The sequence below is a fragment of the Rhinolophus hipposideros genome (assembly GCF_964194185.1).
Source record: "Rhinolophus hipposideros genome assembly, chromosome: 4".
NCBI lineage: Eukaryota > Metazoa > Chordata > Mammalia > Chiroptera > Rhinolophidae > Rhinolophus > Rhinolophus hipposideros.
Genome location: NC_138050.1, coordinates 53011926 through 53300283, shown reverse-complemented (window position 1 = coordinate 53300283; position 288358 = coordinate 53011926). Strand labels below are relative to the sequence as shown.

The following is a 288358-nucleotide window of genomic DNA, read 5'->3' as shown; positions in this document are numbered from 1 at the left end:
TTCTGTGTCCCATTGTTAAGATGGCCCAGCAAACATTTACCAAACATTTGCTTTCATAGGAATTGCCTTCCTCCCCTTTGAAGTTCCAAACCACAAAAACCATCCATCCCCTTCTCTTTAGCTTAAGATGGCATACAAGCCTTAACTGGGTTTGTCCTGGGGTCTCATATTCTTAGGGAACCCCTGTATGGACATAAATAATAAACTGGGTTATTTTCTCCTGTTAATCTGTCTCATGTCGATTTGATTATTAGGCCAGCCAGCAGAATTCAGAAGGGTAGAAAGAAAATTATTTTTCCTCCTTTACAAATTATTTTGTTGCTTAATAGACCGGTCATTTTGGTTCACTGTCAAGAGGAAGTCTGGCAAACAGGCATCTTTAAGATTTAAAAATTTTTTTCCAGTTCTTCCCAATGATCTACCTTCCCCTTAGATTCCAATTCCAATCCCACTCACCTCTCCATGACCCTATCTGCCCTCATCTCCATTGGGCTCCCTGGAACGCTGACCAGACATTAGCAAAACCCCATCTGTTCTAGTTCTCATCAAGCTTTGTCCTTCCTCTCCCCGAGGCCGCTTTCCCCAGGGTGGGAGCTCTCTCAAGCCGCCAGAGGTGCCTAGGTTCTCTCACACCAGCCCAGAGAAGGCAGCGGCGCCCTCTTGGTCCTTATATTGCTTCGAGACTACTCTCAGTCCCTTGCCTCCCTGGGTCCCTCTTCTCCCCTTGAGGGTTTGTGCTCCTGGCTCACTCTTGCTCTATATGTCACCCAGGTCTTTACTTGGGGCTTTCTCACTGCTCACAAAGTGACTCAGTTCCTTGACCCCTCCACTCTAGTGTCTTGTCCCCTCATTCCCTTGGCTGTATTGCCTTGACTAGCCACACACTCATGAGCGCCTCACTATAAACATGCGCCAGCCCTCGGCCCCCACTTTGCAGCCACTAATTCTCCCATCAACATTCAATACCCAGAACCACAAGAACCACTGTCTGCAGAACCCACCAGCCTTCTGTTCCCTCCAACCCACTTGGACTCCCCTCCTCAGCCAGCTTTAATCTGTGCCCTATCCTAGTCACCCTAACAACCCTCTGTACTTGGTTGTCTTTGCTTAGCTGAACCACAATTCAGATTAAGTTCAATGTCAACTACCAGTGCTTCCCTCTAGTATCCCTTTTATGCCATTACTAACATTAAGTGATGCTAGTATCTCCAGGAAACCACACCACGTGTCCAGTCCATTTATTCTCACTGTCCAAGACCACCTTCCCAGCGTCCCTCAGACACCAATTCCTTGTCCCATCTGCTCCCTAAGCTGGTGACCTACAGTTCCCCTGGGGAAATAGAAGTGATCTGGAGAGGACTTCCACATGCTCCCTTTCCACCAGCACTCCAGCCCCTCATGGTAGGGGAGCACCCTTCTCCTCTCCTGATGACATGTCCACTTTCTTCTTATTGCATATTTCTGGCTCCCACTTTCAGGAAAACTCTTCAAAAAGTTTTCTGTTTCTGTGTCCAATTAATTTTCTATTTGCTGTTGTCATTAAAAAAAAATCAATCTAGAGAAAAGCTGAAAGAGTAGTTCAATGAACAACCCTCTAGAGTTCCAGAATTTATCACTTAGTTGCCGAGATCTTATTGCTCCAAACACTAAAGTTATTCAAATAGTTCTCAACTGTGACCTGCAGACCCTGGGGGCCTCAGGGCCATTTCAGGGGACCCCAAGTCACAAATGGATTTACCAAGATGTGATCGACACTTGCACTGATGGTTAAAAAGCAGTGGTAAAAGCCTTAGCAACAATTGTCCTGGTTACCATTATATTCCTCAATGCTGTGCACTCAAAAAAAAAAAAAAAGCCAATCTCACTTAAGAATGTCCTTGATGCAGTAAAAATAATTTTATTAAATCTCAACCACTGAGTACACATTCTGTGTGATGAAGTGGAAAGCATGCACAAAGGATTTCTGTTGCATACCGAAGTGCAATAGTTGTCTCCAGGAAAAGCACTTGTCTGGCTGGATGATTGCCTTATAACGTAGTTTGTTTTTTCTTTTTTCTGGAAACATTTTTATTTGAAAGAATGATTGACAAACTATGGTTAAGACAAACTATGGTTAAGACTGCTTGGCAGTCATGATTTAAAAAAATGAACCAAGTGAGCCTGTCATTTCAAGGAAAACAACTAGCAGTGTTTGTGGCCACTGATAAAATGTGAGCTTTCAAGCAAAAATTAGAATTCTGCAAAACTTGTATCCACTACCCTGTGCTTGACAGCTTCCGATTTTTATGAGGTTGTTAACGATATGTAACTTTTTAATATCAAATAATGAAATGTTTCAACATTTGGAAGATCTGTAGAACTTAAGGAATATTTTCCAACTATGTAATGTATGGTATAAATCATGCATGGGTTAGAGGTCCATTCACAGTGCAAGATAAATGGATTTCATGTAACTGAGTAAAAGAAATTTATTGATACGTTCCTGATTCAACATAGCAATTAACCTTTGAGAAACTACCATTGTAGTTTTGGTGTTATATATCAAATACCAACAATTAACTTCAAAGGCTATTCAAAATATCCCTCCCTTTCTCAACTACTTATCTATATGAGGCACATTTTCTTTATGTACCTCAACCAAAACATTTATTTAGGCCTTCTTTCGCTCAGCAATGTTTTCCAGTTTTCAGTAGTGGTCTTGGACACCTTTTAAGATACAGTCCTACATATTTCATGGTTTGGGTATTACTGTAAATGGACTTATTTTATTTTCCAATTGTTTGCCACTAGTATTTAAGAATACAAGCACCTAAAAGGGTCTTCAGACCAAAAACGAATCAGTGAACTATTAATAGCTCAGTATTAATTTTGGTGAGTTAAGCAGGGCAAAATATAAACCTATTCTTAATGTTAAAATGATGTCCACACTATTTTAAAGTATAGAACATTTTTTTTTCTTCAAGTCCTAATTTTTCCTCCCAAAATACAAAGTAGACAGAATAATGAACCTTCACGTACCTACATCAGCTCATGCCCAATGTTGTAAGCTTTGTCTCCCCTCGCTTTCCTTTATTATTCTGAAGCAAATTCCACGCATGATACAATTCCATCGTAACAAGTTCCTTATGGATCTCTAAATAAGAACTTGATGTATTAGTGTAATGATTCTGAACTGCAATATGACAAGCTTTGTTATCAGTCCCCCACCAAAGTGTGGATGTTGCTTTACTATAGATTCTATGCACTATTTTTACCCCCAAGCAGCAGTCATATTCTGTCCAATTCCCAAGACTGACCACATATTCTGATCTTTAGTGTATCTTAAGAAATTCACTTACTGTTTTTTCAGTAAACATTAACTCCCCAAGAAGTCTCTGAAGTACCTGAAAAAAATAGTCCCAGCAGGGACTAGATGGCATTAGGCTTCGTCTCTCTTGCAAACTCAGAACAGTTTGGGGGGTTTTGCAGATCAGTCTGTTAAAAAGGTTTCCAAGGACACCTGTGTGTGGAGCTTGATTACTGACGTCTGTCATGAGCATAGGATAAGGTGGAGGTGACACAAGCAAGCAGGTCTTCTGTCCTCACAAGTCATTTCTGTGACACTTCCATAGCCTAATGCTCCCTCATTTTGGTCTATTAAGTTTTACAATCTGCATAAAGTAATGAGTGTTTTAAATAACATACATAGGCATGCCAGGATGGCTGGCTATTTACTAACTATAATTTATATTTTGAAAAGGTTTATATTCATTAATATGTGCTGGCCCAAATTAGTTCAGTAAATTACGGTTGTTGTCACTTATGAAAATAGCATGCAGGGACAATACCGTTAGCTGATAGTAATTTATTACCTACCCCTACCCAGATCATAAAACTAGAGTATATGAACAAATCAAGTGATAAAAAGTAGTACACAGGGAGAATCAGAAGAGTCAAGCAAAATGAAAGGCAATACTAAATGGTACCTCCCTTCCCATTTCTTCCACCGACACCCCCAATCCTCAAGGCCCAGAAAGAAACCACACCCTAGGAACAAATCATGTGTAAGCATTTTTTATTCAATTTGTAAAGGACAGTTTAAAAACAAAATGTTAGTAACACTCTTAGAACATTGGTTTCTTCATTTGACATTTTCTCTGTATTCACCAATTTTTATTACAAAAATCAGAAAAGTAAAAATTTATTACAATATTTGCACAGTGTAACCACTAGTCAGTCACCTAAACAAAAGCTAATTTCTATAAAACCATAAACTTAATGCAGTTTTATTAAGAGAGATTCAAAATTCTCTCAGTTAACTGGATATACATAGTGGTATATATCTTAAAGCAGAAAACCCCCCAAAAACAAAAACAAGGAAAAAAGAAAATATAAGTCAGAATAGTCAGTTAGTATTTTGACCTGACAATTCCTAGAAATAGTAACTTCTGCTACATATAAAGAAAACCGTTACCTGTGGTAAAATTTCTAGAGACAAAGTAAGAAATGTGTAATAAAAACAATCAGAATTCAGTCCTAGGCTGCACATGTTTTCAATGAAATCCATGGCGTGAGTTACATCATTAAAGAAGAGACCACTAATGCCCCAAGCCACTGTGTGTCTACAAGTAAAACCTTCACCACATGGCAAGTTGCAAAGTTTCAATGAAAAGACTTTGAAAAAGACAAATGTTCTTTTCTTCATACAAATCACTGCAAGTAATCTTTATAAGGCTGGACCTTGCATAGGGAAATAGCTGTCTCTGTCAAAAACTCTACAGGAATGAGTAAAAGCAAGCTTTTCAAAATGATGCCCATGTGCAGAGTTAAATTAGCAGGTACCTCATTTACTGCCTCTAATTTATCTTCATCAGATATAATTTGACAAAAGGAAAAATGGCAACTTATGGTGTGACAGGATTCAAAATATTGACACTGGCAGCAGAAAAATTAAATTCCAAAAGTGCATCGTGTAAGAGGCCCACTATCCTGTGGAAGGAACACCTATGCACTAAATAAGCCCTGCTTGAGCATTCACTAGGACTCACGAGGAACTTGTCAAATACAAGTTCATTTTTTTCAGAAAGCTAAAGTATATATACAAAAAAAATAGGACAAGTTGTGGCATTCCTTTAAGTTGGTGTTACATTAGCATTCTGAGTTGATTACCAGGAAGGATTAATGCATCCAGACAGAGCCCGGCCACTTGTCTTTTAAGAGCCGTGGTAAAGGTGCATGGTGCCCAGGATGGCACTGTCATATCTTTCTTCTACCTTCACAGAATTGGAATGCTCTATTACACTATTAAGCTCAGGGATGCTTTCAGCAGTGTCCCCAAACCCGTGGTAATGTCCATAGTGCAAATTTTCCCCAATATCTTCCACCCAGGAAGGTCTGTTAGCTATGCAGCTACTTGGACTTCCATTCAGGTGCAGAGAACCGCACATCTCAGGGTTAACACTCATCGTCTTTTCTGGCTCCTCAGTTCCATTAACACACAGAGAACCCTGGCTACTCGGAAATGGTGGTCCTGGAACTAATCCATTGCTAATTCCATTAGATCCTGTTAAGCACTGGTCATTCCTGCTTTCCATCCCATTGAGCTGTGTCGTGGAAGGGAAGTCCAAATGTCCATTGATGACACATCCATTTGTCAATGTATTCGATACGGAGCTACTGTTTTTCATATCTGCATTAAGAAATACACCTGTCACCAAAATTCAGAACCAGAGGGGAGGAGAAACTATACAATGCTTCATGGCTGCTACAATTTAAAGAATTCATTTAGTTTCTTTTCTTTTGTTTTTTTTTTCTTTTAAACAAACCAGTTCCTTTTCCAAAGAAAAACTGCGCATAGGAGGATTTAAAGATAAAATACAACAGTAGCATCTGACTAGTAAAATAGGAAACATTTATAAATTTCAGTAGTGCTGGGGAGCCAAATTTAAAAACTTTAGCTGACAAATATACTGCATGAAAAAGACAAATAGTACCGAAAAGCCGTCAAAAAAAAACACAAACTGTTCTCATTTTAAGACTACTCTCAGAGCAGTTTTAAAAATCACCCCTGAAAAAGTCCAGCAGAACTGAATGTAAGGATTCTCACATAAGGGTTAAAATAGAACACAAACTTCTCCAGCTCTTAACACCAAAAGGAAAGTGGTTGATTAAGCAGGTGAATTAAGGCAGCCCCTCGGACTAGGCGAGGCAGTGAGTGTCACACTCCACAAGTCAGGGAAGCGTACACAGGACTAGGAACAGGAACCGTTTTTTCTTAGTGACACTCACATCTACACAGTACTTCTGCAAAATGCCACAGAGCAGCACTGCAGAGAGCAGAGTGCAGTGACTCCGGAAGGAACTAGGGCTACTAATGATTCTCAGGCACACGGTCTTGGGCCACCAGCAGTTCTGAAGAGTTTCTTCTGAGTCCAGCAATTAAGGTGAGTATGATATCCAAGGCTCCACTTTATTAGACTATTTTCAGAAACCACTTACATTGAAAAAATGTTGATAGCTTAAATATGCATATACAGACATCCATGAAGAGGAGATGTCTTACAAAAAAAAATGTCAATCACAAAACATTTGGGCACATGGGACTCGGCAATTACAAGATTATTTTTCTGTATAATGAAACTAGAGTTAATATTCATGTTCACAGGAATTCACAGAACAGTATAGAGAATGATCTAATATTGTGTCTTGTTTGATAATACTAAACTTTATCCCAAGGTGCTGTGCTATTAAAAGCAAGTATGATATTAAACACAGAAGCGCTGAGTTCTATTTTGTACATCGAGCATCCTAACGTCTCCCACCGCGTGATGAGCCCCAGAAAGGGCTCACTTTCCAGTTCACCATCTGATTTGCACACGGGCATAGGTTTCTGTGTGTCCTCCAAATCTCCCTGCCAACAGCTTGCTTACTGAACAAGAACATCTTCTAAACATTCCTGTAATCATCAATTTTCTGGCAATTTAAGTGACAATTGTAGTTTTAATAACTGCTATAAATTCTTCAGAGGATTATGAATTTTTTAAAAATTAAATGACAGCTTTTCTAGTTAGTTAAAACTCAGGCTGAGAGAACAAATGTTTCAAGAATTAAACATGACATAAAATAAAAAGAAATAGAACAATTTGTTCCCAGGGAAATGTTTATATTAATGCTTTTTCTCAAAAATAAAGTATAAACAACTATTTCTAGGTGATAAAACTCATGGATATGATGGCAACCTTGATAGTTATTAAGACAAATAAGTGATATACTACTAACAAATATGAAAATTATATTTCCAGGTGATTGGGTCTGCAAAAGTAAATAAACTCTGCCTCAGAAATTTGAGTTAACAAGACTCACTTTTTCATTTAACGTTCACTGTGTATACTGCTCTTCTTTAGAGCCCAGTTAAGGTATAAATTAGTTCCATTATGTAATCTCAAAACCAAGGTTAATCGATAACCTCACATCATTATTGAAAATCTAATAAAACCGAGCAGGAAGATAGAAGGCATGTTAGAGACTAAGACATAACCAGCATGGCTGGGACGCCACTGGCCATGTCCAATGTGCTCTTTATTCTGTTCCAAACCGCCTTTTGGGACTCATACTTCCCTCTCACCCATTTGCCTATCTACTGCAAGAAATCCCTAGTGATCTGAATCTGTTTATTCAGTCAGATAGTGTTATAAATGAAATGATGGAAAGTATGGGGAATGCTTACTGGGCATCTGTTATATGGGATGAGCTGAGCTTGAAAAAAGGATGGCCTTTTCAATGTTACAAGTTTGGCATTAAATTTAACTTGAAAACCCAGGGATTTAATGTTTGAAGATTAAAAAGTGATTACTTCTGCCTTTTTAGACGAGATCGGGCGCGTTCAGGGTGGTATGGCCGTAGACTTCTGCCTTTTTAAAAGCATGTAGCAATGGTATTTTTTTTAAAAGTTGGCTTTGAGTTTTGTTATTTATCTTTAGCTGAGGTCTTTAAATGTACTATCCAATGAGAATTTCGAGAATTTCCCTTAGAAAATCTACTCATTTAATTTAATTATTTGGCAAAAAGGTGACTCCACCCATAACAATTCTATAGCTTCTAGAAAGATGAAAAGAAAATGTGTACTTTTTTTCATGTTAATCTGGGAAACAAAATACGTAATCTTTTATCCCCAGTGAAGAATTGAGCATAAAGACATAATAGCAAAACTTTTTAAAAACCAGTATCTATTTCTAAATATATTAACATGTTACGAAAATGGCTAAAATGTTTCCACGATCACCTAAATAAAAGAACGGTAGAAAAAAGCACTAAATGGATAGATCTTTATTCTATAATAAATGCTAAAAGAAACAGAACCTTTGCATTTTAAAATTGAGAATGACTATTGATACTAAATTTTTAATATACTAAAAATTTTAGCATATAAAATGTGTTGTGTGAGACACATTGTTCAGCATTTTACTAGACCCAGAGTGAACGCCACAGAAACCAGAGCAATCAAGGGTGTCAAGTGAAAAATTCCCCATTGGCGTGACTGATTACGAGTCAAAACCATAACATTTACTAGTTCTCAGTTTATAGTGAGTCACTCTTTTTGCTGTTTATCTCTTTGAAATTACTAGCAATAGATGTTCACCCAAAAATTAAAAATGCAAAACCTCATTAAAATTAAACAAGGCACATTAAGCAAAAGCTTAAAATCAAAAGAGGAAGATTGCATTTATATTTTTCACATCCATAGAATGCACCAAAAACACTTATCCTCGTATCTACAAACTTGCCCAAGATACGCAAATTATAACATTCTTTAAAATGCTGGACAACAAAGTGCAGAACTCATTTGAGAGAAACTTATGTTAGAAATAATATGCATACTGATTCTTGCAACGACAAGGGGTCTGCATTGCTGAAACAGTATATATTTCTATTTCTTTTGGTCCAACAGAACCACCCTCCTGCTGTTTGGTGTCTTCGACCATTGGACTGTTGCCGCAGCTAACGGGAAATTGTCCACTCCCACCTGTTACGACAGCAAACTCTCTATCGACGTGCATTTTGTCAGCATCATCTTCCGGCTCGCCGTTCACTAGTGGCATGGAGTAATCCAAGCTTTGAGCTGCACGGAAGACAAAGGCAATTTTAGATCCCCTGTACATAAAGACTGTAAGACAAATGTTTCTCATTCCTTTTTGTCAGAGCACTCCAAAATTGTCAATTTCATAATTACAGATTATTAACGAACTTAGTATAATACCAAGAGACTTTTCCACAATAAACATTTCCTAAAGTGTGTCGTTTCAATTAAAAGTCATGGAACTTCAGATACCTATTCTGGAGTTGCTTGAAGGCATAAATTATTGTTTAAGGGTGTTATTTGTCCAACAGAAAGCAGTTATTCAACCCAGAGACATTTATGAATATTTTTTAAAAATTCAGCATACTCTGTATTATGCCCCCAAAAGTTCTTTCAGTTCTTTTTCATAGAGAAATACTGGGACAATTCTTGAATAACAAAAACCATTAAAATGATCCTCAAGTGTACAAAAATCACTAATTTCAGTAATAGAAAATAAGGCAATAGCCAAGACTCAAGACAGGCTTGTCAATACTGTCCCAGTGTGGTACTAGCTTTGTGTTTCAAGATACAAAAAAATTGGAAACAAAGGTTTTTTGTCTTAGTTCTACGATATTTGGAGTTGAAGCTATATATGTACATTTCTTATAATCATTTTGTATCTGGGAGAAAAGCTAATGTGCACACTTAACCACTTGTCCTCCAAGTATTACATACTCCGTGCAGAAACTTCTCCCTGCAAGCACTAGTAATTCCCACTTCTCAGGAGCAGCCATTCTCATTTGATGTATGGCTTTCTAGTCTTAAGAAGCATACATTTTTCTCCAAACCAGATCCTAAAAATCACTTTTATGCCTTCCTTTTATTCACTGACCATGGCATGAATGTATCTCATCAACTAAGTTCAAAAGAATATATAAAGTTGAATAATAATCCATTGTAGGGCTGTATTATAATTCACCCACCACCAAATTCCCCACTGCTGTCTGGGTTACATCAGTTTTCTTTCCTATCATGAATACCATAATTGACATCCTTATAAAGGCACCTTTGTGTGCATTTCTGGTTCTTTACTAACATAAATACCCAGAATTATTTTGGGGTCAAAGGATACAACAAATAACTTTCAGTGCTAAATAATTCTTTCAAGTAAGTATTTAAAAGCAATTGTGAACTTTCCATCTTTAGTTTGCTTCTAATTTACTTTTAATTACTTCTAATTTTAGAGGAATACAAATCATTTTCAATATAGAAATGAGCATACCCGACCGAGATTATCCCAACTGTTAAAACCAAAGATAACAGTCTTAAGAGAAGCAAAAACTCTGAATTAGCATGTGAGAAATTGAAACTGATTTGTGTAGTTGGGAAAAAACAAGCCTACATTAAACATGGTGCCAAAAGCATTCTAGAGGTGTATTTTCCACGCAAAGCTTTTCTTAATCTTCCACAGAACCCAAACCAGTGATTTTTTTCTTCATTATGAAACAAGGTACTTTCAAGAAATCAGTGGTAAATAGGCCATCTTAAAGTGTGTGTGGCGGGGGTGCCGGGGAGGGGTGTTCCTAGCACCAGTTGACAAAATCCTCACCACCTTCAGAGAGTTCCTAGCCAGTCTTTTGAGATGAGGAAACTGCAGTCAGCACGGGGTCTGGTTTCCCCTTTTCCAGTCTCCAATGCCCGATGAGCCGAATCAAGTAGTTTACTGAGAACTAGTGCAGGTTATCACGGCAAAACCACACATTTCCTGGTAAGAAAGACTTCACTTGGGGATACAATGCAGCTTTAAGTATCCATACTCTTAACGTTTGACTGTTTTGAAATTCAGGTGCCAATGTTCCCTGGGGAAAGTGGCAACTGGGTTTTATCTGTAATTTTAGATATCTGAAAAGCCTGTTAAAAAAACCTAGCAGATAAGACATGAAGTCCCTCCCCCAACCCTTCATAATAAAAACAGCGCTTTTTGTCAATTCACTGAGCCCGGGGACTAGAATAGTGCTCACATCAACTAAGTCCACTTTCTAGCCAGAAAAGGCACAAAGACACAAAGGAAGCGAAAAATATTTAGAGTAAGCACTAATAAAAATCGAAAGATACAAAGTGGAAGTGGGACATGAAGGCAGACCTGCCACTAGGGGGCCAGAAGAGTTGATTGTAAAGGGTTTGGGGACATTGAAAATAAGAATTGTGTGAAGACGAGCCGTGCATACACCCTTTTAAAGGAAAAATCAATCCCTTAACTAGAGACCTACGCAGTGCCCTAGGAATTCTACTCTGAAACTTTCCCATTTAGTAGATGTCTTTTGTTAACGCAGATAGTTTCTTATTAAGAGCAGAAAAATTAAAGACTAAAGGCTTTCATTTTTTGGAAAACTCTTTTAACGTGGGAAGCCTATGCTAATATAGCCAGCCTAGAATTTCTCTGTAGATACACCTTTGTAGAGAGGTTCCCATAAATCATTTAACTTGGCTGACAATCTAGCTGCCCCAACCTTGGGGAATGTGTTTTATACTCATGCCTTCACTTTATTCCTAGCATCTGTAAAGAGGTGCTCAATTAGCTGGATGGGGTTGCACTTGCTTTTAAAAATTGTATTTCATAAGCTGTGACATTAAAATTGGCCTCAGAATTTTAAGTACATTGGATCTGGACTTGATTCCTTTCACCCACAACCACAGATCATGTCACCTGTGGCATTTTCTCCCACATAGCTATTGCCATTGCCAAAGGAACAATTTCAATATTACATGTTACATCTGAGAAAGGTGACCTGTAGACATTTCAGAAAAGTCTTTGGAAGTTGTAAATTTTTTATTCTATTTAAGTTTTGGAAAAGCACCTTTCCTATAGACTGCCAGTTAAAGTGAAAAATTGCTGGACATTTTGTAGTGTCCTTACCTTTCGACTGCTAAAGCCGGTTCATGTTGAGATTCTAGTACACATCAGATAATGCACATCTGATGGAAAACCATTTAGGATTGGCTCCAAATAAACCCAAGTGGAGTCAAGACTTAGTGTGACCACTGCCCAAGCTCTCTCATCCTTGACCTGGGGCGAGGAAAGCCGCCCCATTTGAGAAGATGCCCAGGACAATGCACAAGCCTGCATTTGTGTTTTCATCTAATACTCGAGTTGAATACAACCCCTGAAGCCAGTCCTCAGGGAGAACAGTTTATCATGAACTATGATAAAGCAGTTTGAATTGTAAGAAAGGCCCAACTTACTTCCTGGAACCACCCCAAACAAGATACTATCTGACATGTGCAAAAACTGCCAAGTAGTTTCATGTAGTGGATTTATGAGGCTCAGGGTTGTAAGATAGTGAGTGATCTACCTTCCTTTGTGCATCTTACGGTGCGAGTGGGAAGTCTCTCCCAGGTGCCGACCCACAACGTAAGGGGGCAGTGGCCAAAGGCCCAGGACCCTGCACACTTCTGTGGTCTTTCCACTGGATGGGGGAACTCGAACCTCAGTACCCCACAAAAGGAGCCAGGAAATACTTCCTTGGTGGTTTCCCACCAGCCATTTCTAATTAGAACTATTTTCTGTTCTACTATTGAGCACACTTTATCCAAATAAATGCCTTTTTAAAGAAAGGTCCCGTTAAAATCAGAATAGTATCTAATGCCCATGCAATGGTGGTTCTACTGTAATGTGACCTTTCATGAGACTTTCACAGCCCCAACTGGAACAGATCTGGGGTGGGGAGACAGATGCGGAGGACACGGAGCAGCAATGATAGTTCTGTGAACACTGAAGAGGGATTTGGGATCTTGTTGAAAGAATACGGAATGAAAGGTTGCACGTGAAACAGATGGTCCTGACGCTGTGCCAGGGATAGCATCCTGGATGATTCCACCACAGGTATACACCGCTAGGAACAAATGAGGAATGTGAGGGGAGCTGAATTCAAGATCACAGTGGAAATTACAGAAATCGCTTGATTTTAAGGTAATCCATTCGATCATATTTTAAAAATGCTGTCTTTAGGGATTAAGACAAAACAAGCATTTGTTATTCAGACACAATTAGGAGTGTTCTCTCTGGTCAAATTTTAAAAAACAAATAGTTATTTACTGCCAAGTATGAGACCACTAAGGACACCAAAAATTAAGCATTATATAAGACTCCACCTCCTTTTTTATGGCTTTAGTTTTTGGAGTCCTTAGTGTTTTCAAATATGTATCATTTATGGAATTTGAAGGAACTACACTAAAAATGATTTCTCGAATCTCATGTTTTAAGTAATAGTTAACATAATTTAACAAACATATGAAGTCACACCCACCACCCTCCTTCCCCCTCTTTACTAATCATTAAGGATGACACCAGATCAACATGAACAATTAACAAAGTGAAACTCTTTATGTTAAATTCATCCTGGGAAGTGTGCTGAGAAACTTCTCACTGCTAGTTTTAAACCGAATCGTATGTTAAAGATATTTTTCCTCAAAGGTGTTTTTATATTAAATACCTACATGTTTTGTATGAAATGCTAAAATCAGTAATATATCTATTTGGGGCCAGTCCGGTGGCTCAGGCGGTTAGAGCTCCGTGCTCCTAACTTCGAAGGCTGCCGGTTTGATTCCCACATGGGCCAGTGGGCTCTCAACCACAAGGTTGCCAGTTCAATTCCTTGAGTCCCGGGAGGGATGGTGGGCTCTGCCCCCTGCAACTAGCAAGGGCAACTGGACCTGGAGCTGAGCTGCGCCCTCCACAGCTAAGACTGAAAGGACAACTTGAAGCTGAACAGCACCCTCCACAACTAAGATTGAAAGGACAACTTGACTTGGAAAAAAGGCCTGGAAGTACATACTGTTCCCCAATAAAGTCCTGTTCCCCTTCCCCAATAAAATCTTTTAGAAAAAAAGTAGTAGCTATTTGATTAAAACAAAACCATGGCGTTAACATCTGAATCTGGTCATCACAGTGTATTTCTTAGGCAATTGTTTCCCATAAATAAAACTGTAGGTTACCGGGTCAATTGGTAATTTTAGGACTGCCTCTCCGTACTCAAGACGAGCTGTATCCACAATTACTGGCTAAAAACAAGGTGGAGGTTTCTCTCATGGATGGAAACGGCATTCTTTTCTAACCAGGGCCATTGATAATTCTGACAAATTTTCTCTCTCTCTCTCTCTATAACTGGATTGAGTGCTATTCCTTAAGATTAACTAGAAATGCCACCAAAACGAAACTAATTTTACAAAGCAGCCGCAGCTCAAGTCCGGAGGTCCATCTATTCTGTGAGCAAATGGTTGACAAATTGGGGGGAAAAAAAACCAAACCTAATTTATTGATACTTCCTTGTATCATCATAAACAAACAAATCCCCTATTAAGGAAAATATTAGCCTAAAATACTTTTGATCAAAATCAACTGCTCAAAGAACTTGGGATTTTATTATTTCACCCTTCAGAGTTCATGGCCACCTCTATCACGTCTGTGTTCCGACCAAAGTGCATTTTATACTGGTGTGAGTGATTGTATGACATTTTAAGGTACGAATTTTTGTAGTACAACTGGCTTCCAAAGGACACTTTATATTCGAGCAGTACAAAAAGGCCAAGGCATTATTACTTCTTCAAGTTCTTTTACATCAATGTAGTTTCCAAAGAAAACATCACTCCAATTAATTACCTTGTATTTGAAAACAGAATAGAATTAAACAGTGAATTTTACAGGGCACATCTTTAAGAGTTGGTTCAAGCTATGCATTTATGTAGCCAAGATATTCCAGGTGCCCATAAGAAAAAGCCCCTTGTACTTAAAAAAAGATTTTTTTTTTAAGTACTTAAAACTTGTACTTAAAAAAAGATTTTTTTAACACTTCTAAATACTTTTACATGCAATTTACTCAAAGTAGTTCATTCTATAAGTGTACGTTACATGAAGAAAAAAATACTTTTACTTTGGCACAAGAACCAAAATCTCCGCTACAAAATGAGTAATTCAGAATGAGCAAAAACATAAGCTCACACATTTAAATAGCAAATCAAAACATGAAATAAATGAAAATGAACTAAGGCAACCTATCTTGAATTGCACTTAAGAAAAACTGGTCAAAGAATGGAAATAACTACATGGCCACTGAAGCCAAGAACAACTTCATTTAGAACATTCAGGTAGTTGGGAGGAAATCTTGTTTTAGTAATTGAGAATTACTGCCTCAATACCCCACTCATAGTGAGTATATAATAGTAAAATCAAAGAAAAATCACCTCTTCCTTTCCCATAGAGAAAAGAGAGCAGTGGCAGGCGTGGGGATGGGCGTGAGATGAAGACCCCTCTTTGCTTACTAATATAAATTTACACATACACACTCTTAAGTTACATATAGGACAATCTCAGGATACCACTACCTCCAGGACTGGAGTACTAGAAAGTTTAGAGAGTAAATAATTGGAACAATGCTCAGTAGACAAATGAATACTGGAAGAGGAGGTGTGAAAAGGAAGGTGCATCTGGTGTCAAGCAGATTTGTCCTGTGGTGGTGACGGGATACTGTCGCTTCGTGTACGTGTGGAGGAGTGCTCAACTTTAGGTTTGCATATCACCTGCCAACTTAAACGAATGCCAGGCTCCAACCACACTTTCTTCTGAATTGACATCCTCGGGCTGAGCATTAGGAATGCTTCAAAGCAAATTTGTGTAGTAACAGAGTCTAAGAAACTTAAATTCAAGTTTCAGGAATCCTTGGAAAGGCTCTCAGGACAGAAAACGAGATATCGGCCATTTTAGCTGATCAGAAAACCTTCAGAAACTAGTTTTAAAAATTCTTTAGGTACATTTTTGAGTCTTATTAGGATATTAAGTGACAATCCTTTACAAAAATTAGAAAATGTAAGATTTATCCTATAAGCTTATATATACAGACATGGATACATACACAGGTCTTGCCTGAGAGCACAATGAGCTAACAATATCATTCCAGGACATTAACCAGGTACTAAATAAAGCAGAATGTTTTTTAAAAGTGGATGCTCTTAAAGACTTTTAAAATACACTAGAAAAAAATATATTGAAACATGTTACAAATAAATGACAATATTGAGCAATACTTCACCATTAAAAAACACCACTTTTGGAGTTCAGACATACCTCCATGCAGTGCTAATTATTATAGCACCTTTCTAGATTAGGCCGGTAACTTGTAAGAGCTGTGAATTTTATAAACTATTACCTTTAGGTTTATACATTCATTTCTACAAAAGCCACACATTCACAAATTTTTAGTGACCAAGATTTTAAAAGTTGTGAAGTAGGCAATTTTTATCAACATCATAGAAAAAAACTTTTTGTGTTTGGATATACTCCAGTTAAAGTAGAGAGACAGTGTATTGGAAAAGATAATGTTGACCGACATCAAATTTAAAGTCAACTACAACCTCTATCCAGTCAGGGTTTTCTCTTACTATACTTGGATGGTTGATTTCTTTTTTTAAAGCCAAAGGGCACAGCTTTGTATTTATTTTCAGCAAATCTTAGATCTGAGTGCATAATCTCAGAGTGATTACTTTTCATTGTTACCTCTAAATTTCTTTCTGTGTAAGTTCGCTAAATATTCCTGCCAAGCTATTAATTTGTCTTGATTATTATACACATACACACACACTTCTTCCTAGATAAAAGGGAGGTTTTTTTCCAAGGGACTAGCTGATTGTGATTATTTGTAAACTCCAAAACTAAAAGTAAAAAGGTGGAAGAATACGTGAAACTTAAATAACTTACCTTAGAGATTTAAGTCCCCAGTGTCAAAGTGACACACCAGATCTGTGACACACACACTACTACCCTACGGGTATGGACGTCAGCTGAGGCCAAATCACAGTGCAAGTGGAAAAGTACAGCAACAACCTACCTTCCCAGACGTGAAACTATGTTTTACCACCAGACCAACAATTGTTGTAAGCTCAGGAACATTTACAAGAAAAAAAAAAAAATCAGGCACAGTGGCAGATTTTTTTTTTAATAGTTATATTTCAAACAGGTACAACGAATGGAAACTCTAATTCACGGCAGGCAAACCTGGGTGTGCAGAAAAGTGACAGACACACATTTATGTTTGAGCTGTCAACCCTGCCTTTATATCCTCCCTTTTGTTAAGTGGCCAATCTTCAAAGTGGCAATACAGGAAAAACTCCACCATCCCTGCACCAGAGTTCTCCGGGCACAGTACCACCTTATTGAAGGTCTCATCTTGAAGGTGCTTTCAGCCATAAAAAAGAAAACATGTTAAAGAAAGGAAACAAGTCTGCTCTTTCCCACCCACAAAGTAGTCTCACCTTCAGTTCTAGCTTTCTTCACTCCAAAGGGTTCCAAATCTTCCAAGCATCTCTTGCGATTTGTTCCCACACTAACATGATTAGGAAATATGTTCTGATGGCCCCCATTTAAGGTGCCATTATTATAGAAACGGTTCAGATGACAATTCTGGAGGTTCAAGAGAAACTGGGCACATTCTTGGAAACCCTGGGTTTGAGCAATGTCTGCTGCTGTCAGGCCACTGGCATTTCTCAGGCTGTACGATACAAAAACACTGAATTACATCCCATTAGCATTTTCATCTGGTCTCTGCTGCTGAACTGACTAACTATCTGAAGGTGTTATGAAAGAGTATACAGATTTACAGCAAATCTTCATTAAAGAAGGAGTTACTCATCCTAGCTCTGTAACTAACTTCTCTCATGTACATTTGATTACGAAGCAAGATTTGGGAGACAGTAATTTAAAACTCAATATACTAAAATTAAAAAAAAGGCATCTTCCTATTTAACTTCTCAAAATCATTTTTGTTAGTCTGAAGAACCTAAATTTATGCTAACTTCAGACTTAACCTAAATTCTATATTATCTGCACTTAATTTTAATAATCCATTCCTTTAGCTTGAGTAAAATCATAACAAACAAACATGTACTGAAATTGTCCATGGCATTCATTAACAATCGGCTTCCTAAAAGCAAAAGTAATTGGCTTATTGATAAGCCAGATGCTAACATGTGACACCATAAGTGGAAGTTTGGAAGGATATTAAAATAATTTATCATTAGACTGGAGATCTGAAAAGCTGAGTTTTTCAGTTTTTGGCCTTGCCTAAGAAAACTAGTAGGAATGTTACATTTCAGCATTCTAAAGCATTTGAGCAGCTATTTCCTGTGAAAGCCTTCTAATACCATTATAGGAACTCGTGCCCTAGGCCTGAAAAGAATCAACATCTTATGTGGCTAATAACACTGATGAGTAAAGGTCCAATGTCTTCTATAGTAGCTTAGAGTCAAATTAAAGGAGGAAGGGGTGGCAGAACGTAAGTGAAGGATCTGAATTAAGATGAATATAACAGAATCAGTTGAGCTTGTAAACCTTAAGAAACAATGAAAATTTAGGAACAAAAGCAAGTCCATGTTGAAGTACCCCTGAAACACAAGAAAATACTCTGCTCTGTGAAATAAATCTGTAAAAAAGGCAAAACAGATTGTTAGCTACTTGGTAAACTGAAACTGGAGAAGTACTAAACAGCAAAGACACCTCCCATATCTACTCAGCAAGCTATGCCTATGGACAGAGCAAAGGTATGATCAAATGCAGGCCTTATTTTGTGTAAGTAAAATAAGCAGTGCAGAATGTTTGATACTTGTTTCCCAGGTTACTGTTAATGCAAAAAAAAGTGGGGGGGGGGACTTTCAGAGTGAAAACTACAGAAGCACGGACAAATAGTTTTTCATTTTAAAGACAACAATAAGCCTTGAGTTCACATTTCCTGCCATCATACTCATAAAGATCCAACCTCAGAAATGAAAAATCTATGTATTTTTGGACAACCACTAAAGATATCTTCACTTCTTAAAACATGAGATAAAGAAATGTGTTATACATTTCAAAGAAAAACAAAAGCCCAAACTCAATTTGATCAGATACAAGAGAGACAAGACTTGAGAATCCCAGAAACCAACAATATTTCCTTAAATATATAAGGCAGTTGTGTGTGGTACCAGTGCGGACTAAAGTTGACATTTTAATTTTACCTCATGGCTGTGAATTCTGATGAATATTATTTTAGAATTTCTTAGTATTTTTATTTTGATATATGAATTAGATGAAAAGGAAACACCAAAGTTTGGGCAGAACAAATTATGAGTATACAAAATGATCATATATTTGATTTTTAATTATAAACATGTTCAAGTGAGTGTATAGATGGAAGATTTTTAAATGGTGTTATTTCATTTTCAGAAGATATCACAAGTGAAGATGGTCCAAAAACGTCTCCTTTGTCAAAAATGTGAACAAAAAAATAAAAATTGCCACATGAAAATTAAAACAAAATCTTCAACATTTGAAAAGATGAAAACCCAGAACATAAGCAAAATTTATAAAATTTTCTACAGGTAAACATCAAAGAATATAGAAATGAGAAGCTGCTGCTTAAAATAAGGAGAAATAAAGTTGACAGTAAAGATTACTCCTTAGTGGATCAGAGAATAAAAGGAATAGCAATAGACTTTTTACATGGCATTTACCACCATGAATGCCAGTTCACCAAGGAAAACTGAGATGCGTAAAGAGCATACCAACATTCTGAAGTTGCTGAAAAGAATAACATTCAAAATACACTCAATTCCTTTTCTCTTCATTCAGAAACTGAACAGTAGACTGAATTCTGGTTAGAACAGCAAGTTTACTGTTCTTCCAAGGAAATATAGCCTTAAAGAAAAATAAGCAACAAATTAGAGCCAATATCTGGAGAGCAGAGGTTGTAAATGTTAGACTGGGAGTACATGCCTAGACCTAATACTGCCAACGTCTCCTTGCCCTGCCTCCTCTCCTACCAAAAGGAGTCAAACACTTGCATATCATTCAGCTTACAAAGAGCCAACTATATGTCCAAGTTGTGTAAGATATTATTTTCAAAACTCCAAAAAAGAACTACAGCCAACTCATGCCATGTACTCTGCATGTATGGACTAAGCAAGTAAGACAGAAAATCACAAGTCAAACTGAACTTCTGATTCCTCACGTAACTTTGGGGGACCAGTAGTTAGAATGACCCAAAAGAGAGATCTAAACATTCTAGAAAATATCAGATATCAGAATCTCGGACATATGACTGTGGAAGAATTGGGAGATTATAATTTTGGCACTATCCCTATAGTATTATCGGAACTAGAGACATAAAGTATCCCTTCTCTGCTTCTAATAAGATATAGAAGATTTCAACTACATTATTTTTCATGTTACTAAGGACTGAATGTATACAATATATAGTTTACTTTAATAGCACTTATGTTCCTCTCAAGCAAAAGATCTGTTAATACCTGACTCTGGTACACAACAACCAAGCCACCATTTCCCTCTCCTGCCTCCAAACGTTCTCCTTTCCATCTCCTCTCCTACCTACGTATATTCACGCCTCCATTCCCTACCCCTGTGAAATGTTTAACTCGTAATTCTGCTGTGCTCACATTTAAAAACTTGCAAGTGGCTGCTCAATCGTAGAGTGCATATTATAGAAGTTGGCCAGAAAGGAATGTCAGGGATCATCTAATCCAGGGGTAGACACCTTTTCTGTAAAGGGCTAGAAAGTATCTTAGGTCTTACAGACCACAGTCTCAATCACCACTAATCTACTCTGTCGTTGTAGTCTGAAAGCAGCCTCAGACAATATGTAAACAATTAAGCTTGGCTATGTACTAACAAACCTTTATTTATTTATGAGCATTGAAATTAGGATTTCGTATACTTTTGTGTCACGAAATATTCTTTTGATTTTTGTTCAACCATTTAAAATTGTAAAAATCATTCTTAGTTTATGGGCCATTCAAAAGCAAGCAGCAGGCTGGAGACATTGAGTAACAGTCAACCAACAGGCGATACCAGTAACTAGTCCTCTACTCTTAGTAACAGATGTCTATGGGTGCCTGAAAAAGTCTTTCTAGTAATTTTATGCACTACTAAACTCAAACAAAAAAATAACTTTCAAAAAGTTGCCAAATCTGTTACATCACAAAATGTTAAATACTAAGAAAAATATCTAAAGGTAAACTTTAGAAGAATGTAAAATGAAAGACCTTGAGAGAACACAGAATACAATCATTCCTATTTCATTTGAGTGCTTTCTGTTAAAAGTTCTAAGAGTCTTACAACTGAATAAGGCAATGTGTTTAATATGAACAAGGTAAAAACTATCTTTATAGATATTCATTTCTCAGACCACTTTTTAATATTTAATAAGTAGAGAGGACTTTCAAATGTATTAGAGAGGTTGAAAATCACGTGGTTTTCCAAGTAAAACCTAGAATAATCGTTAAATGGTACCATTCTCAAAACACTAATTTTTAACAAAAGAAGCTCAGGTCTTTAAATTATTTTTTCATATAAGCTTTTCTATTTGTTAGGCATGTTTCAATTTTGATTTTTTAAATTTAAATTTTGTTTTAATTAAGAGTTGAAACAGTAATTCTGGTTAAAATGTTATGATCAATTTATTAAACGATCAAACTCTATTTGGTGTTCCACATTTAAGTAGATATTAAACCTAAGCTACCTCTATTATTTTCCTAAAATTCAATGGGAGCTGGGCACATGAATGTGACTTAGGATTTAGTTTCTATGGTAACATCACATTCACATGTGGTACTTTACAGTGCCTGGAATAAAATGTTCAAAATTACTCTCAGTAACAATATTTTGCATGAAAATTAGGGTAGCAATCAAAGTGCAGACTATTTTTAGACTAAATCTTTTGAAAACATAAACTTTTGAATTTAGCATCTTCAGTTTGATGCACTTGGACAAACACTAACTACACCTGATGTAAAATTTTCCTTTGTCCTTTTCTGAAAACAAGACAAGTCCCATGTCAGACTAGGTCTTTCTAAAGCTTTAAGTTCACCCTCTCTGGTCCTTTCTAATATCCACTTTAAAAAGCTTTGAAAATGGGCAGAGATTTAAAAAAATTAGACATTAGTCAACTTGGTGTTCAAATGGGGTCTAGTTTAAGTTTTAAAATGGATTTTCTCTAAAAGAAAGTTGGTATGATCATATTTTTAGGTTGGTAAGATCAATTTGCTACCATTGATTACGGAAGCTATGATGACTGTGCTTATATCTGTAGGTTCTAGTTCCTGTAAGTCATCAAGAACCTGAAAAGCCATCACTGGGCAGGCCCCCATTTTCTCCCAATAGTCCCTAGGATCCTTTCAAAATTAGAGTATGAAAACATGGGAAGGCATAGAATAATCTTTACTATGAATTATTTGTTCTGCTGAATAACTGACAAAATAAATCAAACTTGTATTTTTAACTTTATTAAAGTTAATGCTTACATATTTTCTGTAATAAAATTCTAAACAGAATATTAAAATTTATTATACCTAAGAATGTCTCCCCAATGAACTTTAAAAATCCACACTGGTGCCAGCCAATCCCCCATCTATTTTCCACTTACAGTGTCACATAAGAAGCCATTCTAATAAGGACAGTTTTTTGGGTTTCTTTTTCCAATTTGAAAAACCACGGATCAGGAAATACCTGAAATATACTTTTTAGAATCTGAGTTGTCACATCACTTTCAGGATGTTTTATTTTTGTTAATGCCATGTGACAATAAAAGATAACCACAATTTTATATAAATGATATTTCTGTTAAAATTCTGATCTCAACTTAACTATTGTTAGTTTACAAATAAAAAGGTAGATATCATAAATTAGGGTAAGCAAAGCATGCAAATCTAAAGAATCTATATCTGAATTCCTAGATTAGCATTAAAACCAATCACCGCAACAAATACCTCAACAGTATGCCTCGTGTGGAGAAAGGAAGCCATACTGAACATTCAATGCCACAACTGTAAGGTTTTCGGAGAAGCACCTGTGGCAGTTTCAGCAGTTTCTATATGGAATGCTCCCCCTTTCTAGGATTACTTGAAAAAATCAAGTCAATTCGAATTACGTAGCTGTAAAACATTGACATGTGTAGTTTTTACAGATTCAGAATCTTCTGTGTGATTTAAAACGGGCAATGGTTCATAAAACAGGAAACTTAAATAATAAGGGATCACATATTTGCAGGCAACATTTGGATTAAAAATACATATACATACATGAGGTGCAGAAGCACATTTATTGAGCGTAAGCCATTGTCATGTGACCTCCTTGACCAAGAGCTATTGCTCTAAAACACTGCCTTCTCAATCACTTCTAATAATTTTTAGCATGAAGCCAATTTAATTATGTCAATATTTCAACAAAATTTAACAGTATGGACTAAAAACCATTAACTCACGATTCTGGTTACTTTAAAATTTGGTATGCTGTATCTCAAATACATTAGTAACTATTCCTAGATGGAAATAAGCAAATACATGGAATCATTAAAAAAAAAAAGATAAAAAACATTACTAAATGTCCATTTGTACAAACAAAACATTAGCAAACATCTAAATTTTCTTTAGTAAAAGAAAAACGTGTATTTTTAACCCTTTGGTATCCAAACTCTTAAATTATTATGAAGATTTTCTTACATATATTCATTAGGTAACAATAGGAAGAAACTATTTTTGAAAGTTTCTACCTGTATAAATTTGGTGCCAAGTTTTCATTTCAAGTTCAACATTAGTGAGGATAGTTTTATACTACAATTGAACCCCAATTATGTTTGCATACATTAAAATATAAGTGCATCATTCAAATAGTCTTATGAAATACTTATCATGCTCCCACTATAATGTAGCAAAGGAAAAAATGTGGATCTAGAAAGCACTGGTTTTTGGGGCGGCCGGATGGCTGAGTTGGTTAGAGCACAAGCGCTCAACAACAAGGTTGCTGGTTCAATTCCTGCATGGGATGGTGGGCTGCGCCTCCTGCAACTAAGATTGAAAACGGCGACTGGACTTGGAGCTGGATGGGCCCTGGAAAAACACACTGCTCCCTAATATTCCCCAATAAAATACAAAAATAAAAAAAAAATCACAGGTTTTATTTGAAAGCACTATTTATGAAAACAGTAGTTAAACAAATATTAAAATCTATATATTATTCAAGCATAAAAAATAATCAAAATTCTAAACTAAATTTGTCAACAACTCTGGAATGTTATCAGTTCACCATCTGCTCCCGCCCGGCAGGCAGAACTTTAACAACTATTTCATGAAGCAATTCCTCTACCTTGCTTTAACACTTTAATAAAAAGGAAAAAAAAGAGTCAAGAAATAGCAAGATGAGACAAGTCTGCCATAGTGACCATTAGGTAAGGGAGGCAACACTAGGAGATAAGGATGACTGGAATGCAGAAGATGCAAAATCAGAACCTGCTAATTCAGTCATAATTCTAATAAACTTCACAGCTGGACTATTATTCTGAAGGGCAAAAAAGTGAACAAATGCAAAGAAACTACAAATTTCAAACATGAATGAATGGCTAATAAAGTAAATCTGGGTTACATTTTGCCAAGGGCAAAAGATGCAAACAAACATCTTGAACTAGTATCAAAAACATACTCATCACATGGTTTTCCCTAATGGAAATGCTACTTCCAGATAGGGCTCTATGAGTAAAACAATGATGGGTTATAAACACGGCCACCAATTATGAACCAAACTAAACCAAATCCATTTCAATGAAAAATTCCTAAACGTTCAGCAATATATTTCTGCAACATTAAAGTCTATTCAGATCACATTTTATTTTTTATTTTTTTTTTTTTCTAATTTTCCATTTATTATTGCTATTTAGTCACAAAAAAGATTAACACTCTCCAAGAAATTTATTTTAGCATATGCCATATATTGATATAATAATTTTATATGAAGAGAAACCACCAAGGAAGTAACTAATATGGTGTCCTTACAAGGAAATAAAGGAAAGGCAATAAAGAAATTCTTCCATATAAAGACTTTTGATCTGCATCATTTTTTCCAAAATATAAAACCTTAATATTAGAAGCAAAGAGAAAAACAGCAAAAGAAACAGTAAAACAGAAGACCAACAATAAGGAATTGCTCTATGCAGATGTTTTGCATATGTAGTATATATGTATGGACTGAGTTACAATAAAAATACTTATTATAGTCAATTCTCATATAGAGTTAGAAATAGCAATATCCAATCTAGCACGACTGGACTGACATTTTCTCAGTCTTCAATTACATGATGAATTAGAGCTGTGCAGCAGTCATTTCTGGTCAGCAGTATCATGATAAATGCTTGATAAGATATAATTTTTCTCCTTGTTCACTTGTAAAAATTGGTGCCTTTTTGTAATGTTCTACAAGTTCTTCCATGGTGCTGAATTTACGCTGCCCAATGCAGTAGACAGTCAGATCACATTTTAGACTTTTGTTATTACAGCCAACTGCGCGTTTTCTAAATTAGGCAAGAAAGTTAGCTTTAGAATGAGTCACTGAACTTGTTTATAAAAGGCTATAGATGCTTCTCTAGCTATTTGATGATCATATGTAGTTAAGTTCTTGGGTTAAAAGTAATTAAGTTAAAATACATACCATTTAAATATCTGGTTACAACAGAATTAATGGCTTCTATAGGAATGCTCTCCTATAGAAAGCCGAGACTTTTTCATAACCTAATTAAACACAGGCACCTGTATAATGTGGTATTAAAATGGACTAGCAAATTTGCTGAGATACAAGTATTAATGATTCTGGTTTCACTCTAAGTCCCACTAAATCCCTTTATTTTTACTGAGGCATAAAAAAAGCTACTTTAATATTTGGTTGATATGGAAACATTCTCTACTTTAGTCTCTCAAGAAAATAAATACAAAGTAACCAAAATGAATTGGTGCCAAAATACTACAAGTAAAGATAATCCAAGGCTCAAAATCTGCACTTTACAATGTTAGTAGTAAAAATATCTTAGTTATCAGCAGATTTTCAAAAAATTTTCAAAAGCCTCTTTCTGAAATCACGTTAAAACAATCTTATATTATTACCAAAAAAAAAATGAAGCAACAACTTTTCTGTTAGTAAATACCTTTTTTCCAATCAAATATCCTAAGTGTGAAGCAAGCAGCATTCAAATGTTGGCTGCAATGAAAAACTGAACTTCCATACAAGAAAATTAAGGATGATGACAATTTAAAGTAACAAAAACTCCACACTTGACACACTTGAGAAAAAATGAGAATGAGAAGCATCTGTAGAAGTTTAGTTCATTTAAAGTATACAAACATTTATTCTGGTCACAGAACTGACAATCTTGTGTATTTTTATTTTTAGATGTAAATAATGGCAAATAATAAAATGACCATCATGTAAGTAGAAATAAAACCTCACATGAAAAAGAAAACTTGGCACCAAAATTCAAGACGTAAAGTAAGAGGGGGGAAAAAAAAAAACTCCATCAATATACTCACGTGTGGTGCTAGAAAATGTAATACGATGCCCAGCAGCTGACATGCGTTATCTTACAGATGCAGCCTACATTGACAAGTTAGTTATATAACAAACCATTCTACCCACAGATGTGTGGGACACATGCCCTCACCATTATCTACCCAACGACCAAAAAGCATCAACTTAAGACTTTGGCCACTTTGTGCAGCAGATAAATAAAAGTCAAAATAGGAATTAATAACAAAATTATTAAATACCACCAAGTGTGATAAAATACTGATATGAGACAGTTTTTAATCTATTCATGGGAAAAGGAAAAATTTATATTATCTCCTAAGTATTAGGTCATGTAATATGTAGAATTACTAATTTGGCCCGTTCTGAACTGGAAAAAAATAAGTAACTTTAAGTAAATTATGTGTCCCCTGATACTCCTAAAAAAAAAAAAAAAAAAAAAGGCATTTATTTGCTAGAACTACACTTTCCCATATGAACAGCATTATAGGAAACAAGTAAAATAGATCTAAGTATAATAATTTGGGGGACTCAAACTGTTGGGTACACTAAAACTGTTAAACACAGATATCAAAAAGCAATTTACAATTTAGCTTACTGGCAAAACTGACATTTTATCTAGATGTTAAAACTAAATAAATAACACAATATACAATTGCAATAAATAATGATTACTTGTGCTCCATCTCCAGGCCAAAGACTTATAATTTTAAGTCGCTTTTGGCTAGGTGGCTCAGGCTAAATACTTCTACAAAATATCTCAAAGTTCAGTCAAGGGAAATCACCATAATGCAGGGTCTCGAGGGAGTGGCTCTTATACTGAGAAGGAAAAACAGACTGGCCCTCGAGGCCATGCTCAGTCACACTTGGTGGAAAAGAGACACTGGAGGGTCCTGTAACCAAGGACAGAATTGTAAATAAAATGATCTCATTTTTTAAAAAGACACCTATTAAAAGGACATAGCAATAGATATTTACTGGCTTAAAGGATTAAGCTATCTGTTAAAATGAATAAAACTCACATCTTAGTAATAAAATGTTCAGGACCAATTAACAGTATTGTTTAAATATTATTGAAAAATCAGTCATTAAAAAGATCAACTTCTAATTATTATTCCAATAAATGGCAATTAGGTGATTTAATCAATTGTTTTATACGACTCTGTATTTTATAATCAAAGCTTCTGTTATTAAAGATTTGAGTTTTAATCTAAATATAGTTAAGAAAACTGCATATATATATATATATGTAACTTTGCTTTAAAGCAATCCATTGAGAATCATCTCAATGCTTTTAACATTGTATAATACATATTCAATTGTTTTTACATTACCTTAAGTCATAACTACAAATGAAGTCACATGGTTCCCTGCAATGTAACAGTTAATCAGGTCAGGTCATATTTATAATACTAAATTGCTACATAAGTAAATGATCCAAGCTGGAACTAATGACTAATGTTAACAGTAATACTTAATAAAACAGAAGCTAAGATACTAAGAGCCTAATGACAGCCCCTGGTATTAGATAGGCCTTGCATTAACATACATGGTTTTGCCGTCCAGAATCTATTTTCAATATTTATTATATACAGAGTCAAAACAATGAAGTGGAAACCAAAGGGTTAAACTAAATTAGTTCTGTGGGTTTTATTTCTCCCAAAGTCTAAAATTTCACATTTCCAATTAAAGTGGTTTGTAATTAATGTTTATGAAATATTCAAGACACTCAAGGTAAAACAAAAAAGTTGATATTATCATAGTTATTTTGGTTATTCCAGCTCTATAGCTTACACTCAACATTTAAGGGTGAAAACCGCATCCATTTTGTTAATGCTGTGAACTGCAGAAGAAAAATTTTTATAATATAAATCTTTAAGAGAAAGTTAATACAAATGAATACCTAAAATAAATGTACAATGGCATGGCTAGCTAATGATTTGTATACAAAATAACATGTTTTAATTAATACACTTAAATAGCAATACTGTTCTACCAAACTATAAATAAGCTAGTTGATGTAAACCGTACTAAAACAAGGATATGCTAAAATAATGCCATCAGTATCAAAAGCTCAGAAAGAGTTTGAAGTATTTAATGTATATATTTACATTTCACAAGGAGTTATAAATCATTAACTCATAATAGACTTTAAAACATAATGTTCTCACATCTGCTAAAAGATGAGGTAAAAATTTAGAAAAGCTAACTGAAAATTTTTTTTTGAGCTAGAGGCCTGAAAAAATATTCTAATCCAATCAAAGGCCCTCGTTTCCAAATTGCAACTTGGCAAAGAAAAGTTTGAAGACTTGCCCACAGTGATGCAACTAGTTAGTGGCAAAGTCAATGATGCCAGGTTCCAAATTTAATTTGTTAACTGTTCTTTCCATCCTACTCTCCTCTCTCTCATGGCAAGAATTCTAATAGTGCTGGGAAATTAAAGCCCCTTCTGCTAGTGGTCAATTTAACCCACACAACAATTTTGCTTACTAACACTAGCTGATCTAAAAAGCAAAATCATATTACTAATATTAAAAACAAAGTTCTAAATGCTGTCTCTACACCCTTGACTACATCTCGGTTGGGGAAAATAAACGAAGACACTTACTGGATGTGAGCCCCGTTAGCCACCAGGGCACTGATGCAGTCCAGGCTCCCAGAGCGAGCTGCCTTGTGAATGGGAGTCTCGCCCTCACAGTCCTGAAACAACAGAAAGCAGCACGCAAACATTCAGATCCAACAAGACCTCCACATTTTAAAGTAAATCATTAATACAGATCAGGCACCACCCATTCATCTTTGAAGTAAAACAGTAGGGTGAGCCAAATTTGAAGCAGAACATGAAGAAATGTAGGTGTGAAGAGAAAACAGAAAGCAGCCCAGGGAAGGGGGCACATTCGCCTGAATTCTTAGGTCAAGAACAAAAAAGTCATGGGGCATCTCCGGCAATGACAGCATGTACATCCCAGGTGGCTAAGAGGCAGAAGGAGTTAGCAGATTCAGGGAAAGGACTTTGAAGACTAATGCAATCATCCAAAAAAAGATGAATTAATTTACCTGTCTGTGAATAGAAAAAAATCTGAAATACAATGTCATTCACAAGCTTTCGGGTAAGTAAGAGGTAAAGAAAGAAAAAGCAATCAAGAGAAGGAAGTAATTTCTGCTAGAAAATTGATTTAGGACCTTTTGCTGGGAAATTCCGAGTGGCTAAGCAGCAACAGTTCCTGAATTAATCACTCTTCAACGTCACTGGAAGCTGAACTTGGCAGAAGAAAACTACCACATAATTAAGGGATAAAGATATAAAGCAGGAGTGGAGCAACTGCTCAAAGTGTGTGGTACTTAGGAAAACAGTTCATAAATTCCATCAATATTTGAGCTCCTTCACTAACGCGTATTAACTCACAGGGGGAAAAACTGAGGTGAGAGCTAAAATAAACGTAGTAGTAGATTATTTTATAGAAAAACATGAAAGACTTGACTGCTTGGTGGAGGTGAAAGTGTGTACATTTATTTAAAAATACGCTCAAAAGTGATGTAAAGTTCTAAACAGAATAATCCCATTTTTAAAGAAAGACACAGAAAACCATGTTGCTATACAGGGAACTATCTAGTGAACTCAAGATTTTTAAAAAACAAAAACATCCCCCCAAATGGGGGGATACAGAGGAGGTACATAATAAAGACAAATAAAAATTACGTATGACTATTGCCAGGAAAAACTGAGATTTAGATAAGGTTTCTCAAAAAACCCCCAAAAACAAAACCCTCAAGAAGAAAAAAGGTTTTCTAAAATGTTCTTTGGAATAAAATAAAGGGTTTTCGCTACTGTTTCTAAACGATGGTGGGACCGTAACAGGTGACAAGAGGAAAAGCAGAACTACGCTGCTCCCGTTTTGTGTTACACAAGAACATCTTCAGGCTGGGAAGGGACAAATAAACACTATTAAAAGAAAACTGAGCCAAGAGAGTAAGAGGAAAGAGCCATTTTACGATTACTCACATCTCGAGCTCAGACCAGTCACATTTTAACAATACCAAATAGTTTGTAGTATAATTCTAGAAATATTGTTGGCAAACTGAATAATAAAGTGGGAGAGCTTACCAGAAATTTGAAGACAGACAAGTCACCCTGAATTTTAAGAAAAATCTTATTTCTAATGTAGTTACAAGAAACTATAAAGACAACATCAAGTGCCAGTAAAATTCTGGAAGGGATATTAAAGAGATGTCTTGCAAACACAAAAAGTAATGCCCATGGGTAGTCACTATAACAAAAATTAATCAATTGAAAACTAACTTCACTTCCTCTTTGTGTAAACTTAGACACTGAGCTTCTAAGTTTCCAAAACCCCTTATGCCAACCTTAGAGATGGCAGAGAAAGTATCTATTAAGCTTGAGGAAAACAAACTTAGAACAATTATTAGGTTGGTGCAAAAGTAACTGCGGTTTAAAAGGTTAAAAAAAATTGCAAAAACCACAATTACTTTTGCATCAACCTAACAGTCACTAAAATGCCACAGACTAAAACTAGAAGGTGGGTTAAAACTAACAAAATGTTATTAAGAAATGCTGTGCTAGGTTCAAAAAAAATTACATTCACACAAAAAAGCACAAGAAAAACCTACATCTGGTTTTCTAACAGTGCATCTGGGAAATGAGAAAAACTGTCTACCTCAAGATGAGTCCACAGTATGTTGGAAAAGCCAACAGAAGGGCTACTAGGCCTCAGGGATCACTGGGTGCCTGTCACAGAAGCCCACTCATTACCTCACAGCAAGATGACGAGATTCAGACCAAAGCTCATGAGACCACAGCCGACTGCACTCCTTCCAGGAGCAAGGTCAGGATGCTTAAGAAACCCAAGCCACACCCTCTTACATGAGAGGACTTGGGGTATTGAGCCATGTGGTCAATTAAAACACAGGGAGGGCTGCGGAGAGTGAGGGACCTGGCGAGCCTTGCCCTGGGAGCGGAGTTCAGGAGAGATTTCCACACAGTGCTACCTACCTAGAGCAGCTCAGAGGAAGGGAGGGGGCAAACCTTTTATCTGTGGAAAATACTGAGCTGCTGAAAATGTTGTAAGAAAAAGGGGCTGCTAGATTTTAAAAGGTCTGAAAAGCATTAGACTATTTCTTTAGCTGTCAATTAGATGCTATGCAACCATTTACTGAAAACTAACATACAGAATATTCTGTACTTAAATTCCATATTAATACTAAATACTAATTACTGCCATTCATGCATGACCTAAACTTTATTGATAAGGAGATTGAGAGCTACAGACCAAATAAATGACTCGCCCAAGGCCAGAGAGCTGAGAAAGCAGTGTGGAATCAAGCCCCAGTGCCCTTTCTACTGGGAGCTAGGAGGAGGAGAGGAAAATGCAGGACCAGGAATGACACAAACGGAGAGACAGGCAATACGTATGCAATAATGGTATACAGTTGCCAATTCATGACTCCTGAATAGGTAAAGAAACAAAACTATAGAGAAGTCTGTATCCATAAAGGCATCCATGCGTGGAGATGACTGAAGGAAGAGAAAGGAGTAGCACAAGCCTAAATATTGTGCCAATTCCTGAGTTCCAGTTTAGTAACAGAAACAAACCCAAAATCCAGGGCTCTCTCCCTTCACCACCCTCTCTACTAAGTCTATTATGGAGAAAAATTACCCTTCTATTGCTTGCTCCACTTTCCCACGTAAATTACTGCTAACGGGGGCCGGCCCGGTGGCTCAGGCGGTTAGAGCTCCATGCTCCTAACTCCGAAGGCTGCCGGTTCGATTCCCACATGGGCCAGTGGGCTCTCAAGCCACAAGGTTGCCAGTTCGATTCCTTGAATCCCACAAGGGATGGTGGGCCGCGGCCCCTGCAAGTAAGATTGAACACGGCACCTGGAGCTTAGCTGCCACTGAACTCCCGGATGGCTCAGTTGCTTGGAGCACGTCCTCTCAACCACAAGGTTGCCGGTTCGACTCCCACAAGGGATTGTGGGCTGGGCTCCCTGCAATTGGCAACGGCAACTGGACCTGGAACTAAGCTGCGCCCTCCACAACTAATATGAAATAACTAAGACTGAATGGACAACTTGACTTGGAAAAAGTCCTGGAAGTACACACTGTTCCCCAATAAAGTGCTGTTCCCCTTCCCCAATAAAATCTTAAAAAAAAAAAAAAAAAAATCCCTGCTAAAATACCTTTCCACAATTACTTGCTTAGTAGGTGGGGTAGCTGACTTTTCTTTAGGAGAGGGGCTCGCAACTACTTTATACCTGTTCTCATCAAGGGATAAATCTTAGGGCAAAAAGCAGAAAGGAGGAAATACAGTTCCTTTGCACATAGTAGGTCCTTCATTATTAGTAGAAAAAGCATATAAAAATAGGAAAAAGGGAAAAGAAAAAAGTAGACAGGCATAAAAAGTAGCTACAAAACTTGTGGCAACAAGTCCGTTAGCCAACTCTATCCTGGGGTGGGGTGCTAAGTCTGAGAACGCTCCAGTCAGACTATTTGTGGGGTCTCTTACAACCAAAAGTCTGTCCATATAAGCAAGTTCCCACTAAGCTAAGCACTCTTCGTGTGTGTGTCCACTTAAGTGAAAAGAGTACTGAAAACACATGAAAAAACTGGCCCTCTCATGTTCTTTGTTTGTATGCTTAAATACAAAATCTTTGCATCTGGTGTCCAGGAGTCACTCGCTACATGACACTTGGCTACTTATCTGCATCTAGTCATCACCCCCAACTTGTATCTGAAGCAATATTAATTCATATTGGTCAATTTGCTAAGGCTAACTTAACCACAGATGATTTAATAGCCATTCTTTTGCTGGCATGGGTGTTTTCAGCTATCAGTGGAAATGCAGCTAAGGCAGCTGTGAGCAGGGGAGCCAGGAAACCCGGGCTGGAGGCCAGGTTTCAGTTACCAGCTGTCTGTAACCTTGGGCAAATCACCTTGGCTAACTGTGGATCACTGTAAGTCACTACTAGGTGAGAGCACTCTGTAAACAGGAAGCATTGCTATGTAAAGGCCCTATTGTCCACAAGTTAACTCAATAAATATAAATTCCAGTTAGCCCACAGGTAAAAATATCAAACTCTAAGGCCTCAATTTAAAACTCAACACCATGTAATTATAACTGGAAAAGGAAAACCAAACAAACCAAGTCAATCACTGGCACACACTTACCGGTTTGTTAATGCTGGCTCCTGCTTGAATCAACCAGATGAGGCACTGAGGATGTCCCCCGAAAGCGGCAATGTGGGCTGGGGTCTGCGCATAACGTGTAGTGCAGACATCAAGTGTGGCTCCAGCTCTGACCAACTGTATTAAGCACTCCAACTTCGAAAACAGCAGGAGGGGGGATGAAACATGCATAAATATTGGTATACTATTAAATATTACACAAATAATCTAAATTCTATAATGGAGATAAGTGGTACTCTGTTACTAATTTTCTGTTTAAAGGAACAAAGTAAGTCATTCCTTCCCAACACCATACAAATTTTAAAAGGCATCTGAAAGAAAATTTTTCTTTATATTTCTATGTGCCAACTTTTTTATATAGTCAAAAAGATCGACACTACAGAAATTTAAATATTGTTTTTCCTACCGTTGAAAAAGACAAAATAAAGACTAGATTGTATTCAGACCTCTGTCAAAATTAGGTTTTGCCACTTTCACAAACTATTCTAAAGAATAAAAACGCTAAAGTGGTTGGTAGGTTAAAAAAAGTTTGTGTAGCTACAGTAAACTGTTCAAAGACTATTTCCTGTAGTCTGCACAACTATACTCTACAGCTTTATACAACGCATTTGATGAATACCCAATTGAGGCCCACCCTCCAGATTATTTTCTTAGGGAAAAGAAAATAAGTTGAGTAAGTGAGAGGGCAGGACTTTGATTTTTTAAATCGTACAAAAATGCGAAAAAAGAAAAAGGCCTACAGCATAGCTGAGCTCTGCACGTAGCAGGTGTCTAAAAAGAAGACAGGAGAGTCAAGACATGACTCTGTAGTCAGGTACTGATATCATACTAGCCCTCTGGGTAAAAGAATTCATCACACTGAACAAACATTTAGCAAGTGCTTACCATATGCCAAGCACTGTTCAAGAAGGCCTGCTGTTCAAAGACTTACAAGGTTCAATTGGGTGTGTCCTTAGACCCTGGATCCCAAACTGCCCGTCTCCCCTCACAAAGGGCAAAGCAGTTAGTGAAAGAGCTCTAACTGCCAACAATCTTTCTCTTCCAGAGCACAGACCTCAAATGACCAACAAACAGCTATACACCCATCTCAATCGGAGGTCTCTTATCCTCTTTCAGCAACTTAAGCCTGTCCTTGCAAAGGCCAGATCACTGCAATCAACATTTTTGTGAGACAAACTCTCACAGTTGGGAGTACACTGATTTAAAACCTGATCTCTGTATTCAAGGAACTGGAATCTGGGAGTGTCGGCTGATTAAGAGACAACTTTGATATATTTTTATATATTACCTGTATTAATGCACTGAGTGAAAAATCAAAGTGCCAATATCAGTGTTAAGATGAACAAGTGTCAATTCCAACAAAAATGAAACAAGGATGAAAATCACCTGGCATGCCAAAAGCAGTCAATCTTAAAATCAAATTGAGAGACCCCTGGACTTAAATCAGTTCACTATTCGTTATGTATATAAAGGAAGGGAAGCTGTTTGCAAGGGGCAGGGGCTGCGTTGCGAATCTGTAGCCCTGAAACCTGGCCTAATTTCTGCACTGCCGGCTTTTTCTCTCAAACTGAACGATGCTTTCTCTGGCCCTTTCCGTACCTAAGACTATGCAAGCATAATTATTAATGACAACTGAAAATACTGAAGTAAATGCCTCTAGTTACAACATTTGGCTTCTAACGTTAATCTACTACTACTCATGCTCTATAAAAATAGAGATTTTCAAAAAGTTGGTGTTATTTTTAATCGTCATAAAATACACATGAAATTTACCATATTAAGCGTTGTAAAGCAGCTACGACCATCATTAATTCCTAAAGATATCTGAAGGCCCCCTTGGGTTGGTAAATATGTATTTTAAATGACCACTTGTAATGAGGCTTAAGCAGTCTACAGAAAGTACTCAACTGTCATACAATAAATACTCAACCAGAGTAGGGAGGATCCGAATCAACACCGAAGCCTTTTCAAAAAAGCTGTCCCTGCTTGTTACAAGGGTGTCTTTCCCCAAAACACATAGGGACGAAAAACGTTGAGAATCAATGCTTTGCGAGTTACCTGCAGTTTAAACAACAACAAAACAAAAGATGCCTCAGGAGGGAAACAATGCCTCAGATTACTGATTGCCTTGGGAAATCTACATTCAAGGCTAAAGGGAGAAGGGCAGGAAAGACAGTTTAACTTTTGTTCCTTAAGAGACCGACTTTCCATGGAGACTCATTTGCAACGTCTATAGTAGCACAACTTTAGACACTGCTGCCAGGGGATCTCCCAGCCCACGGGTAATTAACTTACTTGCCACACCTCCACGGTAATAACTCCCTTTCATGTCTTTCAGTAAAATAAACCTCTGATTCAATTGTATGAGGGGAATCAGAAACTTTCCTAAAAGATACAACCGTATTGTGAACGCAGCACCAATAAGAGCAAAATAAAGCAATGTCATCAGCTGGTAATAAGAACATTAACATGTTCAGCTCTTCTTGAAATGGTATTTCTTTTACTTTACCCTGCATATATTTCTGCAAAAGCATTTCTCTATTTCAACCTGATCTCACCGTTTCAGAAGGAAAACATGTTTAAACGTCCCTAAGTGTTGGCATATAAATCTCAATCATTAGTCATTTCTGAAATGCGCCATGAATCTCACTTTATGATTACTTCCCTGATAACATAAATAACTCCCATTTACTGCATAAATGAGGAAAATGTTACCTAACCTTTTAAAGTTTTAAAGCAGTACTCTGTTCTTTTTAAAATGATACAGAGAAAGGTAATCCAGACGATAATTCTACGTAACACCGTGACAGTGATTTAGACGCAAGACAGGACAACCCTCACCGATGTTACTGTATCTGGGCAAGCTAAGAGTCTGCAAAGGATACAGACAACATTCTACACAACACCGCCTAAGAGCATTTCTTTAAAGTGTCACTACTACTCATCCTACACAACGGTCTAATGACTTCACGATTCAATCAGATTATGCCCACCACCGAAATCATCTAAATACCTAACGGTGTAGCTGGCCCCGGACGATCCGTGCACACGCTCGGTCTCCGGGGACCAGGGCCGCGGAGCAGGGGGAGCGGCGGGGCCGGCGCCTCGGAGGCCGGAAGGCGTGGGGGGCTCCCGCGGCCGCAGACGCGCAGAACCCCGGGCTCCCGCAACGCCCCGCGTGCAGGGAGGCTGACCCCACCCACCCCGTCCGCCGCATTCCGCGCGGTTTCGCTCCGCGACTGTCATCCTCCAACGGGTGTCTGCTGTCCGAGCGGGAGCGATCGGAAAGTCCCCCGAGGCCCGCCAGTCACAAGTGCACAGGGCCCCCGCGAGCCCGTGCCTGGCGGCGTTCCCGAGCCGCCGGGCCTCGGGCAGCGCGCGCCCCGAAGGCCGCGTGTCCTCACCGTCACCCGAGTCGGCCGGCCGCCGGAGGCCCGGGCCCTCCGCACAGGCGACCCAGGGTGGGCGCTCCTCCCCACTCGGCCGGGGGCGGAGTCTCGGGAAACCGGCGCCTCTGGGAGGCCTCCCGTTGGCAACTCGGGCCGCCGCACATGCGCCCCAAGCCCCTCCGGGCGCCGCCGGGCCCGCTTCCGCCCCGCGCTCCCGGCCTCACCCCCCCGGGTTCCTCGCGCGGCCCCGACCGCCAGTGCCGCGGGACCTGCGCGCCGACACCTTCGGGGCACGATCGCTGCCAACCCCCATTCCGCCCCGCGCCCCCGGCGTCCCAGCCCCCATTTTCCCCGACCCCCCCAGAGAAAAGCCGCGGAAAATGGCGCCTTAAAGTGGCCGAGCCCACCTTGCCGAAGTGCGCGGCCCAGTGCACCGGTGTCCAGCCATAGAAGGAGTCCTCCGCGGCAAGGTGGGCGCGCGGCGTCTGCTGCAGCAGCGAGCAGAGCGCGGCCAGGTCCCCGTCGCGGCAGGCGCGGTGCAGCGGGAAGCGGAGCGACAGCAGCTCCTCGCTAGAGAAGCCGGCTTCCACGCCCGGGCCCACTCCCGCCGCCGACATGGCCCGTCAGCTAAGAGCGCGAACTGGCGAGCAGAGAGAACGCGCGGCTGAGGACACGAGAGGCCGCGGTCGCCCGAGCACAAAGGAGCTAGAGCAGCGCCGCTACCGCCGCCGCCGCCGCCGCGTCCCGCCGGCTGCCGAGCGGAACGCGCACAGGAGGCGGGATTGGGGGCGGGGCCTGCTGCGGCCGGTCCTACAGCCCAGGCGGGATAGGGGGCGGGGCCTGCTGCGGCCGGTCCTAAAGACCAGGAGGGATTGGGGGCGGGGCCTGCTGCGGCCGGTCCTACAGCCCAGGCGGGATTGGGGGCGGGGCCTGCTGCGGCCGGTCCTAAAGCCCAGGCGAGGCGAGGCGGGGCGGGGCCTATAGCTGCCGGGCCTGAGGCTGGCGCCGGGAGACCTCGGGACAGGAGGGAGGCCTGGAGCAGTGGGGGCGGGGCCTGGCGGAGTGCGGTCGCGGCAGTGGCCTGGAGCGGGGGGCGGGGGATGAAGCCGAGAGCTGGAGGCAGTGCTGAGGCGGCCGGGGTGGGGCTTGCAGCTGGGGATGGGGCCCGGGAATAGGGTGCAGGGCCTGGTGAGGCCGGGTATGGGGCCGACGCCTGGGGCGGCTGGGCTGAAAAGGCCGGACCTGGAGCCGGGGGCCCTTGCGGAGGCGCTTCCCTGGGCCGGCGGAACCAGTGGGCTCTTGGCCTCGATCCTGCCCAGACCCGTCGTGTCCTGACCATCCCGCGGGGCCGGTCCAGAGGCGGTGAACTCCGGGGAGAAGCCCCTAACCCTTCATTAAAAGCGCCCGGAGCCTCAGGGTTGGGGTTTTGTGATCTACCCCCACGCGGGATGCCGGGTGCCCCGGCGGTGTCGGCCACGTGCCTGTAATTCAAGTGAATCCTATGGGGGTGACAGCTGCTCCTTAAGGTCTGAGGCCCCGGTTCCGCCGCTTTGCGGAGCGAGGATCAGTTCCCACTTTCTGCCCTAATTTGGGTGCCTGATAGTTGGGGAGGTGGGCTGCACAGTTGCCAGAACAGACAGCTAAAATACTGAGAAAGAAACATCGCTGTATGCAAGGAAATAAATACTAAATTCTCCTTTGATGACCAAGAATCATTTTTTAAAAATAGAGCTTTTCTGATTATGAGTAATATATGAAAATCATAAACATTTTCACTATGGAGGAATAACCACTATTAACACTTGTCACCCTAAGAAACGTCCAAACCTGTGGAGAATTTTTACAAGACTTTGAAGCAAATTGCTGTCATGTGCCAGGGAGCAAGACCTCAAAGGCTCCTCATAATAACAGTTTTGCGGTTTCCTTTATGCATTTGAAACTCAGGAGGGAACATAAGGAAGATTACATGGAGGTGGGAAAAATAAAGTCAGGGGATGGGATTACAAATTATGTGCCTTCTTGAGGGTCAATATCCCCTTCCAGGGGTATTACTTGTGGCACTTCAAAGGGATGTTAAGCTAGATGCCGAAAAAGGATGGACAGCGCTGGCTTAAAACCTTTCACTAAATAAAGAAGTTATAGGCTGGGAGCAGGACTACCCACCATGACCTGCCCAGTTAGGAACTTTTGATCAGATCACCCTGTGGGGTTACTTTCCATAGAACCCCCCCCTTTTTTGTCCACATGTTTATGGATATTTACTTATAGTACTTTTTTAACCATATACTTTGATTTGTATATATTCTTTTCCTTGTGTATGTTGCTTTATTTTCTTTTACAAAATTTTAAATCAGTAAATCAACTGTAAGTAGATAACCAGATGTCTAGGAAAATATGCATTACATCTCACATTGCAGCATTAGTTAATTTGAGTGAAACAAATTAGAAACCTAATGCCTAACAAGGAAATTAACTTATGGTATAAACATATAACACAGCCGTCTATTCATACAGCAAACATGTTGGGTGCAATGGTGAATGAAACACATTGGGAAATGCTCTAGATAATAGAAAAAGTAGCAAGTACTTAATTCAGTGAGCAATTATTAATGAATGGGAAATATGAATGATATTTAGAATATGTCTTCTCTCCAGGAGTTTATAATCTATTAGGTGAGGCACAAAAATATTTCAATAGTTCAAGCAATACTTTTTTGTTTGGACCAAAAAGGTAAAAATATGCTATAAACTCATTTCAAGCTTGGTCCACTGCAGAATTCAATCATTTTTCTTTGTATAAACCATGCTAATTTTAATTATCTATTTAAGATATTACTCCCTGGTAGTGACTTCCACCTTTCCTAGGAAAGTGGCATCCCATTTTGCCAAAGGACAAAAGCATGCCTTCTGAGCCATAATGAGAGGGAAGGATTACTCTTCCTTACCCTGCATTCTGCAAATGATGAAACTGAGAACAGATAAGCTAAGGAACTTGCCCAAGGACAAACTGCATGCCTGTGGCAGAGCTGAGAATAATATCCAGACCTAGTTTCCAACCCACTGTTAAATTTTTTTTAACCCTGGAATTTATTTTGCACAATTTTAAGGCCTAGGAAAATAGAGTAGGTTATAGTGATAGAATTTTTAGAGTGCATCCTTCTTCAATTAATATGACTTTCTGTTTTTTTAGGGTTACTTGGACTATATTCATATTTAAGTAGCTGTACAGAAATAGACCAACATATATATGATGATGGATCCCTAAGACATGTTTCATGATAATTGCGGATATAAGAATTATCAGGGGGCATCTACTGAATGCTTCCAAATGCCAGTATTCCAATTGGTTGGTCCCAACTTTTGCCCAACTCTTATTAATAACTTCAGATTTTCTTTAGGACTCTTATTTCTAAAAAGTTCTAGAGAAAATGACAAAAAAAAGGAGATTCATAGCTCACATCCTTTGATTTTATTTGACAAAGCAACCATAAATAAGTGACAAAGATTCTCTCCTTAACCAAACTCTATCTGGCTCCCCTGAATTTCAACTAGTCCTCGATTTATGGACGTGGGCATTCATGTCTGCAGTGTCCAGTTTTAACAAGAATCCTGCTAAGTTGGTTTAGCTTGAATTTCCCATCTACCATTTTTGACCACCCTTGATATCTAATCAAGTTCCTCATCCCCCACATCCCTCAGGTGATGTCTGCTCACTTTGGCTGCCTTCAGCAAGAATCCTGTCAGGTCGGTTTAGCCAGAACCCCTGATGTTTAGCTGATGTTTTTTATTTTGATTGATTTTAATGATTTTCTATCCATGGACACCCACCTTGCTCCGTGGCTATACATTCCAACTTGCCCATGCTGTATTCAGAACCGAGTTCGATCTCTCTACTACAAAAAAATGGGATCTTATCCATTGCAGTGGTCCCTACACCCATCGTGATGGCTGCCCTTGAATAAAATCGGCCTTACCATGCCTTAACAAGTGTCACTGAATAATTTTCTTCAATTGTTTGAATTATAATTTTTCGCTTTAACCTAACAAAGTTGGGCATTTGAAGAAATGATTCATACACATGAAAGAAAATAGGAAGACTCAAACTCAATATATCAAAACAAAACAAAAAAACCCTGTGTTTAGGACTGGTATTGTGTTTTTCCAGAAAAGGATTGTGTTGTGTGAAGAATTACTCAAATGGGGCATGGTTCAGTTGAAGAAATGTCCCAATCAGAAATACACAGAAGTGTCCACACACTTGGTAGACGTTGATGGGCCTCTTCTGAGTGCTGTTATTACACTTGGGACACAGTGAACAGCGTGTCATGGGAGATGAAATCGGAGAGAAAGGCACGGTCCCAGGTTATACTCGTACTCCTTAGTAAAAAGCTGTCCTTAATTTCTGAAAGTAGGACCAGTGAGGGATTTGCTGTGCTGCCAGGTAAGGGGTGGGTGTGAGACTTGCAGGGAGAACTGGATTCAACTCACAGCTGATTCTGGGTTTGGGAAAGCCCACTCTGATGGTGCCCTCACCCTGGGATAAAAGTGGGGCCAGAGTCTTGCTGTTCTCTTTGTCCCTTCTCTCTTCCCCTCCGTCTCTCACCATACTGCCAGATCCATCTTTTAAGAAGGCAAATCTGCTTAAAATTGGACATAAGAAGAATGTCTTGGTCTATTCAGGCAGCCATAACAAAGTACCATAGAGTGGTTAGCTAAAACAACAGAAATGTAATTCTCAGAGCCCTGGAGGCTAGAAGTCCGAGATCAGGGTCTCTTCATCACAAGAGTCGGGTTCTGGTGAGAACCCTTTTCCATGGTTGCCTTCTACCTGCGTCCTCACTTGGAGGGAGTGTGATCTCTCTCATGTCTCTTCTTATAAGGGCACTAATGCCATCTTGGAGCCCCACCCAGATGACCTCATCTAACCTTAATCACTTCTATAAGGCCCCACCTCTAAATAGCATCATATTGGTATGAATTTGGGGAAGACACAAACATTCAGTCCATAGCAAACAACTTCTCAAACTTTGATCATTCAGATACCATCTCCATGTGGATTTTTACCACATCAATCTGGAATTTTATATCCGTGTAGGATCCGTGCTATTAATATTTTTCTTAAAATAGTTCAGTTTTTAAAACCTACCAACTTAGTCACTCCCTCTTCATTGACAAAAAATCTATGAGTTTGTGGTGCTAGTTACATTTTCTCTCTACCCATTTAAACATATACATGACAAAATAAAGTTTGTTCAAGTGCTTTCCAAATTTCCTCCCACCATTAGTGGTACTCACACCTTGCTTTGGAAATTGTGCCCTGGGCAATAAAATCTGTACCTATAGCTGGGGCCTGCCCACCTCTCTGGACTTGTCACAAAGCTGTCCACTCAGTTCTTGAATCCAAGGGTGCTTCTGCCAGAGGGTTCTCCCACCCCACCCACGGCACTTATTCCTTCTGTTTTAGGTTGAGTTGTGTCCCCCCAAATTCATGTGTTGAAGTTCTAACCCCTAGTACCTCAGAATGTGACCTTATTTGGAAATGGGGTCATTGCAAATGTAATTAGTTAAGATGAGGTCACAGTGGAGCAGGATGGGCTTCTAACCCAATGTGACTGGTGTCCTTTAAAAAAGGGGAAATTTGGACACAGATGCACAGATGCACACACACGGGAGAGCGCCAAGGGAAGATGAAGTCAGAGATTGGGTGATGGAGCAAAAGCCAAAGAATGCCAAGGAGCGCCAGCAACCACCAGAAGCTGCAGAGAGGTCTCGGGAAGAACCAATGTGCCGGCACCTTCATGTTGGACTTCTGGTCTCTAGACTGGGAGAGGATAACTTCCTGTTGTTCAAGCCTCCTATTTGTGGTACTTGTTATGGTGCCAGGACAGCGACACCCCACCCCTGTCCTGGTTCAATCTGTAGACACTCACAGCTGGGGAGGCTCCCTTAGCACCCCACTCAGACCCATTCGAATGCACCTGACTCTTCAAACTTCTTTCAAAAGCCATGACAGTGGTAACAACAGGAGCTTTCTTCCCTTTGAGACTTTTAGGAGGAGAGTTTCCAGATGTCTAGAATTTTAGTTTCCTGACACCCCCAAATGAAAAAACCTGGCAAGTAAATGCTACTCATTTTTAATCATGAAAGAAAGAAAGACAAAATTCTTGCTTGTGAAAAAGCATGTCCTGAGACTGTCTCTCCACATTTGTAGATCTCTTGATTTCAAACATGCCGAGAGATTGCTTCCTGTGGCTGTAAGTGTGAAAGCAGACATAGTTGTCTTCAGAGGTTGCCTCTCTCTGCTCTGACCCCCAGGCAGGTTGAAGAGCTTTCTCTGAAAATACTGTGCTTCCCACTTAGTGTCAGGTGTTCTATTGAATAAAGTAAGGGATGGATGTCTCTCTCTCATCTGTCTCTGTCTCTCTCCCTCTTTCTGCATCATTGTCTCTCTCTGTCTCTCTCTCTCTCCCTTTCTCCATCTCTGCGTCTCTCTCCTTCTCTCTCCCTTTCTGTCTTTCTCTCTGACTCTGTCTCTTTCTCTCCCTCTCTTGCGCTCTCTGTTTATCTGTCTGTCTCTCTGTCCTTCATGTTTCTTCATCTCTGTCTCTCTCTATCTCTCCCTCTCTCTCTCTCTCTTTCTCTGTGTTTCTCCCTCTCTATTTCTACCTGTCCTCCCTCTCTCTCTCTCTCTCTCTCTCTCTCTCTATTGTTACTGTATCCCTTGCACCAGGACAATGCCTTATCCATATTAAGCCCTTAATACAAATTTGTTGACTGACATGAAACCGCAGGCTGAAACTGAGAGCACTTGGCAGCTCCTTTTCAGGAAGGGGAGACCTGCTATAGACCAGGAATCTTGATTATAAAGAACACCTAGATTCTGGAATCTTACGGATTGTCATTGATCTGTGTCTTACTTATATATTTTGTTAAAAAGTGATTAACACTATAATGGAAAAAAATCTCAGATTACTTTCCTTCCTGTGTAGGGAAAAACTCAGTTCTTCCCTACTGTGTGTTTCTTCCCTGTATGTCTCCTTTACCCTAACAGAGAGCATTCACTTCTTACACTTCTGGTCACCAAATGTGTGGAGGTTTAGCATAAGAGATGCTCTTATCACTTAGGAAATTACAAGGGTTTTAGGAGGTCTGCCTAAGCTGGGGGCAGAGACCAATATATATATATATATATATATATATTTCTTATTATTTCGTGAGTACAAATGCCCTTAAAATAAAATAAAAACAAAGGACTTGTGTTCCACTCAGAAGCAGATTTGTGATAGCAGCATATTTGGCGATGGAAGGGTTGAAGTCCTAAAGAAGAAAAAGGAAACTGAGCAGGCTGGTCTGGTACCTGCCACCCTGAAGACAGAGGCACCAGCGTTGGGGCTGCTCCTAAGGACTGTCCTGCTGACCTCTGAGGATTAACTTCCTGAGATCTCCTGGAGACATGTGATCCCCTGACCCCTTGACCTTTAACTTGGCAAACATGCAGTCCTTTCAAATGTTTCATTGGGTTTCTTAATTTCCCAGTGTTATTACCAGAGAGAAAAGTCCCTAGTGAGTCATCACTATTATTAACGTGTACTTCAGCGGTCCCACGGGGCAGGGTTGGGGACCTCCCTGCACAGAGCAGGCCAGGAAATCCCCACGTTGCCTCCCTGAGGCCCACTTCCCTCCAGACAGAGCCAGTCTTCAGGCTCACTGGACCAGACCCACGTACCTGGTAGGATTAAAGTTTATCACATCTTCCTCACCCTTCCTGAAATTCCCACGTTTGAATTTATTCCTTAAGAAACGTTCCAGAAACAAGAGCTTTTAGCCTGACAGGACTCTGTTATTGAAGATAACAATCCTAATCAGCTGATGAAATAACAGGAATTATGAGTAAGCTGTCAAATTAAAACTCCTCTTGCCCATCACTGTCTAACCTTATGTGAGTGGATGCAGGAGCACTGAGGCTGTGTGGAGAGGCTGTGTGGGTCAGAAACATAGAGACTACTAGCGGGTGATGTGGGAGTGAAAAGGTCTTGTCACTTGGGTCCCAAGATGGTCTCTGACTGGAAGACAAACGTGAGCATTTGTCTTTTTATCTCACTCCACTAGAAGCTCACACCCCCTTCTTGGTTCTTTCAAACATGAGAGCAATGTTTGTAGGTGACTGTGGAGCAAGGGCAAGAGCAGCCAGAGCGGAGTGGAGACCCCAGTGCATGCGCCATCTTGCAGGGGTGGCCCAGGACTCTGCCGCTGGGCACCTCACCCTCTCATTATGCCAATCTTTTCCCCTTTCTCCATGTCTTAGGGTCGAATGATCTATCCTTCAGTGTCTCTCAGCCTCTCTAGCTTAGTCTCCTCATTCATGAAAGGAAAACAAAAATTACCCTATCTTGGCAAAATAGCGGTTGTCAGGGTCAGGCAAGATTGTGGATGTGAAAAGAATTTTGGATTGTGAAGACATAGGTTATTAAATGTTCTGCAAAGCACCTTCATTTTTTAGCCTGCCACCAGCAATGAATAACAATTTCAGCTACCAGTTTTTCTTGGTATGAGGTACTGCTGTGAGATGTTTTGTTTCTTTGAAGGCTAAATTACAGTTGTCAAGGCCTCTGGAGGCATTGTTGTCAGAAAGTGGCACCACTCAGAGTGCATGTTGTATGTATTTACACACACACACACACACACACACACAAAATACCTAGGTATAGTTATACATTAATCTACCCACGATTTCCCAGGTAAAACGGAATCGTTACACATACTGCACCACAGTCATTACTCACTAAAGTTTAGGCAACTTTCCATGCTGGTAATAGAAATCACTACTATTCTTTTAATAGCTATGTAGTATGCCAATGTGTGTCTGTAGCATAATTCATTTACCCATCCTTTATTGACGAATGAATTTTTTGGAATTATAAGCAATGGTGCAATGAATTTACTTAAATATTGTTCTTGGCGTATTTGCCCAATTTTCTGAAGTAGAATCTCTGGGTCAATTTTATGCACATGTTAATGGTTTTTCATACATTTCCAAGTTACCATTCAGAAAATTTGGGATAATTTACATTCCCTTCAACGATGTTTGAGAGTGCCCGTTTCCCCACATCCTGGCCAATACTGGGTATTAGTAATATTTTTAAGTTTAGAGAATCTGATATGAAAAAATGATTCATTCAACAAGCATCAAGCGCCTGCCACATGCCCTTTATTTTATTTTATTTTATTTTATTTTATTTTATTTTATTTTATTGGGGAAGGGGAACAGGATTTTATTGGGGAACAGTGTGTGTACTTCCAGGCCTTTTTTCCCAAGTCAAGTCGTTGTCCTTTAAATCTCAGTTGTGGAGGGTGCTGTTCAGCTTCAAGTTGTTGTCCTTTCAGTCTTAGTTGTGGAGGGCGCAGCTCAGCTCCAGGTCCAGTTGCCGTTTCTAGTTGCAGGGGGCACAGCCCACCATCCCTTGCGGGAGTCAAACAGGCAACCTTGTGGTTGAGAGGACGCACTCCAACCAACTGAGCCATCCGGGAGCTCAGCGGCAGCTCAGCTCAAAGTGCCGTGTTCAATTTTAGTTGCAGGGGGCGGAGCCCACCATCCCTTGTGGGACTCAAGGAATGGAACTGGCAGCCTTGTGGCTGAGAGCCTGCTGGCCCATGTGGGAATCGAACCATCAGCCTTCAGAGTTAGGAGCATGGAGCTCTAACCACCTGAGCCACTGGGCCGACCCTCCACACTTAGTAATTCTTGATGTTAAAGTTCTCCTGTTTAAATTACTGACTGGACCCAGGCTGGTACAATTCCCTTATATTTTCTTTCCATTGTTGTAATGCTTGTATTCTTGATATTTAAATATTTAACTCATCTCAATTTGTTTTCCTGTGTGGTATGTATTAAAGCTCTAATAAAATTTAATGTTTTCCTAGTACTTTACCCATTGCCCCTAAACCTCCCATATAGATCCCTTTTTTATATACTAAACATCATGACTATCAGAATTTCAGGACACGCTATTCCATTCCATTGATGTTCTCTCTATTCTTGTGCCATACTGTTTTATACCCTGTAACTTTATAATGCACTTCAAAATACAATTGAAACTCCTTTTCATATTTTTCCAAAAGAAAATTTCAACAGTCATGTTTAACTCCCTTTCCTCCCAAATATTAGATGATCTATGTCCATAATAAAAATTTTAAATAACAATAGAAAACACTAACCTCTTGGAAAATTAAAAATTCTAACTTGTTTCAGAAGCAAAAAGGAGGTAACTTGAAATTACATAGGGGTTAGGATTATCACCTATGAGATATTGAGCATCTTCCCAAACAAACTATGCCTCTTGTACTCAGAAGCCAGCATAAAATACATGTCATGATTACATATTTTAATTTGCCAAACTAATACGCCAATACAGCTCAAACCATAAAACCTGCTAAGTCTGATTTGGAATGAGAAGAGTATCTCCCTCCATTCTGCAGAGAACAGGGACAGGGGAAAGGTAGCAGAAGATGTGTTGCTGTAATTCCACATCAGACCCTAAACCGTCCTTTGCCTCGAGTCTTATCTTCATTCTCTCTTCCTTCACTGATTACTCAGAAGATGGAATGTCTTCGCCTCCTTGCCAAGGCTGACCAGTCACCACTGAGCTCTTGATCTGGGGCCCCCACATATGTCTGTTCAGGTTATACGCTGGACAAGATCACCTGTCCAAGAACACAACTGGGGCCTGAGACCCTGCTCCCAGTGCTTGTCCCGCCATGCACCGGGCGAGGGGTGGTCACCAGGGGAAGGGTTCCTTTTCAAATTTGCCACATCCAGATTAGAGCCCAACGAGAAAAAAGGGTGGCAAATGTTAATGTGAAATGAGAATAAGGGTTAACTATTCCATTGAGTTTTCATTGTCTATGCAGAAGTAAAAGCACTGATGTATTTCAGAGTCTAGTAAGAGAGGAATAGTGAAGGCAAGCATTAAAAGAATGTATATCACAGGTATTAGACTAATTGGGAGAATCGTTGCATAAATTATATAAATGTCTAACCACTATGCTGTACACCTGAAATTAACATAAAATAATATTGAATGTCAACTGTAACTGAAAAAAATAATTTTAAAAAACAATAGAAACAAATCTTAAGCCAAAACAAAAACATAAGAATATGTAACTACTAGATTTAAGACTTTTCTCAGATGTATAGTTTGCAAATAAAAGAGTAGAGTCAGAAATAAAAACAAAATAACAACACTGAAATATCCATTTATTGATAGAGGGACTCTAGAATGGTTTCGTATAAACAAGGTAGGGTTGGGAATCAGGGATTTCTGCGTCTTGTTCCTCTACTGACTTACTCGGTGATTAGTAAGTTGTGTGTCCTCTCTGCCTCACTTTTCTGGGATTTCAGAGTTGGATGAAAAGCCTCACAAGGCCATTCCAGCACAAATATTCTCTGATCCCAATCCTCCAGTCCTCTAATTAACAGATGACTTGATGACATAAGGGAAAAGGGAGATAAGACTTTTGAGTCTCTTGAGAAGAATGTACAGCCAGCAATTACAAATAAAATATACAGTTTAATTACATCTTCAACTGCCTTTAAAAATGGTGTTTTAGAAAGAATACCAATCCATCCCTAAGACTGTGTAAAAGAAACAGAAGTTCTCTATCCATGGTTGTTTCTAAGATTCATGAACTCCCCCAAACCTGCTTTTCTGGAGAAATGGGGCAATCCTACAGTTTAAACCAAATAACCTTTCCTTCCTCAATGGGTTGAGCAGAGATAGAGCTTGTCCATAGCCAGAACCAGTTTGGATATGAAAACTTGGAAGAAACCCTGACAGTGGCTCAAAGAAAGGTTCTTGTCACCCGCTAAAAAATGCTGATGGGTAAGGTCCTTTGCAACGAAAATACTGTTGGTAACAAGGTTCACTCGTACAAGGGCTGAGCCAGCTCCCAAAGCACTTTCCATTTTCTCTGAGCCATAGCCTACTTCATTTTGCTAAACCAGAATTTCTATGCATTGAAAATTACTTGAAATTGGGTCATTTGCAAGGGATTGGAAAACTTTTTTTCTCTGTAGAGATCTTGGTTTAAATCAGAAATGATATTCAAAATATTTAACCACTCTTAAGGTTAGATACCGGCTGTAAATAGCCTGGTCATGCTGAGGTGGGATGGCAGCCCTGGCTTTCCATCTGAGTCAGCAACTTGTGCTCCCTGGAGTGCTGTTCCATCTCCACACCCCAGAAACCCAATGTGCGTGTGTGGGGACAGAGCCAGGAGTGCAGTTTCCAGGCTCTCGGTGTCATGTGGGAAGGTGCTGGCTCAGGTAGTAAATGGCCATCAACTGTGATTGGATGGCCATCAGCTGTGGCTAGTTGGCGGTCAGCTGTAACCAGTGAGCCATTGGCCACTAATATAACTGCTGTGGCTACGCTAGCAGAAAAGAATGGGGGCTAGCAAGAAAATGGTGGCTGAGCTAGCAAGCGTGGATTGCAGTTAGCATGGCAGATTGCAGCTAGCAAGTGGGGTTGGTTGGTTGATAGAGAAGCTGATGGCAGGTTGCGGATTGTGTGGCTCCTGCTTCCTGTGTCTCCAACCCAGCCACCAGTGAGACTATAGTGGTATGACTTCCCTATCTATTGCTCCATGGGTGTTCCTTTTTGGCCTCACCATGTCCTGCGTTCTTATGTGGGGAATGGGACCAGAGACCATGCATGCCACCCTTCATGACAGCGTGTGTTTGGTGCCTTCACAAGGCAATGAAATTTATTCTGTGTGTGTGCATACTTTGTATTTGTGTGTGTGTAGGTGTGTGTACTTTGCTGGTGTTGCAGCAGGAGGAAGGCACTGGCGGACTGACTATGAGCCTTCATAGGCTCTGGCTCTTCATGATAGAATTATTCACAGGATGTGATGGTTACTTTTATGTCTTATTTTGACTAGGCCATGGGGTGACCTGATATTTGGTCAAACATAATTCTGGGTGTTTCTATGAGATTATTTTTGGATAAGATTAACATTGCAATGAGTAGATGAAGCAAAGCAGATTGCCCACCTTGCTGTAGGTAGGCCTCATCTGATCAGTTGAAGGCCTTCCTAGAACAAAAGGCTGACCATCCCCCAAATGAGAGGTAATTCCTCCTTCCAGAGGGCCTTCCAGCCGGGACACCAATCTTTTCCCGCCTGAGGACTTGACCTGAAACATTAGCTCTTCCGGGATCTCAAGCCTGTCAGGCTCTGTTCACAGCTGCTAGGATGGATGACTGTAAACCAACAGCCATTCAGGGCTTTTCTTTCCTCTGGCATCAGTTTGTCAAAACAGAGTGGAGCATGGCCTGAGGACGCAGCTCTCTGTTCCCCCTCCCTTCCCCTTCTTGGCAACACTGGATACCACTTCTTTCCGGGGGCCCCCAGACTACAGGTTTGGCTCCAAATCCCCTCCTAGGCTGGCCCTCACCTATCCCTCCCCAAACTCTTAGCTTACCTCTGTTTTCTTTCAGTCACTTGATGAAAAATGTTGAATAAAGTTTGGACACCCCTGATATAAATGAATGTAGCTGTGTCCCAATAAAACTTTATTTACAAAAGTAGGCAGGAAACTAGATTTGGCCCGTGGGCACTGCTGGGCTGCTTAAAGCAGCACCATCCAGCAGAATTTCTCAATGAAGGTAATGTTTTCTGTGAGCAGTGCCCTGTGGAGGAACCGCCAGCTGCTCAGGGCTGGCAGCACTTGAAACATGGCTGGTGTGACTGAAGAGCTGAATTTTAAATTTCTTTAATGTTAAGTAATTTAAATGTAAATGACCAATGTGGCTGGTGTCTTCCATGTTGCACAGTCCAGCTCTGAGTGAGGCTCTCAGATTCTTGTGACTGAAATCTGTTGTAAGGGGTTGCAAGCTCTTCTGTAACTTCTGTTAGAACCATTTCCATGTGTGCACAGGGGCCCCTTCTATCCTTAATAACTCCTTTAAAACCCAAAGAAGCTTTGCTCCTTGTGACAGGCTAAAGCACTGCTGGCCTTGGTGTGGTAGTTAGGAGCAAAACAATTCAATTAAACAGATTTCTTTACGCTGAAGTGTGGCATGTGCCTTGGGGCTCAGATAAATCTAGTCCTGTGTCCCAGCTCCTCAGGGAGCCACTCAGCAAAGAAGGGCTCCGCAGAGGCCCCCAGACCAGTCTTAGGACTGAGCAAAGGATCAGAGAGGTGAACACAGTGGTGGTTGGCAGTTCCATCTGCAGGCATCCACGCACACAAACAGGTTTGGGGATTTCATGGTCCTTCTGAGGACCTTGGTGGACTGATCGCTTTTCTGACAGTGGTTTGCCTTACTCAGTCTTTCTTCCCTCATCTCTTACTCCTGACTCAGACTCTTCCTCCTTGACTTTCATTCTCAGCCTGCCTCAGGATTTTCAATCCCTATTTATTTCTTCCTGCATCTTCAGTAAATGCAATGGGTAGAATGCAGAGAGATTGTATCCCTTGAGAGCACTCCAGCTCATGGGTTGTCCATTCATTATTGACTCCCCCTGCCATCTCTCCTATTGTGGGCCCACTGCCAAAAAATGTCCAGCTGTATTTAATTTCTAATCATGAGGCAATTTGCCGAAGTCGACTAGTGGGACAAATCCAGAGGTGTTAGAAATGTTAATTGTAAGTAGAATCTGATTCTTGTTCAATCCTTGCAAACATGAGAGGCTGGCTCTCGGGAGTAGGCTCTTTGGGGAAAGGACTGAAATACAGGTTCCTGGACCCACCTGCCACTTGGTGGGCCCCAGGAATATGTATTTGAGTTAGCTCCCCTCTCCCATGCCTGCTGCACCATCAGGCTTGGGAGCCGAGATTTAATCCTGCCTCTAGGCCCACCACGGGGCTTCACAGAGGTGTCCCAGGAGCTTCCCAGGGGTCCCTTCTTTTGTTTAGTCTTTAGGGTAAAGAAAAGATCTGTCATCCATGGAATGATGGCTCCTCAGCCTCGGAGCCTTGGAACACTGGTTTTCATTTCAACAAACTTGTCTGTTAGAAGGACACTTTTCCCCATTCCTGGGAGCATCCTAGGAGGACTCTCTGGGTTCTTCCCACCCTGTCCACCCCAAGGGAGGAGCAGCGACTTTACTGAAAGTTTGGAAATGGATGGGCAGTTGACAGCAACTTCCTCACTCTTCTGGTATCCATCTGCCTGCAGGGACAACATTTCTGCCAGCTCCTCTAGGCTCTAGTTTTCCAGGGATAGCCCCACGGGCAGGGGTGAAGGCTAGTGGTCCTTCAGCCTCAACAGAGACAGGAAGTCTGCCTACCCCGGGTGAAGCAGCCGTGCTCTCTAACCAAGCTTTTCATCCTCCATCAAGGAGCTGTCTCCATCGGCAACTGTCTGGCTCCTCTGTACTCCCCACTATGCTCTGGACTCAGGCAGGGGAATTACCAGGTTGCACTTACCATTAAAGGAAAGTCAGTCTTCATTCCCAGAAAAGAATTCCTTTTCATGATGTTTATTAGTATCAGTCTGATCATTCATTTTAATATGGGTTTCTTTGATGAAGAGCATGGAAAAAATGGAGAAAAACATAAATGTGCACTCTCATGAACATTTTGGGCCACACTTTATTTTAAAACATAAGAATGGAATTCTAATAGAGTTTTCAAGTCTATTGAGAATGAGCATTGGAAAGTTAATATGTAAATGAAGAGTCAGGAATCATCTGACTGCCGCCTTGAATCCAGCAGTTTGGGTCTCGGCAGATGTTGGATGAGCTAATCCGAGGAATTGGAATTTACATCTGGATGCAAAATTTCAAGAAAATGCCGAACCCTGCTGCTTTCTGCATTTTTACTCACTGCTCATAGATTTCTGGAACCCAGCTCTCTCGTAAGCAAGTGTCAACTGAATATTCTGTCTTGGTTCTAAGTGTGCTACTTTATTTATGTATATACGTTTTGAACAACTTGAAGCTGCATTTTGGAAAAGCACCTTCTTTGTTTTCTTCACTGCTAGCCGTGTGGCCTTGGGCAAGTCCTTTTTCAGACCTTCCTTTGATCCCCTGTTGAATGGGGTCAAGGTCGCTGCCCTACTATCTCAGAAGCTTAAGGGAGCATCACACGTGCTAGCTCATTGAAAGCTCCTATTTTCCTGTGCCCTGTGTTCCTGCAGTGGCTGAGCCCCATTTGCATTTCAAGTGCAAAGCTTTGCTTGGACTACATCCCACAGACCACCTCAAACTGAAGAGAATTTGTCTCTGCCAGTCTAGGTTTGACCTTCCTGGTCTCGGGCAGGTTATGGACACAGTTTGGGACAACTGCTTCTTTCACGTCTCCATTTGCTTTTCCCCCAGAAGTACCTGGGCTTAACAATGCTAAAATGATGGAATTGTGCATTTCATACCGTAATCCCCTAGGAGCACATGCAATTATGAGTTTTAAAATGTATACTTGCTTTGTTCCTTGAATAATCTTGTTGATAAGGTTGCTGCTGCCCTGTATGGTCCAGCCCCTGATGACTTATTCGGCTCCAACATCTCTTGGACTAGAATTTCATCTTGGGAAAAGCACACAGGACATGTTAAAGCCAGCGATGCAGGACCTGCACCCTTTTGCTCTCTGCAGACCTAAGGCAGTCTGTGAATGCAGGGACTACAAACAGGAACTCAGGAACTCCATGGATCCAGGAGCTGGCTTCCTAAAGAACCTTGTCTGAGGAGGGGACATCACTGCACACAACTGACTCCCTAAGTACTTTCTGAAAACCTGAGACCATCCAGATCCCCTGGACAATAAACATTGCCCCCAAAAATTCGAGGATAGAAACCTGGCCCTGGGTGTAGTCATAATTCTCCTTCCTGCCCCTGCTGTCATTCTGTCTCCTCTCTGAGTCTTTCCCCAAGCTGATTCCATATATGCGGAAACGTCTTTCCTGATCTCTGCATAATGTGACATGGTTTTCTTTTCTTTTTCTTTTTGCCTTTATTATGTTAAGATATGATCCCTCTATTCCCACTTTGTTAAGGGTTTTTATCATAAAAGGTTGCTGTATTTTATCAAATGCTTTTTCTGCATCGATTGATATGATCATGTGGTTTTTATTTTTCATTTTGTTAATGTGGTGTATCACATTAATTGATTTGCAGATGTTGAACCACCCCTGCATACCAGGGATGAATCCCACTTGATCATGGTGTATGATCTTTTTAATGTATTGCTGAATTCTGTTCGCTAATATTTTGTTGAGAATTTTTGTATCTATGTTCATTATGATATTGGCCTGTAGTTTTCTTTTTTTGTGGTGTCTTTGTCTGCTTTTAGGATCATGGTGATACTGGCTTCGTAAAAAGTGTTTGGGAGTCTTCCTTCCTTCTGGATTTTTTGGAAGAGCTTGAGGAGAATAGGTGATAATTCTTTTTTGAACGTTTTGAAAAATTCACCTGTAAAGCCATCTGGTCCAGGGCTTTTGTTTGTTGGGACGTTATTGATTACTGATTCAATTTCCCTGGTGGTAATCAGACTGTTCAGGCTTTCTGTTTCTTCTTGAGTTAGCCTTGGAAGGTTGTGCACCTCTAGAAAATTGTCCATTTCTTCCAGATTGTCAAATTTGTTGGCATATAGTTGCTCATAGTAATTTCTTAAATTTTTTTTGTATTTCTGTGTCTGTTGTCACTTCTCCTCTTTCATTTCGAATTTTATTAATTTGGGTCCTCTCTCTCCTTTTTTTAATGAGTCTGGCTAAAGGTTTGTCAATTTTGTTTATCTTCTCTAAGAACCAACTCTCGGATTCATTGATCTTTTGTATTGTTTTTCTGGTTTCTATTTCATTTATTTCTGCTCTGATCCTTATTATCTCCTTCCTTATGCTCCCTTTGGGCTTATTTTGCTGTTCTTTTTCCAGATCCCTTAAGTGTGAAGATAAACTGTCAATTAGTGATGTTTCTTGTTTCTTTAGGTAGGCCTGCAGTGCTATGAACTTCCCTCTTAGGACTGCTTTCGCAGCATCCCATAGATTTTGGGTCGTCGTGCTCTCATTCTCATTTGTCTCGAGATATCTTTTGATTTCTTCTTTGATCTGCTGCTTGACCCATTCATTATTTAATAACATGTTATTCAGCCTCCATGAATTAGTGTGTCTTCCTGTTTTTTTTTTCCTGTAATTCATTTCTAATTTCATAGCACTGTGGTCAGAGGAGACAATTGGTATGATTTCAATTTTCTTAAATTTATCAAGGCTTGTTTTGTGTCCTAACATATGATCTATCTTGGAAAATGTTCCATGTGCACTTGAGAAGAACGTGTATTCTGCAGCATTGGGGTGAAATGCTCTGAAAATATCGATTAAATCCAACTGCTCCAAAGTATCATTTAAGGCTGTTGTTTCCATATTGATTTTCTGTCTGGAGGACCTGTCCCTTGTTGTCAGAGGTGTGTTGAAGTCCCCTACTATGATAGTGTTGCTGTTGATCTCTGTCTTTATGTCCATCAGTACCTGTTTTATATATTTAGGTGCACCTATGTTAGGTGCATAGATGTTTACTAGGGTTATGTCCTCTTGTCGGATTGATCCCTTTATTATTATATAGTGCCCATCTTTGTCTTTTAATACGTTCTTCATTTTAAAGTCTATTTTGTCAGATATAAGTATTGCAACTCCAGCTTTTTTTTTGCTTCCATTTGCATGAAATATGTTACTCCAACCTTTCACTTTCAGCCTGTGTGTGTCTTTTGATCTGAAATGAGTCTCTTGTATACAGCATATATGAGGGTCTTGCTTCCTTATCCATTCAGCCACCCTATGTCTCTTGATTGGAGCATTTAATCCATTTACATTTAAAGTGATTATTGATAGGTACATAGTTACTGCCATTTTTAAATTTGTAGTAAATTGTTTTCATCTTTCTTCTATTTACAGAAGTCCTTTTAGTATTTCTTGCAATGCTGGCTTGGTTGTAATAAATTCTTTCAGTTTGTTCTTTTCTGGGAAGCTCTTTATCTCTCCATCAACTTTAAATGATAGCCTTGCTGGATAAAGCAATCTAGGTTGTAGGCCTTTGTGTTCCATCACTTTGAGTATCTCCTGCCACTCCCTCCTGGCCTTCAATTTTCTGTAGAAAAGTCATTTGATAGCCTTATGGGAGTTCCCTTGTATGTAACTTTCTGCCTTTCTCTTGCTGCTTTTAAGATTCTCTCTTTGTCTTTAAGCTTTGCCATTTTAACTATAATGTGTCTTGGTGTGGGCCTGTTTGGGTTTATCCTGGTTGGAACTCTCTGCACTTCCTGGGCTTGTATGTTGGTTTCCTTCATCAGGTTAGGGAAGTTTTCGGACATTATTACCTCAAATATGTTCTCAATCCCTTGCTTCCTCTCTTCGCCTTCTGGTATTCCTCTGATGCGCATGTTGTTGCGCTTGATGTTATCCCAGAGGTCTCTTAATCCATCTTCATTGTTTTTCATTCTTTTTTCTTTCTGTTGTTCAGTTTGAGTGATCTCTGCTAACTTGTCTTCTAAGTCGCTGATTCGATCCTCTGCTTCATCTAACCTGCTGGTCATTCCTTCAAGTGAGTTCTTAATTTCGGTAATTGTGTTCTTTAGTTCTAGCTGGTTGTTCGTTAAGATTTCTACATCCTTTTTTAGTTCTACCTGGTTGTTCTTTATGATTTCTATATCCTTCTTTATGTCTTCTCTAAGCTCCTTAAACATTCTTATCACCAGTGTTCTGAACTCTGTCTCTGACAGGTTGGTTACCTCTGCTTCATTTGGTTCTAGTTGTGGAGGTTTCTTCTGTTCTTTTATTTGGGACATGTTTCTTTGTCTCCCCATTCTGACTGACTCTCTGTGTTTGCTTTGATGTAGTAGGAAGATCCCCTAGAGCTCTTAGTTCTTGCTGGGTTATCTTATGTAGTATGTGTCCTTTATGTTTGACTTGGACTACTTCGTTCTTCTCCTCTGCATGTGCTCCACAGGTGGCTCGTGGGTTTAGTATATAGTCCAAGTAATCTCCAGGTTGGCCTCCGCTGTGCCAAAGAGTTCCCTGCCTAGTGCACAGGCAGCGCTAGTCACCTGGTGCCCAGAGTGAATTTGGGAGTGTGGATTTAAATGCGAGGGGCTGAGGGGTCTGGATGACAGTTTTCAGAGAGACCGTGCAGTTTCTGTCCTTTCCTGCACAAATGCACGCTGAGAGTAGCTCCACCAGCCCTGTGCCCAGTACTCCTGAGTCTTAGGGCCCTCCTTCCGTGGGTATGTGGGAGGGGGCGGGCGAGAGATCTCTAAGCTGCTGAAAGCCGGGAGCTGCGTCTCGACATGGTTTTCTTTATATCCTTCTGACATTTCCTAGGAAGTGTCTGTTAAAACATAACAGTTCAGGGTTTTGTGTTAGACAGACCCGACCACCATTCTGGTTCTGGGTTCACCAGAATGCGATCTTAACAAGTTTCTTTCTGACTTTTCGGTTTTCCCGTCTGTAAAATGGGGTCTGTGTTTCATTGGGCTTTTTACAAGGTTCAAATAAAGCAGTGTATGTAGGAAGCACTTAACATAGCCCGGGACAAAGGCAGCTGTGAGTTGTTCCATATCTGCCACAAAATGGGCAGTCTGATTAACAACTCGATCTATGCAATACAATGGTCATGCTGACCAGCACCTCATTTCTGCGCGATGGGTACACTGACCAACCAGACCACATGCTGGGTTGGCGGAAGGGGTCGACAAACCTGCCTTGGTTTGCCCTGATTTTCCTGGTTTAGCATAGATATCTCACATCTTGGGAGCTCTGCAGTCCCAGGCAAAGCAGACAGCTGGTCACCTGCTCATGTGGAATACAAAAGGAAAGGGGAAGAAGAACTAAATATCACTGGAAACAAAGATTTCACCAAGGAAACTCTCCCGTGGTTCTGCCACATTCCTACTCAACAGCCAAGCTCTCCTCCTTCCTCCGCCACAGAACCTGGACGTGGCCTGGACGACGTGCACACCCAACAGTGTAGGTCGATACCCCCGCAGCTGGGGTGGGTTACAGGACCTGCAAAGGTAAGTTGGAGTCTATGGGCTCTGTGAAGAGTTTAGCTTCTCCTGATAAAAGAGAAATGGGGCCTGGACCTGACCCCTGTGTCTGCTTGTCCTGGAAGTAGCCATGATGTCTGGAGCTGTGACTTCATGTGTAACCAAGGTGCACAAGCTCAAGTGAAAGCTAGGGTGACCTCAGGGATATGCTCTCATGTCACTGAGCTGCTGGTGACACAGGAGCCCCACTTCTGCATGGTTGAGCTACTGCCACCCAGGCTCTGCTCATATGGCCAGTCTCATTCTTAGCTGGTGCAGCTGCTCTGGCAACATCTGCTTTCACCTTGAGGAGACCTTGCTCACGTTTCTGGACCAGCTATTATAGAGAAGAACCCATTTTAAGTCCTCAGAAGATCATGGTGTCTAGTTAGATTTGGGGTCACAGAGAAGAGTGTATATTCATGGGAACCACAAGCATTTATTGAGCACCTACTGTGTACCAGAAACTGTCCAAATGCTGGAGGGTCAAGAATGACCCAGTCCTGGTCCCTGGTTTCTGTTCTGAGCAAAACACCTGTGTGTGAGGGACAGGACTCTTATAGACATGACCATGTAGTGCTTTACTATAACAGAGAGCCCACCAGTGGCTGGGGGCCGAGGGGGAGCCCCAAGGTAGGCAAGGGCCGGCAGGGAACAGGAGCTTGCTTGGCTGACTAAAGCAAAGACGTGGGAGCTCCTGGAATCAGTTTGCTCCAAGCAGGCTGTCAGGAATGGTCTCCTGTAAACACGTAGGCCGTGAGATCATGATTTTAGCCTCAAATCAAATCCCTTCCCTCCACCTTATGCGACTTGCCTCAGGTTATCTGGGAAACACCCATCAGACGATCACCCAACCCCCTCCAAACACAGACTAGATGTTTGATATGAGGAGGTTCCTTACCAAATACTGTAGCCATTTTGTCATCCATATTTCTTAAATTTGATGGCAATTCAGTACTTGAAACTAGGGGCAAATAAGACCCTAATAGTTTAACAACATTCTTTGAATTTGCACTGTTTTCTCTCTAAATAGATTCAGTATAGCATTGCCCACCAGTCTGCTCTAAGGGACAGAACCCTGCAAGGGGTTCCTGGGACTGGGTTTTCATGTGGAAAGTGGGGGGCAAGGTGACTGTGAGGATGGAGTGACACGTTTGCCCGAGCGCTCTGAGCTGACCCCTGAGCTCCTGGGCAGCACTTACTGGTGCTGTCTCTTGGGAAGAATAAAAAATGTCCCGGCTCCAAGGACAACTGCTTCTGTTCAAGTGCCTGAGGAGAGCAAATAAAGAGGGACACGCATGTCCTTTTTTTTTTTTTTTATTAGTTTCAGGTGCACAAGACAAGGTAATACTTAGACGTTCATCATTTATATCCCTCACACTGTGAACCCCCCTACCCCCATCCATTATCCCTCCGACCTCACACCCAGCCATCACATTATATATATAAAATTATAGCTGGCATTCATTAATGTTTAGCTTCTGGTGTACAGTGCTATGATCAGGCATCCACATTATCTCTGAGGTGGTCTCCCAAATAGGACGCATGTCCATCAGATACCCAACAAAATCTTTACAACATTATTGAATAAGTTCCCCAAATTAATTTTCAGAAAACCCTGAGGCCATCTTGTGGTTACCAGCTGCTTCCTAATCCCTTCACCTTTCCCCTTACCCCCAACCCGCCCCCCGCCCCTGCCCATCTAACAACTCTTGGTTTTTTCTTTGTGTCCTCAAAACTGTCTCTGATTAGTTCATTCACATATTTTTTTCTTTAGATTCCGCATATAAGTGAGATCATATGGTACTTGTCTTTCTCTTTCTGACTTATTTCACTTAACATAATGTTCTCTAGATCCATCCATGTTGTTGCAAATGATAAGATTTCTTTCTTCTTTCGGGCTGCGTAATACTCCATTATATAAATGTACCACGCATGTCCTTTTGTAAAAAGCACACTTTTACCCCTTTTATGAACAGTTCTAGCAATAAATGCACCTGGAAGCTTAGGAATATGCTGTGGAGAAATGGAGAAAGTGTGTTGCATTTTGGGGTTCTCTGTATGGGAGGGGAGCACCCAGAGGGACTGGCCACCCTGCTTCCTCCTCTTTCATAAGCAGAGCCATTCTGGGGCTCTCGTTTACAAGTAAGAGCAGAGAATCATGGGGAGCTGACCATGCTCAGATGTCAGACATCCGAGAGACCCCTGGGCCCCTGACTTCACGCTTTCTGGGCCTCACTGATCTGAGTTATTGCACAACGTTGGGTACCAGGTAGTGTGGGGAGACTCTGGGTGCTGGTTCCCCCCAGTAGCTCTCACCAAAGGCTTCCTCCCACTCTTCTTTCGTAGAACTGGGATGTCCTGGTCCATTCCCTTGACTCTCTGGGAGTCCAAATGATTTGGAAAATGCCCTTAACTGGTCTTTCAAGCTGGGGAAGATCTTACAGTTACCTGAGGTTTCCACTATCTGACAAGGAGACCAGATCTAGAGAGAGGAGAGTCTGTCTTAGGGCTGCACCAGGAGCACTCATTTAACCCCTTGTGGGTGGAGCAGTTCCTGAGAACCTGCGAGCAGGACAGTTGTAAACAGGAATGAGCAGGCTGGCAGGGTGGGCAGCAGCATGGGGTGACCACATATCCCCTACCTGTTACAGACCCTTAGGCACCTCGACCACTCCAAAGGACACTGTCCTTGGTAAATGCCTGTGGGGACAGAGCCAGGAGTGCAGTTTCCAGACTCTCAGCCTCACGTGGAAAGGTGCTAGCTCGGTAGTAAATGGCCATCAACTGTGATTGGATGGCCATCAGCTGTGGCTAGTTGGCTGTCAGCTGTAACCAGTGAGCCATTGGCCACTAATATAACTGCCACGGCTACGCTAGCAGCAAATGGGGCCTAGCAAGAAGATGGTGGTTGAGCTGGCAATAGCGGATTACAGCTAGCAAGTGAGGTTGGTTGGCAGAGAGAAGTGGACGGCAGGTAGCGGGTAGTGTGGCTCCTGCTTCCTGTGTCTCCAACCCAGCCTCTAGCAAGACTATAGTGGTATGACTCCCATATCTATGGCTCCGTGGGGGTTCGTTTTTGGCCTCACCATGTCCTGCGTTCTTATGTGGGGAGTGGGACCAGAGACCCTGCATACCACCCTGCATGACGGTGCCCCAAAACCAAGTTTCCTTAGGAAAAGGAAGCTGGAAATGTGAGCTTCTTTCATGACATTGTCAGGCCCAGGGGACCACCTGCCTTCTCACCCAGACCAAGGTCAGGCTGGACTGTCCCCCAGTAACTCCAGGCCAGCATGGGCCGGAGGGAGAGCACACTGCTGCCAGGCTTGGGGCCAGGACCCCTGTGTTCTGCTCTCAGGAGAGCTGCAGGAACCCTGTGCATGACTTTTTAGGGCCTGTTTGCCCAACCTGGGGAGCTAGGAGTAACCCTGTCAGGTCCCTTTCCTTGAGCTTTTGTTTTTGGTGACTTCTGACGAAGGTAAAAGAGGGAGCACCTTTCTATGTGAGGCCAAGAGCCTGGAAACTGCTTTCTGGGGCTTTGTCCCCACAAGGGGGTCATGGAAGCCTCCCCTTTCTGCCACCTTCTGACCCCTCTACCAGTGAGTCACATCCCCAGAAGGCCGTCCACTGTCCACTGACCTGTGTCTCAACACATAAGTGGTCGGGACAAAAGGGCCGGAGCCAAAAGCACATGGGCCCTCCTTGGGTCTTGACTGAAACCAACCACCTGCACAAGGACATTCTGAGACGGTGGGAGAGATTTGAATACGGGCTGGGTATTAGCCCGTAATCAGTCCTGTACAGGAGTTTTGTTACTCTTGTTAGTGTTTAATGACATTGTAAGCATGTAAAAGAAAAATGCCCTTAGCAAGAAAATGGTTTCATGATATGATAAGACTCCCAATAACAAACGTATGTGTGTGTAGAAAAAAACAAGATGGCAAAAAACATTTAATTGAAACTGGTGATGGAGGTTGTTTTTACTATTCTTCTATTTTTAGATAAGTTAGAAAATTTCCATAATAAAAAGTTGAAATATTTAATGTACACTATGCTACTCTCCCATAGAGTTCTGGATTTTAAAAAAAGGTTTCAATTTACTCCCAGGGAACAAATGGTAACTTCAGGAGGTAGGGAAGGGGTGGGACCTGTGGGAGAAGAAGGCCCTTTCCTGCCTGACTCGGGCCCCAAGGAGGTGTATGTTTTCTCCCTGCCACACTAATCCACTGTGACTGTACCTGAAGTCATGTTTATTGGCTGGAGCTCAGCTTCTTGCCAGCAGTACAGTAGCAGGACAAAGAAGGTCACTTCTCTATTCACTGCCGTGTTTCCTCCAGCTGAAGGAGGGGGACCTTCTCCTGAAGCCCCTCTGCTCCCCCCACGTTGGTCTCCAGGATACTGTGGAATGTCCAGGGACCTGAGACCACAGCAGGAAGTGAGCTGGGTCCTGCCCTGTGTGGATGGGATGGGAGAGAGTCATGCTCAGAGTCTGCTGACTGTGAAGGAGGAGGAGCCTGACTGGGGCCTTGATGTAATGAATATCTCCTCTACTCACTTCCGTTTCCTGCTCTGGCTCTTTCTTCAGTCCTGCAGATCCGTTATCTATTTCCACAACATCACCTGGAAGCTTGTTAGAAATGCAGACACCCGGCTCAGATCTTTTGAATCAGAACCTGCGTTTTCACCACATCCCCAGGAAATATATGTGCAAGATAAAGTTTGGGAAGCGCTGGGCTGCAGGACATCTCTTCTAGTGATTACTCTGGCCCTTGTAAGGGAGGAAAAAGGTTTTATTCACCCTGTGATAGCCCTTAGCTGGATCTGAATATTAAATTGACAAAGACAGATTAACGGGAGGAAAGCTTACAAATTTACTTAAGATCAATTTTACGTGACACAGAAACCTTCGTAAGGAAATGAAGATCTGAAAAAAACACACAACAGACCTGAGTATTTTAATGCTAGGTTTGATGGAGAATGGACAGTCATGGAAGAGTCCGAAAGGTCAAGAGTATGAGGTAAGTGTAGTAAACTCGGGGAAACTTAGTAAGGCCTTTTTTATTAGGATTCTTCTTGGCGTCCTTTTGTCTTCAGGGATCCAAGCCAAGCTCTCAGGACATAAAACAGGATGGAACGAGAATCTTATCCGTTGTTTTTATTGGTGACTCACAGCAAAGTTTATCCAAATGGCTGCTGGTCTGGTGAGAACTGTGCAGGGAGGCTGCCTGCCACCACAGGCATATAGGACCTGGCCTGTGTTCCTCCCTATGATTCTCTCTTTTATGACAAACGACACAAAGGTCAGAGACAAAGGAAAACAACGGCTACCCCTGGAAGGGGAAAGATCAATAACAAGAGTACTTAAACCCAAATTCGTAAGAGTCATAATAGTCAAAGAACTATTTATTATACTGTGTTCCTCTCCTCCTCCAAATTTGGAAAGAAAGACAGGAGTGGCTCTTTGCACCCTCACTTGACCAGACGCTGAGCAGAAATCCAAGAGGCTGACTTGGTAGGAATTCTTACCTTGCTGGCTTTTTCAGATGTGCCAAGACCTCAGCTACAGCCTCAGGAGTGACTGGCAAGTCGCAGCCCAGCCCAGCCTTGTTGCTAAAACTGGGGAGGAAAGACTTTTCCTCAACCCTCTTTGGGTCCAGAGACCTACAAATTAAACTATCGAAAGACAGATTACCAGAAGAAAAGACATGCAATTTTTATCAACATTTACATGATAGAATTCGACAGAAGAGACGTGAAACTCAAAGAAGTAGTTTGACTCAGGGGCTTACATGCCATTTTAACAAAGGAAAAGGGGTTTGGACTTCAAGGGATGATAAACTGTGAGGAAGAAACTAGGAAATACGTGGGGGAACTAATGGAAGAAAAGGGGTGTTTTAGTAAGGTATGTTTATGCAGACTCTCAGTATTGACTTTCCATCTCAGTGGTAAAAGCGCTTCCTTTTTCTGGTATGGGGAAGGGAGTCATCTTCACAAAGGGACATTTATGCCCTGCTCTTAGGTGGTTAAGGAGAGGGCACAGAGTCCTTCCTGCATCTGTTATTCTTGATTGCCTTCAGTTCAAAGCAATCCTATCTAAGTGGCATATTTTTTCGGTGACATTCTGTTACTCTTCAACCATTAAACAGTATGTCTGTATGTCACCAAATTCCCCATTTAAAGGTCATTTTTAAAGCACATTTGTAGTTATTTTCACTATGAAAATAGCATGTGGACCCATAATTTGGCAATATACGTATAACTAGTTGTTTTAAAAACAGAAGTGAGCTGGCTATTATAATGTAAACTGCTTTCTGAATAAAAGAATTAGAGGAATGTAATTAGAGAAGTGTGCAAACAGTGGTTAATATGCTGCTTCTTGCAAAGACATATTAGAACTTATAATCTTCCCTTGTGGTGTGTGTTGTCAGTGTTTAATCAGGCGTGTGAACGTTTTCAGGTGTTGAACGTTCTATTAGCTGGGACGTTGCACTAGTGTTTGCTGAGCTGTTTATGTTATATTATTGTTGGCTCTCTAAACTTCTCTTTCTCTTGCTCCTCTTTCTCTGGTCTCTGGAATCTGTATAATTGTCTTCTTATTTTTGTCTTCAGAAAGCTTTAAATAGCGTTACTAGGAACAATTCATTGTGTCAGAATCACAAAGTTCTGGTGCTTTTTGTTGTTGTTGTTGTTGTTTTGTAGTAGCTAACACTTACTGAGGGCTTTCTATGTACCAGGGACTTTTATAAGTGCTTCAAATGTATAACTCCCTTAATTTCTCATAATAACTCTATGTGACAAGTACTATTATCATCCCCATTTAACATATAAATGAAATAACTTATCCAAAACCACACAACAGTAAGTGGTAGAGCTGGGGTTCAAATCCAAGAGGCCTCTTAACTACGCTGTGCAAGAACATCATATTTCTTTGGATTCAGTTAAGTCTTCGGGCTTACAGAGGTGTTTTCTAATATTTGGGAAAGTATCTAGGCCTCCTGACAGAACATAAATCATTAGAGCCCCAAAACTCCTTGGGAAGAATACCACATGATAGTCTAGAACAGGTCTGCTAACTTTTTGTCAAGGGCCAGATAGTAAATATTTTAGGCCTTGTGGGCTATATAGTCTTTGTCACAACCACTCAGTTCTGCCGGTATGGTGCAAAAGCAGCTACGGACAGACAGTACGTAAACCAAATGGGCATGTGTGAGCTCCAGACAAACTTTATTTATAGAGACAAGCAGTGGGCACATTGGACTCAAATGCTGCACTTTTCTGACTACTGATCCAGAGTGTTGTTTTTGTTGTTGTTGTTTTTTAATGTACTGGGGTGACAATAGTTAGTAAAATTACATAGATTTCAAGTGTAGAATTCTATAATATATCATCTATGTATCACATTGTGTGCTCACCACTCAGAATCAGTTCTCCTTCCATCACCATATATTTGATCCCTTTTACCCTTATCTACCAACCCTCTCCCTGCTTACTCTCTGGTAACCACTCAACTATTGTGTCTATGAGGTTTTGTTTCTTTGTCTTGTTCCTTTGTTGCTTTCAGTTTTATATCCCACACATGAGTGAAATCATATGGTTCTCGACTTTTTCTGTCTGACTTATTTTGCTTAGCATAATAATCTCAAGATCCATACATGTTGTTGCGAATGGCACTATTTCATCTTTTCTTATGGCCGAACAGTATTCTATTGTGTATATATGTCACATCTTCTTTATCCAATCATATATAGAAGGACACTTTGGTTGTTTCCATGTCTTAGCCACCTTAAATAATACTGCAATGAACATCATAGTACATATATCTTTACGGATATGTTTTCAGATTTTTTTTGGTAGATACCCAGGAGAGGGATTACTGGGCCATATGGTAATTCTGTTCTTAATTTTTTGAGGAACCTCCACATTGCCTTCCATAGCAGCTGCACCAATCTAAAGTACTGGTGCTTTACAGATTAATTGCAGGGACTTGTTATGCTGATGGTTTAAAAAGCAGGAAGGGACCTAGATCTAGCATGGAGGTCACCATGCAGTTGTGGCCAGTGGCCCTTCTTACCCACCCTTGGGGACACCTACTTTTTGTATTGTTGTTGAAGACAAGTAGTACATCTTTGCTTTTTGGGCTTTGTTTTTAATTTCACCCATCCCCTCTCCCCCACTACCCTTTGGCAATCATCAGCTTGTTCTCTGTATCTATGGGTCTGTTTCTGTTGTTGTTGTTTATTCATTTTTTTGGTTTTTTAGATCCCACATATAAATGAAATTATACTGTATTTGTCTGACTTAATTTTGCTTATACCCTCTAGGTCCATCCATGTTGTTGCAAATTGCAAGATTTCGTTCTTTTTTATTGCTGAGTAATAGCCCATTGTGTGTGTGTGTGTGTGTGTGTGTGTGTGTGTGTGTTGGTGTGTGTGTACACACCACATCTTTATCTACCCAGTCACTGTGCTTAAGTAGGGCCTGGCGGTTCTCAATCTGCATGTCCCTTTGATCGTACTTGGGAAACTGTGGGAGTTTTAACGTGGACTGTGATGAGCGCATGAGGATTCCGGAAGCCGATGGTGTTTGTGATGTACAGCAAAGCTTGAGGACCCCTGATGCGACCATCCTCTGATCCCTTGCACTACCAACCAGACTCGAGTGGGACATCTACAGTTTGTCTGGAAGATTGAGGGTGATGAAAAGGAGAAGAATTTGGTATGCTCCCTTATTCCACACCCGCTCTGCATACGAAACCTCACCTTCAAATATTCACACTCCTCACACTTTGCAATATCACAGACTGAGAAATTCTGTAGTACAGAACTCTAATCTTACTCTAGCCAGTGTTTTCCAAACTTAACAGCAAATTGGTAACATGTGTGCATTTTTATTAATACATGAAATAATAAGGATTAGTGGCTATTTCAAGGTAGAATATTATTGGTGACAAAGTCACGGTAACTGTGGTTTGTTATTTGCTTTTATAATCAAAAGAAACGCTACATTTCAGATAGAGGATAGTGCAAATAAAAGTGTAATTACCTTCCTTCCAAGTTCACAGACCCCTCTGCATTTTGTGCCGTGGACCCCAAGTTAAGAACCCCCGAATTAGAACAAAACCTACAAGAAAAGTCAAACTGGTCCTGACACCATGGATTAGAGCTAGTTTTCTGTAGTTATCAGAAAATGTGAATGTCCATCTCTAGTTTTCCTGCCTCAGAATTGGTGGAATACAGGTCAGATGATGGACTGGGAACCATCTCTGCCCTTGTCTGACCTTGGCTGGGTTCTTGGACCTTCTTTCTCTGTGACCCAGCCTTGCACTCCTTCTCAGTCAATTTCCTGCTTTAGGCTCTCTTTGCTGATGGCTACTCAGAGCTCACTTTAGGTGTAAAGTAGCTTTGTTGCTATTGTCCTTCCAGGAGTCTCTTTCAAATGCCCAAGTTCACCTGTTTCCCGGAAAGCTTTTCTCTGCCTCTCCTGCTGCTGAGTGTACTCAAGAGTCCTGCCTTAGCTGCCTCTGGGCTTGGCTGATTTGTGGCCCAAGGATGAGGTTTTTGCTCCTTTTATCTGAAACAAAAGCTCCCAGGTGGCCTCTGAGCTTTGCTTTTTCTGGAGTGGCATCATTAAAATCTGCCGTTGGGCCCACTGGTTACAGTTTAACTTTTAACTATTAAAAAAGATATGATCCCTTAGCCCAGTGGTGCCCAAATGGTGTCCAACCAACCAGGGACTGGAGTCCAACTTTTATTTTGTTTATCTGTATCATGAAATGCAAAGGCAGGTGAAAATAGAGGGCTATAAGAACTTACAGATATCCTGAATGATTGTGTAGAAAGTATTTTCAATGTTTTGGGGGAAAGTTTCTAATTATTTTTAGAGGAAAAAACAATATTATATAAGAAAATCATATTTTCTCTCATTTGTTACTAAATATCTAGAGAAGCCCTATCTTTATGTGTTGTTGGTGGTGGTGGTGTGAGTGTGTGTGTGTAACAGAGCTTCTGACCCTATAAACTGATTGAAGTAAACAAATCATGCCTGTTGTGGGTGAGAACGAGTTAGCTCAGTATTAAGTAGAGGAGAGGGTGGGAGAGGCTTTAGAATAAATTTGCCAGAGCTATAAAGGATTGGGGCACAGAAGATGGGGAAAGTTAGAATGAGACACTATTGCTTTCAATTCAAAAATTTTCAGACTTGCTTCAGATGTTTACTTACATGCTCTGATAATGCCCTGAAAATCTCCATCCTTGAATTGGAAGGTCAGCAAACTAGAGATAATTCAGGGACTGCTTTTGGGAATATCTATCTCTGTGGATCCATTCAACAGTCTTATTAATTTGTTCCTTTCATACTTTGGCTGAGAATTATTGAAATTTAAAAGTTTACCTTATAAATATTTTACTGTTTTGGTACTTTTACGCCCCACACTGACGTATTCTTATTTATCAGTGTACCCGATTATTTCCCTTTTCACCCATTCCTCTGGTCCGGAGCCATTGGAGCTTCTCTAGGTGTGGGTCTCTTGGTATTTGCCTGCGGGATTGACAGGTTGAAGTTGGGGGCTTTCATGGCCTGTATTAATGGATCTAGTGCTTAGAAACTAAGTTGCTTGCTAATAAAATTAGCCTCTTCATTTCTGTTTACAGTAGGGAGGCCTTGGCATTTGTCCAACAGTTAATGAGAAATCATGGTACAATTATGTTTTATTTTTTCCCTCGGTTCTTTCTGTGTTTGACATAATGGTGAAAATGAAAGAATCTTGAGTGGAAAATGCATCAATAAAATAAAAGCATATTGCAATTATATTCTGACCTTGATTTTTTCTCTATGACTATATATTTTTCACGGCATTAATTAAATTCTAAGATGTACACATTCCTCTCGGTGTGCTACTCAATGTTTGCTGGTGAAGTAATTGCATACTACTTTGCCCTCAGATAAAGTGATGCTTTCATAGCTTTTAAAGAAGACAGAATTGTCTGAGGTTTCTTTTTTATCTTTTAAAAATTAAATTTTCTTATTGTTCATAGTGGTAAAAATATGGCTGCACTCCAACTACCAGGATAAATTTGTGTGTTGTCTAGAAACTAGCTCTTCTATTTAAGTGAAGAGCAGATGAAAATGGTACATGCAATTAATCTAGTCTGTTCAGTGGCAAATTACAGAACAATGAGGCTTACCATGGTGGTTGAATAACCTTTTAGAGTATTCTTGCTGCATTTATAAAATGTTTTGGTTTCTATCAGAAATCATTTAATTGTATGCTAAAGTGATGATAACCTCATTTTAGTAGATTTGTTTGTTCCTCAAAGCAGTTGTTAGTTACAGATTTAAGAATTAAATGTAAACCAAAGAAGTCACCATTTTAAAAAATAGCATCAATTTATAATTTAATAATTTTAAATGCTCTCCAAAGATTAGACATGTTAATTAAAAATAAATATAGAAATCTTTTCCCTGTGGTCATAACGTTTTAAATTTATTTATGCATCCTTATAAAGGAGATTGACTGGATGAATTCCCCAACCTAAGATGGCTTCCTCCCACCCTCTCCATGTTTTCTCCACCCTGTTCACTTTATTACCAGTAGTGCTAAGTGCATCTATTATGTCTTTGTTTTTTTATGTGCTGTCTTTCTTCCCACTCAATAGACGCCTCCCAGGGTAGGAACTGTTTATGAATTGTTTACTGCTGTATCCCACTGAGGGTACAGAACAATATAGGCATTAGGTAAGTTATTTGTTGAATGAATGAGTGACTTCCTATTTGGAATTGGGTTCCCCTATGGATTAATTTAGCTTTCACACTACCCATCACCTCATCTGGTTGCCATGATTCACGCATTTACTGCATCTCTTAAGAGCTCCTTGACAGTAAGTTCTGTGTTAGATAAATTTGTTATTCTTCTGCCCCCCAACTCTGGGCCTTAACTATAGAAGGCACTTAAACATTATTGAATGGATGAGTTTATCTATTCAAATCCTGTTTCCTACAGAATATTTTACTAATGTCTTACAGAATATTTTAGTAATTTTAGTAGATTTCTTTAACTATTTGTTTGGTTATAGATAGGTGCCAGTGTTCTCATGTGAATGTTTGTTCACGTATAGCATATTTTAGTAAAATCAAGTCTTGACATGCTGAGTGTTAGTCCATGAGCAAGATCTTTGCTGCCATGTTGCCCTAAACACCTGTCCTATTGTCCCAAACACGGAGGACATTGCAGTGCTGTCTTGCTTTTTTTCTCATCTTTGTCTTGTGCTTCTCCAGTCAGGTTCTGCGTTTCTGGCACTTCGATTATTTTAGGCTAAAGGGAAAAGATGAAAGAGATACATTCCTCCTCACCCCTTGTAAGGTGTTTTCTGTTTTAATGATGGTGTCCTAGAGATGGGACCTTAAGAATTATCTTTCTATGGGGAGTGCTGGAATGTTAATTTTTGGATTTACATCAACTAAGAGCAAAGAGTGATGCTTTGAACTGTCCTAGGAAGTAATGGGGAAAGCTAAGTCTTCCAGCATTCCTCAACTCATACTACAAAGGGTTTGCCTGCTGAACAGATACATAACAGAATTAAGTGGTTGTACGCAAAACAAATTTCGATAAATTTGATTAGCATTTTATGTCACAGGTTGTTTTCTAGAATGGATATGCTGAAGACATTTGTTTTACTATAATGCTAATAAAGTCCTATAGGATGGCATGCTATGTAGCTAAGTGTCGTGATGTTTATGGTCCCATGTTACCATCCTAGATTTCCAGGAAGTCATTTTAAATGTAGGGTGATCACAATATTGACCTCTGTACCAGCCATTAATTTTATGTTAACTTGGTTTTCTCTTCACTCTCATATCATGTAGACAGTGTTAGATAGTTACAGAGAAATGAACAAGAGGCCAAAAAACAAAAAATCTGAAAGGCTATTTTTGGAGTCACGTTTTAATGAAATTTTAAAGTTAAATATAGAAAACAAAGAGACTACTAGATCTATTCGGAGGCAATTTCCTGTTACTTCTAAGATCACTGAGTTGGTGATCCAACTTAGATAGGATGATGTGCTAAAGGTGCCTTAGATGAAAGAGCGAGTCTACTGAGTATCAGAAAACGATACCTAAGTTTTGTATGAAGTTTCAGCTACAAGAGTTGCTAAAGAGATGCCTGGGTAGATGGACTCCTGATGTTTTAAAGTTAAGGTTTGTTACTCCATTTCTAAACAATTTAAATCCATGTCATCACTCTTTTGATCTCAATGTCTTTGTAATTGAAGCTTCCTTTAACATATTAGATTCCTTAAATATTTACCCTTGGAAATAGACTTGTGTGAAAGGAAAAAAATATTTTGTACTTGGCTGCTCTTGGCTTATTCATTTCAATACTGAGAAAATCGTGTTAATTAAAAAAATCTTTACTGGTACTTTGAGTTCAATTATTGGTGCTTCACTCACTTGATTTAAAAAAAGCTTTTCCTCCTGATTTGAAGATACTGTGCATTTTGGAAATTTTAGAACGTCAGAGAAATACAGAAGAAAACATTTACATTTACCAACAGTCCCATCATGTCACAGATAATCCCCACTGGTATTTTTGTACGTCCTTCTTTTCACTGGGTCTATGATATTTTTCATGAAATAAGATCATACTGTGTAGAGTAGATAGATCTGTACTGTTTTCTAATCTGTACTATTTTTAAATTGAAGTAGTTAAAGAAGATGATTTCATACCATTAAATGTTATTCTTTTGCATCAAGGCATCTCATCATGTGGTCTATAAACCTGTAAGGAGGTGAGAGAGCTGCACTCTGCCTCGCCCTTAGGATGGTGAGTGCAGCCTGATATGCCCAAGGACATTGGGACCCTGACTAAGAGCTGGTGTAGAGCATGAATCCATTTTTTATGTTCTTCATTGGTTCGCCAGTCAGGGCTTTATCATTAAGTACTCTTTCAATAACTTGTATGAAAGACGAAAAGTGTAACAATGAGTTTTATATTCAAAATGAAAAGAATAGGATGTTTTAATATTCGTTGCTTTGCTGTTTTTCTTATTCATGTAGAACTTAAGGGCCGAAAGGAAAAATCTACTGGTTAGTTCTTTTAAATAAAATTTATTGGTTGCTAATTTGTATTTGTATAAATGAACGACTCTTCCTGATATGGGTTCCATTAGGTGGGTAACTCTAGGGTTCTTGGAGCAGTTCTCATCACCCAGGACACTTGCCATGGTGGGGGTTTAGGAAAGACTTGATTTGGAAGGAAAGACAACCCCAAAAGAGTTTAAAATGAAGTGGGGGATATGTTTTGTGGATGACCCCTTTCTGAAATGACTATTTTATTCTTTTGTTTCTTTTTAGGGGATTGTGCACCAGAGGACGGCGCAGGTCCCACACCTGAAGCTTTCGTTTTCTAGCCTCTTAGGGAGCTGCAAATGCTATAAATTGCATCACTTGACATAAACATTCACATTTAAATTCTCAAGGTAACTGGCATGCTGTTTTATCCACTATTGTTGCCCATAAATATATCAGTGTTTCAATGGTGTGGCATCTAGTAGTAGAATCAAAGTCATGTTTTTTACACATTGGAGTTGAAAATATTTGTAATAACACTAAGTTAAACAGGTTGGTTTGCACTATTCACATTTATTTTGTAAAGTCTTCATGTTTAAAAGATAACACATACCTTCCTGAGGCTTAGTTCTAAAACTCTCCATGATATAATTTATATTTTCCACTTAAAAAAAAAATCAGGTTTTTTTTTTTAAGCAAAAACTAGGGGAATGGTATATTCTTAAGTTAAGGTGGTGATGTCATCACTATTTTTTAACACTCTCTTCAGAAGCCTTTTTTGGTAATACCAATTAAGTTGGAATACATAGAAAAATAGAGAGCATTCATTTTATTATCTTGCTATTCAAGGTTATAAAAAGTTTACCAGCATGAAAATTTTTGTAACTCAATGCATTATGTTACATAGTTCATTCTTTTCTCTCTTCTTTCCAGGTTTACACTTTCACAATTAGAATTTAATAAAATTAGAATTTTAGAAAAAGCAGGAGGGATATAGAACACTAACATCCTTAAACTTAGATTTTTTGAAACTGTTAGCTGAAGCAGTGCGTAAATATAAATGACTAGAAAGTTAATGAAGTATTTTATTTTCAAAATCTGATGAACTTTAGAAAGAAATGGACTTGGGTATTCAAGATTTCCTTTTTCCTTGCCTAATTTTTCATTGTAAATATTTATATATTACTAGTCAGATGTTGGAGGAAAATGTTTTTGTAAAAATGTCATATCAAGTCACGTAAGTCTGCTTTCATTATGTTGCTTAAGTGAGAACTTAGAAAATTAGAAGTAACTATCTTTCACATGTATTGGTTCTTTCTTGAATAATCTGCGGAGACATAGTTAACTTGCCAGATTTGCGGGCAGGGGTTGACAGAGTTTGATTTAACGTGCTTCAGTATATGAATTATTTTATCAGTGAAACCAAGAAATTAGACTATGTGCAACTTTCATTGTAGCGGGAATACCACCACTCAGTGCTTGCACGACCTGTTCTTTTAGTTATCTGATATCCATATCTGATTTCTTTGTGCGTAGAGTCCCTTTAAAATAAAAAGGGATATCAGGAGTCCTGGCTTTGCTGAAAGGAATCCATGGTGAAGGTCAGAACTTCTTAGGATATACATTTAATTTTAGTTTAAAAATTTATGAAATCAGAAATTTGAAGCAGTTTTATCTATGCAGACTTCCCAGGAATGATGGTATAATGTGCATCTCCAAGAGAAATTATCCAAAATTTTTTGACCTTGGAGCCTGCTTTGATTTTATTTAAAGTTTTCTCCAGAGATTAACCCTCAGTAGAAACCACTCTAGAAAATTGTACTTTGGGGACTAAAACTCCATCTGAACTCAGGAGCCATCAAGTGATTAGGCCAGATGTGTGGGTTATGGAGGAGCTTCTGAGAAGGGGGACCCTCTATGGAACCAGGACAGTCCTCACAGGGCCAGGCTGCAGGTCTCACCTCCGAATAGAGGAGTGGGGCTGGGAGACGGAGACGTGGACCACAGAGGGTCAGGTCAGCCTGGGGGTGGTGGGGAGATGACGCCTTGGAAGAACTTATTTCAGACCCCTTTAACAAAGCAAGATCTCATCAACCAGAATCAGCAAAGTTTTGATTGAGTGTGGGGCGGGGCACACTGGGTGGTTGAGATGGGAGAGTCTGCCACAGGGTACAAATCATCTCTGGTGGCAGATACCCCTGGCATGGCCCTAGAAAGGTCACTTCTTCATCCAGAAAATGAAGATAATAATGCAGTAGGTGACTCCATAATATTTCCTGGTTGAATGAATAGATGAATTAGCTAGGATGACAATTCATGAGTAGGAATATATGGGTAATTAGCTAGGATGACAAGCCACTCTTTTAAATAGATTCATGAGAAGGAATATAGTCTTTTTCTCTTGTCTCTGATGAATTGAGATTTTTTTAATAGAAAATTTATAACTAAATTTAACTTTAAGACCATTAACTTGGAATAATAACTGGAATAGAAATTTTAGAGAGCGCTATTAAATAGATGATTATATAACATTTGAATGAAAATTGCTTCTTTAAAACTCCACTCCTAGGCTTTAAAAAGCCCTGTAAAGCTATTACTATGTTATTTTTTTTTTTTAAAGCTGTTCTTTGAAGGAAAAGAATTAATACATTTTAAAAGATATATACATTTTTACACATCTTTTAAAAAATTAAACTTAGAATTCCTACTTTTATATGCTATTTAGCCAATCCGTTCCACACCTATTAATAATTCTAAACATCTAGTCATATTTGGGAGAAAAAATATAATACTTTAATTCTGCCTTAATCCACTTATGGCCTGCCAGTTGTTTGTAGGAAGAACAGATGATGGCCATCCTGAGTGACCAGGACCCCAGGGCTCGCCCTTTGCTGTGGACCTCCACTATAGGTCCTCTGTAGGGGTGTATTCTTCTGAGACTGTGTCCTGTCAAGAAGTTGGAAGGAGGAGGTGCTTCTCTATTCCTCACTCTTTTACCCCTCTGTGTATCTGTGAGAACAGGTGCACAATTAGCTGTGAAGTCATCCAGGCCTGCACTGCTCTGCCTGTCACCTTATTCTCTTTGTTGGCTTCCTAGCTGTGTAAGTGGAGAGTGTTAGGGTGCTAAGTCTCTGAAGTAGCCACTGTCCAGCAAACAGAACTGTCCTTTCTGACCAGAGTCCTGATTTCTATTGCATCTCTGGTCTGAAACCTGTGCAAACCTGTAGTGGTGCAGCGGTGACAATTGGAAGCACAGGCTATATTGGTACAGCGGGAAGAAGCACAACCTGGCAACCAAAGGCTCAGACCCTGGAATTTATTTACCATCTTGGTCCCATATCCTTTCTTTTTTCTCCACTGACTGGGAACTTCCCTTTGCCTCACTTTTCCTGTCTGTGAAATGATGAAAATTCCTGCCTTGTGGAGCCTTTGGAAGATTTAAGCAAGATGACAGATGTCAGGTGCCTGGCACAGGGTTAACCATCCAGGGTAACTCCTGTTGTACCAAGAAAACCTGACTTCTGAGTCTCTGAGCCCGTCAGACTCCTGGCCTCACTTTTCTCTTCTCTCCCCTGGCCTTTTAGCATAAGAGCTAGGCTCAAGAGGAGGCATTGTGAAGACTGCAAAGCTGACCACACAGGCAGAACCCAGGTGGGGCCTCTGCTCACACCCCTTTAGGATGCTGAGGTGTAGACCATTAGACCTGCTCTTTCACGAGCACCCTCAGTGGCCCTGAAAGATACTCTGAAGGAATTTTAGGACAAATGGTCAACCTCCAAGCCCTGGAGGGTACCCTGAGAACTCTGGGAGCAAATTTGAGGTGGGAGAGACAAAGGAAGGACTGCTTCTGTAGCACCTGTTATGGACCTCACGTCCATTTAATAAAAGACATGGAGTGAGTCCAGCTTTCAGAAAGCTGTTCCCTGCTTCTCTAGCTCTCTCTCTTTCTCTTATGTATTAATTTCACTAATATTTATGAGTATCTACCATGAACAGACATTATGCTAGATGCTGCGGATACAGTGGTGAGTAAAAGAGAAATTATCTCTGCTCTGTGAGATGCACAGACTTTAAACATGACCCCGATAAAAACATGATCACAAACTATAAGTGCTAAAAAGAGAAGAAATACAAGTATGAGTGAGGACCTCAGGCAAACCCTACTGAAGACTGGTTGTTCTGGGAAGCTGTCCTCCAGGATGTGGCATTTAAGCAGAGACCTAAAGGACAGATTAGACTCCTTGGCACATTTCAGATTCTTATAAAACTGTAGGGAGAAATTGTGAAGGATTTTGAAATGGGCAAAAAAAACCCCAACCAACCAGACACTTAAACAAAAACAAACAAACAAGCAAAAAAACTACCTTACAACTCTGTAAATTGTAGAAAACTGATAGAAATACAAAAATTTCTTGACCATAAATGTAAATTGTATCCAGTGTAATGCAGTTGGCTATCACCCTGGGAATAGTGACCAGTACTGCCAGTTTTGCATCTATTTACAAATTTATTTCAGCCTTTTAGGGCTATAATATGACTATAATAATTTATAGTTAGAAATGACTATAAAATGTGACTAGAGTCATTTTTTAAATGACTATAGAATTTTGAATTCTTTGTAACTTCTCGTGTCTGAATCTATGAGCTCTTTATGTATTTCTAAGATGATTTGTCTGAATTCAGAAAGGATTTTACCTCTTTTGGGAGTATGTAATGTTTTCCTATCTGCGGAGGGTATTAATCAGTCAGATTATGAAGTCTCTTAAAGGAGCGCTGTCTTACTGGCTTACAGATGTAAGTAAGCACTTCCAGAAAATGAATAGTTCTAAAATTCTGAGAAAATAAGGAAATTAAACTTAATTGAATTTAAAGCATTCTTTAAATGTGCTATTTTTAAAAATATTACTCATGTAAAATCTAACTCAGAAATGTTTTAAGAATCTACGTATACAAATCAGGCAAATTCTTAGCAAGTGAGACTAATCTAATCTAAAAATAGTTTTTAAAAAAGCTGTTCCTGGTTTATTGATGTTAAGTAAAATGACTCACTACTTTGGTTTGCTTTTCTTAAACTAAAACAGGTTTACTGATCAAGTAAGCTAATGGTGCCCCTCTGTAATGTTTCAGATTATAAAAAATGTAAATTTGTGTTTAAGTAAATTGAGATATTATTCTGATGAACTTTTTATTTTAACAGTAATTATGTTCTATATCGTCAGCTTGAAGATAATTTCCAAAACCTTTAGATAACTTAAGATCTCTGATTTCAAACTGCATTAATTAATGAATAATTTTTGGATACCTAGATGCTTTTTAAGTAAGATAGAATATTGAAACATGGATCATGTAGAATGAATTCAAAAAGAGTCAGGGGGCATTGGCTAGAAATAAATAAAGGTTTACTCAAGGGTCTTAGACTTTGCAAACTGGAAACACAGCGAGGCAAAAACCCAGAAGTGTTCTGAAGAAGAAGGAAAAGTTAAGAGTTCTTATAATAAAAAGTGCATTCTTGAGAACAGTCAGTCCTGCATTCTTAGCCTCTGGATTGATCCAAAATGGTAATCCTTTAGATGACCGGTGGTCTGGATAAGGGGTGTCAGGTGGTCTGGATACATGAACATTTTTTCCTTAGTCCTCCAGGGGGCCATCAGAGGGTTATCTAGCAGTTTGTATATTCAGGCACTGACACAGAATTGGAAAGTTCAAAAGTTTAAGTTCCCAGGCTAGTTAAAACAAGAAAAGAAGAGTTTCCTCATGCCTCCGGATTGAGTTTAGTAATTTGGTGTTGCTTGATTTTAGTAATTTAGTGGCTTGACTCCATTTTATTCCTTTACTCTATTCCTCAATCACTAAGCATAATTTTACATACTTTGGCTTATTTTTAAGTGCTAGGAAGGCTATATCTTTGAGTTGTGTTAATGAATATATTCAATTTTGCTACATTAAAAAGGGATGTGTGTGACTTTAGAAAGTTGTATGAAAAGCTCTGCTAGTCTGCAAAAGTGCTTATGTGTGATGGACAGTCCTGAAGATTTGTCAGTACCCTTCCTATCCACAGTGTGTTTAATCTCAGGGGACACTGATCAATCTCACCCATCAGTTTACTTTATAAAATATGAGAGATTGAAGCCACACTAGCAGCAACAGTAATGAGAAATGCATCTGTGTTCTCCTATGCTATACGAGGGATATAAAACCTTTTGCTTTTTTCAAGGAGAAAAGATAGTTTTGTCCTCAAGCAGTGGTTTCATATTTTTTTGGTTGCTGGACTGTTTAATACCCTTGGGACTTACTGTAGCACTCAACTTCTGTTTGTGCAGGTTATAAGTATTCACATTTATTACATTAAAATTGAAATTGGGAAAATTTTAAATATACATTTATTGTTTCGTGCTAAAGATAGCAATGATAAACTCATTCATTGCATGTTGAAGGGTAGCAGAACCTGCCATCCCCAAATATGCCACTCTGGCATAAGGATTATTTTGAGCTGGAAGCAATTGAGAAACAGATACATGAAAAGCTCTGTCCTCCCTGCTTTGCCTAAAAGCAGGACATGTGTTCGTAAAGGTGTCCCCTCTCCCCTCTCTACCTGGAAAGGCAGAATTTAATCACCAGAGACAACACTAGATCCTTACCATCCTGGAGACTGAAGACCACACCCTGACCTTGAGCAACTTCAGGTGGGTCCTTTGAAGTTTCATGTCTTTAAGGTCAGAGGATTGCCTGCTCCAAACTTCCTTCAGGGTTGTGTGAGGGTGAAGTGGGATAATGTGTGTGTTAAAATATCTTTAAATAGTGGGATATTAATGAACACTACCCAAATGGAAAAAGCAAAGGCTGTTTCATCAGAGATCACTATGCTAGGGAGTCGGCAGCTTAGGTTGGGCAGACAATTAAAGCAGGCAGAGGAAAACAACGCGTATAGTGAACAAAACGACTGCTCATGTGTGCCGACGGCGGAGGCTGCTGGCTGAGAGAGGCTACAGATACTAACCAGAAGCAAGAGTCCCGTGGAAGCACATGTGGCTTTCTCTGGTTGTTTCCTAAATTGTAAGCAGGGACAAAAGTTAGGGAAGGTGTCAGTTATACATCAAGTCCTGGCCATTTGAGGCTGATTGTTCCAGAAGTTATGGTTTAGCTTCCTGGATTGCCACTCGTGATAGCCACCTGGCTCCTGTGTGTCTGGCTTACGAAGGCTGCTTCCTGGGTGTTTACCGTACAGCAGGGGTTGGTTTCCTGGTCAGGCTGTCGCAGGTTGCAGATCAAAGTTCTATTTTTATATATGTTCTGGCTATTGTCCATTGGTATATTCAGTTTCTTAATGTGTACGAAAGACATACAATTCTGAACATGTGACTAAACTGATTTTTGAAACTAATGTTCGATATTTCTTAATAGAGTATTCTTAAAGAAAATCTCAAAGTATTACTTAAGCTAAGTAGACATATTCCCAGAAACTTCCTTGAGAAAGCAACATCTGCTACTATTTAAAGGTTTCCTTTAAATCCACTGCCCGGAAAGCTGAGTTGGTTTAAGTGTGAAGTTTTCTTCCCAGCTCCTGGCTCAGAGCAGGTGGAGGGAGGAGGGGAAGCAGCTGAACAGAATTAATGTCCCCAAGATACTCTCTGCTCATTACCTAATTTTTATATGCAGAATCACAAAATTGGAAGGGGCTACACCAGTGACTTGTCCAGCACCTGCCCTGCAAGAGCATTTGGAAATTGTTTTTTAAAAAATTGAACTGAGACTAAGACATGATAATCTTACTTGGCAGTTGATTATGGGATTAAAATTTCCAGAAAAGTCAAGTGGAACAGGCAGTCATGAAAGGATGAGATGAGAAGCCACGCCTATTGGAGCTGACAGCTTCGTGTGAGACTTTACAGGGGGATGAGCACACACATAGCTGTTCTGGTACCATCACTCCCTGACTTCAACAGGCTTTGTATAGACTGAGTGAAATCAGCTAATGGCCTCCTTGCCAGATGTTTCCACTTTTCTTCAACTGGACTACATCACAGCTAGTACATGTATTAAAAAACCTTGGCTAAACGCTTTCATTCCTATCTTCTGTTTAAGTTTTCACTTCCTTAGCAGCAAGCATCTGCAAGTATTTTTTAAGTAAACTTAAAAAAAAACCCTCAAACCTACATAAAAACAGTACAATAAAACAATTTTTCCCCTGAACCATTTGAGAATAAGTTGAAGTCATAATACTCCATCACCCCCAAATACTTCAGTATGTATTTTTTTCACAAACAATAGCTTTCACACAACTATAAAATACCTATCAAAATCAGGAAAATAACATTGATGAATTCCACATTACGGAATAATACATTCCATAAGATTACCACTATTTAATCGTGAGACTTCTTTTAGTGTTAACTGTGAACCCCAAGTTTAGCAAGATGATGGATGTAAGATTAATAAAATCAAGTAAATAGATTTTCTATATGTTAGTAATAACCAGCTATAAGATGTGATAATCACTCATATGTGGGATATAGAACAGAAAGCAACAAATGAACAAACAAGAAACGCAGACACAGACAACAGAGGGTGGTTACCAGAGGGAAGGGTGGTGGGGAGAGGAAACTTACATAATGTTATTAACCAATGTCACCCAATAACCTTAATAAATTTTTTAAAAAGTGATAAAAATATTCTTCACATTACAGCAAAAACTATACTATATAAGGGATATAACCCTAGCACACCCAACAGAAAATATACAAAACATGGCTGGTTTGGGGGAAAGGTAATAAAGTTAGGTATTTCCTCTGAACCACCTAGAAATGGCCCCAAAACTGAAAGGAGAATGAGAAACAGAAGCACAAACTCCATCATATAAAATACGAAGACATTTAAAACCCTAACCGTCTAAATAGCAGGAAGTGCTGCTAAAAGCAGTAAAGGCCCCAGGGGGTGCAGGGAGTTAGCTTGTGCAGTTAAAAATAAATAAAAAGGGACATTGAAGAACGATTTCTATATTATCATTAAGTTTGTGTGCTAGAAGAAAAGCCCCACACAGCACTACATAGTTTAAACACACTACATATTTTCTATAAAAACACATGCATGTAAATGCATAAAAGATCTGAAACCCTATCAAACAGATAAGAGAGTTACCTATGAGGAGGCAGGAGCAGGAACAGACGAGGTACATGTGTTCAAGGGGAACGTTAGCTTTATCTGTTGTGTTTTAGTTTTGGGGGATTGCTTTAAAACACACTTGTGTTGCTTACATAATTAAAATTTGATTAAAAAGCTAACTTTAGGGGCCGCCGGATGGCTCAGTTGGTTAGAGCACGACTCTCAATAAGGTTGCGGGTTCAATTTCCGCATGGGATAGTGAGCTGCGCCCCCTGCAACTAAATATTGAAAACAACAACTGCATTTGAAGCTGAGCTGTGCCCTCTACAACTAGACTGAAGGACAATGACTTGAGTTGGAGCTGATGGGCCACAGAAAAAAAAACACACACTGTTCCCTAATATTCCCCAATAAAACAATAAAATAAAATAAAGAAAAGCTAACTTTAAAAATTACTGATTCTTTCTCCTGTTGTCAAGCTGTAGAGATGAGACCAGGCCAAATTCTTTTCCTTTCATATGTCTCCAATTGACTTCAACTTGCAGAAGTGTAGCTGAAGATGGTCTGAAATTATTAAATAACTCTGGGAAAAATAGAAAATAATCCTTGTTATTGGGGAAATAATTACTACACCCACATCTCTACAAAAAAATTACGGCACAAATAAAAGTGAGACACAGGCTGGATGCAAAGGAATTTTGATAAATTTAAAACACACTGTGGCTAGTTTGGGCTCCCTCCCAGCATGGCTGCTGGGTTCCCAGAGCATGTGTCTCAAAAGAGCCAGGTTGAAATACATGACACTGAAATACATGAGGTTAGATGGTGTCATCTAGCCTCAGAGGTCACACAGCATCAATTCAGTCACACTGTTGGTCAAGACTGTGACAACGTCTGCCCAGATTCAAGTAGAGAAACTGCTGGCTTGATAAAAGAAGCATCAAGTTCACATTGTTAAAAAAAGAAAAGAAAAAAGAAGAAATGTGTCTCCAACCCAGCCGCCAGCAAGAATATAGTGGTATGACTCCCCTATCCATGGCTCCATTGTTGTTCCTTTTTGGCCTCACCATATCCTGCGTTCCGGTGCGGGGAGCAGGACCAGAATCCCCCCATTACAACAACCTGCAACTAAACCATATGCAAGAGAGCATTAAAAAAAAATTCCAGACATTCATGCTTCACAGGAAAAGGAAAACACTACATTATCCTTTGTAAAATGAGTTTAATAAACAGTGGGGCATTTCAATAGACAGTCCCAGATTTTTTAGAATCTGGATTTGGTGGCTTGAAGAATAAAGAAAACAGTAAATTCTGAAACAGATATTGCTATTAAGGCTATTGCTAAGTTATACAATGTGTAACGATGTGCAAAACAGTATGTTCTGTGAGAAGAGAGGCCTCTGTGTGGAACAGACTCAGGTGGTATATTTTTCAGATTTGTATTTATGTTAACTTAAAGCCACTGGTTCCTGCTATTTCCCTTTTTTCATTGGTTTAATATATCTTCTCCAACTCCCCCCCATCCCTCACCCCCGTGCCTCTGGTCGTCCAACTGTTTCCCATGACGGCTCTTCATTTTCTTTGACAAAATGCTTTTCAAGCCCGCTCTGCCAGCTTCTACCTTGCACTGACCTAGAAAATAATTGCTTTGCCATTCTGTGCCCATTACGACAGCTTAGCATGTATTTTTCGACATGAGATTCTGGCTAGGGCCTCAGTTGTTTCCAAGTCCTCTTGTGCTCTGAGGTTTGAAGGCTGCACACCTGTATCCAGTCTCTGTGCCTTTGGCCTATGTTTCCATGGTGGACATCAATTCCTACTGCTGGCTTCTCAGCACTGTCTCCCTGGTGTGCAAGTCCAGTGCAGCTGCTGCCGAAGGGTCAGCTGCATTCAGCTGTTGGGACGGTCATTCCATGCTGCCCCCACACCACCCACTACTGTTTCCAGGAAAAATCTCCATGTGTTCTTTGTCAAGGGCTCTGTGGACTCGCCCTTTTTGTGAAATCAAATTGCATTGGGGTGATTGGGAATGAATGGTGATGTGCAGAGAAGCCATGCCCAGCTGAACAGATGCTGCTGAAAGGGTTCTCAGTCGCATGTACAGGCTGTGGGGACAGAGCCAGGAGTGCAGGCTCTTGGCCTCACGTGGGAAGGTGCTGGCTCAGGTAGTAAATGGCCATCAACTGTGATTGGATGGCCATCAGCTGTGACTAATTGGCCATCAGCTGTAACCAGTGAGCCATTGGCCACTAATATAACTGCTGTGGCTATGCTAGCAGCAAATGGGGGCTAGCAAGAAGATGGTGGCTGGGCTGGCAAGCGTGGATTGCAGTTAGCACTGCAGAGTGTGGGTTGCGGATTGCAGAGAAGTGGACAGCAGGTTGCGGATAGTGTGGCTCCTGCTTCCTGTGTCTTCAACCCAGCCGCCAGCAAGAATATAGTAGTATGACTCCTCTAGCCATGGCTCCGTGGGTGTTCCTTTTTGGCCTCACCATGTCCTGCCAAATGTGGGGAGCGGGAACTGAGACCCCACATGACACCCTGCACGACACAGGCCTTCTTTCTTGCCTGGCTGCCACACCACAGGGTTGATCAAGATTTCTGTGGCCAGCATGCCTCTTAACACATGCCCAGGACCCCAGGCAGCCAGGAAGACATGTAGGGCCAGTGCAGTTGGGGACAGAGGGTATTGCTAGGCGTGGTCCCTAAGGTCATTCTTAACCTTTTCCTTTTCCTGTTTGTCGCAGGGTAGAAAAATGAGTTGATTCAACACCCACGTGGACTACTTTGAGATCTCAACCCTAGCCTCAAAAGGATTTCTCAAGTGCCTTCAAATGATGCCTCTGTACAATTAAGGCCATTTTGCCGAGGCTGCTCCTAAATGCTTTACACCTTGCCCCTCTCTCCCTATACACTAATGATAACAAGGTTGTAAGACAAAGACCTGCTCATTAATAAAGCAACTGATTTTGGCATTTGGAAACGAACAGAAATTACAACTCTAGAATGAATCATTGAGTAGACCAAATGATTAAATCAATCACCATTGACAGTAGGCTTAATTTTTTAAAGACGGTTTAATTTTATATCTCTAGTCATTTCTTGATTGCTCAGTTTTTAAATTCTGGCATCGGTTTTAATCCAGAATGAACACAAAATGCTCTGGGCTGCCTCCCCAGATGATCAGTGTGTGCTTCAGGAATGCAGGGGAACTTGTGCTATCGCCTGCTATGAAATCATCAAAGGTTGGCCAGAGTCATCACACAAGCCGCTGTTTTGTTTCCTGGGCCGTGCGCACCCTTCACCAATGTCAAGGATGACATGTATCAAGTGCTTACATGTCCTGGCCAATTCTCTGCACCTTGCATGGCTTTCTCAGAATTGGCTACATTGTAACTTAAGTCTTGACTGTCTTACAATGAAGTCACACTTCTCTAATGTGGATGAAAAAGGGGTCACATCCTGTACTGGACAAGTTTAGGAGAGACCTCCATGGTGCACCTTATAAACTCAGAGATGGAAAGTAACCACATGGGATGGTTTGAACACAAAAATTCCCGATTAAAAGTAAATCATGGCGGGTAGTCACGTCTTAGGCCAGTAGCTTTCTTAACAAAGGTCAATCTTTACCTTAAATGAGCCTGTCTATTGTCTTTTTACATCTAAGACAACATACCTTTGAAATGTCAGAGTAATCCCCCTTTTCCAGACCCCTCAGAGCACAACCTCTCACCAGATCATGAGACCACAGAACCCCTCATTGTTATCTGGTTGCCCGCATACCATCTCTATGTGCTGTAAATGGTAACTATCCTGTACCCACCAATGTAAAAGAAGTATGTATCTCTTTGTTCTACTTTTTATCCAATCTCAGAGATTTCCCCACTTTGCTTTCTCCCACCTCCCTAATCTACCATCAATGGATATCATGTAACACTCCCACTTACATCTCCTCCTTTGATTTTACCATATAAAATAAGCTGTAAAACTGCCATTCTCTGGAGCAGTTTCTCAAGCCGTTGAGATTTTGCTTCCTGGCAATTGTTGTCAGTTTGGCTCAAATAAACTTGTAAAAATTCTCTACAGGTTTGGTTGTTTCTAATGTTGACACTGACAACATAATGAGAATGCTCATGTAGGTTGTTACTCTTACTATAAATGCTATTGCCATCCATGATTCATTCTTGCACTCTTAAAATAGATTTGTTCTTCATTAACAGTTTCTCTCATGAGAGTCTGTTTGCTGAATGACAAATCCTACAGTAATGCCACTTCATGCTAGATAATGCCAGGCGCTGGCCCCGTTTGAAAGCATGACATGGTTCCCATTTTCAGTTTTGGCCTTTCTCTTGTGGCCAGTGAGTTGTGATGGAGACACCTGTCCAACAGGAAGCAGGCAGAAATCCCAGCTCACTGATGTGTTAACTCAGGTCCTCTGACAGATTCAAATGGCCATGCATCATGGGCTCAGCTGTCCTCAGTCCTGATCTGAACCAGTGACCTCGAAACCAGAGTCTCTTTCCCAACCAGCTGAAATGTCCCGTCACATGTTATGTTTATTTTAAAACTTTGGCTCCTCTAGCAGAGTCGTGAGCTCTCAGCACCCAAGCCGTGGTCAGGTGGGCGGAAGAGCACCCGATTGCCTAAGGACCTAGATTTTCCTGTAACTCTTACTTTTTATCAAAACCAATGGACAAGGATGACTGCTTCACTTGGGAGGAGTAGCTCCCAATAGGCCTGACTAGGGACTGGTTCCACATCATAGGCCTTGGTCTGATGGGCAGAGGAGGGGAAGACTGGAGAGTGTCAAGGGACAAGTGGTAGCTGCACTTTGTCCCCCCCACCTCCACCCCAAGCTGTTTCCCCAGCTGGGCCTAACTGATCTCTACTCAACCTTGCCCCTCCCCCACTCCCTCAATGGGACTTGGGAGAAAACAACCCGGGAGCTGCCAGGAAAACAATGATATGTAGGATGGGCTTCTGTCTTGGTTCTGCTCCCAAGCTAGTCTGATCCTTAGGGGCCTTGCTCCCAGGGAAAATCATTTGATGGCAAGCAGAGGCCTGCTGGGCTTCTGGAATTCTTTATTTAGTGTGACAGCCTCCCGTCTGCTGGGACAGTTGTGAATAGCTGAAACTGCCCCATGTCTTTTCATGATAGGACGCTGCTCAGTCACACACTTCCCCACTTCTGGGTCCCAAACTACTTGGAGGGCGTGCTCAGATGAGAACTGTATTAGTGGTCAAGTGAGACATGAGGCCAGGGCTTGAACCTGAGCTGCAATCTAGGCTTCCTACAACATCCCCTTGCCCCAAATAGAAACTGTCCATTGAGGCACAAGCCAGACAGCCATAGAGTCAGCGTAGTAGGTTTCCTGATGAGGGAGAGGTGAATGCGCGTGTCTGAAGATAGGCAGATCCCTCAGACCAAGAGAGTCTAGAACATTCTTGATCTGGGAATTTTTCAATGCTACTCCTTCTTTTATGGGGAGGAATAACCAAAGGGGAGGGAGAAAGCAGAAGTGTTTTCCCGAACATCTTATGAAAGCAGTAGTTTCTATTTTATAAGCTATAGTGGGTTGAATCGTGTCCCCCCAAAATTTTCATCCACTCAGAATCTCAGAATGTGCCCTTATTTGGAAACTGCATCCAAGGAGCTCGAGATGAAATCATTTGGATTCAGGGCGAGCTCAAACTCCAATGACTGATGTCCTTCTGAGAAGAGGAGACAACACAGAGAGACACAGAGAGAAGATGACCATGTAAAGATAAAGGCAGAGGCTGGAGTGGTACTGACCTACCAAGGAATGCCTGGGGCCACCAGGAGCTGCTGGAGGCAAAACGGTGTTTCCCTAGAGCCATTGCGAGGAGTGTGGCCCAGCCGACACCTCCATTTCAGACTTCTGGCCTTCAGAACTGTAAGGGAGTGAGTTTATATTGTTTTAAGACACCCAATTTGTTATGGCAACCCTAGGAAACTAAATGTAAGGAGGGAGGGAGGGAAGGAAGGAGTGTGTGTGTGCGTATGTGTGAGTGTGTGTGTGTGTGTGTGTGTGTGTGTGTGTCTGAGAGAGAGAGAGAGAGAGAGAGAGAGAGAGAGAGAGAGAGAGAGAGAGAGAGAGAGAGAGAGAGAGAACTGTTCTCTCTGTAAAACCTCAAGGAGCTGTGGTCTTGCTCATGAGACAGAACTTCCCCAGCCAACATGAGTGCACATCAAGTGACCCTTAGTGGGAGGTTGGGTCTAGACTCTAGTGCTTACACAGGCCCTCTTCAAAGTCTTGCCTTGCTGTGGCCCCAGGCTGCTCACTGCTGAGTCTCTGGCTGCCTCCTCAATGGACCAGGAAGAGGGAGGGTGTACCCCACACTCAACTCACCATGTGAGGGACCTCATTAACTGATCTTCAGAGGGTGCTGTGGTCTCGGAATCATTTCCAACAATCTGTTCCATGAAACTGTTTTCCCTTTGAATCGTGAGTCATTATATTGAGTCCAATTTTTATTAAAGTTATGATTCTGATTCCAAAATATTTGAAAGTTTATAAATCCACTCTTAGAGTTGATATAGGGTTTTTCACTGTAAGAATCTAGCTCCAATACTATGTTGTTGGCATCCTGAAGGTGATTTATTTTGGTAGAAAAAATAAAAACAAAAAACTCAGGCAGAGCAACTTTCTTTGGAAAGTATTTCCTGGTTTCTATCAAATCTTTTCCTTACCCTGAGCTGGTAGGAAGTGAGACGCCAACGAAAGTGCTCATGTTGTCTTAAGAGAGGTGACCAGGAATGAGAGAAGAGCCGACTGATAAAGGGACAGTCTAGCATCCAGGAATGGCTTTCATGGAATTTTGAAATAATTTAAAACTATGAGCTTTGTTAATATTAAGGGGGCATTTTTTATATCATTCAAACATTAGTGATTGGTTCCATAAATGTTTACATTTGATCACAAAATCACATATGTGGCTTAATTCTTCTCATTTTTATAAGATTGCATTTCTTTACTCCTCTGTCTCTCCTTCTCCCTCTCAAGGATGAACCCTGGATTAGCCCTCTCTCCTGGATTAGGCCTCTCTTCTGGATTATTTTTTCTCTTGGATTTGTCTTCTTTCCTCAATTATCCTTTCTCCAAGATTATCCTCTCTCTTAGATTAGTCCTCTCTGCTGGATTATTATTTCTCTCTGTACCTCCAGCTCCTAGCAGTGCTAGTCTCAGAGTACAAGGAGTGAGGAAAATATCTATTAAATTCAACTGAATAAGCACAAAAAATCAAAGGGTAACTCATAATTTTTAAAAAAATCTATATAATTAAATAGTGAAGAACATGATTGAGGAACATGAAAGGATTATAATAGAAATTATTAAAGATAAGTTATCTATGCATACATGCAAAAGTAGTCTCCATAACGTGTCTATATTTAAGAAAGAATTTATTGCATAAATGATATTTAAAAACAAACAACAGACTGGAAGGATAATGACAAAGACAGTATAATTTGTTTTGTATTTAATTAAATTTATTGGGAAAGGACAATATAATTAATACATAAAGAACAATAGAAAAGAAAAATGTACCAATAAAAAACTGAGCAAAGGACATGAACAGGCAACACACACACACACACACACCATGGAAAATAAATATCCAAAAAGCCTATGGAAAAAAAATTATTCTCACAAGTAATCAAATTAATGAAATTAAAATATTATATTTTTCCCAATCAAATTAGCAAATATCACGTAACATATATTATTTGTAAGTGTGGGATTTACTCACCACTGAGAGTGTATATCAACATACTCCTTTTTGAAGAACAATGTGGCAATACTGTAGTAAAATCTTTGATCCATAATATCCACTACTAGGAAGTTATCCTAAGGAGTTACCATCAATGTTTATATAGATTTACCTGTTATTATTTTAATACGATTATTTACATTAGTAATTTGTAATACTTTTATCCATAGATATCCAGCATGTGAAACATTACATATGTAGAATCAGATGGAGAGTTATATAACCTCATTGAACATATATTAGTAAGAAATAAATTCCAGCCCACAATGGTAAAATGAGTTTATGATTGTTTACTTAAGGTATTCAACATGCAAGAATTTTCTGGCAAAAAGTTTTCTAGCAAATTAAAAAATTCAATAACATTGTACGACCAGTTGTGGGGACAGAGTCCCAGAGAGCAGTTCCCAAGCTCCCGACCTCACGTGGAAAGGTGCTGGCTCGGGTAGCAGATGGCCATCAGCTGTGACTAGTTGGCCATCAGCTGTTACTGGTTAGCCATTAGCCACTAGTATAACTGCCGTGGCTATGCTAGAGGATTGGTTGGTTTGTTGGCAGAGAAGTGAACGGCGGACCATGTGGCTCCTGCTTCCTGTGTCTCCAACCCAGCCACCAGTGATAATATAGTGGTATGACCTGCCTATCTATGGCCACGTGGGTGTTCCTTTTTGGCCTCACTATATCCTGCGTTCTTGTGCTGGGAGCGGGAGCACAGACCCTGCATGACACCAGTGTTTTTATAAAGCTCAGACTAACACCTCCTATGCTTGGTTTCAACTTGAAATGTAGCTGAAACAGTGTGTTTCTTCTCTCAGTTTAAAAAGAATTATTAAAAAAAAGACATGTGTGATGCATTAGGAAAGGCTCTGTTAGACATCTACAAATGTTTATCGTGTGTACACACCCAAGTGGAGAAGAGAGGGGGCCCATGAGAGATGTCCAATTATTACCTTCTGTAAACTTGACTACCTCTCCTATTTGTCTCTCATCCACCTAATAAGCTTCCTTATGTGAACATGTAAGTAAAGGGTTTTACAAAAGCAACCTGTCCATATAGAAAGACTTGTTCTGCTCTTGGTTTCTACCTGGGAATAAGTTCCTTTGCAGTATTACCATTTACTCTGGGTTTCGTTTTATTGTTTTAATTGTTATGTTATTATATTTGTTATCTCCAATATGTAAATTTTGATATTGTCAATTTAAGAGAATATAATAAAGCCTTGTAGACAAGGGGTTGCAAATTCAAATGGCTCTAAGGACCAGAGAAGTTCAGGGAGAGGGTGGCCCAGGCACTTGGGAAGGGCAGGGATTCATAGGGGCAGCTCTTGGTGACAGTGTTGCCAGATGGCTCCTTTTGTCCAACACAAATCAGAAATCCATATTTTATGTGAACGTTTTCTATTTTTAAGCCAAACCAATTTAAAAGAAATTAAAAACACTGTAGTTCAAACAAAATCTCTCCTCGGCCCTGACATACTTGTAGCCCACCTGGTATGTGGCCCTAAATCTTAGGAAACCTATCTCTGGTTTGTTTCCATGCATATAACAACCCTTCAAATGGAAGCACTCGGCATTCAGATATGGTGAACATCTTGCCAAACCAGACCTTTGAAACCTCTGTAAATTCAATCTCTCTAAAGAGGGCTGATGCAGACCTCACTGTCCTATCGTGCAGGTGAAGCTCTTTGCACAGGTTTCCCACATGAATAGCACATCTGCGGAGTCTACCTGGCTACCCCCTGACCTGCTTAACCAAGGCAGCTGTGGGGCCGCCCAGCAGCTGGGCGGAGCTCACAAAAAGGCAGACAGGCCTGAGCTTGATTTAAATTTGACATTCGGTAGTCCACTAGACTCCATTGCACATTGAAATTCCAGGGCTCTCTCTGATCAGAGGACGTCAGGGTGCATTTTCTGCCTGCGCGTACTAGTGTTGCTTTATCTTGGCTTGATAGGAAGTGGAAGAAGAAATTGAGGGCAGCCCTGATAATAGGCATGAAGCTCAAGAAGTGCTGCAGCCTGGGTGAAATTTCCACAGGCCTGAATCCTCTTCATACCTATTTGCTTCCAGAATTCCTTGGAGACACATTGAAAGGAAAACCACAGCTTATTAGCTAGTATTGACATCCCTGTTAAGTGATGATTGACATTCCCATTCAAACCTTAGATTTTCAGAGAGGGAAAGAGTATATAAAACAACTTGGGAGTTTAGATGCCTGACCTTGGCTGAGATTTATGTGTGTTTAGATCACAGTGGTTGAAATGTCTCCATTACCTGGCAAAAATCTGCTTCATTCTTTATGCTGAAATAATTTTTGGCTGAAATAGGGAGTCCTAACCAATTCTACTCAGTTTTACGCATCTTACCCTTGTCTACAAATAGTGGTATAAAAGCTTCCAAAAAGAATTAAATTTAAAAAGCTGCTGAACTTCTGGTCAAAAGTGAAACGTTATAGGGAATGTTTGCAAGATCCCATTAACTCTAAGCCAAACAGGAGTAATGGTACAGAGTAACAACAACAAACGTTTTCTAAATATTTTGTAAATGTTTTCATGACAGTGTATGAATAATATAGTATCTCAAAGAAAGACGTGTACTTTTGCTATTTGTTAGATGCCAGTCTAATGGGTTTTTCTATTTATAGATATTAACTTTATGATTCAGTCAAGAAAGAAACCACTCTCAGTAAATTCTACAGCTTTAAATATCCTATTTCTCTAGGGAATAGAATAAGATCATCCTCCCATTTTAACACTGGTTTAAAATACCCACCGGTGACTATTTGTGTGACATAATCTTGCTCATATTTTTATTTCTACATTACCAATAATGTACCAATAAGTTGAACTATATTACCAATAATGGGTGGGTGACTGAAGATAATGAGGGGAACCGAAATATGTGAAATCAACAACATTTGGGCCAGGCTTTCTCAGATGAAATTTTGTAGGGACACTAATCAATTCTAGTCAAACAATTAGAAAAATCTAAATAACCAATGAATAATTCATTCAATTTTTAAATTTGTTCAATATGTTTTAACCTTTTAGAAATTTTGGTTTGAATGATATAAACAAATGAATACATACATCAATGGGGAAGGAGGAAACGCTCGAAGTAGCAGGAATAATGGAATAAAGAAATCATCATTTATAAACTGATGGGTCAGCATGATAAGTTATGGAATATTTACCTAGTCTCAAAGGATCTCTCCACAAAATAATTATTAATTACAAAGGATGACAAAGCTACTCTACTGCAAGGCCTGCAATAGAGAAATTGGTAGATACCATCCTGATCAAGTGGTCAATATTAATACCATCAGTAATGGGACAGATGGACATCATGTGCCACCTGATGGAATGCAAGAAAATCACTTCTGTGATTTTCCTGTCCAAGATGCTTAACTTAGAGTCTGATCATGAGGAAGTGTGTGACAAGTCCAGCTTTTGGGCCATTGTACAAAATGAACTGCCGACAATGTTCCAAAATGTCAAGGTCATGAGAATCAAAGAAAATGAAGGATGTTTTAGATGGAAGAGATTAGAGAGGCATAATTACCAATCCTACTTAGGATCTTTTGTTGTAAACAATGATGGGGCAACAGATAAAAGAAACCTGGACGGCAGTCTTGGGTGAAAGGTCAGTAGGAGCTCTTTGTACTATTCCTGCAACTTTTCTATAAGCTTCAAAGGGCTTCAAAATAAAATGTAAAATAGTTTTGGAACAGTGCAACAACCATTTGGTCTGTGGTGCTGTCATGCAGGAGAAATGGCAGAGCATTACTCTGGCACACCAGGACTCACATCTTGGTCCACACCTCACTAGCTGTGTGAATTTGGGCAAGTTACATTGCCCCTCTGAGACCCTCTTATTCCTCATCTGTTAAGTAGGGATAACATTAGTATCTCCCCATGGGGTTTTAGGAGGATTAAATGTAATAACCTATGTAAAAGCTTAGCGCAGTGGTTGATACAGAAAGCACTTGATAAACAGTGGCGATAATAAAAACACTGTTCCCTGAGGTGGACTAGCAAAGTATCACACACTGGGTGGCTTAAAACAACAGAAATTTATTTTCTCAAGTTTTGGAGGCTATAAGTTTGAGATACATAGTTATGAGGGTAGAAATGCCACGTCTTTTCTGGGAGCAACACCCTCCCAGCACTTCCAGGTGTTCAGATACCCAGAAGCTCTCTGAACCCCATGCTTTAGGGATTTTTAGGGAGGCTTCATTATGTAGGCCTAATTGATGAAATAATTGGCCATTAGCGATTTATCCAACTTATTTTCCCTCCTGGAGATGGGGTGTGTCTGTGTGAAAGTTCCAACTCTCAAATACATTGTTGGTTTCAGTAGCAACCAGCCCCCATGGGAGGCTATCCAGGAGCCCCCACCACCAGTCCTCTCATTATCATACTAAAAAGACACTTATCACTCAGGAGATTCCAAGGGTGGTAGGAGCTGTGTGCCAGGAAACTGGGACAAAGATGAAGTCTATGTATGAAATCTTATTATAAATTACAGTATCACTTCTGTCTTATCTTTGAGTATGTAATCTGTAAGGTAGGTAAATACACTATCTTACCTTATATCTCACCTCTCTTCACCACCGAGCTTATTGAAAGTCATGTGTACTCTCCTCTTCCTTACTTGCCATTCACATCTCTTCCTCACTTGCCATTCACATGAAGTGTGACTTCTGGTGTGCCATGGAATTTGAAACCACTCTTCATAACTACTAATAATTTAATTCATAATTTAATTCATAAATTCAATTGAATATTTCCCACTCCGCATTCCACTTCAACTCTTTCCTGTATTTTACACTGCTAGCCACTCCTTTCTTCTTGAAATTCTCTTCTCTTCTGCTTTTCATGACATTCCTTACTTTTGCTCATCTTTTAAATGTTGGACGCTTCCCATGGTTCTACCTGCAATGCTTCTCTTTCCTTACTCTACACACCTTCAATGGGCCTACTAACCAAATACCTTGAAATACCACCTTTTCATCCAGGGGTCTCTAATCACAATTTTCTCAACTCCCAGAGTGGTGTATCCAACTTCCAACCTAACATTTTCCCTTCTTCATTCCACAGGGACTTCAAACAGTATACCCCATGCTGAATATTGTATGTTCAGTATGGGACATGTTATCTACTCCCTTTTCCCCCACCCCTAATCTGCCCTCCCTTCCAATTCCCTTTTACCCTACCTAGTTGCTCAAAGAAACTTTACAATTATACATTTCTATCCCTTATACCCCCCAAACCCATCTGCTCACTAGGCATTTGGATTCTGCTTACTAATATTGTCCTGCATTTTGCGTCCTTGGTCAGGGGGCGTGATGGGACTCAGGATGGGCTGGGAGAGAGGAGAGTCAGGCCCCAGGGAGTCAGTGTAGTGGGCAGGATGACTCTCAGGAGTGAGCAAGAGTGTCAGGTGCCCAGGATTGAAAAGGATATCAAGTTTGAGCCCAACCCAGGGAGAATGTGTTAACTGTGGATGCATTACCACTCAGAGGTTCAGAGGAAGCTGGGTTTCGGTTGCCTTGAGGGTCTTGAGGATCAGTCCTGGGAAGGAAGTTCTGCCTGGATGCCTCAAGTGGCAGAATCCAGGGAGAGGATCAATCAAGAGTGTAGCAAGAGTACAGCTGGGAAAACGTCAAGGCCTGCACGTTAGGTACCAACCAAAAAGGGAGAAGAGGCAGCAATATCTCTCTAGTTTGCTTTTTAGCTTCGGCATCTTTTCTTTTAATGGAAGTTTACACTGAAGTCAATCTCGATATGTAAGACGACCCCTCTGGGTGAAGACTCGAATCCCTTATTCCCCGTCCTAATGAGATACCTGCTGCAGAGTAAGAATTCAGGGAATGTCTGCTGAATGCATGAATGAAAATGATGTGCAACCTTCCCAATGCCTTCAGTAAAATATTCCTCATGATGTCTAGTTTCTGGAATATTCTAGAAAAATATGAAGAAAAGACTGCAAAGAGGCGATGGAAATGGTCTATTATGTAACTGTAGTGGTGATTATACAACAATACAGCTATTGAAACTCACCATATTATATGTGTAAAATTGGCATATGAATGTAAATTGTACATCAGTAAACAAATAAGACTGAGTTATTCAAGTAAACAAATATGACCAGAAAAACGAAGTCTTCAAATATCTGATGCCATCTACTGCCAGTCCTAGGCCTGCTCTTTATTCTCTAGCCTAGCTACTGACTTGATCATTCTCTAAGCCACCCAAACCTTAATTGTGCAATTCATACTTCACTTCCTCTTCCTTTAACTCTACATTCAATCAACAACTAAGTTCTGAAAATACTGTTACCTAAAATGTTTACTGAGTTTGCCCTGTTCAACATTCCTTGCTCTTTAGACTTCAGCAATGGTAAGAACATTCGTTTGTTCCAACACCTCCCTACACACACACCAGGCTCTGCCTTTTTGATTTCTATTCTCTATCTAGATGCTTACTGCCCGATTTCCCTAAGTCTAATCATTCATTAAAATCCAGCTCAGGAATCACTTCTCGAGAAGGTGTCTCTATCCAAAGTAGGTGAGGTACCCCTTTCTGTGCTCCAGAAGCAACTGTGTCGACGCTGCTGTGGCCTTTATCACACTGTATTAAAATTATCCATTCTCGTGGAATCCTGAGAACTGGAAAGGAAATGTATGGCCAGATCCCAATGAGGCTGGGGGCACCAACACCCCCATCCTTCTTTGCTTCTAGACCTATAACTTGACTCAAGTTCCAGCAGGCACCAAATGATGAGGTTCAGTGTGACCCAAGAGGAGTGTGCTCCAAAAACACTGGATAGTTTTTCCAATTTATATAGACAAAAATTTGGGGAATTTGTGTGGGAATGAATGTTAAGTCTGTAGGACAATGGTGGAAGGAATATAACATTGGATCAGGCCTAATTTATTGGTATAGGCCCACTAAGTAGAGATTGTGGGTTCAGTATTTTAGTTTGAGAGATCAGAAAGGTCTGGTTGGTTGGTTCGCTTGGCTAAAACATGGACCAAACAGTGGCCTGTACCAAATGAAGTCAAAATGCCAGAATTGCCCTGGAATGTTCTAGACAAAAATATTTAAAGGCTTAGGGAGTTTGGAACATTAGAGTGGGTTTACCATGTAAGAACGTCTCACCCTGGGAGGGTCTAGAAGACAAATCTTGCATTACAAAGGGGAAATAAATCTGTGAGAGGAGTCCTAGTCTCTTGTAAGAACTCTGTGGTCGCTCTTCTCTGAAGGCCAGACCTCACATGGGAAACCTAAATGAAGTTGGAGTAATTGGGGTGTTGAGGGGCAGTGGCCAAGTTGGAGTCAGGGCCCCTTAATTAATTCCCAGACTTGAGCTAGTTCACAGACCTGGAACCCCTTGAATGAAGGGGAGGCCAGGTCTCTGTGAGGAAGAACCCTGGCAAACTGCCAAAAATTGATACTGTTAATCCTTCTCCCATCCTTCTCAGAATATGACCTCTTAGCAGCGTGACTGTGCATTGGGGAAATGAAAATAATCAGACATATTGGGGACTGCTGGACACTGGCTCTGAACTGACACTAATTCCAGGAAACCCCAACTGTCACTCTGGGTACCAGTAGGAGTAGGGGCCTATGGATATCATGTGGTCAATGGAGTTTTAACTGAGGACCCTCTTGGCCCAGTGAGTTCTTGCACCCTCTGGTATCTCCCAAGTTTTGGGTCGAATCATTGGAATAAACATACTCAGGAACTGGGTGGACCCAGTACAATGCCATATACATCCTATAGAATAGAAGATTATTTTTGAAAATGTTAAGAGCACAGGGATCTGCTGTGACTAGTTTTACTTACAGTTCACTGGTAATTTAGTTCTGATCATTTGTCCTGGCTTTGGTTCTGCCTTCGCTTGTCAAATCTTGGTGTCACTGTTCAATGAGGCCACATGCAATGGAAGCATCTACCGGAGCCTCTGTGGCCCAGGTCTGCGGTGAGGCCAACTTTCATAAGCTGCAGTTGTCACTGCTGCCCTTACTCCCACGCCTTTGGATCACTACCCTCTCATTCATGTTTTAGGATTCTTTACCAAGTCCCAAAACCACCCTGGTTAAATTAGATCATCTTAGAACATTTAGTTCTCTTTCTCAACTATTTGCTGAGAAAAGAGTCTGAAGATAATACTTCACTTGGTATTCCATTTTCCCTATTTCCTGCCTCCCTCTATCTTGATGTGGGGATGTTGCCCCATATTTTTAGGACATAGTCTATGTAACAATGACGCATCCCATTTTGAACATCTCTTGCAATAGCACAGGGTAGACCAAGTTCATGTTCTCTTGTTTCATCTTATTGCTTTGCAAAGAGTAAACAGAAATTATAAACTGCAAGATGGCAAGTTTAACATTTCTTGTTCCATGGAATGGAAACCATCACAGTTTATCTATTTGCATATTATAGATATACTTTTCTGATCACCTATAATTATTCATGCAACTTCATTATAAATCAAATATGAAATTAATGTTTAGGGAGAAAAATCTCTCAGATGTTCTTGATTCTACAGGCAAAATAAGAGAGCATGTAGCCAACTTTTGTGTTATGATAAGCTGAAAACCAGAGAAGTAAGAACTTGCCCAAGATTACATAAGATATGATATAATATCATTAGTTTTTAAAGTATTCAGTTTACATAGAAAATAAGAAAAGACAAACGAGAACTGAAAAAGGGAAGCGTGAAATATGATGTGAGTAAAACATGAGTTCTGTGAGGGCACAGATGGCGTCTACCTCATTCATCATTTTGTTCCCAACTCTTGGAACAATGCATGACACATAGTAGGTGCTCCAGAAAGATTTGTTAAGTTGTTACTTAATCATAGACAAGACAAATAGTTCAGTCACCACCTCAGCTACTGTTGCTTATACTCGTATAAAAGTTGAATCCATAAAATAGAAAATCATATCTGTCGCTCGCAAGAAAATGCTAAGTCATTGTCATAACTTGGTTATATAAAATAGAAATATGAGTTGAAAAAAATGTAAAGCATGGCAAGACAAACCTGAAACTCTCTTTCTATATATATATATCTTCTCTACTTTGTTATTTAAAATATTCCTCTAAACAGCCTTTATTTTTTTTAGCTTTATTTTATTTAGCTTTATTTTTGTTGGGAATAGAATTTAAACCTCAAAATATATACAAGGTGGGGGTAACTGAATTCACTTTCTACACGAGTCATACTGGATTAAGGTCCTGTCCTACTCCAGTATGACCTCTTCTTAACTAATGACATCTGCAAAAACCTTCATTCCAAATAAGGTCACACACATGTATTGGGTGTTAGGATGTGAATATATACTTTCGGGTGATACAATTCAGCCCATAACATACATCATGCAGGCTCCTTATTCCTCCCTTGGGTTGTGCAAGGACCCTGGAGCCTCACAGTATCTCTAGACCACAGACTCCACTGGCTTCTGCCTCTCTTCCTTGATCTTGTCACTATGTGGCACAGCCTTGCCACCTGGTACCCCCATGTACCCATGGATACTGACCTCACCAGTACAGACCTCCCCTTGGGGCAGCCCCTGACTTCCCTCAGGACCAAGCTGGCCACTGGCCCCTCTCAACGGCCACTTCTCACCAACCTTCTGGAAGCTTCCCTTTTTCCACCTGGCCAAGTGTTGACCCAGGACCCCTTCCTCCTTCGCAGTCCCCAGAGGGCCCCTGAAACCTAGTCACATTCACCTTGCCTTCTCAGAAAATAAAAACAGGTAGTGGCCTTGGTGAGCGTTTTTCACTTTCTTCAAGGCAGCTACAACCGCAGGCCTTTTCCTTCGAAACACGGGAGATGACTGCCCCCTTGGGGTAAGAGAAGCACTTCTGCGTGCTTCCAGTTGAGTGGCAGAGTGAAAGCACCAGTACTTCTACCTCTCCAATTCTCAACAAGTCACTCTGCTAAACATTCATTCTTTAAAGTTTCCTTCCAGCTATGTTATGGAAAGAAAGAGGAAAAAACAGGAAAAAACAGGAAAGGGAGAATAAAATGCACCAAACGCAAGAGGTAGAAAGAAATAGTAGAATAAAGGACTTAAGAGAGGAAGAGAAAACATATCACAGAGAGAATAGGGGAGGAATTTATGAAACAAGTTATACAGAAATAGGCAGAGTTTATTAAAAATTCCACCAAGTCTTTCTTGTTTAAAATAAACATATAACAATAAGCTAGTCATGGTAAGACAATCCTGTAGGACTCCATTTATATGAGGTCCTACTTAGAGTTGTCAGATTCAGAGCCAGAAAGTAGTCACATTCGTCTCGTCTGGAATTCAAGTTCCAGGGGCTGCGGGAGTGGGAGTGGGGAATTGTTTAATGGGGCAGAGTTTCAGTTTTGCAAGATGAAAAAGTTCTGTTGGTTGCACAACAAAGTGAATACATTTAACACTATAAAACTGTACACTCAAGATAGTCAATTGAATATTGTGTATGTTTTCCCACAATTGTAAAAATTTTAAACTAAAAATAAAGGTTTAACATTCTTCAGTTTAACACATAAACCATCTGCCTTTCACCTCTCTGTTTATCTTTCTAATATTCAATATTATTCAATGTTTCCTTTTCTGTGCCATATATTAGAAATTATGCTGGGGAGAAGGGGGAAATGTCTACCCTAACCTATTTCCACATCAGCAGAAGATTTCAAAAGGGATGGGGAGGAACGTTGAGGGAATCCAGAGGCCGGTCTAGACAAACAGCATTTGGCAGCCAATTAGGAAGGGAGGGGCTTGTAGTCAAGGTGCAGAGAGAGGCACAGACCGGGACGGGCAGATTCCTTTAGAAGCTCCAAGAGAGGTCCCTGGGATGCCACCTTCACTCCTTCATGGGCAGCTGGCAGTAAGGGCCACAGAGCAAAAAACAAATAGCAGCTTTAAACCAGAGTGCCAAATCATCAATATGAAGGAATCAACCATTCATTTTACCGGTTGAAAGCGGCCACGAGTATCAAGCCCTTCTGTGGAAATATGAGTTAAAGATCTACACACCATCCTGATGGTTAGAAGGTGCTGGGGTTAGTTACCAACCCCTTGGAGCTGCTGAAATGGTTACCAATGAAGGAATATCCAGAATCCAGATGTTGGAAAAACAACAGTACGCCTGCCTCCGGGCCTTTTAACAAGTTGTGATGTGGGAGAATCCAAATTTATTCCAGAGACACCTTGGTTCCCTCTGACGGCCCCGCTGCAGTCAGATGGCTGCACTTTCTCAGGAGCATCTGTTTTGCATTGAGCGTTCTAATGCTGAAGTGGACTGCAGAATAGAGCGGAGTACAGCCACGGGCTCTTGTTCGTTCTGTTTCCTTCCCAAGTGACGCTATACATTGTGCACCAGCCTGGGGAACAGAGTGGTTTGGTCCCTTGAGCTCCCAGATTGTTAAATGACAGATGTTCTGAAACAAAGCTTCAGTCGTTACAGCTCTGTTCACTTACCAGGTACAATGATTAAAAGTCCAGCCTCTTTTTCGCTTTGTCTACTAAACTTTAATGCCCGTTTTTAACTCCTATGAGTGAAAAATGCATGGTAGAGCTAGCAATCATTGATCTAATTTCATTTATTGATTCTACCTTGCATTTACTGTTGATGGCCAATAGGGGGTGTGAATCAACAGTTTTATTACAATCTGCTCATTGATAAATCACAAGATCTCAAATTTCAGCTCATTTATTAAAAATAAAAATTTAATCAACTACTTGAATCTTATAGAATTTTTATCACTCTCATTAATTTTACTTATGTATTCTTTAGTCTCAAAACTAATTTTTCTAAATGTCTTCAAATAAACTTTAAAGGATATAGATATACTATTTTTAAGTCAACATTTAAATTGAAGCATAGCATATGTATAGAAAAGTTTACAAATCATAAATGTGCAGCTGGAAGAAGTTTTACAAAGGCAATACATCTGTGGGACCACCCCCTGGGGCAAGATATAGAATATTACCAGAACTTTCTCCCATATCTCTTCCCAATCGTTATTCCCCCACAGAGTAAGTACTCTTCTGACTTGTTTCATTAGAGGTTAGTTTTGCTGTTTTTAAACTTTACATTATTGAATTATATAGTGTGTCTGGATTCTTTTGCTCAATATTATGTTCATGAGATCGTCCATGTCCTGAGTGAAGTAATATTACATGGTGTCGTATGTAGCATATGTCATTGTATGAATATACCACGTGTATTTATTCATTTTAGCAGGCATTTGGGCTGTTCCCAGTTCAGGACTATTACGAGTGATGTTGTTATAAACATTCTTGTACATGTCTCTGGTATATATGTGTATAGATAGATCTATTTAGGAGTAGAATTGCCAGGTTATAAGGTATGCATATATCAACTGTAGGAGATACTGCCAAAGAGATTTCTAGAAAGATTATACCAATTTACACTCCCATCAGTCTCATATAAGAGTTTTTGTTGCTCCACATCCTCACCAATATTTGATATCATAAACCTATTTTTTATTGTATGAAATTATTATGGTACTCCATATATAGCTCTTCAATATTATAACTTTAATCAGATGGTAGGGAAAGAATAATGAAGATACAAGAACTGTGTAAATGACAAGCATTCAGAATATGAATTTGGGTAATGGGGTATTCTAATGGAAATCTTAAGATATTTCTCAGAGAGGTCTCTTAGAGGAGTCTCTTCTTTTTAAAATGAATTTTATTGGGGGATGTTGGGGTACAGTGTGTTTCTCCAGGGCCCATCAGCTCCAAGTCAAGTCGCTGTTTTTAATCTTTAGTTGCAGGGGGCGCAGCTCACCATCCCCTGGAGGGAATTGAACTGGCAACAGCGATGTTGAGAGCTCCTGCTCTAACCAACTGAGCCATCTGGCAGCCCCTCTGGGATCTCAGTGGCAGCTCCTTGTGTTCAATCTAGTTTTGGAGGGCGCAGCTCACTGGCCCATGTGGGAATCAAACTGGCAACCCTGTTGCTCAGAGCTCACGCTCTAACCAACTAAGCCATCCAGCCACCCCGGGAAGTCTCTTCTTGATCAATGAAAGGTATTGTGGACAAAATTCTTTATTTGTACACATATTAAGCTTATATTACATTTAAATTGTTGCAGTGATTAATCCCCAAATCCTAACTGAGCATCAATATTGGGATGGACAGAGGTAATCTAATTTCCCATAGCAGAATCAGCTCTTCCTCGAACCACGGAGGTGTCTTCTCAAAGCTCTGCAACATTCCTGTCCCATCTAACCTGTCCAGAGGTGATCTGAGTGTTACTAATGCTGAAATCTTTTCAGTGTGGTTTGAAAATGAAATCAGAAAGTAATGAAGATGTGGGAGGGAGAAAGCGAAAAGGTTAATAGTGCATAAGTAAGTGGGACTGTTTTTGACTTTTCTTTAGATCACTCCGCCCAAGGTGTGAACACAGAGGAAAATACAATGTGGAGGCTGCATGTCCTGCTCAAGCCCAGTGCACTTCATGAGTGTGGACGAGTTAGATACTTCCAAAGTGAGCAGAACCATTAAATTCACTCTTCTTTGATGCAAACGAACAATGCCTTTCTTTTCTGGACTTCTGGAGATAAAAATTTCTTACGCATACGGTCTTTCTTTGAGATTTCTAGATGTTCTCTGAGCAGAGGCAAATACATCTGCCCAGACTTCTGAACAGGCCTACCACTTCTTAGTCCCGGCAGCTCCTGCCCTACCCTTCTGGCTTGGGAAGGTGGAACATGATGAATAAGTCCAACAGCACTGATGAGTCATCGGGCTTTAGGCTGATTTTCCAGGATAAATCATACTCCTCAGTTGCTGGTCCCCATCCACTTGTGGCCACAGCCATATTTGCAGAATTCCCAGCTTGGATGTTGGGAGGTGATTTGTAGCCATGCGACAGAACTGCTGCCCCTCTAGCCCCCAGATCCAGCCCATTAGCAGAAGCAGGCTTTAACAAGAGGGGGGAGGGCACCCCCTGGTTTCCACACGAAGATATGATTGCCTTGTTGAATTATTTCATGGGCTGGTAGGGAGGTGAAACCCATTAGGTCAAAGACCAGGTGAGATGCAGCTGATCCAGGTGATGGGGGAACTAGGCAAGTGGGGAGCCTTTCTTGCTGAGTGGGGAGCATATCTAGTGATAGTAGAGAACTTGTGGTTAGGTCATTGGGGCTCTGTGAGGCTCAGAGATGTCAAGGTGGCACATGGAATGTTAGGTCTTACAATACACAGGACAGGGACATGCCCAGTTAGAAGTGTCACCACACTATGGCCTCCCACCATTCATAGTCCTTCCAGTCTAGGTTGCAAGACACTGATCAGAACCAATTGTTACCTGGTGACACAGGGTAACAACTTTATAAAGCTATCATGGGGAACAGAGCTAGAAAATTAACCCAAGGTCAAATTTTGATAGTAAAGAGAGAACTGTTTAGTACGAATGCTGAACTAGCATTAAGAAATATTTATACACGGACATGTAAACTAACTGAAAAAAGTAAAATAGCTCCACCCATCTCATTAAAGCAATAATTTCCAGAATTATTTGTTTGTAATACTTTGTTGTAAAAATTGATAGGCTGCATTGTTTTGATCAATTGTGAACTGATGAAAATTATAATGATAACACAATCTAGAATAAATGTTTTTGGCACATACAGCTTTATGGTCACATTTAAAAATATATATTTCTATTTATATGTATTTTTTCTGCAGAGAAGTATGCTAGCATGATTAGTAAAAGTCCTTCTAATGTAAAACTATATTACATTAAGATAAATTCTGTAGAGAAAGTATATTAAGAATATAATTTTAAGGAAAAAATGTAAAATTACAGACTTAAAGAATGTGTTAGTGCATTTTTAAGTGGATAATCGTGGGTGTGAAATTTTTATTGTATATATCTTTCATTGGGGATACCGTTAATGAAGTGATGGGAGTTATTTTTAAGGCAGTGTTTATAACACACTGAAAATTACATCCTTTGCAACGATTTTAACTTGCAATCACAACTGTTAGGTATCAAATTAAAAATATTCAAGGCTGTAATAGTTTTTCATGAGTAAAAATATATGAAAACCACTGCTCTAAACCCCAGTTTATAACTGGTTTGGTGGTTGTATTTTGGGAGTGTAACAAAATGGGTATCAAATACTTTAGTCACATAGCTCATCGTCTGGGATATGAGTGTTCCATTGTATTCTCAAATAGCTGACCTGGGTGGCTCTCCATCTCAGGACGGCCGTAAATGCACCTGTGTTGAATGCTTCTATTGTTTTGTAATAGTAAATATTAGCTTGAAGACAGAACATTGAAAATTAAGATGTAATATAAACAGGCCCATGGAAAATAATTTTAATGTGCCAATGAAAATGAATTTGAATTCTTACTCTGTGAGTCTGAGTTTTGGACACCTGGATTACTAATAAATTCCTTATGTAGAACTAGGTGTCCACATCCTAATTTTGGTGTATCCTTGTTATGGAAATTGTTCATACAGCTTGAGCTTTTTTTTTTTTTTTTTTTTTTTTTTTTGCATAACAGAAAAAAGTCATTGAGCTGATGAGTAGGTCAAGCTAATACTTTCATCCATCCCATCAGTTTATTCAGAAGCTGTGGTAATTGTGACATACGGAATAAAATAAGACATTGATATGACTGAAAATAGGTTCTCTTGTGCCTGGGTCTGTGTTGAAACATTTGTTCCCTCCCTGTTTCCCTCCAAGGCCCTCATCCTTACTAGCCATCCTGCCCTTCAAAATCACCAGCCTAGTAGTGAAAAGTGGAGAGAGGCTGCCCGTCAGAGTTTTTGGTGACAGACTCTGCGGTGCCGTCCCTGGTTGATTGGCACACAGCCGAGAGGCTAGTGCAGACAGGGAAGGGCTGAGTGTTCCCTGCCACTCCCCCGGCCACAAGCACACGGTTTGGCCTATGGGCCACCCACAGACCCGTGTCAACGCTGAACTGATTTGGAGGGAAACAAGAGGACATGGGGCATTTTCGGATCAAGGTGATGATTTCTCTGTTGAAACTTTGTTTGAATCCTGGACTCAAACTTTGTAGGACCGGAAACTAGAATTTGGCCGTGAGTAGGAATGGGTGGGTTCAAGTGAACCACACCTGCAAAAGGTCTAGAGTCACAATACCAAATTATGAACTGAATTAGAAAAATTTAACAGTTGTGGGGACTAGCCATGCAAGTCTTCTTACCAGCACAAGTGTCCCCCTCTTGGGAGGATTGCAAGGGAAGCCCAGACAGCATTGCCTCAGCACAAGCAGTGTTAACTGGAGAACCCTCACGGCCAGCGCCAGCAAGCTCTGACAGCCCAGTGCCTGGCGCTGCCCCACATGCTGCCAGAAGACTGAGGTCTGTCGGCCGGGCCATGGCCTCCCGGGTCAGCCCCAGAGTCCAACACAGCTTCTTGCTCCTTGGGTTCCAGGTTGCCACTTCAGGCCGATTTCCCCATGTTGTTAGAACATTCTTTTTTCATAGAAAAGTGTCTCCAGTTTATTAATAAGCTGGCCTCAGTAGGTTGAAAACAGAAAGTGCTTTCATTCTTTCTCTCCACGGCCTCTTTAAATAGCCCTGATGCCCCTTTCTTTGTGAGCATGCCAGAAACATGCTGGAGGAGATCTAGGGCAGAAGCCATAGCTTTTCTGGGGTTGTCAGGTTATTAACAAAGAATCACATTTTTTTTTGGTATAATAAAATCCCAGTCCATTCTGATATGAAGCCTTCCATTTCTCATTCAATTTTAACTTCTCTCCTCCCCCAGCCCAAGTGGGGCCGTTAGGCTTCTTGCTATTTCCCTCCTGGAAATTCTCTCCACCCCAATCACTATGCTAACCTTTGCTCCTCTGGGCACAGAGAGGAAGGGAGAGCAGTGAGCACAGTAAAGTTCCTACTTACAGGTAGAATTTGGCATCTTCTGACGTGTGGGGGTGCTTATAGGTCCTTCAGAGAGGACCCTGTGGGGACCCTCCACTTTCAGTTCCCTGCATAGCAGGGAACATTGGCAACTGGCCCCTGAACATCAGGGAACACCCCAAACCATGCTTTTGGTGTCACCTCATCTCTCCAGAGGTCTGCTTCAGAAGTGACCCTTTTAGGAGTATTCAAGTCTGGATGCAGGGTCCTCGCCCAGCCCCAGGGAAACACAAAAGCTCCCTGTCCTACGACACTCAGAGCATCACCTGTTCCCAAGGCAGCCACAGGGACCTGGGGAACCTTTCACTGCACTCCACCACCCCAGGGAGCGAGTGAAGCTCTGAGTGGGTCCCCCAGCTCTCCTCTGTGCTTGGTGTGAAGCACACGCCTTCCCCTCTAAGGTGAGACTAGAAAGAGCATCAGCATTCCTTCCAAATGCGTCTCCCTCTCTACTCACCAGCTCTCAGCCACAACAGGTAGGATCCTTTTGTTTATCCTGGAAGTGAATGATGAGGGGGGAACTGGCAGAACCCTTGCTTCAAGTTGCCCCTAGTACCTTACTTTAGAATGCGGGGTCCGTAAACATTTCTCTTTATCAATACAGCTGCTCTCTCATTGCTTCGTTTTGATTATTCCAGTGGGCTAATAATCCCATCCACGTAGTCCTGACTCCTGTGTAATTTAAGTCAAAAATTTGCCTCAGCTCTTTGCATGTAAACCATCTCTCACGGATGTTCCACTTTTCCGATTCCTGTGTCAGCCAGAGTCCCGCCAGGAGAACAGAAGCTAACTGGTTGTTTGGACAGGTAGAATTTAGTCTAAGAAATTGTTGTTGAATGTGGGGTATCAGAGGACCACCAAGGGAACGGGGTGCTGAGGTTGCATGGGGTGGTCTCGCTGGAGGCAGCTGCCTGCCAGGGCTGACAGAAACTAGGGAGAGGGTGGGGCTACCAGAACTGAAAACCGAAGGCAGGTCTGACAGAACTGGAAGACCTCTGCTGGCAGCTCCGGGGCTCAGAGGATTCTGCTAGGAGTCTGGGGCTCAGACCTCTGGAGAGGAAGCCTGTCCCATGGTGCTGGAGCTTCCAGAAGGCTGCAGAGTGCTTGCTTCTACAAGTGTAAGGGGATAGACTGACTGATGACCAACGCAAACAGCTCCTGCCAGGTGGAGGAGTGGCAGGAGCAGCAGCCAAACAAGAAGGAGTCTCACCTCCTTATGTCCCGCCTTCCAGCCCCTCTGGGCGTCCCCACCTCTGGGAGACTTACCCGGGAGCAGCCCATGAGAGAGAACTGAGATATGCAGGGTCTCAGTCCCAATGCGACTGAGTGGGGTGTCGAAGGGCGGGTAGTAGTGCCACAACAGGTAGGATCCCTTTTTAGGGAATGATGTAATCCAGCTCTGCATTTGCATGTTCCAGATAGTCACCGTCACACTGTGGGAAACACTGCACTGTCTTGGAAATAACTAAGAAAGCACCTGCACAGTGTTAAGAATCAAAATTCCTCGCTGTTCTCAGCAGCTTAGTCATGGTCCCTTCTGCCCTTTTACTGGTGTTCAGTGATAGCCACCACATAAATAATTCTGGCTTTATTTTATATTATAGTCTTATTTCACACTCATCATATTTACCATCTCACTGATTTCACGATGATACGTAAAGATACTACTTAAATTTACCAAGCTCTTTCCCAAGGATAAGAATTTTTTTCAGTTTCCCACATTGATAGATAATGCTGCTATAAAAACGTATATGTTACTTTTTCTTCATTTGACCTGTTTCTTTATCCTCACATTTTCCTGCCATATCATTTTTATGTACACTGAAATTATTTGGTAATCCCACACGCACATTTTATTAGAACCATCTCTGCTTAGCCTAATTTCTCTATCTTTCCATTCTTTCCACATTCTTCCTTAATCCTTTTAATTACTTTTTACTGGTCTCATCATTCCAGCCCTTCTTTTCTTAACTCTTTTTTAAACCCATATTTCACTTTGTCACCTTCATCTCTACTCAGTTTCCTTGAGCTAAAAGAACCATCTCCATCAGAAATTGTTCTGTGGGGAGCGAGGTTTCTTCACCCCAGGCTAACTTGCTCACTGTCCAGGCAGAATCTTAATGAAATTTGGTACTTGGATGATCAGACAAGGCCCTGTTCCCTAAGGGAATTTTCCATTATCAATTATTTGTGGCTTCTAAAAATTGGGTTCCAATCGGTCAAACCCATAATTTGTTTGATGTACTTTTTTTTTTTCTGGAATAAGTCAAAAGGCCAGAAAATGGGGCAATTGAAAATCTTTCTCTTTGGAAGTCGACATTACATTCAAATGGATGAAGCCATTTACAAAGCAAAAAATTTTCATGTAACATTGATTTTGCTACCCCAGGATAAAATATGGCAGGCAACTAATTATGTCACCAAATAGTTATTTGTTGGTATCTGCTTCTGTTCTTTTTCAAAAAGTACTTCTCCAACAGAAAATTCTTTAAGGCTTTGCATGGAAGATAGGTAAAAATATCAATGGGTATTTAAAAAGAAAAATCAAAACACTACCCACTTTTAAGGCTAATGTTCATTTCAGACTTTACAATAGATCAACAAAGTCCTCTTGCCCAGTAGTCTATCCTTGTCTCCATTATTTTATGTAGTATCCAGTCAAGAGCACTGAGGATGACACTCATTGGTATCCTTGAAGTAAATTCACATGGAGCATAAAACAGATTTGTAAAACACTTTGTTTTCCAACAAGCCTTGTCTGTTGTAGTGTCATTAGGATTTAATATTGGAATAGTTTAATCTTCAAATGTCTGTAGCTTTATAAAAAGTAGGTTTACAACAATGTAAAATACATAATTTATTTAAAGTGATAGGAAAAGATAAAGTGAATCAGGCAGTACACTAAATCCGAATGGACTTATATTCCTATTTAAAAAAACACAGACACTATCAAAGAGGAATAAAAAAAAAACCCTACAGTTTATGCTGTTTACACAATCTAACTTAAAACAAAGTGTCAAAGAAAAGTTGAAAGTCAGCCACCAGAGAGGAGCACCAAATGATCAGGTAGAGCTGGCACCACAGCCATCCACCACCAATCAGGGACGGTGCATTTGGGATGGGCATGGACCTTCTGAAAGAGCAGGAAACTATGGACACAAATGGCCAAGACCTCCAAGTCACCTGTCTCTCCTGATTGGATTCCCAATACTCCTCAGTTTATGCTTGTGACATTGTGGAACCTTTCTATGCCCAGATGATAGAGAGAGAATGGGCCTGGTTTACAAATGGATTTGGTTGATAATCTGGTGTGAATAAATCTGGACTGCGGCCACACTACAGCCCAACTCCAGGGTGGTGCCAAAGGACATGGTGAGGAGATGTCCTCTGCCTGGCAAAGCTTGGAGCAGTTTGCTGGTCATCTCCTTTGGGTACAGATGCTTGGGCACAGGCGTGGGTGTCTGGGCTCCTTGTTTGGGTGCCTGGAAAGGGCAAGATGGGACCAGTGGTTGCAGGGAAGTGGTGGAGGAGCTGTGGAGTCGACTGTGGGCGCAGACACAGGCATGTGGGTCTTGAGTCCCACATCAATCTTCAGTGAGTATCACTGAAGAAGGGACACTCAGCAACCAGGCACACAGATGGTGTCTGTAGCCAAGTGAAGCAAGCCCGGGCTTTGCTTACCAACACAGGGCCCTGCACAACCGGCCATAGTCAGTGCGTCATGGCGGTGGGGATGGAGGAGTGCAGAGAACCACGCTGTGGCTTCCTTCTCACGGAGGCTGACCTAACTACCCACAGCAGAGGCTGATTCTAACCCGCTGATGAGGTAAAACCAGCCACTTGGTGGCAAGGTGATTACATGAGAGCCCTACAGTTCTGGAGGCAGAAGCAATTCATCTCACTGGATGGATACTTGCAGGAAACCAGCTTGGGGGTGACTTCCTACAGAGTTAGGATGTGGCATATACACTGAACCAATGGCTTTTATATAGTGTTGTGCCCCCACGTAGCTAAAAAGGAGCGTCCAGGCATCAATGGGTGGAAATACCATTGGCCTCTCTTACCATCACTCCCACTGATCCACTTAGGGTATTTGTGCCTCCTGTTCTGCAACTTTAGGCTCTGCTGTATTAGAAGTCATTGCCCTGGGGAAGACCCTCAATCCCAGGAGATGGGAGTCAAGGCATAAATTTTAGCCTGCCCATCCTCTGGTCAGAAAATTCTGAGACCTGCTCCACTGTTTCTCAAGGCTCCCCAGGGGATCTGAGCCTCAGTTGCTCATTTATGCACCTTTGATTCACTTTCTCCCCTTCTTCATTTGTCCTTCATGGGATTACTTCCTAAATAAACTATTTGCTCCCAAGTTGCTGGCTCAGGATCTGCTTCTGTGGGAATTCAAACTAGGAGAAGGGCTTCACCGACGTTATGTTTCATAATATACTATACTGGTAAAATGTCTTCTGATCCTGAGTAATTTTTTCAGCCATATATGTTTTTAAGCTATTGTTTCCTGCCTTACATCTTTAATTTTTTTCTACGTGACCATATTTATGCCAAATAAATAAGATACAGTTTGATAAAACGAGTGCCTTAACATACAATAGATACAATGGACTTCACAGAACTGCTTCTTACTGAATTGTTCAATCTAGATAATGGTCCAATTCAATAAAATTAATTTTACAGACAGTGATTGCTACACATTTGTAGGTAAATAGTTGTCTGCCTGTCTGGCTTGAAGTTGGAGTAGATTTTAACATCTTTGTAACACCATCATCCAAGTACCCACAAGCTAACAAATCAAGTTAGCCCAGTTCAGCTGAATTTTGGGTAATGGTTTGTGGGTGTACCCCTAACAATGCCTGGGATCAGGAATGAACAGGCAGTCGAGCTGGGTGTGAGGCTGAAATCCTCTCTTGGGAAATGAGGGAACTGAAGGACATGTGCCTGAGCTGACATTGACAACCTAATAGAACAATGAGTTCTCCTCCATAGCACATGTCCCCTATAATAGGAACTTGGAAAAATATTACGTTTAGCCAAATGCCCATCTTGGATACTAAAACAGCTCAATTAAATACCTAAAACACCTAGCTTTGAACAATGTTACTTTCTAGCATGCTTCCAAACAAACATTTTTGGAATTAATGTACATCCAAGGTAAAGGAATGCTACTAGTAGCTATAAAGCATTTAAACGTTCAGGGACTTCTAAGGCCAGTTATAGGTGGCCTGTGGGTCTCCCTTCTGACAATAATTGGCTGCCAGGTTCATTGGTCACCCAAGGTCACTGCCTAGAACTGTCTTTCTGTAGGACCATTTGACTGAGTCAAGTCGAATGTTACTTTTTACTAGATTACAATGAAATTTGAAATTGTAATGACTGTATTCTAAATTATGTCTCCAATTCAGCAGTAATGAGAATAAACAGGAGTCTCAGTGGACAACGACTCTTGGGTCCATACCCTTCCCTTGATAGAGAGAGTCTCTGGGCACAAAACTTGATCGAGCTGTTGATTGCGGTTTCCAAGAAAGCGTGTAGGGGAAGTAGTCTAGAAAACAGGTGAGGTGTGTTGGTCCTGGAGTCACAGAGCCCACGTTTGAGTCCATCTCCACCCCAGTAAAATGGGGACAATGAGAACTGTACTAATGATGGTGTGATACAATGCAGGGAGAGAGCACTGGGCAGAGGCGCAGTGCGCCCAAGAAGTGGTCGCTGTTACAACCAAATATTCGGCCCTCATATTCCAGAAGGCATACTGCTCTTTGAATTACTTTGTGTTTGCATTTGGAAAAATGTTACCACTTAACTTAAATCTGGTAATAAGTGCAATTCATGATTACAATAGAAGTATTCTGGAAGAAGGTGAGGAAGAGGAGAGTTAAGCCTCTTTTTAAAACTCTTTATATGGTTTCTAAGTCTATGTCATTTTCTCTACTAATATGTGTGGCACACAGTAGCTCTCTGTAGGTGAGTGCTAATGCTGTTTTAAACTGTCATAGGGAAAGCACTCAGAGACTGGATGGAGAAAACGGACGTACATGTACACCTAAAACCTGCTTCTTTTAAGACGAGGCTCTCTTCCTTGGTTAGCATGGAAACGGGTCCGTGTCCTTGGTTGTTTAAAAAAGCTTGTTCATTGTGCATCATTTGGTTGTCTTCGTTCTTTAGGTCCAGCCCTGCAAGTTTTCACAGCATCTCTTGCCCAAGTGTGATCTGGCCAAGTGGCCTGTTTGCACTGAGCTGTTCCCACAGTCCTTCTTTCCAGATCATCTGTACAGATACAGTTTAGGCTCTGCTGTTTTCTTGACCTTCCTACCAGTGTTTGAAACATCACCATCAATTTAAAGTGGAGCAGCTCTGAGGTTTCTTTCTGGTCCTGGAGAGTGGGGCCCACTGCGTCCCAGCGGGTGAGGTCACTTGCTCGGAAACAGGCCTCCCAGCAGGGGGCACGCGTGACACCGGCCACGCTGTTTGGGGCATCCACACCCCCCCCCCCACTCAAGGATTGTAGCAGCGCCTGGAAAATCAATTCCTCTTCAAATTAGACCCATCTGGTTACAGATTTAATTATCATTTGTGTTCTGTAATTATTGGCTTGCAAGGTAGCGGAGAGAAGCACTCCCCCACCCCTTGCAATAAAACTGGCAAAAATAAAAAAAGAGCATTCTGGGAAGCATTTAATAATTTCAACATTTATGAGTTAAGAATATAAATAAACGGTTCCGAGTCCTTCCAGGCGGGGAGAGGGCGGCGGAAAGGACGGGGCAATGAGAGGAGCCTTGCTAGGCTCTCACGTCTGGAGGGGGTTGCGCCTGGGCCCCGCAGGGCGCAAACGGTTAAGAGCGCGCGCCGCCCGCGGATTGGGAGTCCCCGCGAGCCCTCTCTGGCAGGCGGGCTGTCGCCTCCTGGAGGTCACCAGGCCCTTGGGGCGGGAGTCCACTGGCAGGCGCGCAGGTGCGGACACGCGCGCACTGCCGGGCCTGGGGGGGGGGGAGGGGGAGGGAGTACCACCGCGGGGACCAAGCGCGGGGGTGCGTGTGCGGCCGGGGGGCCGGGCCGTTCCAGCGCGGCGTCTTTTCTTCTTTTTTGCAGTGATGTCATCGGCGGCAGCGGCTGGGAGCCGGGAGGCGGCGGCGGGGGCGGCGCCGGGCGGCCGCCGCAGGTTCATGTGCATGTAATGAAAAGGCACTTGACAGTCGGCCAGGACGCACGCGAGGGAGCGCGAGCCGGCCGGACCGCGGCGCCGCCCGAGCCAATCGCCGTCGCCGGCCTCTCCATGGGCGAGCAGGAGGAGGGGGCGGTGAGCGCAGTCGGCCCGGCGGCGGCCGCTCCGAGGTGAAGCGCGCGGAGACGGGCTCGCGGCGCGGGGAGGCCGGCGCGCCGCCGCTATGAATTCCGCTGAGCAGACCGTTACGTGGCTCATTACCTTGGGGGTGCTGGAGTCGCCCAAGAAAACCATCTCGGACCCGGAGGGCTTCCTGCAGGCGTCTCTGAAGGATGGGGTGGTCCTCTGCAGGCTGCTGGAGCGCCTGCTGCCCGGGACCATCGAGAAAGTGAGTGCCCCTGGCCCGCGCCCCCACGCAGACAGGCCCCGGCGGTGGGAGCCCCGGGAGGTGGGAGGCCTTGCTCCCCGCCGTGCCTGCGCCGCGGCCCGGGGTGCGCGGAGACGCGCTGGCGCTGGGTGGCTCGCATCCGCACCTGGTGGCCGCGCGGGGATGGGAGAGCGCGGGGCGCGGAGGAGCCCACGCGCCTCCTTTGTGCGCAGACCCGGGAACGTGGCTCGCGCGAGGGGCGCGCTGGCGGCGCGAGGACCCAGTGGCGGGAGCTCGGGGCGCCATTGTGTGCGGTGCGGGCCGGGGAGGGGGTCGGGGCTGCGTTCTAGGGGAACGACCCCGGGGAGGCCCGGAGGGAAGGGGAGCGCTCGGCTCTGCCCTAAGGTGGAGTCGCCCCTCGCCGCGACCCGATCCGAAAACCCTGCTTCAGCACCGCGCACAGCTTCCTCGGAGGCTTTGTTTGAACAGCTTTTGTTGGTGGTATCGTATGGGAGTTTCGTCCTGCGTTTAGTTGACCAATTGCTATGCATTTTTTAAAGATGCATTCATAAATAGCTGAAGGCTGGATTGTGAAATGATTTACTGCCCTCCCCACGAAAGAATCCCTCAGGTCTCTAAGCCCAGAGGATTGCAAATGCGGCGTTGGAAAGCTCTGGCATTCTTCAAGCTGGCTTAAAATTCTAGATTTCATTTTCAGGTTCCTACCTGATTTTGAACAGAATCCCTAGCCCTACAGACCCTGCTTCTTTTCTTCGTGACTGGTGGTTTCCCCGGGGCTGGAGTGTGAACCTTGACCCGCATCTCTGTGGGTGATTAAAGTTTGCTTTCCTCTCCCACAGCTGACAAAGCAGGGGCGAGGGGAGACAAGCGCTTTTAAAAAGGATACATTCTCTATATCTGACAAACACTACAATCTTATCCCTTTTCCCCTCCAATACATAATCTTAAGGTAAACAATTACTTAAAAGGTGTTAAATGTAGAAATTAAAGTAACACCATGATTAGGAAAAAACTATTGTGTTTTTTAAATGGGCATATTGGTCCCAATGCACAGTAAAAATTTGCTAATAAAAATATTAAGAGACTTTAAAAATTAAACTGTTTAATTTTATAAGTCTGCACATGACCTGGTGCTACATTTCAAAGGTCAGAAAAGATTTTATTAATATGAATTTTGCATACATAGTAGTTTTAGTTATTTTTCTTACTTGGAACATATTTATGAAAACATAATCTGCATTGTAGGTTGAATAACTTCCTGCCTGTCCTGGAAATAAAAATGTTGCTTGTAAATGAACCTGTGAGACTATCACAATAAAATTATGATTTAAGACAGGAATAAGGAGCAGGATTTAACTTTCAAGGCACTCAAAATACTTTGTTGTCATCTGGATATCAGAATCTCTGGTAATAAAAGACAGATGTTGAAAAGCATTGAAAATGCATGCTAAGTTTATCAAAATAGGCTTACATAAAATACTGTTCCATTCTAAGAGTGAAACTTCATATGCTGTCTAGATAAAAACTATCAATGCATGTTGTAGGCTTATTAACTACATTAATATTGATTAATATTGATTGGCAGACTTCAATAATCATTTTCTTTTAAGTTCTAGGAAGATTTTCTTAGAACACTGTAGCATGCCTTTCATCTCTAAAACAACAAAGAGAGGAATGAATAAAATGTTTAGTTTGAAGAAAACCCAACATATTCTAAAACTATGGTCATTTGGAAATTTCTTCTATTGAAGATATTCTTTTACTCCCTCTAGGCCCCAATTGGTTTGTTTTAGACTGAGACTATCACAATGAAAGTTTAACATCAGAGTAGCAAATTATAGTCAGCTACTAATTCTCTGTAGTTCAAAGGTTGGTTTTTGGAGTAAAATATTAGCCATGCGCCCTGCCTCTGAAAACCTTGGGTTTCAGAAGTTTCATGAGCTTTTTTCATTTCCTAAGAAGAGTTATTTATTTGAGCTTTTGGATGTTTGCATGCACAGCAAATAATGTGTGCCACAAAGCACACGCGGAACAGCTTTCACTGGAATGTGGGAATGTTAGTCTGAGGACGTTTTTCCTTAAAAAGGAGCATTTGGAAACTGAACTGAATATTCATATGAAATTGAAAGGATCTTAACTTTACTCCTGTTTGCCACATGAACACACTGACAACTGGTTAATGGGATGTAAGCAGCCTGCAACTTAACTTTTGCAAATTCATAATTAAAAATTTTGAACCATTAGACTGGGAATAGAGCATAATTAAGAAAAGTTTTGGGGTGGCTCAGATTTCCCATATGCCTTTTATTAAGAAGACATGCCCTAATATGTTTCTTGCATCATGCTCATTTGTTGTATTTTAGAGCCAGTAAAAGGGTGGAGAACTAAGAGGACATTCATTTCGGATCAGATTGTTATGCTCATTTAAAAAAAGTTTTCTGTTCAGGTTCTCCTTTATATAGTTCTGCTTTTCTTTAGGGTGGAAAGTTGGACAGGGAAAAGAGGGGACTATAAACTTTATATGAGCAGATCAGAAAAGACACATGTTTCATTATTGCCCATGATGTTTTCTGCTGTAGGGGAGAGAAAATTGGGAATTACAAGGTTTCCCAGATCTTCGTGTATGGGGATCTCATACTTTGATTTTTCTCTGGTAATGGCCAGGATGTTTTGCTCACCTGCCCTCACTATTTGCTTCCCTCAGTCCTCCTGTGGTGGGAAACACACAAGGTCACAGGATCCAGTAAGACCTATCGGCACTGAGCTCATGAGTTAACACTTTAAACATCCCTAGACTATTTAATCACTGGGAGTGAAGTCAAGATACAGAAGTTTCAGAGAATGGAATATTACTGTAAGATTAACAAAATACATGAAAATAATGGAAGTCATGAAATGCTTCTTTAATTAGACTTGTAAATGCAGCCGATGAAGTTGCTTGGTTCACCATGAAAACGCAAAGAACCTGGTTCTTTCTCAGTATGCCCAGGATAACAGAACACACAGTAATCCATAAAGGGCTGCACAGGAGACACTCCATCAGTCAATTTTTGTGGAATGTAATTGAAAGTCAGATGCTACCTTTCTGGTCTTGCTAGATGTCCTGGGTGTGCAGGTGGGCGTGAGTTTAAACTGGTTTAAGCTGTTGGGCTGTGGATTAGTGTCCTGGGCCTGCCGTACCACAGACAGGGTGGTTTAAACAACAGAACTTCATTCTCCCACAGTTCTGAAGGCAGATGTCCAAGGTCAAGGTGTGGGCAGGACTGTGCTTCGCCTGCAGGCGCTAGGGGAGAATGTGTCCAGGCCTCTTACGGCTTCTAGTCGTTCCTTGGCTTGTGTCAGCACAGCTCCAGTGTTCCCCTATGGTCTCTTCTCTGTGTCCAAACTTCCCTCTTTTATAAAACACCACTCATTGGATTAGACCCACCCTACCCCAGGATGACCTCATCTTATCTAATTACATTTGCAATGATCTTGTTTCCAAATAAGGTCACATTCTTAACTATTGGAGGTAAGGACTCCAACATATCTTTCTGGGAGACACAATTCACCCTATAACAGGTTGTATAATAAATTTGAACCAAGTCAATTTATTAAGTATTTGCTTACCTGCAGGTGCCAGGTGCTATGGGAGATAAAAAGACTAAACCACGGGTTCTTAGGGGTTTTGTTATACGAGAAAACATAACTATTATAAAAACAAGAACCACATGAAGCAGAAGGAAATCAAAAGTCATAAAGTCAGGTGTAGATGAAAAGAACAGAGGGATTAAGAAGTCCAAGGAGACTGCATTTGAGCTGCCCAGCCTCTGATGATTTTTCTGACACATGGTTTAGAATACGGTTTGTATTTCCCCAAACTGATGTGCCAGCCCTAGGTGGCCTTCCATAGTGCAGAAAGCAGTGAATTCTGATAGAGCATAGGAAAAGGACAGTGCTGTTTCCTGATTGATTCACCACTCGCTTTTTGATCAGCCCTAGGATTCTGGGAACAGTTGGGGATGGGATGGGAAGAGAAATGAAGGCTCAGTAGCTGCTGGACAGTAGTTCTCAGTGCCCACTGTGAGAAATTTGCCTTTTCCTAGGCTCCTTTGCCCTAAGGATGTGGTCAGTGATGGCAATGTGGTGTGGTGATGAAGTCTCACTCAGATTTGGAAGGCCTGTGCCCTGTAGCTGTTCATAAATCCTCATTGATCGGCTGGTGAAGCACTCATAGAGAAAGTTCTAGTTATAAAACATGTTATCTTCTACTGTGTTTTTAAAGAGGCTTCTTTAAACCTTGCAAACTGAATTATTGGTTATATCAAGTTGCTTCTAATGAAACTACTTAAGGTTTCCAAATGTTTAATTTTGCAGTAATAAACATCTGTTTTTGAAGCACGTGACTTTAAAGTACTATCTCAACCCTGCACCATGGTTGATTCTGGTTTTGGATTTTAGACCCAGAGAGGAGGGCAGCTGTAACTGCATGTGCTGGCTCATTCAACGTAAAGCAAACAGACCTAAACTCAATTTAAGTCAGGAATGCCTAAGGTGATTTCCTGAGAGCCACACCAGACATGCTGTAGTGTTTTTGTTGGCATCACACACGTGCACACGCGCTCACACATTTGCACACTCACACAAATGCGCACAAAATCTGACGTGGGTTTGCAGGGCGCTGGGGGAGAGGATCACAAGATGGCCTTCATCAGGGGCAGCTGCCGCAGTGAACTCTGGAGGAATCCCGCGTTTGTGCTGTCCCAGGACCTCATTCTATTAATAGAAATAACACCCGTCACAGCCTTCTCATGTCTTGAAGCACTGCCTGCCTTTATGTAGATCTCTTTTCAAGAAAAAAAAATGGGGACCTTGAGTTGCAGGACCATGCTAAACTGCTGTCCCCACGTCATCTCATGTCACACCCATTTCACAGATGACACTGAGGCACAGCAATTTGCTGTGCCCCGATCACCCAGCGGGCGCGTGGAAGCAGAAGATTCCAAGCCAGGTCAGCCTGCTGCCAGAGCCCGAGACCTTTCAGGTAATGATAAAACTGCCACTAGTTTAGTTCCTGCTGGCTGCCTCACCTGTGCTAAATCAGGGGCAGATAGGTAGTTCCTGCCTTCAGGAATTAACAAGGCAGGTCAGGAAGCCAGACAATGTGAGGGGCCACCGTGGACAGAACAGGGTCCAGGGCTAAATTGGGCAGCTCAGACTGCCGGTCCGCAGGGATCCCCGGGGGGAAGGGGCACAGTGAAGACTGTCTGGAGGCGGGGGCAGGCAGCTGTTGGTGTGAACTGTGCTCCTCCCTGGCTGGACAGGAACTCAGAGACAACTGGAGAGAACATACAGCTCTAGGGAGCACCATCCTTGGAGGACGGCTCAGGAATGCTCGCTTTGAGCCTTCTCGTTCATTCCCATGGAAGGACACCCCCAAGGACTTTGTTTAAGTCCTAGCTCTGGCATCTGATAACACTCACTGTGGCTCCTGGGCCGTCTGACTCAGTTTACTGGTACACTGAGATTTAAAACAATGTAATATATAAGTTCACACATGTACACACGTATATGTATACACTAAACTTAAAGTACTGTGTATGTCTGTATTTAATGAATTTCTTCTTCTTGCAGAACCAACTGCTCACTGTAAAAGATAAAACCTGAAGGGGGCTGGGGGCCACAGGAAGGGTGGTGGGAGAGCTGTTCTTGTTTGGTGGGGGCATCTCTAGCCTTTTGGATTGGAGTCATGTGGCAGCCTGAGTCGTCCATGCATCTGTCACTGTCAGTGGGAGGCAGCAGGGGCGTACCATCCCTCTGGGACTCAACTCTCCCCTGGGCAACACCAGGGTTTGGGAGGTTCAGTGGTCCCCAAGACCTACTGGTCCCTATTGGAGCCACTATAAGGTAGGGTGGTGCTAGCATATGCTCTAGAGTTATCCATTTGCTGTGTGACCTTGGGAAACCTGCCTGACTTCTCTGAATCTCAATTTCTTCCTCTTAAAAATGAGGTTAACGATACTTGCTTGCCTGGAGTGGATGGCCTATTAGGGCAATAGGGTCATTATGAGGGTAGATGAATAGATGTGAAGGGTTTCATGTAATGCGGGGCACAAAGTAGGTAGGTCCTCAGTACATGGTAGTTACTATTATTTTATGGATCGACACTGAAAACTTTCACTGTGATGTCCAGGAAAAATCAAACCCAGAATTTGAATGTCAAGGCCTTCTAAACCCAGGAATATTTTTTTATTCTAACAGCAGAGCAGATTCTTGCTGCTTTAGGGGGCTGGTGGCCCCTGCTGTCCCACTCTGACAGACCACCATTGTCTAGTTTGGTAGGACCACTGAGTTTGGCTTCCAGAGTCCTCTGTTTAGCGCCAGGTCCCCACGCAGCTGCTGAGCGCACACAGCTGCTGGCTCAGAGGGGCCAGAGGGCCAGGCTTGGGGTGGTCTCAGGTTTCATGTATATAGAGTTTCATGCTTGAGAAGGGCCAGGAGTCACAGATGGGCAGTGAAGGCCTGGACAGCTTGTGTCTGAGGAGGGAGGGCATGGCGGGGTGGGCCCTGGGCCCTGTGTTCCATGTACGACTTCTCACTTTTCCCTCCATCAGTTCTACGAAGTTAGGTTAGGAGAATTTATTTCCTGATGTTTTTATATTTTTAACTTTAGCTCTGAGTTTTTAAGATTTATGAACCAGAAACAAATCCTCAGCTTTGTTTCTGCAGGCTAGTGCTGAGTCTGCCAGGGAGACTCTAAATGCCAGGGAGAAGGGGTAAGAAGGTTTGCATGAGCTGTGAAGATACATTTCCAACATATCTGTTTAAATTATGTAAATCTAATTAATGCATTTATTTGGTTCCTACTATGTGCATGCTAGCGTACACATCATATGCGCAGCAACACATGTACTTACTGGGTTCATTTTATGTGCATGCTGGTATATTCCATCATATACACAGAAATGAATGCACACACATGCATGTGTTCTATGTCCCCTTTTCAGGCAGGTTGTAAGAGAAACCACAGGGTCTTAAGTTTCTCAGTGAGAAGGAATTCTCAAGAGGTCATCTAGTCCAAACTCGTAATTTTACAGATGGGTTAACTGAGAAAGTTGCGTACAGTTGTGTAAGTTGTGCACTGCACAGTCTAGGGAGAGTAATTCACATTGCAGTCTAAGTGAAGGGTGTCTCCAGGACTGTGCTGGGGGACGGCTCTGGGGTAGTGATGCAGAGAAGTAAGTCTTCATAGAGGTCAGCCTCCTAGGGCACAAAGCAAATTAGAGGAGGGCTGTGGTAGCAATGGCCTGAATTCACCACCCCTCCCTGCAGCCATGACCCTTGTAGGGTGACATTGCAGCTCCTCCCATCCAGAGGTGGAGCCTGTTTTCTTCTTGAATCTGAGCTGGCCAATGGAATGTGGCAGAAGTGACAGGTACTAGTTCCTAACTCAGCCTCAGGGGGCCTTGCATGTTTCTGAACTCTCTCAAGTCTACCTCCTCCCTGAAGACAAGTGCAGGGCCTGATATTAAAGGATGCAAGACCCCATGGCAGAGAGCTCAGCTGTCCCTGCTGAGGCCTCTGGGACCCACCTACAGCCCACCAAGCCCAACCCCAGCCAAGATGGCAGGGCTGCCACAGAACCAGAGTTGATCACAGCATGAGCAAGCCCAGTAGAGACCAGAAGGACTGCCCAGATAACCCTTCTCTTCATGCACAAAGATAGATGCTTACTTTAGCCTGCCTCTAAGGTTGTGTGGCTGTTTGTTATGTAGCTTTACTGTGCCAATAGATAATGGGTACAAGGATGGAGAGTAGAAGTGGAATTTTGTGTATAACTTTGTTATTATTACAGTTGGAACAGCTTTCTTTGTTAAAGGGACTGATAATCCTATCCTTTCTTCAAAGAAGCTGTATATAATTCATAACCAAAAAAAAGTGTATGTGAAAGAAATTTAAGCCTCTTCCAGTTTATGTTAAATTGCTTTAATCGAAAACAGGAACCCACAGTTTCAAGTTTGCTTTGAATTTGCAGTTTCTTGCATTGAAGTTTTGTTCTGGCAGTATGATTTTTGTTAGCAACACCTTCCTTAAAACGGTCAAGTTTTGGGTTATTTACAAATACCCTGGCCTGGGATGGCCTTTCTCCCTCAATTCTGAGTGTCTCACTAAGATTTTATGCCAAGAAGATGCTTTTCCACCTATTCCCTGTCCTTAAAATAGTTTAAGTTCATAAGAGATTTTTAAGTATCCATCTGCAGTTAGCAAATTATTCAGAAGTCTTTTGTCAGGAATACAGATTTTTCTGAAAAAGCCTATTGCTTTCTGAACACATGCCAAAAGATTATAACTTTGTCATTCATGTTAAGGAAGAATGTTGCAGTGATTTTGATGGAAAATTAGGAGTTTCAAAGGAATTGTCCTGGTGCTAATTGCCTCTGTTGTTGGCGCTCCAGGAGGAGGAAGAGACCTTCAAAACACATGGAATCTTACTGCAGGCCTTTATTTCTCTAGTAACTTTATTGTGATCTTTTCTGTGGTGCTGAAGAAATTGCCTTAAGACCTGTGTTTGTGCAATGAATCTTGTAAAACGTTGGTGCTGGTAACAGATTTTTTTCTCATGGAAACATGAAATTTTCTGGTCATAGTTGTCCTATTTGTTAATGCATTTTTGTTTCTTTTGAAAACAAGCTCTATAAATAGAATGTGGTCAAATTCTTGACAGACTTGTGGCAAAAGTTAAACTTCTAGAAAGTACCACAAAACCCTTACTTTTAAGTGACAAGAGACTGGAATTGACTGTCTTGCAGACGTTATCAACTGATGACAAATGGAGAAGACTAAGAATTAATTTGTTGTGCCTCCAACAGAATACATTTACTTAGATTAAATCTGAGTAACTGCCACGTCAACAATCTAAGGGTGGCTCTTCAAATAAATAACAGTAACATTATTTTGTTGGGTGTGAGTCTTAAGCGTACTGTTTATGAATTGTTAAAATAATACTCTGGGAGTGAGACAGGACTCACCCTGCATATAATTAAGGCTTTTGTTGTCGGTAATGGAGCTTCCACCTTAAGAAGCTAGAAAAATAAGGGCAAATCCAACCCAAAGTATGTAATAAAAGAGAATAATGAAAAAGAACAGACTAGGAATCAGTGAAGTAGAAAACAGAATTTCTAGAGAAAGTCAACAATTGGTGTAGTTGATTTTCTCTAGTAATTTTCTGTTGGGTCTCTGAGAAAAATCAATAAAATTGGTAACCCTCTTAGACTGATCAGGTAAAAAGGAGAGAAGACACAAATGACCAATATGAAGCATCACTACAGACTCTACAGACATTAAAAGGATAGTAATGGTATGTTATGAATATGTTTATACCAGTAAATTCTATAATTTAGATGAAGTACAATTTCCATGGAAGACACAGGTTACCAAAGCTCATTCAAGAAGAAGTGGATGACCTGAATAGCCCTCTTATCTATCACAGAATTTAAATTTGTAGTTCAAAAGCTTCTCATAAAGAAAATTCCAGGTCAGATGGCCTCACTGGTGAATTCTACCGAACAATTAAGGACTTGTATCCAGAATATATAAGGAATCTCAAGACTCAGTAATAAAGAAACAAACACCCAATTTAAAAACATGGACACAATGGTTTGAGTAGACATTTCCCCAAAGAAGACACCCAGATGCCAAGCACATGAAAAGATGCTCAACATTGGTAGTCATTAGGGAAATGTAAATTAAAACCACCACGAGCTACCACTATGCACCTATTAGAACAGCGGAAATAAAAAGCCTACGTGCTGGTGAGGATGTTGGGGAATTGGAACTCTCATCTGCTGCTGACAGGAATGTAAAATTGTACAACTGCTTTAGAAACCAGGTGGTCAGTTTCTTAAAATATTAAACATACATCTCCCAAATGATTTAGCCATTCCATTTCTAGGTATTTACCCAAGAAAATGGAGAGGACGTGTCTGTACTAAGTTTTTTGCACAAGTGTTCATAGCAACTTTGTTTTTAATAACCACAATCTGGACACAACCCAGGTGTTTTCCAACTGGTGCAGGGATAAACCAAGGATGGTATATCCATGGAATACTACTTCCATGAATAAAAGGAAATGGGTGAAAATTATGCAGAATAGAAGAAGCTAACCAAAAAGTACAAACTGTATGATTCTACTTACATGAAATTCTAGAAAATGCAGTGTAATCTATAGTGACAGGAAGTAGATCAGTGCTTGCTTAGGGCACAAGGAGCCCTTTGGGGGTGACGGGTGTGTTTGTTGTCTTGATTCTGGTGATGGTTTCACAAGTGTTCACATGTCAAAACTCATCAGATTGTACACTTTAATTATGAGCACTTGATTGTACCTCAATTACATCTCAGTATGAGTTATATGACAGTATTCACCCTGCGTATAATTAAGTTTTTGTCATATGTAATGTGGCTTTAATTCATTTCACTGATAGTCCCTTACTTTTGAACCCAATTGTGAATCCAGAAAGCACATATAGAATTTTAATGTACAAAGGTAAATAGTATACTTAGATACTTAGATGTATTGCCAGAGAGCTCATTTATTTGTTTATTTTCTCATCTTTATTGGACACCTGCTCTGTTTCAGGAATTGTGTTAGGCACGGGAGATGTAATCGTCAGGAAAAATAGACTTGGATGGATACTGCCTGGTAGGGGAGAATAACAGTGAAGAAATTATATGAACTGACTGTTTTACAAATTGATGTATGTGCTGTGAGAGCAAGGAACAGATTTCTAAAAGTGTGTAGCAGAGGAACTTGGTTTACACTTGGCAGATGGGGCCTGGGATTGGTATAGATGATTGTGAATGGATTCAGTGCTGAGTGTGTTGAAGATCTCAGGACACCTGGGCTGGAATATAAGATTGGGAGTCATACTACAGAGATGTGAACTGAAGTGTAGGAGTTGTGAGATTTCTTATGGGGAAATCATATGGGGCTTTTGAGGAACTTGCAAAATGGATGGCTAAGCGGTGCTGATGAGACTGAAGGGGCTAAGGAAGGGGGCCGAAGGGTGATTAAGTCAGGAGAGAGTCTGGTGACTGGAAATCAGTGGGAGAGGATGGCCAGGAGTGTGCGTTTCAAAAAACCAAAAAGCTTTGGCAACGTGCTCCAGGGAAAGATGGCACTATGTATTAATTGTTCTAGGACAACAGGCATGCACTGGACTATCCTTGGAAAGCCTGGCTGAATGGTCTCCCTAGTCATTAGTCACCTTAGGGGCGCTCGTGTGAAGTCATGAGGGTGGGGGCCCAGGTAGGGTGAGGGTGGGTTTAGGATAGAGAGGGGCTGGGGAGCGAGGTCTGTTCAAACTGGGGGAGCTTTGAGGATGGAGCTTTGAGGGGAGTAGAAAATGTTGGAAGTAGAGTGTGGAGTGAGAGAAAGTGGCTTGATTCAGCAAGTGTTTTGGTGGCTGGGAGCCCATTGAGGGCCCACTGGATGTGGAGGTGTGAGTATTTGTAGTGATCGTGCAGGGCACTGGGCAGCACAGGATGCTTGTCCTGTCCTCTTGGAAATTTTGTTAAGAGGAAGTTAACTTTCAGCTAATTTTCCTTGATAAGGGAGACTCTAGAAAATTGTATTCCTTTCAATAGTTTCAGGGAAATATATCTATGGTATTTTTCTCTGTCACTTCCCACATGTTTTAACGTGTTTGTTTATGACCAATGAGTGTTGTGTGGAGGCTAAACAGTTGTCACTCGGAACACTTCTGAGATTTCCAACTTATCGTAAATGTATTAATATCAGGTGGTTTAATCTTCCTCCTTTGATTCATTTTACAACGAACAGCTTTTGTGGTAAAGCTGGCCACACTGCTAAAAACTAAGCACCTCTGCTGTGTCTCTATTTTTGCCGTTGACATTTGAAACTCCATATCTGGTGTAGGTAAGGCAATGCTGGGCGGTAAATGTATGAACGTTCAGGTTCAAGTTGAGGACCGTTTAGATTATAATTTTATGAATATACATGTGTCATTCCTGGGATTTGCTTTCTCATTTAGAAAATGCTCACAATTTGTTACATATCATAGTAAATAAAAGTAAATCAAGTGGTGTTTATTGGGAATATTGTTTCTAAATAACCGCAATACATGAAAGCAATGTTTAGGGTTGGATATTAGTTTTCCAATTCAAAGCAATAAAACACACACTATTCAGTTCTGTCACCGTGTGTGGGAGAAGTAAGCCCGCTAGTTGTTTTCTTTCTCCTTAGTCCTTTTCCTTTGAGAGGATGATGGGGAGAGCGTTATTGGGAGAAAGGGTAGGGATATTGAGAGAAGGAAGTATCACACACACATACACACATACGCACACACATACACACACACACATTGAGGAGCCTACAGACTGAAAACTTCAGGGTTAGTTTGGTTTTCCTTCTCTTACAGCTGGAGGTGGCATATCTGCCCGACATTAATTTTTGTCCATCATATATAAAAGACGTTAGTGATACCACTGACATCAGAGTTAGTAGTAGTGTATGCATTTCAAGTTATTTTCAAGTAACGATGGGCTTTCCATTGTCTTGTACCTTTGGTTTTAAGTGGTTATGTGGGTTTTACATTTGTGTGTGCATCAAGTTACCTGACGGTTTGTGAAAATAGATTGTCAGGCTCCACCCCAGAGATCCTGATTCAGTCAGTCTGAGTGGGGATTGAGAATTTGAATTTCTAGCAAATTCTCAGGTCATGCTGGTGCTGCTGGTCCAGGGGATCACATCTGAGAACCACGGGCAGCCCACTGAGCTCATGAGCCCAGCGGTGCTATAACCTGGACTATCCAGATGGCATTCATGTAAGAACAGGAGACCGGGGTGTGATCCGCTGGGGGCTTTTCCATAGGTGAGCACTGGCTGCTTGCCTACCTGGGTTACCCCCCTGCAAGCTTGAGAAGTTTTCTAACTACAGGCAGACCTCGGAGATGTTGCAGGTTCAGTTCCAGACCGCTGTAATAAAGCAAATAGCACAATAAAGCGAGTCACACGAATGTTTTGGTTTCCCAGTGCATATAAAAATTATATTTGCACTATACCGTAGTCAATTAAGTGTGCAATAATAGCATTATGTCTAAACAACAATGTACATACCTTAATTCCAATACTTTATTGATAAAAAAAGCTAGTCATCATCAGAGCCTTCAGTGAGTTATAATTCTTTTTGGTGCCAGTATACTTGCTTGATGCAGGGTTGCCATAAAGTTTCAACATATAAAAATCACAATATCTATGAAGGGCAATAAAGCAAAGTGCAATGGAACGAGGTATGCCTGCAGTGCCTTTTAGGTCAAGACAGAGAGACCTCATACTGCTTCCCTAGGGGCTATTGGAGCCTTGAAACGTGGAGGTAGAGAGGTTGGAAGAAATCCTGCCTTGGGTTGGAAGCAGCACTTGGAATTTATCAGAAAAATAGGATTCCTCACCTGTTTCTGTGCCTCTAGAAAATTCTTGTATAAAACAGAAGAGAAACAATCTCTTGAGACTAAGCTCAGGACGTTTGTTTATTTGAGATTTGACGAATGTACTGTGTTTCCCCGAAAACAATACCTAGCTGGACAATCAGCTCTAATGCATCTTTTGGAGCAAAAATTAATATAAGACCTGGTATTATATTATACCGGGCATTATATTGTATTGTATTGTATTGTATTATACCCGGTCTTATATTAAAATAAGACCAGATCTTATATTAATTTTTGCTCCAAAAGACTCATTAGAGCTGATTGTCTGGCTAGGTCTTATTTTTTGGGGAAACACGGTAGTACCTAAATTGAGGAACTTAAGGAGAGATCCTTGAAATATTCACATTAGGGTTGGGAGGAACTGTGGCTAAATAAGATGATGGGTCTCTAAAAGCTACCAAAAGATATGGAGATACTTCTAGGTAAGGCTTTCTCTTTAATACAAGGCTTTTAAGGGCAAGGTAAATCGCCCATGTTGTTGGATTGTGGGATTAGGGAGTCACCTCTGGGGAGAGTCTGGAATGGCAGATTAAAACCAGGCAGTTTAGCTATGGCCTTCAGCTGATCTGTGATTAATTCTCACACTGTGTCTAAGGGGTGGTGGGTCTGTGGTCCTTAAACGGGGGCCCCTTGTTCTCTGAAGGTCTGGGGGAATCTGCAGCCTTCCACCAACACCAAGGACACGTGCCTTGATTTCATTCCAACTTGTGCTTTTCAATTCCGTAGCCAATTAAGAATTCATTTTGTTATTGAATATGGAGAACACAGTGACAATTTTTGACAGCCTTCTCCACCCCAAGTCTGGTCACAGGAAGCTCCTTTTCTGGATGATTCCTTTTCTAGATCTCATCATTGAGGTGATCATTAGTGACCATTTATTTCTCTTTCCAGTCATGTTGGAATCACCTGACAAAGGTTTTCAAGCAGCCATCATAAAAAGGCTTCAAAAAGCAATTACAAATTCTCTCGAAGTGAATGAATAAAATAGAACGCCTCAGCAGAGGACTTATAAAAAAGAAACAAATGGAAATTATAGGACTGAAAAGTAGAATAACTGAAATAAAACTCACTGGATGGGCTCAAAAGTGAGTGAAGATGACAGAAGATAGAACCCGTGAACTTGAGGACCCATCAATGGAATTTGCTCAATTTGAATAACACAGAAAACAGACTGAAGGAAATGAGGAAGTTGCTAAGGGCTGTACACTCTCCCTGAGGCTATCATGAGACAAAGCAGATGACATGCGCAATAACAAAAACAATAACATAAGTGCGGTTTGGGCAGTCGCTTTTATTCACTCCCTCTCCTCCTTTTTCTGTGTCTCTCTGTCACTCATCTCTGAAATGTCAGAATCACACGAGGTCTTCATTAGCTTCTTTTAGCCCCTTTGTGAAATGTAGGAAATGAATATAAGGCAACCTTATTAAACATGCAGATCTTGTGGATGGCTGCATAAAGTGTCAGCCGACAGGAGCCTGAAGAGGCCTGAGGGAGCAGGCCAGCTGGTTAGGGGGAAACCAATTTGGAGCCAGCGATTTTCCTTAGTGATAGATGAGAGCTGAAACCAGAGTGCTGGCTCTCGGCAGCACCTGGCTAGCCGATGCCCTGATACACACAGAGTGAAAACAGAGCCCTGGACACTGAATGGGGGCAGGCCTGGGGAGAGCTGGGCAGCAGCTGGGCAGCCAGCCTCAGGCAGAGCCGCCAGTCACGGGATGCAGCTGTCAGTCGCGGCAGAAAGGGGTTAAAAATTTACGGTAAAACCCAAGAGCATCTTTCATTTCACCTATGGTGATTGTATTTCCAAGTTTTTTCCAGGACAGTTTCTGTCTCAAATATTCAATTCTCATATTAGACGAATTATATGACTTTTTGGTTTTAGGTGCTGCTTCAGCATCACTCGACTTTTGGTAGCTATAATCAAGTAATTCATGGCACTCAGTGTCAGAGGCACAGGCCGTTAGTTAATTCATTGATGCACTGAACAAATACTAAGTGCTTATATATGTTAGGTATCATCCAAACAGACTAAATACTCTGCATATGCAGCGTATATTTCATAGTGCAGGGAGTAAATATACATAGTACTCAAGTAGATTATAGTAAGTTAGACAGAGATAAGTCCTATGGAGAGAAACAGAGCAGGGTGGGGGGGATGGGAAGTAACAGCAATTAGGGTGATGTTGCAATTCTACATCCAGGAGTTAGGGTAGGCATTACTGAGTAGCAGCATTTGAAAAAAGACTCGATAGATCTGAACAAATGGGTGGGCATGATGTGACTATCTGGGAGAAGAGGATTTCAGGCAGAGGGAATGTCTGTGCAAAGGTCCTGAGGTAGGAAGCCTGTCTGGCAAGACTGGGACCAGCAGACGCCAGTGTGAGTTTGGGGAGTAGTACTGTGTTTCCCTGAAAATAAGACCGAACCAGAAAATAAGCCCTAGCATGATTTTTCAGGATGACATCCCCTGAGCATAAGCCCTAATGTGTCTTTTGGAGCAAAAATTACTATAAGACCCGGTCTTATTTTCAGGGAAACATGGTGGTAGTTGGCTGATAAGATGATGGAGGGAACAAAGGATTAGAATGTGCAACTCCTGCTCAGCCATCATGAGGACTTTGACTTTTAAAAAAAATTAATAGACTTTATTTTTTAGAGCAGCTTTATGTTTCCAGAAAAATTGAGCAGAAAATACAGAGAATTCCCATATAACCCGTCTCCACCATCCCTCGCTTTATCTGATTCATATCTTGCATTAGTGTGGTACACTTGTTACAACTGTTGAACCAATACTGACGTAATAACTGAAGTCCATGGTGTACATTGTGTTGTACATTTTGTGGGTTTGGACAAGTGAATAATGACATGTGTCCGCCATTACAGTATCATACAGGATAGTTTCACTGCCCTAAAAGTCCTCTGTGCTTTGCCTGTTCATCCCACACTCTACCCCTTGGCCCCTGGTAACCACTGATCTTTTTACTGTCTCCATAGTTTTGTCTTCTCTGAATATCACATAGTCGGAATCACACAGTATGGAGCATTTTCAGATTGGCTTCTTTCACTTAGCAATATGCGTTGAAGGTTCGTCCATGTCTTTTTGTGGCTTAATGGCTCATTGCTTTTTAGCACTGAATGACCTTCTGTTGTCTGGCTGTACCACAGTTTTGTTTATTCATTTACCTATGGAAGGACGTCTTGATTACTTCCAGGTTTTGGCAATGATGAATAAAACTGCTATAAACATTTGCGTGCAGGTTTTTGCATGGATGTAAGTTTTCAACTCATTGGGTAAAGCAGTTTTACCCAAGGAAGGTGATTACTAGACCTTATGGCAGGGGGATGTTTAGTTTTCTAAGAAATAGCTAACGTGTCTTCCAAGGTGGCTGTACCATTTTGCATTCCCACCAGCAATGAATGGGAGTTCCTGTTGCTCCACATCCTCACCAGCATTTGGTGGTGTCAGTGTTGTCAGTAACGTCATTCTGATGGTGAGTGAGGGTATCTCATTATTTTAATTTGCATTTCCCTAATGCTATGTGATGTGGAGCATCTTTTCATGTGCTTAGTTGCCATTTGTATATCTTCCTTGGTGAGGTGTCTGCTCAGGTGTTTTACCCATTTTTAAATTGGGTTGTCTGTTTTCTTATTGTTGAGGTTTAGGAGTTCTTCGTATGTTTTGATACAAGGCCTTGATTGAATGTGTGTTTTGCAAATATTTTCTCCCAGTCTGTGGCCTGTCTTTTCATGCTCTTAAAGGATTTTGGCTTACTCTGAGTGAAAAGATGGGGTACTTTCGAGGGTTTTGAGCAAAGGAGTGATGTGACAGGCAAATTATAAATATAAAGTGAGATATTCCAGTTATAGTATTGTAGAAGAAATACAATTCCTGAGTATATCAGGTCTGACAATTAAGTTTGCAAATCTGTGCACTGATATTGCTGAACTTTTTTGACATCAGAGGGATTGTTCATTATGAATTTGTACCAACTGGACGAACAGTTAACCAAGTTTACCATTTGGAAATGATGAAAAGGCTGCGTGAAAAAGTTAGACGACCTGAACTTTTCGCCAACGATTCATGGCTCTTGCATCACGACAATGCACCAACTCACACGGCACTGTCTGTGAGGGAGGTTTTATCCAGTAAACAAATAACTGTCTTGGACCATCCTCCCTACTCACCTGATCTGGCCCCCAATGACTTCTTTCTTTACCCGAAGATAAAGGAAATACTGAAAGGAGGACATTTTGATGATATTCAGGACATCAAGGGTAATATGACGACAGTTCTGATGGCCATTCCAGAAAAAAAGTTCCAAAATTGCTTTGAAGGGTGGACCAGGCGCTGGCGTTGGTGCACAACTTCCCAAGGGGAGCACCTCAAAGTGATACTCAGCAATGAGGTATGTAGCACTTTTTCTAGGATCAGTTCACAAACTCAATTGTCCAACTTCGTACATTGACAGCCTTATCTTTAATGGTCAGTTTTTCTAAGTGATTTTTGAAAACATATTTCCCCAATACAGACGACTACACATCTTATTCACAGCTATGACCTTATTTATTTCAGCCCATACTCTGCTGATACTTAAGTGTTTTGAGAGAGAGCGATCTTTTTATCACCTTTTTATTACAGTTAATATGAAAGTCTCAACTGGCAGCCGAGTTCTTTCACGCAAGAGGCTTTTACAGTGTGAGTATTCTAAGCTGCAGTAGCCTCCTTCCCCTTGCCTTTCCCTCTAGGGAAGTTCTCAGCTGCTATTTATAGAGGCGTGCTTGCCAGTGAATGTCCTCAGCTGCTTTTATTCCCTTATTCAGGTTTCCTCCTCTGGTGAAGGCTCCCTTTTGCTTCCCAGACTCTCTCCCAAATCAGCCAGCCCTCTCTGCATACCTTCAAACCTCCCACACGCTATCATGTGGATTAAAATAGAATTTTTTCCCAGGTGGTCAATGGCCACTCTCCTGGCTCGGAGGCTTTAACATGCCTTCAATGCAGCTTCTCGGGCAGTTTAAACATGAAAGACCAGTTCTTTAGGTGGGAGACTCCTGCACAAGGTAGTACGCTGCTCGGTAGCTCCCACTGTGGCCCTTCTGTTTCCTTGTGTGTGGGACAGGCATGGAGAGGGGTCCGGAAGCAAGCATGAATAGCTAAGGTGAAACAAATGGGGGATGGCAGGGCAAGCACAAAGCCCTCTGAGACATCTGAGAACACAAATTTAAACAGTGGAATACCGCCAGCAGCTGCAGGGCAGGAGTTGACATTCTAACCTGAGGTGGCTTGGTCAAAGGTAGGACCATCAGGTTGTGAGACCTGCGAGACATGCTACCACCAGCATCCCTTGTGGAGAGCCGAGTGGCAGAGCTCCTCTCCTCCTCGCAGGGTCTCCGCCCTATTGGCCACACTGATATTGTAAGGATAAACAGCAAGTACCCACTGTTGATATTTTAGCACCTGTCCACCTCAAGAAGACCTCAAGCCTTCCCCCTAGGCTTCTCTACTGATGGACAACAGAAAGACACCACCAACCATTCTGAAATGTGTTCAGGAGGAGAGGAGACGCATGCCAAAGGATCAGAAACCACATAGAAATGGAGTTTAAGAAGAGAGTAGGCAGTGGCTCAGATTTACAAAACTGTGCCATAATACATGGGCTAGTTTAATTAGGGCACAAGCATGTGAAAGAGGCAAAAAAGATGATTATTCCACATGAAGAGGTGAAAACTTCAGGTAAGAAAATTTGACCACAAGCCCAATTTGAGTTGTCTGATGAATGTATAGTCTTCTGCTTTCTTGTGTTAAGATTCTTCAAAGGCCTAAGAAGTGGCACCTGCTTAAGGAATGTAATGAGACCTAACCACGCCCCCCCCTTCCCGTGCACCTCTGCCTCCCTGGTGTCTGGACAACAGCCGGACAGGGCATGCGCTGTTTCTGAGACTGCTGTCCCTTAATAGACACCTGCCTGTTTTCATCCAACCTTATTGGGGGAACAAAATACAACTTCAGTGGAGAAGTTTATTTTAGGTTGTCAGATGAATGTTTTATGCTCACATTTTAAAAAATCCATTTTTGGCATTGGCATGAATTTGGGATGCTTGCCACCATTTCTGAAGGACTTAAAATGTGCTTTTGGAGCTTGTGGGAACCAAGCCTCCAGGGACACATGAGTTAATTTAAGCCGTGCAGCCTTGCCATGATGTTTCCCATGGCTTGGACATCTGAATTTAGTTTGGGAACTGCCGATTTTGTACGTTCTTATTTCTTGTTGCCCTTTATAATTTGGCTAGTTCCATACTAATGGAAGCCATTGTATTTTTCCCCGGATGACTGCACTGTCCATACAAGAAGTGGGCTTTGGGCGATGTGAAAGAAGGAAAGAAAGCAAAATAAAAATATACTTAATGAAAGGCTTACATTTCTTTCAGTAAACTACTTGTGATTCTACGCTAAGCATTTTTGGGAGATATTGAGCAACCAAATCCTTGAAATTTCTGCTGGGTGCTTCATCTCTTTTCCGATGGATGTGGAGGAAGCGCAGCCCCCCTAGACCGCCAAGTGAACTCTACCGACCCATGTGTTCACTCCATTGAACATCATGGTAGAATGCGCACAGAGTGCTATGGCAGACCATGATCCCTGACCAGGAGATGGCTGCAATCTAGTTAGAATGAAGCAGTGGCTACCAGGCAATTAAAAATTAGATGAACCAATAAGTGCTAATTAGACTTTCAGAAGGTCAATTTAGGATTTTAAACAGAGCGTTGCATCTTGTCACGGAACGGTGGGGATTTACCCTGCAAGGACCCCAGCAATGACAGCTGGGCTTGCTAAGGACTGTTTTGTAATGGGGACGGCAGCTTGGCCTGAGGAGAACAGTAAGTTGTTCTTTTAAAAATGTTTTTAATAATACATGTGGTACAAAATTGAAAGGGTACAAAAAGTAGAGTGAAAAGCAAGTTTCCTTCTTCCCCTGTCCTCCAGGCCCCATTTCCTTTCCCTGGAGGCAAGTAACCCCTGTTAAACGTGTCTGGCATGTGCTTCCAGAGATAGTCGAAGCATTTCTAAACAACCATGCACAATTTTCTTCTTGCATTTTTCTCTTCACACAAAAGGTAGTATGTTATGCATACTGTTACCCACGTGCCTTTTCCTCACTTATTGTAACTGGGAGATTGTAACATGTTAATATATAAAAATGCCTGTTTTTAAAGGGCGTATGGTCTGTTTTATAGAAGCACTATAATTGCTTTAGTCTTTTCTCTAAATTATTTCTCATCTTTTGCTGTGACACTGTGGTCTGTTTTGAGCTGTCCTATGAGGAAGCTCACTCGGTTTGGGCCTCAGCAGAAAACAGAGTGCCAAACAGAGGTGGTTGGTGAATGGTTTAATGAAGAGGCTATTTACAGAGTATGGGCAGGGGTAAGGACAACCCATAATGCTGTGGAAGCATCCTGGGAAGCCACTGCTTCCCCTAGGCCTGAATGGAAAAGTGGGGGAAGTGGGTTCCTGATGCTAGCGAGAGCTGCAGCTGCAGGAGAAGGCTCCTGACAGCAGCTGTGGTCGTCAGTTGCGGAATACAGCCAGTGGTGTGTTGGTAAAGGCTTAACAATGGCTCTCTGCGGCGAGGAGCCCTAATTTGTAGTGTTTGCTGATTTCTATGGTGTAAACACTTCCACTGTGGCCACTTCCAAGCTCCCAATGTGATGTTACTGAACGCAGAGTTTGGGTGGGAAGCAGTCAGGTCTCGTGAGCAGCTCCAGCACGCTGCTGTGGCTACGTCAGGCAGCTGCTATGGTAGCAGCGTGGCTGCTGGCCTGGTTCGTGCTGGGGCCAGCGGTTGGCTGAATCCCACCAGGAGCCAATATGCAGGGGAGCCTGGTTGCTGCAGCCCTCACAAGTTAGCCTCCTGGAGCACAGAGCAGGTTGGTGAAGTACACAGGCTACATAATTTTGGGCAGGCCATCTCCTGAGTCCCTGTATCCTTAGTTGTAAGCGGTAGCAAATTCGCAGAGCATCAGACAACTCTTTATCCAATAGTAAGTACAAAAGCCATATTTCAAAGGAAAATTACAATGATTTTGGGACCGCCCACGCCTCTGCCTGATTAGAATTCTTGATGGAAAAGCCTGGAGTTTATTAATGTGGAGAACTTGGGAAAGGATTTCTGGAAGTGAACTGGGCAGTTGTTGGTCATTTGAGGCTAGAGTTCTCCACTTTGGAGAGTGCACTGAGGAGAGCTCGCCTTTGGTAATTATAAATAAAGCTAGGAACATACTTTTTGTGGACATATGCTTTTATCTCTCTTGGATAAATACCTAGGAGAGGAATTGCTGGGGTTTAGGTATGTTTAACTTTGCAAGAAACTGCCAGTTTCCCAGGTGTACCATTTTACACTCCCAACAGTCACGTATGAGCATTCCAGTTGCTTTCCATCCTTACCAACACTTGATATTGTCAGCCTTTAATATCTTATCCATTCTGCTCGGTTAGTACTGTTATCTGTGGTTTTAATTTGTATTTCCCTGATGACTAATGATGTTGAACACTTTTTCATGTGCTCACTTATCATTCATGTAGCTTCTTTAGTGAAATAAGAAGGGAGACATTAAATATCTTCTTCTTTACCATCATATCTCAAATGTATAGTATTTTTTTCCATTGCAGTTTCACCCTTGACCTCAGTTGCCCTTGACTGCTCACCATCCTTTAAAACACCATGGACTTCTTGAATTTCACACCTTTGAAAATGCAGTACCATCTGCCTCTTCATTCTTTCAGCCCCAACTCAGATGTCACCTTTAGGGTTGATTAAGCCCTTTCCCTGCCCTGTGTCTGTAGAATTTGTTTCTTTTCTCTGTACTTCCATGGTCCTGAGTGTATATCTGTGTGGCTGTATTTGCCATGTTGTATGCACGTCTTCCCTGCCTCACTGAGGGCAGCACTTTGTCTCTCTCTTTGCCTTCATGGTGCTTGTCACATGATCTGGCATGGAGTCTAGGGCTAATATTGTTGAATTAATTTGTTATCCACTGATCGTCCCAACAGTTCTGTGAGAAAGGCTGAACATGTTAGCCCCAAACTAGGAATCAGGGCATAGACTCAGAGGGGTCAAGTGACTTGTCCAAGGTCAGCATGTACGATACACAGTCAGGGACTACTTACTGTAAAGTTCTGACTCTTTTACATTATAGTTTTGCAAACAGGTATGTAGTTCTAGGTACAGTGTTCTTTGAACCTGCAAGCTACACGCTCCTATGTACATGATGACTTTTGAAGGCATGGGATACTTTTAAGGGAATCTATTTCCTGATCCTCAACTTGCATATGCACTTACCTAAAATTGACTAGTTTCAGAAGGTGCTTGTGAGCCAGGAAGGCGTCATGCTGGTTCCACTGTCCCACCTCCCCTTTCACAATGACCCTTCTCCCAGTGCACATAGAAGGTCAGGCCATTCACCCATGTGTTGTCTTCCTGAGGTACCCTGCTATAAGATGGAAAACCTTCAGGCCTTGGAACAAACGGACAATTAGAAATATCCATGGTGTTGAGAAGTAAATGACTCTAATGACTGGAATTTTGCAGTTCAGGGATTTCTGCTTTTTAGCTTCCTCAGAATTGCAGGAGACCCTATTGAAGCTGTTAACTGGTGATTTAAAATTTTTTTATTTATGATAGATTATATCTGGACTTTGGCTGTGTAACTCAGAAGGCTTCAAAGAATCAAGTTACATCATAAAAATCCTTTCATTTCCACATACAGGTGTCTTCTGCTATCCGAAATTAGAGCATTCCTGTACAACTTTTTGTAAGCTGAAATGGTGTAAAGCGAAGAAGCAATTAGCTTAGTAAATATCTTGCTGACAGATGCACAAAATAAATCAAGATAAAGCCCAGATGCTCACAGACACAGTTCAAAGCTATGATGGCTTGATGCTGAGATGCTGAGTGTAGTTTCAGGGAAGGAGCTTGGTGTTGCCACTCTTGCTGGTTGGGGTTTGAGCTGCGTCTATAATAGCTTGCTGCAAAACAAACACTGAATGCTAATTTTGCTTCTTGCCCTTTTTTTCTTTTGTACAAGCGAAAATCCTCTTGGGATTTCTTTTGGTTAGCAAAAACAGGTACTAATGCAGGTGTTTCATAAAAGTGAAGTAGTGTAAAGCAAATTTTTGAAATTTTGAAAAGTTGGGGGCACCTGTACTTATTTTTATGAACAAATTTTCTCAGTGTTGGCATAAAAAAATCCCAAGATAGGAACAGAATGGATGCTGGACCATATCGTTTTCTAGCAATATGTGATTCATCCATAGATAAATGAACTAATTTTAAAATCCCTATGTATCTCATTAAGGTATACATTCCAAAAAAATTTGTATTTTATGTTTAACAATTTGCATCAAAAATCTACTGTTTCCATTGTTTGTGTACTCACACTAGTTGTGTTAATTCAATTTAGAAGAAACATCGTAACAATTAGATCTTTATGGCTTAGAGTCGGTTCTCATTATTTGTGGTCGTTATGTCTATAAAATTACTGCAAACACTGAATGAGTAACAACTGAACCATCATTTCTGGGGAAATACAGGGTTAGTTTTCTTTGAGAATCTGGTCACAACATTTCACCAACCAAATAAGGTGTATTTCTGTTTAAAGGCAGCTTATTTGACATATATTTCTTACAAATAATTACATGCAGTATTTCTTTATAATAACACACTATTTCAATTACAGCGTTATGTAACATAGTCGTCTATCATGTGACTGTCCTAGTTTAAGTCTTCTGCTCAGTAATACACACAGTATCCACATACAGTGCTCACATACACACAGTAAATGTATACTGTATAGTGTGGTAATGCAAGAAAGCCCTCAAAAAAGCTTTAGGCAGAGATCAGACATTTACAATTTTATGAAAACACTAACTAATGCCTTACTGTTGGTAGAGCTGTGAGATTGAAGATGGAGCAGTGCACGGACTGTGTGGTTAAGGCTCTTGACCTTGGCTTGTCCCATGAAAACCAAGAGAAAGTAGGGTAACTTACTTGGCAGAAGAGGAAGACGTCAGTGAGGGTGGCGTGTCAGATCTGGCAGCTCTGCCTCAGGAGTTTGGTTTTCGCGACTTGATGGTGTCAGCAACTTTCCCTCCCAGACTGGCTTGAAAAATTGTTTCAGCTTTGTCTGCTTGGCTTTTTGCCTCAAATCTTTGTCTCAGCGTAAGGGACAAATGCAGCGGAGGTTAGGCGCTTCAATGAGAGGCTACGTTCAAGCAAAGGGTCACACTCTTCCATGTCATTGAAAATTTTTTTCGAAGGCAGAATTACGTTCTGATATTTTGGCTGCTGTGAGAGGTACAGTTCTTGGAGTCTTAGGCTGACTTTCATCACCATCCTGGTCACCGCTGCCTCCAATGCCAGGCTTTGCCAGCTCCTCCAGATCTTGGTTGGTGGGTTCTACTGCTGTTTCTGTCAAAAGTTCCTCCACATCTCCGTCCTTCATGTCACTGAAACCTTCTCCACTGATTTGCTGTGCGATATGCATTATAGAGGGTGCCAAAAAAGTGTATACACATTTTAAGAAAGGAAAACTGTATTAAAATTGTAATGCTCAACATATACTGATAACAAAAGACGAATACAAATCACGTTTGACTTCTGCAATTACAAGAGGTGCTCAAAGTGGTTACCATCAGTGTCCAGACACTTCTGTTTATGGCGAACTACTGCGTGAGCAACATTGGCCAAAATGTCCATCTGTGTACTTTTTTTTGGCATCCCTGGTATTTTTGACACTGTTCTTTATATTTTCTGTGACACCTTCAAAGCCTTCAAAATTTTTCATGCAGTCTGGCCAAATATTTCCTCAACAGTTATTGGAAGTAGTCTGCTTGATGGTGTCCCAGGCTGTACCACGCTGATCAGTAGCATTGAGAACGGTGACTAACTTCCAGTAGTCCTTCATGGTGGTTTCCTTGTTGGCATCACGAGCCTTGAAAGCATTGCTGTAAAACTCCCTGGTGTAATGTGCTTTGAAAGCTTTTATTATGTCCTGATTGAGGGGTCGGATGAGAGATGCAGTGTTTGGGGGCATGAAGAGAACTTCTATGTTGGGGTGGGCATTTTCAAGTTCTTTGTGGCAATGCACTGCACAATTATCCAAAATTAACAAAATCCTAAATGCAAGGTTTTTGCCATGGAGATGGTGTTCAGCTTCTGGGATGAAGCAGTTGTGGAACCAATCCTGGAATATTTCAGGCGTCATCCATGCTTTATCATCCCACCTCCAATGGACTAGCATACGTTCAGGTTTTTCCCTCTTAAGTGCTCGTGGGTTTTGTGCTCTGTGTACCACTAGAGGTTTGCACTTGGCATTGGCACATAATAGCAAAGTTGCATGGTCTTTGAATGATTTAAATGCAGGAGATTTGGTGGCCATTTGCATTACATAGGTTCGTTTGCCAACATTTGGAAAAACAAACCACTCTCATCAGCATTGAAAACCTGTTCTTCCATATAACTCTTTTCATGTATAATGCTTAGCAGGTATTTTAAAAATTCTTTTGCAGCCTCCTGATCTACAGAACCTGCCTTGCCTGCAAGCTTAATATTTTTCATGTGGTGTCGCCTTTTGAAATGTGCAAACTAGCCTGCACTAGCTGAGAAGGGTTTAACATTCTTTTGACCCTGGGTAACAAGACCATGACTTTCTTTGGCCTCAGCCTCACAATAACGCTGTCCACTGTGCTCTTTTTATCAGTTGTCATCTCATGAATCCACACATTTAGCTGCTTTTCCATAGCTGCAACACGCACTATAGATGTTATTTAGCACTTTCCAGAGCAGCCTCATGTACAGATCAGCGAATCTCCTCTTCCTTTTTCTGGCTATACTATATTGTTGGTTCATTAGCATTGAATTCACGGCCAACTGCACTGTAACTCAGGCCTGAACAAAGCTTATCTAACACACATATTTTCTCCGTAAGGCATTTTACAGACTTCTTGCACTTAGAACACTAGACAGTGCTTTAGCATTACGCTTGGGGGCCATTTAAAACAGTGATATTACTAACAAAAAGCACAAAACAGTGGCACTAGTAGACTGCAAAAAGGATATTGGCTTACATTATGAGCTAAAACAAGATGGCAGAGCATGGCCTTGTTCTTCAGCTGGGAATGTGTAAGACAATTCAAACTTTTTGTTGCTAGGCACACATGTCCATAAATGACTGAGAAAATGTAAGCACTGATTTTGTGGTTAGGCATACATTTTATAAGTTGACAAATTTGCAAATACAGAATCAGTGAATGAGGATTGACTGTATTTATATGCGTCTCTTGCAAAAACAGATAGTGATCAGAAACATTTTTAAGCACAAATATTCATTACTTTAGAACATACTTTTGTGAGGGAAGTGGAGTAGAAATGAGTTAAAGGAAAAAAATTAATGTGAAATTTCTGACTTTTAAGGAAGAGCTTTTGATGGATAATGGGTATTATATCTCTATTGTATTTAGAGTCTATTGTATATATACTTTAAAAAGAATGTTTTATTTTTTCCTTTAAAAATACTGATTTTGTTTTGGATGAGATATCAATCTAAATGATTTATAATGCAGTAAAAATCTGTGTTTTTTTCTGAGCAACATCCTTTGATCTAATTCTTGAGCTGGTCAGTTAATCTTTTTTTTCATTAAAATTTACTGGTTAGTAAAATTACATAGGTTTCAAGTGTACAATTTTGTAATACATCATCTATATATCACGTTATGTGTTCACCACCCAGTCAGTTCTTCTTCCATCACCATACACCACGGTGCCCAAAAAATGTACAAGTGGATACTTTGGTCATTATTGCTCGAGCAGTAGAAGTGTCTGGACGCTGATGGTAACCACTTCAAGGACCTCTTGTAATTGCAGAAGTGTGACTTGTATTCATCTTTTATTATCGGTATATATTGAGTATTACAATTTTAATATAATTTTCCTTTCTTAAAATGTGTATACATCTTTTTGGCACCCTCCGTATTTGACCCCATTTACTCTCATCTAACACCTCCCTTCCCCTTACCATCATAAACTATTGTCTGAGTCTGTGAGTTTTTCTTTCTTTATCTTGTTCCTTTGTTGCTTTCAGTTTTATATCCCACATATCAGTGAAATCATGGTTTTCGACTTTTTCTGTCTTATTTCACTTAGCATAGTAATCTCAAGATCCATCCATGTTGTCGCAAATGGCACTATTTTATCTTATGGCAGAGTAGTATTCCATTGTGTATATATACCACATCTTTATCCAGTCATCTATCAAAGGACACTTTGGTTGTTTCCATTTCTTGGCCTCCGTAAATGAAGCTGAAATGAATATTGGGGCACATATATCTTTATTGATGTTTTCAGATATTTTTGGATAGCTACCCAGGAGAGGGATTGCTGGATCATATGGTAATTCTATTTGTAATTTTTTGAGGAACCTCCACATTGCCTTCCATAGCGGCTGCACCAGTCTGCCTTCCCACTAACAGTGTATGAGGGTTCCTTTTTCTCCACAGCCTCTCCAACACTTGTTACTATTTGTCTTGTTGATGATAGCCATTCTAACCGGTGTGTGGTGATATCTCATTGTGGTTTAATTTGCATTTCTCTGATGATTAGTGATGTTGAGCATCTTTTCACATGTCTATTGGCCATTTGTATGTCCTCTTTGGAGAAATGTCTTTTCAGGTCCTCTGCCCATTTTTAATTGGATTGTTTGTGTTTTTGTTGTTGAGTTGTATGAGTTCCTTATATATTTTGGTTATTAGCCCCTTATCAGAGGTGTTGTTTGTAAATATCTTCTTCCGCTCATTTGGTTGCCTCTTTATTTTGTCAATGGTTTCTTTTGTTGTGCAGCTTTTTAGTTTGATATAGTCCATTCATTTATTTTAGCTTTTACTTCCTTTGCCTAAAAATGTTTAATAGTTTAGTTTTAAAATGTCATTATTAAGATGTCATAAGTTAATACTTTGCAACTATTTAACATTATGAAGACTTTAGATGTTAACTACATATTTGGTATATAGTTTTTCAAAATTCTTTTAGGTAGAGAAGCAAAATAGAGTAGGAGGCAGCTTTGGTTTTGCTGTTCCACTCTTAAGTTTACAAAACAACAAAACAAAACAACCCTGAAACAAATCTGTTTAATTTGGAGGGAAATATATTGGCAGTTTCTTCGAAGAATTTTTAAATTGTAGGAAAAAAAGTCTGATTTCCTTCTTCTTCACACCTCTGTACACCCTGGTTTTGTTTTGTAAAAGAACTGAGCACTTTGAAATGAAACCACAGTATTCCTGAGAGAGGCCACGTGGAATGTCCAGCTTACCCCCTAGAAGACAAGACAAAAAAATGCCTTGAATGTCCTCAAAATACTAGAATTCTGGATGATACTTTAGTGTAACTGCCAAAACATCGTCGTCACATGCAGTTCAGGACAACACAACGAAAGAATCTTCTGATGTCTCAAGCTTCTCCCTTGACTGTTCTGTGTAATTGGTACTGTTCCTGGTTTCCTTAATGTTTCTTGCCTTGGGAAGCTGTCAATAACTCCTTACACATGTAGCCCTCATAGTTCTCCTTTGGACCAAGCACCGGGCAGCCTGCAGGAGCCCTCCTTGCTGCGCTTCACCTGTGGTAGAGGCTGTATTCGCCACAATGTCTCCCAGATGACTTACTCGCTGGCTATTTAGGTTAATCATTCATGAAGCACATGGTCTGTATTTGGGGGAAAAAAAACATTGCACTTTAATGCCAGCATGCATAATTTATGTTGCTAATTATTTTAAATCATTGTGTTAGAATGCGAGCTCCGCCGTCCCCGAGCACGGGCAGGGAAGAATTGAAACACAAGGTGCTTTCCAGCTTCTGGGGTTGCTCAGGCCGCAGAGGCAGAGCTCACCCGGACCTTCCGGGTGGGCAAGGCTGCATCTGCCCCGGCGCGGCTCCAGGTGCCAGGGGGAAGGGCGCGCGTGGGCCGGGCCAGGTGGGCCGCGTCTGAAGATCAGAACGAGGTGCGGGGAGGAAGAGCGCGGGGCTAGTTGGGCTGAGCTGCAGGACGAGGACCAAGTGCGAGGAGGAAGAGGCCTCGCAGGTGGACAGGTGGGCTGCGTCCGCGGGGCTGCCGACCGGAAAAGGTCGCGCGGGGGGCTGTCCGGGGCGCGGGCTGATGACGCCATTTCCGGCGCCTGTCCGCTTCCTGGTGAGGGCAGGGGGCTGAGATTGGTGCATCCCGGAGGAAGGAAAGCGGGTGAGGAGAGACGGCGGCTCAGGCGGGCGAGCGCCGGGGCGGACGGGGGCGCTCCGGGCCGCCGGGTTCGCCCGCCGGGATTCGCCCACCGGGGCCTCCCGCTGGGGCCGCTGCGGGTTCGCCTCCGGGCGCGTCCGCGGCCTCCGCGCGCTCGCTCAGCGCCTGTGCTCTGTGTTGCAGGTCTATCCGGAGCCCCGGTGCGAGAGCGAGTGCCTGAGCAACATCCGCGAGTTCCTGCGAGGCTGCGGGGCCTCCCTGCGCCTGGAGGTAAGCGGCCGGGACGCGCGGTTGGCGGCGCAGGGTGTCGGTAGGAGCGCGGGGCCGCCGGGTCGGCGGGGGCAGCGGCCGCTGGCAGGGGCTCGCGGGGCCACCGAGCGGGGCGGGCGGGCGCGCTGGGGCGGCGGCGCGGGGCGGCGGAGCCCAGAGACCCGGTCGCGGGCCTGCCCTGCCCCGGGGTGTGGACGCGCTCCCCCGGGCGCTCCAAACTTCGCCCTCCTTGCGGTGAGGAGACGTGCTCCAATAGCTCGTGGTGCAGATGATGATACCCAGCCGTGTGTCCTACGTGCGATCCGATCCCTTAGCAGCGGCCTCAGCTTGCACTCTGCTTTTAGGGGTTCCCCGAGGACCCGCCTCCAAGTCTGGGTCAGAATCCTCAGAAGGCGATAAGGCAAAGCCGGACCGAAGGAAGAGGGTCCCCACATCTTCCCAGCCTCGTTTCTGTCCGCCTCCCCTCTCTTTGGGCTAGAGATTAGTAGGTGGTTTTCACCCTAGCGTGTGATGTTTAGTGTAGTGACACTAATCTGTGCCTTGGGGAGCACACTGGACTGTGTCTTTTCCGTGTTGTTGAAGGTTTTGTCACAATACCAAGTAGTCTTTCAGTGGCAGCTCTCTGGAATCTTCCTTTTCATCTTATTTTAACATACGTGATTTCTTTTAATCTCGGGGTAGTGCTTTAGATCCAGAAAGGTAGGTGTACTTTTACTTGGGAATTACAGGTCGATGTGGCTCTAATCAGTTGGGTTTAAATCTTGCCTTTTCTGTCTGCTTGCTACTTTACCACTCTTAGCCTTTGTTTCCTTATCTGAGAAGTGATTTATACTAAGTTCCTAGATAACAATATACGAAAGCGTCTCTGACGGAAACTGTTACATAAAATAGTCTCGTAAAGGTTTTCTGTCCCAGAAGGACAGTCTCTTAGGAAAAAAAAACTACATCATCCAATGGATGAGGGGAGGTTATCACGAAAGCTTATCTGTTAATTAAAATTAGACACGTAGGAATTCCTAGAGATGAAAGTACTGTTATTATGAATAATTATAAACTCGGAGATGTTTTATTGTTGGTAGTAATTTGATGTCTGTGAGGAGATAAGTGAAAATGCTCAGTGGAGATGCCAAAGTCCATGGGGCTTTGCAGGAGGGTTACACATGGTTTCAACAAGGGTCTTTTCCTTTGCTGGATGGGCTTTGTTATTTTATTATTGAGTTTCCTTGTTGGACTGCGATAATATGCTTTGCCTGTAGCAGTTTTTGCTTTTTCTTAACTTTGTTGTGGGATTTTATTATGCTCTTCAAACTAGCTAGTTTTATTTTTGTTGTTACAGTAAATTTGAAACTCAATTTGCACATTAAGATTATAATCTGACAATTTCCGTGTACTTTTAAAGAAAGTTGAGTGTTAAAAGGTTTTAACACTAATCCTTAGTTTTCAAAAAGTTGCTGTTGAAATTTCATGTGGTGACGTTTTTTTTTTGTAATTAAAGTTTAAAGATGTTTTAGAAGAGAGCTTGTTCACTAACATATTCCAAACATCTAGAACAATGTTTGGCACATAGTAGGCCTTCAGTAAATATTTGTAATTGGTGAGCTTGAGGTTGTAGTTGATATCAAATACATTTTTTAAGTAAAAAATAAATTATGATTTATTTTATGCTATTTTTAAAGAGTAAATATTTTTTCCATTAAACTTAAAATAGAGACAGATTTTGTTAGCATTCTTTCAATGTCAGTTATAAGTCACACTTAAAACTCCTAATTGCATTAGAAATAACAAGAATGAAAAAAAAAAAACAAAAAACCCAGCACATCAAAACCTCATAAATTGTTTAAGTCACTCTGATTTTTAGGAAGTTACCTTGAAAAAGGAGCTTGTGTGGACCCAGTTTGGGCCTCCAGGCTTGTTCTAATCCATGGCGTGAAGGGACAGGCCTGTTCCCTAAAAGACAGCCTTGCCCTTTCCCAGTGAATTGAAAGAAAAACATGTAGAAAGGGCTTGCGGAAGGAAGGACCTTGGCACTTTTTGAAATGCATTCTGGGTTTTACACATTTCATTTTCACAAAGTTCTGAAAGACTAACAAGAAACCCATTGAAATCATAAACACAGAACTTAAAACCGATAGCTTGAATTCTAGATTAGCTTTTTTTTAATAGTTATAAATGTCAAAGTGCTTTTTTCCAGGGGTTAGTTTAGACCGAATTGTTTGTAACAGACTATTCATTTTTGGTACATGTATTTCCTTTTTTATCACCACTTTAAATTACCCTAAGATTTTTTTTTTAAGGTATTTTTCCCCCCTTTTTTTTAGGGGGGGGTGCAACTCACAGTGACCCATGCAGGGATCGAACTGGCAACCTTGGTGCTACCAGCGCCACACAATAACAAGCTGAGCTAAGCGGCCACTCCTACTCTTAAGATTTTTTTAAAAGGAAGAGGAACTGAACATCGTAATTACTTTATTAGTTATTTTAATGCATATACATCTCAATTAGCTGTAGAAAATCAGGTTCTGATTATGAAAGGAGTTTTAATTTTAAAGGAATATTGGTACAGTTTGCATCTATTGTTAAAACAGTGCCTCACATGTTCTAGGTGCTAACTAGATAGTAGCTATTATTAGTTTTTCTTTTTTGCAGTTTGAACCACATTGCTGTGTATTTGGGAAAAACAAAACAAAACACTTTAGCCAGTAATTCATATTCATTATATAAAATTCAGGGAATAGAAAAATGTAAGGAAAAAATGAAAAATCATGTGCAACATTTAGAGATAACCAGTGTTAAAATTACTGTATATTTTTCAGTCTTTTTTCCTCATATGCACATATGTAAACATACTTTCAAAATATCCATGATTTCATAATATACATAATGTTTTGTAACATAATATAGTGTGGCTGTTTTCTCATGTTAAGTATTTGTCTATTTATTTTTAAAGGCTGTCTCATAGTTCTTGGTGGTAATTCCCATTTTTGGATGCAGAGGCTCTAAGTTTTCACTGTTGTAAATAATGAACTGTGCAGATGGATATTTCTGAAAAAAGTCCTGCATCATTGATTATCTTTTAAAGAGAAAATCCCTGATAGGGCACTGTTAGGTCAAAGTAGGGTCTTTAAAAAGTTTTGAACACTTCATTGCCAAGCTATCTCCAGAGACTTTTTTATCACTTCGCCTTTGCCCAGTGGCAAGGTGAGTAGCAAATTGAGTAGCAATGAGAGCACACCTTTGCAATCCTGTGACTGACTGTACCTGTTGTGTTGTCTTTTTCCCTCAGGCAGATGGAAACCTTGTCAAATAATCATTTTGGCTTTTCTTTCTCATATTGTTGACAGAGCCCACATTTCTGAGTATGTGGGAAACTAAGGCAAATGTGAGTTGCTCAAGATTTCCTGCATTGGACTTTGGAAAGAGGATGTAAAAGAAAAGCTGCTAGAAATCAGAAATAAAAGTTGAAAATCCCAGACATTTCCACAGTTAACCTTCCAGCTTTCTCACAAGTAACCTCTGGCTGGGCACTGGCCAGAGGAATTCTGGAGCTGCTCTGTACAAATGGGAACTCTGGCTGGAAGCTCATCTTGAGACTGTTTGCAAAGGTGCTGATTTCCTTTTGTGTGTGAATGATGAGGTTTTCATTTTCTCTTTAAAGTTGAGAGAATATGGAAAGGTGTTCAGATGGGATCTCCAGTCTAATAATCAGTTGGGCTGATGTAGTGAGTTAGAGTGAGGTTTTGGAAAAGAAATTGCATTGCTGGTTCTAAAAAACTCATTTTACCTGTGTATTTCTGAAGGACAAACTTTTATTTGCTATGCTGCTTTGCCCTAATGCTCAGTTCTCTACTAGATTTTTAGCCAAGGTTATGGTTTAGCTTTCATCCAAAAGAATATTTGAAAGTACTCGTAAAATAATTAAAAATGCTTATGTAGAAACTTAAAACTTGATGCAGACTTAAGCATTAATTTAAATAAAGACAAAGGTATATTCATAGTCTTTTTCGTAGGGATGGGATGCCCCATCCAAGTGTTACCTTCATTGTAGATTCAGGCAGACATTTAAGCCTTTTACTACAACTTTGCATTCGAGGTGCCACATAGCAGTCTTTCTTCTTAGCTAGTTATCTTCTGTATTATTGACTCAGTGGTAAGCTGGAAGTGACAGGTAATGACATAGTATTTATTGGCTGACTCATGGAATAAACTCTTGACGTCAGTTTATTCATGTCTTTACCAGAACTTGCCTTTTAAGGAAGTTGAGATAAATGACATCATTAAAAAAAGGGTCATTTGAGAGAGGAAATGGACATCTTGTAGGTACTTAAAAGTAAAGTAAAATTCTACTCAGATATTATAATTCTATTTTAATTTTTCCTGGCAAAAAGTGTCAAAGTTGACTCTGTCTTATATCTTAATTCTTTGCTAGACTGTTTTGTAGGGTGAGCAGTTAGTATCCCGGCTGCTTTTCCAGTGTCGATAACTAGACCTTCCCCTGCATTTCAGATCTTTGGCATTCTCACTGTCTAGATCAGCACTAGCCAATGGAAATACAATGCCAGCCACATGTGTAATTTAAAAATTTCTAGTAACTACACTAAAAAATGAAATAGAAACATGAAGTTAATTTTAGTAATGCATTCTCTTTGATCCAGTGTATCCATAATGTTCTTTCAACATGTAGTTAACATAAAAATATTACTGAGCTTGTGCTTTTGTTTTTTCACAGTCAGTAGCCTTTATGGTCTTTACTTTGGTATTGATTCCATCTGCTCTGTGTCTCCCCAAGTAGTGCTGCCATCTGTGAGATGGCAGATGGCCCATGTGGCCTCCAGCCCAGTGCCTTGCCATCCTGTCCGTCCCTGACACCCTTCATTCAGAGGGTCGTGTCCAGGGGCCTTGCCATAGTGGTGGATGCGACTTCATATGACCGGACCCCTGCCCACTTCTCCCCGCCCTCTTGGACTTTCCATTCCTGTCATGTCAAACTATTTAAGATGTCCTGGTAGTATATGTTAACTGGCTTATTTTACAAATAGTGGCACATATTCTTTCCTAGGTGCTGTTCTGGTGGCTTCACATATGTTAACTCGTTTAAACCTTGTAACTAATCTGACCTTAGAAGAGAAACTGAGCAAGAGAGGTTCAGGAACAGAGCCATGGTCACTGAGCTACTGAGTGGTGGGGCCAGGTGGAAACGGGGAGTCGGGCTGTGCCCAAATCTACGTGGAGGCCGTCCGGATGCCTTTCCTGTCTTTGTGCCAGGAGCCCCTTCTTGAGGTGCCATATGTGTGGTTCTTGTTCAAGCCTGCCAACCTCGTGTCTGCTGCTGCTTCCAAGGTCTTTCACACTGTGAAGGCCCTTGGCCTCTGTCTGGCACGTTCATCAGAGAGTCATGACTTTACCTGTGTTTCCCTGCTCTGCTTATAAGATCCTTGAGGGCAGGGATCTCTGTCTTTGTTTGACATTCAAGTTTTTTGGTGACTCTCACGTAATAGGCACTAAGTAGGTATTTTTTGAATTGGTAAAAACCCCGTGGGGTGCCCCACCCAGACCAGTGGTAAAGGGGCTTGGCGTGTTTATTGGTTCCCATCTGTTCTCTTACAATTGAGCCTTTTCTCCCTACCTCCCAGCCCGTTCACATCTTTACTCTTCTTTCTCATCACTCCTTAAATTTTTGTTTTAGTCTTTCAGGGCCTTGCTTTATGAACTGCTAGTTAAAGTATAACTGAACAACTGGCTTTTTCTCTCATTTTATGAAGTAGGCAGCTGCTGATCCTAATGAATGCGGGTCAGATGGAGAGGCTGGACAAGTAGCTGTGCTGTGTAGCTGATGAGTGGTGACTGGTCCTGGCTCTTCTTGCTGCTGGCTTACCTTTGGTGGAGCAAAGCGGGAGGCAGCCTGGGGGCCTGGCAGTTCCTCTTTCCTTGGAAGCGTCACAGTTCTAGAATTGGAAAGGGCCTTGAGCCTGGTTAGGAAACTATTTGGCAAATTTCTGTAGCTCTGGTATAAGAGAAAGTGAGCATGTCCCACAGAGCAACAGTGGAGCAGAAGCTCTGTGTAGCCTTTGTTGGGAGTGATATGTCAGCAAAATGTCCAGAACTTTCTCAGACTCCTTAGACAGGGACATGACGTTTCCTCAGTCCCTATTGTGGGAGACCATAGGAGAATCTGGGGGAGGGAGTCATGCGTGTATTGAAGAAACCCATGTGTGACTGTTATCAACCCTTTGTCTCTACTCTAGAAGGGGCCCGGATTCTTCCTCCTGTTGCAAATGGTCATAGCCTGTTGGTGGTTTTGGAAACAGCTCAGGTAGAGGCATCTGATCAAGGTGAAATGCATCAGGCATTGGATCCGTGTTGCGCATGCGAGCTGAGTGTAGGGAGGGCCGTGCTCACTGAGGAGGCCGGGCCTGCCCGGTGCTCGACTCTACAGCCAGTTCTATGCTTGCCGCGGTCACTTTGGGCGCTGCTGCCTCTGTGCCGGCTTGCGGGGCTGCTTAGCTGACCACATGCGTGTGACGGTGTCCCTGGGATCGCCTCTCACTAGCCTCAGGTGTATCGTCATTGGGCCAGAGTAGGGGAAAGAAGTGTGTTTTTGTGTGTGAAACATGCATTATTTTGAATATTACTAGGTCACAGGTGCATTTTTCATTTTGCAGTTCAACAAGGACGTCCAGTGTTGGCCAATTGGGAAAATGCTTTATCAAGGGTCCATGTTCTTACTTTCCAGTAAGGCCTTGTGAAAAATGAGATAATGTCCATCATGACTGATGAGCAGGAACAGTGTGAATCTGGAACTCATGTGCATGTGTGGTCTTGAGAATCCTGATGTCGCACGACTGCCTTATGTCTCTGTCCATAGAACATTCTAGTCAGTCAGTGTTTTGCCTTTTGATCTCATTTCCTCTCTTCCTATTTCTCACCTTTTTAAAGTCTGGTATAATAGGCTTCTTTACGTTTTAGTCATTACTTTTTTATTTTCGTTTAAAAACAAATACAAGAAAATCCCAGTTGGGCTTATAGGAAGGAGAATTTCCTTCTCCCTTTCTCTTGAGGGTACTTGTTCTGAAGCAGTCAGTTTGTATCCCTGAGTTCCTTTAAGTCCTAGGAACCTGTGAGGACAGGTTCCTGTGAATAACTACAAAGCAAAACAACACCCAAGGCCTTTCAGATCGTATTGAGATGTGAAATCTGCAGTTAGTATATTTAAAAACATAACTTTCTAGTCAGAATATGTATATCTGAACTAATTGATATTACTCTGTATTGGGTGTTTTTCTGATTGCTTAGAGAAACTAGCTGTTCCTTGAGAAGTGATATGATGTTACTTCCTGTGACTGAATATTTCCCACTGTACTCTGATGCCAGTGGAGTGTGTGCGCTTGTTCTTCAGGGCAGACTCATGGGATAGAACAGGTATTATCCTCTTGGGTTGCAGTGTGGAGCTTGTGAAATACTGATTCCAGGGTCCCCTTTGGAGAGTTTCTCATTTCATTAGTTTGTTGTTTAATGCTGACCTAGCTAGGTCATGAAAATTAGGGTGTGGTGTCCTCAGGAGAGATCTGGCTGCGAGAGGGAACCACATGATCATCTCAGGCTTCAAGAGCCCAGAATCCTGCCCATTTTAGGAGGGGCAGAGAGGGAAGTACACTTGACTCCAGCCTTCTCACTGCAAAACCAGGCCAGTCCAGCTGTGATGGGCATCTGAGGGAGAGCTGTGTGGCAACTGTTGATGTCTTAAAGAAGTGACGTGGGGCCAATCAGGACTGTTCACCCGAGTCCTTGTTTATAAGAAAGGTCTGTGGATGATGGGTGCAAGGCTTTAATTTTTACTTAAAAGAGAGTCTGGCGTGGTGAGGGGCTGCTAGAGAGAGCCTCATAATATGCCCCCACCCTTCTTTATTTTGAAAAACTTTAAACTAATGAAGGTTGGAAAACTAGTGTAAATACCCTGGGCCTTCACTTAGATTGTGGTATAGACACTTTGACTCCCTTGTTCTCTCGGAATGTTTTAACACATTTTTATTTCGTCAGCCATTTAAGCCGTGTGGTAGACCTCATGATGCTTGCCTCTGAATACTCAGGCGTGTACATTTCACATGAGAACATTCTCCGAGAACCAAGACCTTTTATGTTCTAGTAATACCATCTCAGATACAGCCTGTATTCACACTTGACCAGTGGTCTCCGAGTGACCGTTGTAGCTTTTATTTATTTTTTCTTTTAAATGTAGACTCCAGAGAAGGGCTGTGCATTGCATTTGGCTTGTCATGTCTTGTTAGTCTCCGCCATTTCCAGAGCAGTTTTCCACCTTTATCATTTATGACTTTGACGTTTTGAAGAATGTAGGATTGTTATCATGCAGAGCGTCCCACAGTCTGGACAGGCTCGGATCTGGCTTAAACATTTCAGGCAAGAATTCTGCACCAGTGATCTTTTGTATTCCCCTGGGTCATGCCGGAAAGTGCTTCACGTCAGCACACTCCATGCCGCTGGTACCAGAACAGTCACGGGCAGTGCACAGGAATGGGGTCGCTGCAGCCAGCCCTGTGCACTGCACAGGAATGGGGATGGCGCGGGGTCCGGAAGTGCGCCCGACAGCCAGCATTTGTGAGAGGCAGTTGGTGTTTGAATCCAGGTTTATGGAGATTCCAGCACTTCTGAATTTAAAAGGAAAGATCAGCTGAAACAAGGGGATGGTGGCCTACAGTGGTTGTATCTTGGCGATTCTTGTGATAGGCGTGGAAGGGGAGTGCTTAGCCTAGACAGCTGCCCAAACATTTTAGAAAGCTTTTTTTTTTTTTTTTTAAGTTAATAGAATTTGGGTCTCAAGTACAGTAGTACCTCGGTTTTCGAACGTCTCCGTTGACGAACATTTTGGTTTATAAACGCCGTAAACCTGGAAGTAAATACTTCGGTTTTTGAACACGAACACGCCTCGGAAGTTGAACATGTCACACGGTTTCCGCTGAGTGCAACATCCTGAGGCCTAGCTGTCGGCTGTTCTCTAATGTTTCAGAACTCCCCAACGGTCTTCCGGAACGACTGGGATAGCCCTACAAGGTAGAACTGAGACCAGTAAATGGTAGAGAGGCCTGCAGATGCAGCATGCCGGCAGTCACGCTGTGGTCGCATTGTGTCATTGTGGTCGTGATTGCAGGCTTTATTAAATGGTACTTACTGAGATAAGTACACAAGGTACATGTCCTGGAAACCAGAAATGACAGAGAAGGGCAAGCAGAGCTATAGCGTTTTATGGCGTTTAGATAGAAGTATTGGCTCTTGGTTTTTTTTGTTTTTTTTTTTGGGGGGGGTGGTTTAAACACAGATGTTCTGAATGAAAATATTTGTCCACAAGCTTGTTTTTCTCTCTCTGAAAGTGACTGAACATCTGGATGTTCCGGCAGCACCTACACTCAAGTCTCTTGTCAAGCATCGTCTGCTGTCCTGACTTTTCTGATCACTCCAACTTCCTTTGAACTTTTCATGTCATATGGGAAGGTTATATTTGCATAGCATTGAATAGTTTATAAAGTACTTTCTCATGCTAATCATGACAAAGCCCTTTGGATTTTTACCTATAAAATTCTCTTCTAATCCACTTCCTTCTCTGTGTTGCACTGTGGCTTACTTCATTTAGATCCCCATGAAAGGAAAGGATTTAGTACACTTGCCCTGCCTTCCACCTCCCAACCCCTCTCTATCCTAATTTTAACTAATTGCATTGTTTGGTGATTCTTAATTTTTCAGTAGTTACTTTTATAAATTAAATACTATGTCAGAAACCTGTATTACTTGATTTATCGTTTTGAACTTTACTCCTGTATGAAAGATGAGGAATTCTGTGACTCCACTGGGCATAGTGGGCAGGGTGGCGGGAGGGGCATTTTGTTAATGGGTAGGGTGGGCCCCGATTCCCGTGGTGGTGTGGTCTAGAAGTTTCCTGTGTGTTGGGCTGCCCCTTTCCTGGTGCTCTGGCCAGAGAGCAAGCTTTTCTCAGGGCTGTTTTTGTCTGCAACCTTTGGTGTGTCTGGGCTGCAGGTTTCTCTAGCACAGGGGTGTCTAAACTGCAGCCCACGGGCCAACTGCGGCCCACAATCCATTGTTAACTGGCCCGCAGCAAATTCCAAAAATACATTTAGTTTACTTAAATAAACCAGGTGAGGCAATACGTACTTCACCTCGAGTGAGTGGCCCGGTTGTTTGTGTATTTTACCGCATATGGCCCTTGGTGAAAAACGTTGAAAAATGTTTGCACACCCCTGCTCTAGCACATAGTCTGGGGCATTTGAAGCAAAAAGAAAATCCAGAGAGCCCATCGCCATGTTGTTTCTCGGGTCTGAAACCCTTAGCCAGTCTGCCTCTCCTTTCCACACCTGTTTGTAAACGAAGATCGGCATGAAGTTTTTAGCACCCAGGGCCTCGTTCTTGGCTGATGCTCCATCCTTCCTCTTCCTGCTGCTGTGCTTCAGCCTCCCTGGCGATTTCTGTTGGACGAAGACGTACCAACGCTTTCATTGCTCAGTTGTCTTGCCTCTCTTCTCAGGACTTTGTCTTCCCTTCTCCCCCAGCCCTTTTTGGAAACTACCTAAAATATTTGGCCAGTATTTCTGTTTTGTATGTGATCCTTGTCCTTGTGTTTTGGGTGTTGATACACAAAATTGAATATGATTTCTCATTTTAAACTGAAAAATCTTGGGGGTATGTTGGGTGAAAGTGCTACATATATTGATAGTGCTACATATATTGGATCCATCATCGAACTTTAATTTTATTCCTAGGGTGTGAGAGTAGGTGGAATTAAGTACAAAATCTATAGAAGCCAAGAAGGTAAAAATTTACCGCTGGATCTCTTTTTTTCACGTATCCCCAACAATATGGACCATATGCATTAAACTTAAATAGCACAACTTACTTAAGATTTATTTTTACTCATCTTGTTCTAAAATCACAAATTCCATTTGACAATGTGATAGAACAAAATCATATTTTTAAACTTCACGAACCACACTCTAGAACTGTGCCAAAAGTGACAATTTCTTGTGTCAAAAATAGCCTCCTGTAAACTCATTGGAAGAGCTGACCTGGCTCGTGGCATTTGGAATATTCAAGCGTCAGGAGTTGAGAAAGTGCTTAGTTGGCCTTATGTTGCAGGGGGTCTTTCCTTTAGTGTGAAGATGGTGGGAAGAAGACTTTTTCCTCTACATTCCTTGGTATTTTCTTCTAGGGTGTGTCTTAGGGTGTTGCCAGCCAGTGACACAGTTTAGGTGGGAGTCCCCTACATTGGCATCAGTATGGCCAGGTGGCTCGGCGTCCATGGCGGTTGGTGCTGTCTGTGTTTCTGTGATTGTGGATGCGATTGTGGGGAGGCTGTGTGAGAAAGCAGCTGTGGTAACACTCGTGGCGGCTGTGCCATCCTGGGCCGATCCCACTGGTCTGCGTCTGCTTGGTCGTGGTGCTGCACGGGCTGCCTCACCCTGGCGCTGGGAGTCCCACGTGTGTGCGGGTTGCTACTTTGTCGCCGGGGGCTGCACAGCTCTCCTTGCTGCTCGGCCTCAGTGGCCGCCTGGCTGGAGTCAGGCAGGTGCAGCTGCGGGCGTGGGCTGCGGGCTTTAGGGCCCCCGGCACAAGAGTTGCCTGATGGAAGAACAGCCCTGCAGTCGCAGCCCACACTGCAGACGGCAGAGTAACGAGGGCCTTCAGCTTTCCATTTCTGTGCATGTGGCTCTTGCCATTCCTGACTTGTTAGTTATGCGAACCAGTAACTTGTGTTTGTTTACGCTTGAGTTTGGTTTCACTTGCTTGCAGTTGGAAGAGTCCTGGCTAACAGATCTTCGTTATGTGAGATATAACACAACCTGTTTTGTGATGTCACGTTTGCTTTTCTGTTTTCCTCATGTGACACATGGAGGATACACTCCCGATGTCCCATGCTGTCTGCATTTGGAAGACAAGGTGAGGCCGACTCCGGGATGCAGGGTGGCGTGGGGCCGTCCAGGGCTCACTGAGGTTCAGGCGACCTCAGGTTCCCTGGGGAGCCCTGTTCCACTCTGTCAGGTGTGGTGGCGCTCTGCTGAACGGCTGTGCTATCTGATGTATCCACGTACAAGGTGTGCAACTCCATTTGAAGAGAAAAGCGAGGTGTGTGAAGGTGGGACTCCCAGAGTGGGTGGCCACGCTGGTGGGTTTCAAGCCCTGTCCTCAGGTTTTCGGATCCTCCTCCCACCTAAAGGCAAGGCTGTGGCCCCCTTCCCTGGGGTGGGCTGCACTGATGAGTCCCCTCTCGTGAACACAATATGGCGCGCTGATCGTTTAAAGGAAAAGAGCAGGGAGCTTGGCTGAAACCCTCCAGGGCTCCTGAAGCTTCTGCATGCAGCCTGCATGTGTCATCCCGCCTGAGCTGGTGCAGGTCATGGGCACTCACATCTCATCTGGAGCCCACTGAAAGGCGTGGCAGTGGGGGGTCGGGGCGGGGTGGGGGGGAGGGGGGCGGGAATGGAAGACAGCAGGAAACAGTCAGCTGCAGTGACCTTGAGTTAGACAAGGAAGTTGGAAAATAGTAATGAATGAAGGTGAAAATTTCTAGATTGGATGAGCATCAGCTCTTATAACTGGTGCCTTTGAGACCTCTTTATTTTATAACCATATTCCATTGGTTAAGGCTTTCTTTAAAACCATGGTGGCTCTTTGTGCTAAACCACAGACATTCTCTGCCTGGCTAGAGGTTTACACGTTTGGGAGCTTTCACGTGTGCACATGGGTCACCTTGCCAGCGTTGCCCTGCCAGCTGGGCACTGGTGACTGTTGGTCAATGTGTGAGACACAGCTCCACCTTCCTTGTGTACAGGGGAGCCCTCCTTATTTCAGGCGCTAATTTAGGAACTAAACTTGATAGTAAATGTAATATAAATAAGGAATATATTGAACTATAGTAGCATTTTTTAAAGGACTAGTAAAAGTTAAGGCTGGGAAGTTGAGTCTGGGCCAGATTGCCAAGTCTGACAATCAGTTTTAGTCCTTTCAGTGATGTGTCACTGACAGTATTTTATGGGGCGTTAGTGGTCAGGGTGGTGGGGTGCTCTGAGGAGCTGTTTACTCGGCCTGTGCTGGACAGATGGGGGAGGGACACGGGGTGGGGTACAGAGCCTTTTAGGGCCAGCCGGTGTCCTTCTGATACAGACGGTGCACCTTTCTCTGCCCTTTGTCTACAGCTGAGTGTCTGCACATCTGCTAAACCACAGCAGTTGTCTTTTTTGAGAAAGCCTTTCTGAAGTCTTACGGCAGGTGCTGTCTTTCCTTCTCAAGGCCAAGGTTGAAACTTCCTATGGTGGCAGCATCCAGCAAAGTACCCTGAACTGGGGCTCTCAGCAGCCCCCGGCCTCTTCTGAGGGCAGGCCCCGGCCCGCTAGGAAGGGGTCCTCCTAGACCTTCAGAAATGTCCTCTGGGAGAGCTCTGCTGTGAGCCTGCTGGTCTCCTTGTGGCGCCAGGCTCAGTCGCAGGTCTTTTGTCCCTTGCCCAGCCATCTGGGGCCTCTTCTCTCTGGAAACTGGTCCTAGGGGATGCAGCACCAGTACAGAGGGTGCCTTACGTTTCATGGAGTTATAAATCAGTGTTCTCTGGTTCCCCTCCTTTAGACTTTACAAAAGCACGTCAGGAAGGCCAGCTCCTGAACCCCCGCTCACCTTCGCTCCCCCTCATTTTCTCTTCTGCGGCGTCTCTTGACCCTGGTTCAACCCCTTTGCTCGAAATCGACAGTCGTTCTGGAAACAGTACACAGCGTGTCAGAGGTACCTGGAAAGGTCAGCTGGTGGAGTTTCTTGCCCTTTCCAGGTGACGAGAATGGTGCCCGGGCTTGCAGTGACCTGTCCCCGGGGCTGGTGCTCACAGGCGGCTTAGCCTGTGGCAGGCCCGTGCTTGGTGTTACCCCTCACTGCCTTCTTCCCAGCGTGCACTGGGAAATCATAGACTTGGGCAGCCATACCGCCTGCCTTGCCTGGCATGGCCCTGGTTTATGCCACTGTCCTGGACTCAGTTCTGACAGAGCTCTCATTCTAGCAAAGCGACCCAGTGTGGCGGTGAGACCTGTGGGTCCTGCAGCCACTGCCACGTCCAGTCGGCTCGTTTTCTTTCTCATCTTGACTATGCTGCTCCTGTGTTCAGAGCCCTCTTGCATCAGTAGGTCTTCTTTTAATTTTACTTAAAGTTCCTCTTCAAATTGTACCCTGTATGACATGACATCCAGGACTAGCCCTTGTTGGAAAATACCAGCCTGGAGTCTTCGTAGGTTCCGTGTCAGCTGGGTCAGTGATGTGCTCTTTTTTATTTATAAAGAGAAATCTAACCCTCTGTCTGGATTATATGATTCCGGGGTTTCCCCCAATAGAGGACGAGGGTGTATGTGCTTGTGAGAGAAACTGGAGGAAAAAGCAGAGGCCACACCTAAGAGCTTCTACTGTCTTTTTGCCCTGAAGATATTCCTTGGCCACCACGTTGAGCTTTGTAGGCGGGGACTAGCAGGGGCGCCCTGTGCTCCCGCCTCGCCCGTGTGAGGGGAGTGAGCCAGGCCTCTGAGGAGAAAAGTCCTAGTATGCTGCCGCTTTTAGGAAGATGACAGCAGTGCCCTGCTTCGCTTGATTCAAGGCGAAGGATACATCCTTGGCTGGAATCTTTTTGGTACTTAGTACTTTTCCTTTATAAAGGAAGGTATTAGTTTTTTCTGTCTCGTCTGTACTTGCATGTTTCTTGTAAAACATCTCTGTCTGTCCTTGTACTTGTGGTGTACACTTCCATTAACCTGAATTTTAGAACATTCTTTTCCTTTAAAATAGTTTTATTTCCTGCTTCTTTTTGGTGAAAGGTTGGTAGATAAAGCTACAACCTTCTCCTGACACCCCATCTTCGCTGACAGCGCTGCTGGCATTTTGTGATTGTGCGTTGTTCACAGTGTATTTAAAAATGGGCTCAGGTGAGGTCAGCTACGATTCCCACTCTGCGCAGCCGGAGCAGCTCCCCACGCCCACCACCTTGAGCAGACCTGAGTGCCGGCTGCTGGCGGCTGTGTTTCCCCTCCCGAGCCTCGGGGTGGCGAAAGAGTCCACGCTGTCCATGCTGAAAGGTGCGCGTGGGAGCAGGGGTCTGTGTCAGAAGCAGCAGCTTCACGGGTGGGAATTCTGGGTGGGAAACGTAGTGTTTTGAGCAGGAAGGCTGTGTCCTGTGGGAGTGGGAGCTGGCATCTTGCTGATGAGCGTCTGTGGAGGTTGGCACCAGACAGTGTGTGTGTGGCAGTGTGTGCGGTGTGCACGTGCGTGTGCAGTGTGTGCAGTGCCTGCTGTGGGTGCTTGTGGGCCCGTCTCTGGACGGTCTCTAAGATGTCTCTGGTTTTGAGCACCTACAGTTACTGAGGAAGCTGTTTTTTTCTTGGTAATTTTGTTTTGTAGCTTAGGAAATAAAAATTTTCCTTGGTAGAATGGAGTTATCGATGGGTCAGTTTTTACAAGAGACCTTAAGACTTGGTGTACAAGATTCAGAGTCTTTTTCAATCTTGTTCCTTTTCGACGTGAGGAATTTGCACACTGCTGCTTCCTCTCATCATCGTCATTGTCATCTCAGTATCCTGTCTGTTCATCATGCCCATTTTATGAGAAACCTGAGGCCCAGAGGGCTTCGGGAAGGTGTGTACGGCTGGAACCAGCAGGAGGCAGCCTTCAAATTCAGGAGAGTTACCTGTCCTCACAGGACGGATGGCCTCCTTCCCACCACGCGCCTTGTTTCCTTGGCTCCCCCCTACCTCTCTTCCCCGTGAGAGACTAGAGAGTTCTTAGAAGGTATTTTTATGTCCCACTTTGGATACTCTGGTCCTATCTTATCCTGGGTTCTATATGGTTTCTATTTGTTGTATTTAATTATGAAGTGGTGTTTCTTTAAAAGTAAAATATTAAAAATAAACAAATGTTTAATATTATGAATTTTTTGGTGGAAAACTGGTAAGATAATTTTTTTTGAGAATATTGGATTATTCTACTGCACGTTTAATTCACTTAAATGTAAAAGCGAGGGTGACAGTTACTGAGAAAGATGACTGATTCTAGGATTGGAGCCAGGACATACGAAAGTGATCTGGGGAAATTTTGCTGAGTGTGAAAGTAAGGAACCGCTCAATGAATCATTGGAGACACAGGAGCCAGCTCCCACTGGCCAAATCTGGAATAATTTGAGCTTAAAAAGAATAACAACTATAATGGATTATGTGACTCAGATTAAATGAGAATCTATGAATCCATAATGAAATAAATTGATTTAAAAAATGGTAGAGAAGGGAAACTTCCCTCTTACAGAAAACTAGTACATGTACTTTTGGAATGATCGATGAAATGAGAAAAGTCACCATTTGGCTACCACCATTCCAATAATTGTTTCAGGCAAGAAGCACCAGATTCTTATTAAGTATTATGTTATATATATCATGGCTGAAATTTTAATGAGAAATAGCATATTTTTGTATAGCCTCAAAATGTCTACCCAAGTTGTATTTACTAATTTCAAAGATAAAATAGTAACTTTACAGTAGAGAAACCTGGCTGATACCACCTTAATCAATTGGCCAAGGTTAAAATCCCCAGTTATTGGAAAAATTGTCATCAGTCGCCTTCTGATAATAAGCACTGCGGTGTATCTGCCAAAGACCTCTATCCTGAATCGAAATATATACGCGCACCTACATAATAATAAAGCAAATTTGGTAAAATATTTATTTTTGGGGACTCTGAATGAAAGGTATATGGGATTTTTTGTTGGTTTTTTTTTTTGGTATATTTTTTGCTTTTCTGTAAGCCTGAAATGATTTCAAAATAAAAAGTTAAAAAAAAAACAAAAGCGAGGGTGAGTTTTTGGTAATACACTTTTCCAACTGGTTATATTTTAAGATCTGTGGGTTACTGAGTGTTCTCTCCAGTGTGCTTATAAGGGACAAGTGTGAGGGGTGTGCCTGCCTTGGGAGGGGATTCGGGATACCTTTCGTACCTCTCTAGGGAGGTCCTTCTCACCTGGGCTGCAGGATCACCTGGAGAGCTTTAACATGTTGATTCTGGGTCCCTTCCACAGAGATTCTAATTCAGTTACTCTGGGACATGGCTTGAGTATGTTGGTTTTCTAAAGTTCCAGGAGATTCTAATGTGCAGCCGCTCCTGAGAACCACTCTCCCAATACCTCCTGAAGAAAAGGGACCACAGTGTTTGTTTCCTTCCCTCCTGCCGTGTGTGAGTGTGTGCTGCTTTTAGAGCACTGGTGGAGAGGTCAAGAGGTGGGCCAGGCTGGAAGGGCTCTTATCACCCAGGGCCCCACGGTACAATTTCGTGTGCTAACTCTTTGGGCTCTCACATATAGGCTGACTTATTTTGCAGAGTTATTTCTATAAAAGTTCTAGTGAGACTTCCCTCTTGTTCTTATAGCAAAAACTTTCTCTGTATCCTAAGATTTTCCTAGTTTTGCATTTAATTGAATAGATTTCTATTTCAGGACATACTCTGTTATCTTTCTCTGGAGAAGCACTTTAGTCAAAACATTTTAATTGACTCAGAATATGCCTTTTTTCCCCTCTCAGTGGCAAGCATTTGTCTCATTTCATTGTGTAGTTTCCTGTTAAGAAGTGTGGGGTATATGTGAATTCACTTAAGTTCTGACATCACATTGAATCCTATTGGTGGGCAGTTTTAGCCAACCAGACGCTTCCTGGTATCCAAGTAAGAAAGATATATAGTTCTGGAATAACAGGAAACTTCAGTTTTCAACATCCTGTTTTTCTGGGTTTTGTGACTCGCTGCCTCTCCACAATGAAGGTTAGTAGCCATTTTATGTATATTTCTTTTTGTAGAATGCCACAGTTTTAATTTTCCCAATTTCTAGAGTTAGAACTTCAGAGCTGAAAGACATGTAGATCACCGACTCCAGCATTTTACAAGCGAGGGGACTTGCATGTTCTATTAATACATACAAGGAAACGGAGGCCTAATGGGATTAATACTTCTAATTCTTTAAAAAGAATTTAACTCATTAAAAAACTGTAGGTGTATATGTCAGCCTAGGTGATGCTCTCATTTGACTTTGAATTTCTTCTTAAATAATAGCACAACAAATGAATGAAATTCTGCTTTATGAAGTGATTTTTAAGACTATTGTAGGGGGTACCACATTTACAGGAAGGATCTGGCATTGTGAAATCAGCTTTATTTTGTACTTCAGCTATATGAGAAACGGCATCAGTAACTGAGTACAGATACTTAGATGCTTTCATATCTTTTATGTCTTGTGGCCCCATTTAGTTTGCTCTTTCAGCTTTTAGAAAAGTGAGCTGTATTTTCACCTCCTTTGTTGACTCAGTGATTTGATGGCCTCCTTTCTTCAAGTTTTTCAACTTACGGATTTTCTCTTTTTTGTTTATTCATGTTTAAACATACATCATGACAATTTTTACTCATTATTTCAGAAATTAAAGGCAGGAAATCATTAACTGAAGATGATTTTTGAGGAAGAGAACAATAGTTATTCAAATTTGGAATAGCTCTTCTTGGCTTCTCTTTGTGTGAACGTCACATTTAGTGCAGCTAAATGGTGGATGGGTGGATGGATTGATGCATTTATCCATTCAACAGACATTTGAGTTTTTACTGTGTGCTGACCATTTTGCTAGATGTTGGGTATTATAAAATCTGCTTTTGTAGATTTTTCAGTGTAGGGTGGCAGATCCACATTGAACATAAAATGGTGTTTGTGATGGCTGTGCTGGCGGAGCCAGGTTAGGGGACCTAACTGAGTCTGATGAAGGAAGCAAGGCCGGGAGAAGTCAGCTGAGTAAGAGTTAGCTGGGCAAGGGGGTGGGGGCTGGAGGCAGGAAGGAGTGGGGTTCCTGGCAGGACCTGTGAGATGCAGGAACTGACTAAATGAGAGGAGAGGTGGCAGACAACTGGGAGAGGAAGTCGGGGCCCTTCTCTGCTGATACTCACTCCTGATGACTAGTCCTGTATCTTCATTTCTGTCCCAGTGAGAGAAACTTTGAAGTTTGTTAACATAATTTACATTTTGGTATCTAAAATTACATTTTTCTGTTATTTGCATCTTTAAAAGAAATTTTTTCATAGTTCTTCTGGCATAGAGTTGTGGATGATTTGGCTATTAACATTTCTTTTTTTGTGGGCATTATTTGGTGATCTAAAGCTATATGTAGTCTTCAGATGGTACTTGGGAATGAGATCTGTGTGTTTTAATGTGTGTATACACACACACTGTAGACTATCTGTAAGGTAGCTAAGCAAGCTAATGTACTTGCTTTTTCAGCTCTTTTGTGCATGCGTGTGCTGGGACCCACTCCATCTCTCCCCCAGTGTCTAGGCAGTGGAGATGGGAGGAAATGCAGCTTATATATCCCTGCTCTGGCTCAACCCTCTGCCCTGAGGGTGGAGATGTCTTATCCCCCCCACCCCCAACCACCTGGCCTCGTTCCGGAATCTGTATCTCCTGTCTTCCCCTTCTTTTACTCATATCTGTTCTGATATCTGTGTTTCTCTTTTGCTGCTGTTAGCTTTGGAATTGACTAGGAGAGGAAATCTGTCCGTAGTGTGCCTGCCCTGCGGCCTCAGCCTTAATCTAAGAAGAAGGATTGTGAAACCACCTCAGCATTTATTCACTGAGCGCTCACAGAATCAGCTCCCTAACCTGGGAAGGGCTTCCCCGCAGGTTATGAGGGAGGGTGGGGAGTTGGTCTCAGGTCCAGGATTAAGGGATGCCTAAATAAGGCTATTCTGGACCTTCCAGCCCCAGACTGTAAACTGAGCTCACTGGTCCTGCTTTTTCAGGTTTGCCGCATCTTTAGGATTTCATTTGTAAATCCTACGTGTGGAACTTACATTGCTGCGAGGACTTCGTTTATCCTGCACCCAATATAAGACTACTAATTTTGCTTGTTTAATTTTTCCTTTCAGACATTTGATGCAAATGATTTGTATCAGGGGCAGAATTTTAACAAGGTCCTCAGTTCCTTAGTGACTCTAAATAAAGTAACAGCAGGTAAGACCTTTTTTATTGAACTTGAGGGGGTGGGAAGATAAAAGGGCTAAAACCTTTGTTTTTCTGTTAGCAGCAAAATGAGCATTATGGATTCAGAAAATAAGCTTCCATTGCATTAAAATTTTAGTTGTTACTTTTGCTGTGATTTTTAAAAATTTCTTACTGGAACAAAATCTTCCTCTTTAGGTCCCAGGTAGATATCAGGTATTTTCCTTTCTGTGGGCAGAGCGGTTTCTACCTGAAAGTATCACAGAGGAGAAATGTCTCGTTCATGTAGCTACACTCATGGGCTGTCTTGGAGCTAGAAACACCTTTCTCTGGATTTTTATTACGTTTATGCTGATTAAAACTCATATTAGCAGATCTACTGACTTTGTAAGGTGTGACCATGGCAATGACGTTGCCAGTGAATTGGCCTTTAAAGTAAACACCTCCTTGGGCCAGGTTTGCTGAGGTGACGATGGCATCAGGGCACTCAGGTTACAGCATTCCGAGTGGCACATCTCCTGGAGACGGGGAGTGGAGGGGGGGACATGCGTGCCCCTCTGTGAGCTCCCAGACCTTGGAGGCAAAGGAAGGTCCTGTGCAAATCCCTCTGAGGGAGGCTACGTCTGTCCTGTGAGCCCTGAGAAGTTCTGTCCTGCAGAGCTGCGTGGGCTTAGTGGCTCTTGTGTTTTCATAAAAGTCACTTTTACTTTTCTGTTTACAGATTTTAGTTTCAGATTTATGGGGGAAAGTTAGACTTTGATATGTCTCTTTTGATCAGAAACCTCTTAAGTTTATTTTGAAGTGGTCTCTTCCCATTTTGTCCTGGCTCTTCAGATGCGGGGTACTCCCTTTAGTGTGTCCAGGGGGAGCTGCAGTCCTGGCTGGGGGTCCCTGTGCTCAAGGGCTGCCCCGCTGCCTCCTCTTAGCGCTGGTTTGCTGAGGGCCATCCAGGGGCTGCCGCATAGCGTTAGGCAATCTCAGGCACATGCATCACAGAACAGCGATTTGCTTAGAAAGCTGCTCATGGCCTCATATTTAAAAAAAGTCAAATTACTTCTGAGAAGTGGGTGCTAGCATTTACTTGTTGGCCTAAGTGGAGTGTCTAATAATGAAGAGATTCCAGAGAGAGAACCAAGTAAGCCTTTTAATACCTGTTTCCTTTGATCCTTTCAACAACTTTGTGAGGTGAGGAAAGCATGAGCGACCTTCATTTTGAGGGAATAATCCTCAGAAAGGTCTTAGGCTGAAAAATACAAGAGGATTTGTTTTGGTTTTAGGTAAGAGTCTTTTCCTATTGTTGCCAAATAATCCTTGCTGCTTCCCACGTGAGAAGTGATCCTGGAGCCGTGGGTGTGTGGTGGAGATGGATTGGGAATGATTTCTGGGAGGTGCTCCGCTAAGTGTTGGAATTTGAGATGCTGTTTTTTCCAGATAAAGGGAAACTATTAAAAACAGTTACAGAACATTTCACAAATTTGAAAGTTATATTAGCCAAGAACTGATAAGTAGTGGTGGTCTCCAGTTAATTTCTGGAAAGGTGATTGGGGAATGTTTGCAAGTCATTTCTGTAGTCTACAGAATCTGCGCTTTGTTTGCTGCGTAAATGGCTTGCTTTGTTGGGGTTTGCGGTGCGTCCCTCGGGGGCTGCCCCAGTTTGGAGTCTGGTGTGCTGTGGGGGTGCAGGCATTTCAGCTCCCTCTTCTCTGTGTACGACCTTTGCAGATATTGGGCTGGGAAGTGACTCCGTGTGTGCTCGGCCCTCATCTCATCGGATCAAGTCTTTCGACTCCCTGGGATCCCAGCCTTCACACAGTCGGACTTCAAAATTGTTCCAGGGCCAGTATCGAAGTTTGGTAAGTTTGAGAGAATTGGTTACTGCAGTTGGAATGTGTCGGGGAAGTGAGTTGTGTGTAGGAGCGTCGGGAACGACACACGTGCCTGTTAACAGAGTTGCAGAGCAAAGGGTGGTTTGACTTCACACTATTGCTCCTTTACTCAGGTTTGGCATTTGCTTCTCAGTAAATTATCCAGATAGAATGCGTAATGACTGCTTTTGAGAAACTTGTGTATTTTGGGGGTTTCATTTTAAGATTCATAAATCTGTTTATTTACAGAGGTGTGTGCTTTAAAATATTTCCCTGGTCACTTGCATAGATAGTATTTTCTCATCTGTGCACACATGGACAGAACTGTGGGAATAAGAAATATGTATTTGTAAAAATACTTAGCTGTATAAAGAAGAAATGGCTAAAAGCTAAAGAAACCTAAAGGTGGTTTTTCTCTTTATAAAAGCATTACTTAGAATGCTTTACTGAGTCAGGATGCAGTATATGAAAGAGGGATTGCCTCGTAATGGCTAGCGATGAGGAAGGTAAGGAGGTTAGATTAACAGTCATCTTGGAAAGTGAAGAAAAATCCACTTGTAAATTGCCGGGATACAGGCTCTGAGCAAAAGAACGTAGGATTAACAGTGAAATTGGAAATGAGAAACTGGGGAAGGATTAAGTTTGGTACTGAATGGAGGAAGTGTGGAAAGAGGCCATCACATCACCTGACCAGGAGGGGCAGCTCTGTCATTGTGAAAACACGTTGAGCCCCCTTTGGAGCTAGCTAACGGGTGATTGGCACTTAATTTGATTAGCAAGTGATGTGACTTTGCTTTCTTGCAGCATTTCAGTAAGTGATTTTATGTTAGAAACATAAATGATCTTGTCACATGAGTCTGAAGAGAAGCCAATTCTTCTAAAGTTTGTAGGGGACCACAGCTTTCTGTCTGGAAGGGAATGTAGTTAGATAAGCTAATGGTAATCCTAAACAAATAAAAATTATTTTGGTTAGAGGTATATTTTGTAAGACCAAGTAGATTCAAGTTCACCAAGCAGTGTTAAGAACTGACAGCTACAGGAGCATTGTAGCTTTTACATATTCGTGAACTTTTTGAACTCAGGCTAACTCTGCTGTTTATTTTTTGACTGTTTTTCCTCTTAGAAAAGTCCCTTTACCCCGTTTCTGATTTTGTGTACAAAATCAGAGTTATTTTTCTCTGTGTCAGACATTGTTCTGGGTGATTTGTCAGGATTAGCTCAAATAACCCTCACAGCGACCCCATGAGGGGTAGGGTTTAATGGTAGAGGAATTTTGTAGAGTAATGAGAGTGTTAGGATTCCAAATTAAGAAAAAACACACAAACCACTTGAAAAATATTTTTAATTAGCTTTATTACATGCATGAGCAAAGTGTATTAAGAAAACTGTGGGTAAAGAAATATTTGCCGTCTCACCCATTGACCTGTGGCAATTTTCGTCTTTTTGTTTTTGTGTAAATGAGGACTGGATTGCAAATGTAGAATTTAAATTAAAATGAAATGTAATGTTGATAATGAATGTTACTGATGTCACAGTAAGTAAAGGGTTAATTTTTCATTAGCTAGAGAAATTTTTTTAAGTTACACCAGAAATGAAAAGATCTCAGCCATCTTCACCTATTTTTGTGTCTGTGACATGGCAGACATGGTTAGTTGCTAGTGAAATGAACTTGGCAAGACTTGTCTTACCATGCTGGGGAAGAATTAATATTTGCTCTTAGATTTTTCTGTGTGTGTTATTAATAGTACTTTGAGGTAATTTTCTTGGATTAAAAATTTATAGTGAAACAAGAGTAGCAAGATGTTTGTTTAAAGATGGGTGATGGGTACACGGAGGTATACCTCTCATTCTATACTTTCGTGTTAGAAATTTTCCATAATAAAAAAATTAAGCTAAGAAAACAACTTGTAGTTCATAGAACATTAATTTTGTGATCTCATTAAAATTGAGCATCGCTTTGAAATTGTGAAAGGCGATACCGTCCCCAAAGCAAGGATTAGTATTTTGAGGGTGCTGTTGTATTTGCTTGCATTTCTGTTTAAGACTATCTTGCCTAACCTTGGTGCTTCAGGTGTCTGCATAATCTTGCTTCTGTGTCTGTGAATTCATCATCTGTCTATTCGAGAACAGAGTTCCTGCCTGGTGATGGAAGCAGATTTGAATAGTTCTCGTGTTTTCTTTGCACTGAAATGGAACTTTTAACTTCTTTACTATGGCGCTTCCCAGTTGCTTTTTGATTATTCCTTTCTTGGGGTGATTTCTTCTTACCCTCTTTCCAGTATTCTGCGCTTAATTGAGCTCTTTATGGGACTCTGCGCTCTGTGATGTTCCTTTCACCTCCCAGAAAGCAGCTCCATAACTGAATTAGAGAGGGAGAGACCCAGATTGTTGACTTGGGTCATAGTTTTTCTTTCATTAAAGGTTGACTTTCTCCTTTTTTGTTCTTAAATAACTTTTATTGAATGCTTCTGGGATTTCTCATGTTCGTGCTTCATCCATTGACTCCTATTAAGTACAATATGGGGCTCCCCAAGTTTTCCTCAGAGTTCGGGGGGAATATTTTTGAGGTGGTTGTTCCCATCATGCTTCACTTATGGGAGACGAACTGGAGCTCTTAAAGCTTTTCCTCTCCCTGTGGTCCCCTCGGACCAGGACCAGCACTGCTTACTGAGTTCACAAAATGTATTTGCAAGGCACGTCAGACAGTGTATTAAAATGTATTAACTGAAAAAAATCATTTCAGTTTCTCTGTACCATAAGCAAAATACCACATTTAATCAATTCTGAGATCTTTAAAAAAAGTGTTAGCCTGTCTGAAAGTAGCCTGTGTCTTACAGTTGATGGCATATCATAATAATTTGGTGGAATATAAAACTATGGGGCATTGTCTAATTTCTGGCATCTTATATTTGATGAAATACATTATGAGGAAACTGAAGGTTAGAGAAGTTAAGATATTCACACAAGCTCACAGTACTGGGAAATAGTAACCATTGAAGTAGAAGTTGAGTCTTTCACTCCTTGCCAAGCTTTTCTTCTACTACGAGTGAGGGTATATAACATATAGGTACTTCTAGGGAATGGAGGAGAGGGTAGAGTTTGTGTGGAGGCCGCACAACAAGATATCCTGGTTCTGGATTATTAGGATAATTTCAGAACATTGGATAAAATCAAGTACTTGATGAAGTTACAGATGCATGGTACTGATGGGTGGTGCTCTGACTATAGGAATCAGAAAGAGCCATTCAGAACCAACTGGTGGGTGTAGATTACTGTTTGCAGAGGAGGTACCATACGTGTGCCCCACTGGGGATGGGGCTCACTTTTTCCCTCTTCCATTTCCTCCCATCACTGAGATTTATTGACATGTACCATACATACAGAAAAGTGTGTATCCCAAGCAAACAGCTCATTGAATTTTTACAAGTTGAACATTCCTGTGTAAGCACTTGACTGGCGCTGCCTGCCTTTGTTCTGTCTGTTGTCCTGATTTCTAATAGTCAAGATGAGTTTTAACCTGTTTTGTGTTTTACGTAAATGGAATACCATAGCATATACTCATTTTACGACTGGCTTCTTTTGCTCAGCCTGTTATGTTTTAGACTGTTGTGGAGTGTCACGTTGAGCCCAGATAGATGGCAAGGTATAGTTTCGGGAGAGCTTTTTAAAAAGGGAAGGAAAAAATTCCAGAGTAATACGACAGCAATTAAATACATCCTTCCCAGTTTCCTGTGACACTAGTGACAGTGACTGGAGCGCTCCTTACGCAGCCGTTGTAATGTAGAGTCCTTGGAGGGAGTGCAGCTCTTCATAGCACACCCTCTTTTCAGCCTGTCTTTGGCATCTTGCCCTCTAAACAGCCCTCTTAAAGCAGTGCCGTAAAAATCTGTATATCCTTCAGTGTAGTAAGTGCTGAAAGAATGGGAATTTGTGGAATCAGAAATTTTAAATGGATCTAGACTGGCTGCCTGTGCTCTGCCATTCTTTCCACCTTTCCTCTCGGACTCCTGTCCCTTCCTTTGTGGAATGTCTGTGAAGTGGAGAAGGCATCAGTGGTGCTTGCCTGGCCTGTGCCTTGCGTGTAGAAGATTAGTGCACGGAGTAGGGAGAATGTAGTTTATCCCACTTATAAGGTCTCACAAGATGCCACCGCGCCTTGGCTTAGGTTCAGGCGGCACTTGTGTGCGGAGAGGCGTCGGCGCTGGTTGCTGAGCTGAGGTGGATGCCCTGGCAGGAGGGTCACCCCAGGGGCAGTGTGACCTCCTTAGGGGCCTGCTCTGCGAGTTTCTTGGTTACGTGTCGTATTCTGTTGTGGGAATTTGTCACCAGGATTGGCTGTGTGCATGTTCTACACGGAGCCAGGAAAAGTCCCAGAAAGGAGAACGTAATGAAGATCATAGTAGACAGCTAATGAGTGAGGACAGTGGTTTGCAGAAAGAGAGAACCTGATACGGCAGTGTAAGCCTGATGAGCTTTCACTGCGCCAGAGCAAGGAGAACATGTGCTATTTTTCCACATGTGAACTTCACTCAGACCAGTGAGCTTTATCCTACCCTCACCGTTCAGGTGTGCCAGCAAACGTCGTGTTTGAGGTGACAGTGGTCAGCCAAGTTTCCTTGCCAAATGTTGAAGAGGTATTTCTGTATTGAATATACTAAGTATTAAATACTAAGTATGCATTAAATGTTTACTATATTAGAGAAATGTTTCATGTATTGGAATTATTAAATACGTATTTATAATATTAATGTATAAACATACATTTAAATAGATAAATAAGCATTAAATGTTTTAGGAATTATATAAGCTCTTCTTGAAGATCTGCCTTATCACTGTGTTTGTGCTTTTATCTTTTTGTTCAGTGATACATGCACCTAGTTTAAAGAGTCAGCCAATTAATTTTCCAAGACTTGCTATTCGGGAAAAATCACTGGAGACAACCATTTTTCATTTTCCCCCCTTGATTCTTTAGATATTTGCCTGTGTGTCTCTAAATAAAATGCCTGTATTATACTAGGTTTTCTTTTTTAAGCTTGTAGTGTTACCACTGTGGACTTCACACAATGGAAGAGGGAGAATAGGGCCCCCGTACCCGCATAACCGCTTCCTGGGTCTTCTTCCTCATGAGCTCCGTCATGGCTTCCCTTGGGTCAGTGTTTAGTATAACGTTAGTACCACCCGACTCACAACAGAGCCATGGTGTGTTGTGCTGTGTTTCCTTCCTCACAGCATTTTGTTTTCTGGAATTAGTCATTGTTGCCTCTTGGAGTTTTCTGTGCACCCTTTGCAGATTGCAGTCTTACTCTTTTGCTTCTCCCTAAGAGTCTCTTCTTGTATATTCAGACGTGTTAAGATTTTTCACTTTCCTCTTTCTAAGGAACTCAAAGTCTTTTTGAGTCACTTGGTGTCACCGAGACTGTTGCCAGCTGCCATCTCGGAGGTTTCCTTCGTCGTCTTTGTGACCTGAGTCATCTCCTCTACCTCTTTCTTTCCATCATCATTTTGCTCTTGGGTAATTCCCCTGTTTTGGAGGAGCTCAACTTTCACTATTCTTGAGAAAGGGTGCATGGGACATAAAGTTTTTAAGATCTCATATCTCTGCAGATGTCTTTTTTTGTCCTAATACTAAGATTTTTTTTTTTGTCTTTAGTTTTCTGAAATTTAATTATGAAGTGACTCGGTCTTGAGTTCTTTAGGCTTATCTTGCTGGGGTTCATTCAGCTTCTTGAATGTGTATGTTTGTGTCTTTTGCCAAATTTGGGACATTTTCAACCATATTTCTGTACCATTTTTCATTGTTGCCCTCTCTCTTTTCCAAGATTGGTGATACTAGTCTCAGATCTGTGTTATTTTCCACAAGTCCCTTGGGCTCTCGTCATTTTCTTTCACTGTCAGTTTGAGTAAATTTTATAAGTTCTTCTTTTCCGAGATTTTCTGTTCTATGTCCCCATGGACACCCAGGTGAAGGCTGAGTGGGCTTACCCGCTGTCAGTGTCTGCTGCCCCTTTCCTGGTCCTTTGATAGGAGAACATGCTTTTCTAGGGGATGTCTTTTTGTTTACTCCTGTTGATGTTTCTGGGGTGCAAGCCTCTTCAGCACCCAGTCTGGGATAGATGGAGGTAAAAAGACATTGTAGCGAGTCTGCCTTTCTTGTCTGACATTTCAGAGATCTGCAAATTATGCCTAATTTCTGAGAAAAATCCAAACTAAAATGAAGTACCATTTCTTCCCATCAGTTGGCAAAAATAAAAATGTATCCAGTGTTGGTGAATGTTTGAAGAAATAACTGTTAGATACTATTGGTGGGAAAGTAGCTTGGTGAAAATTTGTAGAACTTTTTTAGAGGGTAACTTAGAAATAGATATTAAAATTTAAAATGTGTCATCCGTGTTTTCTGACCTGAATCTGGCATACAGGCTTAGTTACAGGTGTATTCAAAGGTAGATGTGCAAATAATTTTCATGCAGCCTTGTTTTGCAGTAGAAAAACACTAGAAATAGTCGTACACCAGTAATAGAGACTTGGTTAAGAAATTAACGGCATAGGCCATACAGTATAACATTATACAGTTAGTTAAGACTAAAGTAATTTTAAGTAGTGCTGAAAAAATGACTACAGTTTATTGACTTTTTGTAAATTGTAGAGAAGTATGTACAATGTAATTCCATACGAATGCATGTGAAAATGTGTGTATGTTTATGTAGGCATGACAATGGCAGGAATAAGACCTTTCAGGCTATTGAGAGGGTTTCCTCTGGAACTGCAACGGGTGGTGGTGGTGGTGCTGGTTAAGGTGCACTTCAGGAGAGAGGAAACTTAAATTTCTCAAATTTAAACATTCCTCTGCTGTTTGGGACAGTTAGGCTGTATTTATAATAGTAAAATATAATTGAATTATTTTATAATGACGTAGACTATACTTCAAGAAATTTTTCTTCTCCTCTCCCTGTTTTAGGACATGACTGATAATAGCAACAATCAACTGGTAGTAAGAGCAAAGTTTAACTTCCAGCAGACAAATGAAGACGAGCTTTCCTTTACGAAAGGAGACGTCATACATGTCACTCGAGTGGAGGAAGGGGGCTGGTGGGAGGGCACCCACAACGGCAGGACCGGCTGGTTCCCCAGCAACTACGTGCGAGAGATCAAGCCGAGCGGTAAGTGGCCAGTGGCCAGAATGGACTGATGCTTTACCTTCGGGGGAGAAGGAACAGAAAGAAATGGATGTGTTCAGTAGATACTAAGGTTTCTTTTATCCAGTTGAACTTGTGTAAGTGACTATGGGCTTAGTATTCAAATTCTTCCCTCTTTTTTTATTTTTTGTTGTTCAATGGAAGTGATTTTTTACTTTACACCCCTCCTCCCCCAGTTGGGTTTCTTCTAACCAATTGGGTATACATTGGGGTTCTCATGACCTCTCTTGGGTTTGATAATTTGCTAGAATGGCTCATAGAACTCAGGGAAACACTAGTTAACGTTTACTGGCTTCTTACATAACACAGGATACTGACGAACAGCTAGATGAAGAGGCACGTAGGATGAGGTCTGGGACATCCTGAGGGAGCCTCCGTTCCCACGTTGTTGGGGCTGTACCAGCCTCTTGGCATGTAGAGGTGTTCACCAACTGGGAGCTTTCTGAACCCGTGCTATTGGGGTTTTTATGGAGGTTTTTTTTTATTTTAATTAAAGTTTATTGGGGTGAAAATTGTTAATAAATTACATAGATTTCAGGTGTACAATTCTGTATTACATCATCTATGAATCCCATTGTGTGTTCACCACCCAGAGTCAGTTCTCCTTCCATCACCATATATTTGATCTATGGAGGTTTCATCACGTAAGGATGCTTGACCACGTAAGGACGCTTCAGCCCCTCTCCCTTTCCTGAGAATAGGGGGTAGGGTTGAAAATTCCAAGCTTCTAATCATGTCTGAGTCATTCTGGTGACTAGCCCCCCATCCAGGAGCCACCCAGAGTCTCCTCAGTAGAACAAAAGATGCTCCGTCTTCTCAGCACTTAGAAAATTGTAAGGGTTGTAGCTCTGCTCCCCCGAACTGGAAACCACTATGTATACGTTCTGTTTCACAACCACATCTTGTTGATCCATTCATCTGTGGCAGGACATGTGGGTCATTTCTGTTTTGGCTGTTTTGAATAATGTTGCTGTGAACATGGGTGGGCAGGTATGTGTTGGAATCCTTATTTTCAGTTCCTTTAGGTGTATATCTAGGAGTGGAATTGCTGGCTCATGGTAATTCTATGGTAAATTTTGAGGAACCACCAAACTGTTCTCATAGCAGCCGCACCACTTTGTATTCCCACCACAAATGCAAAAGGATTTTAATTTCTACACACTGTTGCCAACACTTGTTTTGTGTGTTTTTTTTTTGATAATAGCCATCGTAATGGGTGTGGAGTAGTATTTCATTCTTGCTGTATTTCTGTGGTTGTTGATAATAAAAACGGTATTTTTTCATTATTACTATAATAAAATTAATAATAGTCAAGATTGTTTTGGCTGCTCATTATGTTGTGGTTATCATATAAAGTGCTTTTTATCTGTGACCTCATTCATGCATTCCTCATTCCTTACCACAGCCCCAGAAGACAAATATTGATGGAATATTCAGGGTATAGCATACAAATAAATAATTTTTTAACCTGTCCAAGTGTAGAACCAGCTGAGAGCGTAGCAGTGGTATCAGGTTGACCAGGATGGACATGTCATCTTGACTTTACAGAACAGCTGGTAGGAAATGTGGCTTTGTCTGTGACTTGGTTGGACTTCAGTAGAGACTTGGTCAGTCCCTGGGACAGCTGGGCAGCGCTAGCGCTGGCCCTCGAGCCTGACGGCTGTGGCAGGCTGAGTCTAGGCCCTGAGAGAGCTCGTGGCTAGTCCCGAATTCCCATGATTCATACTTCTGGGGACGAAAGAGCAGCACTTTGGCCCTTTCCACGAGGATGCTGGAGTCAAAAAGGGTGGGAAAGGATGAGGTGCTCTTTCCTTTTACCAGTGAGGGCGAGGTGGTCACTGAGCTGGTAATGGACACATCATCCAGAGGTCATAATGGGGTATGCCATCAGGAGGTCACAAGCGGGTAATGGGCACGCCATCAGGAGGTCACAAGCGGGTAATGGGCACGCCGTCAGGAGGTCACGAGCTGGTAAGGGGCACGCATCAGGAGGTCACGAGCGGGTAATGGGCACGCCATCAGGAGGTCACAAGCGGGTAATGGGCACGCCATCAGGAGGTCACGAGCTGGTAAGGGGCATGCCATCAGGAGGTCACGAGCGGGTAATGGGCACGCCATCAGGAGGTCACGAGCGGGTAATGGGCACGCCATCAGGAGGTCACGAGCGGGTAATGGGCACGCCACGCCATCAGGAAGTCACGAGCGGGTAATGGGCATGCTATTGGGAAGTCCGTGCTGGTAAGGGCTACACTAACGGAAGTGGAGCCCCACTGATCGGGCCGATGTCTGTTGAAACAGGGCTTCCTTGAATTCTGCTGAGAATGACTCATTTAAATGGGAATTCTGGTCTGATTTTTGAGTCACAATAGTAAGAGTGCAAATGAATGAATTTTTACTTTTCAGGTATTTCTCTTCATGGAATTTTCAAAGTTAACCTTTGCAAATTACTCTGAAAAGTTGTGGGTCTCAATCTTCTCTTCAGGTGACTTCTGGGAGTTATTTTCAAATGGATTTGAATGTCATCAGTGTCATCTGTTGGTAGTACAGTTTACCCTTGAACAACATCTGGGGTTAGGGGAACCAACTCGTGCACCGTCAAAAAGTTGCTTATTAACTTTTGACTCCCCAAAAACTTAACTGATGACTGGAAGCCTTACTGATAATATAAACTGTGTATTAACATACGTGTTTTGTATGTTATAGGTATTATATACTATATTCTTAAAGTGAACTAGAGAAAATGTTAAGAAAGTTACAAGGAAAATAATATTTACAGTATTTGTTGAAAAAAAATCCGTGTAAAGTGGACCACTGCAGTTCAAATCCATGTTGTTCAAGGGTCAGCTGTAATTCATTTCATTGCACAGTTAACCCTTTTAGAGTACAGCAATGTAGTGGGGACTTATTGCTCTCAGGTCCCATTTTTGGAGTAGTATGTGGGGCTTGAGAGCTGGTAGGGATCGAAGCCGCTCTAAGAAGAACCAGCTGTAATCTACTTGTAAGTGCGTACATCAGGGATGACTGCAGCACTTTGTTCAGTCTGAAATTCTGTTTTTGTGTCTTATCCTGTGTTTCCGCGCGTGTGTGAGAGACAGACAGACACACCCCTTTAAACAAGGGTACACAATTCATTGTTGTCAAAGAGCTCTTTGTGGGTGTCACATGGTCTCTCAAGTTTTTGTACCCAGGTAACTTTGGAAATTTTCTTTTTTTTCTGTTTATTTTTTAAAGTATAAGGAAAAATATTTGCTCATATTGGTGATCTGTTATGTTAATTATTCTTATCTGATAGTTGAACCAAAGGCATTACTCTTTTGGGAATAACTTCCTATCCTTAGAGTGCTCAGATTACCTCAGTATATTCTAAGGAAACGTATCCCCGTCTGATTTTAAATGTCGGCATTTGAGACAGAAAGACGTGAAACCACTTTTTAATCATATCACTTATAACAGTTGAGAATAAAACTCTAGGATCACGGTGGCATTTAGTGTTTTATTTTTTTCAGTAATTTAATGTGGCTTTCTGATTTTGAAATAGGTTTCCTTTTTTGAAGAGTGTGTTTAATGTAAGCAGTGTAATTTACGGTGTACTTAGTGCTTCATTTTCTGCAAGCAAAATGTGCCAGGTCCCAAACATACAGGTGCCCGTACCTGGTCATCGTGTTAGGATCACTTCCTCGTGAAACAAAAACACTGACTTCCTTTAAATTGTGAGTTTCTCTTCTGCGTTAAGTTTTGATTTGATTTACAAATATTTTTACTGAATAAACAAAAGAGGCCTACGTTTAAAATCTTTTGGGCTACATGTTTCCAGGTATGTTCTCAAGCATGTCTAGTTTCTCTCTCCCACTTCTTGGGAAAGTATAAGTAGCTGTGATTGTTTGCCCTCTTGTGGTGAGAGACGGCAGTGTTGTGGTCGAGCTTCTTGGATTTGTGCCTTTGACCTCTGTGTGGCTTCTTATTTGAAATTGTTCCTCTTGAAAGACATACCTTCCAAGAGTCTGCATAAGGATGTTCCTGATGCTTGCTGCAAAGGCACTGTATGTGCTTCCCGAATCTACTATCTTATGGAAGTTGTATCATTGTTACTTAGCATTTATTTTCTATGCACTTTTTTTTGATTTGTAAAGACCTATGGCTTTCTATTGTATTTCATATACACAGATATATATGTTTTACACACACGATAGTTTCTTAAGTTCAAGGAAGAGGGAAGGACAGAGAAGCACAAGGCTGGCTCTAGGAGTGAGACGCTGGTTGCTGCTGTCGTTAAGCAAACGTGGGGGCACTCAGTTCTTAGTGGGCAGCGTGATAAGGCGCGTGTGCTTGGCGGGGATACCACTGAGGGCTGAGCCAGCCGGGTGAACAAACCGTGTTCCGTAGCCTCACAAGCCCAGTTTCATGTGTGCGGACACATTTACCAGGTGTCTTTCAAATGGTGGTTTTTGAAGTGATGAGTTTAACGCCTCTCATTTCCAGACAGCTCATTATCTGTGTACAGTAAAGGCATTTCTTGTAAAACTTGTAAAACTCAAGCTGGTCAGCTTGATTTGATGAGTAATAATAACCTATGCTTGGCAGTGATGTCAGAACGTAAATGTCTGTAATTGCTGATCCACACATCTTTTTTATTTTTCTTTTTAAAAGACTTTATTGGGGAAGGGGAACAGGACTTTATTGGGGAACAGTGTGTACTTCCAGGACTTTTTTCCAAGTCAAGTTGTTGTCCTTTCAGTCTTAGTTGTGGAGGGTGCAGCTCAGCTCCAGGTCCAGTTGCCATTTTTCTAGTTGCAGGGGGCGGAGCCCACCATCCCTTGCGGGACTCAAGGAATTGAACCGGCAACCTTGTGGTTGAGAGCCCACTGGCCCATGTGGGAATCAAACCAGCAGCCTTCGGAGTTAGGAGCACAGAGCTCCAACCGCCTGAGCCACCAGGCCGGCCCCTGATCCACACATCTTTAATGAATGGTCATATAGTGCCACTTCATAAGTTTGTCACTTTGAATAGTTTATTTTTGACATCAAAAATGACAAGGTGCAAGCTGTTGGACACAGTTATTTAGCTGTGAAAGAACAATGTTTGCTATAAATAACCATTTGCAGTGAAAGGGACAAAGGCAACACAGAACCTTGTTTCTCCTTTGTATTGCTGAAATAGTTTGTTGTCTAGCCCTCAGTTTTCTCTGGTGTAGAATAGGTTTGGGCGTGTGTGCGCACATGTGCGTGTGTATGTATGTGTGCGCATGATGTTAGGTGTTTGAAAGAACCCAGGATGTGGCTTCATTAGAGGATGGGCCTCTCCATACTCTGTCTTGTAGATGCAGAATTTTCAATAGATGGGAAGAGCATAAAATGTAAGATTTGCATCTCTGAGGCATGTGTGGGGAACCTTGCATAATGTACGGAGGGGTCTGGGATTAGATGGTTTGGAATTTTGTCTGGAATGAGGAGTGAATGTTCCTCCGGATTACCGTCATAAACGAGCACTCACCCAAACACCCGTGTCACTGGGTGCTGTGGGGGGTATTCTGTGAGCGTGGCCATATCCTAGTGATGGTGATTAAACATCCTCAGTTTCAAAGACACATCCCATAGGTCAACTGATGTGTAGTAGTTTCGGGGTAAGACTCGATAGTCTCTCAGTATTAGGTATTTTTTGTTAAAAAATTTTGTTTTTTTTAAAGTATCATGTTAAAGTAATACCAGAATGTGAAAACAAGCAAGTAGGACAGAAGAGCTTATATGCTCCTCCCCTCCCTCCAGGCCCTTACTCCAGGAGGACCCTCTCCTGAGCTGCCTTCTTTCTGTATGCTGCAACTTCTCTGTTGATTTTATCTCCTGACTCCTTGCCTTCCCCTGCCCTCTCTCCTTGCAAGCTTTTTCTGTGTATTACTATTTTGTTCTCCTGTAGTTCCCTTTATTGGTGATGTTGAGTAATACCCTTGAGTCTTTGAGTCTCATGTACTCTTGGCAGTAATCTCTTGATGTGCCCCACTTTGTAATATGTGGTCTTTACCTTGCTTGACCTTTCTCTCCTCTTTGGTTCTTCCTTTGGTCAGCTATGTTTTCCATACTGCAGTGTAAAGGTGGTCATGATTGCACTTGGTTCTAAAACAACAACCCACATCCATTTGGTAAATATTACCTTGAGTGACCATTGTTGTAGGAACTGGGAAAATAATAGTGAAAAAAACCATCAAAGTGTCTAAAGCTTACCTGAGGTTTCCCAAATAGAAAATTAGGTAGACTAGATGATCAAGAAGGTGATCGTCCTCTCTGCTGGCATTAATAAAAAAGAGAGGGGACTCTTACAGAATTAAAAAGACGTAGAGGCATAACAACTACATGCATTATGTACACCTTAACTAAAAAGGCTAGGAAGACATACAAGAAAACAATTGAAACCTATAGGATTGAGGACACTGGCAGCAAAGAAATTGGTGAACATAGAGATTAACCCATTTAGAATGAATGACATGAGCAGTGTGGGGGATTTATAAATGAGGTGACAACTGTAATATGGAAGATAGGAAAAGGGAGTTAGAATTAGGAGTTGTTCTCAGGACTAAGTCATCTGAAGGAGGCAGGCTGTGAGGATTAACTCTAGGCTTTGTAAGAACTCTCATTATTCCTAAAAGAGGCAGGAAAAAAAGCCTGTGATTGTTATATCTTAGTTTATTGCAAGAAAGGGAAGACCTGTTGCTTCAGTTGGCCCCAGGAAATACAGCACCAAATTGTGTTCTTGCATTGTTTCCCCACTCTTCAATATCAGTTCATTGTACCACTTTTTAGCTGTCAGACTGACCGACCACACAGAACCAATGATAGACACACCCATCCCATAGAACCAATGATAGACAGACATACTCATACACAGAATGATCGGCAGACATAGTGCTCCCCATAGAACCAGATTGACACACACACCCACACAAACCAACAAAACACCACTACCACCACCTCGACCCCCACCACCCCACTTCCACCATGTTTCAGCAAGCACTTCTTCAGTATCTGTTATGCTTACTAAATATCTCTTGAATGGATATTGAATGAAAGCCATGCAATTTAAAAATATTTGAATCCTTGCAGTATTCATGACTGCTTTCATTGTTGTCCCTGCTGTGGAGGTTCTTAAGGCAGGGTGGTTTTTCTTGTTTTTGTCCCTGCTTGGGGTAGTTTTCCTTCTCCTTTGTCTATTGCCTTGAGCCAGATCCTATTGTTTAGAGAGACTTTTGCATTCTGAGTGATCAGAATCCCTAAAATATAGTCTAGACCGTCGGTCTTAATGTTTTAATTTTGTCACATAATCTACCAACGTTTTCTCTGATTCTGTTTGAATAATATTTTTCCTTTACTACACTTATAAGCTAGATGTGTAGCTTCCAATTGAGTATTCTTTAATGACAACGGTGGAGCATAATCTGTCCGATTTTTAGCCTGAACTGGGGGAATGGGCCGCGTGATGCACGGCTGTGGAGGTCGCCAGCTCCCTGGCCTTGGGGGCTTGAGCATTAGAAAGAGGTGCAGGTACCGTGATGCCGCCCTTGCCGTGTGCAGGCCTTCTGTTCAGTTTTCCCCTTTTGGTTATTTCAGCTGAGGTTGCTGGCCCAGTCGTGTTGGGCTGTGAGGAGCGGCCGGTGCATTTGGTCGTCTCTAGTGTTGATCAGTAAAACTACATTACGTTTTTATTTCAGAAAAGCCGGTGTCTCCCAAATCCGGAACCCTGAAGAGCCCTCCCAAAGGGTTTGATACGACTGCCATTAACAAAAGCTATTACAATGTGGTGAGTAACTACGAAACATTTTTCAAGAATAAATTGCTTTTTGAATGTCTCCAAAACTCAGCAATGTAGAATACAGGTATAAACTACCTAAGAGTGTGGAGAAGGACATAAAAATAAAAATCATCCGTTATCTGCCACACAAGTAGAGCCACCATTAATGTTTTGGTATACTTCCTTCTAATCTCTTATGTATTTTATAATATTTCTATATTTTTGTTTTGATGTTGTATATATGGAATTATACCTTGTTCTCATGACATAACTTGGTATTGTGATTATATCCCCATACCATTACAACTCTTCAAAAATGGTATTTTAAAAAGGTATATAATGTATTTTAAAGATTTTATGTGCATTGAATGCCATTATACTCATATTTGGAATAGAATTTAAGTACTTTAGATCAATATAATTTCTAGTTTACTTTGTATCTTAATCTAGTCTTTCCTGAGATTTGTTTGCGTGTGTAAATACTTATACGAGGTATGACAATTAAGTTCGTGAACTTGGCACCGTGCACTTACATTGGCAGCACTGTACTAACACTTGGTAAGGTTTCATAACCTTGGTATATCAGTGTCTCACAGCTGTGTTTGTGTCGATGTGTGGTGGTGTCTTGCTGAGTGACGTTCATTATCGTTGTATGTTTCTGTGTGCTGTCGCGAGAATGTCCAAGATTGAATTAGAGCAATGAACAAACATTAAATTTCTTGTTAAACTTGGCAAAAGTAGAAGTGAAATCGGGGACATGTTAGTCCAAATTTATGGGGATAATGCAATGAAGAAAACGGCAGTGTACAAATGGATTAAACATTTTTCTGAGAGAACGCGTCACTGATGAAGAGAGGTTAGGGCGGCCAGTGACGAGCAGAGCTGACAAAAACATTGCAAATATTCATCGAATTGTATGTCAAAATCGTCAGCTGACTGTGAGAAATATAGCAGATCAAGTAAACATCGATGGAAAATCGTAACTGAAAATCTTGGCATGAGAAAGGTGTGCGCAAAAATGGTGCTGAAGGAGCTCACCGAAGAGCAAAAGCAAGGGAGAGTCGAAGTTTGCCAAGACCTTTTTGAGAGGCAAGACGATGTTTTGGGCCATGTTATCACTGGTGATGAAACATTAGTGTACCAATACGATCCTGAAACAAAGCATCAAAGTGCACAGTGGAAGTCACCCAGTTCTCCATGACCAAAAAAGTTCCGTCGGTCCAAATCAAGAGTCAAAATGATGTTGCTAACCTTTTTGATATCAGAGGGATTATTTATTATGAATTTGTACCAACTGGACGAACACTTAACCAAGTTTACTATTTGGAAGTGCTGAAAAGGCTGCATGAAAAAGATGAAAATGACCTGAACTTTTCACCAACAATCCCTGGCTCTCGCATCACGACAATGCACCAGCTCACATGGCACTGTCGGTGAGGGAGTTTTTAGCCAGTAAACAAATAACTGCATTGGAACACCCTCCCTACTCACCTGATCTGGCCCCCAATGGCTTCTTTCTTTACCCAAAGATAAAGGAAATATTGAAAGGAAGACATTTTGGTGACACTTAGGACATCAAGGGTAATCTGATAACAGCTCTGATGGTCATTCCAGAAAAAGAGTTCCAAAATTGCTTTGAAGGATGGACTAGGCACTGGCATTGGTGCAAAGCTTCCCCAGGGGAGTACTTCGAAGGTGACCATAGTGATATTCAGCCATGAGGTATGTAGCACTTTTTCTAGGATGAATTCATGAACTTAATTGTCTGACGTCGTATGTAAGTAAATATATAAAAATAGCATGAAATTAGAGGAGAGTGTTAGACATACATGGTAAATATAAGTATTACAGAATCCTAAAACTTGCTGATATTGAAACTTAGCATGAGCAGTTTGTGAACCTAAAAATATCTGTGGTATTAAATCTAATATCTAATCCAAACCTTTGTCCCTGCACAACTGCATATTATACAGAAAATAGAAAATGATAGTCTTTATTTGGACAAAATTTTGCATTGCCATTGTTTATCTACTTGGTATGATAAACCAGCAAAATAAACTTTCTAAACATGGATGTTTTTTTTGATTAAGTGGAAAGTGTGTATTTACTTAGTCATTTCCCCCCCCCACCCCGCCACTTTTAATCTTTTCTTGATCAGGGGATATAAATCTGAGGCTATGAGACCTTTGAATTTTTTTTTTTTACTTTTTATTGAGGAATATTGGGGAACAGTGTATTTTTCCAGGACCCATCAGCTCCAAGTCATGTCACTGTTTTCCCTCTAGTTGTGGAGAGCGCAGCTCACTGGCCCATGTGGGAATCGAACTGGCAACGTTGGTGTTATGAGCACTGTGTGCTCTAACTAACTGAGCCATCCGGTCACCTCAACCTTTGAATTTTTTAAGAGAAAGAGGAACTGCTTAGTGTTTTTTTGAAGCAGCCTTTTTTCATGAGAGTTTCATTTTTTGGTACTTTCATTAAGAAATTGTGAAAAACTGTGACGGATTTGAATATGAGGCCGTTGACCTATTGCCGCAGCCTTTGCTGTGAGTCTGCACAGTCAGCTTTCTCCTAAGCGTTTACCTTTCATTAGACCCCAAATCTTACAGGACAAGTTAGCCTGGGGAAAATTCATTCATTTAACAAGTGTTTATGAGGTGCCCTCTCTGTGCCAGGCCCTGGTAAAGGCATTGGGCATATAGCAGTGAACAGATACGGCCGAAATTTCTCCCTTGCCGACATATGTTCTAGTGCAATTAATTGTTTTCTCTCATCTGCTATGTCCTTTCCCTGGTCTCCTGGGCATGATGCCGCTGAAAGCAACACACTAGCAGTTTTTGACTCCTTTTCCTTGTATTGGTCAAACTCCGGATCTTCTCTTCCTGGGAAATACTTCATTTGAGTCTATTCTGCTTCCCTGATTTCTTCTGTTCTTTTCACCAATCCTCATCCATTTCCTCTGGACTCTGACTTCTACCCCAACTCTGTTGCCTGTCAGGATGTACCCGACTGGGAGGGACCCCCTTCCTTTCCTGGTTGTGTCAGCGCTCCACATCCTCTTCAGTCCTTCTTGTGCTTGTTGGGTGTTTGTTCCTGGGATGTGGCTTTACTCACTTCTTGGCTTTTTAGTATATAACATGTTATATGAGTGGTTTTTTGCACATAGCCACAAAAAGATACAGTGAAAGTCTTTTTTATGGTTTTCAGGGCTTCTTAGTAGGAAAACTTGTGGAGCTGCCTTTTTCTCTTGCATTCTTATGTGAGACATTGGGGAAGGATTCACATGATGAATAATACAATCATAATCCACAGTGATGTTCCAAAGAGGGAGCCACTTATCTTTTATTAGAGTTTAAAGTAGTCCTTTCTTTTCTGCAGTTTCGCTTTCTGTGGTTTCAGTTACCCACGGTCAACTGCGGTTTGCAAATACTACATGGAAAATTTCAGAAATAAAAAATTTGTAAGTTTTGGGGCCGGCCTGGTGGCTCAGGCAGTTGGAGCTCTGTGCTCCTAACTCCTAAGGCTGCTGGTTTGATTCCCACATGGGCCAGTGTGCTCTCAACCACAAGGTTGCCAGTTCAACTCCTTGAGTCCCGCAATGGATGGTGAGCAGCGCCCCCTGCAACTAAGATTGAACACGGCACCTTGAGCTGAGCTGCCACTGAGCTTCTGGATAGCTCAGTTGGTTGGAGCACGTCCCCTCAACCAGAGTTGCTGGTTCGACTCCTGCAAGGGATGATAGGCTCCGACCCCTGCAACTAGAAGATGGCAACTGGACCTGGGGCTGAGCTGCGCCCTCCACAACTAAGACTGAAAGGACAACAGCTTGACTTGGAAAAAAGTCCTGGAAGTACACACTGTTCCCCAATAAAGTCCTGTTCTCCTACCCCAATAAAATCTTTAAAAAACAAATTATAAGTTTTAAATTGCACACCCATCTGAGTATCGTGATGAAATCTCTTGCCATCTTGCTGTGTCCTGCTCAGGACGTGAATCATCCTTTGCTACCCACCTTTTAGTCACTTAGTAGCTGTCTCAGTTTTCAGATCGACGCAGTGCTTGTGTTCAAGGAACCCTTATTTAATAATGGCACCAAAGTGCAAGAATGATGCTGACAAAGAGAAGCTTTAAAGAGCTTTCTTTAAGTGAAAATGTAAAAGTTCTTGACTTAATAAAGAAAGAAAAACAATCATATGCTGAGGTTGCTACGATCTATGGTAAGAACAAAGCTTCTATTTGTGTAAATGTCAAGAACGAGGGAGAAATTCATGCTCATTTTGCTGTTGTACCTAAAATAACTATTGTATTTTATTCATTATTGTTGCTAATCTCTTAATGTGCCTAATTTATCAATTAAACTTTATCATAGGTTTGTATGTGTAGGAAAAAACATAGTAAATAGAGAGTTCAATACTATCCATGGTTTCAGGCATCCACTGGGAGTCTTGCTTGGAATGTGTGCCCTGCAGAGAAGGGGGTATGAATACATGTTTGAATAATTGTATTAGAAGGAAATAAGTTAGCAGCTTCTAAATTGGTACCAGCAGCATTTCTCTAATATTTCCAGTAATCTTGCTTCCATTAGATATTTTGTAAAACCATACTTTTCTAGAAATCCTGGTTGGTTGTTTTCCTTTACTTTTTATATTCTACAGTCCTCTTCTGATTGAAGCATAGTCAGTGCTTTTTTAGATTTCCTTCTTTAAATGTGCTTATATAGGGAGACTAGCCTTTATATCTCATGTCCTATTCTCTTTGAACCAGCTAACTCTTTCATTCAGATAGATGGGAAAACACCTTGACCTCAAAATCACATCTCAATTGTTGTTTATATAAAGCTACATTAGTAAATAACGAATTTTTCAGTTGTACTTGCTATGGACATAAATTCATAGAATTCATAGAAAATCATCTTTTAGTATAGCACTGTCGATTCAAAGTAGAGAAAACAGGTCTAGAGGTTAAAGAACTTGTCCAAGGTGACACAGTGATTAGTGACTAAGCCAGGAATCAGTTTCAGCTTTCTTGAATTCTGTATTTTTAAATTGTATACAAAAGTAAAATACAGGACAGAATATAATCCGCAGAACAAAATATAGTAGATAATGGTAGTCATTTTCATATTTCCTTTTGTAGTTTCATTTTCACAGGAAACTACTGAGATACAGGTATTTTTAACTCTATTGGAAGATAAGTTTCTCCAAGATATAAGACCAGTGTGGGCTGATGTCTCAAAATACAGTTAGATGAAAGACTTAAGTCACAACTTGGGATCAGTGGACAGTAGTGAGGAGAGTGTTACAGGTGCAGGTACAAATATTTTGAAATTAAGACAGAATGAGGAGATAAGCATGATTGGGGATGGATATGTATCTTCTGCTGTGGTTTGTCTGATGGTCATTTGTCTGATGGTCAAGACAAACCAAAAACCACGGGGAAGTAAAAAGTGGTTCTTAGTGATTTATGATTGTTATTATGGAACAGTCATCTGTTTATCTCTTCTCTTCTGGGACTCCCATTGTGCATGTTGGTAAGCAGGATGGTGTCCCACAGGTCTCTAAGACACCATTCATTTTTCTTCATTTTTAATTTTTGTTCTTCTGATTGAACAGTCTCTATTGATCTCTTTTTATGTTTGCTGATTATTTCTTTTTCTAGCTCAGATCTGTTGATGAGTCTGTCTAGTGAATTTTTCATTTGTCTTACCTTTCAATTCATAATTTCCATTTGATTATTTTTATAGTCAAATAGACTGCATTTGAGTCATTGTTTTTACATTTTCCTTTTATTCTTTAAGCATAGTTTTCTTTAGTTACTGGAACATTTTAAATAGAAGACTTTATTTTAGAGCAATTTTAGACTTACAGTGAAATTGAGAAGAAGATACAGAGGTTTTCCAATTACCTGCTGCCCCTACACGTGCACAACCTCCCCCATTATCAGCGTTTCTCACCAGAAAGGTGTATTTTTTTACCAAGGATGAACTTACATTGACACATCATAACCACCCAAAGTTTATAGTTTATTTTAGCATTCATTCTTGGTGTTGTACATTCTGTGGGTTTGGATAAATGTACAGGTAACCCCCATGTAACACTGCACTTCTATAACACGGTTTGAGAATTTGGGAAAACCGTTGTACAACACAGCATCCTAGAACATGGTTTCTCTCTAACATGGTTTGAGAATTAGAGAAATCCCCGAGCAACACGGAGCATAATAAGATCTTTTAAGAGCAAAAGATAATCTCATTCGAAATTAGGGAAATCACCGAATAACACTGAACGTTGAAATAAAAGCTTAGTAGTGATGAATAAAACATTATTTAATACATATTAATGTGTTATACTTTTGGTGAAAATTACTTTAATAAAGATATTTCTCTTAATTATAAAAATATAGCAGTGTGTTTTTTTAATTTTTGGAACCTAAACCCCTTTTTTGTACTAGTTCTTTGTTTCGTATAACACGAACTCTCATAACACTGCAGTTTTTAGGAACCTAACAACTGTGTTATACGGGGGTTACCTGTATAATGACATATAATATCATACAGAATGTTTTCAATGCCCTAAAAATTCTCTGTGCTTTACTATTCATTCCTCTCACTCCCACTCTTGGCAACCACTGATCTTTTGCTGTACCCATGGTTTTGCTTTTTTAGGAATGTTATATAGTTGGGATCATACAGATTGTAGCTTTCTAGATCGGCTTCTTTCACTTAGGAATATGCATTTAAAGTTCTTCCTTGTATTTTCTTGGCTTCATAGCTCATTTCTTTTTAGTACTGAATAATACTAAATTGTCTAGATGGACCACAGTTTATTTATCCATCACCTACTGAAGGGCATCTTGGTTACTTCCAAGTTTTGGCAGTTATGAATAAAGCTGCTATAAACATCTGTGTGCAGATTTTTGTGTGGATATAAGCTGTTAACTCTTAGGAACATACCAAGGAGTACTACTGCTGGAACATATGTTAAGAGTATATTTAGTTTTGTAAGAAACTGACAAACTTCCACAGTAGCTGCACCATTTGTGTTCCCACCAGCAGTGACTGAGAGTTCCTGCTGCTCCACATCCTCACCAGCATTTGGTGTTGTCAGTGTTCTGGATTTTGGCCATTCTCATAGGTGTGTAGTGGTGTCTCGTTGTTTTAACTAGCTTTTCTTTTTGGTTCTTAGGATTTCCATCTCTGTTTACATTGTCCATCTGTTTTTGCAGGCTGTTCCCGTTATCCACTAGGGCCCGTAGCATATTAAGCATAGTTGCTTTAAATCCCCCATTTGTTGGCCTTATCCAGCATCCTGCCATGCCTGCTTCTGATGCTTATGTCTCTTCAAATTGTGCATTTTTGCCTTTGGTGTGCCTTGTAATTTCTATTGATAGAAAGGTACCCAGTACCCAGACATGGTGTACTGGGTAAAAGGAACTGCTACAAACAGGCCTTTAGTAATTTGGTGGTGAGATGTGAGGAAACAGAAGTGTTCCATAGTCCTAGGATTATTATATCTCAGTCTTGTAGTGGACGTGTGCCTCTAGACTGTTAACAAGTGTTTCTCAGATTTTTTTCCTCCCCCTCTTAGGTGGGACATCATGACTAAAGCCAGCTGGAGTTGGGTATTTCCCTTCCCCCAGTCAGTTAGACTCTGGTTAACTAGTCTCCTCTGAGGGCAGGCTTTGTGTATGACAGAATGGTTCCTATTCCCCTCCCTCTGCTGGAAGCCCCAGGACATTTTTCTCTGATATTTATTTTGGGAACTTGGTTGAGCTCCTGGAGATAAATTTCCCAATATTGTGGGGGCCCTCCCTGTGACTGGGTACCCCTGGGCTTTTTAAGTCTCAGAGTTGTCTACACTAAACTCCAGCAATTTATCAATCACAGTTCAGGTTCTTCAATCTCAGCACTGGCTCCTACCGGGGCTTCTGCTCATGTGTCTCTGCTCTGGTCTGGTAGTCATGGCTTCCTGTATTTGCCTGTACTCTTCGGGACACTGGTTTGCTCTGGTCCTCCCCTCTCTTATGGACCAAAGAAGAGAATTGTTGATTTTTCAGTCTGTTCAGACTTTTTACTTGTTAGGATGGAATGATGACATCCAAGCTCCTTCCATATGAAACCGGAAACTGGAAGTCCTTCTATGGACATATTTATGATAGCTGTTTTGGGGCTTCTTTCTGCTAAGTTCAACATCAGGGCCCCCTCAGAGACAGTTTCCAATGAATGCCCCCGTTTCTTGGGTTGTGTGGACCACATGTGCTTTGCATATCTTGTAATTTTTAATTGAAAATTGGACATTTTATGAGATAGATTGTAGCAACTCCAGATTCTGAATTCTTCCCTCCCCAGGATTTGTTACTGTTGCTGTTCTTTTGTTTAGTGTCCTCCCTTGACTCTGGTTTGTCTGCCCCGCAGTCACTGATGGGCACTGTTCATTTTCTTACAAAAACTTTTTTTTTTTTTTGCATTTTAAACTTGGCTTCCTAGTATTCACACTCAGTAGAGTTCAGTATTTCGCCAAAGATTGCTCAAACATTGTGCTTCACCAGACTTCCGTTCTTTGCCAGTGGGTCTGTATATGGCTGGTTAATAATGCATTGGAGCTGGGGTGGGGAGAGGCTTTTTAGAAGTTAAAAACAGTGAATGTAAACATGAAGGAAAATACTAAAATTGATTAGGCTACATAAAAGTTTAATGAGTTATTTGCTCTCAAACAGTATTAACCAAATTTCCAATTACAAGTTAATTGGAATATTATTTGCAACAATTATAACAACACAAGATTATTTTTAATGTCTGAAGAGCTCATTAAGACAAATACATTAAGATCAATAGATAAATAGGAAATGATGTGAGCAATATAAAATGGGAAATACTGATGATTGGGTCTTAGTTCAGGCTGCTATAACAAAATACCATAGATTGGGTGGATTAAACAGACATTTATTTTTCACAGTTCTGGACGCTAACAACCCAAGATTAAGGTGCCAGCATGGTTAGGTTCAAAGCCCCTTTTCTCGGGTTACACAGGGCTGCCTTCTGCCCATCTCACATGGTGGAGAGAACAAGCTCTGGTCTCTTCAGCCCTCTATTATGACACTAAGCGCATTCGTGAGGGCTCTGCCCTTATGAGCTAATTGCTTCCAAAGGCCCCACCTCCTAATACCATCACATTGGGGACTTAAACTTCAATGCATACATTTTGGAAGGACAAAACATTTAGTCCATTCCACTCTGACAGGATAGTTAAGGTTACCATAAAAAATTTTATATATGTCCAGTGAGCAGAGATTTAAAGAGAATCTTCACTTCTAATAAGGGTAGAAATGTAAATCCATGTAGGGTTTCTCAAAAGTAATAGGTGTATATAGATTCTGAAAATGCTCAAGTCCTTTAATCTAGTAATTAAACTTCTTAAATCCATCCCAGAGAAATTACCTGAAATATATTTAAAGATGTTTGTGCAAAGGTATTTTCATAGAATTATTTGTTATAGTAATAAATTGCAAGCAACCTAAATATATAGCAGTATATGAATGGCTAAGTAAATAGTAGTACATCCATTTATAATTATTAAAAATGTAAAATATGTTTTCATGTTAAGTGCAATAAGCAGAATACAAAATTATATAGGTAATGTAGTTTAATTATGTAAAAAATGTCATGAAAGGTAGAAGGGAGTGTGCTAGAGAATGGTTTCTTCTGGGTGGCAGAATTTTATTGCTTGATAATGCAGGTGGTAATGATTTTGGAAGATTGCTTTGGACCCCGAGTCCAGACTGTGTTGGAGATGGAAGCAGGGCATCAGGGACCACTGAGGGGGTACTGGGGCCTCAGACTTGGAGAGTGACAATGGCAGGAAGAAAAAAAATCCAGCTACTTTATGAATAGTTGGTTAGGTTAGTTCTTGTGACAGAGCCAGGCACCACTGTTACCTTTATTTTCAAATGTGAAAACTGAAATCACTGAAATGTTTTCAGTGTCTTAGGTCATGAACGGTCAGGAGTGCCTGGCTTTAGGTGACAGAGCAGGGGGTTCAGGCTCTGTGTGTAGTGTCTGTGTGCCCTGTGGGGGGAGGGGGGGCTGGCCTGGCTGAAGCCTCAGTTGCCTTGATAGTTATTTCATTGTAAAATTAGGTTGCTATTGCTGGCCTTGGCCTGGTAGTATTGTTAAGAGGATTAGCAGAGGTCTTACAGTTATCTGGCGAAGTACTTGACCTTTAAGATGTTTTTGAGGTTATGAGGAAGAGTATTTAGGAGCATTTGGGATGTTAGGCATCATTGAGCCCACCATACCGTTCTGTTTGCAAACAGGCAGCCCATGTGAGGATTACCTGGAGAGCTATAGTCCAGGGTGAGGGGGTCGTTTGTGACATGCCTGAGCTTGCTGGATTTTGACAATGAAAGAACGTTAACTGCACCGCTAGGATGGTAACAGACATCTTTCCTGGTAGAGATCAGAGAAAGCATTTCTATGGTAGAAGCTGGATGCCCATCCCTAGAGAGTGAAAGGTATGGAATCACTTTTTTTAGGGGATCGGGAGTTTCTTCAGTTATCATCAGAGAATGAGGTTTCTTAAATATGTCGATCTAGGAAGTTCCTCATGACCTTATATATTCAGTGATAGTCTGTGGTTTTATTTTTCAGTTTTTTGGGGACACTTTCACTTTTACTGAGTGCATTACATCAGTACTCTTTATGGGAAGAGCAAATATTTCTCCTTTCATTTATGCCAATATCATGACAAAGCAGGGTAGCTTTTGGCTTTGAAACATTGCAAATATGATATTATAGGTAGCAATCACTAGTTTTAATGTCCAAAAGAGATGTGCATCTTTCATAAAATGCTATAGCAGACATCCAGGAACCTTGCCTGTGCTACAATGGGGTGCCTGCCTTTCCCTGCTGTGCCTAGGACTTCTGCATGCTGGGCCAGGGGGAGTCCTGAGCCTCTGACCTGACGTCCAATGTTACAGCAAGCAGCCTGAGCTCAGCCCCAGTTCTGCTGCTTTTACCTTTGACTTGTCCTTTTGCTTCTCTCCACCTTCACGAAGATTGCTTTTCAATCCTGTGACATCTGATGTTTCTGCCTGGGCCTGTGTGTGGATAAAAAGGTCCATTATTTCCTTTCACGTGCTTCAGGGAGTATAGAGCGGTACACAGCTTTGTTCCCCTTGGCTTTCCATGGAGCTGTTGCCCTCCTTTCTTACATCCCACCCACTTTTCTGATCAACAGTGAGGGGCCTAGTGAAGTCTTTGACAAATTTTGCTCCCATTGTTTCCATATAATTTCCTTATTTTATATAGTTCAAGATCTACATGAGTGTTTTCAGGTGGTAGCAGAAGCCTGGCACAGAGTAGGAGCTAAGCATTTGGTGAATGAATGAAGGAAGAACTGAATTGTTTAATCATGGGAAGGGCTGTCTTGTAAAATAATTATCTCCTGACTAATGGAGTTGTGTAAGAATTAGCTCCAAATAGGATTCCAAGTTAGGAGGCTATACTAGGTGGTTCATAAGATTCCTTCCTGAAGTCAAAGGGCTGACACTTATCAATCCCATAAAAACCCTTTTTGTAAAAAAGGGAGACAGATCCGTAGACAAGTGCAGTCCCAGGTAGGATGTGGCAGAACCAGGATTTGTGCCCAGGTTTGTGCTCTTCACACATCACGGTGCAGTGGTGCCATCAGGCTGCTTGCTGAGGCCAGCGTCCTGTGGTGAATGCATCATGTGGCCCTGCAGCTTTTGCTGTAGTAGCCATTGTATAGTAAGCCTTTAGTGTTTGGAAGAAGTACATCCCAAGACCTTGTGAATCCCCCAATTTAGAAATACTATGGCAACTTCTTTCAGGAGGTACAGTAGCATAAAACAAACTTTTACATGGCCCCTGCAACTCTTTTTGAGAGTTAATGTTATCAAGTATTAAGAACTTGCAAGATCAGCAAGCTACATTCAATCAGTTATTGCCGGTGGGGGTGGGAGTGGGGCCGCTCCTCTGCGTGCTTCTGGCTTCTGGATTTGTGGAGCCAGGAGGGGCTGTTGGAATTGCTTCCTTCAGCAGCACTGCCTTTCCCTTTCTTCCTCTCCTTTCTCTGGAGGCTGATAGTTTATTAGCGGCTCAAGTATTATCATTTGTTTGGAAATTTTAAGTACTAAATACGGTTTAAATAGACTGGGTTGAAAGGAAATGGGCAATGATTTTTTTTCTTCCTGGTGTGGGAGGGGCTGATGAAGTGGGTGGGAGCTGGGTTAGAACAGCTGTGTCATTCTTTAGTGTCCTGCTGTGCTTGTGAACCAGGATTGTGATTTTAAAATTAGGTTTCAGTTTATGATGATAATCTTTTATCTGGGTCAGATCTTTAAAAATTACCAGATATTATTCATTTTCAATATAAAACACAATGGCTACCAAGATTTGCAATGAAAGTTGTAACTCATTTGTAAAATCAGTGATACCAAGCACTCCCTTAATGCTGGTAATAATAAAATGAGTTTCTGTGTGTCTGCAAGGTAATGAAATCAGTTGTCCTTTGTTTTGCTTTGCTGTAATGGCTGACAGTTCAGGGATTGTCTGTGTGCCTTGCCTGATGTCCTCCTCCTGTGTGGCACCATTGTTTGACTGGACTTGGTTCTCCACGCCTCATGCCTCAGGGAGAGCTCGGCTGGCGGAGCTCAGCCTGGGTCGTTCCTGCTTTATGGCTGTGGAGTAAAGGCTGCCCGTCCTGTGAAAACTGCGTGCGTTTCTCTGGTACCCAGCCTTCGTGTGATGGCGCTCTGGCAGCCGGGTTGTGAGGTCTCATGGGGTCCTGCAGCAGCCAGAGTGTGCAGAAGTCAAGAAAGGGCAGAAAGGTGATGAGTGGAGTACATGCATGGGCTCGGGGGCTTCGGGGGGGGACGCGTGACCTGCTGGCAGAGTGGACAGCCCGCCTCAGCAGGACTGAGGTAGCCACGTCTCGGTCCTGCCCTGAATTGGTGGAAAAGCTAAGTGTAACTTGGATTGTTTGCATGGGAGATTATAGAATTTGTCTTTAGCACTTATTTGAAGGTAATGTTTACATTTCTAGTTGAAATGAAGCAATTGAACTGTCTTAATAAACATAGCTTTTTGGCAGAGGATTGTGTTTGGTACATTCTTACGGGAAGCTTTTATACCTGCATGCTATGTTAATGCTCCCATTGACAAAACGCCGTTTTATTCTTCCATCATACTAGGGATGCTTTCTCAGTTTTCCTTTCACGGTACCTAGGAACTGTCTTTTCTGTTTTATAAAATAGGTGTTGGGGTTCTCAAGCATGCTGTAACCAGTGCTGCTGCTAATAGTTCCTAATATTTGTAATTAGACATGAAATCGTATAGTTTAACCTTGGTTTTAAAATTAAAAGAGGACTCTTCATATTATATACCTGTGATGTTTTATTTTTATTTTCAGTTCAAGAACCCATTATACTTTGTTTACTTCGCGTTGTTTTTGAAGGATGAGATCTGGTTTACAGTATAGTTCTCTGATGATGCAGGGGTTGGCGTCACACTGTGTTCTCTGTCCACCAGTCCTTTGACATTTGTGTCTACTGAGTATTTCTTCGAAGGAAGACATTGTAATCATAGGATCAGCACCCAGATTCCCGCACAAAGGAATGAACTCTGGAGTGGCCCCTCCTCCCTCTGACTCCACCAGTCTGCCATGAATAGACCCATTCAGGGCAAAGCCAGTGTTCAGTGTCGCAGTGAAAGAACCTCTGACTCTCTTCAACTTAAATAGTGTAGTATGTGAGTTACTTAATCGGGTTTGCATTTACTCCTGAATGACTGGACTCTCTTCCCTAGTACACAGAAAACAGTAGTGAACAGAATAATCCATGTTGCTTTTATTAATGCTGTAATCTAAGTTTTTAGCTTAATAATTACTTTTTTCTTAAATGTTTAAACATGCATTTTGATTATCAAAAATCAAAACAATGTGTTTGATAGCTTTATTTTGTGCGATTCTTTTGTATGATTAATTTGGGATAATTGGTTAGTTTTGGAAGACATAGCACATGTTAATACGTGTAGTAAATCCTCAGAAAACACATGCAATCTAATTTTGTGATTAAAGAGCGTGCTGGTTCTCTAACACAGTGGGATGAAAAAGGTAGTTGAAGAAGGGATTTCACTTGATCCACTTTACTCCTGTCAGGTGCCATAGAAGCCCTGTCTCCTATCCTTAGTCTGGTAGCTGGAGAAGACAGTATTGGGTAGTGCAATGTCCGACAGGGCTAGCTAGCCTTACATTCTGGTTCTGCTGTTCACTAGCTGTTTGATTTTGGATAAGTTCCTTAATGTCTTTTCCTCTGTAAAAGGAGAGGTTTTGTGAGGATTAGAGGTGCTGTGTGTAGAGCTCCGTGCTCAGTGCCAGGAGTATAGTAAGCGCGGGTCATTAGTTTCAGGCCTGCCTGGGCATCCCAGCTCCCCCTGCAGACCTGGCGCCTTCTCGCCTGGCCTGGGAGGAGCAGTTGCTCTTGGCGATGACTGATGGAGAGAGACTCATGTTTTAGTTCAGCTCTTTTGCACTCTGTTTATCTCTCAGTTTTTAAGAGTTGTTATTTTGGCTAAACTTGCTACACTAGTATAGAATATCAGAAAACATTTATTTTTATGGTTGATTTATAATTATTCAGTTGTCTTTAAATAAAGTACAGGCATACCTGGGAGATACTGTGGGTTTGGGTCCAGACCACCACAGTAGAGCGAGTCGTGCAGTAAAGTGAAGCACATTAAAACAAGGTATGCCTGTAGCGGCCGTATAGTGCTTGTCTTACGCTGGAGGACCTTTAATTTTTAATAAATGTGTGTAGGATGATCTGAGACTTTCGGATTCTCTAAGGAAGGTCTGTAGTTTCCAGAAATTGATTTAGGTTTGCTAGATGCAATCTAAAGAGAAAACTTCCTGTTTTTAAAAGTTGAAATATACTTTACGTGTGTTGCAATGTATCACTTTTAAGGGTGTAGTTCAGTGAGTTTTGACAAGTATATATGTATCTGTGTGTCAACAGTCCAAGTCACAATATAGACCATGTCCATCACCCCAGAAGTTTGTCTCATGCCCCTTTCCTCATTGTTACGCCCACACCTCGCCCCATTGATTTCTGCCATGGTACATTAGTTTTGCCTGTTCTTAAACTTATTATAAATGGAATATGCAGGATGTGCTTTTTGTGAATGGCTTCTTTTGGACAACAATGTTTAGAGATTCATCCATGCATCTGTGCTTTTGTAATTATCAGTGATTCCTCCTTTTTATCTAAATAGACCTGGCATTAATTACCTGATGGTGGAATTCATTCTAGCCTCATTCTAGGTATACCTGTGTCACATGTGCTTGGCAGTAAGATGAAGTCAGCGGTATAGACTTACTAATAGTTATTACGTGGATTTAGAAATTAATCACAGGGATTGGTGATATTAAACTCATTAGTATTACATAGAAGCACCAATGTGAATTGGACAATGGTAATGAACTTTCCAAAGCTTATAAATCTTAATGTCAAATAATACGTATTCATCGTTTATTGCAGGTGCTACAGAATATTTTGGAAACAGAAAATGAATATTCTAAAGAACTTCAGACTGTGCTTTCAAACTATCTACGGCCATTGCAGACCAGTGAGAAGTAAGTTACATGATAAATTGTGTTAACTGTAGAAAATAAAGGGTGAAATACTGGAACAATTCAGTATACCAGTTTGCCTTAGACATAAGCAATTTGTTTATTAGGTTAAGCTTTAATAAGACATTGGGATGGGAGAGGAAAGGAATATAAGTAAAACTGGTTACATATTTTTACTGTCATTTTTCTTGGCTCTAGGTTAAGTTCAGCAAATACTTCGTATTTAATGGGAAATCTTGAAGAAATATGTTCTTTCCAGCAAATGCTTGTACAGTCTTTAGAAGAGTGCACCAAGTAAGTAAGATGCCAAAATTTACAAAATTCAGATTGGTATAACTGGTATTTACAGGACCAAGTTTAACATAATTCTAGAATTTACATTTCTAAAGATGGAAACTAGGTTATTTTGAATCTTTTGTGTATACCAACTTTTATAATACAAGCTGTGTTTTAGACTCTGAATTTTATAGTAGTTGTATTTGAAGGAGGGATCTACTGACTATTCAGAGAAAGGAGACGGGCTTCATGTGAGTGATGAGTTTTAAGGTGTTGGGCGGGGGGAAGTTGGGGATGAAGAACCCTGGAGAAGAGGAGAGAATAGCATGTGAGAGAGCGTGGAGGCACCAGTGGCTTAGGTCCTCTGTGCTGCTGTGTGCCACCTGGGGAGGAAGTGTGCCCCTACCCTGAAGGCCACGTCTTCCCAGGCTGTCAGGAAGTGGAGACATTGTAAAGCACCACATACGTCACATGCTCTTCTGATGTAGTAAGGACTACTTGGTTTTGTCACTTTTCCAAGATTTTTATTTTGGTGGGGGTGGGGAAGAAGGCATATTCTGGATGATTGGCCATCACATTTTTTTCTCTGTGACTATTTTATGTTCTTTGTTAACGTCAGACATTAAAGGATATTTATTAAGTGCCTGCTAGGTGTTAGATGACTTAAAATCATAATGCACATGAAAAGCTGTGAGATTTTACTCCATCAGGTGATGTTTGTTGTTTATTTACTTGTGGGCTTGATAAAGGAAGATGACACATTTTTTGCATTATCTTTAATTTTGTAGCCAGAAGGACAGAAACCTTTTTCTCTGGGATTCTGCTTGACCTCTGATTTTCCTTCCAGTGTTTTGCATGGGTCTTCCTCAATCTTGCAAGTGGTGAGAGGTGGCCTGCCTTCTGTGCCAGCAGCTCTTCAAATTGGTAACAGTTTGCCATGCTGAAAGAAGGTTTGGCCCCTTAACTTTGGCTTCAAGTTTTCATCAAGGCACTTCCTATTGGAAGGTGTGGGAAGGAAAGCTGAATGCCCGTGTAACTAAATACTGTCTTTCAAACAGAAATTCATATTATTTTTCCTTTTGCACTGTTTTTGGTTTGCATAAAGTGACATTACTTACGTGATCATGAAAAGAGTAGTTTGAGAATCACTGTGCTTTCATTTTGGTGAATGAAGGGCATTTGCCAGCAATTTGGGGTCTATGCAAGAGGCCAGCCCTGCTGTGCAGACATGGAAGTAAATGTTTGCTTCTGCTTTTCCCACTGCCTATAGATCATGTCGACTAAATAAACTGATATTTATATCATTTTGCAATACCTCTTGTGAGCCTCGTGTCAGCTCTGTGAAATAGGGCAGATACTACTCACAGTATAGACTGTTTCCTCGAAAATAAGACCTAGCCGGACAGTCAGCTCTAATGCGTCTTCTGGAGCAAAAATTAATATAAGACCCAGTCTTATTTTACTATAATGTAAGACCGGGTCTAATATAATGTAATGTAATATAACATAATAAATACTGGGTCTTATATAATATAGTATAAGACCAGGTATAATATAACATAATATAATGTAATATGATATAGACCAGGTCTTATATTAATTTTTGCTCCAAAAGACTCAGTAGAGCTGAATGTCCGGCTAGGTCTTATTTTCGGGGAAACGTGGGATTTAAAAACTGAAGTTCAGGGTGTAAAGTAATAATGCTTTAAGTGAAATTTCTAGTCAGGCTTCAGTCCTTAATGTTGTATCTGAATTTGGTATGACTTAGGTATTATTTTGGTCAAATTCCTTGAGGTTATGGTACACGGATAGGAGGTGTTGGATTTTTCATGGTGAAATGGAATGTTTCGAGACTAGCTTTCCTTACCACCCATTTCCCTTCTCTTTATGTCATGAACATTCTGCCCAAATCTCAGCATTCAGAATTTTCTGAATTCTGTCCAAATCTCTGAAAACTAAGACAGAGTTCAGGGCTGCGTTCTCCGATTCTTGTTCCTGGTTATCGACACCCCCCCACCCCACTCCACCCCGACTTCCTAGAAGCTCAGGGTGAATGAAGCCCTATAGTTTTCTCTTGGGATGCAGCTGTCCCACATAACACTGGCCTAAAAGCAGAGAAAACAGGAGACGTGCTCTGTGCCCCTTCTCCAAATGCCAGCCCTCTTCCACAATCTGTCTCCTCCTGATGGCTGTCTGGTGCCTTCAGGTAGTCCATTTTATATTTTATTCAAAGTTTCTTTGTTATCTGCAGGAGAGTCAGTTTGATACGAATAACTTGGCTACAGCCAGAAATGGAACCTCCTAGGTGTATAGAACCCACTCAAGTCATGGCTCTGCCCCCAGCCGTGCAGGCTCCTTGGAAGTGTGTTTTCTGTACTACTTGTCTGTGCTCACAATTCAAAACAAGGCAAGCTGTAGGCTCCCTTAAAACATGCTCATGCAACTTGCTGTATTAACGTGTAAAAAGGTGAGAAAATCAGGGCACAGAGAGGTTGAGTTACCCCTTGAGGACCTGCAGCTCTGGTGTCTGTGTGGCTGTGATCTCCGTGGGTACCAGCCCCCGAAGCCCCCCTGAGTGGGAGCCTGAGGCCGCTTGCGTAGTCTCATCTCTTGAAGTTGCCTGTGGCTCATGGGCAGACTGCGGGTGTCATAGAGAACGGCCGAGTGTGTCGGGAGGTTCATCCCGCTCGGAGTTACACTCAAGTGCATGGAGATCACCTTCATGTTGGTCTCACTCTCCTCTCTGAAATCTGTGGTTAGTGAATCGTGAACCTTTTCTCCAACTAGATATAGCAACAGGAATAAATGTATTATGGGAAAAAATTGTTGAGCAGTTTTATGACTTTGTAAAAGTTTTTCCTGGGATTCACTCATTTTTCACTCTGAAAAAGGAAAAAAATCTCTTTCGGCGTCTCCCTTTACCTTTTGCTGTTGCTCTTATTGCAAAGACTGGATTGTTTGTATCAACACAACTGTGACCAGTCCACTGATAACACCCCCCCCGCCCCACCCCCCCGCAGATCATTGATAACACGTCACCTGTGTTACACCATGGACAACACCCCCCCGTTATCAGATCCTGGCGCTGGCCACGTGGCTGACATGAGCAGCCCCAGGCACCACTTGTTCCTTCGCACCTGGCCTTGACACCGTGCCGGTGCCTCGCCTGCATGTGAATACTCTGAGAAACAGTCTCTAGAAGCACAAGAGAACCAAAATGGACATCTGCTGTTTAAATTCTTAAGTCATATTCTTGGATTGATGGTCTTGTGCGTTTTGCTTGTTTGTTCCATTAATTCCGTAATCTCGATGGTGTTACTTGGGATGTGGGATGTGTTGACACATGACCTGGGCTCCGTCTTAGGATGATCCATGTAACTTTCCTGAGCTCTGCTGGTGCCATGTAGTGAATACGGATCATGAGGACTTTATAAACTGTAAAGCCGTTCATGTGGTAGTGAATTCTTACAGAATTGGGTTGAGGTAATAAAACTCTCTAGGGCCACGCTCAGTGGGACCAGAAAAAGAAACAAAACCTGTGTAATGAAGTAATTGTCCATGCATAAGCTATACGAAAAAATGACTTAATTTTAATCAATGGATGAAATACAAAATATGAAAATCCATCGATCTAGATTTTAGGTACCTTCTTCTTTGAACGTACCAGGCTGTGGTACTGGACCAGGTGGGAAATGAAGTCATCATATAGTACATGACACACACTGAGCGGTATTTACTCCACCATAATCATTCAGTCATTTTCCTGTGCTCATCTCTGGCAGTGTTCTTTTCCTGTTCATAAAACTTGGGCACCCCATCATTCGTTACCTGCAGTCCCCTCAGACAGGCATTGGAGTTTCCTTGCTGGCGCGCTCTCCTTCTTGAAGCTGGCTCCTCCTATGTCACTGTGTCCCTGAGTGTGAACATCACCTGCTCACGTGTTGGTGTGTGATAGTCTCACAATAGATGTGTCTTAGGTGTCTGGGTCCTGACAGAGAGCAGGTGGTCACACGTGCTCTGGTGCAGCGTCCTTGCTGGTGTGTGGTGACTGAGAAAGGAGGCTGGCCTGGCTCCTTCTCCCAGAGGGCGTGCGCACGCGTCCCTGTGGGCTGGCCAACGGTTGTGTCTCATAAAACGGAGCCATCAGCAACTGTCTTACATGCTGTTTATTAACTATGTTGGTATGTAAACTTTATATTCTTGTGTCATGTTCCCCCAAAAGATTGCAGTCACTTTTAAGGTAGAGAGGATTTCTTTCTCTTTGTAATTCTGTTTCCAGTGTCTGAATAAATCATTGGAGTTCATTTGTTGTGTCCGTGACTGTCCTGCAGATAGAATGGTGGCTAATCCCTGAAGGCTATTCGGGGTGTCAGCACACTTGGAAAAGGGTGCTAGCAGTGCAGAGGCTAGCTGACTTTGACTTCAGATAAGGATAAATGAACTGTAAAACCCCTGCTCAGAAGCACACGCCCCTTCAGGGCCAGCTGGTTACTGTAGCGCATATTGACAGCTGAGCCACGTTCTGTGCCAGGACGGCTGTGCCTGTCCTGGTGTAACAGTGATGGTAGTTGTCCGCATTTGTTTGCTTGCTTCTCTCTCTCTACCTGGCACTGATTTACTGCTGGTTTGTGTTCATTTGTTTTAGTGTATTCACATATATGAGGTACTTACTAATGTTACGTTGTGGAGCCTTTGGTTTTCATCTCTAGCCCTGTTGCGTGGGCTCGGGGTCTCCCCTGACTGTCTCCCACTGCAGTCCACCTCCTCTGTGTTGTCACTTAGTCCCTTGTTTCCTGGGAACGTCCTGAGGAAACTGTGCATGTACAGCAGTTCATCTATGTTCATACTTAATTATGACTCAGATGGAGACAGAAGCGTCGGAAGTTGTTTTCATCCATTGTTTCAGGGTTCAGTGTTGTTGTGAAGTCCCAGGCCATTCTAATTCCTGCTTCTTCATTGGAAACTTGTTTTTCCCTCAAAGCCGTCAGTGTCTTTGTTTCTAGAACTCTGAACATTGGCTCCGATGTGTTTGGTTTGGGTCTCTTTGCATCCGTGGGGCTGGTACTTGGACTCTTTCCATCTGGATACTCTTTTAGTCGGCTGAGTTTTGTGATCCTTTCTCCGATTTACTTCTATGTATCTTGTTTGTTTTCTGTATCTGGAACTTTTGTCCTGATGTGAAACTGCTTACCCTGGTCTTTGATCTTCTCTTTCTTTCCCATTACTCTGAAAGATATCAGAACTTCAGTTCTCAGATTTCCTACTGACTTGAAATTGCGCTGTCATTTTAATTTTCAAAAGCTTTTGTTTTTTTGTCCTGAATGTTCTTATTTTAAAAGCATCCCCCCCACACACAATTTTATGGATACAGTGTCTTCTGTTATTCCTCTCAAGATTAAGTATAATTCTTCTGAATATTTTTCTGTTCCCTGAAGAATAACTATCATATTTCTTTTCCCCCTTCATACCTCTGCACATTTTGTCCTCTGTCGTTCTTGTCAGACGTGTTTGGTGAGGCTTCTGTGTCTTATATTATAATTAGGATTGGTGCACTAAAACACTTGAGTGGAAGTGCTGATCATGCGTTGAATACTTGCTGACTGTTGTTTTGTTGGAGAATCCCTTGTTTTATCCTTTTGGGTCACTTTCTCTGGATCAGATTTGCTAGGGAGAAGAGAAGGCTCTTCTGGTTTCCTGACTCAGAGGGTGTAATCCTTCCTGTCGGTTCTCTTGGGTTCTGGTGGGCAGATCATAGTTGGGGTGCAGGGAGGATTATCAGTGTCCTCTCACACCCTGTGTTCAGTGCGAGGACCTCCGCCCTCAGGCTGGTACCCCAGGACCCTCCCGACCCAGGGAGACGATGTCTTGCTGCCTCTCAGACCTTCCCACACCTGGGTTTGTGGTCCCACCACCCAAAGGCCTTAGTGCTGGGGCTCAGCTGGGGTCTTGGGGTTGGATTTGCCTACCCAGTCGTGACTGCTCATCATCCGCGTTCCCCCTTCCAAAGTTGGTTCTGATTCTCTTTTTTTGTTCTTTTTGTTCTCGTGAGCTAATGCCTTCTAAGGAAGCATGGTAACTGGCATGATAGTGTGGGTTTGGGAAGGGGAGGCCTCCTTCACCTGAAGGGAAAGGTGGCTTTGTATTTGTATGTGTGCTTGTCTTGATCTACGGGGGTAGAAAACCTTACTAACCAAACAGCCACATTTTATAATTCTTGTTTTATGCAAAATGGAAGGCTTCGTGATGTCTGTTTTTCTCACCGCCCAAAGAAGCCTGAACGTGTGGGTTTGTAGGTCCTCTGTGCACAGGTCCTGGTATCTGGATGCTGGATAAAAGGGTGGGGTTAGTTCACGGTTTTGTAGTAGAGTGGCTTTCAAGGTAGGTATTTTCTCTCTGTTGTATGCAGGTATGAACAGATATATTCTGGGATTTGTGTATTTTGTTTCCATACAGCTGGTATACAAGGAAGTCTTTCTTAACTCGAAATACTCTGTGTTCACTACTTAGCAATTTTCCTTTTGTCTGTAAAATTTAGGGTTATTTCCCTTGTGTTGCTTGTCTCCAGGTTGCCTGAAGCTCAGCAGAGAGTGGGAGGCTGCTTTCTAAATCTGATGCCACAGATGAAAACCTTGTACCTTGCGTATTGTGCCAATCACCCATCTGCAGTGAACGTTCTCACGGAGCACAGGTGGGTTCACTGAGATGTCTTACCTGAAAGGAAAGGACTTGTTGGGTATCCTCCAAAACAGTGCTACTCACTTGATTATTCAACAGTGAAAATTTTATTTTCATTCTCAAAATTAGTGCCTGGGGGCCGGCCCGGTGGCTCAGGCGGTTAGAGCTCCATGCTCCTAACTCCGAAGGCTGCCGGTTCGATTCCCACATGGGCCAGTGGGCTCTCAACCAAAAAAAAAAAAAAAAAGAAAAAAGAAAAAAAAGAATATATGATGCCATTAAAAAAAAAAAAAAAAAATTAGTGCCTGAAAAGTATTGATACAAAATCTTTGAAATGCCGATTAGCCTATTTTGTAGATGTTTTTTTGTAGTCTCCCCATCAGCCTAGAGCCCTTTGGACAGTGGGTTGAAGGAGCTGGTAAGTATTCTAAAATGTAGCTGCAAGTTAAATCTGGGCTACCGGAATCGTATTTCTCAGATCATAAATCTGGAAATACATGAGACTGAATTAGATTTGATGTAAGAGAAAATGTTCCATTTAAAATTAGGATTGGGTTTTATAGGTAGAACATCAAATTGGAGACCATTAGCTTTAGCTTTTCAACCTGAAACAAAATGAAAACAAGTGAAACAGAATGTACAGTTTTCTGCTCCTTTGTTAAGACAAGGCCATGTGTGTTTCCTGAGAATTGGAAGAAGATGAAGGAATATTGCAGGCATTAGCAGATGTCTCAGAGCGCAGAGGCTCCGTTTCTGCTTCTGAACAAGGCACACATTTTTATTAGTAAGTGTTTTAGAAGAACGTTTACAGTTTCTTTTGAAAACAGTTCAAAAAAATGTTAAACCATAAATGGAAAAATAGTTTTAGTAGCTTTAAGATAAATGCTGCTGTGCTTCTAATTCTAGTATTTAACTTCAACTTTTAACCAAATATTTCAGCTTAAAACTTAGCAATTCTTTTGGTAAGCAAACATTGCTGAGCTGTTTAGCGATCGGATTGCGGTTCAGATGTGGTGTCCCTATGAATGTGGCTCGATTGTGTGGAAGTGGTGGCGGGGCTCCTGGGTCAGTCAGACCTGAGTCCCAGCCACTTGCTTTCCAGCCTGGGCCTCCTCATTTCAGTGAAAGTGCCTGTGTCATAGCCTTGTTGTAAGCATTAAGCCACACACGTGTAAACTGATCAGAACTGAGTGAACACGATAAATGCTGCTTACTTTGTTGTCTCAATCTTCTGTCAAAAAAGAAAAGTGAAGACTGGGCATTTACTGTTTTTACTGTGCACTTAAATATTAAATGATTAAAAATTTGTTTAACCTCCATGTTAAAGCAATGAAATGAAGCAGCAGTCTTTGACATGGTGATGAAAAGAGGGAAGATTAGGGTTATACAGTGTCCAATAGGAACGAAAAACCCAAAGGACACCCCCCTACGCCACCCCGCCTTTCTAGGAGGGTCTGCTTTGCTAGCATGCACCTTCCTAAAACCATGAAGCATGTATTCAGTTATGATCTTTGCTGTCTACTCCTGGGACTACAAATTAAATGAAATTTCCACAAAAGTGAAATGCAAGGATTAAATTTGTATTTCTGAATTTTTTTTTTTTAAGAATTATTGATGCAGTAATGGGAGAGATAAACAAAGCAAACAGAATATTAGGGCAAAATTATACATCTTTTTTAATCTTTGCTCTGTCTCCCCATTTTTTGTGGGGATCGATCCTCTAGGATTGGGTTGGAAGTATGGGATAGGGGGTGAACAATTTTAGGGAAAGATTCTAACTAAATATTTCTCCCCTGGAAGTGAGAATCTGTCCTGAAGATGACATTTAAAGCAACTCAGACTGTTCAAGTTTCCTAAAATAAGACTTTGAAGGGAAATGCTTGCAAGTCTGTGCTGTTTATCCTTTCTTCTGTACTGTTACTTTAATGACTGTGTCAGGGCTGAAATGTAAGTAGCATTTTCCCACAATAAGAGGGAAAGAATACAGTTATGTGTCTGAGTGGGGAAACTTCTTCCTCTGTGGTGTGTGTGGTGTGTCTCAGAGCTGGGAGTGGGTGTGCACTGAGGTCATGCTTGGGGAGTGTGAGCCTTGAGAGGGGACGTGGCAGGATGCACTGCCTGTGTGCCCTCCTGAGGTCTCTGAGCAGCGAGAGTCCCCACTCTGTCCCCAAGGCAGACCCCACTTCTGAAGCGTAAGTCTCTGAATTGAGATGAGGGTGGCTGGTAGCTTTTGTCAGTGTTCACCACTTTTGATTCTGGGATCTTAACTTGTGACCTCTCCTGCTTCCCTACATTTGTTGAAGTCTTGAAACCGCCACACTGATGGGTAGTTTAGTCTACGTGTATGTTTGAATATGTTTTTTAAGGATTGATTTAAGTGTAGTGCTCTGAAGTTTTAAAGTCTTATTTGCAGTCTTATGATCCTTGCATTGTGTTAGTTTAAATTCTGAGTGTGAATCTTTTTCAGAACCATAAGGTCTAGAATTATGTCTGATATGTACATTATATGTTCATGATTGCCTATGTTGAATGAATTATGGGTTTCATGATTTAGTCTATAAAATGAGTTGTGTGTTTTTCAGTACTTTGTTACTTTTGCTTGGCTACATGATAGTTCCCTTTATGTGTGTTCCTTTTGTTGCTCTCTTGCAGCCCACAGTGTCATTTCAGTAAATACAGAGGAGATACACTGTGTAAGGATTGCTAGAATCAGTAGAAATTAAGCTGAAAGAGCCTTTGTTTTGTCAAAATAGCTGTATCCAGCAGTTTTGTTTTATTATGGTAACTGTATTTTTAAAAAAGCCTAAAAAAAATAGTGACCTGTAAAGATTCTTAAAGTTCTGTTTCCTGTCTTAACTGTACATGTTCTGACATGAATGTCATGTGAGTATTAAATGTTTTGCTTGCAAAAAATTTTCACTTATGTTTTAAGTTAGTTGTAGGGACTTTTGCCGGGGGCGGGGGGCGGTGATGAGGATGACTTGCTTAGTTTTGTTCATTTTTCTTGGCCATAAGTATAGTTAGGGAATTTCAAATATAACCCTGAAATATCAAAAATGACTTGAATGGACTTCTCTGTGCTTTTTCTTGTGGTAGAAAAGGCCCTGCGTGGATTATATTTAAAGGAGTTAAAATATACTTCTAGTACCACACAAAAAAAATTTATTTTTATGGGACTGTGTTTAATCATTTGTTCAACACCTAGAGAAATGCTGGTAAAATATAAATCGCTCCTCTTTAAAGGCATCATTTTACTCTAGTCATGCTTTAGGAATTGACCGCAGGAGTCATTTCAGGAGGTGAGCGTTTCTGAGTAAGGATTTATAGGAGTGTGGAGGGGGCACGGTGAGTGTGAAAGGCAAAGCAGTGTTAGTGTGGTAGGAGGGGCCAGACCAGAAGTGGTGTGTCCCCCCAGGTTCCGGGGCCCCCTTGGGCTCAGCCGTCCGCTAGCTGTGAGAATGGAGGCGGTGGCCTTCACTGGGCGTCATCTGTAAACACGCATAGTAACAGCGGGATCGCAGGCCCGGATGATGTTTATGAGAATCATGTACAGAAGCATCTGCTCTGATGCCCAGAACAGAGAGCTTGTCCACTAGCACTGCTCCCTTCTCTCTGTCCTCCTTCCTGACGGTTCTCCTGTCTGCCTCTTTCACTTCTGCCTGAGCTGAGCAGAGGAGAGAGGCTGGAGGGAGGTGGGGGAGGAGGCTGAGGAAGGGAAAAGGCGAAATCATGACAAAATGGGTAACTCCAAACAGGTACTCGAGGATACTGCTCATGGCTTTGAAATCACCAAAGCCTCTGGGTACACACCGGACTCCCCCAGAGCAAGGCTCTAAAAGATCACTGTTCCTGGTGTCAGCAATCCCAGCCCTGTAATTTCCCTGAGAAAACCTTTCTGAAAAAGCACAAAGGTATATCTCCGGAGATGCCGAATTGTGTGTTGCTTATGAAAGCACCACACACACACCCCCCCTAGAAGTAGTTTGACAGCTTCTGTAGGAACATACTTGAAATTGCTTCACCATGATGGCTGTCTTACAGGAAGAAAATCATTATGAAGTCTTATTTCTTATAGAAATGAATACATGTTTATTGTATTAAGTTTTGTGTTAAGTTTTTATAACTAGGATTTTGTGAATTTCCCCTTTTTTGTAATTTGCTTTGGTTTTGATCATATCTCCTAAACGTGTGTGTATTTGTTCATTTAAATGGCTGATTTTAAAAAATATGTATGTATGCATATATATGTAGAGATGTAGGTAATTAGATAGTAGGTACTATTAGCAACATCATTGCTGTATTTTTTTACACTCTGATTTCAAATGCAGGCCACCTGAGTGTTCATAAAGCTGAATTTAGGTAGAAGTAGTCTTCTAAAGAGGTCTTACATGCTTAAGAAATGTGAGGCTAGTTTCCTCGTGAGTGATTTGTTTTCAACCTGCTATTGGAAACCTCCTGTTTCTAAGTTGGTGTAGTTAGGGAAGATGGTTTCCCCCTTAGAGGCGGTAGCGGGTCAGTGTGAAACCAGTGGGGGCGGGATGAGAGGTGGAGAGTGCTGCCGCCACGGCGGTTCTCGCAGCCTCTGCACGTGAGGTCATTGTTGGTTGAACTATAGGAAACTGTTACATGCACCACTTTTGAGGTAGCAGTTTTAAATAGTTTAGCCTAAATATTGTATGTATTTTTACCAGGAACCTCAGTGTGGCTGGTGGTACCAAGAATCTTGGGCAGGGTGCCAAGTATAGCTGGGTGGGGTGGCGGGAAAGGGGGAGATGGAGTTGGTGAGGCAGTGGCTGGGTCCCTGGCGGCAGATTCAGACGACCTGCACGGGACCCATACATTCGGTTGTTCTGCAGGGTTTTCATATTTATGACTTCATCTATAGTGCTCCTCCCAGAGGTGACATGGGACTCACAGGTGACCCTGTTCTTCCCTGTGGGTGACCTAAGCGGGTGCCCCTTGTCTCCCAGCTGCTCCGTCCCTCAGTTCCTGATGTCTGGAATGACAGGTGCAGCACCAGCGAGGACACAGACCTGGGTCCTCACATGGACCCCAGACGTCATTGGTCCTGCAGTGGAGACACAGAAACATAGCATTTCAGCCATGATGTGAGTCATGAGTGCATCAGTGGTGGAGGCTGACGCGCGTGACTGCTGATTGGAACTCAGGGCACACACAGTGTGCATGACAGCACAGGCCTCAGGAGGGCGTTGGTGGTTGTGAAGGGGACGTGAATAATGAAGTGGATGGTGAAAGAGGAGTGGTAAAATAATTAACTTCTTTAATTTTGAAAAATCCTTAAGTTTCCCCAACTATAAAAGGGGATAATTTCCTTCCTCCCGTATTGTGAGGATTAAATGAAATGGTAATGTGAAAATACTTTTGAAATTCTAAATCCTAAATAAGTATTATTTTATTGTGCTACATTGTACACTCTGAAGGTTGGGAAACATGGCTTGTTTCTCCCACAGAATGTTTTAGGGTACGGTCGCCATTCAGGGGTATTTGGTGGACTGAGAAGCATCTGGAGTGTTAACGCCCTGATTCAGTTCATTGTAATTTTAAAGCATCTTCTGCTTCTTACGTTTTTTGCCATCTCAAAAGTTTCCAGATAATTGAAATCTATTCTAGGTCTAAGAATGCATGCCTACAATTGAACATTTCTATATGAAATTCATTTGCTGCAATGGCCTTTTATGAGTAGAACTGCATAGGAAACCACATGTATTCTATATTATGCACAATTGTTTTTGTCCATAATGAGAGAAATAACATGGACCTTTTGGGGTTCCTTGTGTGGCATATTGAAATCACCAGCACATGTTCGGCTAGAAAAGCCGTAGCCTTCGAAGTATCAAAGATACTCCATTATATTTCATAATCCTGGTGAGAGCCAGTGGGGATGAGAGCGCGTCACCAGGCTGCATCTAACAGTGGTGTCCTCTTTCATTGTGTGGCTGCTTGTTGCTCAGTGAGGAGCTGGGAGAGTTCATGGAGATGAAAGGTGCCAGCAGCCCCGGGATTCTCGTGTTGACCACCGGCCTCAGCAAACCGTTCATGCGGCTGGATAAGTACCCCACGCTGCTCAAGGAGCTCGAGAGGCACATGGAGGTACTGCTTGTCACGTGTCTGCCACTTAGGGTCCATTAGCCGCTGCCAAAGAAATTATAATTAATGACATTTTAGAGGCCAGAACCAACCAAAAGAGTTTACCAAGGGTTTTTAATTCAGTGGATTTTCAGAATGATTTTGTTAAATATTGTTTTTTCCCCCCTTATCTTTATCCCAGCTCTATACAAAAGCATTTGCTCCTTTATCTCCACTCTCGCCCACTGCTGCTGATAGAAGTCCCCAAATGTAGAAAATGCTAATAGCTTTGTGGTGTCATATCAGGAATGTTCAGCTACAGATACTGGGGGTGCCAAATATCGGGTATACAAGTCATGTATACACATGACTTGTGTTCCTCTTTTGTTATCGGTATATATTATTACAATTTTAATACAGTTTTCCTTTCTTAAAATGTGTATATATATTTTTGACACTCTCTGTATTAAGTGCATAAGTTGTAGGGTAATATAGTGAAAGCATCATTTAATTAATGATATGCATTTATCTTATTTCTGAATAATAGGCCGTGGGCCTGGCAGAAATTTGGGTTCAAGTGATTGTCTTGGCTAGGGGTTAGTGAACTTTTTGTATAAAGGGCAGGCCATCTGTTCTTCTCACAGCTGCTCACCTCTGCCGTTCTGCCTGAGTAGCAGAGGCTGTGCGTAAGGAGTGGCACGGTGTGTGCCATCTTCATTCACCACAGCAGACCGTGATTTCCTCACTCCTGCTGGTGGCTTCTCTCTTCCAAATTATCATTTCCCCTAAGGCTACTGGCTCCATGCGTTCCTTAAAGAATAAGAAGCGGCACTTTAATGCTGGGAAAAATAGGACACATTTCAAGTTGAAAATTATTGGAAGAGCCAAGCTAGTCTATGTAGTGCCTTTTTAAGAAAAAATCTTTTCTTCATGATAAAGCTAATGGTATGTTTCTTTTATTCAAAGGATTATCATCCAGATAGACAAGATATTCAAAAATCCATGACTGCCTTCAAAAACCTTTCAGTAAGTAATTAAGCATATTATGGAGACTTTTCTCAGACATTATCATGGCAAGTGAATGTAGAAAAATGTTTATTCCCTAAAAAAGCGAGATCATAAAAGAAAAATTGTGAAGTATAAGTTGAGTTTAATGGAATAAAAATAAATATATAGTAATTTCTTGGCTAGTAAATTCTCATGCTTTACTGGGCTGTGGACACCAGAAAAATGAAATAGTAATTGTTTAAATTTTCAAAAGACACCATATAATTGATGCTATAGCTACTTAAAAATGATTTAAACCTATTAGTGACAGAGTGTGAAATGGCATTCTGGTGGTTCCATTTCATCTGTTGTTACATTGTCAATGTTTCCGAAATATGTTCCTTATTTATAGCATAAGTGATACTTATTCTTTTTTTCCCTCTCTTCTCAGTCTTCTATGTTGGCAGACACTAATAAAATCAGAAAATATTTTTCTTATCCAGGCTACATTTCTTCTTCTAAAATTGGCAAGATCTGCTATATTTTTCTAAAACAACATTTCTAATTCCACAGCGGTTGTGTGTTTTGCCTCTCTTGACTTTATTTCGTGTTTGTGAATTAAATAAATCGCTCAGTAGATTATCTGTCTTAAGAAAAGAAGTAACATATGAAGCAATATGACCAATTTTAGAAGTTTCTGTCTGTCAGAACAGTGTTCTTCTGTTTCTCTCAGGCCCAGTGTCAAGATGTACGGAAAAGGAAAGAGCTGGAGCTGCAGATCCTGACAGAAGCTATCCGGAGCTGGGAGGGAGATGACATTAAGACCCTGGGCAACGTCATTTACATGTCCCAGGTCATGATTCAGTGTGCCGGAAGTGAGGTACTGCAGCATGTGTGTGCCATGATGGTTTCTGTTCCACTATGCGGAGAGTAGATGGGAACTGTGTTGCAAGAAACACATGAGGGGACACCAGCCATGTACTGGACTAACCCGTTCTTATTCCAATCTCTCAATTGTTTTTCCTGAAACCATTAAAATGCCTTGGATCAAAATTGAGTTAAGAGCTGAACATAATTTGTATTAAATATATGTTTTCTAAATGCTTTTTAAGTTTCCTCAGTAACAGTCAAGATTGTAGATACTTTAGAATGTTATATTTTCACGGTCATGTAATACAAGATTATAAAGGAATATTAAATGATGACAATATTTAATAGAACCATTTTATATCATAATTTATTGTCTCCCTTTTGTCCTTTGCCAGATATAAATGTGGCTTCCAGTATATTAGAGAGCGTTAGCTGATTGTGTACTACTTGAGCAATTTAGGTCTAGCCAAGATCAGTTATGATCAAAATCTGTATCAACTGAAAGATGGTGGCCCTCATTCGAAGCCCAGTTTTACAAATGTCTACCATAGAAGTATGTGTCTGTCTGGGCATGGGCTCAGTGCTAACACTGCCATTCTAGGAAACATGTTTTCAATGGTTAGGTCATTACACTTTTCTGTTATGTATACTAATTGGCATTTGCTTATGGGAATCACAGTTATCTTACAGGTTTGATTTAAGAGAGATGAACCCAGATTCTTGTGATATCCCCTCACAGTGAAAATTGAGCAGTTTGTGTTTCAGTATTTACATGAGTTATATGTTCATCGGGTCACTGAGCTAGTACCTCTTTTTGAATTTTATTCTACCTGTAAAAAAATAATTAACATGGTCAAAATACGCTAATGACCCATTTCAAACATGAAATTCTTAGGGCAACAAGATAACTGAAACTTACACTTTCAATATATATATCCCTTCTTGCCTATAAAATTTAAAAAAGATATATGACCCCTCTAAGGTACAAATTTGAGTACCATTAGAAATCATGATTCTTTAATAGACTACCTTGATCAAAAAAACTCGTATTTTACAGATTGTTTTTAAATTATGCACTTTCAACTTTTATTTAAAAATCTATAGAAGCATTTCCCAAGTGTTTTCTTTGTAATACTAGATCTACAAAACATGAATAGGTGCTGCTCAAATAATGATTCAGAGTTGTTGTGGTCATGACTGAAAAGGTTGTCATCAGTTGTAAAGCTTTCTCTTTGACAGGGCTTCTCAGAACCTGTGCTCTGAATATTCACAGTGTATCTTATGCATCTTCAAGAGGGGAATATAATAAGTAGTTTTCAACAACTTTTTTTTTTCAAGGCACTTTGGTAATGTCTAATGTCCTGAGGAGTCTGCTTGGGGATACAGCTTCCTAATGTTATTTCACTTGTGGGCAGTGGGCAAACGGCAGCTTGTGACAAGGGCTGTATGCGTTTGTTTCTCTTTTTAAGTCTCCTTTGTCCTTCAGTTGTGGTCTCTCTTCACCTTATTGAAGCGAATGAGTTTTAATAATACATAAATAATGGTTTTTAGGTCTTTCATGTAAACTAGATAAAGTTTATGGCATGGATACAAAACACAAACACTGAATTGATGTATCAGGAGTTTTAGGGACATGCCAGAAGTTATTAAGAGACCAAAATTGATTTTAACATTTTATCCGGCCTATCTTTTAGCATGAAGGGTCCACCTGTTACCCCCACCCCACTAAACTTTTACAAGTTCTTCTGTTCTATTTTCTCTCAATCACAAAAAGAAAATTTTAGACTAAGAAGAGTTAGTGACAGAGCTGAACTCCTTAACCACATTTTTAAAAAAGATGTTACATGGGCTACTTGTGAGTCTAAGAATTCACTGTAATTTTGTTTCCATTTAATTTAGCTAATAAAATTTGGTAGAAATTCCTAAGCTGGAAATAAAGTATAATGTTTCATAAAGCCTCATATAAATATTTATTCTTACATCTGTAAGTATATATTTTTTAAAAAATTATTTAGGTTCCTTTGTTCTTTTATATTAGGACAAGAATGAAAGATACCTTCTACTTTTCCCGAATATTTTGCTAATGTTGTCTGCCAGTCCTAGGATGAGTGGCTTTATCTATCAGGTAAAACACATTTTAAATTTATATTTCATTGTTTATTTTGGATCTAAGAATCATTTCCAGGCATGCTTTGAATTTTTGCATTAAGTACTACGTGTATCTGTTTATGTATTATGTGTGGTATTGTGTGTAGAGTGTTATACATTGAAATATGCACATACCCTGTTTTCCCGCTCTGCACAATTTCCTAAGTGCTGTGACCCAGTCTATTTATCGTCAAGATTTATTTCTGGCTTTGAGGGACATTAAAAAGCATTAACAGACCTTGTGCATCAACAACCGAAATGTTCTATCCACTGGTGTTGCTTTGCTAGGTTAAATACAGTCACACAGCTTTATTTCTGTAGGACTTCTCAAAGCTTCTGATACACTTTTGTACACTCTGACTCTGGGAAAGAAGTGTGCAGTATGCGGCGTTCTGACCACTGCATTCATCTGACCACAGAAGGCCCAGGGACTGTCTAATGTCCCCCCGCCTGGGCACTGCTGCCCTGCTGGACTGGATCATTCCAGTCCTGTGCTGTGGGATGTTCAGCAGCAGCTCTGGCCTTCTGCCCAACAGGTTTCAGGAGCTCTCCTCTCTGTAACATTGCCAGTGTCCTCTGCGGGGCAGCACTTCCGCCTCACCTTGCTGGGAACTGCCACTGTCGGAGGTACCGAGAGAGCCCTGCTCCTTCGCAGCTTGGTCCCAAACACGGACAGACTTGGTTGGCCACGGGGTACCACGGTGTATCCATGGAGACATTTGGTCCACGCTGACCCGTCTCCCTAGCCCCAGGCTCCGTGATCAGCTAGGCTACTGAGGCAAGAAGGGTTATCACTGGCAACATAGCCACAACACAATCATTGGACCAAGAAAGGTAGTTCTTATGTTTTAATCCTGTAATCCAACATTAAAAATAAACGTCATGGGCTGTTTGAACCTGGGGATGTTTTTTTAAGGGTGGACGTTTTCGACAGGACCAAATATCAGGGACCTTTTGGCGTGAACCAAATGTCTCGGTGGACATTTTGGACAGAACCAAATGTCCAGCAAGGCCGTTTGCAGACCCTTTTTGGTATCTCCAGCAACATTTTCCACTTCGGTTCCAGAGTCCTCCATTTCAGAACGGGCAGGTTGGCTGCTGTTGCCTGTATTTTGTATAGTGCCTGCACAAGTACTGACTGACTCCCCATCTGCTGGACAACCAAGAATAACTGTTGGACTGTTCCTCTTGCTCCAATTTCCCCCCTTATTTTGTCTTCAAGCATGGAACTTCCTCTGCATTTCTCTGAGGCAAATCAGTCTTCCTTTCCACACACATCATTGAAAATAGCTACTGTAGTCTCTTATTTTTTTTAAAATCATAATGTGTAATGTTTTTGTGTCCTTGTGTGTATGTTTAGAGTAACTTATAAGATGGGATTTATTTTTGTTTTAGTTTGCTGCTCTATACCCGTTTACTGGCTCAATTTCTTGATTATAGTATTAACTATTTCTTATGTGAGATAGAGGTTTTTGCATTATATGTGTATCTGGTACAAACAAAAGAGCTTTTGTGGTTTACAAATGCAGTTCTGCTATTTCTAAAATCATTTAATATTTAATTTAATAATGGTACCCTCTTTACTACAAAAGCACTAATTTTTTTTGTGTGTGTGGGGGGGTGTCTTTTTTAGGGAAAGCTACCAACGACAGGAATGACAATCACAAAGCTTGAGGACAGCGAAAATCATAGGAATGCATTTGAAATATCAGGTGACGGGCACAAACTTTGTGAATGCTGTCTGTCACGGTGATGAGACAGCTAGCCATTTGTGTGCAGATTCGTGTGGACTCTTTCAGAGGGCTGCTGCTTAAGCATTGTGAAATTGTACTCTGGGTGTGTGCATGTGCATGTGTCTGCTTTCTGCCTGTTTTTCCATTTCAGCCTGTTTTTTTCATCTCTTCTAGGGAGCATGATTGAGCGGATATTGGTGTCATGCAACAACCAACAGGATCTCCATGAATGGGTGGACCATCTCCAGAAGCAAACAAAAGTGACATCTGTCGGCAACCCCCCTATTAAACCTCATTCTGTGCCGTCTCATACCGTAAGGACCCCGATACTTCTAAAATCCAGGGGCAGCTTTTGGTTAACTTAAAAGCAAGTGATCAAGTAAATTAAAACATAATCAATATCTGGATCAAGAATGCATGATACTTGCCTGGTATTTCTCTGCAAAAGTTTGCTTGTCTCCATCAAATAGTGAATCGCTTCACAGTGATCACGCTAGTGAAACAGCCCTAAGTTGTGCTTCCTCACACAGTTCAGCCTCAGGTCGGAGGCTGCTTCTGTGCTCAGAGTTGGCCTCGAGGACCAACTTAGGGGGCTTTTCAGTGGAGACCTCAAGGGCCTTTGCTCCATAGATGCTTTTTCCCGAGAATTTTAACTATATTTATTCTGTTTTATCAAAGAACAAAAACAAATATTTACGGTGATGGAAAGGACGAGATTCATACTGAAGACATTAATGTGTACTTTTTGTTTCATTGTTTTTATTTTAAGAAATCCATTAGTCTTATCCTTAGAAAAGCTCAACAGGTCTTTGACTTTTTAGATACTTAAACATTTCAAAATAGATCAGCACGAAAGTGTCAGTGTTTAAAACTTCTCTTTATTGGTGTTTGTTCCTTAAGATATTGAATTGTTTTAACATTTAGCATCTTTTTATCAAACAATATTGAAGAACCAGGCACAGCTTTTTACATATGACTTAAGACGATTACATAGCATTTCCAGTTGGTAGGTTTTTCTCACATCCTTCATAGGTTGTTAAGATCTTTATTAGGACTTTTCCTATCACATTGTTCACTTCCACTTTCGTTATTCGTAGCATTAAAGTTTTAGCTTAGAAAGGGTAACATCCTGATCACAGTATAGTCTTACTTGAATTTTCTCAACAGGTTGGAAGCTAAAACTACTCACTTGCTTTAGCTGATGTTTCACTTTGAAGGCTCTGCCGTTTGAAACTTCTCCATACTTTAAAAAATATTAAACATGCTTAACTTTCATAAGACTAAATTTATTCCAAAGACGTGTATGTAGTTGTGTGTTTATAAAGAAAAATGGATGTGCTTTTCATTCCAATTGTCAGTAATAGCCTGAAACTAAACATTATAAAATTTTATATCAAATAAAAGTGGGTTCTATTTCGACCCTGGCCTCTCATACTCCTTTTCATGTCACCCGTGGCAAGGGAGGGTCCCCCATCAGCAGGGAGTTGCACGTCCCCACCCTGTGGAGGGCACTGTTGCTCACATACTGGCTTTTGAAATGTTGTGTATTTTTCTTAGGGAGTTTCTTTGGGGGGAATTGTGTATTCTTCCTGTGACCTGGTTGTGTCCAGCTTGAATAATATTCTAATTTTAGCATAAAGCATACCTCTTTTGACTTTTTCAAGTAAGGAAAAACACCAAATATTACTGTGACATTTTTGTTAGAAGGAACATTTTGCATAGTTTTCTCCTTTTGTGAATTATTTCGTTTGAAAAAAATTTTTTGTAACTGTCATGCAGCATATTACAAGATACACAGCACCCACCAGGACAGGCATGTGGTTGTTGCAGAAAGCTGATTGCTTCTGTTCTTGAATACTGTGGCATCAGCTGGTGCCGGAGTTTCCTTATTTTAAGCATGTGTTTAAAATGTGTGGTTCTTGGTAATGATGATCTCACTCAGGTTTCCCGCTCACAGAACTACTCAGCTCTTTTCTCCTGTTAGGCATGCCTTACTGCTTTGGGCTAATTTGAGGTCATTGGCTAATTTTGAATTAACTGAATTTATGTAACATTTTCTCCTCTAATTGTCAGTGTGATGGGTTTTCCAGGAATGTAGATCCCATAAACAACATTGTCGGACAAATTAGATTTCTATAACTTTGGTTAAAGCTGATTTTTTTCCTGAGAAAATAACTTGTTTGATCCCAGGCAAAATTTTTCTGGCAAAATTTTTCTGTGAAGAAATAGATAGTAAGTACTTTCAGCTTTACAGACAATATGGTCTCTGTTGCAGTTGCTTTTTTCTTTTGTAACTCAAAAGCAGCTATCAACAGGAATGGGCCTGGCTCTGTTCTTTTTTAAAAAACAAAAACAAAAACGGGGTCAGGTCCTAGCTTTGCCCACCCCTAAATCACTAGACAGTGAGTAATACTTGACTGGGCAGGATTACCCTCCTCCATAAGGGGAGGACCTGTTCTTTTATATAATTCTGATATTTATACTTAATGAAATACCTCTTTGCACATGTTACTCCATGGAGTAAAAGTGGTGGTGGAGAGTCCAGCTCTCAGACCCCCGCATCCTGCTGCCTCCTGACCCAGCTCTGGGCCTGGCCTGAAGCAGAGCCTTGGGGGAGCTCTGTGCTTGGCCCAGGCATCCCAAAACCAACTGCTTGTAGTCAGAGAAGCAAGAGAAACGATACCCTGGGGGTTACTTCACTGGGTCCGCTTTTCAAAATTAGTGTAGAATTAAGTGTATTTGATCGAGGTTCCTTTGATGGTGCAGGTTCTGATTTTGTTCTTTCTTGCTCTTTTCCCTGGGCAGCTCCCCTCCCATTCGATCACTCCATCCAGCAAGCATGCGGACAGCAAGCCGGTGCCACTGACACCTGCCTATCACACGCTGCCCCACCCCTCCCACCACGGCACCCCACATACCACCATCAGTTGGGGGCCCCTGGAGCCTCCGAAGACCCCCAAGCCCTGGAGCCTGAGCTGTCTGCGACCCGCACCTCCCCTCCGGCCCTCGGCTGCTCTCTGCTACAAGGAGGTGAGGTCCATGTGAAAGTGAGCGTGACTTCGCAGTGGGATGTGTTCGGTTGGTCATTCTGTACTTTGTTCCAGAAATTCAGAAATACGGAAAATCACACATTTCTATCTGACCAAAAAAATACAGATCGGCTTTATTCTTTTGTCATTCCCTTCTGCTACTTTGGGGGTCTGGGAGGCCCTTGAGAACCCTCATGGGGGGGCTCGTGAAGCATTGGACCTTTTCTCTGCCCTTCCCGGAGGGGCCTTTCTGTGCTCACTGTGGCCCTGCCTTGTTGCTGCCACCTGAAGGCTGAGGGATTGGAAGGCTTCAGATGGGCTCCCTGGGGGCCTCGAGCTGAGCCTGAAATAATACTGAACTTCTAGTTCGTGATGGCTCTCACTTTATTTCTGCGTGTTCTCCTGCTTTGCCTTATGAGCCTTTTTCAAGTTTGAGATGTTGCCCAGGAACCCTACATTGTGTTACCAGAAGCTATCTGAGAAGAAAACATTCACAAATAAAAATGAAAAATTTGACAGCTCTACTCTTCGTGTAAGAAGTCACCATGCACTCTGCTCTTTTCCGTTTTAACTCACTGTTTTTATATGTATCGTGTACAGTTAATATGTGATTTCTACCCATAGATGTTCACAGTTTCCTACACTTTCATGCTAGGTTTGATACTCTAAACCTGCTTCGATGAGGAAAGGAAGTGTCATGAGAAATATGTTCTAATAAATATTAGCACTTGCGGAAACTGATAGTTAAAATGATGAGTGTGATTATCATGACTGATCTTGAGTGAGTTGGGAATACAGTCATCGTGACTGTGAGCATGGTTACCGTGTGCGCATGCGAGAGGGAGTATGGTTGTGAGTGTGGTTATTGTATTAGCATGAGTGTGACTATAGTTATCATGAGTGAGCATGAATAGGGTTATTCTGTGAGCACACGAGCATGGTTAAGTGTGAGTGTGGTTGTGCGTGGGTATGGTTATCATGAGTGTGATTATGGTCATTGTGTGAGCACAAGTGTGAGTGGTTATCGTGAGCATGATAGACATGGTTATGAGTGCGTAGGCTTCTCATGGCTGTGGCTGTGAGCATAGTGAAGCACTGGTGCCTGGTACGAGTCTCCACATCCAGCCAAGAGCCACGTTTGTCAAAGCATCTGGAGCAGACTCTCCCTCCATCCTTGCTGGTAGCCCTAAGTATCTTTTTTCTTTAAAAATTTTTTTTTCACTTACAGTTGACATTTAGTATAATTTTATATTAGTTTCAGGTGTACAGCATAGTGGTTAGACATTTATGTAAGTTACGCAGTGACCCCCTGACTAGTCTAGTACCCACCTGGCACCACACATTGTTGTTGCAGCATTGCCGACTATGTATGTTCCCTATGCTTTGCTTTACGTCCTCGTGACTATTTTGTAACTACCAATTTGTACTTCTTAATGCCTTCCCCTTTTTCACCCAAACCCCCCTGACTCTCTCCCATCTGGCAACCATCAGTTCTTTGTATCTATGAGTCTGTTACTGTTTTGTCCCATTTTATGTATGTATATATGCGTTTACTTATTTACTTAAGACTTATTAACAATGTACCTAACATACAATATCATGTTAGTTTCAAGTGTACACCATAGTTATTTAGTATTTATATACCTAAAATGATCACCACGATAAGTCTAGCAACCACCCGACACTGTACTATGCTATCCAAAGCCCTACATATTTTAAAGCACATGGAAAAGTATACGTAAATTGTAATTACTCCTTTACATTTTTTGTTCTTAATGAATTTTGTTTTTTTATGACATAGTCTTGCTGGTGATCATATGCCCAAGTCAGAAATTTTATCATGAGCAACTACTTAAAAAATGTCGGTGTTTTGGATTTCCTACTTTAGTGTTTACAGGTGGTGCAGGCACGCCCCTGGTGGAGATTTCATTACTGGGGAGGAAAATCGGGGTAAAGAGTTAAGCAAAGGGGCAGAAAGGGTAAGGGAAGAGGTATGGTCGAACAGGAGCATCTGGTTTTGGTAAATGGCTGCAGTTGCTCTGCTGGAGCCCGTGTTGGAGAAAAGGTTTCACACGTTATGTATTGTCCAGTATTACTGAGCACCTCAAAACACTTGGTGAGAAGTGTTCTTACAAAGTGAGAATGGCACAAAATGGGGCAGCCATCTCTGCCCAGGTTCAGGTGTCGGGGCACCGTGTGTGTGGACGTGTGCCCTCTGCACGTGTGTGGTGCCATGTCTGGGGCACTGCCCGGGCTTCCGCTCTATGCACTTGAATTAGAGAAGCCACAGGACACATGCTGTGTTCATTTCTTGGGGAACTGATTTCTGCTGCATTCCTAAGAGCTTTTCAAGTATTTATTTTTACAGAAAATATTTTAAAGAGAGAGAGACCTTCAAAAATCAACCTTTGGTCCTTGTGTGCTTCCATTCTGATTCATCCCGTAGCACATACCCCCTTTTGCATCTTGGTTTCTCATTGTGAGATGCACAAATGTTTTCTGTAATTTAAGTGATGCAGAAGTTAGCCTTTTTTAGTGTTGATGTCTACTGCGTGCTTGACAATTGAAACCGTACCCACTCTCTTGGACTTCTTCCTGCTCTCAGTTTCCCACCTTCATCTTCTGCACAGCTTTTAGAAGTTGTGTTCCAGAGGTAAGAGGCAGACCATTATATTGAACATAGCTCTGAAGTAGCGTGAACACGCCGTAGAGAACGAGCCAGTGCTCTGTCTTTTGTATGCATCTGCGCTCAAGGCTGATAGGCTGATCCTACTCCCTTGAGGCTTCAAATATTTTCCTAAAAGAATCATCCTTTACCCCTTCCCTTTAAAAATAGCCTTCGTTTCCTCATCGCTTTCTAGTTAGCTGCAGCAGATGGGTCTGCTCCAGAATTAGCAGCATGCATGGGTCTGTGCACGTGTACCCAGCTGTCCTTTCTCTCTTCTCCAGAAGCTGCCTGCAAACCTACGTCACCTCTTCTGTGTGTGTCGCAGTGCTGGTGGGTCTAAGTAATATGAGGGTTTTTATCAGACAGTACCCTATTGATTTTAAATGAATGCTCAGCAGCTGGCAAAGAAAAATCAAAAGTATGAGAGAAATAGGCAGCTCTTAACAGTGAGTGGCTGTAATGTAATATTTCACACTTTCACGGCAACCCTTACTGATACGCCACTAAAAATCACTGTGGAAATTGTCACCCTCTTTTCCCCCTTTTTCTTTCCTTAGGATCTTAGTAAAAGTCCCAAGACCATGAAAAAACTCCTACCGAAGCGTAAACCTGAGCGGAAGCCTTCGGACGAAGAGTTTGCACTGAGGAAAAGTGAGTACCTGTGCACGTGTGGGTGAGGACCCAGGTCTGTCTCTCACAGGTACAGCGTTCACGGGGCAGGAAGATGGCTTTTCACAGACTACAAACACAAGCTGGGGTCTGAGCCTTAGTGTCACTTCTATACGGAAGGGTTTGAGCAGCAACAGAGCACAAGCCACTTCAGTGTAGACACCCACAAGTGGGAGAATTACGTGGCGCCGGTGATCAAGCACATGCATGGTTTTCCCCCGGATGGAATTGTTGACTATCTCGGCCTCTGTGCTGCCCACTTCATCTGGGCACCCAGGCCAGGGGTACAAGGTGACCTGAGACCACCTGCTCCTCCCATCCCGCTTTGCCCTGTGGTTTCCATGTGTCGGGGTCACACCCCACACTGGTCGATCACTGTAGGGCTCGTTTCCCCCAGATCTGTGTGCTTAGACAACCTCTACTCTAAACTTGTGCAATGCCAGAGGCAATATGAAGTTTAGTTTTGGATTTCTCAGCTTCTCATAGGGAGAGCTTTACACACAGGAGATGTTCAGTGGACAGCTTGTGAATAAGCTGTTTCCAGGAGCGAGCGATGGGAGTGACTCAGCACGCGCTCTCGTGCTTGTGTGCTGCTTTCCAGTGTCGGGTCCGTTTCCCAGTGTCACAGGCAGGAAAGGTTCCGTGTGCACCCATGGCTGGGGGCTGTCTGGCAGTGCAGGAGAGCCTTGAGGAGGAGATGGCCCCACCTGCTAGCACCCTGAGGGAAGTTGTGGGGTCTGTCTGAAAGGGCTCTGCCTCCCGGCTCCTGGGTCCTTCTGTCCCTGCTCAGCCTTCCCGCCTCTGCACCTCCATGTACCCTGGGAGGTCACAGGTCTTCCTGATGTCCTGAAGCATTGCTCCTCATTTCCCCCTACCCATTTGGGACCCTTCAGGGATTCGTTTCCAAAAGAAGCCTCCTGGGAACATGACATCTCCTAGAGGAAAGGGGCAACATGGTGCAGGGGCTACGTGTCATCCATGGAGGCTGGCAGCCTGCATTGCCCCTGGTCATTGTGGGACCCCCATCCTTAGTATGGGGATGCTAAGAAGCTGGGAGAAGTGAGTGCAGTAACAGGCCTAGAGGGCGCTCTGTGCATGAGCTCTGGCTCTGCCCCCGACACCTGACGGGCACTACAGTGGGTACCGCGCATTATGCCACTGTGGTGGTCATTGCCCTCATTTAGAGCGTGTGAAGCAGTGCCACACTCCAGAAGCTAATGAAATGGAGTGACAGGCCGTGCCCTATAGCGAGGAGGTCGGACCTGGGACTGAACACCTCTGCTGCACTTGGGTATGACAGGGAGTGTGCGGCGGCCCCTTCATCTCCAGGCCTTTGTCGAGCACCGTCTATGAAGGCTCTGTGCTGGCATTGGGGCGGGCAGCAGATAAAGACCATTCCCTTATTCAGTGGAATTATTCAGTGCCTTCTGTGTGCAGGTCACGACAGTAAACAAATGAAAACCCAGGTCTCCGTACAGCTCCGTTTAGTGGAAAGATACAGATGGGAAACCAGATAGGCAAACGATAGTGTGTTGGTATGAAGTGCAGGGAGGGAGATGCGGGTTGGGGTGGTATTTTAAACAGGGTGGTTGGGGAGGCGTGGATGAGGGGGCATTTTCTGAATAAGCAACTTGAAGGGGTTGAAGAAGCCAGCCAAGCAGATGTCTGGGGGAGAGCTTTCCAGGCATTGGCTCCAGAGCCCCCGGGCGGGGTAGGAACCTCTGTGGTGCTGGTATATTCAAGGGACAGCAAGGAGGCCCTGGGCCTCAGGTGACAGGGAGGTAATGAAAGATGCTTGGAGTGAATGGGCAGCCACAGTCCAGTTGTGAACACAGGACTTGATGGGACTTGGGTTTTAATAGGACCGTGATCACTGTGTTTTGAGAACAGATGGGGCAGAGGTGAGAACAGGCAGACCAGGTATGAGGCTGTGCAGCAGTCCAGGTGAGCATGACGACGGTGGCCTGGGCCGTGGGATGACAACGTAGAGGGGAAGCGTGTGCAGAATTCACATTTCAGATTTCTTTGAAAATGGAGCCTACAGCAGTGGTTCTCTACTGGGCGTGTCCCTGCCCTCCCCACCCCCAGGGGACATGTGGTGATGTTCGGAGACATTTTTGGTTGTCACAACTAGGTAAAGGTCAGGCATGATGCTAAACACCCTACAACACACAAGACAGCCCCACAGCAAAGAATTACAGCAGGTCCTCGAATCATACCATTGATGAGATGCCAGAAGAACTTAACTCTTGTTTGTATCAGTCAGCCTGTGGTCAAACTGGTTTCGTGATACGTCGTTTTCATTTAAAGTCTCAGAACCTACCGACAGTGTTGAGGACTTAATGTATCTGACCCCAAATGTCAGTAGTGTCGTGGTTGAGAAACACAGGCCCGCGGATGTGCTGCTGGATTGGACTCAGGTGTGTGAGAGCGAGGCTTTGGGCCTGAATACCTGAAGGATGAGATATAGGTATTGCGATGGGGCGGCGGGTTAACAAGATTCTGAGGCCCAGTGGGACGTCTGGGCAGGTGGTGAGAATTTCAGAGTAGTTCTCTGTGCTTAGATGGTTTCTCAAGCTGTGCGAGTGATAGACACAGAAGGAGAGAGAGAGAGTCTGAGTCCTAGGAAATGAGGAAGATAAGGAGCTAGCAGAGGGAACTTTGAAGGAGAGACCAGAAGGGAATAAGAGAACCAAGGGTTTTCGTGTGTATTGGAGGAGAAATTTTATCTGTGTGACCTCTGTGTTACTAGTGCCTGTGCATAGAAAGTACTTAGTGAACTTGACAGCTTTAAGATCACATTGTAGGGCCGGCCCGGTGGCTTAGGCTGTTAGAGCTCCGTGCTCCTAACTCCGAAGGCTGCCTGTTCGATTCCCACATGGGCCAGTGGGCTCTCAACCACGAGGTTGCTGGTTCAATTCCTCGAGTACCGCAAGGGATGGTGGGCTGCGCCCCCTGCAATTAGCAATGGCAACTGGACCTGGAGCTGAGCTGCGCCCTCCACAACTAAGACTGAAAGGACAACAACTTGAAGCTGTATGGCACCCTCCACAACTAAGATTGAAAGGACAACAACTTGACTTGGAAAAAAGTTCTGGAAGTACACACTGTTCCCCAATAAAGTCCTGTTAAAAAAAAAATAGATGACTTTGTAATTTCATTAGCTATTTTAGCTTTTGTTACATTCAGAATCCTAGAAATTTTTCTAGTCCATGGAGCGGTCTGTGCTCCATAGAAAATGTGTGCTGTGCTATTGTTAATTTATCTTCTCAACCTTTATGATGAAAGATGGTAGCTCAGTGATGGCTAACACTACATCTTGGGGAAACCGGTGCCCTTTCTGGCGTCATAATGCTTTCTCTGCACTTAGGATGATGCCAGTGCGTTTACCCATGTCTGAAAATAGCGATCCAGTTGCATCAGCTGGAGAGATCATTTTCCTTTTGGCCAAGAGGGAACGGCCTGCCCCTGGAAGTTACCTTGCAACAAGTCCTGAAATTAAATTAGTTAAACGTTGTTATTTTTATACTCCTAAAAGAGGAACTGATTATCGAAACCAGTTAAATGATTGGTCCCAGTTAGTGAAATTTGAGTCAATTTCTCAATTGCTCTTAAACTTTTGGTACTGAAATTTATTTTTTAGTAGGAAATATTTGGCTGGTCTTGTATATATCTCTGCCTTACTATGGTAAAATGACATTGAGGCTTTACTGTGTGACTTGCAAATATTTCAGCCTTCCATTTTTTCCACTTTTTTTTTTAACTACAGTAGGGTGAACCTTTTAAAATGTATCCAAATAATATCTTAAAAAATACAGAAAATACAGAAAAAAATACAGAAAAACAGTTTAGTCATAGGATCATATGAAGTAAGCTGGGTGTGAGTCTCAGTGCCCAGTATTAACACCTTTGGACGCTGTTAGTCTGGAAGATTCTATTGTCTGTGCCTGTGCTCTCTTGAGTATGAAGCCAGTGTCTGGAATAGTGCATAGTTGCAGGAGGAGCTCTGGAATGACATCTTCAAGCTTTAGGTTGTGCCTTACACGTTTCTTAGATGAAATCTCTAGTAGGAATTTGTGGATCAGAGGAAATGCTCTTTTCAAAGCCTTTGATAAGTATGGTCAGGGAGCCTCTCCGGAGGGTTTTGCTTGTCTTCATTCCTACCAGCTGTGGGTGGAAGGAAGACTTTTCCTTTCTGCTGTCCACATTGATACGGAGAATTGTCAGGCTTTTTTATTTTTGCCAGGCTGCTATGTGAAAACCTGATACTTTAATTTTCATTTAATTTCTTGGTGTGATTGAATATCTTTTGTTACTAACTGTAACAAAAATTTCTTTTTGTGTGAATTGCTTGTTCCTAGTTCTTGCTCTGTTTTCAATTTCAGGATGGGGGGGATACTGTTTTCCTTGTGGATTAGGAAGATAAATTGTATATATTTAGGGTATTGCCTCTTTGCCAGATATGTTGCAAATAAAACATACTTTTTGAAAAACTAAAATCCCTTTGAATGTAACTATTTCATAAATATTGGAAAACAGTTGTCCGACAAAGAAAATAAGAGATTGTCTTTGTTGAGTTGATGACTTCACCTTAATCTAGTTAATTGTACTAGGTATGTTTAGATTGTGACGTGTTGTGTTCCTCATTTGTAGCTCAGTCATGACGCATTGTGTGTCTCTTGACAGGCACAGCTGCTTTGGAAGAAGACGCGCAGATCCTGAAAGTCATCGAAGCGTACTGCACAAGTGCCAAAACACGGCAAACACTCAACTCAAGTAAGTTTCACAGTAATATACTGTGAATTGTGGTTTGTTTCGTTTGACATCACCGTCTGAAGGAAACTGCGCTGTGGGCCCTGTGCATGGCTCCTTGACGTGATGCTTTGGTGGCCTGGCCAGGTTTAGAACAACTTGAGCCTGATGTCCCTGAATCATTGAAAAGGGTCTGAGCTGTCAGTAAAATAACTGATTTCTAGAGTACGTTCTATTGGGAAATCTCTACGTGTAAGGTACTGCCAGAATTTATAACGCTTTCTTTTGCTTAGAGAAGATGTGTTTAGACATCAGCAGACGATTCAGTCAATTCACTTATTTAAACTGTCCAAACTATTAGTGTGGTAGTGGGATTTTATATATTAATTTTTTTTCCTTCTTAGAGTTGTCAGAAAATAAACTTAGAGCAAGGCTTTGAGTCCCCCACCTTTTTTTCAAATGAGGGCATTTAAAAAAATTTTTGGAAGTAGACACCAATTAATTTATTAGGTAGATTTCAGTACCACTGAATTTACCTGTATGTTATGTGTAATGTCTTAAATGAAAAATCTTAATCTATTGTATGAACAATAAAAAGGGGCTTTTTTGTGTGTTTTTTTTTTTTTTTTTAACTTCTCCAGCATTTGAGTGGAGTGCAGCGCTGTGGGGCAGGTGGAGTAGTGCATGTGGTTTGTTCAGAAGAAAGGGCTGAGACTCCCTTTGCTGGGGCTGGGTGGGGCCACAGGCATCAAAGGGTGTCATTATTTTGTGCTGTTGTTTCTTAGGTGGGCTTTTTTTTTTTTTTTTGAGAACTGGATGACTTACATATTCTTTCTGGCATAAAAACTGGTTTCTATTAGATTTTGTGTTTTGGGTTCCCTTTCCACCCTGACATTTGGCAAATCACTTATGTCAACTTCATTTTCACCACCTGCAATATGGTGATTTGAATCTGTGTCCTGTCCTGTTTTTAAACTAATGCTGGGGAAGAAAAACCACAGAAAAAAAACGTGGAAAAAAAAAATTCAACTTCTTTAGCTTTTGTTAAAGATGAAGATATGGCGAACAGGCTTAAACCCCTGGTGGAATCTGCAGATAATCTAGAAACTTCCCTATGGCCACTATGTTATATATCCCACACTAAGACTTCTTTGTACTCTGGTGAAAATGCCTTTTGTAGTGACTAGTCAGCAGAGTAGGAGAAAAATGGAATGTAGAATGAGTATGCATAAAGTCAAGCAATAATTTGCGAATACAGATTATTGTCATTTAAGATATCGTAGCTTCGTGTATTTGATAAGTGATTGTATTTTTAAGCAATAGGCTGTAAAATGTGGCCATAGGTTTTTGGGTTTTGAATGTGGGATTTAAAAAAATTTCTCATCTCAACTTCAGTTATTTGAAATAAAATTTTAACCTGGCAGTCTCAGGTTAACAGACCCGGTAGTATGAGCTTTGTGTGTATTTTTATGAGAGCTGCATTTCTTACATCCAAGGACAATGCCCTCCTTGTGATGTGCTGTGGCCTCGCTGCTTCTGGCTGCCTGAAAGGAATGGCCCATAGTTGGTGCATATCTTTTCGTATCACATTGTCTGTATTATGTGTTTCCATTTCTGCTGTGCAAGAAAAGCATCAGACAATACAGTTTTTTTTTTTTTTAATACAGTTTTTTTTAACCGATACTATGAGCTGAGCACTCTGGGGCCTCATACATATAATCATATACGGCCTTAAACCTAACATTCTTAAGAACAAGTCAGAAAGTGATCCTTTATGCTGTAAAGGTAATGTCCTTAATAAATTTAGAAGTGGGATCAGACTGAAAGCAGCTCTTCATATTAAATGTTTAGTGAAACAGGATAATGTAGCTACCTAAAATTCAGCTCTGTTCAGTATCCATTTAGATGCCAAGAAGACTTTATAAACCAAACATCTTTGGTATTGATTTCTATCTCAAGGAGATAATGACCTTCATAGACTGTAGGGATTTAGCTGAAGAAATCCAAGCTAGTCCACTGCTTGTTCTTGTTATGGATTGGGAATGAAATTAACTTTGATCAGAAGCAGGAGCAGGATGGAACCAGTGGTTGCTGTGCCATTCTCCATCACGGAGGGGCCCTTGGTTCCCAATGAGTATCCTTCCAGCATCCTCTGCCCTGGCCCATTCCAGCCTGCATGTCTCTTGCACGGCCACCTGGCCTGTACCATTGCATACAGTTGCCGACAACTCATGGCTTATTTCTGCTCCCATTTTGTACCCACTTTTTTCTGTTGTCCTTTTTTTTTTTTTTTTTTTTTTTTTTAACATAGTGGCATTACCAGTTCATGTCTCTCTTCCTGCCAGTAAAGGGGTCTGCCATCAGGGTTGATAACATTTGAACAGACCTGGCTTCCCACTTTCTCCATATCTACTGGCTGAGCTCTGGTGAGCGCTCTAAGGAGTGGAGATGTGGGGTGATGGGAAATGGGAAACGAGAGGGAAGTGGACCCTATTTAATCCCTTTCTCCATTCTGAAATTTTTACAGTGGTTATAGTTTGGTAAGGTAAGTTTTTTTAGACCCCCATCATTAAGATGACTTCTGGTGATTTATAGTCTGGCAAAGAGATAGCTGAAGAAGTAAGTCAAAAATCCTTTGAAACTATTTTGCATTCAATATCCACTTAATGAATGGGAAGCGATTTTTAATTAACCACATAAATTGTTCCTTTTACAAATACTGTCCTAAATGAGATTGTTAGCGGGTTATTTGTCAAATGTTTATAGAATTCGTTTGTGGGCGTGGGTTTAATTTGTAAAAGATGTAAGTGAGGGCTTAATAGCAATATCTTTCAAAAGGAACGATTTGGAAACAATATCGTGATTTAGGTTTATTTAAATAATAATTGATCTGGTTTTATTCTAACGGTTGTACTGTTTGTTATTAAAACCCAGCCATAAATAAGGAGAAATGAACATTATTGCCGTTTTTAACAATATTTTCTCTTTTCCTTCTCTTCCCATCACCTTTTGCTTTTGTTTTCATGTTTTTGGTTGTGGCTCTTCCTGTCCGTCCTCCTCCTCATCCCACCTTCGCCTGTCACACCTGTCACTCCATCCCCCCGTCTTAGCATGGCAAGGCACTGACCTGATGCATAATCACGTCTTGGCTGATGATGACCAATCAAGTCTAGACTCCTTGGGTCGTCGCAGTAGCCTTTCTCGTTTGGAGCCTTCAGACCTCTCGGAAGACTCTGACTATGACAGTATATGGACAGCCCATAGTTACAGAATGGGTTCTACATCTCGTAAGAGCTGTTGCTCATATATCTCTCACCAGAACTAATGCACTTCTGAGCTTTTCTTAACAAATGCTTGTTGTATCGCAGCCTGCTTTTCTTAGATGTTTTCTTGCTGTTCCTTGTCTCTTTTATGTGATATTTTAACAACTTTTGAGAGCGTTTCTGATATTTCCCATTGTATTTTGTGGAGGCTTAATTACCAATTCGAGTATCCATTGAAGTTACTGACTGTTGAAAGAGATGGTATATTCACACAGCCTACACCCGAGGGTTCTTTTCTCAATGGGTAGTGGTGGTTTTATAGCTCCAAATGGTTTGGATTTTTTATTCTCAGTGTAGCAACTGTCTCATTTCTTTTTGGATACAGCTGTATGAACACTTTTATATTTTATACTGAAACCATGCAGGTTTGTGTTTTAAGTGCCAGCAGCACGGAGGAGATTCTGGCCTTATATGTAGGGATCTAACATTTTTATGTATGATGGACATGCTGATCAAGTAGTTGTGGAGAGATAAGAAGAAAATAACATGCAACAAAAGTACTGAGTCCAGTTCAGACAGCCGTGTTCTGCAGGCTCCTCAGGGCGCTTGGTGACATGAGCCATGTGGAGGTGTGGGCCGTGGGCCTTGGCGGGAGCACAAGAGCTGTCTGCACGCCATAGCTCTGTACCACATATGGTCTTCTCTGTGCCCCCCGTTTGCCCATGGGGTGGGAGTTCTCTGTGAAGGCCAGGTTACTTACTGTCAGAGCTCAGACACTCATTGTCATACCAAACTTTCCTTAATTGGAGTAATTTTTCTTAAATGGCATTTCGCAAACCTCCACTGAAGGTTTAAAGTCCAAACTGAAATATTCAGCCTCTGAAAGTAGGGGTTCGACTGCTTTCAGAGAGAGACGTTTGGTATACTTAGCAAGGCGAGTGCTTTAGCTTCAGTCACAGCCTGGCTGCACCCTGACATCCATATGATGCTGCCTGCAATGGACACGTTGTTTGTTTTCAGCAACTCGCTGCAGTGAAACTCCATTTACAGCAACCCCCTCCTGCGTAACACTCTTCTTGATTGTAATGGGCAGATCTGAGTCTATTGAAGACTTCATTCAGTTGCCATGTAACTCACTTATAAGAAAATCTCAGATTGGGGGGAACTCTCCCATTTTCCTGGGATTTGTTGTAAGGAGATTTCACTGGCCTCACTCAGACTAATTTCTGCTTCAAAATGAACTGAATGTAAAGTGTTGCATTCAGTTGTAGCATCCAAATCCACATCTGGTCATTTGCTAGTGGGGAAGAACTGTGTTCTCTCCCATGCATGCTCTATTTGGTGTTAAAATGGAACCTTAAGGTTGTGTTTTACGTATTCATTGAAACCAGCTTCAGAAAATAAGATGCCATAATAAATTGGGAATAACATTTTTTCCTTTCTTCAGGGTGGCTGTAATTCCAGGTGGCTGTGAATTCTCTCTTCTCTCACCACACCTCCTTCGCCAAACCCATGTATTCAGTGTTCTGATCTTGTTTGCACAGAGACACTCTGATGCGCTGCGCCATTGTTTCCTGGCAGCTGGGTCCCGTGGCTCACAAGCCCAGAGGTGCTAGTGAACTCCTGCTGTAGTGTATTGCTTAGAACGTCAGACAGCTTCAGGACTGCATGCAGCGAGGCCATTAGGAAAGCTGATAATACCACAGAGCTGTCTGTTGCCAAGCTTTATGCCATCCAGAGATTTCATAGTTTTATATGCATTAGTATAAATGAGAAAGTTGAAGAGCAGTCTTTTAACATTAATCAGAGCCCAGTATTAACCCACGGTAGAGATGGCGTTTTTGTATGTTCAGCCAAATAGCAAGTGGAAGTTTTGGAGCAATTTAACGGTGAAGTTCATATACTTACTTAGTACCACGCAAGGAATTTAGAAGTGATTTTGTTTTATTTTTTATTACATAGAGTCGTTACCTTTTCTGATAGTAATAATAGAACATCTTTTTGTTTGCTTTGAAACTATAATAATTGGTGCATTGGCTTAGGTGCCTTTGCCATGCCTTAGTAAACTTGGGTTTCCTATGTCATGTGCTGTATATACCACAGCATTGAGTACAGTTGCTGCACTTGGATTTTTTTTTAACACCAAGTATCATTTGGGTTGTCTTAATGAGACAGTTTCATTTTCTATACACCAAAGTTTTGACACTTTCCCATCATTCCTTTTTGCACCAGTTAAAGCCATTTCGATGATGATTTTTGTTGATGCTAAGATCACTGCAGAATAATAACTTGGTGTTTTGTTTGTTGGATTTGTTTTGAATGTCTGGCACCATTAGTTCTTGTGACCTGGTTGGAAGTATTAGTGCCACCGGCCTGAAAACAGTTCTTGTGTGGCAGTGGTGATATGGCGTCCAAAGGGCTGTGTTTCTACTTCTGTGGAATTTAGTCATGCTGAAATAGTATTTTATGTTTATGCAATTCTGTAATATCTATGTGTACAGTTAGTATTATAATGGAAGGATGAAGAATCTGAACTAGAAGGTAGGTTAAAGCCATTACCAGGCCCTTTGTAAATGGCCTAAATGGTGTCCCCATTGAATTAACACTTGCCACAAGTATATAAGCTATATTGTGTTTTGCATAAAATTGCCAAAACACAGTAATGTGTATATAGTGGTATAAGACCTGGAAAAAAATTTATATATTGTGCTTTTTATCTGTGAATGGGAAAGCCATTTTTAGTGGATGACTGCCATTTGAAGACTCAGTTGGATGTATACCTGAATGTTGCATTGTATTGTACAGTATGCATATAATTGTTTGTGGTTGCATATGGCAATGAAGTGTTTGTTTTATATTAAAAAAAGACATCTGTTATGTACAGTTGAAATAAATTTTGCATTTGCTAGCCTGTGGCTTTTAATATTTGTTACACGGGGGGAGGGGGAGTAGCATAGTTTGCAGTTTAATATGATTTGGCTGTTCTCCTGAACGTTGTCTTCCAAAGGAAGGCTGGGTGATAGAACACTTTCTATCTGCCTTGATAGAAAAGCTTGCACTTTCTTAGGTTAAATATGTTCTAAGCAATACAAGGTCACTCCTTGTACATTTTTATTTCATCTATTTCCCTCTAATTTTATGAACATGTTTTTAACCACTGGGACGTTTGTCTTCAGAGTGAAGCATTCTCGTGTTTTGTTTTGTTTTGTTCTTTTTTGGTATGTGTGTGCATAAATGGGGGGGGAGCCCAACTTTAATAGGTTTTTATTTAGACTAAGGTCAGTTTTGATTTTTCTATAAAGTGCATGGCAAGCTGACTAGGAAAAACAAAATAAAAGGAAAGGAAAAGAACTGCCTGTGCCAATACAGGTGCAAACCATAAACAAATGCAAATCACTCTCTAAAGAGAAACCTCCCATTTTCTCTTCCTAAGAGAAATAAATTAGAATCTTATCATGGCCATAAATAGCAAAGTGGCCTTTTGAAGAGTTTTTATTCAGTAGATTTTTTGAAGTGTAATATTTTGCTTTGTTCTGAAAGTTATTTCAGTTTCAGTTGAGTATAATTACAGATTTTAGAAAGATTATGAATTTAAGAAGTCGTGAGTTTTGCTACAAATATAGTGACTGTTGGCCAGATAGGCAGATATACTCTGCTGACCAACTGTTTCTAGGCTTTTGGTGGAAGCCAACTCACTCATCTGTACACACACACCACGCGTGCCCTGGATTTGACAGTCGTGTGTTGTCAGATCAGGCACGGCAGTGACGTTCCAACCGCCAAGTCAGATCAAGCACCGAAGGACAGCGGTGCCCTGGGGTGGGAGCCCTCCTGTTGCTGCCGGGCCGAGTCATCTGTCTGTAACATGGAAATGTTCAGTCAATCTGTGTTTCTCAAACTAAGGCCCACCGTCCTCTGGGGGTCTGTGAGTGTGTTAGGGTCAGGGTTCTCCACGTGTCTCAGCTTCTGGATCACACTTCTGAGGTACCCCAGGGGCCTGCTGTCTCTCCAGCTGCGTGGTGCAGAGTGACCCCTTCTGATGGCAATGTGGAAACGTCATTGTCTCTTTACCAGGGTCATTAGTGGCTGGATCCCAAGCCTCTGCAGACCCGTTCTGGGAGTCCTCACGTTTGAGAAATGCTGGATTTGTGCCAAGTATAAGTTATTGTTTCACTGTACTGACCTCTACAATGAGCAACAATAGCAAAACCAACCAGCATTTATGTGTAGGTATTTATAGATAGGATTATAAGCTAGTCTAGCATTCTTCAAAATATTATCCAGAAAACTGCAAAAAGTTAATATTGATGATGGGGGAAAAAAGTTCAACACTCAGACAAATTTAGGAAATGCTGAAATAAAGTTCAACGGGTATTTTTACTGCAAGCCTTCTGAAAACCTTAAAAATGCTACAGGTGCACTGTGACTCTCTAAGAAGTGGCTATAACATTTAGCATTTTCCCAAATTGTGTTGCAGAACCCCTTGTTATTTCCTGGAAACAAAACTTTGTCCAAGTTTGGGAAACACAGATCTTGGGTATCTTCATGAACCTATCTGTTCATCTGTGTCTCAGCCGCTTTTAGAGGATTTTAAATAAAGCGATAAAATAGTTTCTGGGAGTTCTGCTGTTGTTTTCTCAACATAAGTAGTTCAGGGAAAACATACTGTGATACCTCTAAAAATACTTCAGTAATCTTTGAGATAGCTTGTTAAATCTGTGTACTTTCTAAAACTTTGTACTTATAGAAATAGTCAACTTATTTTTAAACCTGACTGGAGACCATTCCTTTATTGTTTTGTTGAAAGATATAACATTTTAGAAATGTTATATTGAAACTAGACAGATTATTAGAATCCCATGGATTTCTATGCAGGAACTAAATAATCTTCATTTACAAGCCTCCTGGCCCACCATCGAATCCATAAATGGCGTTTTTCACATTGGCATGTTTTAGGATTCAAACAGTTAATACATTCTGTCTATAATATTCTCAAACTTAACATTTTTATAATATATTGTTAAATTCTTATGTGCTGTAAGTGTATTTGCAAAAGTAAGAACCATGTCATGCATGTGTAACTGTTGTACCAGTTCTTGTAGGTTTTAGTTTCTCTGATTTAGTGATGTTACATCATGGAATTTAAGGCTTTTTTTTTTTTTATCTTTATGAGGTCATCTGGTAAAGATATGTATAAAATGTAATTTTTAAATGAATCCTTGGAACATCTCTGCAGAGATGGTTAGTTTTGTTCCTGTTTTACGAGTCATGAAGTTGATGCTCCCTGGTTAAGTGACGGGCCTGAGTTTGTGGAAGATAGACAGCCCCACCGATGGGCTGTAAGCACGAGTTCAGGTGGCCTCGGCCCCGCTGCGGGACCCGTGGACTGCTGTCTGACCTGTTTCTTTACAAAGTAGACATCCCTTGTGATTCTATTTTATATGTCATTTGCACATTTTCACGCTGGAAACATAATAGGTTGCCCAGGAAGCTAAAAGATGCCAAAATAATTGAAATGCATAGAATTTAATATTCCCTCAAGTGCTGTTAACATAAAAATATTTTCGGTTTCATTAACCCATTTGAAGAAATGTATTACAAACTGAATGTGACAGAGGCGCAACGGATAACTTTTTTGATTTGACTACAACACAGCCAACAACTGTTTGAGCTCAAAGCAGATGACAGTGGGGACACTTAGGAGCTCACTAAATTGTCTGATGTCATCAGTTTGCTTCTCTTCACAGCTCAAATTAAGTAAAGCCATTTGTTTTCTACACATGTGATGTACACACCTGAATCTTTATGAATCCTTTTCTGTTTTCCCAGGAAAATAGCACAAGAATTAACTGTTTTTAGAAAAATGTGGGTAACATTTATGTTTGTATCTGAAGGACAGGATTTTCTTCAGCCTGCAGAATTTTTAACCTAGCTACCGTGTTTCCCCGAAAATAAGACCGGTTCTTATATTAATTTTTGCTCCAAAAGACACATTAGGGCTTATGTTCAGGGGATGTCGTCCTGAAAAATCATGCTAGGGCTTATTTTCCAGTTAGGTCTTATTTTTCGGGGAAACACAGTCGCATCCCTGTGCTTTCTCGATAGTTTGTTGCACATACCAATAGCCCTTATAAGCAGTGTTTTCTCAGGCAGCCCAGAGGTCCCGGGAGCATTCCCCATCAACCCAGAAAAACCCAGAAGAAGATGTGCCCACAACCCCTCGCAGTGCCTCGCAGACACCTGGAGCAGGCAGTACTCTGGGGAAGCATAATGATGTCTAAAAATGTGTCCCTCTCTGGGACCATGTCTTGAAGGATATTACCCTCTGTCTGAAAAGTAATTTCCTGGCTGTGCAAATCACTGTGTGACTAAGTGGAGTGTGGCCTCAGTGGGGGACCTCCCGCAACCCATCAGTGGCAAGACCTGCTGGGCCAAGGTGTACAGCATGGTGTGGACACAACACTAGCGGAGGCTTGTCTTGCACTAGGACTTGACAGATGTATGTACACGCTCATGCCTTCACACCAGCTCATTACGGCTGGGACAAAATTCCAAGGATCACATGTGATGATAATACTAAGGTTATTCTCAGTACTCATAAAGGCCCTTCCCTGTATTGGCATAAATATATATGCTTGTGCTGTGTAACATAGAATTATATTGCCTACCCAGAGCTTAATTTTCTTACACCTGAGATAACAAAGGAGGTCAGCATCTTCATTTGGTTCAGTTCCGGACGTAACAGTTTCCCAGCGTGCTTGTATTTGATACCCTCCCCAGGCTGTGAGACTGGGACAGAGCAGGTTTTGCAGGTATCCAAACAGCAGCAGGGACAGACTTGGCCAAGGCCCTGTGGCTGGTTAACCCAGTCCTTTTCCCTGTAGTGTGCTGCCGTGGAGATAATAGGTACTCCATGGATGCCGGTAACAGTTTATTAGCCCTTTTCTCTTCAAGCTTTGACAGTAATTGTTCATCTTGTTCCATTCAGAGGAGTAAAAGCTCATAGTAAAATGCTCGTGAAACTATTCTTTAAAATCAAACTGTTGAAACATTGGTATTATGCTGAACATACCCATGAAACGAGGAGGCACAAATGCTCTCTTATAATTTGATGAATTTTGAGGAAGGAAGTTCAAGATAAACCAGAAAAAAACAAGATCAAGCAAGTTGAGCTGCCATCTCCATGATTGATTAGCATATAGTAAACATCCCGAGTATATTTTTTTAATGGAGAAATGTTTATTTTATCACAATACCAGTTGCAAGTGTTTGTATTCTCTGGAAGACTATATCCTTCCTCAAATTTGCATCTGATACAATTTTTCAAAAACAAAGACACGTGATAGTGCCATGTAACCTTTAAGACAATACTATTTTCTTTAAGGAAAGATGATTTTCTTCCTTGTATGCTTAAATAAGATTTGATTCTCTTTTCTCACCTTTTCAAATAAATATTTGGGTTTCTCAGTTAATATCTAACGTACCTATTCTGTGGCAAATATTTGTTGACACTGTCCTAGGCAAGCTGTTGTGCTGAGAGTTGGTTCAATGGCATAAACTTCTCTCTGACATTGTGAACAATTTCCTTTCATTTGGCAAAATGTTTATATTGCAGGGAATGTAGAATAAAGTTTTCATAAGAGAACTAAGTAATAAATTTCACTTTTTCTAAACCATGTGCCATAATATCTATTTTTTAACTATCACGTTAGAGTTAAATATTTTAATTGCCAGTTTTAAATTTATAAACACTCAGTGTATATGTACTATATAAGTCTGACACATCTTTCTAAAATTCCTGGAATAATATGTCTCAAAATTTGGTTGATTTGGATATTTATTTAAAAAAAAAGATATTCCAAAATACCCAGGGCACTTTAATTTTCTAGCTGTGGAAAAATTCAGGCTTTTAAATATCTGTAATCCAGATTTAGAAAGTGAAGCTTAATAAATTAGACAAAGGCTAATGTTTTCTTTCCTCTATAATGCTTTAGGCATGAAAAAGTTCGAGTTCGATAGAGGTAGAGAAAGTTGGTAAAAGTTGTCCTTCCCTATTTTATCTAGCAAGTAATTTTTTTTTAATGCATACTCCCTGGAATTTAATATTAATGTTTAAGTTGTGTTGTATAATCCTTTTTATTCCTGCCATGGTATTCACCTGTGGGTTTTTGTGTTTTTGTTGTTGTTTTTTAATGATAATAGGTTCACGCAAAGAATCTGCTCCTCAAGTTTTGCTTCCAGAAGAAGAAAAAATTATAGTTGAAGAAACTAAAAGTAATGGTCAGACAGTGATAGAAGAAAAGTAAGATGTATTCCAGTTTTTTAAAGCAGGCATGTGGGTGTGTGGAAGGGAGGGGAGGGGTTGGGATAGCAGGAGGGGTGGAGCAGGAGTCAGAAAAATTCTGGGAGGGCTGGGGTATGGCTTTAGCAATAGCTACTTTGTTTCCTCGTAGAATGGAGAATTTTGACTGGGCTGTAAGTTGCATACAGAAGTTGTTCTAACCTGTAGGAATTTAGATAGCTAGTGAGTAGGGCAGAGCACCACTGTTTATCTCGCCTGGCATTGTCATGTCTCCTGGTAAAATGGTTCTGTGTCCTCTTCATTCCTCCTCCTTGTTCAGGTGTTCATTCCGTTTTCTATTCCAGGAGTCTTGTTGATACTGTCTATGCATTGAAAGATGAAGTCCAAGAATTAAGGCAGGTGAGTCATATCAATTTTGAATGTTTTCTTAAATGGGGGGAAAGAGGAACACTGTGAAAAATGAAGCTGGTTGTCCATAAGCAAAATAATACAGAAAGGAGATCCTGCTTTTCCGAATGCCAGCAGGTCAAATAATTGGGTCTTTTGTAAATGTGATAGACCAGAAATGAATCTTCCGAGAGACTTGTTTTTGACATCAGAAACCATCTCAAATTGTGTTAGAATAATCACTTTAAAAAATCTAAGAATCCGTCTAGTTAAAAATTTTATTAATTACCTGCTGTGACTATTATCTGCCACTTGCTGGTATAACAAACACATGGCTCTTGTTTCTGAGAAGCCAAATCATAAGTCAGTTAAATGTAGTTTATTTTGTGTATTTGTATGGCATTTGTACAAATGGCTTTGGTCCCTGAGGAGGGAGTGGTAAGTGTTTCCCACCAAGAGAGGAGGTTAGAGGGGAGGCTGAGGAGAAGCCTGAGCACAGCGTGATTAGGGGTTGGGTACACGGAGAGCTGCTGCTCTCAGCTATCCGAGGCAGCTTCCAGGTACCTGTTTTCCTCTCAGGGGCTTCCAGGTTCCTGCTTCACCCTTGGAATGGGATACACCTTTGTGCATGCGTCTTCTCCATGCCGAGGAATGATTGGCTGCACACTGTCCGGAAGCAGGCGCTTACTCATTCACTTGCATATTCATTCAGTTGCTGTTAACTTTCATTCTTACGTAACTTGAAAATCATTACAAATAAGAGTAGGTGGGATGCAAGTTGTTCCTTTTGCTATTTTCAGCCAATTTCTTACATGGTATGGTATACAGAAATTCTCTCATTCAGTAGTTAGAGACTTAAGTTGTAAGAGACGCTAGGACTGTTTTTCCGTCTGTGATTTGTCTTGGCTCCAGGAGCAACTGTGCAGTCAGGAGTCCCAAGTGCCTGCTTAGACATTTAGGCCATCGTGCTGAGTATACCCAGGACCGCAGCACAGGGAAGTCAAGCCCAGGATTTCATTCAGCCAGGTCTCCTGGGGAAAAGAAGGTCGTCTTCATGCCAAAGGCAGTGAATGTCATATGCTCTGCTTCATTTACAGGATAACAAAAAGATGAAGAAATCTCTGGAGGAAGAACAGAGAGCCCGCAAAGACCTGGAAAAGCTGGTGAGGAAAGTTCTAAAGAACATGAACGACCCTGCTTGGGACGAGACCAACCTCTAAGGAACGAACGTCCTTGGTTCTTGTTCAAAGACCAGTTATAAGACCACGCTGGGCGCTCATGACTACCCGGTGTGACATTCAGGACCACAGGACAGGGCTGGACGATCGTCGTCTTGCTTTCTGTGCATAGAAACGCTGGAGTTTTTATCACATGAATAGAAATGGTCACACTGTTCCTGAGGAATCTAAACATGAGGTGTAGTTACTGAGGGCTGAACTGCATTAATCTTACTCTGGTAACATCTCAATTACCTCATTTTGCAATAAGTGCAGTGACTGACTACAAATCCTGCTCTTTCAGGCTTTTATTGACTATACATAAATATTATATATACATGTTTCTTGTAAATGCTACATTTTGAATGCATATCATGATTGTTAGATCTGGGCTGATACCTGTGCTCGAATTTCCTTCCCACTCACCTCTGGTCCTGTGAACTAGAAGTGTTCAGCGCGCATGGAAAGCGGGGCTGTGGAGGGTGGCCACTGGCTCTTGGTAGGTGCCCGACTGTTCACCACGATAGTCCCCGCAGTGCTCTAAAAGACGTCCCACCTCGGTCTGCCTCACTAACCTTATTTATAGCTGCACAGATGCTTCACTGCCATTTGAAAGTCTTCTGGGAAAGCAGTGCTGCGGTCAACGACGTGTGGTGGGCCCCAGTACGGCGCCCTGGCTGAATGAGGGCGAGCCTGGGCCCAGCCACGGATCTGAGGAAATCCCGCACGCCACGTGTCCAGCAGCAGGTGTCACCCCAGTCTGCACATGTGGATACTGTGGTCATCAGTATTCACTGCAGCCGCAGCGATCGTACAGACTTCTGTCGGCTAGTTGAAACACTCAGAAAAAGTGTGCTGTTTCGTCCTACCCCCAAAAGAGGAAGCATCACTAGAACCTGTAAATAAAATGTGTTATTTATTACCTGTCAGTGCAGAAAGCGAATTGAGGTGCTGCCGTGAGCCGACCTGGACGGGTAGGATTGCTTTGTCAGGCCAGGCTAAGCCCTGAGCTTTGTTTTACCATCAGGGTACAGCCAGCGTTACCTCAGTGCTCACGGAGAAAAGAAGTATTTCTCTCTTTCAGCAAGAATAAAGCAATATACGTCTTAAATTCCACCTAACAATGAAAGTTTAAATGTGGGTCCATTCCCTCCCTCCTTCCCCGCAGCGGAGCAGACAGGAGGAAGCGGGTCCTAGCCCTAGCTCCACTGACCTCTGGGCCAGGGGCTCTGGGAAGCTTCGCCTTGTAGCCCACCCCGCTTGGCCCTGTGCCTCAGAGATAGGGTCACGGTATTACAGGAACTGTGCTTTCCTTTCCCCCTCTTCTAAAGAGGTTGGTTTTAAAGCGAGACAACGTCTTCCTGGAACAAGTGGGATATCTTTAGAAACCCAAAATCGCAGCACTGTGCATTAGACACTTCTCAGAAATACCCACTTGGCATCAGATGGGACAGGTTTGCGATCTGTTTACTGGTGAAGTGACCCTTTTTGGAATCTTCTGATGCCTATGAAACGAGTTGGTTTTCTGGTTGTCCACGGCCCTGGTTCCCTGTCCTCGCTGTTCTGTCCCTGTGCCCGCCCGTCTCCCACTGGAGGGCAGTGCCCTTGTGGCTGCAAACTCGGCAGGTGTGTTTGGGGCCAGCGTTGACCTGCCTACACTTGATCTTTCAACTAGAATTGCCAACTTCCTGTATTTAGCATTTTGTTCATTAGTAATAGGGTAAGAAAAGATTGTGTTTTTGTAAACCCCGTTTTTACCGTCGTATTTTTGGTGATGCGTAAGACATTGCAGTGAAAAACAGATTCGAGTGTACTGAGATTTGCTGTCTTAGGCCAATTTAACTCAGGAACAACATTCATCACCTGATCTCCCCACCGCTGTGTGGCAGGCAGTGTGGCAGGCAGTGTTGCCGACAGCACCCCAGGACGGGTCTCCTGCAGAACCTGCCTTAAACTGTTGATGGACGCGTCAAGTGGGAACACTTGTGTTTTTACTGTCCCTGTCTCTGATGGGGTGACAGTGAGATGCTTGTGTCATGCATTACCTTTTCTTTCCATGGATCCAATATTTCACTCAGCTTTTTAGGGAGCAGAGAATGTGTCTGAGAGTGATTCTTACTGAACTGCACTATTTTGTAAATAGACTATGTTTTTCCGTGTGACCTTCTGAGGGCTTGGGAACTGATGGGAACTGTAGGTAGCAGGGCACTGTTTGCCCTATAGGACACTTCTCTACTCTCCCCTTTGATGGACGAGGAGACGAAGCCATTCCTGTCCTGAGATGTGAAGCACTTTGAGTGCCACACGATGTGGCATTGGAGCCCTGTCCGTTGTGCTTCTCGGTGCCTGCCTGTCCACGTGTGCCAGTGCGGCCAGAATGGTGAAAGCCACCTGGCTTCGTGTGGACCTCCTGCTGTCCATCACTACATTTCCCCATTCATAGCAGTCGGGACACTTGACATAGATGCCACAGACTGCCCTGGCATTGACTACTCATGCTACGTTGTTGTAATTATTAAACTGATTATTTTCCTTATGTTACAAATATGTCACTATTTTCCATGATGTGTTTTGTGTGTGTTGTTACCTTTACACTTTATTTTGACAGTTTCTTATTAATGCTGGGTGAATTCTTGACACTGGAAAATAACCATGTTTGCCTTTAAAATCTAGGGTTTTGGCATATTTGAAGATAAATAAGATTAGAAAATGGGAAGTTTTAGGGAAGGAAACCAAAGGGAAAGCTGACGCTGTTAGATGTGACCTCTGTCTGCCATTGTAGAGTCGGGACTTTCATTTTGGAAGGTGCTCAGTCAGTCATGTTGCGGGATTGAAGAAGTGCAAGTAGTTTCCATGAGTACTCACAGTAATGCCGTGCTGTGAGTGCATCCTCACAGGAAGGCCGTGACAACGGAACGGGGCTTGTCTGTACCAGCCTGGCCCTTCCCTGACCCTCCCTCCAGGCGGCCCCTCCGGCCCCCGTTCAGACGGCTGGAAAACAGTATATAGGGAAGAAAACAAGCCACGAGTTAGACTGCCACGCGGGGAGTGTGGACAGTTCCCTTGGTGGGTCTCCTTCCCTTTCAGAATTTCAACCTTTAAACCTAAGGAATTGAGCTGATCTTAGTCACTATGATTTTCTGTTGAATAACTTAGTAACCACTATTTTGTCATCTTTCTACCAAAGTGTAGGGAGACATAGGATGGTATGTATATCTTGTAGAAAAACCAGTCTGGTTGGATGCTTGCATCTGTGTGGTGTTTCACGTGTTTCATAGCCCCTTAACGCTCCCGGACAAGCCGACGAGGTGGTGAGGACAGATGTCAAGGCCCCGCCTGCAGCTGCGAAGGCTGGTGCTTCCCCACGGAGAGTGCCCACGAGGTCAGGGGAGCCCGAAGCGGGAAGCCTGGAGTCCCCACCAGATGTGGGGCGATGGGGTGTCTCTGAAAGGCCCTGAGGGTAGGATGAAGTAGCCTCTGCCAGTGGGAGTGACTGTAGGACAGGACGCCCAGCCACCCAGAACCCAAATGTAGCTGGTGTCTAACGTTTAGAGGATTTCCATTATTTCAGACTTAAGTGAGAAGGCATTCAAAAAATTATTTGTGTTGATTTGTGTTGTGAATAGAATGTGTGGTACATCAGACACTTCTAATTTGGCTCATCTTAAGGAAGCAGTTTAGGCATTCATATTTTTCTTGCTAGTCTTTAATTGTAAAATACTTTCTCATAAGGAATATACAAACTACACAAGGATATAAAATAAAAAGCAGGTATCTCCTTCTCAATACCCTCTCCACAAAAGTAACCAATGTGATGTGCTTTATGTATTCTTTTGTTCGTTCTTTTGGGGAATTGCAAATATGTGGTATTTGTGTGTGTTAGAGATTTGTTCTCAAATGAGATCACACTTCTCTAACTTGCCTTTTTTTAAAATCCATATTGGAAAAATAATAGATCCGTATACCATATCAAAAATAAAAATTAATTCCAGCTATATTAAAGACCTACATATGAAAAACAAAACTTGAAAATTTTAGAAATACAGAATTTTTATAATCTAGGATTGCCTTTTGTTTTTAACACAGATACCTTTTTTATATAAGCATATGTAGGTTGACTTATTGTTTTGACAACTACATAAATATTTGATTCAATGGGTCACAATTTATTTTGGTCACTTCTTAGATATTTGGCAGGGGCTATTGCTATTGCAAAAATGCTCCACTGAATATCCTAGTACGAGGTATGATCAAACAATACGGTGAATGTTTAAATTAAAAAATGTATTACAGTAAAAGACACATTGCCATTAATTCCTCTCAAAATACTCCCCCTTGCTTCAAATACATCCCATCGTTCTTGCCACTTTCTGAAGCAGTTCTGAAAGTCCTCCATTGTGAGTCTTTAGTTGCGCTGTCGTGGCTGCCTCGATGTCCTGAATCATTTTGACTTTGGGGAAGAGCCAGATGCGGTGGATGAGGCCACACCGTAATGTTTGACAGAAATTGCCGCCAGAAGCGATGTGTGACAGAGCGTTGTCATGGAGGATGATTTACAGCACACTTTAAAACATACCTTCTCTCAACTGTAGCTCACACCGACTGACTATACTGAACAAGCTGAAACTTGTCACACAATTACTAAGGTTCGAAGCGCCGCTTTCTGTATTGAAGACCCCTGCCTTTCTGTTGGATGGCACTCGGCAGCAGCATTCACTGTATTTCTTGATCACAACGGAAAGGCTCTGTGTCACATATCACTTCTGGTATATGGCAACTTCTGTCAAAAACATTATAGTGTGTCCTCATCCACCTTATTCACCGGACCTGGCACCCTGTGACTTCTGGCTCTTCCCCAAAGTCAAAACGACCATGAAAGCTAAACATTTTCAATCAATACAGGACATCGAGGCAGCCATGACTGCGCAACAAAAGACCTGAAAGGATTTCCAGAACTGCTTCAGAAAGTGGCAAGAACGATGGGATGAGTGTTTGAAGCAAGGGGGAGTATTTTGAGGGGGATTAGTGACAGTGTGTCACTGTAGCAATTTTTTAAAATTTAAACATTCACTGTATTTTTATCACGTTATATACACAACTGCAACTGTGTGAGTATAGATATATGAGTAACTCCCAGGAATGGTCTGTGTTTTTTAGATTTTGATAGAATTTTTTCAAATTCCTGGAAGTTTTGGAAATAACAACACTGACAATTTCACACTCGTAATTTTTCAAAGGAGACATCGAGGTATAAATGCCGTCTGAAACCTTTTCTTCATTCCTGGAAACTTCACGTCGATGCCATTGACTAATGACCGTGCCATCGGGAGGAGGTTGTGGTAACATACACTGATCTGTCTCTGTGACATGTATGTTGTTGTCCCCAGTCTCACCAGATGTCTTTTATGCTGCAATAATTATAAAGCAAATACAACAAGGCTCAGTATCGCCATGATCTCATCTCTAGCCTTGCTCCTCCCCTCTCCAATTTCCTCCAAGACAGGTTTTCAGCATGTGGAGGGATGGATGGGCTGCCTTCCTCCCCAGCTCCTGGGTGTCGATGGAAAATGCCACTGACCAGCCCCAGGCGGAGGGGACACTGCTGAGGGTGTCATCTGGAACCACCCAGTGCCCTGTGAGAGCCGAGGAATAATCTGGGTTGCCTGGGAGGAGGACGCGGGCCTCAGGCAGACAGGCTGGCTGATCTGCTCAGGTCTCCTACGTTTCTGTGTGTGAATAGTGTTCAGTATCCAGATAGGCACATGCAAGAAGACTGAACAGCTGGCCTGTGTGTCCTCAGCTCATGCTGTTCCACTCAGAACAGTTGCTACCCATTGCAATTGTAGAGGGTTATCAGTTTCCAGATGTGTCCAAGTTTGCAAGGTGTTAAAATGGTTTAAATAGCAGGGGAAGGGGAAGATGAGATGAAATAGGGCTTTTTTGGGGGTCGTTCAGTCTCCAGTTTTCCTCAGTGGCTACTTAAAAATCTCACTTTCTCAAATGTGACCCATCTTTCACCAGATTTTGCACTGCTTCCAATAAAGAAGCCGCCAGCATGCCACTGCCTCTGCCTGCCACCCTGAACCATTCTTGTTTTAGTAGAAGAGTGAGCCCTCAGCGTCGCTAGTGCCCATCATGACACCTCCTCACTTTCCCAGGAACCTCCTACTCCCCTTTATTCCTCTTTCCTGAACGAAACAGACAAGGTCCTTCTCTTGGCCACTGCCTTTTTTTCTTTTTTTTAACTTTTTACTGTGGAAAATGTCAAGCACATAAAAACGTGGAATGACGAATGATCATTGCCCTGCAAGTCGACATTCCAGGCAACGTGCTCCAGTGGGGTGCGCTGGTCTGGTCTAGAGCTGATGAATATTACAGCGCTGTCATTGTGACTGCAGGTGCTGGGAGGACAGACCCGTGGGCCCCAGCTGCTGGTCCCTCAGGTGCCAGGGAAGCCTTGGTTTCCTTTTTGTAAACACAGCAAATGGCATCCATTGGCATTGAAACATGCTTATATAAAGCGGCTGTAATTTGATGTTTTCCACTCAACAGATAGACCTTTCAAGAGTTGTGTACACTTTCCGGTTCTGCCCCTATCATCTGCCCGAGAAGAGACGCGGCTGTTCTGCTGCTCATCAGGTGACTGCTTGTGCTTCCAAATGACACAGACCTGTGTCTGCAGCCACTCCTGCTCCCTCAGTTCCTGGTTCACTCTGCCACCCAGCTTAGCTCACGTGTGTGTTCTCTGAGCCTGTCTTGCTCCGCCCTGCCTTTGGGGGCCCTCTCAGTCCCCAATGCCTGGCTGTCTGATGCCTTTATATCCATGCTCTCTCGTTGAGTCCCTCCCTCCCAGCACTACAGCCTCCTTCCCAGTGGTGTTTACACACACATGCCTGCGATGGTTTTATAGGTTTCCGTCTTCCCACCTGAGGTCTGGGTGGCACCTGCTTATCTCCCTATGGGAGTCCCAGCCCCTACTTGCCGTGCCTCCGTAGTTGCTCACAGCTGCCTGGTGAAGGACTGAGTGAGCAGGTCGTCAGGAGCGCCTGTACATACCTGCAAATGATGTGTGTGTGCTCTTGCCAAGGGGTTCAGTCTGTCTCCCCTTTTGAGCTCTTTTTGCTTTACACTTATCTCTGTGTGCTCTGCTCACCTGATGCTGGAATGTGTTAAGTGGTGCTATTGTCCTTCCCATTGTTATGGGGAAAATGACATTGAAACCTCAGCTCTTATCTTCTTGAAGGAGAGACTTCAATCACAAAACAAATGTATGCAGCAAGAACAGCAGAAGTTTATTAGTAAAAAAATACACTCTGAGACATGGAGCCAGCTGACCCAAGGGAGGGAAACAGCCTCCCGTCACATTGCATGAAGGCTTTATTTCTATGGGTAGAATTTTTTCCCCTGCTCCCCGCTCTCTTCCCAAGGTGCCTAGTCCTCTGGCGTTTAGCAATGCATTTCTTTGATTTAGGGGCATGTGTGAACATATCCCCTTGGTTTTGGGGGATGTGTAAACACATCCCTTTGGGGTGTGTGAAAACCTGGAATCCTGTTGGGCTAGTGAAGTACTGGTGACAAATAGGATGGGTTCCCTGATAAGCAGGATGCCTTCTCTTCTAATGCATTTCTTCGATTTAGGGGCATGTGTAAAAACATCCCCTTGATTTGGGGGGATTTACAGACACATCCATTAAGGGTATGTATAAGCTTGGAATCCTGTTGGGCTAGTAAAGTATTGATGGTCCTGACAAACAGTATGTGTCTCCCCTCTTCTCTGACTTAACATGACTCTGATGTGTGAGCCTGGAGTCCTTCTGGGCAGCTGCCAGGGGTATTGACTCAGGTAGGAGCTGCAGCAAGGGGCTTTCTAACGGGGGCTAAGTTTCTCCTTGTTTCTATCTACCTACCTACCCTATCACCGTGAGGGTGGCGGTCGGGCGGGTGGGCGGAGGGCAGGCCTGCCAGGATGTCTGTGTGCCTGCCCACACCAGCGAGGAGTGTTTGCAAGCCTATGGGACCCAAGCTCCGCAAGGAGGCTCCCTAGTCGGCTTGTCAGCTATCCTGCGGGCCAAGGAGCGAGACTCTGCAGTCTCTTAAAATTCTCTGATGGCAGCGCAGGGCAGTGTGAAGTGTTGCCCTTCTAAACAGTTACCTTCTGTACAGATTATGCAAGGACACCTTTTCTGCAACACATTGCTGGGTGCTAATCATCTGGGCTCTGCCTGGGCCGAAATGGGTGCCTTTTTAATTTCTTCCTCAGATAGAGTATTTAATTAACTTGATATTATTTGTAAACAAAAGGCTTTGTCATGTAATAGCTGAAAGGAGGTGTGCAAGTGGCAACTCTGATGAATAGGGCGATGCTACAAAATTAAAAGGTGGCGGCTGCATAATATGAGGGAATTAATAACTCAGGGAGGTCCCTCTCTGTCACAGCGGCGCGTGAGATCTGTCGACATAGCTTGTGATCAGCCGTCACTTAACATTACGGCTGGTGAATTGGGTGCAGGTGTAACTGGCTGTCTTGTGATGTATGGCTGGCGGCAGGACACGGGAGGATGGGGGGGTGGGAGTCAGGCCTTAGACCACGCTGGCCTGTGGGTGCCAGTCTCAGGTGTGGCCCACAGCGCCCGAAGGGGCCAGGACCCACCTTTAATCTGCATGCTTTGAGTCGCCTTTTCTAATAGCCATATCACACAGGTGTTTCTTAGGATTCTGAAGACTATTTCTTCTCTGGTTATTGTCCCAGCAAAATGGTTAACACGGGTTAATTTCCAGTGGCTGCCGGAACAAAACTGGTCAGCTGTAACAGCAGATCTTCCTTCTCAACCAGTTCTGAGGCCAGCAGTCGGAAACCAAGGCATTGGCAGAGCTGTACTCCCTCCGGAGGCTCCAGGGCGTGATTCTGCCTGCCTTTGCCAGATCCTGTGGTTACGTCCTTCCCCGGTATTCCCGGCCTGTGGCCTTGTGGCTCCAGTCTCGGCCTCCCATCAGCACATGGCTGTCTTCACATGTGTCTGTGTATTCACATGGCTTCTCTGTGTTTTTCTGTTTTCTTAATAGGACACCCGTCATATTGGATTAGGCCCCCCTAACTGAGTGTGACCTCATCTTAACCTGATGACGGCTGCAAAGACCCTATTTCCAAATTAGGTCTTATTCACAAGTATTGTGGATGAAGACTTCAACATGTCTTTTTTCTGGGGGGGGCGGGGGGGGGCGTCACTATTCAACTCATAACAGTAAGGAAAGTGGACTCACATCTCTAGGTGTTGGCCTGATCCCCTGACTGACCTGGGTACGTGCCCTTCCAGAAGCTGGGTCTCAGTGTTGCTACACGTTGTTAGCTAAATCCCATTATGGTGCTAATAAAGAGTTATTGAAGGCGTCCTCCAAGGTTGTCATGGATCCCAATGGATCTTTTCCTATTTCAGAAAATCCACACCACCACCTACATTTTCCCCTGGGAAGACTGCACAGTCCACACAGCAAATGTCTTGCTCTTTGCTACAATTAAGCCAGTAAGTGCAGTCATTGGGTATCACACGGGAGCAGGACTTAGGGCTAATAATGGCTCTCCTTCCTGTGGACTGTTAAGCAGCCATCTTCCGCGGGCCTGGCCTGGTATGTGAGCACAGTGAACAGTGGCTTCAGGAGGCCCATGAGGGTGGCCCAGCAGGCCCAGCCATCACCCTGACATACCTGGGAGGGTCTCCCCAAACAGCGGCACTCTACGGGTTCCGGCCATCTCGGTGGGGGTGAAGAGGCATCCTCCTTGGCCTCCAGGTGGATTCTTTGGCAGAGGGGGAGTCATCTCTTTTTCTTCTTTTGGTCCTACCAACACCACTGTGACGGTCTCTCCTGAGGGGCGGCCTGACCTCCCTGCCCCAGTGCAGTTGCTCACACGGTCCTCCTAGCTGCCATGTCTTGTCTCTCCACTTAAATAAATCCTTTGGAATCTCAGGTCCCCTTTGCTTCTATCTGGACACCTGTCGTGAGCACCCTCCTCCCCAAGGGCTTTCTCAGCCTCCTCATGTGAACCCCAACCTTCAAATGCCCATACTTTACTCACTGTTTCTGAATTCTCTGGAAGCTTGTTGAGAAACGAAACAACCTAATTCTGCCAGGTTTGTGCCTGCTGTAGGTTAAAATTCCCAGGAGAGAGAAGCTGAATACCTTAGTTTGGGGACATAAAGAGGTGTAGCCACTTGGGATAATAATGTGGCTATTCCTCAAACGGTTAACCTTGACTTACCACGTGACCCGGCAGTTCCACTCTGGTGTATACCAGGAGAAGTGGAAACACATCCACACAAAACCTTGTAAGTGAAAGTCCACAGCAGCGTTACTCATAATAGCCAAAGAGTAGAAACAACCCAAATGTCCATCAACAGTTAAATGGATAAATAAAAAGGGATCCATCCATGCAATCGGAATATGATTCAGCCACAAAAGGAGTGAAGTTTTGACACAGGCTAGTTTGTGAACGAAGCTTCAAAACGTGAGTGAAAGTAGCCGATACATAAGAACACATGTTACATGATTCCCTTGATATGAAACGTCCAGAGAGACAAATCCATGGAGACAGGAGCCCGATTAGTGGTTGCTTAGGGAGGGATGGATGATGGGAGGAAATGGGGAATCGCTGATAATGGGTGCAAGGTCTCTGTCTGGGCTGATGAAAATGTTCTAAAGTGGATTGTGGTGATGGCTGCAAAATGCGAATACACTGAACACCATGGAACGGTACATTTTAGATGGGTGAAGTGTACGGTCCATGAATTCTATGCAGTGGTGACAGCGCAGCCCGAGGCACCATTGGATAGTGGACAATTGGCTAGCCCAAAGCTCCCCGACAGTGGATGACAGGCTGGCACAGGCGGCTGTTGGAAACCCATCCTGACCCTCAAAGGCCTTTGAATAGGGGCAGGGCCACGTACTGGCATCGGCCGTATACTGATCACTGTGCCAGTGAGAATGCTTCATCACCTTCGTGTTACAGACCCGGCGTTGAGGCCCCACGGGGTTGAGTCACGTGGCTAACGAAGGGGGGACAAAGCCCGCTTCCATCTCACAAGAGCAGTAGAGGGACACTGAAGGACCTGCATGTTCCACCACCAGAAGCAAGATTTCCAGGTCACTCTCGTGGTTGGTACTTCAATCCCACAGGCTCTGAGTATCCCCTTCGCTGGTGCCATCTCCTGGCTCCCACCTCCCACATGGGCATTCCACCAGTGTCCTCGAGTTCTTGTTTCCTTCGCCCTTGGCTCATTGCAGCCTGGTGGGTTCTGGTTTGCCCTCCCCACAGGCCTCTCTTCCACTGGGCCTCCCTGCAGCTTGGGTCGTTGACCTTTCCCGGCCTCAGCCACCTGCTCTTTCGGTCACACCAAAACCCAATTCCTGCCACAAGTTCCACTCTGACCTGCCCATCCGACCATAGCTTCCTGCTGTGGGCTCACCCCTCCCGCCGTTAGTGAGTCCATCCACCCACTGGGGCTGGATATTCCTCTCTTCTCTCTCTACACCCCCTCCCACGAAATCATCCTTCCTCTCCTGCTCTGTCCTCACGTCTCCTTCCCAGCTCAAGTCCTGCCAGCGCAACCCCCTCACCTCCTGCAGAAAACTCAGGCCTCATCAAGTCCAGTGTCCTTGTACTCCATCCCAGTGTTCCGACAAGTACAGGGGACATCTCGCCGCCTTGCTTTCTCATCCTCACCTGCTCCGGGTTGCACAGGTCCTCTTCCCGAAGACTAATGCTTCTCTCATCTTCTGGAACACCACACCACGCTGTGCTTCCCAACGCCCCGTCTCCCACCTGCCCTTTCCTGTGTGCAGGCTCTCGGTGCCCACCAGCCCAGGGCTCCCCCTCCAACGCAGGCTCCCCGGGTGCTCTCCCACATGCTGATGGCTCTTCATTCCAGCCGCTCACTGTGCATGCCCCACCAGGATCTCAACCCCAACCAGATCCGCCAATGATACGTCTGCTTGGCCGGGCCACTTGCACTTGAGTACCCATCGTAATTAAATGTGGCAGCTCCACCTTTCCGTCCTCTCAGGCAACGTCCTTGGGTTCATCACTACTTGTTCCTCTCACAAATCTGTCAACCAATCTTAGTGACTCTAAAATGCCGTACAAAGAACATTCAACCAGTTGCTACCCTGATCAACACTTATTTTCCTCCTGGATCGTTCCGTTATTCCCTGAGTTTACTCTTGTTTCCTTACCGTTGATTTTCAACACAGCCAGACGATGCTGTTAAAATATAACTTAGTTTCTCCTCTGCACAAAACCCTGTCTTTGTGCCCTGTTTCACTTAGCGGGAAGGCCAAAGTCCAAACAGTAACCTACACACTTGCTCCTGATTTGGTCTCTGTGATGTCTCTGTCTTCACTGAAGCCACACTGGTCTCCTGGACTCACATTGGCCGTGCCTGCCTCCTCGCAGGGCCTTTGCACATGCTGCTCCTTCAGCCTTGTGCGTGTTTCCTGAATGGCCACATAGCACCCTCCCTCCCTCCCTTCCGGACCTGCTCAGATGCTGTTTAATTCAGAGGCCACCTGCTCACCCCGTGTAAAACAGAAAGCCACTCCTTGCTCCAGATGTTCCTTAAATCAGTGTGCTCTGCTTTCCTTTTCTGCACAGCCTGTGTCTGACCTGGCATTTCTGTTCTGTCTCCTGTCACAGGAATATGAGTCCCTGACGGTGGGGACTTCTGTCTGCTGTGCTCACTGTTGTGTCCCAGCAGTGCCAGCACAAGTGGGCTCTCCAAGAACTGTGGCGTGAGGATGGGAGTGGCAGGACTCAAACATCTGGGTCCAAAGCCGGGCCTGGCTGGGCAACAGGGGCAGGTGTCCCACAGGAACGGGGCTGGACTGCAGGGTCTGGAGGGCAGGTTTTGGATGTCAGGCCTGCCCTTCAGGTTCCCCTCCCCTCAGCCCTGCGAGTGTCCTGTCTGCCCTACAGCATCCAGCAGTGGAGCTCCGACCTCTGTGTGACATCACAGAGCTGTGTGACATCACAGCAGGCAGGGCGGGCCTGCCACTGGCTCCACACTCACTGGCCAGGAGCAGCTGGAGGGAGGAGGTGGCCAGTTTTCTTGTTTGATTCAAAAGTTGTGCACCTGGAGTGTCCGTGGGGGACGTGAAGCGGGCATACTGAGCTGGGACACGATTGGTGAGACCCAGTCGGCTGTCGCCTGCCATCTGCATTCCTGGCACTAACTGAGACTGCAGGCTGCCCTGGGGGTCCCACTGTGCTAACTGCTGTGTCTCCCAGGTTCCCTTGACCCCTCTCCGTCTTTCATCTTCCGACTGCTACAATGAGATATGATCCAGAATTCAAAAAGTCCCCCTCTCACATCCTGAAGAAATTTGCAGGTAATGAGAAAAAACTACCGCAGGGCCCGTTTCAACCCAAGGAGTTAACGATTAGTTAGGAGGTTTAGACAAGAAGGCAAAGAAATTTGTCTTTTTTAAATAATATGGAAAAGTACTTTCTTTGTTTTCTGTGAAGTCTTTGTTTTCTTAAAATGTCATTGCAAAAGCCGCTGAACCTGAGGTTTTCAGCATAAGAAATATATTTAACTATTTAACAGGTGGCTAAAGGGTTAAAGATATTTTCATATGAGAAGCCAAACATACACTTCAGCTACTTGATAATTTTTATGGCAAGATTGATTTCTTTCGTTGTTGTTTAAGAAAATGTGTTTCTCAACAGTAAAAGTCACCTTTACCCACTTCTGTCCTGGGTTCCTGGGATGTGAAGTACACACTAACCCAGGCACATGGTTAGTGTGTACATACAGTGTGATTGCCATGACTTATAACCACTCGGAGAAAAATTCTAGATATGCGAGACCATTGGGGATTGGGTGCATATTTGTATGTTACTTGAATTTTTTTCTCAACTGAGCTTTTATTCATGCATGACTTTAGTAAGAAACAAAAGACAAGAAAAATGGAAGGAAAAGAATAGAAATTTGGGGTTTTTTGTTTGGCTTAGAACAGGGACTGACTCGGGGGGTTCCTGGGCTGGCCAGGGTTGGAGACGTGGAAGACACTTCTGTGTGGCAACTAGCAATGTGTTGAGACATCATGGGAGGTCCAGACAAATGCACAGTACTGGAGAGGAGGGGGAAGAGGGCAAGAGAGGCCCACAGGGGTCTCCGATGTGATGGGGAGACTGAGCTTCCACAAAGGTGGAGGTAGAGGACCAGCTGCTATATCAAAATATTCCATTAAGACAGCCAAAATGGGAAATATGTACCAAGACTTTCTCACCTGTGTAGTGACGTTAAGGAGAGCAATCAGTATGAACAAAACATATGCAGCACTCAATGAATTATTTCCTGCCCATGCTGATTGCCATTACCTAGAGCAATTCTGGGAACCCCCATCCCCTCGACTATGTGAAGGACACTACTGAGCTGCATTCCTGGGACGAGTGGAAATAGCAGGAGTGATGGGGATCCCAGCTCTGCCTGCCAGCGGTGTGGCCTTTGGTCCCCTGGATCTTTCTGGATGACGTAGAGCAACCGGAGCAGACAGGAGCAGTGCATCACCAGCAGATCCACTCTAAATTCTGTGGGAGCCACGGCAAGCACGGTGGCAATCCTCATTCTTGCTGCCTGATGGGGATGTAGGTGGGGCTCTCTGCAGCCCAGACCACACTGGAAGCAAAATCCAGCACAGTTCCCATTCCCTTAAACTGAGGGCCACTGTGCAGAGCGACTGAGAGCTCAGTGACTACAGGCCACCGGGGACCAGTCTCTGAGCCACTCTAGTTCAGCTGTGCCAAGGCCAGGCCCCTCCAGCTGCCCCGCCTCCCTCTGCCCCTCCCTGCGGGCAAGCTCAGCTCTGGCTTCCAGGATCCCGCTGTAGGAGAGTTGGTGCACTGGTGAGGAGGTTCACAGTGGGATTTCGTTCATCCTCTGACTGCCCCGCTCAAAGTGTCTGGCTGTGTGCTCCTGTGGCGACAATGGCATTCCAACAGCAGGGGCCATCATAGGCCCATTGCATCTCCGACTGGCAGGGGAGGCCATGGCGACAGTATTTGGCAAACATGGAGTGGGTGTGTTTTGGGAAAGGGAGGGCTGTGTGTGAGGGACAGGGGTTCCCCTGGAATCCCTTACTCTGAAAGATTAAATCAATCCTAGGAAAAAGACTGGAGTTCACTGGAAGGTGAGGAAGGTGGGGTGGGCTCCTTGTGGCAGGAGACCCCATCCAGCAGGGTTATTGCTTGTGGCCAGTCAGGAGAATCACATACCAGAGCTGAAAGTGTGCAAGGTGTTAAGTAGCTCACTGTGCTCAAAACAGTCACTTGCCACCTCCTCTGGCTGCGTAGTCATTATCTTTCCTTTGGTTTTTTGGTCAAAACTGGCATTAAACTTCATGTCCTTTTGATTCAGTTTTTAAATTCTGAAATAATCCTCAGCCCATGTTGATAATTATAATTCACTGTCTTCTTAAATGTGAGTTAATTACACATTATAACCCGAACTCCTAAATATCCATTGTATCGGATCTTTGTTTCCTGTTTTCTTTGTAGAGCGCCGAGCCTGGCGAGGGCTCCGCTGAGATGTATTATCTCCTTCATCATTAGAGGACCCTGCATTATTCTGTGTAATTAACTTGACATTATTTTGTTCAGAAACCTAATTCATTGCAGATCTTAGTTTCAAAGTAAGATTTGTATGATGCATAATTAAAAACATGACAAAACCCGCAACACAAACCCAGAAGTTTCCCCTCCAAGTCCCACATTCTGTAGAATTTCCAGCGGGTGGCTGTGTTCTCGGTAATAACAGCTCTGTGTGTGTCTGTGCTTTGCAGTGTGTGACATTCCTCTGTACGACATATGTGACTACAATGTCACCAGAGATCGGTGCAAGGAACTCGGGTGCTGCATTTATAAAGGCGTCTGCTATGAAAAAGCAGTTCCCAGTAAGTATCCCGGCCAGGCCTGCCCTGTACAGATGAAGCCATGGAAGCCTGGGAATGGCCTGCTTTCTTCCCCTGGGTCTCCAGTGCTGGACGTGCCTTTTGTATTGTGCCCCAGTCACATCTCTGCAGTAGGGGCAGCAGAGGGCTTTGAGGGTCTGTGGCTGGCAGCAGAGAAATTTCACTCCCAGTTGGGATAGACTTGCTATCTCATTTAGTTGTTCTATTCCCTTCTCCTTCCAACCCCTGGCAGCCATGGCTCTGTCTCTATGGGTTTATCTATTCTGGACATTTCATATAAATGGAATTATACAATATGTGGCCTCTTGTGTCTGGCTTCTTTCACTACATAATGTTTTCAAGGCTCACCATGTTGTAGCACATGTCAGTGCTTCATTCCTTTTATGGCTGAATAGTACTCTGTTGTATGAATATGCCACCTTTTATTTATTTATCAGTTAATGAAAATTTGGATTATTTCTACTTTTTAGCTATTATGAATAATGCTACTATGAACATACGTGTGCACATTTTTTATGAACATATGTTTTCAAGTCTCTTGGCTACTTATCTAGGAGTGGAATTGCTGGATTACATATTAACTCAATTTTTAAATTTTTAAGGAGCTGCCAAACGATTTTCCAAAGTGATTGCACCATTTTACAGTCTAACCAGCAGTGTACGAGGATTCCAATTTCTCCATATCCTCACCAACACTTGTTGTCTTTCTTTTTTATTATGTCTTTTGTAATGGGTATGAATTGTATCTCTTGGTTTTGATTTGTATTTCTCTAGTGAGTAATGATGTTGAGCAACTTTGCATGTGCTTGTTGGCTATTTGTATATGTTCTCTGGAGAAAAGTCTGTTAAAATCCCTTGCCCGATTTTTAATTGGGTTAGTGGTCTTTATTGTGTAGTTGTAAGAACTTTGTATTCCGGATAGTAGACCCTTTTCAAGTATATGATTTGCAACTACTTTCTCTTAATCTGTTGGTTTGTCTTTTTACTTTTTCACTTTCTTGACATTCTCCTTTGAAACACAAAAGTTTTTCGTTTTGATGACGTCCAGTTTACCGATTTGTTCTTTGGTTGTTTGTGCTTTTGGTTATAGCTTAGAAAACATTGCCAACTCCAAAGATTTACATCTGTGATATCTTTTTAGAGTTTTATAGTTTTAGCTCATATGTTTAGGTCTTTCATCTATTTTGAGTTGATTTTGTATATGGTGTGAGGCAGGGATGCAACTTCATTCTTTTATATGTAGATATCCAGGTATCTGAGCATCATTTGTTGAAAAGACTATTGTTTTTCTGTTGAATTGTCGTGGCACACTTGTTGAAAATCAATTGCCCATAAATGTGAGGGTTTATTTCTGAACTCTCACACTATTTTGATTGCTTTAGTTTTATAATAAATATTGAAATCAAGAACTCTGAGTTCTTCAATTTTGTTCTTTTTCATGATTGTTTGGTTATTACAGGTCCTTTGCATTTCCATATGAATATTAACATCAGTTTTTTAATTTCTGCAAAGAGCTATTTTGTATTTTTAACAGGGATTGTATTGACTCTAGATAATTTGAGGGATGTTGCCATCTTAATAATACTGAGTATTCTGATCTATGAACAGGGGATGTCTTTCCATTTATTTAGGTTTTCTTTAGTTTCCGTCAACATTTTGTAGTTTTTAGTGCACCAATCTTGTGTTTATTTTATTAGGTTTATTCCCAAGTATTTTATTCTTTCTGATGTTATTATAAATGGAATTGTCTTCTTAATTTCATTTTCAGGCTGTGTATAGAATCTTAGGTATAGCCAAGAGAATTGAAAGTTTGCTAGTGTATAGAAAGACAATTGATTTTTGTATATTGATATTATATCCTGCAACCTTCTTGGACTCATTTATTAGTTTTGCTCATCTTTTTCGTTATTTAGCATTTTATACATATAGAATCATATCATTTGCATATAGCAATAGTTTTCCTTCTTCCTTACCAATCTAGATGGTTTTATTTCATTGTCTTGCCTAGTTGCCCTGGCTAGAACCACCACTACAATGGTGAATAGAAGCAGTGTGAGTGGATATCCTCATCTTATTCCTGATCTTAGGGGGCATTTTTAAATGTTTCATCATTAAGTATAATGGCAGATATGGGTTTTACTAGATATCATTTATCAGGTTGAGAACGTTTCCTTCTCTTCCTAGTTTCTAAAGTGTTTTTATCATGGAAATATATCGGATTTTATCACATTATTGCTCATGTGGGTTTGCTGTCTAGTGTCCTTTCCTTTTATCCTAAAGGACTTCCTTTAGCATTTTTGCTGATGTCACCCTGAAAGTTAATTCTGGGCTTTAATGGACATCTAGTTCATTTGTACTGAGGGTAGTGAGAGTTGGAGTAAGACATAGTGCTTTTTTCTTAAAGAAGTTAATTATCCTCCACCAATCTCATCATAAAACCCATAACCTTAGCCGGAATCTTACTTGAGATTCTTTTTGAGTCCCAGGTCTTCCGCTGTTAAATGGCCTATCATATTGCTGCATTTCAGCAGCTCATTCTCTGGGATATATGACAGGTACTCCTGAGCTGAGTTCATGACACGGGGTGGTGATTTGGACATAATTTGCTGCTTTTTGCACTTGTCATCTTTTTGCTGCTGTTTTGTGGTACTGGTGATTTGACACATACATTTTACTATTTGGAAAGCAGCAGATGGTTACAATCTAGCTAACTTCATTTCCATCATAGGATTTTGCTTCTTAGAGGACTCCAGTGTCCTTAGGCACTTATGCAACTTAGTTTTTCTGAGACTTTTACCATTTCTAAAAGCCCAAAACATTCAAATCCGAAAGTATTGACTTTGTTCTTTCAATATTTTACATATAAAGATGTAAAGGACATTCAATTCCCCAGTCAAGTCACAGAACTGATCACAGTGTTTAGCAATTAATTATCGCAATTTTCTCATATCCCAATGAATTGGAGACTTAACAGCGTGATGTGGTGAAATAGGCCATTCAAGGAAGATTGCAGTTAGCAAGAGAATGCAAATCCAAACTGCTTTTTCTCCCTCATCTGTCTCATCCCCTGAGCACCTTCTCATCAGAATGGAGTTGGCCATTTTGTAAATGTTGGTATGTATAACAAACATTGTTTAAATTAATATAATCACCTCATGCCTGTCATTCATTTGAAAAACGAGTCTTACTCTTTATAGTAACTTAACTATTAGTGTCTTTAAGGATCCCTTGCCACCCCAAAAAACCCCCACAAACTCTCAAGAAATTTTCTGTACTTGAAGAGGGCCCACTGTTTTACAAGTGGGTATGACATTTTTGCATAGAGGCAAGTATTAATCCTCTTTCCATCCTTCCATTTTCTTTCTTTCTTTTTTTTTTAAGGATGGCGCAGCTCACAGTGGCCCATGCGGGGATCCAACCAGCAACCTTGGTATTTTAATAGCACCATGCTTTAACCAACTGAGCTAACTGGCCACCTCATATCCTTCCAATTTTAATAAATGAATTGTGTGGGCTAGGCTTTTTCTTAACTTCTGACTTCTTTCAAGCTTGAGAGGTTGGGCCATCTGCGGGAAGAGTCTGGGCAGTGAGCCCTATATGTGGGTTCTCGCTGTGCCCTCAAATTATTTTTCATTTCTTTGACATCTTTCTCATTCAAGACGGCGAATGAATCTTTGTGCTGTGTAAGTTGTAGTATTCAGTGACAGGGTATTATGAGTTCTTTGTGCACATAATTCCATGTTATGAAAACCTTTCACCAACTACTTAAATTGGCTGGTTTGAAGTGCACATTGTGTTATGGCATAATCTGTATTATTAAGAATATGAACTTGGGGAATTAGCATTAGATCTTTGAGAAAGAATTTGGAATTCAAAGAGAATGACTTGCCTTCATTCTTCAGTCTTGACTTAGGGTACATTATGTAACATGTCATTTCTTCTAAGTGTTTGACTTCAGTTTCTTCAGGGGGCTTGCTGAGATGATTTCCAGACTTTTGTTTAACTATATTTGGGGGAGAATTTCTCAAGATAGTCCTTAAAGAAAATAACGCTTTCTTCTTTCCTGCCATTTCTGAATGATCCATCATCATATATGGTTTATGATAAACCATACATATTGTTTCTAACAAATAGTGTTCTAGCCAGATACTGTACAGAGAGAATCACAGAGGTTCAGTCTCTGCCTCCAGGAGCTTCGCATCAAGGACCAAAAATACTTGCACATATAAAGATAGAGAAGATATTCTGACAATTGAATACTAAAACATTGTCTAAAAATGTGTCTCTCTCTAACAGGACTTCAGTCACACATAAATTCTGAATTAATTTCATGAACCAAGACACAAGATCACCCAAGGAATACACATTCCCTGGAATTCAAGAATTTGAGGTTCATCTTCTTGTCCCTTAAAAGCTCCTAATACACTCTTTCAAATAAAACAAACTTTATTTGTTCATTTCAATTCAATTCATTCAACATCATTTAAAGTGGCCTTTCTCAAGCCCTATGCTGCATCCCCCAGGAGAAGACCTGGGTGGGGGGTAGGCCACACCCAGCTCCTCCTTCCCACTCCTTCCCCAGGAGTGGAGAGGGGCCGAGAATTTATACCACCTGATGCTCCTACTCAGGGGAACATGGGAATAGAGGCCACCACCCCCTAACCGTCACCTTGGAGACTCTGGCTCTTTAGTTGGGGGTGGTTTAGAGAAAATGGAGTCAACCCAGGGCATTGAGTTGTTAATAAAGAAAAACTCAGTCAATAAAATTTGAGATTAGACTCATGGCATTTGTCTATCATCAAAAAAGCATTTTCCTTATACTCACTTTGGGGCTAACTGACCTGAGTATTGAGGGACCATTTTCAGGGAGTTAGGGGCAGGGTGAGGTACCCAGATCGCAGGAGGCCCCGTGCTGCTGTTTCCTGGAGAACCGAGGAAGGAGCCATCTCTGCAGTGCTCCCCCCAGGGGATAGTCATCAGGTGTCGTGTGGGTAGCCATGGCCACCACCCTGAGTTCCTTTCGTGCGAGCCTTCATCCATCTATGGGTGATTTGAATCCCATGGAAGGAAGTGCTCCCAGGAGGGAAGTGATGGTGGAGAGGCTGGTGCTCAGGGCTGAGCTGGGCCTGATAAGGGCAGCAGGGGCAGGGTGGAGGGCCATGGCCTGACTCGGGGGGGTGGGGGGGTGGAGGACTGCCCTTTTGTAAATAACTTGGGTCCAAATGACAATAAACAAAACTTGTGTTTCAGCTTACGTGCAGGTGTTTTCTGCCTTGATCGTGATCATTGCCGGGGCCTTTATCATCACCATTATTTACAGGTCAGTCATTTTGTTCTTTTAAACTCACATTCAGAACTTTTATGGGAGAGGAATGAGATTCGGGAGGACTCCCCTTCTTGGCTCAGTGTTGTCGGGGCAACAAGGAGCCATGGATGAGAGCCAGCTAGCCCAAAGGACCAAGCTTATCTTCCAGAGCTCGATAATAACACCAGCCAGCACGTAATGAGCAGCACCTAACACTGTCAGTGCTCTGCTCATCCCATTTCACCCCACAGCCCTCCCACAACCAGCAGGAGGGGCCTTCCACACCAGTTGTGTCTCCAGAATCCTGGCCGACGTCCCCAATCCACGCTGATCATGTCCCTCCATCCTGTGATAGAGTCATGTCATGGACATGTTCTCAGACGTTGTCTCCCCTTCTTGTTTCCATGGTGAGGATGTGCACACCCGGCGAGGCCATGGCTGCTGGCCGCTTCCCAAGGGCAGGACTGGAATTCAGCGTTCTTACTTGGGAGGCTTCCACCACAAGCCTCTCCCTGTGACATGAGTAAAAGCCACTGAGCTTAGTTGAAGCACTTGGTCCAGCAACAAGAGAAACCATTTTCCTACTCTGAGTGCTGCTAGGTGGCATTGTGAGTGACTGATCTGGCTGTCTGTATCCTGCACACAGCACATACCTCCCCCACTCCTGTTTCTGTCCTTGGGAGTCTGGATGCCACCTATGGATGGTCTGTTCATGGCATATATGAGAAACTAAAATGGAAACTCTTCTTAAGGCAAAGCATTTACCGTGACAAATTTTATACATTCATGATCATGAACCCTATGATTTTAGGGGTGACGTCCTGGTGGAGGACTGGGTGGCCCATAGAGTTTTCCATCTTTGATTTCTCTGATTGTGATAAAAACTCTCTTCCCCTCAGTCTTGTTCAAGAGAAGAGGAGAGAAAAGGGAGTCTCTACAGAAAAATCTTTGTCATCCAAGTCCGGTGATAAAGAGGAGGCAGCCTCCTCCAGTGGGAAGGCGACATCGAAAGTGTCGACTGCCAAAACATCACAGAAGAGTGGGGAGACTGAAGGGAAGGATGGTAAGACGAGGGGATTCACCTGGCTTTGGGGCATGGCACAGCTTTATTCCCTGGAGAGATCTTATCTGTGAAAGACACTCAGCAGCTGTATTGGCTCTTCAACAACAATTACACGTTTTCTTAGTTGGACAATAATCTATATTTTCCAGGTCTAGTTTGTAAGGTGGTTTCTGCCCTCAGCATGGGTTCCCTGCTCTAAAAGCTCATTTCCTTCCATAAATACCATCTTCCGTCTTCCACTTTTTCCTCCCCCTCTCTTTGCCACTCTGTCATCCACTCTCTCTAGCTGGGATGGCCGTATGGGTGTAAGAGTAAGGAGTGGTAGTGCCGGGGTGTATCTGTGACACTGCAGATTTAATCAAGGTGATTCCTGGCAATGGTACCTAATAACACCACTTCCTGTTGTGGCTCCCTGATCGCCTGGTGGTTGTGGCTAAAGAGATGTGAACCACAGTTAAGTCTTCCAACGCCTCTGGTTTCTAGGAAGCAAAGTTGCTTGCATGTTGTAACTCTCTTAGGAAGCCTCAGCAGTTGCTTGATGCTTTTCACAAGTCAGCAACTTGCCAGGTAGAGAAAGAAACATCCCAAATGATCAGCTCAATCTTAGGTGATGTTTATATGGGAACACTCTTTAGGTCTCTTATTATCCATTAGTTACAAAGACTTGGTTTTACTGGAGTAGTCGGGAAAAGGAGGAGGCAGGGAGCAGCAGCCTGCCCAAACCTCTGTGCATGCTCGTCCCTAACCGATGCTGTGTCTGTGCAAGGAGACTTTTTCCGCAGGGCACGCTGTCACGTTCTCAGGGTGCTTTCTGAAGAGTAAGGCGACAGCTATGAGAGGTGGAGACCCTTCTCCCCCCAGGAAACTGTTTCTCTCCCAGGAATGAGTGGAGAGGAGGGCAGCACAGACACATCTACCACATCTGTTTTTGAGTAACCCATGGCCAATTGGATGCCATGCAGATGTGTTCACAGACCTTGATGACATTTTCTTGGTATTGCTGAAATAGTCCACTCAAAAATACCACTTATTTTTGTTTTAAATTCAGCAACAGTGACAATAATGGATGATGAAGAAATTGAGGACTGACATCTATGAAAAGAAAATAGGAAGATTAGCAGAAGTAGCCAAATGAAATGGTACAGCTAGTGAACCACTGTTAAAATGTGTGATGGAATGACCACCCAATGAGAAAAAGAAATAAAGGTATTTTAAATGCTTCTTGTTTCATGTTGTTTTATTCAATGCTGTATTTTTATCTTAGGAGTGAGAAAGCTTTTGGAGGGGGAGAACATTACCTAGAAGCTTTGAATTTTCAATGGCAGTTTGTTACCGATCCTGGAATCAAGGCCGCTTACAGGCGATGTCACCGAGGGCCCCTTTTCTGGCTTTCACAAGGTGGGATTGGCACTCAGAGTCACAGGAAATTCAGGACTTCCCCAGCAGTAAGCTGTGCTAAGGAGAGAAGCAGCATTTGTTTCTGAGAGGCCCGGAACCCTCTGCAGCAGCTTCCCTCAGAGTCCGTCTTCCAGGGCAGAAGGCATGAGGTTTCCAGAGTGACGGAGTGAACCGTGGGTGATGCAAGCCAGCCCGGGAAGCCCCGTGGTCTGGGAGAATCTTTTTTTTTTTTTTTGACTTTTCAAATACTTCCATTAGAATCTTCACATAGTTTTGCTCTGAATGAGATAACTATAGGAAATATTTCTACTAGAGAGACCTGATTTGGGGATTCAGTCAGCTCTTTAGTCAGGGCTATACAGGACTTTTGCCTCAAGCTGCTGCATGAAAATAAGATTCATGTTTCTAGGCTATACTTTCTTTGTTGTAATTTTTCTTATGAGCATTTCCAGTAGGTATAGATTGAGGCATTCTCTATAAGAACAGAGATAACCAAGGTTAGTTGTAAAATCCCTGGAGAATTCCGTAGGAGCAAAGGAAGTGAGGGGATATTCAAATTTTCAGTCTTAAACTTTGTCTTCAGTGTAATAATTCTGGTTAATAAATAATATTTTTAAATAATAATGACCATTGTACCTTTAAAAATTTTGTGAAACTTTTGATATATCTTTTGTGTTTCCTGGAACAGAGTTCTGATTTTTCACCCTACCCACACAATCTTTTATTTTTTAAAAATCAACAATAAATCTTTAAGAAGACACTGAGCTTCCTGCAATAGTTCATGGTTCCTTAATTAACCTGCATCATTTTTTCTGTGTTTTTAGTATGATCTAATTCTGCAAAAAAAAAAAAAAAGAAAAGAAAAAGTAAAAAGTCTTTGCACATTTATAACTATTATATTAATTATACTTGAGCTATCTTTTCATATTGATGAGGCTGATAAAAAAGAGAAAATTTTAAGAGACTCTTCTATAAAAGATATCAGAACCACTGTGTGAAAGTTCTTTGGTCTTATGGCTTTTCTATTCCACTTGCTTATTAACCGACAGAAAAATCTTGCATATCATTTTTCTCCAAATTGTCTTTATTTTCTTCGATGTCACCTCTGTAATAATATACCTCTGTGTCCTTACCTTGACTCTGCTTTTACTCAATTTCTGATTAAAATATCAAACTTGGCCTGGTGCATTAAATGTTGATTATTTCTCTCTCCTTTCTTGGACTGTGAACTGTGAGTTCATAACACAAAGTTACTCTGTAGAGTTGATCCCCTCTCTCCAATGTCTAGAGGCATATTCACTCTAATCCCAACTCAGGTGAGTTGTATTTCCCAGTTTCCAAAAATTATTCCCTAATACCTCAGAATAAGTGGACTTTCACGGTCAGTTCTTTGTGAAGAAGGTGCTTTGTTTAACATTGCAAACTAAGAGCTGTAAAGTGATGGCAAAACATATTTGTTTATCAAAAAAAGTTGTTTGTAAATTGGCATTGTATCAGAAGAAAATATCAGTAAATATGGGGGCAAGAGATTTCGCAATGACACTTGGTTAGGTGAACACACTGATAGAGAAATTTGTAATGTGGGAATTTATACAATAATGATCAAAGAATTATTAACAAGGAAACGCACGACTTTCCTTGTGGGTAATAGGAGAGGAAGAAGGGTAGAGAGTACAACAGCCTGCAGCCTTATTATCTGAGAAAACCTTTCAGACTGAAAGACACTTCCCAAGGAGTTACAAATAGTTGGAACTTGATCATGCTTAAGAGCTATCCAATGATTGGAGAAGGAGGCTGCTTTGAAGAAATACTGTGCATAACAGTTTCTGGGGTTTGGGGAGTGAGCCTCTGAGAGTTTTGCAAATCTTTAAACTAGAAGAAGGAAATTGGCTGGATTATGTTTTCTTGACAATGACCTGGCTGTGAAGCTGACCTCATAGCTCTCCAGATTGAGTGGGGCCTGACTCCCACTTGATCCCGGAGTATCGAACATCAGCCGTAGCTCCAAGGGTCGCTTCAGCGCTCCTCTAGGACTGGGAACTGCACTGGTTCCTCTCGAAGGCTGGAAATACCTTGCAGTGTTTTATTGCCAGATTGCTTTGCTTGGAATGCACTCAAATAAATTCGACAGAGACATTAGCTACATGAAGAATGAAGTGGCTTGTTGAAGCGGGTTGAGTCTTTTGGAAAACAACAGCCTGCTCTTCTTGTCTTTCTCTGATGAAAAGAACAAGGCCAATTTAATTCTAGAATGTGAGGGGAGCTTTCACAGGCCACCTTCAGGAACCTTAATATGCTCTTTTCATAACATGAACACCAGAGATCTGAGAGGTGTCAAGATTGGATTACATTGTTGGCCTTAAAAAAACTCAAGTCTGTAAAGCAATATCACACAAAACACAAGCTGGAAAGAATGATTACAATGTGCTCAGTGGGAAAGATGTTTCTGATACAGAAAGGAAGCAATGTTTTCGATTTGGAATATTTCCCATAATTTAAATGACAAATTTAATTTTTTAATTAAGTTAACATTTTTATTAAGGTTACATAAATTTGAATATGTATATTCAAATTGGCAGTAGAATGTGGGATGGAGTGAATGGAAAATACCATAATGGACAGGATAAAGTTAAGACAAAGGTCTTGCTTTTTTTGAACTTATAACCAAACGAAGAGGACAGAAGAATACATTTTACATTCCCATGACTCACTCATTTTGTAATTGGAAATTTGTACCGTTTGACTCCCTTTACCCATTTCACCCACCCCTGACCTTATGCCTCAGGCAATCACCAATTTGTTCTCTATATTCATGAGCTCTTTTTTGTTTGTTTGCTTGTTTGTTTTACATTCCACATACAAGTGAGATCCTGCGGTATTTATCTTTTTCTGTCTGACTCAGTTCACTTCGCATAATGCCCTCAACAGGAAAAGAATATGAAAAATCCAGAAGCTAAAAATAAATTGTTCCTATAACCCCAAATGATCATAGCTAGTATTTGATTTTAGATGGTATTTCCTTCTCATTCTTTCCCTACCTGCACAGTATTTTGAGTACATTCTGTCCTGTGGGACAATAATAAACACTTGTGTTTGCCCCCTGTGATGGTTAGTTTTACTTTTCAACTTGACTGGACCAACGGGAGCCCAGATATTTAGTTGAACATAATTCTAGACATTTCTGTGAAGACATTGCTGGATGAGATTAACATTTAAATTGGTAGATGGAGTAAAGCAGACTGTCCTACCCAGTATGGGTGAGCCCTATCCAATCAGTAAAAGGCCTGAATAGGACAAAAAGGCTGACACTCCTTTGAATAAGAGGGAACTCCTCCTGCCTGATGGCCTTTGAACTGTAACATCAGCTTTTTCTTGCCTTTGGATTTGAACTGAATCATGGGCTCTTTTGCATCTTGTGACTGCCAGCCTGTAGCCCGGAACTTACACCATCGGCTCCCAGGGTCTCCAGTGTGCTGACTACAGACGGGAAATGGTAGCCTTCATAATTGTGTGAGTCAGTTTCCTATAATAAGTAAGTAAGTAAATAAGTAAGTAAGTAGGTCTCCTGTTGGTTCTTTTTCTGGAGAACCTTGACCGAAACAACCCCTGTGTAATAAAGAAGTTGTTTACCTCAGCCCAAAGAGAGGTATGGCCTTTGTCCCCCAAGCCTGAGTGATAACCTCTAAGCCCTTGACGTTTCCCATGTGACTCTTAGTGGGCCCCTAGGTAGTTTATGCTAACGAGATGACTCAGGATGAGGGCTGGTCACACCAGAGAGATCAAACTCTGGGAAGGAAGAGGGTTGGAGATGGAGTTCAGCCACATGGGCAGCGATTCACTCAATCATGTCTCTAGAATGAAGCCCCAGTAAATACTCTGGCCTCTGAGGCTGGGCTGAGGTCCCTACGTGGTGATCTACACCCATGTGCCGGGAAGGGCATTTGGCCTGGCACATGGGAGCTTCACCTGTGAGACCCTCTTACCTCACCCTATGTATCTCTTCCTTTGGCTGCTTCCAGTTTGCACCCAGTGTTGTATACAACTATAATCATAGTTATAGCACTTCCCTGAGTTCTGTGAGTTGTTCCAGCAAATTAATGGAAGATGAAGGTGGTTGTGAAGACCTCTGAATTTGCAGCCAGCTGCTCTGAAGTGTGGGTGGTCTGGGGATCTCCTGACTTGTGGCTGGCACTTGGAGAGCAGTCTTATGGAAACTGGTCCCAGTTAGGCTAAACTCCCTTGTACCCTCTCTCACTGCAGCAATTTTACAGCCTGATCTCACCCATTGGCTGGGGCTGGAGGTAGACTTACATGCTTATGCAAAGATCTGCTCTGGTGCTCGCCCTGCAGGAGAACAGACCCATCTTCTTTTTTACTGTCATCATACTGCGAGGGGACAGGCCCTGGTAGAGTCACCTCAGGTTTATAAATGAACAAAAGGAAGATGAGACTTAGCCAAGGTAATGCAGAAAGTGGGAGAGGACCAAAGTTCCGACCTTGGGGTGCCAGAGCCATTCTGTACCTGAAGGAAACCTGCAGCCCTAGCTGAGAGCATCCCACCTGAGATGCTGGCAATTGATGGCAGTTTTACTGAATTTCGGAATTGTTCCTGTCCTTAACTGTTGAAGTCTGTTGTATCTTTACAATGGGGGAAACTACCAGACAACCCTCATTGTGGAGGAACAATAATACCCTTTCACGATTGGCTGCTGCAGTACCTGACAGATTATGTAATAATTTTCATTGTCCTCACTTGTCTAAGACTGAAAACATTTTATTCTGAAAGTAAGGCGTACACTATAATCTGATCTTCTGATGACGCAGAGAAAAGCTGATTTATTTTTAGATAATGAACTTGCTGATAAGTCCTAACTTGGATCCAGTACATTTAACTGCCTGAGGCAGTTCAGCAAGTACCCCAATTCTCTGTGTACATGTGTATTGACATGTCACCACACGGGGACACGGCACTTTTGGGTCTAATTCACACAGAAGCTGCTACTGATTCTTCACAAAGAAGAAAAATAAAGTCAGAGCATTTTCTTTGGCTGAAAACTCTCCCTTCCCTCCCATGATGGTTTCTAGAGTCCTCCTTTTTGCTTGTTTCTAGGACCCTGGTGACCACACCGGACAGACTAGGTAAGAATGTGTATTTACAAGTGTCCCCAGCGACTGCCTGCTTGGACCGAGGAAAGTAGGGACTGAATAGATAGAGACAGGTCGGACCTACTAGTAGCTCTGAGCACTGACGAGGTAAGTGGTTGTGAACTTAAGGTGAGACTAGTCAGGACAGTTGCAGGTTTCATCAGCTCCTTCAGCCTTGTGGGTGCAGGTGTGGACATGATGGAGAACTGGATTAAGCAGGGTTGTAGTTTAGCAAATCAAGTATGACGATGGGCAAGAGTTGGGGGCTAAGCGTGTATAAAAGGAAGTTCTAATAAAAGAAACTTGGAAAATAATAATTTTATAGTTTTGCATTTTACATTTAGGTCTGTGATCCATTTTGAGCTAATTTTTGTGAAAGGTGTAAGGTCTGTATCTAGATTCACTTTTTGCATGTGGATGCCAGTTTTTCCAGCACCATTTGTGGAAAAGACTGTTTTGCTCCACTGTATTGCCTTTGCTCCTTTGGCGAAGATCAGTTGACTATGTTTATGTGTGTCTATTTTTAGGTTCTCTATTCTATTCCGTTGATCTTTTTGTCTATTCTTTTTAGCAATACCACACTGTCTTGATTACTGTAGTTTTGTAGTAAGTCTTGAATTTAGGTAGTGTCAGTCCTCCAACTTTGCTCTTCTCCTTCAATATTGTGTTGGCTACTTTGGGTCTTTTGCCTCTCGATATAAACTTTACAATCAGTTTGTCGATATCTACAAAATCACTTGCCGGGATTTTGATTGGGATTTCACTGAATCTATAGGTCAAGTAGGGAAGAACTGACATCTTGACAATATTCAGTCTTCCTGTCCATGAACATCTCCAATTATTTAGTTTGATTTTGTTTCATCAGAGTTTTTTAGTTTTCCTCATATAGGTTTGTACATATTTTGTTAGATTTATATCTAAGTGTTTCATTTTGGGGGATACTAATGTAAATGGTGTTTATTGTGTTTTTAATTTCAAATTCTATTTGTCCATTGCTGATATATGGGAAAACGATTGAATTTTGTGTACAAGTATTAACTGTATCCTGCAACCTTTCTATAGTTAATTGCCTATTAGTCCTAGGAGTGATTTTGTCGATTCTTTTAGAGTTTCTATATAGACTATCATATCATCTACAACCAAAGACAGCTGTGTTTCTTCCCGACCTGTATACTTTTATTTCCTTTTCTTGTTTTATTGCATTAGCTAAAACTTCCAGTATGCCATTGACAAGAAGTGGTGAGAGGGGACATTTTTGCCTTGAATGGAAAAGCTTTGAGTTTCTCACCATTAAGTATGATGTTAGTTGAAGGCTTTTTGTAGATATTCTTTATCAAGTTGAGGAAGTTCCCCTCTTTCCTAGTTTACTGAGAATTTTTATCATGAATGGGTTTTGGTCTTCTCAAAAGCTTTTTCTGCATGTATTGATAAGATCATGTGATTTTTGTTTGTTTTAGCTTGTTGATGTGATGGATTATTACATTGATTGATTTTCAGATGTTAAACCACCCAGCCTTGTATACCTGGGATAAATCCCACTTACTTGGTCATCGTGTATAATTCTTTTTACACTTTTTTGGGTTCAATTTGGTAATATTTTATTGAGGATTTTTGCATCTATATTTATGAGAGATATTAGTCTGTAGTTTTCTCTTCTGGTAATGTCTTTGCCTGGTTATAATATTAGGGTAATCCTGGCCTCATCAAATGAGTTAGGAAGTATTTTCTCTATTTCTGTCCTCTGAAAGAGACTATAGAAAATTGGTATAATTTCTTTCTCAAAGTTTTGGTAGAATTCACCAGTCAACCCATCTGGGTTCAGTGTTTTCTGTTTTGGAAGGTATTAATTATTGATTTAATTTTTTAGTGGATATAGATTATTCAAATTGTCTACGTCTTCTTGTGTGAGTTTTGGCAAATTATGTGTTTCAAGAAATTGTTCTATTTCACCTAAGTTATTAAATTTGGGCATAAAGTTATTCATAGTATTCCTTTATTATCTTTTTAGTGTCCTTGGGATCTGTAATGATGTCCTATCTTTTATTTTTGATGTTAGTAATTTGCCTTTTTTAAAAGTTTTATTTTATGAAACATTCTTCAATTTCCAGAAAAGTTGAAAATTATAGTATGAGTTCTTTTTCTCCACTGAATCATTTCAAAATAAATTGCCTGCATAATGCCATTCTCCCAAATATTCTAATGTGTATTTCCAATAAATGAAGATATTCTTTTATATAACCACAGTCCAACTATCAATATCAGGAAATTAACATCGATATTCACTACTATCTAGTCCTTGGGCTCCATTCAAATATTGTCATTTCTTCCAATCATACCCTTTATATCAAAATGGTCTGGTTCAATACATCATTCATTTAGTTATCAGTTCCCTTTAGACTTCTTCAGTCTGGAACATTCCTCAGGTTTCCCTGGACTATCGTGGAAAGTCACTTTTGACGATTATCGATCAGTTACTTAGCAGGATGTTTCTTACTTTGGGTTTGTCTGATGTTTCCTTATGAATACATTTAGGCTCTGCATCATTGTGGTGAATCTCACAGAAGAGGTACTGGGTCTAATCATTGCCTCTATCAGGTGTCACTTTTAAGTAGCCCCGTTGCTGGTAATGGTAATTTTAGTCACTTGATTAAGATGACATCTCCTAGGCTTATCCATTATATGTTACTGTTTTCTCCTTTTTAAGTAATATTTTGTGTATAGGTACTTTGAAATTGTGTAAGTATCCTCATTAAACTTCCCATTCTATATATTCATTCATTCATTCATTCATTCATTCATTCATTTATATCTGTACGGACTCATGGTGCAGTAGTTTAATAGACTATAATCTGTTACCATCATTATTTATTTTGATGCTTAAATTCTCTCAAGTTTGGCCAGAGGCAGCCCTTGGAAGCTAGCTCCTGTGTCTCTTTGGCGTCATTCTTTGAGAATTTTCCTGCTTTCTGACATACACAATATTTCAGGCTCCTCTGGTACCTTCTCTGCTCCAGCCCTGGGATCAGCCATTTCTCAAAGGATCCCTGGTTCCTTTTAGTGGTGTCTCCATTATTCTGAAATTTGAGGTGCCAGCTGCAGTCAACGTCAGCCAGAGAGGGGGCAGGAGGCTCTGTCCTTAGTCCTCAGGGAGGAGGCTACTGCAGTGTCACTTCTGGGAACTTAGTGGGCCTTTATGCCCCAGTGAGTCTTTTCCTGGGTCCATGAGCAGTTACCCTTTCTTCCCGAGCAAAGGTCCATGCCAGTTACCAAAGCCCTGCTTGTGCAGCACTGCAGAGTTCTGGTTTGTTTATTTTTGTGGGTTGTTTTTTGTTGACTTTTTAAAAATCTACTTCTCTAGTCTGCTTCAAATTAATCCCCAAATGTTGCTTTATCAAACCATTTGTTATTGCAACAGCTATTGATTACAGATACACATCATTTTTCCCCCAGCCTTTTTAGAGAACCAATCACTATGGTAACCATATTACAGAAAATTGCTTTGTCTCCTTAAAATACCCTGCAGAAAAAGGTCATTCGGCATTAACATTTTCCAACTAGCAATGTCACGTAGGGTTAAGAACATTGTCACCACATGTGGCTCTTCTGTGTGTCTATGTCGTTAGTCACGTAACTTCAGGACTCTCAGGACTAAATATTGAGAGTAGAAATAGTTCTAATGCTACAACACGTGTATGTGTGTTTTTAAATTTGAAAAAAATAGTATTTATTTTGGTTCTTGTGGTTGCGGGGCAAACTTTATTGGCTTTTGATGATGACATTTTGCAGTTTCCTCGATCCCAGTGTGGGTTGAACTTGAGAGAGACACCTACTCTTGTCAGAACTGCAGGGTACCTGGAGCTAAGGGAAAAGATGACCCTGAGGGTAGAGTGGCTGCCAGAGGTGCCAACTTCTACAGAGCCACACCAATAGGTGAATGGTGAGCAGACTAGCCAACTATGGGCGTTATAATAGAGCCTGTGGTGGGTCAGACAATAGAACATATTTTTGTTGCTGTTGTTTTCCATTTAACCTTAAGGTTTTTATATAGTTTTTATTGGCTGTGGGGTTTTATTTCTCAGAACAAAACCCATTTAAGCTGTGTTCCGATTGTTCAGATCTTTGGCCCTTTTATTTTCCAGGGGAAGAAACAGAAGCGCAGAGGTGTCTACGTTTCAGAGCTAATTTCTATCCAGATGGTGTTGGAAGCGGCACCTGTACTCCTGATCTGTGGCTTTCTTAAGAATTACCCTCCATCATATTCATACATGAGCATAGTTTAACAGGTAAATAGTCCTATGTAGTTTATAATGAGAAATGGCTGTCCCCTGCCCTATTCCTTCCCACCCTAGATCCTGTTCCCCAGAGGCAGCCACTGCTAATTGTTTCTATGGCGACTTCCGGTACTTGACTCCATATTCCTAAACAATCTCCTTGAATAGCTTAAGTAGCTTAGATCTACTTAAGTAGCTGTTTGACCAGTGCTTCCTTTGTTCCAGGCACTCTTCGAAGTGCTTTACATATTCCAACTATTAATTTTTTCCACAACCCAACTTGGTAGGGACTATCATGAGCCTTATGAGAAAACTGAGGCACAGATAAGGTAAGGAGGAGGCCCAAACACACAGTGTAAGGAAAAGGTGGAGATGGGATTTGAACCCTGCCTTTCTGGCACCAGTGTTCTTGATTTATCAGTTTTGTATGTTATGTATTAACTTCCTATCAGAGGAGGTCATGATTTACTCTCATACCCTCCATTCCCCTATTTTCCTTCAATGTATTTTTCCTATCTAGAACATTCATTGGTACATTTCCGTGCACACTCTCTCTGTCTCTGTATTTCTTGGTCTCTGTCTGTCTCTGGCTCTCTCTTGTCCACACTCACACATGTGATTCTTGAATCATTTGAAAGTACTTCAGCCTGTGTCTGATAAGAACAATATTTTCCAACCTTACAGTACTATTCTCATCTCCCCCAAATCAGAGACACTCCATATTCCAGTTTACCCAGTTGTCCCCAAAATGTCTTTTACATATTTTTTCAATCTAGGTGTAATTAAAGATCACACATTATGGAGAGACATAACGTCTGTCTAACTTTCTTTAATCTAGAATAATACCCATGCCTTTTTTTCCCCGTCCCCTTTCAAGCCGTCAATACCCTGAAGTCCAGGAGAGTTGTCTTGATTAATATGGTTTATCTGGTTGTGTCCTCATGATTTGATTCAGATCAAACATTGTGGCAAGACTGCTACATTGGTGACGCTGTGTACTTCCTGTTTCATTGCATGAGGAATGTATAACAATTTGTTAAATTTAATCATTTGTTTAAGATAACTACCAAATTTACCTAGTGTAAGAACCTTTTCCTTTTTGTAATTGGTAAGAAATCTGTGGGATGATAGATTGAAGCTCTATGAATATTCTGTTCCCCTGTAACTTTTTACCAGTGTTTTTTGCTTATATCAATGGTGGTTGCAGAATAGTGATATTCTAATTCTATCATTCCTCCCACATTTATTAACTGGCTTTCTTTTGTAAAGAATAACTTTATCTTTCTGTTTTTTAAAAAAATAATTCACTATAAACTCAATTGTTCTTTTTAATTCAATGTATTATAATCTATTACTATCATTATTCTTTTTGATCAAATTGTTCCAAGTTTGGCCCGTAAGAGCCTCTTCAATCAGGTTCTTGTATCTTTTTGTCATTAACCATTCATCTTTAAATGCTTCTCTGCTTTCTGACACAAAAGATGGTCCAAATTCAGTCTGCACTTTCTCTGCCTAAGACCTGGAATGAGCTAATTTTCTAAGGAGCCTTGGGTGCTTTCTGTGGGGAATGGTTTTATAAACAAAGACCTAGATACTAGGTGTGCTAATTGCAACTGGGGTGTCATTGCTTCTGGCCCTTTGGTTGGACAGAGCTAGAAGTTATATATTTATACTGATACTGCAATTCATGTCCAGCACTGCAGGGTTGTCCCTTTTTCCATATTTATATTTCCCTTCTCTTGCAGTAAGAATGGGTTTCCTGAAGCTTAATACAGAGGATGCCAAAAAAATGTATACACGTTTACAGAAAGGAAAAAATTGTATTAAAATTATAATACTCAATATACACCGATAACAAAAGATGAATACAAGTCATGTGTATACGTTTTTTTGGCACCCCCCGTGTATTTCACCTGTTTGCTCAATGCAGTAGTGTGCAAAAACTCATTTCAGAGTTCCTATACCAACACCACTCCTTACAACAAACTTGTAAATAGAAATTCAAGGTTTCTTTGCAATAATTTTTGTCCTTAGAATATATAACACAAAGCATGAATAGTCAGAGAACTGAGTTAAAAATTTACTTGTATAAATGCTTCTTTTTGTGTGATTATTAATTTGATATGTCATTAACTTCATTTGTTTCTATGGGTTTCCAGTTTTAGAGTATGCCATTTATCATCATATGTGACTTACTTTTTGAATATTAAGGTTTTACATGCTCAAAAGACACAAATATATGAAAAAGTATAGTCAGAGAATTCTTATTCTCATCCACATTTCTTTCATTTATTTCCCATCCGCCAGCCTCTAGGGTAATCGTTTTTTATTAGTTTCAGGTTTATCTTCCCGTGTATGTGTGAGTGTGTGTGTGTGTGTGTGTGTGTGTGTAAATGTGCATATGTATGTGCGTATGTGTATATGTATATGAGTTCTGCCAATTAAGTTTAGGAACTTGTTGCAACAATGTTGCTAACCTTTTTTGATGTCAGAGGGATTATTCATTATGAATTTGTACTAACTGGACAAACAGTCAACCAAGTGGACTATCCGGAAGTGCTGAAAAGGCTGCATGGAAAAGTTAGATGACTTGAACTTTTCACCAACAATTCATGGCTCTTGCATCACGACAATGCACCAGCTCACACAGCACTGTCTGTGAGGGAGTTTTTAGCCAGTAAACAAATCACTGTATTGGAACACCCTCCCTACTCTCCTGATCTCGCCCCCAGTGACTACTTTCTTTACCCGAAGATAAAGGAAATATTGAAAGGAAGACATTTTGATAACATTCAGGGCATCAAGGGTAATACGATGACAGCTCTGATGGCTATTCCAGAAAAAGAGTTCCAGAATTGCTTTGAAGGGTGGACTAGGTGCTGGCGTTGGTGAATAGCTTCCCAAGGGGAATACTTCGAAGGTGACCGTAGTGATATTCAACAAGGAGATATGTAGCAGTTTTTCTAGGATGAGTTCGTGAACTTAATTGGCAGACTGGCGTATAGTTACATGTGTATGTATTTAGAGAAGTATCCATGAATTCTTATTGAGTATTTTTTATCAGGAATTATTGTTGAATTTTGTTGAAGGTTTTTTTTGTATCCTGGAGAAAATCATAGTCTTTTTATTATGGCTGTTATTAGTATGGCAAATCATATAATGAATTTTCCAATATTGATTCAATCTTACACTCCTAAAATAAGTTCTACTTGGACATGATATAATATTTTTTAATGTGTTTTTGGATTCTGTATGCTAATATTTTATTTACGATTTTTTGCATTGATATTTATAAGAAATGTGGGTCTGTAGCTTCCTTTAGGCGCTCTTTATTGGCTTAGATATCAATGTTATACTTGCTTCAAGAAAGAATTGGAAATTGCCTTCTTTGTATACTCTGAGACAGTTTCTATAATGTTAAGATCACCTTGTGTTTGTTTAGTAGATTCCCTGGGAAACCATCTAGGTCAGGTACTTTTTTATGTGACAGTTCTTTCATAATTTTCTGTATTCTAGTTCGGGAAGTAAGTCTGTTTAAGCTTTCTATCTTTATTTGGGTCAATTTTAGCAAAGTGTATTCTCCTAGGAAATTATTTGCTCCATCTAGGTTTTTAAATAAATTTGCATAGAGTTGTACAAAGTAGTTCTTATGTTTATCTTTTTCATGGTTATTTTCCCTGGTCATTTCTTTTTTTCATTAGTTTCTTGATCAGGCAAATTATAGAAGTGTTTATTTCTTTTAAAAGAAACTGCATTTTGATTTACTTAATAGCTCTAGTTATTCTATTATGTCCATTTAATTACTTAATAAATATTAATTCAGTTTCTATTTTGTGTTACGTTTGCTTTTAGCCTTATTATGTTCTTCCTTCTGCTTTTTCTTGTTATTTTTACAACTTTTTGAGTTAGGAACTTACTTTATTTTTATTCTTTTATCATATTAGTATAATTATTTAAAGTTACAAACTTTTCCCTGATCAATGTTTTAATTGTATTTCATAGATTCTGACACATAATATTTTAATCACACTAACTTCTAGTAATTCTGCTATTTTTATTTGTATTTTTGTCTTTGGTCAGTTGCTGTCTAATACAGAGTTGGTTTTGTTTCATTTTCAAGAGAAAGAGCCTTTTGGTATTTTGATTCTGAATTAATTTCTAACTTTTTAGTATTTTTATTTGTATATATTTTATTATTAAAATTTTATTTGTGACTAAAATGTGGTAAATTTTTGTGAATAGTCCATGAGCTTTTGAGCAGGACGATTTTCTCTATTTTCAGAGGTAAAGTTTAATATGTCAGCATAATATTTACCTTATTGGGTATTCCACTTCTTTTTTCATGTTTTGTCCCTTTGACCTCTAGTAGATGGTATCTCTTCTAGAGATGTCATCTCCTGTAGTTTAATGGGATTTTCCTTTTCGTTACATCTCTTGAAGTTTGTGCTTGATGAAGATGGTTACTGTGTTCTTTGTTACTACACAGGTATTTATGACAGAGAGGTCTTCATTATGAATTCTTGCTTTAAGCATCATAAGTGCCATGTTTTTTCTATGTTAATGCTTGTTTTGTGCTTGGACCTTACACTGACTGTTCACATTCCTGCTTTTCTATTAGTAGCATGTTCTGGTAACTCTTTGCTGATCTAGCAATAGGAAAACACGTTGTCTCTTGTATACATAGGGTTGGGTTTCACTTTGTGAACCAATTTGAAAATCTTGAGTTTTCAATGTTATGTTTGGTCTCAACTGTGTTATATTATTAAATGTTGTATTCACTCTGTGCTTTATGGTATAATTACTTCTATTTATTTCTTTTTTTATATTTTGTTGTCTTTTAAATTTTCTTTTGGTAATTAGATGGTTTGTTTCTTTATGCTAACAGTTACCTCTATACTAATACCTTTTATAATGCCTTTAGTCTTTTCCCTCTTATTATGGTGTTCTCTATTTTTCTTTAACTTTAAGTAATATCTTCTGATTCCTATCTATCTGAACTACTGGGTGACCAGAGCAGGTCATTTTGTGTCCTGGAGTAAGCTCATTCATCCAGCAGGTGTCACTTGACCCACTATCCCCAAACCTGGCCCGGTTCTGAAGGGAAATTCTTCCTCTCAGAGGAAATAGGCCTGTGTCCTTTAGCCCTCCCAGGGGAATCTTTCCTTTCCTGGGCACATTGCTGCTCATTTGTTAGGTGTGGGGGTGGCACCATGACCCCAGCTTTGGGACACGTGAGGCCCAGACGGGGAGTTTGGATGCCCAGGACCACGATATAGGGAGTTCACAGGGTGCAGAATTGGCCCCCAGCACAGCCTAGCTCTGGCCTGGGGTGCGGAAGCCACAGCCCAGGATGCAATTTCCTGGGACTCAGATCCAAGGAGAGATTCAGGCCCCAGCTCTCTGAGACAGGGGACAATCCACTACCCCTTGCTCTGCTTTTTCTTGCTTTTCTTTTTAATTCTAATTAACAACAGATATTAACATTCCTGGGTTAATCCTTCAACTTGTTCTCTCTGAACTCCCATGTTTTTCTTTGTTTTCCATTATCTGAATGATTTTCTCTATTTTTATTCCTCCAATTGATTTGAAAAAAAGTCTCACATTTTCTCTTTTGTTTCCTAAACAATGTCTTTGATCACATCCTCTTCTTGTTTCATAAACTTAACATCTCTTCTCTCGTTGATGTTAATTATACTTTTTATTAAAAGTTTCTTCTGTTCCCTTTATTATTTCTATTTCCTCTGAGTTAATTCTATTTTTCTTCTTTCCTATCTTTCTGCCTTTGGGTTTTATGCTGGGGACTTGCATCAGGTGCCTGGAGTTTCTCGACACTGGATATAGGTCTGGATGCTCTGTTGTCATGGATGAGGCTTGTTGGCTGGTAGGTGATTGTGTGGGGACCCTGCTGTTCTGTTAGGGAGACCCCTAAACATATATTATCTTCTCTCTTTGCCATGTCAGTTTTACCAAACATAAGTGTCCTGCTTGTTGATGGTGCCCAAATCCTGGCCGCTGGTATTCTGAGAACTGACTGGGAGGGATGCTGGCAGCTCACTGTTTGGTACGCTGACCCGTCCTCAGTCTCTGTTTGCAGGCTGGCAGCTCACCTTCGCACGCAGCTGTTTGTCTTGTCCTTCATCCTAGAGTTTATTGATTCAACCTCCTCAGAGACTGAATCAGAGAACTTCTTGCCCTCTGCTGGAATGAAGCGGGGTCTGTTTCCCGGCTGAAAGCTAGGGAAAGGAATCTGGGGGTCTAAATGTGTCTCATCAGAATTTCAACAAATCTTCGTTCTCAATACCTTCTCACATATCTACTTTGAGAAACACAGTTGTCTCCAATTCCTGAGCCTTTTGGTGGTCCTGTGGTGGTGACTCAGCTAGCTTTTGTTGCCTTTTTATACCCTGTAGGCACTCAGATTTCATCACTGTCTATTTTTCTATGTCAGTTGCCATCGTTTATCTGATTTTCATCTTCTAAAAATTCATGTGTCTGCTGTCATTGCCTTTTCCATTCTATTTGTCCTTGAAGAGCACATCTTTGCTGTTGTGATGAATTTAATGTCGAGACAAAGGATATTTCTGCTGTGGTGTTCAACTGCAAGCTTCTTTCTGCACTGCTGACAAGTTTTCTTTATTTTATATTTTTGCCTTGTTCCTCAACGCTTCCCTCCCCCCAGCCCCCCACTTGTTTTTAGACTCTCTATCTAATATGTTTAAACTGGAAAGGTTGTCGTTTGTTGTTACAGAAATGCTTCCTGTCTGGAAAACTTGGACCTTTGTCAATGAAAGCAAAAATTAGTTAATAGTATTTTTCAAGATGTGTGTGTGTCTGTGTATCTGTGTGTGACAGAGAGACAGAGAGAGAGAGAGAGAAAGAGAGACAGAGAGAGACAGAGGGAGAGAGAAGAAAAGAAAGAGAGAGAGAGAGAGAGAGAGAGAGAGAGAGGTGAGTGGAAGAAGCAGTAGACAGAATACTAAAGGAGGGGTCCAAGTAGAGGAAGGCCTAATGAACAAGTTTACAAAATGCCAAAAGCAGGGCTGTGGCTGGGATGCTAATTTGCTCCAAGGCGTGCATGTCACTGATAGCAAGTGTGCCCGTGACATGCTGACACGGTCTCAGGAAAGAGAAGGCCTGGAGGATGCCCGTGTAATTGCAAAGGCAGCTGAGGATGAGGATGCGCTCTCTCTCTGCACAATGGCATTGGTTGAAGGTTGTATATAAGGTGGCCTTATTAAAGTGACAAGGCAATTTAATTCCTTTGTGCACAATGATTCTACTTCATTGATTTACAATGGGAAGGATATAATTTTGCTAGTGTTGGCAAAAAGCTCAAATGTCAGCCTTTTCAAATTGCCATACTTGCCTTGTTCAGGATGAATAATGAATAAGTCACCTTTTGTCTACAGTTAAATATTCTTGAATAAATACAAAGAGCATAAAAGACATAAATGATTGCCTGATTTATATTTAAAATAAAGATCAACATTGTGATAAATGGTTGAAAATGCTGTGTGTGCTGCAATATGACTCTCCTGATAATTACATTATCAGTGAGGGCACAGCCCAGGTGTAGACTATGCCTGGGGGGCACAGCCACTTACCCGGGGAGCCCTGTCAAGCAGCAGGCCTGAGGTGCTTCATGAAGGAGAGCTTGAGTCCCGACAGAGGGCCTGGTCTCCTCAGACCCCTCCCTCTCCTGCACCTCCGAAGCCAATGAAGGGTAGGGTAGCCATGGGCTCTGAAGTCTCTCAGCGTTAGGCAGGGAGGAGCCTTGGAGAGGCTACTTCACACCCAGGGCCCTGGCTAGCTTGCTCTTAGTCACCTTTGAAAGGGGGATTCTAAGAAACTGTTGGAGAGAAATAGGAAAGAAGATTTATCTGCAAAATCAGCAAAGCCTTGGTTAAATAGCTCTGGCATATTCATACAATTGAATTCTATGCAGTATTGAAAATGAGCGAGGTGGGAGAACTTTTCATGATGAGCAAATATATCTACATTACTCTCAAATGAATAGAGCAAGTTTTACTTCAATAGGAACAATAACATCCTATTTTTATTAAAATGTGTGTGTGTGTGATTAGGAAACTAATTTTCTCCAGTTTTCTGGAGAAACAGAACCAGTAAAATGTCTGTGTGTGTGTATGTGTATATTTGTTTATAGATAAATATATATGTATACACACACACATACACACATATATCTGAGAGAGAGAAAGAGAGATTGATTGATTGTGGAGACTGGCAAGCATGAAATTTGCAGGGCAGCTGGCAGACTGGAGACCCAGGGAAGAGCTGATGTTGCAGTTCAACTCCAAAATCCATCTGAGACAGGATTCCCTCTACTTTGGAAGTCCTCGGTCTTTTTCTTTTAAGACCTTCAACTGATTGAATGAGGCCCACCTACATTAGGGAGGGTGACCTGTTTTACTCAAAGTCTACTGATTTTAATATTAATCATATCTAAAAAATACCTTCATAGAGACTTCCAGACCGACTGACTTTTGACTGGACACCTGGGCACCATCACCATGGTCTAGCCAAGTTGACACAAAATTAACCGTCACAATTATATATATATATATATATATATATATATATATATATATATGTATAAAGATTGAGAGAAAATGCATCAAAATGCTACCCATGCTTATCTCTGTGATTTTTTACATACATTTGCGTTTGTTCATTGTTTTTGCAATGAGCACATTTTATTTTCAATGAGACACAGTATAACAAAATATATATGTTTTTAAAAATCTTGAATCCCAAATCTACTGTGTGAAATCCACTTGACTCTTGGTATTTCTAGGATCATGTTCAACAGTGATACATTTGAGTGCTTGACATTTTCCCCTTCGCCACCAGGGAGCTCCTCCTCTTCCCAGATGTGTCCACTGGAGATGTCAGCGCTGCGGAATGAAAAGGTTCATTTCATGGGAGGAGCTGGGAAGAAAGGCAGATCTGCGTTCCAGTCTCAGCACTGCCACTGAGCAGCTGAGAATCCCTGAAAAACCACACACTTTCTGGACACGCGTATCCAGAATGACAGACAGGCTTGGGCTACACTAGTCGTTCTTACTGGAGGGGGCGCATCAGGGAGTCCTAATGATTGTGGGGTGAGCTGAAATGGCATATAGTGGGTGGAGTTCAGCAGGGCCAGAACTCTGATAAAGTATAGAGAACTGTTGAAAAGCAGATTTGCTCTGCATCCCACATGACTTTTGAATATCCTGTTAGACATTCATGTAGAAACAGTGGGTCATTAGCTGGACTGAAAACTTAACCCCACCTTACACATGCACGCAAGGCATCTTTGCACACTTTTAATATACACTCATTTTTTCTCCCCAAGAATGCAGCTGCACTAGAAATTGAGGAGATGTTGTACTTTGTTTGGGATTTAAGAGCTGTCACTCGTCACTGCAGAACATTAGTGGGAGCAGAGTGGCCCCTGCACGGCTGCCAGCACATCCACAGTGATTCCACACACAGACTTGTGCAACTTCTTTATGTCTTTAGCACACGTGGGTCTGGGTACACATGTTATCTTACTGTGGATTACTTTCATTTTTTAATTTATATTATAGTATTATATATTTCTTAAATCATAGCTGTAGGAACATGCTATATTTTTAACTTTCATTTCAAGACAGCAAAGGGGCCATTACCAAATATTGTCATAAAAAAGGGACATTGGTCAACTGGGTGGAGAACCACTTCTATATGGTGTTTCGTGTCTAAAACATTATGATTCTAAAATTCAACTTTAGAACAACTGGAAACACCTACATATTTGCCCTCAATTTCTTTAGGAAACAATGTGCCTTTGATTCCTCTGTCCAGATTTGCAGTGGAGAAAGGAGGGAGAGGATCCCCAGATGGCTCTGGGTCTCCCTGCTTCTCCCCATCGTGTGCTTCCGCCTCTATCACTCCATGGCATGTTGAAATCGCCTCCCGATGGAGTCTCCATTTCTCCAGCTGCCTTTCTCCATTCCCCATGGTGGCTGGACACATCCCTCCCAAATGCAGAGCCAATCACACCTCCCTCTGGTTCCAACCTTCAGTAATGTCCCTTTGATCTCAGGATAAAGATCAGCTTGTTTAAGTAGGGGTCCACCAAGTTCTGCCACCAAGCTTGGGGTGGGTTCCCTGCTTGCCACTTGTCACGGCCTTCAGTTTTTCTTCATAGCACAGATCAAGGGCTGTGGGTACATATGAGTACTTGTGGCTGTTGATGAATCTCCCCACCATACCTGTCTGTACCTCTGCCAGACCTCCATTCCATCCCCACATCTAGGCCAGGGTCTGCCTGCACACGAGTTCATTCACAGAAGAGTAGAATAGACCCAGGAATCTGAAATGCTACTTCTCATTCCTCTTACAGCCATAATACCTCTCACTTAGGGAATAGAGGGGGCTCCAACCGCACTTTTTCCCCTCTGTTTAAACCAACATGACCTGGAGGGACTGTCCGTCCCTGCTTCCAAATTCTCTCTATCCACTATCCTGACCCTGCAGACACAGATGCCATAGCTGTTCTCTACTCTGTGAGGTGCTCCTTTTACCTTAACTCTTAGATGTATATGAGAAAGGGGATGTGTGTATATGTGTGTGTGCGTATGTGTGCATGAGTGTGAGTGTGTGTTGGGGAAACAGATCATGTGAGTGTCAAGGATTGACCAACACTCGGGGCCACGCCTGGCCCTCGTGGGAGAGCCAGGATGCAGGGACAGACTGGAACATGCAGAAGGAAATCAGCGGCACTTGTGATGAGCAGAGGGTCGGGAGGAGGGGTAAGTGGGAAGTGGGGAGCACGGTTGAAAGACCTGCTGTTAGCTGGATGACCCAGCGAGCTCTGCACTGTTCACTGGTTTCTTTTCTCTGCTTCTTTTCTCTGCTTTCTCTCCCCGGTGAAGAGGAGCTTTTTGCTTTTAAGGGAAGTTTTTCTTAATGAAAGAACTGGGCTTCCGTTCAGGGAGCAAAGCAAACTGGAAAGGCTCTGATGTGTGCTGCTGCTGGTGTTTCTGACCCTCTTTCCGGGCCCGGGGGCGTCTTGGCCTGGGCTGTGGGCACCCTCAACGGGGTGTCCAATTCCAAACCAGGAGAAGAGCAGAGGAGGCATCTGTGGTGAAGAGGTGTTTAATCCTCGTTTCCAAAGGTGGAGTGGGGAGAGTGACCAGGAGGAAAAGCAGAAAACCTAATTTCGAAGGTACCGTTTATGTTGCATGTTCATAGCCACGAACCACCAGAACCCACACGGCACGGGTCTCTTGTCTTCCGCCTCCAACCCGGCACTGTCAGGGGACATCGCGTGGGGGATGCAGCAAAGATAATCTTTTACGGCATATTCTTTGAAGAGCTAGAGGCGTGTGGAATGAGACTGGCACAGGCAGGCATGGAATGCCTGTGTGGCTAGACCTGGGGGCTTGAGAAGCAGCATGTTCTCTCTGTCGGAGCAATTTTAGTTGGGGTGGGGGTGGCTGGTCACGTGGGAAGAGGACGTTGGCCACTTCGGAATTCTGAGGTGCTGCTCCAGGACCCCCAGCTTCTCAGAGCTGGTGAGGAAGAGGATATAACCTGGGGCCACTGTGTTCCTAGGCCGCCTCGTTCTAGTACAGAAAAGGAGGTGGCACTTCGGCCTCCTGGAGATGAGCAGAGGAACTAGCTACTGAAACAGCTATCATGGCAGCTCTGCAGTGAGCTCCCCTCTGGTGGTCACCCCGTGGGGTCAGACTCGGGGCCACCTGTTGCGGAAAAGCAGCGGAGACCAGAAACTCAAGCGGCACGCAGAGATCAGGGAGAACACAGCTTTATTTCGCCGGGGGGCTCAGCCGGATCGTTCCCAAAAGACTGAGCACTGGCTGGGGTCGGGCGTTTTGTTTTATAATGTTAGGCTTCTGGGTTTGGGGGGGTTCGCGCCATTGCTATTGCAGTGCTAAGAGATGGGCTAAAGCTGGCCGGGTGTCGGGGAGGTCCGTCCCTAACAGCTGTGATCGCTAGAGACTGCTCTGGCGGAAAAGCCCCTAAAGGCTGTGTCCGCAGGAAAACGGTTTTTACAAGATATCAGAGGAGGAAGGGGGATGGGAAAGCTCCTAACGGCTGTGCTCGCAGGGAAAAAATTGCTCTGACATGTCCCGCCTGTTGATGATCAGAAGGGGAACCCTAAAGATCATCATTTAAACTGAGAAGGTGATAGCTCCGTAGGGCAATGATGCGGGCGGTGGTCTGACGGGAGACGGGGTTTTCAATGAAGCGGACAAGGGCATTGAAGATACACAGGCCCATGGTAGCAAGGAGGAGAATGGAGAGGAAGGGACCCGCCACACGGAGGAGCCGGGAAGTCCAGGACTGAGAGCCAAACCCCCAGGAGGCAAGTTCCTCAGGGCGGCGCTGTATGCGATCTCGGAGCTCAGGGACCTTGGTGGCTATGATCCCAGGCTGGCTTACGGAGTAGCAGCATTCTTCTTGGAGGAAGAGACAGGTCCCACCTTTTTTGGCCGTGAGCAGGTCTAGAGCTCGCCGGTTCTGGAGGGCAACCGCCCCAGGCTGGAGAGTTGGGTCTGGAGGGACGTGAGTGAGTCTGCGACCCGCTCCATGTCATCATTGAGTTCCTGAGAAAGCTTGTAGTAAAAGTTGATAGAAGTCCCAAGGCCAGAGGCACTAACGGCGACCCCTGTAAAGGTGCCAGAGCCTGAGGAAAGGGATGAAAGCCGCCTGACGGGTGCGAAGGGAAGGGGGCACCTGTGACTGGAGCTGCGCGTCAGTGTACCGGGAGGCGAGGGGAATAGAAAGGTGAGGATGCAGCCAGTGTCATTGGCGCCTCGGCATCTGCAAAGTCAGCCACCGTCGTAGGAGAGGAAAACGCCGGGAGGGGCACAGCAGGGTAGTGGCTTAGTGAAGGTAAAGCAGCGGGGGCCAGGGACCTGTGTGCGGCCTGGGGCCAGATAACAGGCTAAGTTCGAGGCAGGAGCCAGAGGAATGGGGCCTCGGATTGGGCCGGACATAACGGAGGTGGTGAGCCGCCGGGTAAGGCCCTGAGTATCTGGGAGTGTGGGCCTGCGGAGGGAAGTCAGGTTGAGGCCACGGTAGCGGGGCTGGGGCGGAGTAGCCTGAGCTATTGCAGCAATCCGGGTTGCCGCAATGTCGCGGAGGGCAATGTCCTGGGCTCCACCGCCATCGGAGGACCCGGCTTGGGCTAAGTAGGTCCAGCAGACAGACCCTCGGGGGAAGAGATTGCAGGGGACCGGGAGGTCTGAGTCAGAGTGGCGGTCCAATAGGTGCGGCCGGATTCTGTGCAGGTGGTCGGCGTCGTTCCCCGGTAGCATTCCTGGGGCATGAGGGTGGAGAATTGGACGTAGGCTCTTGTTCCGGACCCCCGGAAGCAAGGACACTTCGAGGAGAGACTTTAGGGGAAAAGGCAAAGGAGACTCAAGAGCCAGAGGGCCGCAGGCAGGTGAGCATGAGCAGAGGAGAAACCCATAGCAGAAATCCGAACAGGAGGAGACCCCTCTGGGTGGGGGTCCAATCAGGCGGGGTCGCAGAGATGAGCAAAAGAGAGGCCAGAAGGGTCAGCAGGCAGAGGGTGACAGTGGTTAGGGGAGCACAAATGAGAACTGTTATTTAGGTGGTCTTCTTAAGCGTAATCGTCAATGGTTCATCGGGTACCAGGTGTGGGGTCCAGGCAGGCTGGTCCGGTTCTGCTTGCTTGACACGAGAATGGTGGATCCATGGTGTGATATCAGAGACCTTAAGAGCAGTGGGGGTGACAAGGATTACTGTGTGTGGGCCCGTCCATATTGGGCGGAGGGGCTCACGCTTCCAATCTTTGACTCAGACCCTGTCACCTGGAAGGTGGGGAATTGATGGGGGTCCTTAATGAGACAGGAGTTCTTTCTAGCAGATGTTAGTGTAGGCCTGTAAGGATCTTTCCTAGGGCAATAAGCTGACCTTGGAGGTGGGAGTCACCTACTACTCTGAGGCTGTCTGGGATGGATGATAGCAACGGGGGAGACCGGCCATAGAGAATTTCAAATGGGGAGAAGTCATCCTTTTGAGGAGTACACCGGAAGAGGAGGACGGCTCAGGAGAGTAGATCTGTCCATCCCAGGGAGGTTTCTTGGCATAGCTTAGGCAAAGCTTCTTTGAGGGTATGGTTCTACTTTCCCTGAACTCTGAGGTTGGTAAGCTATGTGAAGCTTCCAGGAGACATTGAGGGCCGAGGCCAGAGTCCGTAGAACATCTGAGACAAAGGCTGGTCCGTTGTCGCTGTGAATGGTGAGGGGAAGCCCATACCGTGGGATGATCTCACAGAGGAGAACTTTGGTGACTTCTCCGGCTTTTTCAGTTCGGGTGGGAAAGGCTCTACCCAGCCCGAGAAGGTACAGACTAGGACAAGAAGGTATTTTGTCCCTCGGTGAGGGGTCATTTCTGTGAAGTCTACCTCGAGATCCTCAAAAGGGGCAGATCCCGTTTGTTGGACCCCAGGTGGTGGGGTCGGTCCGGTCTTGGGATTGTGCCTGGCACAGGTAGCACAGCGCTCCATGATGGGGTGGCATAAGGCTGTGAGTCTGGTTGTATAGAAGTTTTCTTCCGGCTAGCAGCTTTTTAAGTCCAGTCTTCCCTAGGTGGGAAGTAGAGTGATGTTCTGAGATGATGCGGGGAGCAAGGGTGGCCGAGATAAACAAGTGGCCATCACGTAGTATCCATCAACCCTGAGGATGCCAGGTGGACCCCTTATTCTGTGCCCAGCTGTCTTCTGCTGTGGTGTAGGTAGGGCTTGGTGAGGCTGGGGTGGTGGAAGCAATGATGGCTGTGTCTGTGTCCTGGGCGGCTGCCCTCGCGGCTTGATCAGCGAGGCGATTGCCAGCAGCTGGCTCATCATTCCCTTTCTGGTGCCCTCGGCAGTGGATGATAGCTAGGCGCTGGGGTGCCCAAACAGCTTCCAATAGCTGTAGGATTTTGCCTTTGATTTTGATGGTCTTCCCTTCAGATGTGAGGAGGCCACGTTCTTTGTAGATGGCCCCATGTATGTGCACGGTGGCAAAAGCGTACTCGGAGTCTGTGTAAATATTGGCCTTTTTGTCTCTTGAAAGCTGCAGTGCCTGTATGAGAGCCCAGAGTTTGGCCCGTTGGGCTGACCACCCGGCAGGGAGGGCCTTTGCCTCCAGAACCTCCGAGGCTGTAGTCACAGCCTAGCCAGCTCTACGCAGCCCACCCTGCAGGAAACTGCTGCCGTCATATAGAGTGTAACCTCTGTGTCTCGCAGAAGGGAGTTCTGTAGGTCCGGCCGTGTGGCATAAACCTCAGTGATGACTTCTAGACAGTGGTGTTCTGGCTCACCTTCGGCCGTGGGGAGGAAGGTCGCTGGGTTTAAGGCTTGAACAGTCTGGAGACTTTTGCGTGGATTTTCCAGAAGAAGTCCCTGGTATTGGGTGAGCCGGGCGTTGGAGAGCCACTGCGGATTCTGACAGTTTATGAGCATAATTACAGAACGGGGAACCTTGACTGTGAGTTGTTGTCCGAGGGTGAGCTTGTCAGCTTCCCTGACGAGGAGTACTGTAGTGGCTAAGGCCTGCAGGCATGGGGGCCATCTGGAAGCAACCGGGTCCAGTCTTTTGGACAGGTAAGCGATAGGTCTCATTTAGGGCCCAACTGTTTGAGTTAGGAGCCCCAATGCAGTTTTGTCTTTTTCATGGATAAATAGGCAGAAAGGTTTTTCTGTACCAGGTAGGCCGAAAGCCAGGGCTCTTCCGAGCAAGTCTCTGAGTTCCATGAAGGCCTTTTCCTGTGTCTCTCCCTATTTCCTTTTCTCTCTCTCATTACCCAAACAAAATTGGTTTCACTAGTTTGGGGACTGGGCAAGGCCCAAGCTGTGCTCGCGGAGCGCGGGAGTGGCTGGGGTGGCCACCAGGGGTGCTCCTGGGTCCCCAAGCCCACCTGGGGATAATCCTGCCCGCTGCACCAGTGGGCTGCGGCTTTGCCTAGGTCCGTAGCGCCGGAGCGCGTGGGGCGTGGCGGCAGCAGCGGGCAGCCCGCGGGCCTTCTTCTCAGAGGCGGCCGAGCAGGGAGCAGGGACCCCAGAACGCCCGGGAAGCAGCGCCCCTGTCGCTGCTTTAAGGCACT

At 42.0% G+C, this 288358-nt stretch overlaps 3 protein-coding genes and 1 long non-coding RNA gene across 12 annotated transcripts; 3 read left to right on the top strand and 1 right to left on the bottom strand.

The window, feature by feature from the left end:
* Positions 1 to 4037: 4037 nt before the first annotated feature.
* Positions 4038 to 37784, bottom strand: ANKRD10 (ankyrin repeat domain 10). Its single transcript, XM_081045887.1, has 6 exons — positions 37421 to 37784; positions 33607 to 33759; positions 29029 to 29120; positions 17342 to 17577; positions 9002 to 9097; positions 4038 to 5668 (listed from the first exon to the last, which is right to left on the bottom strand). The coding sequence occupies exons 1-6, from the start codon at positions 37628 to 37630 to the stop codon at positions 5193 to 5195; spliced, it is 1263 nt and encodes a 420-aa protein (XP_080902013.1). The 5' UTR covers positions 37631 to 37784; the 3' UTR covers positions 4038 to 5192.
* A 24801-nt stretch (positions 37785 to 62585) lies between these two features.
* LOC308496522 lies at positions 62586 to 85271 on the top strand. 2 transcript variants are annotated; one of them, XR_013993194.1, is made up of 3 exons: positions 62586 to 63041; positions 72373 to 72497; positions 83934 to 85271. It is a non-coding gene; the product is annotated as an uncharacterized lncRNA (long non-coding RNA). The 2 variants fall into 2 exon arrangements; XR_013993195.1 differs by lacking the exon at positions 62586 to 63041 and adding an exon at positions 66345 to 66738.
* Positions 85272 to 112924: 27653 nt separating this feature from the next.
* On the top strand, positions 112925 to 243087 carry ARHGEF7 (Rho guanine nucleotide exchange factor 7). Of its 8 annotated transcripts, none has more exons than XM_081046045.1 (22): positions 113057 to 113468; positions 143413 to 143499; positions 163474 to 163558; positions 165269 to 165399; positions 172367 to 172568; positions 180302 to 180390; positions 195934 to 196028; positions 196224 to 196319; positions 202867 to 202989; positions 208949 to 209087; positions 210030 to 210089; positions 210784 to 210930; positions 212959 to 213045; positions 214702 to 214780; positions 214976 to 215115; positions 217607 to 217831; positions 221056 to 221149; positions 225854 to 225943; positions 229030 to 229206; positions 237385 to 237484; positions 237829 to 237883; positions 238969 to 243087. In XM_081046045.1, the coding sequence occupies exons 1-22, from the start codon at positions 113304 to 113306 to the stop codon at positions 239089 to 239091; spliced, it is 2589 nt and encodes an 862-aa protein (XP_080902171.1). In that variant the 5' UTR covers positions 113057 to 113303; the 3' UTR covers positions 239092 to 243087. The 8 variants fall into 8 exon arrangements, with proteins under 8 accessions (XP_080902173.1, XP_080902175.1, XP_080902171.1 ...); XM_081046046.1 differs by having other exon boundaries at positions 237804 to 237883; positions 238969 to 239104; XM_081046051.1 differs by lacking the exon at positions 113057 to 113468 and adding an exon at positions 143179 to 143232.
* A 9320-nt stretch (positions 243088 to 252407) lies between these two features.
* TEX29 (testis expressed 29) lies at positions 252408 to 262636 on the top strand (the record flags this gene model as incomplete). The annotated part of the gene is made up of 4 exons (XM_081045866.1): positions 252408 to 252465; positions 254920 to 255030; positions 260299 to 260368; positions 261253 to 262636. The coding sequence occupies 4 exons, from the start codon at positions 252408 to 252410 to the stop codon at positions 261485 to 261487; spliced, it is 474 nt and encodes a 157-aa protein (XP_080901992.1). The 3' UTR covers positions 261488 to 262636.
* Between the last annotated feature and the right edge of the window lie 25722 nt (positions 262637 to 288358).

Coding starts and splice junctions, on each gene's coding strand:
- ANKRD10 (XM_081045887.1), bottom strand. CDS start 37,630: ATGTCGGCGGCGGGAGTGGGCCCGGGCGTGGAAGCCGGCTTCTCTAGC. Junction 29,121..33,606: donor GAGCCAGCATTAACAAACCG/GTAAGTGTGTGC, acceptor CTGTTGTTTCAG/GACTGTGAGGGCGAGACTCC. Junction 17,578..29,028: donor GCTAACGGGGCTCACATCCA/GTAAGTGTCTTC, acceptor TGTATCGTACAG/CCTGAGAAATGCCAGTGGCC.
- ARHGEF7 (XM_081046045.1), top strand. CDS start 113,304: ATGAATTCCGCTGAGCAGACCGTTACGTGGCTCATTACCTTGGGGGTG. Junction 143,500..163,473: donor GGGCCTCCCTGCGCCTGGAG/GTAAGCGGCCGG, acceptor TTTTCCTTTCAG/ACATTTGATGCAAATGATTT. Junction 209,088..210,029: donor AGCTCGAGAGGCACATGGAG/GTACTGCTTGTC, acceptor TTTTATTCAAAG/GATTATCATCCAGATAGACA.